The following is a 286,168-nucleotide window of genomic DNA, read 5'->3' on the forward strand; positions in this document are numbered from 1 at the left end:
GAGCCAGCAAGGGTGTATCACTTTAGCCAGGAAAAATGTATGTTTTTGTCAACCAAAGCAGCAGCTGGCCAACGAAATGCCAATAGTTAAAGTTTGTGCCAGTTACCTGACAGACATCACTGGTCCCACTCTTTGGAGAGCTTTTACTATGGCTCAGTTCCAAACAATACCTACTGCATACTTGGCCGGCAGATTTGCCAGAATCCCATTAGAGCATCATCTGTGTCCTTGCTCCATGAGAACTAAAGAGGACCTTATACATTGCCTTCTTCACGGTCCTCTTTGTTCAAGCTTTAGAGGTGGGATTTTGCAAATTATACCCAACTCAATAAGTAACCCTGAAGATCGAGTGAAATTTTTATTAGTTGATGCCAATCCTCAGACTTCTCATGTCTACGTGACAAAGGCCATGAAAGCCGAGGAAAAGATTTTTGGCTGACAAGGAAAATATCCTCCTATAGTCTTCATAATCTGTCTATATTGTATTTTCTTTTTATTTTATTGGATGAAGTCATTGTTAAGGCTATAAATTCTAACATTATTGTGTAAAGGCTTAGTCCTCACAATAAACTTTATTCTGATTCTGCCAACAATCTTGCTCCCAACCCATTGGCATTGTAACTGCAACTATCTTCCATTTTATATCCGTCCTGTCGATATACATTGTTTATTCTGGGTTGCATTGAATTTTTGTTCTTATATGCAAGTTAACTTGCAAGGAACCTGATCTTCTGAGTCATTGATGATGAAGTATACCGATTTAGTGTTTTGCTTCCGAAGACTTTAAAAATTTCCTATTTTGCCCCTAATTCAGTATGGAGGGATGGATCAAGCCAAACGCTATTTCTTGTAGCTATTTGCTTCTAAGCATTCTGAGAACTGAAAACCTAATGAGTACTGGTCATCAACAGTGTTTTTCTTGTCTTGCTTCCAACAATGCCTAGAAATGTGTCTGCATTTCTATCAGCCCTGATAGTTGCCATGTATCTAATTATGTTGTCCCCAGTCCCCAGAAATAGTGTGGCTTGCATTGTTTGTAACTGAATGTGCTATGTGCCCTTATAACCTCCTCTGCTGCTTTAAGATGAATGTTTCAGACGTTTTAGGTAGTCTAATCACTTGCTAACTGCTAGGTCCTTGGTAGTGGTTAGATCCGCATATTAGAGTAAAGGTAAAGGTAAAGGTAAAGGGACCCCTGACCATTGGTCCAGTCACGGACGACTCTGGGGTTGCAGTGCTCATCTCACTTTACTGGCCAAGGGAGCCGGCATACAGCTTTCGGGTCATGTGGCCAGCATGACTAAGCCGCTTCTGGCAAACTAGAGAAGCACATGGAAACGCCATTTACCTTCCCACTGGAGCGGTACCTATTTATCTACTTGCACTTTGACGAACTGCTAGGTTGGCAGGAGCAGGGACCGAGCAACGGGAGATCACCCCATCACAGGGATTCAAACCACCAACCTTCTGATCAGCAAGCCCTAGGCTCTGTGGTTTAACCCACAGCACCACCCGCTAGATATGTTTAAAAGACAACCCGTTTGTATTAGCCATTTCTCCTACAGTTTGGTAAGATTGAGTTTTGATCCCCAGACACCATAACAAATCTTCCAAAGGTGTATGTGATGTTAAATGGGCTTGACATCCCAGGAATAGCAATTGACAGGCATTTGCTACAGATAATAATTTTATTATTTGTACCCTGCCCATCTGACATGGGCTGCCCACACATTTTGTATTCAACACGCAGATCTGAGGCTCTGTTTCTTCCCACGTGTAGTTTATACCATGTAACAGGAGCTTGACAAAAAATGCCCTGCAGCCACTCCATCTGTGCTATGCCAGCCCACTTACACTCTCCACTCATTCCAGGTTTGCCTGCATCAAGCGCACACCTGCTGCTGCTCCTCCCTCTTTCCGATTCTCTGGCCGCTGGCTCAGCCTATTTCACAATTTGCCTCTCAGCGCTGGCTCTCAAGAGCAGGCTTACAGGTTTGGTGCACAGAGGAGGAAGAGGAGATGCACCGCCGAACCATCTGATCAGGGAGAAGAAGCAAGAGCAAATACCAGACAGGGCACCACTTTCTGCAGCACAGGCATCAAGGTAAGATTCCCGCCAGGATCCATCTGCTGGACGGCACTGCAAACATCTGCCTTTCTAGTAATGTGGGTTGAGCAGAGTGGCATGACCGACAAAGGGGTAAGGGGACCCGTACCCTGGAATTAACCCGAGGTGTGATGTTACCTTGCTCAGTTCCACGAGACCCAAGGGATAGATGCACAGGAGACTCCAGCGTATTGTTACAAAAGCTGGGTGCCACCCCCACTCTCTGCAAGACTCCAGGGGGTTCCAGGCACTCACCCAGGATCTGTGTTCCATTGAAGGATTGAGACATGGCAGAGACTGTCTTAGCTTTAAGAAATGTGTTTTGTTCGCCTATTTACACCTTCGGTCTGTATGGAGGGGTCCAGATAACTAGGAAAGGTTGAAATAAGTTCTCATGACCCATTATAAAGGGTGTGTGTGTGTGTGTGTGTGTGTGTGTGTGTGTGTGTCCAATATTCATGCTGCTGCTGTCTGTCTGTGTGACTTTATGCCTACCCTTCCAACCAACTATACCTCTACTTAGCTCCTATCTCAGGGGGTTTTACTAAACGGATCCCTCATTTTAACTTGCTTCTGTTTAATGATCACTTGCTGCCCATGCCTTAAACGAGCATCTTTGCAGGTGCTTAAATCATTGGACCCACTCCTGTCTCTGAGGCTTCAGCAATCCACTGGCGGTGCGTTCTGTCGTGTGATTTCACATGCTTGTGTGTTTGTGTGCCACCCTTTTACCACTCGGCTTTACATGTCTAGATAGCACCCTTCATTCCTTTTGGACGGGAAGGTGGGAATTGGCTGCCATGGCATTTCTCAGAGACCTGTAGCCGGCTGATAATCTTCAGGAAACAGAAGTCAGCGGCTGTCATCCTACCTGGGTTGGGGAGGAGAAGAGGCATCCAGCTGGTACCTCTCCATCTGTTTTCGCCTTGAACAAGACTGCTAGCAGCAGGCCAAGCGAGAGAGCCTCCCTCTATATATTGATACCGATCAGGGTGGTCTGGCACAATCTAGGGATGCACAGAGTACACCAGGAGGCTAAAAGAATAACCAACAGTTGCCAAGAGCTGCTGCAAGCATTGCTATATTGATCTCTCTGCTTGTACTGTTGTTTTTCGCCCCTTGCTTAGCGAAGGGAGAATTTCAATCAAAGTGTTCCATGCTTTGTAGGAAACTGGGATGATGCAGGCCAAGAGCTGACTGTATTCTTCACCCTTTGCCTCCCTCCTAGCTGGAAGGTACTAAGAAAAGATGAACATGACCGATGCAACATGGGCAAACAATGCCAGGGACCCAGATGGAGATGGAAAATCACCTTGTCTTGCTGGCACTGCTGCTGTCATCTATTACTGCATCCTGCTGTGTGTGGGTCTGCCAGGTAAGGAAAAGGATGAGAAGTAAGCCATCTCCGCAGGTGTGTCTGGGAGAAGCTTAAGAGGTACAAATAACAAGGAGGAAGAGAAGCAGCAATTCAGACTGAAGAGAGTTTTAAATTCACAGTCCTTTGCTTTGAAAGAAAAGTGGAATTTAAATGTAGTGAAATGTTTTTTTTCTTATTATTATTAAGTAAAAATATGTTTTTTTAAATTTAAATGATACAATAAAAACCACATCGCAACAACTTTTAAAAAAAACATGAAACAAATAAAAGCTCACAACAGAATCATAGAGAGAGCTGGTATAATATACAGTAAATGCTTCTTGGAACCAACCTAAAACTTTAATGCAAAGGGACAAACAAATGCACTGTTCCAAGATGTGGAGCCACCACTGAGAAGGACCTGCAGCTGGTACTGGTACCCGTCAACAAAAAGGAAATAAAATCTCGAGACCATGTGGATCATGAGCTCTGGGGTGAGAGAAAGTGGCAAATGGTGGGGAAATTGGCTTGTGAAAATAGCAAGGGCTTTGGGAAGTAGGTTAGAGAAGTGTTCACATAAATGATTTGCAAACAAATCTGACAATCATCACGATAACCTTAGGGAGTTCAGAAGGATGCAAAGCCAAGGGGTCATGTGATGAGAGAGCAGAAAGGGAACAAAGCAACAAATTTTAAAAAGGCAATTTCCCCCTCCCCCCCCCCCCAAGTGAAGGTTTGTTGATACATTGCTGCTTGGTGTGGATTGATTTACCCCTTGTTTACAAAGTAAGAAACCTTTTTAATCAAACGCAGCGAGGTTCATTTATAGTGACCCAGCAGTTACCTGTTAGCAGCATTCACACACCATATTGGAAAGCAGGAAATGGAAAATGGTCACGAAATATTCTATATGAGCAGAAGTCATAAATGCTACTAAGCTTTGTAAATAGATTGCTGTGTTCTCACAGAATTCATTACGTCGAAAAATGGGACATTGTAATGAGAATGAAACGCATTTCAATGCAAATAAATGTGAGGTTTAAAAAAAAAAAAGTTGTGCCAGTGGTTGGAAATAAATATAGATAGCAAATTGGGATGTCGTGCCAAAACTCAACCACGGTGTAGTGGCCTTGCTACAGTGAGAATTGGTGGGGCTTTCTTTCACGCTGCACAAAGTGGGGGTGTTCGTTGACGGCACCAAGTTCTCTGAAATTCTAGATTATAATCTGCATGAATGTCACTTAATTCTCAAACTTTGGGATACTTTGCCAAGGCACAACTCACAAGAGACCCATCTCTTTGTCTGTGGCCAACTGCATCAAAAGGACACCCCACCCCCCCGTGTTGTAAATCGAACACATTTTATGAGCTGAAAAAATTGCAGCTCGCTGTGACATACCTTCAGCAAACAAAGAGAAAATTATATATAAGTGATTGGCTTGGGAAAGGAAAGGTTATTTAGGACAAATAGATGGTCCCCTTATGTAAAGCAGAGTATTATTTTTAGAGCCAATCACTAGAGGGAGCCATGAGCTCATGTAGATAAGACAATCCTGGACATGCGATTGGTTTGGACAGTTCAGCACGTGCAGCACTGTCAATCTGTGCTGGGGGAAAGTAGACCGGAGGCCCTGAAGGAGAATCAGGAGGTGTGAAGGAGAAGGTTCAGAGCCAGGCCTAATTCGAGGTACCCATGCTTCCCCAACATAAATGAGAAGACTTTGGATCTCAATGGGATAGGGACCTCCACTGCTAACATAGAAAGCTGCCTTATACTGAGTTAGACCACTGGCCCATCTGGCAGCTTAGTGTGGTCCACTTTGACTGGCAATGCCTCTCCTGGGTTTCCAACAGAGGACATTCCCCAGCCTTGCTGGAGACGCCAGGGATTGAACATGGGACCTTCTGCTTGCAAGCAGATGCGATGTTATGGCCCAGAGAGACATTGGGCACATTGAGGAAAACTGGGGAAGGAATGTGCAAAAGGTCACCCAATGGGCTTTGTGGCTGAGTGGGGATTTGAACCCAGGGCTCCCCGACAGCCACACCACCTATCTTTAGCAAAGTCATTCTGTTTGGAACTACCATCACATTTCCATTTATCTTTTTTAAAATTTTTTTGTAAAACTGAGTTTTGAATCGAGTGGATTTGCAGATGGAGGCTATTCGTTATGTTCCTGTGCCTTGCTTGTTGTTGTTGTTGTTGTTGTTTTCTGTGACAATCTCCCACCTATTCCAACTCGCTTGCTTCTCTTCCTCATTTCAGTGAACATTTTGGCTGCTGCTGCGCTGACCCGCCTGGCTGCCCGCACCAAGAAGTCCTCCTACTGGTACCTCCTGGCCCTCACGGCATCCGACATTATGACCCAGGTCTTTGTCGTCTTCACGGGCTTCATTGTGCAGGCGGCCATCTTGGGCCGCGAGGTTCCAGGTGCCTTTACCCTCACCATCAACGTGCTGCAGTTCACAGCCAATCATGCCTCCATCTGGGTGACTGTCCTGCTCACTGTGGACCGTTACGTGGCCCTCTGCCACCCACTGCAGTACAGGGCTGTGTCTTACCCAGGGCGCACCCGGAAGATCATTGGCGCCATCTTTGCAGTATCGTTGGCCACCGGAATCCCCTTCTATGGGTGGCTGGATGTTTGGCATGATGCCTACCCACCCACCACCATGGACAAGGTCCTGAAATGGCTTCACTGCTTCCTCATCTACTTCATCCCCTGTAGTATTTTCCTGGTGACGAATTCTGTGATCATCTACAAGCTCAAGCACTCGCACTGGCCCCACCGGCGCCTCAGCAAGACCACAGCCATTCTGCTGGCCGTCACCACCGTCTTCATCATCCTCTGGGCTCCACGGACCATTGTCATGATCTACCACCTCTATGTGGCCTCTGTCAGACAGAACTGGGAAGTCCACCTCGCAATGGATGTTGCCAACATGGTGGCCATGCTCAACACCTCCCTCAACTTCTTCCTCTACTGCTTTGTCAGCAAGACTTTCCGGCGCACTGTCTGGGAGGTGCTGGGGTCTATCCGGCTCCCATGCACCCAATTGCTGAGGAAGAGTGGCCCTTTGGATCCAGCCCTGAAACCCCTGAGGGTCTTAGATGGGACCATTCTAGGAGGAGCATCTCCCTTCTGCAACCAGCTCCAACATTGCTGAAAGTTTCCACAGCCCAACAGCTCACTGGGACAGATAGGCTTGGCGTCCTGACATGACTCTGAATCCAGAGCATTAGACAACAACATAGGAGGGTCTACTAGACATGGATGCATATGTGTGCATGCATATCTCTATATGTATGTTTGCATATATGTATTCTGTGTATCTGTGCATGGAGACGGGGTGTGCGTGAGAGAGAGAGAGAGAGAGAGACTGACTCTGTGTGCATGGGGAGCTGGTCATCTGTAATATTCCAACCAATGGGACATAAGAGGATAGGTCATTGCTGCTTTTGACCACACCATGAGTCAACATGCTCCCATGACAAAAATCAAAGGGAGGAGGCAACTAGGAGCCACTCAGGGCTCATGTATACTGTTGTTTATTGTGGATAGCAAGCTTCCTGTACCTCCACACAGGTCAATTCTGAGTCCAGAGCGACTGTCTATCAGCTCCATCTGGTACTCCGGCTGAGACCTTACCAGCCTGTGCCCTGTCTTGTCAGAATGGTACATACTCTAGTTATCTCCCACTTGAACTACTGCAATGCGCTCTTCATGGGGCTACCTTTGAAGGTGACTCGGAAACTACAACTAATCCAGAATGTAGAAGCTAGACTGGTGACTTGTGAGTGGCCGCTGAGACCATATAACACAGGCCATAAAGGATCTACATTGGCTACCGTTACGTTTCCGAGCACAATTCAAAATGTTGCTGCTGACCTTTAAAGCCCTAAATGGCCTCCACCCAGTATACCTGAAGGAACGTCTCCACCCCCATCGTTCAGCCTGGACACTGAGGTCCAGCGCTGAGGGCCTTCTGGCAGTTCCCTCACTGCGAGAAGAGAGGTTGCAGGGAACCAGCAAGAGGGCCTTCTCAGTAGTGGGTGCCCTCCCATCAGATGTCTAGGAAATAAACAACTATCTGACTTTTAGAAGACATATGAAGGCCAGGGTGTTTTTAATATTTGATGTTTCACTGTGTTTTTAATATTCTGTTCAGTGGCATATATTCAGATCGGTGGCATATAAATAATAAAATTATTATTATTATTATTACTACTACTACTACTACTACTACTACTATACTAGTAGTAGTAGTAGTAGTAGTAGTAGTAGTATTTTTCCATTGTCCATTTGGCATTCTCCTCCAAATCATTGCCTTGCCACACTTTCCCCTCCCTCAATCCGGACTTTCCCATACCGGGGATACTCCAAAAGGAGAGGGTTTCAAAAGACAGAGAACTAATGGAGGCACAGAAACTTTACTATCCACATTAAACAACAGTATGGATCAGCCTTCCGTTTGCTCTGATTGTCTCTCCACACACACACAGTAAGAGGTACCACACGGGGATATTTTAAGCTGCTGCCCTGTGTGCCGCTTCGGTGTCACGGGTAGCTAGTCCGTTGATCTCGAACATGGGTTCAAATCCCCACAAAGGCCATTGAACCAGTCACTGTCCCTCATCCCTTACCAACCTACCTCACAGGATTGTGATGAGGAATAAGGGGAATAACTAGCTGCCACTTCAGCTGCCCTGAGAGCCTTTGAAGAAACTCCGAAAGGTAATGAAATAACCCACCCACCCTTCTTGGCTCGGTTTGGTTTGGTTGGGGAGGGGGAGTAATTCGTCCTCCTCTTATGCTGAGGACTTGCAAATATCCTCGGTTTTGTTGCTCAGCGCTAATGTTGTCACAGATCCTATCAAATAGTGGGGCATGGAACCCACATAGATATAGGATGGCATTCAAATATGTTTTACTAAGAGGAGACCTATTGAAATTAATTAATGTCCATACATTTCAATAGGTCTGCTCTAGGTATCCTTTAGTTGAATACCACCCATAATCGACCCAACACTCCTAACTGATGCTGTATGGGGGAAGTGGGGCAGGAGCAGATTTCCCCGGTGACAAAATATTGCGGGGCGCAAGTGTTAAAATAATGCAAAAGCCCCGCCACAGAAGTGGTGTCAGTTTCTGGGCAGGGTGGGTGGGATTTGGAGCCCAGCAGGACTCCCCATTCTGCTTTATCCCTTTTTCATACCAGCCCTGGTCCAGAATCAAGACACAGCATCTTTTTTTAAATTCTGGAGACAGAACTCAGCATCTGACCAGGGAGCTGAAAGGTGAGCAATGAGCTCAGTCAATGCCTGAGCCTGCAAAATCCATTCCACGTTTTCAAGACTACAGACACGCTTCTCCTCGCACCCCACCCCACCCCTTGCTTTTGCTCCCATAATATTTGCCTTTGGGTGGGTTTCTCTCCCTCTGTGAAAAGCTCCTTTCACACCAGTCCTGAGTGCTCCTCAAACCTGGCAGCATCCCAAGTCGCTGGAGGCTGCAACACCGCCTGGGAGAAAAACTGACTCTATCCTGCCATGCTCACAATCAGCTCATGCTCTCTCACACAAGATGCATTCATTTCAGCTCCAAACATCACATCTGTGTGCGTATACACACACACACACACACACACACACACATTCATACACAAAGCAGAAACACATATGTATGTGGTCCATTCAAAGGCGGTTCCACCACAGGTTGAAGATGTTTGACTGATGGCTTAGCTGAAGACACTGTGAATCCTCCTTACTGTATATCCCAGCATGGCCCAGTCTTCTCACTGAGGCAATAAACTTGGGTCTGGGCCACTTCAGACAGGAATTATAGGAAGGGGCCGTCGATGGTGATGCTTATTAATCGCCTTCCACGTGCGCATTTCAAGGTAGCGGTTTCCAACCACATATTGAAATGCAGCTGAATCAGACCAGAATATGTGGAAGATAACATGCTAATCATGCACACATTATAAACAAAAAAAACAGGATCTGAACAACCGCCTGGAAGCACCCTTAAAATGTTTGGGTTTTGAGATACACATTAAACATCACCAGTCAATATTCTCTCTCCCATCACAAGGGGGCAGAAGAGACAGCATCAGGAAAGGAGCGGATAGAAAAAGACTTGATAAAAACTATATTGATTTTTACCTCCTTTGACGTTTTTTCCACAAGTCCGGGAGGGGGGGTTTCTTTGCATTTTTTTTTAAGAGGGGGAGAGCAGGATAGAAACGTACAGGTACTTTCCCCATTAAGGGTGTTGCCTTCAGGCCTAGCTGCTCGATATAGTTGTAAAAAACTTAGGCTGGATCTAGACACATCCAAAAATGCATTTCAGGAAAATGCCTTGTAAACTTCAAAATGGAAAGACGGGACTCAGCAGCGCCATCTGGTGCCACAGTGATATAACACATATGAAACACTTTTTCTTTACTAATGTAACTGTGTCCTCAATCACACCTTTAATAAAAATAAACAACGGAGAAGCCTGCAAGGATTGTACTGTGTATTGATTTGTGTGCCTTTCTTTATGCAGTCACCTGATTGTCAAGGGACTTAAGATCTCACATTCCCTGGTGAATAGGCTCAGCTGAAGAAATGGCTGAATGCTCCTAACTGAGTCTATTTTTCTAGCAGTGTAGTTATGATCCTGTGGTTTTGGCTGGGTGTGCTTTCACCAGAATGCTATTTTAGTAGCTCCCATCACGCAATGTCTTTTAAAAACAATTTTATGGGGAACATTTAGGGTGCCCCCTCCCTTGTTTGTTTGTTTTAAATAGAAACAACTTTTTTTCAGAGATAATTTCTGTTACAACAGTGCTAGAACTGGAGAGAAAGGATTGCTTCACCACTTCCACTCATGTCAGTGAAACATATTCACATACTTGTATTTACTTTTTTATTATTTCACATTGCCTTACACAGGTTATATCATCCTACATTCCACTAACGGCACAGCAAAGCTTTGGACTACCAAAATGCTTTCTCAGCAGGCCATTTAAGAAAAGCATCACTCAGGTTTTAATATTTGCATTAGAGATACCAGTAAAAGAGTGCAAAACAATAAATATCTATAAACAAAGCATGGTGAGTAGCCAAGAGCTGCAGGAACAAGAGACACTGGATGGAATTGCAGTGCTGCAAACTGCAAGTGCCCTTGAAAAGAGGGAGAAAACTGCATTTTCTCAGCAGCATTTTCTGTGTTCTCTTTACAGGGCAGTTCTGTACATGTCTACCCAGACAGAAGTCCCACTGTCCCACTGATTTCATAGGGCTTACTCCCAGCTCAGTTGATATAGGATTGCAGGCAACGAGAGGCTTATTCGTGGCCTGTGAATTTCTATCACTGATCTCTGCACTAAATAAATGAGTGGGTGCGAGTGCAATCATATACACAGTGCTTTTTTCAGGGGGGGACACACACAGGGGGTAGGCACACCCCTAAACATTTTGTGAATCTTTGTACTTTTGTCCATTTACTGTATTTATTTTTTCTGATTTGAACTATAAAATGGTTCAAACGAGAGTACCCCAAAACATTTTTTAAAAAGAAAAAAGCACTGCGTATACATATTTGTTAGTTGCTTTGAGAGGCGGTGGCTCGATAAGCGGGATTTTAAATAGAAATAAAGAAAACAATAAAAAATAGCAGTTCAAAAGCATACCAACGCAAGTAGATAAATAAAACAACACAAAAAGCAATTGTAGAGGAAAAGATAGTCTAGATCTCCCCATAGCAAATGAGCAGCTGATGGCGGTACATTTCTTAAAGCCGTCATCCCAAAAGGCCCCGTGAGGCAGATGGTCTGGAAATGGAGACATTTTGTGAAAATCTCCAATACTGGACACAGCATCTTTATCAGAAAACTCTCTGTCTCGGAGGGCATTTTGGAATGGCTGCTCTTATTGCACAATGACACCTCTGTGCTTTAAAGCACGTTTGGTTTCTTCTGGCTGCTGTTACCATCTTTGGCAGGTTTTAAATGGCCGCTTGCCAAAAGTAGCTGCCTTTGCTCAAATTCCAGGCACGGATCCAGAGGCCGATTGCTGTCCTTTAGCTAACTGGGCAGCTTTGACAGGTGAGCTGTGTGGGATGTCGTAGGATTGGAAAGCAAAGTCAATGGGGTGCTTCAAGACAACCACTTGCTATGGGCCCAGTGCAGCTCATGCATTCAAGTTCTTCACAACATCCACTTCACATCACCCTCATAAACATGCCACCCTGTTCCCACACCTGGCGCCCGGGAAAGGTGGCCCGGAAAGGAGAAGCGCCGTCACCGCCACCGGCTCCCAACTGCAGGCAGAGTGGAGGACGAGGTAGGAAAGCAGGGGGAGAGGAGGGGAGGGGCTGGGGGAGAGAGGGGGAGAGAGAGAAGCCCCACTCTGCCGTGCGCAGTCCCGTCTGCCACAAGGTTTGAGGGGCGGTGAACCGGCCCCCTCCTTAAAAAGTTTGCTGACCCCTGGGGTAGACCTTTGCGTGGTCACCTTATAACATAGGGTGGGCCAATTAGAGAGGAAAATGTGTCTTCTTTTCATTCATTGGTGTCAGGAGCAAGTCGTGCAAGTTGTGAGTTCACTCTTTATGAGCAAGAACCCGATCTGTACAGACTTGGCAGAGTTTCAGGCCTAATGGGCACAGCAGCTCATCCTCGGTATATCTTTCCCCATGGATTAGTTAATGAAACTGGGGGGGGGGGGGAACGGGACCCGCCTCCTCACAGCTGTCTAAGTCCTGTCCTCTCCAGGGTTTTCCCCAAGCAATCAGAGACTGTGTCTTTGTGAAGCTAATTTCTCCTCCACCCTTTTCATGCCTCTTATGATTTTGGGAGACCAGGTAGGGAGCTTGTTGCAGCAGAAGGGGGAGATACCCTTGACTCTTCACCAGCCGGACTCATCTCTGCCTCTTGGCAGACTCTCCTGCTTCAGCTTCTGCCTCTGATTTTGGACTTCTCTCTGCCACAGACTCCCCCAGCTCACTAAGCCCTGTTACCTCTTTGAATAGCCCATGCTGATGAGAGGGGCACTTTCTAAATGCACCCACCTGTTTGCGATTGAAAACACAATGCTGCACTAGCAAAGAAAAGCTTAGTGTACTGCGTTCCAAAGCAACTACTCTATTCTGAATTTAAAAATGGAAAGCGTAATGCCGGTGGTTACAAGACTCTCTCAAGGCAAATCTCAAAAAATGTAGTATAAACACCGACAACTGGGAAACATTGGCCTGCGAGCGCTCCAATTGGAGAACAGCCTTTACCAAAGGTGTCATGGGCTTTGAAGACGCTCGAACTCAGGACGAAAGGGAGAAATGTGCTAAGAGGAAGGCACGCTTGGCAAACCCTCACCGTGATCAACTCCCGCCCAGAAACCTATGTCCCCACTGTGGAAGGACGTGTGGATCCAGAATAGGCCTCCACAGTCACTTATGGACTCCCTGTTAAGACCGGGTTCATGGAAGACAATCTTACTCAGCTAGGAGTGATCACAGAAGGAGGAGGAGGGGGGGGGGAGGAGGAGGTACCTCTTCAACTTCTGACACCTTCACCTCCCAGTCTTTCTCTTTTCCTTCTGACCTCTCAATGTCATCCCACCGCTACCACCAGTCCCTGGGCTCTGAGCCTTCTTCCCTTGGGGGTTCCCCAGCTTGTTCCTCCCTCCATTCCTCTGCATCCAACCGATCCATGACATCTGGTGCCTATTGCCTGCTTAATCTGCTTGCTGACACTCTTTTCATCCTTCAAAGTGGTGGAGGCTGGCAGACAAGGTCGCTTTCCGCTGTTAGACTGTTGTTGTTTTTTGGTGTGTGTGTTTTTAAGAAAAAGACCTGAGTTAATGGGGTTGGTGTAGCGCTCCTTCCCCCACCTCAATCCTCCAAGAAGCTCTGGAGTCATTAGGGGCTGATTGGATTCACTTGGCAAACACAGACAAAGGTCTGGCTGTTGTTGGCTGTGCTTAAAGTGTCCATCTGACTTCATCTGCTCTGTTTGAACAAAGGATTTCCTGTTGGTGTGCTGATGTGTCCTTGGGTAATGCTGGCTGGGTTGAATGGTTATGCTCCCAGGGTTCTCTCCCCCCCTTCCCAAAATATGAACACATAATGTTGGTGGAAGATGGCAGCTACTACAGCTGGGGAAGATGTTGTGCCTGTGTGCCTGCATGCACACTCATGCATACACACTGTACTTGCTCAAGGCAGTTGGAGCCTCATTCAGAGAACGTACCGCCTGTAAAAATACGCCACACTTTATTTATTTACACAGTATTAGAGCCGACCTTTTCACGAATCCTTTTTTCAATGTAATAAAAGACAACATAAAAATGCAAATAAGAGTTTTAAAACCATCAACGCACAAAGCAGAACAGCACCAGAATAATCGGAAGTGGTACAGTTCAGAATTCTACCAACTTTGTCGTCTACCTACTCATTCCGTATTAAAGCCCATTTAAGAAAGGGATTCACATGCAAACCATCTACTTTGCACAGGTACATAGTGTCCTCAGCCCCTTACAAAAAAAAAGACTCACATTTTACTGCTTCCAAGGTTTAGCCACACACAGCCCACTGTGCATTAGTAAATGGGGAAGCTGAACTGCCCCATTCACAGCTTACATATATGGGGCATTCCGACAGAATGTGTTTGTTTTTAAGATGCCGCAAGACTCTTCCTTATTCTTTGATGCAGCAGACCACCACAGCTACTTTGCTGGACATGCAGGGCAGAGCATGTCCCTGGCAGAATCTGCTTTGCCCCTGGGACATCCTACCGTAGCCTCCACCCGTGCTGTCATTCTCATTCCTTGCTGGGATCAAACACACACCAGCGTGGGTTGCCCCAGGCGATAAGCTCAGGATGAGAGTTCCTGTCTGCTCAAAAGAATGAGTAACATTCTCCGCTTGTCAGAGAGCAAAGGAAGGGCATCATTCACACCCCTCTCCTGTTGCATGTGGCTGCCACCTCCTCTGCCAGCGACCAATGTCACACAGAACATAGCTGGCAAGCCACAAGCTGTCTGTCACTGTGACATAGAGTTGCCACGCAGCAGAAAGAAATAAGGAAAACGGCCTGACTGCCTCTCCCCTTTTGGAATCGATTGTCAGAAAAGCAAGAAGCAAGGCCATCGCTACCATCATGGCATTTGTTGTTTGGTTTTTTAGCTGAGTACCTTAATGTAGCCTTTGCTAACCTAATGACTGCCAGGTGTTTTGGACCACAATTCCCATCAGCCTCTGCCCAGGCACTAGTTTGGCAGCGGCTGCCTTAATGAATAGCATTTGAGTTGGACTGTGTCTCCCACCCTCACCCTGTATCCAGAAATGCCCCCCACTAGTCTTTCCTACCCTGGGACCTTTCTTACAGCCCATCAAAGATCTGCCCCACTAGCTCTACCAGCAGAACCCTTTGTGGGCTCCACATAGATACCAGAAATTTCGATTTCAATAGATTTATTGTTTGTTGGATTTATTCTTACTTGTTAGTAGGCTGGGAGAGATCATCTGCATGGGCTCGTTTCCTTACCTCCTTCCTTCTCAATGTTCCTGACTATAATTTTGGTTCATAATTTAGGTCATAATTTAGGTTCATAATTTAGAGGTGGTGTCCTGAGGCTAAGGGACAGTGACCCAGCCTGGTGAGCAGCAGCTGAGACTCTGAAGCAACCATGTGAAATTTGGCTGCATACAATTTAAAACAGAGTAGTCCAATTATCCTTCTTTCCCATCACAAACTTTTCCTCCACGCACTCACCCAGCCACGTACAAGCCTGTTGCGCAGGTCTCGCCAGCTCACGTCGGGTTAGCTTTGTTCCCTTCGAGAGGGAGGGTGCCAACTGGGTGAGAAAGAACTCAATGCTTGGCTCTCTCTCATGTGGTTGTGATAATTCATGTGCGCACACTGCAGCCACATGGGATAGTGGCTTCCAAATGACGGGCTGTAAACAGCATGTAGCCTCCATTAAATGAGAACAACAGAGAGCGGAAGAGAATGCTTTTCCGTGTCTCCTGCATGCTCCCTACATCTGTACGTGTGTCTGAGTACTTTCAGGATCCGAGCACAACATACCCTCCAACTGCCCCAATTTTCCCGGGACGGTCCTGCAAATTCCCCGAGCCATCACAGCTTCTGACATGATCACAGAATGTCCCGATTTTCCCCACCAGCGGACGGAGGCCACAGAAGCAGGTCCTGGGGTGGCAGCAGTATTGGGAAGGAAGCGAAGGCACAAGAAGGTATCTGAAGAAGTGTGCATGCACACGAAAGCTCATACCAGGAACAAACTCAGTTGGTCTCTAAGGTGCTACTAGAAAGAATTTTCGATTTTGTTTTGACGAAGGCACAAGAGTTAGTTTCATAATCCGCAACGATACATTGGGCAATAGATATCGGTCATAAATATAGACATGGAAGCATGGGGATGGTTGTAGAATATGGATATAAAATTTACAGCATGTTATGGTCTAAGAGAAAATTATATGAAAATGATATATCAATGGTATCTAACACTGAGTAAATTGGCAAAAATGTATAAATCTAAATCAAATAAGTGTTGGAGGTGAGGGTCGCATGCCTTGCCAAGCCCAGATGCTGCAATCAACATAAAAAGTGTTGGCCCCGGGTTTCTCTTTCTTTCACGGAACCCTGATAGCTGGAAATTTGGCAGGTGAAGCTTTTTTCTGGCATAGCAATAAATCATGAGAAGTGTTAATTAAACAGGTAGGTAGTCTAATGACAGGCTGCTGTTGAATCCCAGATGAAAAATCTATGGCTCTCCAATGTTAGTAGGCTACAAACTCCCATCATCCGATCACCCCTGACCATTTCCCATGCAGACTGTGGTTGAGCCACACGTCTCACAATTTGGTTAACAGTCCCACAACCTTGTGTTATAGGAACAGAAACTGGAAAAGTGGGTGTCAATGCTTACCAAGGCTAGTTTCTCTCATGTCTCTGGTTCAGTCAATGGAGCAGTTATAGCAAGTATTTGTTCTGTTATCTTAAGCCTTAGGACCTGCCAGGAAGTCCCCTCACACTTAAGTATTTATTGTGCAGCTCACAGTTTTAGGGCCTCTGACGCCAAGCAGCACTGAAACAGGGGTCTCTGGATAGAGATGGTTTCTTTAGACCAACAAGAATTTACAACAGCCGCTTCTCAGACTTCACGGCTGGGAAAGGCCAGCTCTCGCCCTGATTTATGGCCAGATTACCAAATCTTTCATTTGTTGGGAGTTCAGATCGGATTGCTTCTATTGTTTAGGTGGGAAAAGGAAACACGGAAGATGAAGCAGCCTGTTCTTTGCTGCTCTAGAGCAGGGTTTCCCAAACTTGGGTCTCCCGCTGTGGTTAGACTACAACTCCCATCATCCCCAGCTAGCATGACCAGTGGCCAGGGGTGATGGGAAATGTTGTCCAAAAAAACAGCTGGAGACCCAAATTTGGGAAAACCTGCTCTAATGAAGGGCTGGCGAATCTTAGCTCTTCAGATGTTGTTGGATGCCATCAGCCCCAGCCAGCATGTCCAATGGTCAGGCATGATGGAAGTTATAGTCCAACAACAGCTGGTCTGAAAGAGGGGCAGCTGCAGGTCATACAGAACAAGACTAGGAACCAATGGGTGGAAATGGTGTGCATGCACACGAAAGCTCATACCAAGAACTAACTTAGTTGGTCTTTAAGGTGCTACTGGAAGGAATTTTTTATTCTATTTTGCATTGAAATAAATGTCCTAAAGATAAGAGAGAGCTGTTCATCACCTGCAGTTCAACCTTCCCTGACCAGGTCTCCTCTAGATATTTTGCACTATGACTAGCATAATCCCCAGCCATGCTAACTGCGAGGGCACTGAGCTGGGGAAGACTGTGTTTGCAAGGTTCCTGCATTGAGCAAGAGGCTCAACTGGACAACTTCTAAGGTCCCATCGTATTCCAAGTAGCAGTAAGGTTGTTCCATCGACAGAAGCCATTATGGTTTCCTGCATGGGCATGATTTTCAGTTACCCTCATATCTTCTGAATTGGTCAGTACTCAACTACCTGTATTGTCAACTGTTGACCAAAGCGAGATTAAATGTATTCCCATCTGAATACCTAAACGGCAGACGGACCGGTATACAGAGTTGTCATACATCTGGGAAATCCCAGACATGTCGTCTTTTGGGGTGCCCACATGCCCATCGGGGGGGGGGGGCCTTCTACAATTTTAAGCAAATATCTGGGGTTGGGGGGGGGATTGTCCGGATTTTTACCTTTGGAAATATGGCAACCCTACCGGTATACCTACCTTATCAGAATAGACTCTGCTTTATGTTCTCAGGCTGCTGATTGTATGAAACATATTTTATTACACTGTGGGCTGTATAAACAAGCCAGGAACCAATTAATTAAGCCCTTATTGGTGATTTTACCTGGAAACGCTGATACCATCTATGTCAGGTATCTCCTTGGAGATAAAATAAATGATATAACCATGGCCAAAAAAAAATTCTCGGAGATACAGTAATAAGAATTAGAAAGCAACATGTTCTGGATAAAACACAGTGTCTGTCTAGAAATGCCTTTCCTGTATTTCTGCCGTAGCTTGCTTTCAAAATTGTGTTCTGTGGGTCTTTGGACCGTAATGAAGATTGTGTGTGTTCCAGAGCAGGTTTGGGGAGGTGGGGGGGGGGGCTTGTAGGGAAGAGAAGTAGGGGTGGGAGTCCTGTTGTGCTACTTTCTGCTAGCCCAGCAAGCTGCTTGAATATAGCCCTAAGATTCTGTGATGCTATTTCCAACGGGCTCATTAAAAAATGCATGCGGCTCCATCGCAAAGCACCGTTTCCAGCTCTTGCTTTGCAGCGCTCCTGGGCCTGCCTGAAGGAGAAAGGGAAGGTCACCAAGTCTCCACCAGCCACACCGAGGCACTCAATAATTAATGGTGTCTCTGTTTGCTTCGGCTGCCATTTCCTGAGTGGCTGAAAAATTGCTGCTGATAGGAAAGGCTATCTGACCAGGAGATGTGCCACCTGACCTTGACCCGACCTCTAGTTCACCATTGAGTTGTTGAAGCACTCTGGAAAGTTCGTTCCACCAGATGCCTTATGCTAACGCTTCATCAGAGGCACTGGTCATTTTACAGCTCTGGCTCAAGATTGCAGAAGGCAATTAAACCATTACCTGGGAATATCAACTAGGAGTCTCAGGTCACCCAGGCTCCTTTGATTTTGCGGCAACAGCCTAGCATGGCTTGTTGTTGTTGTTGTTTAGTCTTTTAGTTGTGTCCGACTCTTTGTGACCCCATGGACCAGAGCACGCCAGGCAATCCTGTCTTCCACTGCCTCCCACAGTTTAGTCAAACTCATGTTAGTAGCTTCGAGAACACTGTCCAATTATCTCATCCTCTGTTGTCCCCTTCTCCTTGTGCCCTCAATCAGACGCGGAGGAAGCCTCCTCACCACCTGCGGTGGCGAACGGAGGCATCCCCTGGGGGACGGGGCGTCGTGACATTGCGTCGTGACATCATGACGCAACGTCAGGACGGAGTGCGCACACGTGAAATGTCACGTGTGCGCACTCCGTTGCCGGGCCACCGCCACCGCTTCTGCGGCAACGTTGCGAGCCCGCGGAGCAAAAAGGCGGCATGTGGGGAGCTGCCGATCGCGCGTGGCAGCCTCACAAGCTGCCTTTTCACTCAGCGGGCTCGCAACGTCGCCGCGGAAGCGGAAGCGCCAGCCCATAGGGAGTGCGCAGCACAACATTTCGCATGTGCGCACTCCATCTCGGCCGGCGCTGCTGCTTCTGCGGCGGCTCATGCAGCAGGGGTGGGGCAGCCCCATTGCGGTGCCGGCGGGCAGGCCCCACATGGGCCGCGGGGTGGAGCAGCCTCGCTCCGAAGATTGCTCGGGGCCCGCCGGCGGGGCGGGGCGAGGCAGGGCAGGGCCGGCCCAAGTGTCACCCCCCCTCCCCTGGAACCTGGGGCGGACCGCCCCCCCTGCGACGCCGCTGCCCTCCATCTTTCCCAACACCAGGGTCTTTTCCAGGGAGTCTTCTCTTCTCATGAGGTGGCCAAAGTATTGGAGCCTCAGCTTCAGGATCTGTCCTTCCAGTGAGCACTCAGGGCTGATTTCCTTCAGAATGGAAAGGTTTGATCTTCTCCAGTCCATGGGACTCTCAAGAGTCTCCTCCAGCACCATAATTCAAAAGCATCAATTCTTCGGCGATCAGCCTTCCTTATGGTCCAGCTCTCACTTCCATACATCACTACTGGGAAAACCATAGCTTTAACTATACGGACCTTTGTCGCCAAGGTGATGTCTAGCATGGCTACCTCCTCATATTTTCTGGCATAGGAGCCAGTTCCAGGGGGCAGAGGTCCCTTTGTGTGCCCCCCCCCAAAATAGTTGAATATTCAAATGTTGTTTCCAGTAGCACCTTAGAGACCAACTGAGTTTGTTCCTGGTATGAGCTTTCGTGTGCATGCACACTTCTTCAGATACAGATGCATGCACACGAAAGCTTATACCAGGAACAAACTCAGTTGGTCTCTAAGGTGCTACTGGAAAGAATTTTTGATTTTGTTTTGACTATGGCAGACCAACACGGCTACCCACCTGTAATTCAAATGTTGTGTAAGTGCTGCATCTTGTGATTGTGTTGGGTGGGGTTGACCCCATCTTTTATTCAAGTTGGCCCCCCTGTTTTCAGGAGTGCCTAACAAACCAGCTTTGTAGCACTTGTTCCCCGAGACTCCCCAGGCATTCTTTGCTAGTTTGGAAACCGGTGTTTACCCTCCCCTTTCATTTCCATAAATGTACATCCCTCATGGTTTTTAGATTAAATGTTTCAGCTAGCATTCCAGAGCATCTGAGAACCATGTAGTTGCTAGTGCTGATGACATACAGTTTCTATTTTGAGGGGTTTTTGGTTGTGATGGGGTGGTTTATGGATTTTTGTTGTTGTGCATTTATTTAGCCACCGTGACTATTTGAAAAGGTACATTAAAAAAAACCACACACAAAAATAAATACAAATGCGGGGAAAGCGACAACAACAAAGAGTGCTTTTACTGTAATAAACATGCCCTAAGGTAGGGTGGCTATATTCCCAGAGGTAAAAATCCAGACCAAAAATATATATGTGCTGAGCTTTGGCCTTTTGGGAGATCAACTGCTCAACCACTGGCCATCTGGTGCCACCGACTTCCACACCAGAGCCCAAAACAGAGCCAGAGTCGCCCATGCACACATTTTTTCCTACCCCCCCAAATTTTTTTTGGTAAAAGATACCCCTAGATAGGCATGTAGCCCCCCAAAAGAGGACATATCTGGGATTTTCCAGATGTATGGCAACCCTACCCTAAGGGGGGGAGGGGACACAGCTGAGGGTAAAATTGCATATTATGCTGAATGCATAGAGCAGAGTTCACATAAGGAATTTTGTCATCACAAGTCCTGCACAAGAGCTTCTGCTTGCACAACAAGGCTTCCTCCCACCACAAAACTGGTTCAGAGGGATCAGAACCCCCCCCCCCAGAACAGTGTGGGGTGGTGTCATTCCATCTGGTACACTTGCCCATATTGAATGTGTGCCACTGTGTGATGGAGAATGGCACGCTAAATGTACAACTTAATGTACAAACTGTACAACTTGGTGATTCTTTCCTTCATTTCAAAGGTGCTGGGGTGACAGGTTCTCAGAAGACCTAATCTTTCCTTCCTCAACTGCAATCCCAATGAGAAGTCTCATACATAGATACACAAGGCTTAGGGGGGGAAGTGTTCATGGGCCCCGGGTTGTGCTTCTCATCAGGATCGTGGCCTATAATTAAACAAGGAAAGATGGGAGCTGCATGGCACACAGCTGGCCAATTTTCACTTTGGGCTCTTCGTTTTGTGACGTTTCTAGGCTGAGGTTTGGATTTTCCAGGTCTGTGTCTGAGCATCCCCCTGCCCCCTTTGTCCTGGCACCTTCCCCGGGAAAACCCATGTTTTACCGCCGAATTGGAGCAAACAGCAGCTGGGTTTTCCATGGGTTGATCCGATTCAGTGGTAAAGCACGGGTTTTCCTGGAGAAAGCGCCAGAGCCTAAAAACAATACCCCCACCCCACTTGGGCACGGCCAGGAAAGCCCAGATCTGTGTGTAGAAAATGCAGAACAAATGTAAGTGTAGGAGTATAGCAGACCTTGAGGAAGTTGAGTGGGATTGGCTTTTCTTGATCACCTGACTCTCAAGGTCAGGAAGGCCCTGTTTGTTGCTGGTTCTCCAAAGGCCTGCCCATATTATTTGGCCTCCCCATCCCGTTCCTCTCCAAACTCACGAAAGAATATATGAGAAAACAAGAAGTCGGCAACAAAAATTAGGAAAAAAACAAAACTGATTTAATTTGTCAGAGAACTCTGGGCTAAAAAAAAAAAAGCCAGTCCTAAAAAGGACACACTTCCTCCCCCCGACCCCCACTTAAATAACACTTGGATTAAAACACAGCAGTCGCACACGGCTCTCCTCCTGAGTTCTTCCTGCCATTCACTCACAGCCAGATTTAAAATAAAAATAAAAAAATCACACCGCATTATCTATATAGAGAACAACTCACCCAAATACACACATATGACAGCAAGGCGCAGAACATCATTCTCAGTAAGGCTGGCCAGGAATCATGACTCAGTGCGAGGCTCTTCATGACTAGCCTTGGCTTCAGTGAGCATAAATTCATATTTCTGAGCACAAAGTGGTAGGGCGGCAGATTCTAAAAGCTGGATATGATCCCTCTCCTGCCATTGTAGAGAGTGCTTAAGATAAAAGGGAGGCCCCATCTACAAAAGGCACTGAGTAGACCCACTCTCGGAAAGCAGAGGCCAGGTAAAAAGGCATTGCCGGGAGTGTGTCGCTTTCTGCATGTCCACTTCTCCAAACCCTTCTCCCAACCAGGCCCGCACAACAGCAGCGTCCACCTCACCTGCTTGTATCTGAGAGACAAAAAAGCACCTCTTTCCCGCTCTCCAAAGTGAGAACAAGGAAGAGGAGATAGAAGGTGGTGGTGCCTCAGGGTGCTAAGAATACCAAGATAAAGGTCAGGCCATAGCCCAACACAACTGGCACAGAGCAGTGCGCGGGGAGCATGTGAGTGCTGGCACCTTAAAAGACTAAGGCTGAGATCCTGGTACTGCTTACCTGGGAGTAAGCCCCACTGAGCTCAGAGGGACTTGGTTTTTTTTATGTGATGAGGTTTGTACTGTAACTGTTTTACCGCAGCACAAAGCTCTCATGGGTCAAAGCCCACCTTTGTCAAAGGCAAGATATACATACAGGGAGAAGGCAAGGGGATTACAGAGTTGTTATTAACGGAGACAGATTGCCTAACAGTGCAAGAGAAAAAGGGGGGCGTCACTTTATAATGCGCATGGCGCAAAAGCCAAGAGAATTTTAGGCAGGAGATTCAGAGTAGGTGCGGCCCATTCTCAGCAGATGAGGAGTGAAGTATGAATAAAACTAAAGAGAGGAAATTACTTTTCTGTGAGGAGCTCTGCAGCCCAAGACTTTCACAGCTTTGTCCTTTGAAACTCCTGTGGAAATACGGCAATTTTGGGCGTGGAACACCCCACCCCATTCTCCTGCACTGGTAGGCCCACTGGCTTCACTTTATAATTCCATCTCCCCTCCTTCTCTCCTTTCTGTGGGGATGAACTTACGTATCTGCCATGTAACTGAGGTTATCACCTTGCAAATCTCACTCAAGAGGTCCAAATGAGCTTGTGCTGGGGGGCAGAACTGGGAGGGGAACCCTTCTGATGTTGCATCTACTGACAGGGAACAGCAAATGTCATGGATCTCCTACAACTCTCACTCTGTGTGGAAACTAGGAAGTACCCTATCTGTCTCCTTTAGCTTTCCCCATCAGTTGGCACCTCCTGTATGTTCAATGGGTGGCACCAGGAACTCACAAATACCACCAAAACACAGTCGTCACAGACATCTGAGATGCTGCCTGCAAAATAAGGCAGAACTGCAACCCCCCTCATGCACCTTGGCACCCAGAGTTAAGCACCAAGCATTAAAAAGTCCTTATGCGCCTTCATTTTGTGTTGCCCTGAGGGGTGGAGAGGCAGCAGATCAGGAACAATCAGGATTCTGGGACAGGCATGATATCTGTTGCACTCCAGGGTTGGTCCAAAAGCAGGAGGGCTATGAGAGAGCGGTTACCACAGTTCTTTCTACACTTGACAAAGTTTTTCTCCGCGGAAGGACCAGCATCTACACGGCCTCCATTGAAGAGGAATCAAAACAGCAGCACCCTTCTCAGTTCTGAAGCACTCCCTTGTGGGATTTGGCAACAGGGTGCAAGGTAGGGGCAACTCAATCATCCACCAGGAGGCCAAGTTGTGGCCTAGACAAGATCCTCTCAGTATTAGGAAAGGCGGATTTGTACAGCATAAAAACAGGTAGCATTGCAGAAGAATGTGAGACACTCACAGCAAAGTCAACGTGGTCCATGAATGGTGTGGCATGTTAAAAAAATAATAATAAAAGGAAAGAGGGTCCCGAAATGCTGGCTAGTGTACTGCAGAGGTGGCACTAAGAAGAACTTGATTGAAGGCTCCAAGCAAAATAGAAGTCCTGCTGTCCAGAATTTTAAAAAAACAAACAAACCCACAGGGGTATCCCAGTACGGCGACCCAGATTTTCTATAGCAGAGGTCAAGCAGAGCACTTGGAGTTATGTGTAACAAGAAGAAACTGCATTGTCTCCACCGCCAGAATGAAATCTCAATGGCTAACTGAGGCCTAGCCTCATTAGATGCTCCTTCGCAAAGGCAGGTTTTGCAAGGCATCCTCGAGGAACAGGACCTTCTGAAATCAAGACTTTGGCTTCTACCACCTGCTCTTGCTGTAAGGAGATGAAGCCTGAAGCAAAAGAAGAGATTAAATACATTAGTTTTCTTACAGCAGGAATGGTCTTTTAAGTATAGCTAACTAAAGCCAACCGAGATGGGGTGGGGGCAGGAAACGAACCCTTCTAAGTTTGCAACTGGCCCTAGATTGGGTTGCACTCCTCTGAAGGAACAGCTTTGCAGTTCACACTCCACACTTACTGGAGCGTGGTTCAGGTGTTGGAGTTTGCAAAGGGTGCTTTTTAACAGCTTCAGTTGGTTCAACAGCCGCAATCCTATCTGGAGAGAACGGACCTTGCCTCGGTTACCACCTATGTATTAGCGACATCCAGGCTTCTAAAAGCCACTTAGAAACTTCAAATGGTTACACTCTTTACAGTGTGTTTCTGGGACCAAATTAAAGTGTTGCAAATGACCTTTAAAGCGTTGGAACAGTTTGGGACCAGGTTACTTAAAGGAACATCTGCATTCATTATCAACCTGTCCCTGCCTTTCCCACCTACAAAGACAATTAGGTTATGGTGCTCAGTTCCACATCATATATTTACTAGTATTTTATGCTGTTTAAAACGTCTTTTTTAAAAACCTTATTAGGAATTTGTGTGTGTGTGTGTGTGTGTGTACATTTTTGAAAACTGCTTTGAGAAGCAGTTTGCTTGAAAAGTGGTGTACTGTATAACAATGAGTGCTTTTTTCCTTTAAAAGTGTTTAGGGGTACTCTCATTTTGACTCAAGAAAATCACCATTTGATAACATTATTCCTGCTTATAAAACCCAATTAAAAAAAAAGAAACAGGGAAGAAAACCACCATTTTATAGTTCAAAATCAGGAAAAATAAATACAGTAAATGGACAAAAGTACAAAGATCCACAAAATGTTTATGAGTATGCGTACCCCTGCGTTCCCCCAGAAAAAAACCCACTGGTAATAATAATTAAAAAATTAGCAATCAACATAAATGAGATTTGCAGGGTATTCCAAAATCCAAAGTGAGGACCAAACCACAGCTTGTATTTTCTCCAGGTTTTGTGGTTGCACAAGTCGTGCATTACTCTGCAAGCCACATAATATGAACAAACAGCAACATACAGTTCAGCTGCAGTCACATGGGTGTATTATGAACTGCAGAGGTTGTATCAAGGCAAACCGGGCTAGAAGCCATGTATAGATCAGTTCAGAGGGGCAGAAAGATAGGGATTCACTATATATCTGTAGTTGGGACTGGAACAGAATTCCAGTCGCAGCTGCATTAGCCAACTACACACCTGCCCGCTCTTTCCATCTTTCTGTGCCACTCCCTGCTTATTCTGTGAAATGTAGGCATCCTCAGCACGCAGTGTAGAATTGGCACTGCCCATCACTTGGCTGTTGGCTGTGGCACGAGGGAGGATGACGTCATAGGGGCCCTCAGACTGGAAGCAAAACAACAACAACAACAAAAAGAGTAAGAATTGAGCAGTGTGGTCAGGAAGGCAACCAGGAGCTGCAGCATGTTCCAAGAAACAGAGAGCCAACCAACATTCTGCACATGTCATCTATAGGAATACATATTTGACCTTCAATGAAGAAGGCTTGAACTGTTCCATTTTCAAATCACTAAAACATTTGTCTGAGCTGGCAAACAAATCATGGGACCTTCAAATAAACTATCGTTTCCAGTTTTGTCTGAAGCAGGAAACAATGATTAACAACTCTGGAATAAGACAGGATATTAAAAACAACTTTAAACCATGGTTTTGTGTCTGGCTTGTTTGAAACTGTTAATGCTAACCACTGTTTCCCCCGGTTTGGATGAAACAGGAAACTATAGTTATTGGAAGACTTCCAGGTTTGTTTCCCAGCTCCTGCAAAGGGTACTACCAAGGGCTGTGTCTGCAAGCTCAGATATAATAAAGTGAACGCTTTCTTTGACCAAGTCAGGTGACAAAATAGTAAGATGAACTGTCTTCCCCAGCCTCAATCCTTTCCCCTACCATACATATAATGTCTGTAGGGTGATACAGGCCAAATAAACTCCTTTGGTTTTGGTTTAAAAAAACAACAACACATGTTCCTGTCAAGCCTACTTCTCCCAGGAAGCAAATGAGGTGGTAAACCTGATTCTTATTGTACCTTCTCAGACTCCAAATGAGGACTCGCATAACTGAACACTTATCCATGAAATAAAATGCTCTGAAAACATTTTTTTTGAAACTAGTTGCTGAGGCAAAGGGACCTAGGCTTGCCATCTGAATAAAGCGCAGATCAGAAGCAGTTTCACCCCATATATCCTGCAGCATCAGGCCAGAAAGAGGGCTGCACTCAAAGACCTGTGAGTGTTAAGTTTACATCCAAAGAATGCAAACACACAGAGCGAAGCTGTTTATCCTGGCCCCTTATCTAGAGATAACTACACAGAATATCTGGATTTGACATTTATGAGAGGTTTCACCTCTCTCTGTCAGGTGCCAACTTCTCCTGCTGAACTGCTTAAGAGGATATTGTGTTTTGCTTTGTTAAAAAGAAGCCCAACATTCTGGCAGCTAAGCTATAGTCAAGAAAGATAAGAAACACCAGCAGAGCTGCACACTCACTTACAGGCCCCTTGTGCATGAGAGCCATCTCTGTGGGCTGGTACACACTCGTCAACAGCTGCCCGTTGTATCCGCTGTATGGGGACACAGGTTTTTTGGCTGAAAAGAAGAGAAATCACAAGAAAAGTAACATTAAAAGGCACACAGGCTTGGGAGATCTTCAGCGACAAAGATGGTTTTCAGACAGCGCAGGCTGAGCAGAAGCAGAGAAGATTTTTGCTCAAATAACGAATTTAAGAGGCAGAATAGTGGTTCACCCCGGGTAGCTCGGTTGATTAGAGCAGGGGTCAGCAACCTTTTTCAGCCGTGGCCCAGTCCACCGTCCCTCAGACCATAATGTCAAGATTGTAAATTCAATCCCCATATGGGACAGTTGCATCATCTTGCATTGCAGGGGGCTGGGCTAGCTGATCCGAGGGCCTTCTGGTGGTTCCCTCACTGCGAGAAATGAGGTTACAGAGAACCAGGCAGAGGGCCTTCTCGGTGGTGGCACCCACCCTGTGGAATGCCCTCCCATCAGATGTCAAGGAAATAAACAACTATCTGACTTTTAGAAGACATCTGAAGGCAGCCCTGTTTAGGAAATTTTTAATGCTTGATGTTTTATCGTGTTTTTAATATTATGTTGGGAGCCTGGGGAAGCCCAGCCAGATGGGTGGGGTAGAAAAAAATAAATTATTAATTTATTATTATTATTATTATTATTATTATTATTATTATTATCCTCAGGGGTCCCTTCCAACTCTACAGCTCTATGATCCTATGATCCATGCTTCTGTTTGTGCCACTTTTTATAGGCACAAGTCCGTGACTTCCAGACACGGGTGCTAGCTGGTCTTTTTTTCTTTTTCTTTTTGGTCCTACCAGTTTCCCCAGGAAAATTCACCATTTACTGCTGAATCAGAATAAAATGTCAATCGGGTTTTCCATGGATTGATGTTTGTTCCGATTCAGCGGCAAACAGTGGGCTTCCCTGGGGAAAGCAGCGGGACAAGAAAAAAAAATACGCCTGGAATTCACAAAGACCTGTGCTTAGAAAGTGCGGCACGAATGGAAGCATGGAAAAGCCCATACTCCACAATCTAGTGTTGAGCAAAGATCTGAAGCAGATCACTGAGATCATAGCGGTTCCCCCACAGGACAGAAGCATGACTCATGTCAACGCAAGTTCAGTGTTATGGGCACAACTCTATTGAACTCCCTCTCACTAGAAGTTCGAGAGGCACTGCCCATGCTGAGTTTCAGACACCTGGAGACCTTTGCATTTGTACTCATTTTGACAGAATCACCGTGTGTGTGTGTGCGTGCGCGCGCGCACACACATACACACAGGGGGGAGGGGGAGAGAGAGAGAGAGAGAGGGAGAGAGAGAGAGACTTCAGTCAGACGTACAAATTAGCCCCGAGAGCAAAACTGTTAAGATTTCATCTCCGTAATATACAATGCTTCATTTCATATGCCACTATGCGTTTGCAAAAGCCTTCACCTCTGTGCACCAGACAGCTTTGCAAAGAAGTGATTGCTATATTTCTTCCATGCTGTTGGAAGCAAAGCAGGAAGCACTAACTAATCAATGTTCCCAAGTGCAACAACCATCAGAAGCCTGCTGGGGCATTCTGTGACTTAAGCCAGCCATAAAACAAAGCCTTGTTTGTGGGTAACTACAGGCAGAGTAGGTTTTAATGAGCACACTGTGCTCAGGAGACCTTCCCTAAATAAGAGAGTCCTCTCTAGGGTTTAAGAGGCAAAGCGTGCTGTAATAAAATCCTGTCAGCCATGTAGTCATATGTGTGTATATTTTAGCCTATTGGTTTTTCCAGCAAAGAATTGTGGAGCGGCTGAGATTTTTGACTGTGTGTGAAATGGCAACTATCTTGGTTACTATTGCCATCAAACATACATGGGACTTCCATAGCCAATTCAGGTTCTTTGCCCCTATCATAACGTTGTTGTTGTTGTTGTTGTTTAGATTTACATACTGCCCTTAGCTTTGCTGTCTCCTTCTATAGAAGAGCAACAAAATGAAAGGTCTTAACTTTGGCTTCCTTCAGCAGTGTAGTATATATCTATTTCCCCAAAGACTGAAAGATAAATTTTATATTAAAAAATGGGGGGGGGGACAATTTTGGAGTTGCTACAATGTCTGAAATGTGGAGAATCAAGTTCAGCTAGATACAGAAAAAGCAAGATTCCTTTTCTTTTCAATGCAGAAATATTCAGAAGTTCTAAACAAAGGAGGAATACATAGCGAAATGGATCCCTGAAGAGATAATGTAATGAAATTCAAAGACATGGTGAATAGGTGTAAAACAGCAGGAAGTAGAAGAAGTGAGTCACAGAACAATGCTATGAGTTCTTCAATGCATATCATGCAGATGAGGGTAGTTCTGCATGTTGGGGCTTTTCTTGGTAATGCTTCTTATAAAGCCTGGAGAGAGAACAGACAACAGCTTGTTCCAAATTGGGCTCTTCGGTGACACATACAGGTTTTTTTCCTCTGCTTGAAACTGGGGGAGGCTAAACTGGCAACAGGTTTCAGGAAGACACTTTCTTTGGGATTAAGGTGCAGTCTTGGGTGGGAGGCTGGCAGCCAAGAACAGATGTTAGAGAGTATATTTAAGTGACATTTTCAGCCCAGGGAGCAATGCAGGAAATGCTTCCTTCTGACCCGGGCAAAGCAGCTTCTCATTTATTTGTGGCACATATATCCCACACTTCATTTAGAAAGCTCATAATGGCTCACTTGGGGATCCTTGATGAGCTGCAACAGCATCACGTGCGCATGAATCATTTTCTAAACCCACTGGCAAAGAGTCAGTGCCACAGTAGTAGATTCTTTAAAATAGGGCACGCTCCAGTATAGGCTTCCTCAACCTCGGCCCTCCAGATGTTTTGAGACTACAACCCCCAGCATCCCTGACCACTGGTCCTGCTAGCTAGGGATCATGGGAGTTGTAGGCCAAAAACACCTGGAGGGTCGAGGTTGAGGAAGCCTGATCTAGTAAGTGGAGAGGGAGAAGTCAAGGTAATCCAATCATCAAAACAATTTCATTACAGAAATACTCATCTGGGTCTATCATGTCACACAGATGGAATTGTGGCCTGTTGAGCAACTACTAGGGAAAAGGAATCCAGCAATGTATTTTTACAAGACGGGATTCCTCTCATTTAATTTAAGTTTCCAAACTCCTGAAACTAAAATTTAGGGGAAAGAGACACAAATCTTGTATATGCAGGTGTCAGATGATGCATACTGCCAGCTTTGGAAAAATCAGAAGAAGCGGGATTTAGGGTGTTCTCCCTAAATTTCAAATTATCATCACCTGAACTTGGCCCATGATGAAAGTAAAGCCAATGCCATCCTGGGATCCTTTGAAGGAAAGTCGGGATAGAAATTTAATAAATGAATTTCACACTGTCATGTTCTAAGCCAAACAATATATTTATAGCCCAATCCTATGACGCTCTTTGAAGTTGTGTGAAACAGCTTAGAGGTTTTATGTACAATCAAGAGGTATACAAAATCTTGTTAAATAAATAAATAAAAAGTCTCATATAAAAGGTTATAAATTTTCAGCCGTACATCTTCTCTGCAAGGTGGGTTTCCGAGTCTCACAATCCAAAACGATTTAGCAAAGCTAAATACTTTGCAAAGTAACCAGGATCTGAGCTGTGATTTGACCTAGCCGCTCTTGATTCTGTATGGCTTATTAAACGAAAGTGAAAGTGACCGGAACAGAGGAAAAGTCAGGAAATTGAATTACTAAATCAGAGGAGAGGAGAGGGAAGCGAGGGCAGGGATCAGCCATAAGGCCATGTCTCCTCGACCGGAGCACAGAAAAGATGTCAGGTCTTTCTATGCCGGTGCTAGCCAATGTGTTTGGGGTTTTTTTGCCACAAGTGAACAAATGAGTGCTCTTGTGAGCACTACTTTACACATGCAGTTCTTGCATGCCTTGGTGTTGTTTTTTTCCTTCCAAGTCTATTGAGCCAGGAGAACATGTTGCAACACAGAATGAGACAGGCAACCAATAGGGTAAGTAAGGCTGACTCTGCACCACAAGTCTGGCCCTGGTTCCTTCTGCTCTTCTCCAGGTATGCCAAAGATGCCTGCTTGCGGCACTGCCCACTTGCACTGTATTGTACTCTAAAGGCAAGGCAAACCCAAGCATTTTTTAAAGCAATACAGTCGTACCTTGGAAGTTGAACAGAATCCGTTCCGGAAGTCCATTCGACTTCCAAAACGTTCAAAAACCAAATTACAGCTTCTAATTGGCTGCAGGAAGCTCCCGCAGCCAATCAGAAGCCGTGGAAGCCCCGTCGGACGTTCGGGTTCCAAAAATAGTTCACAAACCGGAACAGTCACTTCCAGGTTTGCAACGTTCGGGAGCCAAAACGTTCAGGAACTAAGCTGTTCGAAAACCAAGATACGTCAGTATTTTAAAATAAGCTTTGTGGTATTCATGCCTATAGAAGTTTCTGCAAACCAACCCCATGCCCATTGCCAAATGCCTCTCCACAACCTGTATGCTGAGGCCTACCTGAAGAAGGTTCATCCATTGAGAAGGCCTTGTTCTCCACAAACATGCTCTGGGATTTCTGTTCCTTGAGGATGGTTTCATATCCCACTCCCCGGGTGGGGTAGACATCTTCCTCGTAGATTTGCTCCGGTCCCGGCCGGATCACTTGGGAAATCTCCGGGATGACGTAGAAGAAAATAAAGACGCAGGCATTGGAGACGAGAGCAATGGCCAACGTGGGGTCGTCCCAGGCTTGGCCTCCTTCCTGCTGGTTGCCGTAAATGTACATCACAATCCACACGACCCAGATGGCCATAGAGAGGGAGGTGGTGAGGAGGAGAAAGACGGCGTGCTTCCTCCAGTGCTTGTAACGTCCACACAAGACGGGCCACGAGGCAACGAAGGCAAGCACTTGCAGGAACATGACGTAGATCAGGGCCATGACAAAGTCTTCATTCTTCACCCGGCAGGGGTCCTTGGGCGAATCGTTGCTCCTCACCACAGTGATGATGAGCCACTCGGTGTTGATAATGACCTCCACCAAGACGAGGAGCAGGGCCATGCCAAAGGTGACCCAACCCCGGGGCCCGTGGTTCCGCCGGGCGAGGAAATTGAGGCTGAGGGAATGCGCCGCCAGGCAAGAAAAGCACACGGCGAAGAGGACTCCGAAGAGGAAGCGCCGCGAGGCGCACGTCGAAAAATCTTGCTTTACGATGAAGGCAAAAGTCAAGCAGAAAAGCCCAAAGGTGCCAAACAACAGGAAGGCTTGCGTCCCTATCAAGCTTTTCTTCCGGTAGTCCTGGACAAACGGAACGCTGGCCACAAGGACAACGGTGAGGACAAAGGTGGTCACAACACCGAAGGCGGCTACCGCCTCCAGCACGACGCCCCAGGCTGACGACAGGTCGCACAGGTTGTAATAGATGGATTGCAAGTCCTTGCCGCACCCTGCCGGCGGCGATGGAGTCGCTTCCGCCAAGCATACTTTGGTGGTAAGTCCCAGGAGCCAAAGGTATGGCAGCAGCGCCTTGGGTACACCCATCGTTTTGGAGCGATGGCACATATTCTTTGGCACTTTAGGAAAGAACTGAAAAACGGGAGGGAAAAGACAAGGTGAGCGTATCCAAAAGAAAGTGTATTGTTATCAGAACTGGGCAATTTTGTAGTATCGATGGTGGTGCTTGGTTATATAACAGAACCAGTAATGGTCTATACCAGGCATGGCCAAACTTGGCCCGCCAGATGTTTTGGGACTGCAATTCCCATCATCCCTAGCTAACAGGACCAGTGGTCAGAGATGATGGGAATTGTAGTCCCAAAACATCTGGAGGGCCAAGTTTGGCCATGCCTGGTCTATACCAGCGTTTCCCAAACTTCAGTCTCCAGGTGTTTTTGGACTACAACTCCCATCATCCATATATATATATATATATATATATATATATATATATATATATAGCAGGTTACATATATACAAGCAAAGTCTACCCCCCACCCCACCTAAGGGCTTTTCACCATTAATTTGAAGTATATTTTGGCCTCTTTCAGAGGGACAGGACCAGAGCTGTCAACCTTCCTTTTTCTTGCATTGGGAAACGGCCATAGCTGCCAACTTTCCCTTTATTTGCAATGGGAAACGGCGCTGGAATAAGGGAATTTCCCGCAAAAAAAGGAAAAGTTGACAGCTGTGGACAGGACTTGTATCCCTGCCTATTTGTTCTGGTCTTTGATTTTGGTTTTTTATTTGAACTGTTGCTGTTATTTTGCTTGTATTGTTTTTAATTGGTTTTAATATTAAGTCGCTTGTCAGAAAAATGATTAAAGCCGCCAAACTTGGGTGACCACTAGCACATCTTGCAGAAGTGTGTTCTATTAAATCTTGCAGAAGTGTGTTCTATTAAATCTGCACCATGCCTGCCTTCAATCTCCAAACGTTCAGCTTCCTCGGATGGCCCCAAGTACTAGTATGGGAGAGCAAAGCTTCCTCCATTCCCTTCCTCCACACTGAGGCAGGCCTGTGCCTCAGGGCCAAACAACACATTATGCAGGAGTTTCGAGATTAGATCTTCTGCCATTTTAATCTGTACTTTGGGGGGGGGGAGACTCCAAATGGGAGCAGCGGAGCATGGATTGGGGGCAGGCAGTGAGTGTTTAAACCCTTCCCTCTGCCAGTGTTCTCTTCCAGATCTGATCATTTCCCCTCAAGTTGCTGTTATAGCCCTGTTGGCGGGGGAAATGTTCGAGCCTCCCCACTCCTGAAGGGCTAATAGCTTTAGTTTCGGATAGGGAGCGAGCCGTGTTGGAAACTCAAGATATATAAGCTAGGTGCCAAATGGCTCCTTAAACCAATATTACAGTCGCCAAAACAAAATGGTTATTTTGGGACCAGACAGCTCCAAAGTCTTGTTTTTCAAGTGATGGACTAACTGCGATTGATTCTCTGTTAAACATCTGGCTGGTTCAGATGACAACCTCGAGCAAGGGTGAGAACTTTGAGAACTTAAAGAAGAAAAGTCACTTGATCCAGGGACAGTCCACATATATACTGGCCTATTCCTACAGGACGGAGCATGAGTGTGTGAAAACAGTCAAGATCCAAGGATCCCCAGGCGTACACCTCCAGATGGTGGATGTCAGGCACCATCCTGGCGCCCAGGCAGCTTCACTTGGTCACAAGTGCCTGATAGCCACGTGAAAAATGAGCCTGGCACCTGGCTTATTTCAAGCACTGGGAGCAAGGAGCACTCCACATAATATATAGCCTGCCCTTGAGAAAGGGGGAGAGCCACTGCCAATCTGGGTAAAGTACGGGGCTTAGACAGGCCACTGCCCTGGCTTGGCATAATGCAGCCCCTAAGGTTCTTATCCCATCCTATCACAAAGGGAGCCAGTGTGGTGTAGTGGTTAAGAGTGGTAGACTTGTAATCTGGTGAACCGGGTTCGCGTCTCCGCTCCTCCCCATGCAGCTGCTGGTTGACCTTGGGCTAGTCACACTTCTTTGAAGTCTCTCAGCCCCACTCACCTCACAGAGTGTTTGTTGTGGGGGAGGAAGGGAAAGGAGAATGTTAGCCGCTTTGAGACTCCTTCGGGTAGTGATAAAGAGGGATATCAAATCCAAACTCTTCTTCTTCTTCTTCTTCTTCTTCTTCTTCTTAGACTACCAGAGTGGTGAGCGGCAATCCATTGAACCCTACCCTCTTGAGACTTATTCCTCACTCCAAGCTTAGAGGCAAAAATACGCTAACTCACCGCGCCACCAAACCACCAGCAGCCAGCCATCTCAGGCTTTACCTAGAGCAGGCATAGGCAGCCTTTGGCCCTCCAGATGTTTTGGCCTACAACTCCCATGATCCCTAGCTAACAGGACCAGTGGTCAGGGATGGTGGGAATTGTAGTCCAAAACATCTGGAGGGCCGAAGGTTGCCTATGCCTGACCTAGAGGCAGCTCCCTTCAGCATCCTGTTGGGATGATTTCAGAGGAGACATCCTGCCCCATGTACTCTCAACCCTGACCTCCCTGGAGGCAGGCTAACAGTTAAGTTAGCAATTCCATTCCCAACGTCTATACCTTGATTTCTCTTGCAGCAGCAACAACAAAAAAGACCTCAAAGTGTTCACAAAATAAATATAAAATAAAGATTTGCCTAAGCAAGGGAGGAGTCTTGCTCCCTTGTCCTCCTCCTCCATATTGGCAAACTGCTGAAGGCTGGAGAGGAGAGGGGCCAGAGAGAAGCTAGGTCCGGCAGGCCAATGAAAAATGGCTGAATCCCACCCAAAGGGGCAGAGTGGCTGGCTTTTGAGGGATTAGACTTCAATGAAACAGAGGTGGACTTTTAGATTTATTAATTTTTTTTTTAAGAAATCACTGGGGCAGGGGAGGAAGAACACATCCTCACCTCGGATGTCATTTCTAAAAACAGCTGTAACTGCAGCATAAAAGGAGGGGGGGAAACAAAATAAGGAGGGGAAAAAATAAAATAATTAGCTGCCCCACTGCAAAGCATATTCCCAGACCAGCTATGATCCCCCTGAGAAAGAATCGGCCCGGCAAACTGTTGGCCTCCCCTTGGCTGCCACTCAACACTTCTTGGTTCCCAGGCTTAGAGGATTCCAGATGACTTCCGAAAGAAGAGAACTCTCTCACATGCCTTCCAAATCCGCTTGTTGTGGGGCTTGGATCATGGGGTAGCCCCAGCTTCTGGGGATTGGGGTTTTATGCTACAGCATGTGAGAGCTAGCGCTGCTCCAGCTTTCTCTCTCCTACTCAGACAGCCGCTTCTTGTACTAGCTGAGGACGCTGGGGCCCATTCAGTTTGGGTTACCTTTAGGAGTACAGGCACGAGGCTAGTTAACAGTCCATACATTAGCGTGAATGCTGCACGTTCTCTGCTTTGCAAAAGCACGTTTTCCCGTCTCAAGGTAAAGTGCAAAGAAGCAGGAAGGTCTCTTATCATTTCAGTTTCTTCTCTGAACTTATAACTATTATAAAGTTTGAGACCGAATGATGCAATGTTCAAAGGAACTAAATGCATCAGACAGCTTTTAGCAGGGACTGTTCAGGGACCTGTTTTGCTGGCTTGGGTAAGAATAAGGCCTGTCTTGTCATAGTTTCAGCACCAAGCAAAGGTGTCCCCCACCCCCCCCCCGGGGCATTTGGGCAGCTCCAGAAACTAGCAGGACGTGGGTGGTGTTGTGTGTTAAACCACAGAGCCTAGGGCTTGCCGATCAGAAGGTTGGCAGTTCGAATCCCCACGACAGGGTGAGCTCCCGTTGCTCAGTCCCAGCTCCTGCCCACCTAGCAGTTCGAAAGCACGTCGAAGTGCAAGTAGATACCGGTAAATTGATACCGCTCCGGCGGCAAGGTAAATGGTGTTTCCGTGCACTGCTCTGGTTCGCCAGAAGCGGCTTTGTCATGCTGGCCACATGACCCGGAAGCTGTACACCGGCTCCCTCGGCCAGTAATGTGAGATGAGCGCCGCAACCCCAGAGTCATCTGCGACTGGACCTAATGGTCAGGGGTCCCTTTACCTTTACCTAGAAACAACCTACTTGTATTCTGATTATGCCTCTAATAGGCTTGTTTTTATTTTTATATTTTTATTCTGGTTGCGAATCACTTTGGGACTTTTCATAGCAGGCAGCAATATATAAAACTAATCATCATAGTAAACAACCTATATCCTGATCGGCCCTAAGAACCAACTTGCACTGTATAGATCGTCACCTATGTGGCTTTAATTGGCTCCATGTAATATATTATTAACCTGGAGCTCTGGATGAAATCCTGAGAAAGTAATTTTTTACGACTGCAGTTCTATCGATGGCTCAGAAAACATATGGATACAGCTCAAAAAATCAGAAAGAGGTAGGAATGCTCGGAACAATGATGGAGCAACAGGACATCGTCTATGTAATGCCCATGGCTCAACTGATGTTCAGAAATAGCTAGAGCTGTGCCCTCCGTGTTGTAGACTCCAAATCCCATCATCCCCTCAATCAGCAGGGCCAATGGTTAGGGATAATGGGAATTGTAGTTCACAAAATCTAGAAGACACCATGCTGGCTACTACTACCACCGGTATGTCCAAGCAGAGCTCCTGTACCTTTAAACCACTACAGGACAGGCAAAAATGAAACAGCCACACATATTTCCATCACTGCATCTCCATGCCAAGGGACGGCAAACCTGATTGATTTCTGCCTGCAAAAGGGGTGCAACCATCTTTTTCTGGCAGTGTTCCTAATAAAATGGAAAGCGTTAGGACAACTCTTATCTGAGCTGAACACCTAGGGGTTTGGGGCATGAATGTTCTTGTTTCAGAGGAGACCATTGATCTGGGAGGGCTAGACACACAGAATATTTTCTCAGCTCTGCAAGTCTGCAATTCTATGAAAACCAGAGCACTTATGTGATTTCCTCCCCAGCTTACATAAATCAGCACTGCATAATTCAGCATTTTCTAGTCGCCAAACTTGGATAGTTTTTATGGTGTGGAATATTAGACTTGCTGCTTAAAAGATTATTTATCATCCCACTAGTGTTAAAAGAGTTTTGTCTGGTGGCTTATCTGTGGACAGAGAGAAATTCAAGAATTCCCTCTTGTCTGGAGGTGCAAGACTAGCTTGAGAGGCTAACTCACTAGCAGAAGTTTGCTGGTGGTTCCGTTCGCCACAATCCACGCCTCTCATTTCAGCACATCTACTCCAAATAAACTTCTTCCCTGCCCTAGCAGCTGGACAGGGCTTTGTTTTAGTTAAGGTGGTTTCCATCTCAATAATCGCACAGTTAGACTGCTTAATCATTAAGCCACAAAACTTGCAATGCATTTGTGTGAACGCATTCGCTTTCTTTGAAAATAAATTGCAAACTTTTTTGGGGGGGGGGGTTGACAGGAAAACAACAAACCCGCCCCATTAAAGATCAGGTATCACATACGTATATGTTATTTTCAAATGCACCATTCTATATAGCCCATTTATTTCATTGTTTGCATTGGGGGGGGGGACGACACCGCGTTCCAGAATTGTGGATGATCGCTGTGTGGCTATGGGATCCATTGTTTCCTGCCTAGCGCATAACTTTGTAGACAGAACAATAGCTCCACTTCACTCTGGAAGCCACTGATTTGTGGTGAGGCTTTAATTCTACTCTGCCAATCATTTCAGGAGACAGGCAGGTTGATTGCATCTCACACCTCTAGAGGTGGTTTAAAAAAAAAAAAAAACCCACTCCTTTCAGCAGAGCCACAAAGTCCCCTATAGCTTACAGGCTATCCATGCGATAGTCAGGATGGATGATGATGAGCTTAAGAAACACTTGTGTGCGGTGCTACCTCTTACGACTGGGGAGGCTCAAATCCACACACCCCCAGCTATGAATCTCACAGGGTGGGCCTTGGGTCAGTCACTCTCTCTCAGCCTACCCTACCTCACAGGGTTCTTGGGAGGATGCAGCAGAAGGGGCAGGAATACTATGCATGCTGCCTCGAGCTCGTTGTGGGGGGAAAGTCGGAATATTAATGCAACAAATAAAAGCACATTTTTCTAAGTTCTTCTAAGCATGCGTAGAAAGCTGCAGTCTGCATATGGAAACCGAGGTACACACCACCAGCTTGCTGTTACAGCCTGGAAATTTCAATGAAAATGTGCAGGTATTCCTGCTGTTATTTTTTTTCCCCTGCAGCCACGGCATGCATGCCCAGTAGTCACTCAGTCCAGACGGTTGGGCACTGTCAAATCCCAGCCGCCTGCTCTGCGTACTCGAAGCATTACGGCAGTATTCTGCTCTGCAAGTCTGCATCTCGCAAAAGGCAGGGGGGGGGTTGTTCGTTATCTTGCTGAACGAATGCGGCAATTATAGTTCTGAGTTTCTCACCACCACTCCTTGCCTCAGGGTTTCCTCGCTGAAACTGCTTCCCTAAGCACCTGGATCTCTACGGAACATCTACGGCACATGCTGTTTCCCTGCGCACCTAAGAGGAAGAAGAGACTGTGTCCCAAAGCCTGGTCTGAGCGCATGCATGCGTTTGGAAGGTGTGTGCGTGGGAGGCTGCATGCATTGCGCCTTGAGTGCCAGGATGGAAGAAACCATCATTTAGTGAGGACTTGCCTAGCTGCTGCTGCCACCACCATCGAACATTTTGCCCTGCTCCCACGCTTGCTCATGAACAGTATTTGACCAACATTAACCCATGCAAGCTCCTGGTGTAGGCGCCCCAGTGGGAGTTATTATGGAGAAGAGCAACGTGGGGTTGGCGGTTGTTCTGTTAACATCCCTTCTGGCTCACCAGAACTCCCTACCCCTGAACTATATGGTCATTTAAGTGGCTTGACTTTCATCCTCGCTTTCCCTACAGTTCAAATCCCAAACTGGCAAGAAAACGGTGCTTACACCACGTTGAAACTGGGCACTTCCTTATAGTGGCAGCAGCGACGTCTTGAGATCCGATTTGGTTTGCTTAAAACGGGTCGTCGCTGCCTAGGGGTGGCTTCAAGGGTGACCACGCAGAAGGTCCCAGGTTCAATCCCTGGCATCTCCAGTGAAAAGGATCTCGGGAAGGAGGAACAGGAAACACCCTTTGCACGAGAGCCGGTGCCAAACAGGAAAAAAACAACGTACTGAGCTAGATAGGCAAATGGTCTGATTTTTAGTAACAGCAGCTTCACACGCTATCAACATTTTTCAGGCACAACCAAGAAATAACATGTTGCAACAACAACAACAACAACAACAACCATGTAGAGACACTGCTCAAGGGGATAGGAAAAAGAAGAAGAAGAAGAGGAGGAGGAGGAGGAGGAGGAGGAGGAGGAGGAGTTTGGATTTGATATCCCACTTTTCACTACCCAAAGGAGTCTCAAAGCAGCTAACATTCTCCTTTCCCTTCCTCCCCCACAACAAACACTCTGTGAGGTAAGTGGGGCTGAGAGACTTCAGAGAAGTGTGACTAGCCCAAGGTCACGCAGCAGCTGCATGTGGAGGAGGAGACGCAAACCCGGTTCCCCAGATTACGAGTCTACCACTCTTAACCACTACACCACACTGGCCAATCACGTGCCAATGTGAAACCACAGTGCTGACACAGCCGTGGATGCCTGATTTTCATCTTCCAAAGCAACTACTCTATTCCAAACTTAAAAATGGAAAGCGTAAAGCTGGGGGTCAACAAAAGAGGTTTAAAGACTCTCTCAAAGCAAATCTTAAAAAAATGTAGTAGAAACACAGACAACTGGGAGACAGTGGCCTGCGAGCGCTCCAATTGGAGAACAGCCTTTACCAAAAGTGTCATGGGCTTTGAAGATGCTCAAACTCAGGACGAAAGGGAGAACTGTGCTAAGAGGAAGGCATGCTTGGCAAACCCTCACCATGATCAACTCCTGCCCACAAACCTAGGTCCCCACTGTGGAAGGGTGTGTGGATCCAGAACTGGCCTCCACAGTCACTTATGGACTGTTAAAACCGTGTTTATGAAAGACAGTCTTACTCGGCTACAAGTGATCGCAGAAGAAGAAGAAGAAGAAGAAGAAGAAGAAGAAGAAGAAGAAGAAGAAGAAGAAGAAGAGTGCTGACGTTTCTGTTTGTTTCCATGCCACCTCAGGAGCACAGAGCAAGCCAACCACTTTTGTTAAACACTTCAGGGTCTTTTAAACTTCTCCACTCATGTCCCTTCTTGCACAACAGAGGCTTGGGTGGGTGATCTCTTTCACTGCACTAAATAAGGATCTTGCATAACACAGCATCGGGACTGTTGTGCTTCCCATTCCCAAAGAGCAAAACCCCCAGTGCCATCGTGGGCACCTCTTTGTCAGAGCAAAACAAAACAATCCACGCAACTTGCCATGTCCACCCCCCCCCCACCTAGTTTAACTTCAGAGGCCCAGGCTGTCCCGTCCCCGTATGATTCACTCCTTCTCCAGGAAGCAAGCCACATTTATCAAGGTAGCTGGAAGCTGTTACCGGATCTGTCTCAAGAGGCTGGTTCCAGCTAAGAGCCTGGTGTGGGCAGAGGGCAGGAGAAAAGGCAAGGGAGAAGGAAGCAAGGAGAGACTACGGTATCTATTTTGGAGAGCAAGAGAGAGGAATGGTTTAGAAAGTCAGGAGTTGGTGTAGCATATCCTATTGGATCTCACCCTTCTCACCGGGGTTCAGAATCCCCCAAGGACTTCATGGGAGAGGGTAACCACTGGGAGTAAGCACCGCTGAATCCAGTGGGCCCCATTCCCCAGTCGGTGCACCTAGGATTGGCTTTTTCGTATTGCAGGCAAGAAAAAATGGGGAGTTACTGAAGGTCATACAGTATAGCAAAATCAGCAAGCGTGGGGCAGCAGTGGGAGTGGAAAGGTTCATATTCCACTCCAAATCGCAGAGCTATGCTCTCACAGATGGGACGGCCTGTCACCTGCCTGAAAGTGGGGGTTGGCAATGTGGCCTAGTGGGCACACATGAATCTACAGACCTTCTGTGGCAGCCTCAGGGTCCCTGCCTCTCCCCGCTGCTGAAATTAGGCTTGGGAGAGGCATTCTATCCTAGCCAAGTGAACGCGTGAGACACTCACAATTGTTTTTTCGGTTTGCAAAAGTGCCCACTAGCCCGCAAAGGTTGGCAACCCCTACCACTCTGTGGTGTCATCCATTGGGAAGTATAACTTTGGTGTTGGGGTTGTTGTTCTTTTAAATTAGTTCCGAGTTGGAAGCTTGGCAAGGCCTTTTCACATACCGGTACTCCAGTGCTTGGAAAATTAGGTGACCCCTGGGCCTGGAGTCCAAAACTCCAAATCCACTTAAACAGGACCAGACAGAAGCTACGAAGTTCTGTCTTTCTGCTTTACAACTCACTATCCCAGGCCCAAAATCTGCATCTTAGTACTGTCCCTTTAGTATCGTAGGACTCCTTTCCTTTTCCCAAACGGAGCTCACCTGGTTTCCGAAGCCAACCCACACCACTCCCATTCCCACATTACCAGGGCAACATATGAGAGAAACAACATTTATCTGCTGTCACATTGGCATCATGCCCTTCCTCCAGGGCACTTGGGGTGGCGCACGTGAATTTATTCCACATTATCCTCCCAATAACCCCAAGTTCCCACTAGCAAGCTTTGAGACTGAGCAGAGATTTGATTCCTGGTCTTCTGGGGGCCGATTTCCTTACTACCCCACCCTCCACTATAACTCACAACCCGCTATAGTTTAGTTTCCCCTAGATCCTATTGGAGGGTTAAGACACAACCTAGCACGCGCCGATTGCATTTTACAAACCTTTTGTCCTGTGTGTTTCTGTGTATAAACAGAACTACCACACCAGTGGTTAAACAGAGGCCAATTCACATTTTGCCAGCCCAGATTCTCAAAACCCTTTGACTTGTTGCCTTGCTGACATTAACCTTTTTGGGGGGGGAGGGGGGCTATTTCCTCTCTTGTTTAAACAGGCTTTCCTCATCTCCATTTTTCGAAGCTTCAAACCTCCCCCACCCAGTAGCAAATAGATTTTTTAAAAAAAGAAATGCCTAAATCTGAGAATCAAAACTCAAATGCAAACCATGGCGGCAGTATTATTCTTTGGGGGAAGCATCTGTATCAAATTCAAACACTACAGCTGCGTAAGCTATTTCTAACGTATATAGTTTAAAGGGTTAACCTAGGAGTTTCCCCCAACGCACAAGCTAGAGAAGAGGGGAGATTGAGAACAGGGGGTGTTGTTGTTAAGATTTGCTCCCTCCCTTCCATTCAGCCAAGGAAGGGGGAACACCTTTGACGCACACAAATATTCTGGAGTCAACTGGGTCAGCAAGGGGGGGGGGGAGGCTCCAAACTTTTAGAGACCCGTGCGGGGGAGTGTGAGGGAGATAGATCAACTCTCCAGTGGGCGACTTCCACAAAAGATCCGCACCCCACGCGTCCCCAGAGCGAGAGAAAAGAGCCCGGGCGCTCTTACCTGCCTCTCCCCACCACCGCGGAGGACAAAGCCAAGCGGCGCCAAGCCGGGCGCCCGGGACTCCGAGGTGGTTACGGTCCGGCCACCACCACCTGGTGCCTTTCACAATCCGGATCCGAAAGTTGAGGCTCTGGGAGGTAGGCAGGCAGGCGGCGCAGGGGGCGTGCCGTGGCAAGAGCAGCCGCGCTGGGCGCGGGTGGGCGCGGAGAGGCTCTTTCTTCTTCCCTCGCTCGGCGCTCCCTCGCTTTCGGCTCCGGGAAGCTACCAGCTTGACATCACGGTGACATCAGCCCCATTCAAGGCTCTTTATCGGGCCTTCGCCCAGCCCTGTGCAACCAGATTGCAGGCTAATCAATCACCTTCCCCGCCCACCGGCCCCGAAATCTTTGTGTCTCGAGTAGACGCGCCGGAGCGAAAGTGCCGCCGCGCCCGCCTCCTCCTCCTCCGCCGGCTCATCCTCGAGTCGGTTCTCTGGCGCTGCGATTCCAGACCTGGTTTTGTGGCCGACACTCCCCCTTTTTCTCCTCCACGCCTCTTCCCTCTTTCTTCATTGTATTCAGGCGCTCAGGTACGACAAATCCCGCATGACTGGTGAAGCTTAAATCTTTCGTGTGTGCGCGTTTGTTTCGAAGCTGCGTGTAACAGCGAGTTGGTGGCCCCGGTGGCTTAACTGCAATAAGAAACGTTTGTGGGGGGGTGTGAACGCATGTGCTCAGAGGCACTCTGCATATGCTCAGAGGCACCCTGGGATTTGTTGCCGCTACATCAGCCCTGTTCTCACATCAGTGGGATCTCTCTGGGCTTGCTGCCAAATCACAAATTGTAGAATCGTAGAACTGTGGAATTGGAAGGGACCCCAAGGGTCATCTAGTCTAACCCCTTGAAATGCAGGAATCTCCGTTGAAGCATCCATGACAGATGGCCATCCAACCTCTGCTTAAAAACCTCCAAGGAAGGAAGAATCCACTGCCTTTCTTCCCTTGCTCAGCGCTCCCTCGCTTTCGGCTCCAGGAAGACACAGGATTGACATCACTGTGCCATCAGCTCCCATTCAGGGCTCTTGTCCGGCCTTTGCCCAGCCCTGTGCAACCAGATTATATCCTGTGCACACTTTCCCCAGACTAGGGAACACAGTGGGAGCTGTTTCTGAGAAAACATGCATAGGATAGCTGTTAGGTGCAAACAATTCCTTCACAGGCATCAGAACTTCCCTTCCATACTAAAAGGAGGGAGGAGGCCTTGGTTAAAGGTTAGGTTGGGCAGAGATAATTAGTTTAATATTCCCTTTTACTTCTGTTACTCTGGAGGCAATTGTCAGAATCTATATTCATTTATCTGTGCATCAGATTTTATTACCTGCCCCTCATCCTAGTCCCCAGGGCGGATCACAACAATAGAACGTCGCATTATAAAAACAGATAAAACATTGCAGGAACAAAACAAGTAAAACCCGTTCCAAATGGAAGGAAGCAATGCACTCACTAAGTGGAAGGGTGTCGTTCTGCCTCCCAGACAGCACATATGATTCCTTGATTTCAAAGGGGGGAAACAACCATCAGTGGAATAAAAGGTAAAGGTAAAGGGACTCCTGACCATTAGGTCCAGTCGTGTCCAACTCTGGGGTTGCGGTGCTCATCTCGCGTTACTGGCCGAGGGAGCCGGCGTACAGCTTCCAGGTCGAGTGGCCAGCATGACAAAGCCACTTCTGGTGAACCAGAGCAGCGCACACTGGAGCGGTCCCTATTTATCTACTTGCACTTTGACGTGCTTTTGAACTGCTAGGTGGGCAGGAGCTGGGACTGAGCAACGGGAGCTCATCCCGTCGCGGGGATTCGAACTGCCAACCTTCTGATCAGCAAGCCCTAGGCTGTGTGGTTTAACCCACAGTGCCACCTGCATCCAATCAGGAATAGCAAGGAGCAATTGCTTGCAGTCGTTTGAGGAGGGGCTATGGCAGAGATTCAGGCTGCTGTGTGGACCTTGCTACTCTGTGGCTTGACTACACACCTTGGTCCAAGTCTCTCAGGCTGCATGTTTGAACCCCAAACTCCTAGAAGCAGCTACTGCCATTGTGGTGTAGTGCAGTGTTAGAAACTGAGATATGAAAGCTAGGAGCTAAATGGCACCTTAATCCTAAATTAAGGGAGGCACAACGGAATGTCTAGGCATGCTTTTTTATAACAAGAATACAAAGCTGAAAATGAATGAACTGCAGCTATAATATTATGTTCATTTTTCACATGGTCTAGTCCTTCCCCTGCCCATCCCCCGCTAATATTCTTATGAGGGTCTCTTCCCCAGTCTTCAGAGAGTAGTCAGAAGTGGGGAGGCAGAAAAAGATCCTCCTTTCCTTCCACTCTGCAATTTTAATCTGAAATCTTGGGCGTAGTACTGCACCTGGAGCTCAAAAACTGCTCACGCTAATGAAATTCCCTGTCGCAAAATGCTCCTAGAACAAGGGGAGTTTCGAACACTGGTGTAGTGGTGAGAGAGTTGGATTAGGACCTGAGAGACCAGGGTTCGAATCTCCACTCAGCCACTGACCTTGGGCCAGCCACTGTATCTCAGCCTAAGCGAGCTCACAGGGTTGTTGTGAGGACAAAATGGAGAAGGAGGAACCATGTAGACTACCTTGAGTTCCTTTGAGGAAAAGGTGGTATAAATGTAAGAAATTTTTTTAAATTACTGTACTCACCCTCTTCAATTGGCTTTAATGCTTTAAATCTCCCAAAACATAGTCATTTACCCCTTTGTGATTCAAAGCTTTCTCCAGCTCAGCTGGTAGAGCATGAGACTCTTAATCTCAGGGTTCTGAGTTTGATCTCCACCTTGGGCAAAATATTCCTGCATTGTAGGAAGTTGGGCTCGATGACCCTTGTGGTCCTTTCAAACTCTACACTTCTATGATTCTATGGTTCCAACTGCTCTGCAACACCCTTCCTCACCTAGAAAAAGCATTAGCCTAGGACAGGGTTTCCCAAACTTTGGTCTCCAGCTGTTTTGGGACAACAATTCCCATCATCCCTGGCCGCTGGTCCTGCTAGCTAGGGATGATGGGAGTTGTAGTCCCAAAAGCAGCTGGAGACCCAAGTTTGGGAAACCTTGGCCTAGGTTGGAGATACCTTTCGGCGAGGATTTGTACAAATATAAGAGCTCTATGTCAAGATTGCTTTGTGCGAAAACTATATTTCAGTTGTGCCTTCTTCACTTCGCATCACGGAAGAGCACACTCCTCTGCTTAGGGCACCCGTCCATCCAGAACTCAGTTTAATCTTTTCTCCTTAGAGGATGTTTGAAATTACAAGCTAAGAGAGAGGCAGTGAAGAGCGTACATTGCTCCTGGGAAATGCAATCGTATGCTGGCAGCAACAACTTATCTACCGTGCAAGAGGAAAGTCCTTTTCCAGGGTGGAGGAATGCTAGGTCTCTCTCAGCATCCAAGTCAGGATATGGTCCAAAGGGAGAGGGTGGGGTAGACCAGGTGTCACCAGTCTTCTGAGCTCAGCCTCTGGTTGTGGGTCTTCAACAGCAGAAGGACTCCCTGTTAGCATGGTGGAAGAATGTGCAAGGATACTATATACTGTATCTCAGTTCCCGAAATGCAAAGTGACTCATCCTGGTCTTAAATTGCTCCACGGCTCCCTGACTCATCTGTCTGGGATCCTGATTTCCACTTAAACCCTGCCCTATTCCTGTGGAGTTTTTCTTGATGTTACAAAATACAGTCGGAGCCCAAGGTCTCTACATGATAACACCGTGTATTCCTTCCTCAGTAGGGATTTCAAGTTAAAATAACACAACTGAAAATGACTTTTGCCCTGAAATAGGGGGTTTCACACAACTCCCTTTATTCAGTGCTATTACTATTTCATAGTTAAAGCTATGGTTTTCCTAGTAGTAATGTATGGAAGTGAGAGCTGGACCATAAAGAAGGCTGATCGCCGAAGAATTGATGCTTTTGAATTATGGTGCTGGAGGAGACTCTTGAGAGTCCCATGGACTGCAAAAAGATCAAACTTATCAATCCTTAAAGAAATCAGCCCTGAGTGCTCACTGGAAGGACAGATCCCGAAGTTGAGGCTCCAGCACTTTGGCCACCTCATGAGAAGAGAAGACTCCCTGGAAAAGCCCCTGATGTTGGGAAAGATGGAGGGCACAAGGAGAAGGGGACGACAGGGAACGAGATGGTTGGACAGTGTTCTCGAAGCGACTGGCATGAGTTTGGCCAAACTGCAGGAGGCAGTGAAAGATAGGCGTGCCTGGTGTGCCCTGGTCCATGGGGTCACGAAGAGTCGGACACGACTGAATGACTGAACAACAACAACAACAATTACTATTTCAGTAGCATTTTCATATACAGGGGCTTCACGGTTCTCCGTTTTAGCCTACAACAACTCCCTGAGATAGCTTCGGGCAGCCTTCGCCAACTGGGTGTGATGCTCAAAACAAAATAAATAAAAAAATTCCTTCCAGTAGCACCTTGGAGACCAACTAAGTTTGTCCTTGGAATGAGCTTTTGTGTGCATGCACACTTCTTCAGGAATCTGAAGATTTATTTTGTTTTGACTATGGCAGACCAACACAGCTACCTACCTGTAACTGGGTGTGATGCTTTTTGGACTACAACTCCCATCAGCCCAAGACTGATGAAATATACATTAAACATCGGGAGGGCACCCTGTGACATATTTAAATAAGGAAAATGTTTATTTCAGGAAACAGAATGAGAGCAGCAGAGAATGAGTCAGGCAGAAGAGAAAAGCAAGGAAAACGATAATGTTAATTAAGCACTGTGGAATCCAGCAATGCTCTCTGTGCACAGCTGTGTGAGGGATTCAAATTACTCCGGCAGGGAAGTGCACAGGAGCACATTGTGGAGGTGAGGAAGATCCGGCAAGGGAGCAGCTTGGGCACAGGTGCAGGATGCAGAGGAAATGCCAGAACATCTGGAGAACCTACTGGATCACACCAAAGGTCTATCTCGCCTGGCACTCTCTTTTCACAAGGGCCAGACAGATGCCCATGGGAATCCCAGAAGCAGACCTGAGGACACCTGCGCTCTCCCCTCTTGCAGTTCCTGGCAGCTGGTATTCAGAGACATACTGCCTCTTAACAGTGGAGATGGAGCATATAGCCATCGTGGCTCGTAGCCAGGAATAGCCTCGTTCTCCATGAAGTTGTCTACTCTTCCTCTAAAGCCATCCTTTAAAGCTACCTCTTGTGGAAGCAAATTCAATCATCTTCTGAAGGAGGCTTGTGGGCTGTAGGTTGCTGCCTTGCGTTGCCGATGAGGTATTATGGGTAAAACCAAGAACATGAGAGGTGTCTTTCTGAACCAGGGGGAAAAATAAATCTAGTTCCTGCTTTTGATTTCTGACACAAGTCAGCCCATGCCTCTGGCAACTCACAGATCAGAGTCAAGGTCATAACAGTGAACTTTTGGCCCACTTTAAGAAGCCACAAATGTCCTCACTTTTTATTATTATAATATTTTATTCTTTTTTCTAAATGGAAAGTTACATTTGTTACTCAACAATTATATTCCGATTCGACAAAACTAGTGGCTTCCCACTCACCCAACGTTGATGTTTAGAACCCTAATTATGTACAATTGCATTTTAAGGTTCCAACTTATCTAATTTCATCCTCTTTGACATGTTTCTGCTATTTTCTTACACTTCAAGCCATGCTGTGGTCTTTGCACAGGGTAAATAATAACAATAACAATAACAACAATATAATAATAATAATAATAATAATAATAATAATAATAATAATAATAATAATAATAATAATAATTTATTTATACCCCGCCCATCTGGCCGGGTCTCCCCAGCCACTCTGGGCGGCCTCCAACAAATACCAAAATACAATACAAAATCACAGTTTTAAAACTTCCCTAAACAGGGCTGCCTTTAGGTATTTTCTGAATGTCAGGTAGTTGTTTATTCCCTTGACTTCTGATGGGAGGGCGTTCCACAGGGCGGGCGCCACTACCGAGAAGGCCCTCTGCCTGGTTCCCTGTAGTTTTGCTTCTCGCAGTGAGGGAACCGACAGAAGGCCCTCGGCGCTGGATCTCAGTGTCCGGGCTGAATGATGGGGGTGGAGACGCTCCTTCAGGTATACAGGACCGAAGCCGTTTAGGGCTTTAAAGGTCAGCACCAACACTTTGAATTGTGCTCGGAAACGTACTGGGAGCCAATGCAGATCTCTCAGGACCGGTGTTATGTTAACTTTTTGTATAGACCAGAAAGAGTTTCCAGTCTTCTTTAATAGATTCTAAATTTGTATCTTTTATCGGTGCTGTCAATTTTCCCATCTCTGCAAAACATTTGGCACAAAGGTCCTCCTTGGGTTGGTCAGAAGCCTGAGCTGAAAACTGTAGGTACTAGACTCAAGGCACTCTTCTCAAAACCATGTATGTCCTTTGAGAAGAATGACATCACAGATCTTGGTGATGCAGGCCTTACTTATCTTGACGCATTTTGGTTATAGGATGTGCAGTACAAACTGAACCTGATGTGCAGAAGTTAAATAAGAGTGCAATTCTATATGTGCATATTTAATTGTTGTTGTTGCATTTATGCAACAACTCCAAGGAGCTCAAGATGATGTACATGGCTCTCCACCTCCCCATTTTGTGTTCACAACAACCCTGTGAGGTAGGTTAGGACTGAGAGATGGTGGCAGGCCCAAGGCCGCCCAGTGAATTTGGTGGCTGAGTGGGGATTTGTGCCGTGGTCTCCCAGGTTCAACACACTAATCAATACACTACATTGGCTGCATACATCTACTCAGAAGCAAAGTCCATTGAGTTCAATGAGAAAGTGTACATAGGAGCATAGGACTGCAGCCTAAAAAGATGTTGATTCCCCAGTCATAACCCATTCATACCCATCGAATCATACCCATGGATCAGGACAGATGGCTCAAATCTGCAGGTTGACAATCAATTGGATTGTGACTGTAAATTTAGGCTATGGAAACATTGCCAGTTTAAAACACTGTGAGGTTGCTCTCTTTCTCCATTTGCATCAAAGTCTATTTGGAAAAGCCCACACATCAAAACGCAATATTTCCTAGGAAATAACAAGAAAGATAATGGATTGTGGCTAAACTGGCGGTGTGCGCATCGCTTCCCAAATCCACTGGATGCAAAATAAGTGGAGGTGTGCACACAGCCGTGAACTGGAAAGACTAAACACGTCCATGCTAAAGTATTAGGTAAAGGTAAAGGACCCCTGACAGTTAAGTCCAGTCGCAAACAACTCTGGGGTTGCTGCGCTCATCTCGCTTTACTGGCTGAGGGAGCGGACGTTTGTCCGCAGTTTTTCCGGCTCGTGTGGCCAGCATGACTAAGCCACCTCTGACAAAACCAGAGCAGCGCACAGAAACGCCGTTTACCTTCCCGCCAGAGCAGTACCTATTTATCTACTTGCACTTTGACGTGCTTTCAAACTGCTAGGTTGGCAAGAGCTGGGACCGAGCAACGGGAGCTCACCCCATCACAGGGGTTCGAACCACTGACCTTCCGATCGGCAAGCCCTAGGCTCAATGGTTTAGACCACAGCACCACCTGTGTCCCTTCACTAAACTATTAGAGAAATATATAATACAATTCATATCATACCAAGAACATTTGTTTTCCTTTGTGGTTGCCTTCTGGTTCAAGCAACAGTTCTCTGTGCTTTAGATTGCCCTCCCCCTCAAAGGTCAACATCCTGCTGGGAGCTGTTCAAAAGTTCTTGTGGATCCCCGAAACTCAGAATAGACAGAGCTAGATCTGAAGATGCCATGAGGGAGGCAAAAGGGATGTCTTCATCGTGCAATCAGCAGAGCACAGGTACGAATTTATTCAAGACCAGGAAGAGATCCAAGCACTGATAAGACATTTCTGCAGCTGGTAGAAAGATGGGGAGGATGTGCCATTGTAATTTTCCATAACTTTGGGAGCGGGACTTTCTTCTAAGGGGGGGGCATGGCATCCCCCATGCCTTCCAACCACTAGGAAGTCCTACCACATTTGAGATTAATCAGCATCTTAATGCCTGTGCCTTCAGCAAGTATCTCTAGCTTTACTAATAGAATGATTGCTCTGTTGGTTTTGTGCTTTCTAAGAGGTCTGCAATGGCCAGATGGCATTGGAGACACAGACATAGCTTATTACTGGCTGTTACGCGCGCACACACACACGCACATACCCTCCTCACTTTGTCCCTCCAGGCTTTTGTGTAACTTGAACCTCCACCAGCATCACGTCTTTGAAACGTAATAAAGGATCTGCTATAACCCACTTCCTGCACTTTGGTACCCAGAAAGACTGCAATGCAGGCGTTGCTGAATGTACAGCAGCCTAGCACAGTGACATCTATCTGTCTGTATTCCCCCCCCCCCCTTCCCATTCATCCTAAGAACCGGCGAGACATGAAAGCTTCCTTTTAGAATTTTAAATACCAGATGGCTCTGCTAAAAGTACTGCTTCGCTCGCTTGCCGCTAATCATAGGGGCAACGTTTTTTTGCTGAGCATGCCTCTTACTTGACAATGCTCTTCTGAAAAGTGTAACCAGAAGCTAGTGAACTGGGAGCTGGGGGGAAGCCAGGCTGGTTCTTGCACAAAAAGTCTGTGGGGATCATCAGTGCTGGCAAACCCACAAACCGGTCTCTGGGCTGGCGGCACATCTCTGTGGACAGAAGCACCCCCTTATAAGCTCAAAGAAGTGTGGGTAAGTGTAGCGTTGCAGAGCGGAGTTTTCCCAAATGGTGGGTCACATGCGAGTCTTTAGGGCCCAATCAGCACACGGCTGGCTGTGGAAGCTGGAAAACAAAACACATTTCCCTCTAAATGCCACAAAGTGCACGCTCCCTTAAGTCTAAGGCCCAGTGTAGCAAGAAATTAACCGGCTGCTGCCTGAAACATCAACACACTAGCTCCTGGGGCTGCGTCATACAGAGTTTATTGTCCTTGCATTATTAACAATAGAAATTGCCCATTGTGTGTTGAACATGGGCTAGCTTCTCGGAGAGAGAGGAGCCCTGCCAGAAAATAAAAGGCAATCAACCCTGCGCACAATATATGAGCACGATAATCATCCAAATGGGAGCCAATTTGCAAGAATCATCCGTAAGCTTCGTTCCAGAGCTGGGAAATGCAGTCTGCTCTGTTAATCATTCCCAGCTCTGCCATCTTTCATGGCAATTGGCCCTTGAAATAGCTATTAACCCAAAAGTCAGAGGTGGAGAATCCAGAGGAATTAAAAGCACCTCTCCCACCCCAACACATCCACAATTCAGCTTTCCCTCGAACTGGTGCCTCCAGACGTTATTGGGCTACAACTCTCATTAGCCCCCAGCCAGTATGGCTAATGGTCTGTTGGTTGTTGTGGGAGAAGGCTGTTGTATGCAAATTTTAAACAACCCCCTTTCTGCAACTGAATATGCAAAGCCATCCATGAACTCCATTGGTCAGCCTGGACACTGAGGTCCAACTTCGAGGACCTTCTGGTGGTTCCCTCGCTGCAAAAAGTGAAGTTACAGGGAACCAGGCAGAGGGCCTTTTCGGTAGTGGCCCCCTCCCTGTGGAACACCCTCCCGTCAGATGTCAAGGAGATAAAGAAGTACAGTACACAACTTTTAGAATACATCTGAAGGCAGCCCTGTATCAGGAAGTTCTTAATGTTTGACGTTTTACTATATTTGTATGTGTGTTGGAAGCCACCCAGAGTGGCTGGGGCAACCCAGTCAGATGGGCGGGGCATTATTATTATTATTATTATTATTATTATTATTATTACTCAATGGTGGAGCAACTGCCAAAGGTCCCAGGTTCAATCCTTGGCATCTCCAGGTAGAGAAAGGACTTCCCTGTCTGAAACCCTGGAGAGCAGCTGCCAGTCCGAGTAGGCAGTACTGAGCTAGATGGACCACTGGCCTGACTCAGGGAAGTTTCCAATGTTCCTTGAAAAACCACTATCTAGTTTTCTACTCTGTATGACAAACATAGGATATCACTCTACCTATAGATCTAGATCTACATACAGACATACACTCTTATTCTTTTCTTCAGAGGTGACTCACATACTCTCATCCATAGAGCTCCCTTCGTTATCAGTGCATTATCTTTTTGGAAGTGAGTTGGCCAGCCCATCTGTATCTGGCAGTCTGCCCATCGGGCTGTTTTCCCTGCGTGCTTATCAAGCAGGAAGCATTCCTCACCAATACCTCGCTAAACTTTGTTCCCAGCAGTTCTGGGGTGGGGGCTGCAGGCTGCTTGATTCCCCCAAACGTTCTTATTTAAAAGTTAGAATAGGTTGCCTCAGAAATGCATTGCACAAACTGCACAGCAGGTGAGCAGAAAAAGGTATTTCACCATCTGACGCAGTATCAAGGATTAAAAGATCTCCAGGGGAACAGGCGCTGCATCTGGCTGAGGTTTCGGTGGCTTATAATGCTACAAGAGAGTGGCCTGCATGCTCATTTTCCTAAGTCCTGCCGCAGGTTGGCTGCCATGGATTGCATTCAGTTTTGTTGTGAGTTGTGCATGTCGAGGTGGCGGCGGGAAAGAGAAGCAAGTGGGCACTTGGCTCCCGTTGGGTTGAAATTCCAGCGAGATCCTCCCCTTCTAGGTGCCTCTTTCGCTCAAAATAGCTGAGCGGCTGGCAGTGAGCTCCAGGAGGGAACACGGCAGCTGTCGTGAAATACTGGAGAGGCCGAAGGGTCAGGGAGTTGGGAGTCTGACTGGTCCAAAGGGCAGCTCTGGCCCATCTTGGATTCCTTGCGATGACTCAGGGGTTGTATGAAGGGCAGAGATACCTTCCAGGCTTAGAAACAGCCTAAGGCCGTGGACAAGTCAGCAGCTTAAAACACAGCAAGGTGTCCCCCACCCCAACTGCATTTCAAGTCGCATTTGCATGTTGCTGTACACGCAGGTGGCGTTGTGGGTTAAACCACAGAGCCTAGGGCTTGCTGATCAGAAGGTTGGTGGTTCGAATCCCCACGACGGGGTGAGCTCCTGTTGCTCGGTCCCAGCTCCTGCCAACCTAACAGTTCGAAAGCACATCAAAGTGCAAGTAGATAAATAGGTACCGCTCCGGCAGGAAAGTAAACGGCGTTTCCGTGCACTGCTCTGGTTCGCCAAAAGCGGCTTTGTCATGCTGGCCACATGACCTGGAAGCTGTATGCCAGCTCCCTCGGCCAATAAAGCGAGGTGAGCGCCGCAACCCCAGAGTCGCCCACGACTGGACCTAACGGTTAGGGGTCCCTTTACGTACACACCAGAGAAAGGGCGGAGGTGTCTTCATTACCTGTTCGGCTTCCCCATCCCTGTAACCTACCCGCCCAACTCCTATTCCTGAAGTTGTCACCTGCATATGTGCAGTCATCTACCCACATGCAACAGTTGTGTCAAATGTACACACCTCTGCTTAACTGCCTTGCGGTGGGGGGGGGAACCTGAGCTAGTATGTGCATATATGTGTCTGTGTAGATGATAGATAGATAGATAGATAGATAGATAGATAGATAGATAGATAGATAGATAGACAGTAGATAGATAGATGATAGATCAAGACTGACATCCTTTAGATTTCAGTCCCTCTTCTGCATTTTTTAGAAGTTAGATGGGGGGGCTGAAGGAAGGAAGATATGTCTTGATGCCAGACCGCATGCATGAACACCAACACATCTTACAGACCCCATCATGTGCCGTTTCTGCCGCTGCAGCTGACAAAGTTTATTTTCCAGTGCAATTACACTTTTGCAATTTATCTGCACTTGAAAGAAGAACACCCTCCTCTTCTTTAAGTCAGTGCCTGGCAGGCGAAATAAGAGCAAACAGAGGAGGTCCTTTGGCAGGGTGGAGGGCAGGAGAGAGAGAGGAATGCAGGCAGTGTGAAGGCAGGGGGGTGTTCTATAGGTACACATTTTCATTATAAACGCTGGAGGGCATGGAGAGGGAGGTCTACTAAAAATACCTTTCCTTGATGGATACCTGCTCCCTTCCCTCCTTGGCCCTTCCTCCACTTTGTGCTAGAACACTTCCCCGTGCTAAAGCTTAGCTGAGAGAGGATTCCAACCAGCCTGGCAGCAGCTGCTGCTGCTATGGGAAAATTTGTCCTTGACTAACAACAACAACAGAGGCATCTGGCCATGGGCTGCAGCTTCTGCCAGCAATATATGCTGAATCATCACCAAAGGCGACCAGGACACATGCTGTTTCCTTAAGATTATTTCTTTCCACGGCTCAGGTTTATTTTCTAAGAGCCTGACCCTGGCTTGCACCTAAACACATTGGCACTGGATTGTAAATTCCAGGAGAGTTCCACAAATGCCATCATGGGCCGCCCGCTGTGCCAGGAGTTCTCTGCGTCCAACTGGATCCTTGGAATGGCAAGGGAGCATGTGGCCATTTCCAGAGCCCTTTGTCGCAGCACACAAATGAGCACAGGAAGCTGTGATATTCTGATCAGATTATTGGCTCGTCGGACCCTGTTCTGACAGCACTGACCCTTCATGGCCTCAGGTAGAGGTCTTTCCCACTTGCTAAATTTCTAGCCTTTTAGCCAGAGATGCTGAGGGTGCAAGCTGGGACCTTCTGCACTGAGAAAACCAAGGGTACCGTTTCATCAGGAATGTGGTGGTTCCTCAGAGCCTAAAATGCCATGCTGTTGTCCAAGCAAAGGATTTATTTCTCATCAGTGTCCCACTTCCAATGTAATCAATTGACAGGAGCAAGACAGGAGTAAAGCACACCAAGCAAGCTCGAGTTAACCCTTTATTAGCAAAGCAAGATCTGTGTCAGGTGGTCTAATGAGCACAACAATTCAGGTCTTGCTCCCCAGGAGCAGTTGCAGAGACTAAAGGTTCCTGCCTCCACACAGCCAGCTATGTCTCCTCCTCTCCAGGGTTTCCCCAAGCAATCAGAGACTGTGCGTACATGCCTGCCTTTGCTTCTCCCACTTCATGTCTCTCTTGGTTCTGGGAGAGTGGGGGCGGGGCGGGGAGCTTGTCGCAGCAGGACCCGTGATTCTTCACAAGCCTGATCCATCTCTGCCTTTTGGCCTCCCTCCTCTCCTGCTTCAGCCTGTGCCTCTCATTCTGGACTTCTCTCTGACAGACTCACCCCACTCACTAAGCCCTGTTTACCTCTTCAGCTTCCATCACCTCCTCTGCCTCCCAGTCTTTTCCCTCTTCTCTCTCTGGCCACACTCATCATCATCCCAGCACCAACCCCCAAGCTCTGAGCCTTCTTCCCTTGGGGGTTCCCCACCTGGGGCCTCCCATCATTCCTCAGCCTCCAATCAGTCCATGACATCAATTATGCTGCTCAAATACTTCAGTACTTTAGTAACTGGTATTTAAGAGACAGCACCATTTTTTGCTATACAGGCAGAGACAAAATGTTAAGAAAATAATCTCCAGCACATTGTTATAATAATGCAATGCTATGATAGTTTTCCATACTGGCCAAAATGCATTTAAGAACCCACTGGCACTGTAAGTTCTGCCAGGTCCTTTGAGAAAACCATCCAAAGCCCTGCTTGGCCATCTCCTTTCTGCAGAACCGGAATGAGAAACCAGTGGCCCTTTTGACTCCAACTCCCATCAGCCCCAGTCAGCATTGCCAGTAGTCAGGGACAATGGGAGTTGAAGTCCAGCAATATCTGGAGAACCAAATGTTCCCCATCTCTGCCATAAGGTAATTTATTACCCTAGAGGGCTGTGCTCCCCATTTCCAGGTTACTTGGTACTGCTACTGTTTTCAAGGAATATCCTCCAGCAGGGGCGTAGCAAGGTAAATTGGTACCCAGGGGCAAAAAAAAATTTGTCACCCCCCCCCCAGAGGCGTAGGAAGGTCAGGTGGTACCCGGTGCAAAAAATTTCTTGTCACCCCCCCATTTATTCCCCCCCTGCAAAAACTGTTTTACGTTATTTCATATTTTCTTACAAAGGAATAATAACAAGTAATAATAATAATAAAACTTTTATTTATATCCCGCCCTCCCCGGCCGAAGTTGGGTTCAGGGTGGCTAACATCAGATACATAACATTGGTATAAAATCAAACAATAATTAAATTACCTCCTAAAAAATCTCAAAATCAAATTGAAGTCTAATTAGATGGCTTTCCACAGGGTTAGGGTTGGGAACAGTAAGTGCTCCACTGAACTGAAATTTCAGCCTTCACGACATAGGAAAACAGCCAAGTAAACAGCTATTTTGGTGGAGGAGGGTCAAGATATTAACCAATATGCATGAAATTTCATATATAGCTATATAATCCCTAGTATAGTAAGATAAGACCTTCAGAGCAGGCATTTTTTTAAAAAAGTTTTTTTTATGAACCGCCCTAGTAGGGCAGTAATTGTTCCTTGATAATTTGTCATCCCCTCCATTATGGAACATGGGGCGGTCCGCCCCCTATGCCCCCCCTTGCTACACCCCTGTCCTCCAGCCATGACCTTGGGCATGCTGGTGACTCCCCAAAAAAGAGAAGCTGTGGGAAAGAGAGATGAATTGTAGGAGAGGACATCTTCCATCATCCTGATGCTTTTCTTCGGCAGCACAATTTCCCATCTCTTCTTGTAGATTTTTCACAGCTGTCTGCTGGCTTGATGCCCTTGTAAACCCAAAATTAGCCAACATCCACATTTCCTTTCTTGACTCAGTCTGCACTACAATTCTGTTGTGGCTTAACAATGTCTGTTTATTTGTGTGTGCATGGAGAGCTTCACCTTTGGGATGAGGTTGGGAATTTCTTGTACCTGGGCACGGCTTTTTTTTTCCCCAGCCGGAACTCACCAAAACTCAGTTTCGGTATCTCTCAGGTAGAAGCCATTGCCATTCGAAGAGAAGAAGGGAGGCGTTCAGGGCGAGTCCCGGCGTCTCTTTTTTCCTAGAAAAATAGCACTACCAGGGAGTGAGACTGAGCTGGCTGAGCTTGGCAGCTTCGCGTGGGCTAATTACCACTTCCATTGCAAGCTGTTCCATTCTGAATGGTTCTTGTCCAAGCCAAGGCTTTCAAGGAACCTCCCCATTTGTGTAAACAAAAAGCCCTGAGGAAGATTTAATCTAACTCTTGCAAATGAGTAGAAAACAGACGTCAAGCTCTGTGTATATAATGAAGTATGTCCTTTTTGTTGCTGGTGTTGCACTGCAATATGTCACTTGCTGGGTGGTAAACCAACGCCCGTCACTTGCGTCACCACCATATCTGCTAGCAAAATGTCCATTATTGTGCAGATGTGGGATGAAGAGAGCATATGCACTTGCCCCACATTTTATGGGACAGTCTCAGAAAAAATCAGTTGTTGGATGTGTGCTTTCCTGGCAAGATTCATATACCTTTAAAAGGCTGCGTGCCAAAAAATAATTCAACAGATGAAGCTTTTATCATTGCATCTCCAGGCCAGGCAAAGGGCTTAATCCAGGCACAGGCAAACACAGCCCTCCAGATGTTTTGGGACTACAACTCCCATCATCCCTAGCTAACAGGACCAGTGGTCAGGGATGGTGGGAGTTGTAGTCCCAAAACATCTGGAGAGCCGAGTTTGCCTATGCCTGGCTTAATCCGACACAGTTAGGCATCGTTGCTGAGCTTGCTTGTTTCAATGAGCTTCAGCATGCTTAACTGTGTAGGTAGGGTTTAGGCCAAAGTTTCACCTCTAAATTTCTGCTTGCCACACAGTAGTAAAAGTGTAGGGGCTCTTTTAGCAACAAACGGGAAGCTTTTAATATCTGGTGAATTATTGTATTTTAATATTGTGTTGGAAGCCACCCAGCTTTATTATTATTATTATTATTATTATTATTATTATTATTATTATTATTTCTTGAAAAATGTACAGAGCATACCAAACCGCACCTGTGCACCCAAAATTATTCATTACATATCTTCCAAGTAACCTGGGAAGCCACAGTGCTTCAAAACATCCTTGGGCACTTCCAGACTGCTGTCCTTTTCAGGTCAGAGTCAATAATGAATCCTCAATCGCTTCTCGGCCTTCTGGCTAAGATCAAGTGTAGTATCTGTTCTTATCAGTTTAATATCTGATATGTTCTCTATTTGAGGACTATATATTAAATGGATTTTTGGAGCTGGGAGATGGAATAGGGGCTTGCTCCACCCACTCCATGCATCGACCTGGTATTGCAGTACCTCCAGGAACGGTACACCAAAAAAAAAGCATCCTCAAATTCAGGTTATAAAATTAAAATTGAATGGGACAATGAACAACGAACCCACCACCCCCAAAAGATAGTACCTCTTGTGATAAGGAAAGTGATGGGGAGGTGCATTGAAAAGTGTGGGCTAACACGTGCTTTGATACTGTGTCATCTAACCACCCCACAAACAAATCGGAATGAATGCTCATTAAATAGCCAGCGTCATCTCATCTCCCTGCAAACAAATCAGGATGAAAGTTTGAGAAATAGGTTGTCTGAACCGCCTCGCATCCCTTGAAGTAGATCAGGGTGACACAGTGGCGCTGTGGGTTAAACCACAGAGCCTAGGGCTTGCTGATCAGAAGGTCGGCGGTTTGAATCCCCGCGACAGGGTGAGCTCCCGTTGTTCGGTCCCAGCTTCTGCCAACCTAGCAGTTCAAAAGCACTTCGAAGTGCAAGTAGATAAATAGGTACCGCTCCAGTGGCTGTGCGCTACTCTGGTTCGCCAGAAGCGACTGGCCACATGACGCGGAAGCTGTACGCCGGCTCCCTCGGCCAGTAAAGCGAAATCTCCCTAACCCCAGAGTCATCCACAACTGGACCTAGCAGTCAGGGGTCCCTTTACCTTTACCCCTATCTGAGGGGTGCGCTGTACAATTTGTTTTGGATGTATGCACGGAGAACTTAACACAGCAACAGAAAAGTATCGTCAGGGGACGCTTGGATTGACTGCTGCACACCCAGATGTCCTGTCAATTCAATTAATCTATGGAGCTGCAGCGGGGACCCTTTTGCAGCCCAAAGGAAGTACCAGTATTTTCCATCTTGGCCCGTTCTCCGGGGTCTGGGTATCAGCTGTGTGTGTGCCTAAAGCAGTGTAATCAATCCCTGACCAAGAGAGTGTGTCACAATCTTGAACAGAGCATGCCACTGCTCTAGGCATAAATCTGTCCGTTTCATGGATTAAGGAGCAGTGAAATCTACATAGCAGCAGCCATCCCAGTTATATTCCCTAATAAATCTGATGGGGCAGGGGGTTCCTTTACCAATGACATTAAGTGGGAAGTTCCAGTAGATCGTAACCCATTAATGTACGTCGTAGATGTGTGGTTTTCTACGATGGCTTGCTGCTCCATCGCTATTTGCTTGAACATTTCATTGTCTTTGCCATATTTAATCACTCAAGCCTCGTCTGACTTAGTCTCCACTTCCTTCTTTACTGCTCATCCTTAACCTACTTCACTTCAAAACTATTCAGCACAGATGTTGACACCCTCGATGCCGCAACAGGACCACAAAACAAGTACAAGCTACCCTTAGGTTTTCCCATTTACTCTGTTTTCAGTTCTCGTCCGCCAGTCCCAACATTGTGAAGCTGAATCAATACGAAAAGCCGCCAAAGAGGCTAAATCCGTCTGTTCTGCAAGTTCTCTACGGGTGCAGAAAAACATGGTTTAATGGAGAATTAACAGTGGGAAAGCCTGGTCTGGGTTTGGAGGATTATTCAACCAGATTACAATAAGATTCTTAAAAGGGGATTTAGGCTTGAAAAAGTGGGACACTGAGCCCGTCAAGTACTTGCTTTCAGGGGGAGGTTGAGACAAGCTGGAGAGTTAGGAGATGCTTTGTGCAAATGCACAGTGCGCATTTTTGGCGCCGTAAAACCGCAGCTCATCTCAGTGTGTCAAATTTGTACACCCCACATAAATTATTGAGCCAAAAGTGGTGTTTCCTTCTTGCAGGGTTGTAATTTTTTGAGGGTGCGTGCAGCTATTGGGATGTCACACCGACCAAGCTGTGTTCAGAGTAGACGCCCTGAAATTAATGGAACTTAGCCTGATTTCACACTCCTGTGTGTGTGACTAACGACGGATGCAGTCCTTTGGACTCCTGCGTTTGCGGTGAAGCAGATCTCTCCTAACTGACAGACGCTCGCGCTACGTGATGACGCTTGTTAGCCTGTGAAAATGGCGCAGGATTTTGGGAGGATGGAAACGATTCACTGGTATGACTATCGCCAGTATATCAGAAAGCAGCAAGTGTGAGGGTGGGCTGGCGTGCAATCAAGTGCAATGCTTTGCCCCACACTTCAAGAAGCAGGAACATAAGTCTTTTCCCTGGATAGCCAGCTCTGGATCTTGTTGAAGCTTGTATTTCTGAGTCAGGGTCTCCAGGCAGCTGCCTGATCCAGATCTTCTGTTGCCAAGGTGGAACCACAGGGGTGGCACAGCAACCACCCAGCCGCATGTGCTCTGTCTTCGGGCTTAATTAAACAGAACCACATCCTCACAGAGAGGCCTGTTTGCTGAACACGCTGAAGGAGAAGGGAAGGGGGCAGCTGCAAGGGAAAACAAACAAAGACTCCAGCAGATCAACATGCCATTACGCAGCCAGCTAGAGATTGCACAATAAGGACACGGATGGAAAAGTAGGAGAGGGTAGCACAGCCACGAAATGGGCAATAACAAGGTTCCAATAACAAGCAGCATTGATGTTGCTACAAAACAGTTCCCGTTTAAAAAAAGAAGAAGAAAAAAAGGAAAACCACCACTTCCAGCTATGTGACTAGCCTTCTCAACGTCCCCATGGAAATGTGTTCCATAAGCAAAGAATTGTTTATTTATAGCCTGCTCTCACCCAAAGGAAATGCTAGGCATGTCCGAGGTGCTTAGTTCAGGCTGGATTTCAAGCCCCATTGATTTTAGTGGGAGGTGTTTTGACACATGCTTAGCTCTGCTATGGGAAGAAATGGGGCTTAAAGATGCTAAATGGTAGGTGGGTTGTGCAGGAGTCCAAAGTTTCTAAACATTTGGGGAAGTTGGACACCTCTTAAAATATGGTAACTGAATTTTGCATGGCAGTTCCTGAGATCGAGGAGCAGACGCTTGCCAATGTTTGGATATAACTGGACACTATTATGAATCAAGATGGCCGACAGACCCTTTCAAAACTGCACTGATTTTGCCCACTGGTTTCAAAACTGCATGGATGTGGGTTTTTTTGGGGGGGGGGGTTAGACTTCCTGATCAACTCTTCTAATCATTTCTAAAATAAGATGCTCCAGAGCCTGTTATGTATTGAAGTTCTCACCCTAGGCCACTAGGGGTGTGTGTATATAGTTCATTCTGCTGCAGTTTTCACTCAGGTCCGCACATGCAAATGAGGGATTGAAAAGTGACATTCAGGGATTGGGTAACTACAGAAAGTTGTTACTGTTGCTTTGTAGCTGAGTTCTATATAAGCAGGCTGCTGAGCCCTTCAGCTCACTTCTGTTCCAGCCTGAGAATAAACAAGAGCTGCTTGGAAATCACTGTGTTGTCTGCTGTGTCCACCCACTACTTAACAGAGCCCACATCACCCTAGGTATCATGCTGCTTAAGATCCTAGATGTGTAGTTACATAGTGATGCAACTCTGCACATGCTCAGAAACACTTTGTCTACAGCAGGCCTGCTTGTGTGGCAAAAAGACTAAAGGCTACTGACAACTGGATTCACAATTGAATCCTGATTAAGTTCTGGAGTGTGCTCACTCACAGCCAATCAGGTTGTTCGCAGCATGTGCTGCCAACTCCATTCTAGCTGGGCTCCTTAGGAAGTGAGAGTTCAGAGTCTCCCTCCCGCAACGCAACAGAGAACTAAGGGCTGGGTGAAACCTGAAGCTGGCTTTCTGCTCCACGTTTTTTCCTTCCCATTGTTTGCTGCATATTTGCAGCTCACCTTCCAATCCTTCCTGTGCTTTTTGCATTAGAAACACAACTCACATTTGCATATTAGTTTACTCTGGGGCAACTAGGCTCTCTTTAGCATGTGCATATGAGTGCATGGGTACATCTCCTCTTGTGAACCACATTTTTTTTAAAATGTTGATTGTGTTACACTAGTAAAAGTGTTATGAGAATTATAAAGTCTAAAATGTTCATAAATGTACCAGGCAAACACATACATAAATATATAAACCACATGTCTGAAACAGTACAGGAAAACAGTCCTAAAGCCATCTTGACTCTTTCAGTGACCTCAGATATTCCTCTGCAGTTTGGATGGGAATGTGAAAGGCCTCCCCATTGCCTCTGTGCTCACAAATCCTGCCTTAAGGGCACATTTGTGTATGAATAGGGTGAGCCTGTGACCTGGACTTAGGAATTAAGTATTTATCATCACAAAAGAATGGCCAGGCTCTCCAGGTAAACCCATTAACAGGTTTCCTGCCAGACAGGATTCTGCTGTAGACACCCCCCCCCTTCTGTGATGCATATATTGAGGGGTGGTCTTGGGCTCCAGGGTGGGCAATTTCAAATGTCTATATAAGGGCTTGCACACCATTGTTCTGGGTCCCTCTTGCCTGCTGTGTGTGGTTGTGAGCATCCTGTTGCAACAGTTAATAAAGATCAGGCTTACTAGCTGCTTTGCTTCTCAATATTCTCTGGTTGGCCTCTGTTATTTTCTCCTACCGATAGAGAACCTACATAAGGACTCTTGGGTACCCCACAAGGGAAAAGGAGCAGTTTTTTCTTATAACAAAAGGAAACGAACATCACTTACACTTCTGTGTCTCTTGTTCATTTCATTAGACGTGAGCTAATATATTTTTTAAAATTATATACAGTATAACATGTCATATGACACCAATCTTTACTGTTCTGGTTGTGTCATAATACTCCCAATCAGAACCTCAGCTGAAAGAATAAGGGGTTGCTATTGCAAAAATTAAGCTCAAGACAACAACTCTTTGGAAAAAGCTTACTCCAAATACATCAAAGCACAATCCAGTAATCCAGGCTGGAAAACAGCAAACAGAACGTTTCTGTGGCCTGTGCAAACAGAGTCTAACTCAGAAACCCGATACGCAAACAGCACACATTGTTAGGAAGCAGCTACCTTGAAAAGCACCTCTTATTCCTGCCCTAACCTATTTGTCATGTCTCAGGCAATAGAGGGACGAAGAAGGAACAGCTTCCCCTGTTCAGATCCAGGAAATTCCTTGGCTTGAATAATAATGTAACAAAGAGGACAACGGAACTCAGCACTGAAATACATGCCCCCAAATCTTTCGGAAATGGCCAAATCCACACTAATCCTCAGGGGAAAATGTGTTCCTGAAATACAGTTGGATGAACGATGCAACTTCAGGATTCACATGACGGAACCACATACCTGAAAGCACTTCACATGGATGGGCTAGCTTTGAAACCAATGCCCTCCGTACGCACCCTGTGAAGTTCCAAAAAGCAGACTATAGGTATGAATAAATAATAAGCAAGCACCACCATCTTAAAGCAGTAGCCTATAACTTTCTTTATGTAGAAGACTCACTGAGGGCAATGGGACTTAGGCTTGTGCAGTTTTTTTTCCCTGGGGTACGCAGGGGTACACATAACCCTAAACATTTTGTGAATCTTTGTACTTTTGTCCATTTACTGTATTTATCCCCCCCCCCCCGATTTGAACCAGAAATTGGTGGTTTTCTTGAGTCAAAATGAGAGTACCCCTACACTATTTTATTTTATTAAAAAGCACTGGGCTTGTGTACATGTTTAGGGCCTCTGCTTTAGGTATACAGCCTTCAAGTTCTAAGCACATATGGAAATAAGTCCCAAAGGAAGAACTCAATGGGACTTACACTCCCACAAAAAAAATCATACAAGTCAGCTTATTATCTAAAATACTGGAGTGTTTGAACTGTCTTGCCTTTGTCTCTGAGGGGAATGATCGTGCAAATCAGACATTTCAGGAGATCAGTTAAGGGTGTGTGCAATAGGTAAAATGTAAAGGTAAAGGACCCCTGGGCAATTAAGTCTAGTCAAAGGCAACTATAGGGTTGTGGCACTCTTTATTGCTTCAGGCCAAGGAAGCCAGTGTTTGTCCACAGACAGTTGACTAAACCACTTCTGGCACAATGGAACACCGTGATGGAAGCCAGAGCACACGGAAACGCTGTTTACCTTCCCGCCACAGCTGTACCTATTTATCTACTTCCGCTGGTGTGCTTTCGAACTGCTAAGTTGGCAGGAGCTGGGATAGGGCAACGAGAGCTCACCCCGTCGCACGGATTTGAACTGCCGACCTTCTGATTGGCAAGCCCAAGAGGCTCAGTGGTCCTCCGTTCATCTCCCACTGATAAGATGGAGGGATGAACAGTGGCAGCAGAGCCAAGGGGAGGATGGGAAGGAGAACTGCTGAGGAGACCCGTCTGACCACTGCCAAAGGTGCTGGAGAAAACCAGCATCCTTTTCTCCTCTCACCCCACCTCACAAAAGGTCCTTCCCAAATGAGATGACCACAGGGTAGCCACCTGCCGTACCTTCCACTGTAAACAGGCAGGTGCAGCCGAAAGTTTTACAAAATATAATACAGTAATGCACGCTGCCCTGGAAGCTGTGGTGTCGCTTCTCACGAGTGGCAACGAAGGGCGTCTTGGAGCCAGATGTCCAAAAATCTGCACATGCGTTTATTAGGCTCTATTGAAGCATGACATTCAGGAAAAGAGGACAACTTTAAAACAACAGCCCCTTTGATGAATATGGTATGGGCATGTCTTGTGGCATGTTCTTCCTGGCCAGAAGTTATTGTTCATATTAACTTTGTTTTGGAAAAATCCTTGATATTTGTGGATGGTCATGCAATCTTCAGTTATATTCCTGTTGTGTGGGGACCAACAGATGGGACAACAAACATGGAACCCGAGACCAGTTATGGTGGCAAATATTGCACAACTGGAAGGACAAACATCCTCCATCCACAACTCAGTGGCCTGAAGATCTCACTGCCCCATTCTCTGATAAAATGTGTCTTCATCTTGGTAAGTTAGTTGTTCATTATGAATCTGGGCACTTCTTAAGATATCGTCACCAAATTCTGCATGGGAGTTCCTGAGATCAAGGAGCAGGTTCAAGATAGCTGAGGGTTTTCCCATAATGAAAAAAACTGATTTTAATAAATGAATACAGAATATTTGCCACTTAAAGTGTTGAAGCCGCGAAGAGACAGAGGGAAGTAAACTAATATAGCAGGGATTTATTTTACAGAAATAAAGTGACTGCAAAGAGAAAAAAACTACAAATGTATTTCTTTCTGAGAATATTCAGACTTCTGTTTTTACCCTTTGAATAATCCTTTGTGTACTTGATCAATTCTTTTTCATTTTTTTATTAATCATTTTTTTCTTTTTATATTTTTTTGTATTTTTTTCTTTTTCTTTTTGGAATATATGGATGTAATCTTTAATTTATGCTTTCTCTGTAAATTTTTAAGAATGCAATAAATAATAATAATGATTTATTATTTAAGTACCCCGCCCATCTGGCTGGGCCTCCCCAGTCAAAAGCTACAGGTACTTATGTATCTGAAGAAGTGTGCATGCACATGAAAGCTCATACCAAGAACAAACTTAGTTGGTCTCTAAGGTGCTACTGGAAGGAATTTTTTTACAGTGGTACCTCGGGTTAAGTACTTAATTCGTTCTGGAGGTCCATTCTTAACCTGAAACGGTTCTTAACCTGAAGCACCACTTTAGCTAATGGGACCTCCCGCTGCCGCTGCGCCGCCAGAGCACGATTTCTGTTCTTATCCTGAAGCAAAGTTCTTAACTTGAACTGTTATTTCTGGGTTAGCGGAGTATGTAACCTGAAGTGTATGTAACACGAGGTACCACTGTATTTGCTAAAATCTAGAGAGCTCTTCCCTGGGGCATCCTGTCATTGTGCAACAGGAATTACTGTAGGTAAGGCCTTGGAGGAAAAGGCGGGCTGTACATCCGAGAAGCTGATTACGAGTCCTCTTAATTTAGGACAGCACACCCACAATGTCATCGTTGGTGCAATCAGGCGCAAATTGGTTTTAATTAAATCTCAGCCAAGTAGTTTGAACCAGCGACATCTGTCCCATCCCCAGCAGCTTCACAACATGCTTCTGATCATAGCTGCAGCAATAGGACTGTCTCCCAAACTCCATGCTTGGGATACCGTCCTTGATGGTGTCCTGTGTATGTGTAGGATGGGGAAAGTCAGCATGGTGCTCCTCAAAAGTTGCTGCACAGCAGACCTCGAGACTGCATAGTATCTCTTTGAACAAGAGTTGTTCTGTGCAAATCAAAAGCTTGCCAATGTATTTTACTATCGTAGCCCACCCAAAAGCAGTGTCTTAGCAGTTCTGGACCTTGCAATGCTTTGGGACAAACTGAGCACCCATTCTTGTGCTTTTAAGGCAACTCACACCTTGCAGTTCAATGCACTCAGCTCTAAACATTGTGCGACATCTTCCGACAGAACTGCAATCCTGAATGCTCTTATTGCACACTTTCTCTCCCAGTGAAGTCAGTTGAGGACTTGTCTTTCAAGCAAACGCGATAGGCACAACAAACCCAAGGTGTTCATCTGTTTGAATATGACTGTATAGGACATGCAACCATAACATTCCCAGCAGTCTGGTAGCATCCAGAGTTTTAGAAGCCTAGGGATAAGCTGTGAAAAGCTAGTAAAACAAAATGATTCAAGCAACAGGTAGCTAAAAGTGGTGGTGGGTGTGGATTAGGTGCTTCTGAGAGAAAATTGTTGTTGTTGTTCAGTCGTGTCCGACTCTTCGTGACCCCATGGACCAGAGCACGCCAGGCACGCCTATCCTTCACTGCCTCTTGCAGTTTGGCCAAACTCATGTTAGTATCTTCGAGGACACTGTCCAACCATCTCATCCTCTGTCGCCCCCTTCTCCTTGTGCCCTCCATCTTTCCCAACATCAGGGTCTTTTCCAGGGAGTCTTCTCTTCTCATGAGGTGGCCAAAGTACTGGAGCCTCAACTTCAGGATCTGTCCTTCTAGTAAGCACTCAGGGCTGATTTCTTTGAGAATGGATAGGTTTGATCTTCTTGCAGTCCATGGGACTCTCAAGAGTCTCCTCCAGCACCATAATTCAAAAGCATCAATTCTTCAGCGATCAGCCTTCTTGATGGTCCAGCTCTCACTTCCGTACATTACTACTGGGACAACCATAGCTTTAACTATACGGACCTTTGTCGGCAAGGTGATGTTTACCATACTCCTAAAGCCTAAACCAGCACCAGTGTAGTAAATAGCTGTATTAGATTGTAACCCCTTAGATTCAGACAGTGAACATAAAGGTTCAAACCAACAACTACAGCCCAATTCTGCATGGAGGCTGCAGGAGATGCAAAGAGAAGCTGTGGGAGCATCCCTCACTACTGATAAAACATCAAGGATAATGTTTCCTACCGTTTGGTTGTGACAAGAAGAGGTGCTACGTCTTCCCAGCCCACAGGATGCTACTTGTACCACACTGTATTAGTATAAAAAGACAAGAAAGGATTCCCTCTTGCTTATGGGCACATCCTGCCACCTACTGACAAGACCCATGCTAGACATTTTGAGACGCCGCTTCCACTCTTTCCCAACCTCTTTTGTTTGCACTTGTGGTGACATCCCACTAGCACATCAACCTGGGTTGTTGCTGTTTTAATGCAAATCTTGTTAGGAGAAAGTAAATTACTGTTTTCAATTAACTCTTGTCAGTGACTGAAGAAGTTAGAAGCCTTGAAGAATATTTTTTTTGTGGGGGGAGAGAAGAGAGAAATGACATAGGTCTTTCCCCCCTCTCAGCTTCACCAGCCCCACATTCCAGGATGGAATTAAGTATTTTAGCCTTTTCCATAATGGCATCCTGGTTTTGAAATGCCTTCCGCAAAGAGAGATATACCCGTTGCTGACGGTCGAATCTCTAGTGCCCAGTAACAACCTTCCTATTTGCCCAGGCATTCTAGATCTTGCCTACTTTGACCTATCCCAATTTTTAAAAAAAGAAAAAGTTTGATATTTTGGGGGGTTTGGAACCTTTTGATGGTGGGCAGTTAAAATGTTGCAAAGCAGGAGACTTGCTTTCTGTTCCACCTGGAATAGGCTGCCACGGGAAGGCACCTTCAAATTCACTCTGTGACGGTAAACCCATTCCTGGGAGACTTCCATCCCAATACTGGATGGGAGTCACAAGGGAGGACTATCTGCTCTGAAGCCTCATCTCACTGAAGGGAAAATAACTCTCTTTGCACCTACAACAGGACAGCAGAGAAGAGACACAACAATGCCTCCTAGCTGCGGGGAGAAAACAGGCAACAGATCTGGTAGGAGAGCTAAAAATAATTCAAAATATTTCAAAGCTGGCAACTCATGTGCTCCTTGGCTTTTAGATAGTACATAGGGTAGAAGAGTCTAAAAAGCCTGGGACATAATTTTTCACAGCCCTCTTGCGGCTATGGTGGCTCATTTTCCAGAAGGAATGTACCGGTATTCAGCATTGAGTACAGTGGTACCTTGGTTCTCGAACTTAATCTGTTCCACCGTTCGAAAACGTCGGAACAATTGTGGAATTTGAGAGCCAAGCTGTTCGGAAACCAAGGTACCATTGTACGCACTTCCAGAGTTAACACTAAATACATTACTTCTGATAAATGAGCCACCATAGCCGCTAGATGGCTGTGAAAATTTGTGTCCTGGGCTTTTTAGACTCGTCTACCCATGTACGTTTCCGTGCGCTGCTCTGGCGAGATGAGCACAACCCCAGAGTCGTTCGCGACTGGACCTAATGTTCAGGGGTCCCTTTACCTTACCCATGTACTATCTGAAACCAAAGGGGCACATGGGTTGTCAGATGTGAATTTTTTTCCAGCTCTCCTACCACACTACGGTGGGAAGCAGCATTTCCTCTATTTCTGCTCCAAAACTCATTGGCAGGCTGAACAGGGACGGCATTTTCCAAACCGGTCAAAGGTCTCAATAGTATCTGCTTGTATGTGACAAGAACAGGCAGTCCAATCATCTCTAGTGTCTTTTGTTTTTGAAGCTGCCAATAATAAACGAGGGGGTCTAGCTTGGATTTTTTGCTTTTTCTTCTGGCACATCAGAGAAGTAGATAGGAAAAATGTGAATCTCTCTAGAAATACCAGTGTAATATTGAACAGAAGAACCATTTCTGACCACCTTCCAGCCGCAAGAGGAAGACCAAGCTGGGAAGAAATGTACAGGTATCTTAACCCTAAATAGCTTTGCTTGGCAATCCTCTTTCTCTTTTCACATCTTATTTATCCTTGTGTCAGTGCGTTGAGAGTGGGAGCGAATTGTGTTTCTCCAACTTCATTGGGGAATATAGGGATGCAGAGTTGCCCTGGACAGTTAGCAGCAAGAAACAGAACTTGCCGCTGATATTGAAAGAGCGGGAGTAGCTGAGCATTGGGCCTTTCATAACCTTAAAAATCAAATGAGACCATTTTGCTTTGTTGTCATTTTCAGGGAGCTATTTTCATTCTGCATTCCTCTGTCAAAGGGCTGCCCCAGTGGATAATATAAATATATTTATTCAGTATAATCACCTCCCATACTAGTCCTTCTACTCTGAATCCCAGAGGAAAGTTAAGAGAAGATTACAGAACCCCCAAGTTGCCAAGATTACTAGGTATGACGTTCCAAGGTTGAGTCTAGAAATATACACTTTGCTCTGCTACTGGAAGTAGCAGACAACTGCCATATTGCCCAATGCATACAACACCAGTCAATCTGCTGGTCCAGATGGCTTGATGCAGTCATCCAAAAAGAGGACCGTTTAAATATACCGCCATCTTGGCTGCTGCTCTGTCCTTGAATTAAAATGTTTCTTCCCGTTTTCTGGCACAGTGGAAGCATTCCGACATCTCAGACGGGCTTCTTTAGTTTGTCAATAGCAAGCTGGTTTTCGGCCATTTGCTGCTGCTTGCGTTTCTTTATGTCCCGGTAAGCTTGGACAACCCTTTCTCTTTCCTCCTGCACGATCCTCTGGCGAGCAAGGGATGTGTGGAACACTTTTGGAGTGGAGGGTGTCCCACCGGAGCCCAAGAGAGATGTCAGCAGAAGCTGCTTCTTGCCAGCCTGGAATGCAAGAGAGATTGGCCGAAGTTAAAGAAGCAGAGAGAGGAAAGAGGTTATAGATTGAGTATGATCATGAACACAGAACTAGCTTACAGAAAACAAACCAACCAACCCTGAAATACCTGAAACTCTGATACAGCTAGTTTGATAATAGTATTGCTAACACCAAGTCAGTGTTCTTCCCCAAGATTTGCTACTGGTCGTGTAAAATTATTTCCTGTATAGGTAGCAGGGTCACTGGCAAAGTTAGAAGACAGAGATAGAATTCCATGCTGCTACATAACTTACCATGTCTTTGACAACACTCTTCCTAGGTTTTGCTGTAATTGTTGGGGGCTGTTCAGCAACCTCACCAAACTTCACTGAGTCTGAAAGGAATGGCAAAGAGGTAAGCTCCAAGTGACTGAATTGAGATGGAGATAGCACTAAAATAGATATATTCTCCTCCCGTTATATCCCATTTAGCAGCCTGAAGTCCAGTCTAGAGGCCAACACTGCCACTCCCATTTGTCACGTCACAGCAAAGAACAAGTGCCTTTCCGTCCTGTACGTTAATCACCAGAGTACGCAGCAACAGAGACTACTGTTCAGCTCCCATTCAAATGTACCTCTCTCTATTACAAAATTCAGCACAATGCAACTACACTTTTATATATTTCAGCTGGGAATTTGTTGCTTTGGACATAAAGGTGTGCCCTAAAATGCAGGTGTTGGAACTTTGGAAGTGGAGCTGGAACCCAACTTCCTCTTGACAACAGATTTGCTTGATATCAAAGACCACCAGGCTTTGGCTTTTAATTATCTGGTTTCTTCAGTGTTTGGGATGTTTTAGTCCTGCCTTTTAAAAATACGAACAAGTTTTCGTTTTTATTCTGTTTCAGCTTTATGTTGGTTTTACTCCATGTGTTATTTATTTATTTGTTTTTGTTTGTTTTTGTTACATTTGTTTAAAAAAGTAACTAATGAGTAACAACAACAACAACAACAACTGACAGAGATGAAAATGTTTGCAGTGCTGAAAACTAACACCAGCCCTTCACGGCTGGATGCTACAGCAGATGGCCTGTAGCTTAAGGGTGCATTCATTCTTCCAATCCTGCTTGGCTGTGTTAGAGATTTTGCACCAGAATAGTGGGATAATAAATAATAGGCAACTAATTTAATTTATCACTGTAAACAGTGATATGCTACATCAACTTTCTGTTCCTGTACAAGCTGCAAGTATTTGCTTTATGAAGCACAAAATATACTTTTCGAGTTGAACTGTTTACTAAACAGAATAGACTACAGCCTTATCTACATATGAAGATTCAAATAAATACCATCATCCAAAGCAATTGTGTGGCCTATGTAACATAAGTCAACATCACAATTCTTCTCAGTATAAAATTCCCATTATCCAGATAGAACTACCACCACAAAAATAAATGCACACTCAAAGCACCCCTTGAAAAAAAAAACATACATGCAGGAATTATCCAGAAATATGTGGTGGTTTTCAAATCCTTGGAATCCTGTAGCAGAGATTTGGGGTGTTCTGGATCTTGGAAGAAAGCCGGAGAGCCCTACATTGAAAAAATACTTTCCCTACCTTTGAGAAAGTCTTTCTCCAGCAATGCTGCTTTTTTCTCCTCTTTCTTCCTACGGATTTTATCTAGCTTCTTCTTTCTGAAATCTAGAAAGCAGGTTTTGTTGAAGAAGGATGCACAGGAGCCATACACATGAATTTCAATGAAGGACGAAGGGAATACGATTCAGAGCCCCAATCAGAGCAAAGAGGGCTACAAAAATACTGTGTCAATAAAAAGCATTGTGTACCTGGCTATTGGCCCCCTGCGGCCAAGTGAAGATGCCTGGGTGCCAGGATGGTGCCTGACATCTCCACCACCTGGAGGTGAATGCCTGAACTGTTTGCACACACTAATACCACATCCCATAGAATTCTATGAGTTATATTTTATCTGCACAATTGGAATGAATTTCAAGAATCAAAATGCTTTTTCTGTGCTGCCTGAGCAGGAGAGGTGAAGAATGTTAACAGTTTGTTGTTGTAGCTTGCCTTCACTTACCTAAACCCCACTGCCTTGCTTACAGTTGTGAAGAATATTCTTATGTTATGAATAGTCTGTGTCACTATTAAGAAAAAGAGGTAGGAATAGGCCAATATATATGTGGACTGTCCCTGGATCAAGTGACTTTTCTTCTTTAAGTTCTCAAAGTTCTTACCCTTGCTCGAGGTTATCTGAACCAGCCAGATGTTTAACAGAGAATCAATCGCAGTCAGCCCATCATTTGAAAAATAAAGACTTTTGAGCCATCTTGTCCTCAAATGGCAATGAGACATTTCATTTGGTGACAGTGAGCTTGGTTTTAAGGAGCCATTTGGCACCTAGCTTATATATCGATGAGTTTCTAACATCAGCTGCAAACTAAGGGATCAGGCTTACTCTTTCTTCCTCTGGGACTTTTCTGGGACTGGCTCTTCTTTCTCGGGTTCACGCTGCAGCTGGTATTTGGTAAGGAACATCACACGCTGAGTTTCCCGCTCAATGCGCCCGATGAAGGTAGATTCTCCCTCTCCTTTTCGCTGCTTGAATTTTGGCACAGGTATGTCGCCCTCCAGTATATGCGCTGGTTGCTTCTCTGAGACAAAAACACAGACTATTACAGTCTTACTGTGCCCAAGAGCGCCCAGAGAAATAAAGCAAGATGAAGACAAAAATACCTTTATTTACCCTGGCCCTCTGCAAACAAAAATATTCAAGCACAGTGTCTATTGACAGTGGTCCAAGCTAGAGCAGTCTAACATACTTCTGTGGGGCATAAATGGGTGTCGCACCATGTCCAACCACCCTAGATTTCCCCACCCCCAAAATGTCACAGTCCTGGTGCTAGCTAGGAGGACTGGCTCCACAACTGAATATAGGATCAAATTACATTGGAATCCATTAACATCCCAATATAGCATGTGTTTTTTGCATTGATTGTGTTTATTATTAGAGCTCCTTAGAGCAGATAGCTGCTGGCCCTCTGCCAAAAGCAGGCAACTGATGTTGTTGCCAAAAGACAAATGGATTTGCAATTGAGTTATTTATTTCCTTAATAAATTTACACCCAGTTTTCATGAAAACAAATCCACAACAGTTATGCTGTTACTGACTGATCAATTCCCCATGCCAAAGCTTAATGAACTGAAAGTTGCAGAGGGATGTATTTGTGTATGTATGCACACATGTGCTATTATGGTAAAGAGACAGTAATCGTAGAATTGTAGAGTTGGAAGGGACCCTGAGGATCATCTAGTCCAGGCATCCCCAACCTGCGGCCCTCCAGTTGTTTTGGCCTACAACTCCCATGATCCCTAGCTAACAGGACCAGTGATCAGGGATGATGGTAATTGTAGTCCAAAACATCTGGAGAGCCGAAGGTTGGGGGTGCCTGATCTAGTCCAACCCCCTGCAATGCACAAATATGCAACTGTCCCATATGGGGATCGAACCCGCAAACTTGGTGTTATCAGAACCATGCTCTAACCAATTGAGCTATCAGAGTTGGGTCCATAGTGTATGTTGGAAAAAACATGAAGACTGCTTTTTTACCCTTTTCTTTTTCTTCTTGCTCTTGGGGTTCTTTAATTCATCACGGCTCCTCATTATTTCCCGCAACCGAAAAGGAATTTCTTGCTCATCCAGGCACTCAGTTTTCTTCTTCTTCATTTGTCTACAGGGTTTTAAAAGGGGAGGTGCTATTGGTAAGGTTGCAGCTTGTTTCAACAACAGCTACTGCCAATTAAAATTTGAAAATGCCTTTTGGTAAGTACAACCTGAAGACCAGCTCGAATGACAGCTTTAGAGCAGCTGTCCATCACACAGGCAACTAGCAGGCAAGAGCTTGTGCTCACAATTTCAAAGGCTACTCCATATTAGAATGTCAAGGTTAGGCATCTGTACAGGGCAGCTACAACAATGCCCACATACAGGACAGCTGCAACAGCATCATTTATTACACTGTGACATCAATGTTTTAAGCAGGGGTACCTAGTATATAAGGGACGCAGGTGGCGCTGTGGGTTAAACCACAGAGCCTAGGGCTAGCTGATCAGAAGGTCGGGGGTTCAAATCCCCGCGACAGGGTGAGTTCCTGTTCCTCGGTCCGTGCACCTGCCCACCTAGCAATTTGAAAAGCATGTCAGAGTGCAAGTAGATAATAGGTACCGGCTCCAGCAGGGAGGTAAACGGTGTTTCCGTGCACTGCTCTGGTTCACCAAAAGTGGCTTAGTCATGCTGGCCACATGACCCGAAAGCTGTAAGCCGGCTCCCTCGGCCAGTAATTTGAAATGAGCGCCGCAACCCCAGAGTTGGACACGACTGGACCTAATGGTCAGGGGTCCCTTTACCTTTACCTAGTATATGCCCCTCCAGATGCTGCAGGGCTAAAACTCCCATAATCTCTGACCAGCAATAGGAATTGGGAAGCCAAGACATGAAGGGAAACAGGATAAACACTCTTGGTAAAGGTACCCCTGACCCTAAATATAAAGTGGTAAATGTAATCAATTACACAGGTGGCGCTGTGGGTTAAACCACAGAGCCTAGGGCTTTCTGATCAGAAGGTCGGCGGTTCGAATCCCCGCCCGATGGGGTAACACAAGATGAGCACCGCAACCCCAGAGTCGGACACGACTGGACCTAATGGTCAGGGGTCCCTTTACCTTTACCTTACCCGAAAGCAACACAATATTAGGATGAACTCCTGAGAAACAGCAACATGTCCAACACTGAGTCCACTACTACTAATCATCTGAATAAAAACAATGAACCTCAAGTTTACGCCGCACCCATCCCGAGTATTAAAGCAAGTTTTGTTGCGTGAGTTTTGGTCATCTTGAGCCGGGTTCCAGACGCAGCTGACATTCCCAGTGCGATAAGGAGGGTGATGAGCATCATGCGGGCCTACCTTACAGGGCTGTTGTTTGCAAGCACCAACCGGGACAACGCGCAAGAAGCGCTTTGCACACCGAAACATCACCGGCGGGATAAACACTCACCTGCCCCTTGGAGCAGCCCCTTCCCGCGAAGAGGCAGCAGGCGCCGCCTGCGTCCGCACTTCCTTTTGCCCATCGCGCCTCTTCTTTTCCTTTCCGCTTCACCCACGTGCGACTGCTCTACTTCCGGTGCTCCCCCCCTTTGCCCGCTCCCCATTGGCTGAGCGCTTTTTCCACACGCCCACCGTTTGACATTTCGTCGTTCCCCGCCCACAGCCTCCCTCGAGGCCGCTGAGGCTATGGCCGAGAGAGATGCAGTCTCGCGCCCGGTGCAGGGACGGGGCGTGCTTCTTCCCAGGCAATCCGGAGATGCTGCTGCTGCTGTTAGCGGGCGCCCTCCGCTGCAGCCGGCGGCTGGCCGGGTCTCAGGCTGCAGCGGCGGCCGGGCGCTCGTCGGGGAAGGTGAGGGGGTCCAGCGGCGGGGCGGATCGGAGGGCGAAGCCGCTGAGAAGGGGCAAGAATTGCATGCCTGGTCCCGAGCGCGTTTACTGGCAGCCGGTCACTCTCTTGCCCGCAGACGGAGGAGCTGCTGGAGGAGGCAAAGGGGGAGAGCAGCCTGGAGTCAGCTCGGCTGTGCCTAAAATGCTCGCTTGAAGAGGCACTTCGAGTCCCCCTTTTCCCTTTCGCTTTTTAGAGTTACAGCCTACAGGCCTCAGGAAATGGCTTGTGATTTGTTTTATAGGGCGCCATAGCAAATAGCAATAATTTTGTGGCGACTGTTTCTAGAAGGAATTTGTGTGCTGCTCCACCATCAAAGACTCTGATCACAATTATTATATTATTATTATTATTATTATTATTACTACTACTACTACTATTATCATCATCATCGTAATCGTCATCATTATCATTATTTTTTTTGTACCCTGCCCAGTGTTTTATTCTAGAAAAGAAGGAGCCAGTACTCACCATGAAGTTGTTAACAGTTAGTCCCACATTTTAAACCAATGTTTTTTTCTAGAAAAGGTGCCAGTACGGCATACCCCCATAAAAAAAAAGAAAGCACTGATCCTGCCTATCTGACTGGGTTGCCATAGCTGCTCTAGGCAGCTTTCGTTATCATTACAGTCAAACCTTGGTTCCCAAACACCTCCGTTATCATAAGTTTTGATTCCCGGATGCTGAAACCCGGAAGTAAATGATCTGGTTTTTGAACATTTTTCGGATCCCGAACCTATGACGTGGCTTCCACTTGAGTGCAAGAAGTTCTCGCAACCAATCGGAAGCCGCGCCTCAGTTGTCGAACGTTTTGGAAGCCTAACGGTCTTCCAGAACGGATTACGTCGACAACCAAGGTTTTGACTCTATTTTATTTTGTACCCTGCCCAGTGTTTTTCTTCTAAAAAGGGGGGTGGGCGGTACTCGCCATGAAGTTGTTACAGTAAGCATCACATTTTTAACCAGTGGTTTTTCTTCTAGGGAAAAAAAAGTGCCAGTACTGCATACCCCCATAAAAAAGCACTCACCCTGCCACTTGACTGGGTTGCCCCAGCTACTCTGGCAGCTTCCACATATACAAAAACATATTGAAACAGTTAACATTAAGACATGGAAGCTGTTTCCACTCGGGCTCTAGCAGATGAGCGGGTCCGTTTCCGGGTCCTCCACGAGGGTGGCATGGAGAGCGGCGTCGGCGTCACAGGAGGGGGCAGCAACGTGCCCACCTTCCTCACCAGCTGTGACCCTCGTGGAGGACCGGAGACGGACCCGCTCATCTGCTGGAGCCCGAGTGGAAACAGCTTCCATGTCTTTGACCAAGGCCAGTTTGCCAAGGAAGTCCTTCCTAAATACTTCAGTTAACATTAAGAACTTCCCAATACAGGGCTGCCTTCAGATGTCTTCTGAAGGTTGTGTAGTTCTTTATCTTCTTGACAATTGATGGGAGGGCGTTCAACTCAGCTATAATAGCCCTAGATGTTTCTCCCAAGTCCTCAGCATCCCCCAACCCGCAGAGTCCATGGGATCAGGGTGGTGGGAGTTGGAAATCCAGTAACAACACCTGGAGGACCACAGGTTTGCATCCCCCTGTGTGGCATTTAGTATACATGCATTTGTTGACGCTCCCATTTCTGTTCAGACTTCCCACAACACACACTTTATTTACAGGACTTGTTGCCTCAAAACTTTATAGCTGCTGACTGAGAAGGCTTTAACAGGAGGTTGGGCAGATTCAAGGAGGATGGCTGCTTGCCCCAGAGGCAAGACATACAAGTTTAGTATGTCGCAGATTTTTAAACAGTTCGGAGTTTGAATTTGTCATTACTGATACTGCTATTGGGATATGCGGCCTAGCACGTGTTACAAATTCTATGAATAAAATACATGAAATCTGGCAGGTCACACCCTGGAATGTATGGGAAGTACTGGAAATAAGCGGCGGGGATATAGAAAGGGTTTAATCCATTTGTTTATGTTTTTTGTTCTTGCTAGGAATGCATCTATCTATTCAGGCAACCCGCACAATAGTGGTACTACAGTGCCTTTGCACAGATCCCATCACAAGTACTTGGTTAACATGTGGAGGTTCCCTGCAATGCTGATGGTCGATGGACGGCAGTACATGCACGCAGATGCACAGGGCAATGGTTCCAAAAACACTACTTACTCCCTGATGGGCAAGGAGCCTAGCTCCAAGGAAGAGGCTGCTTCTTCAGAGGACAAAGATTCTGCTTTTGCCATCCCTCCAACGCTTCTCCCCCCCACAAACTGTTGCATGAGTGGATGCCACAACTGTGTGTGGATTGCATACACTGAAGAGCTTCTGAAGTATTACCAGGACGGTGGAGAACAGGCATTAGCAGCTGTGGACAAACACATACAGGATGAGAATATAAAAATAATCTTAAAGATGGAGATCAGATTCCGGATGAAGAAAGACTGAAACTTTTTTTTTAAAAAAAGTAAAACAACAACACTGGCACAGCTACATACCTCACACCTGAACTTGGGCCATAACAGGTTCTGAAGGAAAAATATATCCTGATTGTTTATTCTCCCTTCTGAAGTAGAAGGGGCAAGTCTAATTTTATACAGGAGTCCCAGCATATTAAGCCTATCGGGATGATATACAGTCCTAATATTCTGTTAATTTAAACTACCTGTTCTTAAAAAGATGTCCTTATCCTGTATCCTATGATGATTATTATGTTTAACTTTATTATTATTTAATAATGTGGGGGGGGGGGAATTGCTGGGTTAAGATTGGAGTTAAGGCTATCTCAGGTTGGCTGATGATACAACAAGAGTGCTACTCAGGATGATAATGTTATTTACTATGACTGTTCAAAGTGCTTAGCCTACATTATTTCAGTAATCCTTATAGCTGCCCTGTTACATAGATTGAGGATGAGCCATAAAAGTGAATGGCTTCCATTATCCTCTAAAGGTTAAGGTAAAGGGACCCCTGACCATTAGGTCCAGTCGTGTCCAACTCTGGGGATGCGGCACTCATCTCGCATTACTGGCCGAGGGAGCTGGCATACAGCTTCCAGGTCATGTGGCCAGCATGACTAAGCCGCTTCTGGCAAACCAGAGCAGCGCACGGAAACGCCGTTTACCTTCCCGCCTGAGCGGTACCTATTTATCTACTTGCACTTCGATGTGTTTTCGAACTGCTAGGTGGGCAGGAGCTGGGACCAAGCAACGGGAGCTCACCCCGTCGCGGGGATTCGAACCGCCTACCTTCTGATCAGCAAGCCCTAGGCTCTGTGGTTTAACCCACAGTGCCACCCGTGTCCTCCATTGTCCTCTACTTTTCCCCATAAAGGGCCTACAATCAGTAATGCTGCTAAGGGTGCAGCAAAACAATATTGGGCAGGGCAGAGGGCTTGGCAGATTTTGTCTCCATTTCCAGCAGTGCTGCCAATTGTAGCTCCTACTTCCCCCCTCAGTGATAGGAAGAGCTTTTTAGGCTTTTGTGGAAAAGAACTAGCACCCATAAAGTGCATGCCCCTTCTAGGCCAGAAGGGGCAACTGAGTGGAAACCTAGTGTATCAGAGGCATATATTTCTGTGTAATATTACTATTGGGGAGCTGCCTAGCCATGTGATACATGTGTATAGAGCACTGCCTATGATTGCCAACTGACCACAAAAAAAACTGGCAAAACTGGCTTTGTACCTTTAAGATCACTGTTAACGGGCACAAATCTGCCAGTGAACCTTTTTTTGCAGAATGGATGAACATTGTGCCTGCTGTTAAAGGAGCCAATTAAAAAGATGGCATTCCTTAAAAAAAAAAAAGAGAAATTTCCATTTGGCTGTGTTAATTCCACTTAATTCAGACCAGCTAACAATAGCCTTGCCTCATCGGTAAAAAGCCACACACCCCATTTCAAAACAGAGAAGGATCTTGTGCAAAGCTTTGCATTTCCTTTGGCCCCTTCTAGAAAAGCAAACCGCCACCCTTGTCCTTGGTTTGCCTACCAGGATAATATCACTTACGATCCTTTCCGAACCCCCTTGCTCAATCTAAAGGATTTCTCAGACAGCCTAATCGCAGGTCACTTTAATGGAACTGCTGAACCTTCCACCAATTACAGCTAGCTAGACTTTAGCAAATAGGATTAAGCTACATTCTGTTAAATGAACACAGCTGGATCACTTTGTGTACCAACTATTTTTTTTAATGCTTAATTTGGTGCAAGTGGCATGAAACTCGTACTGAAATTCATTGGTAAGAATTCTTGCCTGTGAGAAAGGAGGGCATCAGAAGCCTTGAATTCACCACCCCACCTTATGTTTACACAGATAGCCCTTTGTTTGTGATTCTTGCACAGAGTATAGCTGCAGCTATCTTCTTACTTTAAGATCACCAACTTTTTTTTAACCAGTTCCTGTGGCAGTGCCTCCCAACAGCAACCTGATGGGCATATATTTTAAGGTGCAAAAGCAGGTCAGGACTGGTTTTGTCTTGTTTTGTAGCCAGATGGCAAGCTTACTTTCAGGACATTTTGCTTTGCAATGATCTCTTCTTTCCTAATGGGGCTGTGGTGTGGAGGAACGTTTTGCAAGCAATATAGACCATTAGGTGGAAATGGCCTTAGCTCCCTGTAACCTGCAGTTTCCTATTGCTCTGCTGAACAGCTGATCATTAAAGGGAACCTCTGTGCATCCTCTTGCACCCTTCTCTGCCCCTGAGTGCAATGCATTGAGAAGTCTTGCCTGCAGCCCTCATCTCCCACAATCACTTGGTTATTGCAGATCTTGTTTGTACAAGTATTTCACAACCGCTGTCTAAACATAGATAACATTTGTATTAGACTACCAGTAATTTGGGTTGTTCTGCTGGATGCCTCCAACCTCCTCTTCACTAAGCCTTGCCATTCCTGCCCAAATCATATAAAACAGAAGTGGCTGCAGGCCAAAATAGGATATTTTGATTTCATATGGCGACAATGTCTGCTGGCATAGGAGTATATGAGCCTTCAAACTGCACAGAACTTCATTGGGCATGTAGTGCCGTGGAAGCGCATTTGTCTACTGGTTCTAGAGGCAACGGGCAGATGCTGAGCCTATCACAATTGATTAGGAATTTTTCCCATACATTTCCTCCACTCCCCGTCCTGAACATCCAGCCCACAATGTACCTGTCATTGAGGTTGATACCAGATTAGAAACAAGAGATATAATCCTATTAGGAGGAGCAGAATAAATCTAGCAAACCCCTTTGAAACCTCTCCAGAGTGTTTGCAAGCTAGAGATACACTGAAACCTGAAACGTAACACTGGCATCTGGTGAGTAGCAGCCCCCTTACGTTTTTATTTGGCGCCTAGTTACTGACCTGTTCAGTCCACCCAACTTGCAGGTTCTGCTTTAACGTGGGTCCCGTTGTGGTTGTATTCCTGGGAGGATAGACCCTGCTGTAGGAGGGGAGGCCCACGGGTGCAACAGAGCACTGTGTGCTGAATTTCATTCTAATGCTTCCTCAGGCATGGGATGTCACTGGGTGTTGTTGTTGTTGTTCAGTCATGTCCAACTCTTCGTGACCCCATGGACCAGAGCACGCCAGGCACGCCTATCCTTCACTGCCTCCCGCAGTTTAGCCAAACTCATGTTAGTAGCTTCGAGAACACTGTCCAACCATCTCATCCTCTGTCGTCCCCTTCTCCTTGTGCCCTCCATCTTTCCCAACATCAGGGTCTTTTCCAGGGAGTCTTCCCTTCTCATGAGGTGGCCAAAGTACTGGAGCCTCAACTTCAGGATCTGTCCTTCTAGTGAGCACTCAGGGCTGATTTCTTTGAGAATGGATAGGTTTGATCTTGCAGTCCATGGGACTCTCAAGAGTCTCCTCCAGCACCATAATTCAAAAGCATCAAGTCACTGGGTAGCTTTGGGCAAATACCGCCTTTCTGCCATAGGGTGGCTATTAGCATGCATAATGTTAATCATTTTATTATTTGTACCCTGCCTATCTAACTGGGTTGCCCAGCCACACTCTGGGCAGCTTCCAACAAACATAAAAGCATCATAAAACTGACTGATCCTGCAATGCTATGCATACTGACAAGGGAGGAAGTGAGACTTCCAAGGAACAGCAAGGCAGCAATTAAAAAATGAGCAGCTTTTTGTAGCTTGACGAGACAGCTTGGCATTGACAAATAACAATGAAGTTAATGGATACGAGAGCATAAAAGTACCGGTAGATGTGAGAGTTGTGGCTAATTTTTGCATAATTAAACAGCTCACTGGGTGAAGGTACGCATTTATTTGACTGGCTGCATATTTGAATCATAACTTTTTAAAATGGTTTGGCTAGGGCCCTGTAAGACTTGATCTCCTTCCGCAGGGCCTGTAAGACAGAGCTATTCCACCTGGCCTTCAATTTAGTCTGATCCTTCATTCCTTTTTCCCTTCCATTTTTCTATGAAGAAACCCTTCTGAGACCCCACATTTAAACACTTCCCTGGTACTTTATGCTGTTTTTAAGATGTTTTTAAAGTCATTTTTAATTGATGTTTTATATTTGTTGTTAGCCGCCCGCCCTGAACCCGGTTTTTAAATCGGGAAGGGTGGGGTATAAATAAAAAAAATATTATTATTATTTTAGATACAAGTTGTGGGAATCCTCAGAACAGCAATTCATAGCAGGACTATGCAGGATATGCAGCAGTTTTCAGAGAGGGTTGGTAATAACTGATGAACAAAAATAAAATCCTCTCCCCCTCCCCCCGAAATAATAATCCTGTAAACAAGTGAAAATATTAGCAAGCTTGTTTACTGGAGAGGGGGAGAAAAGGTTTAATCAGATTAGCGTTTGTTTAGGGATTTATCTATGAACAAAATAAACGCAGCACTGTACCAGACCAATGGCCGATTTATCCTAGAGTCCTAACGACAACAGCCTGCAGCTTTCCTTTAGCTAGGCTGTGCGATCCGCTGAGGGCACATAAAGCAACAAACCAAATTTAGCTGTCCATTGGGTGCGCACTGGGCACATTCTATCTGCACTGCTGTGTGTCAAGTGCATTGCCATGCCAGGTGCGTTTTGCACACATCATTCGCCGAGAATAAATTTCACATGGCGCTCTCCTGTGCAACCCCGTTCCACTGTCTTCTTGCTCTCATTCCTAGGTATGAAGGTGAAATAGAAAACATCAGGTGAGTTGAACAGGGAGCGGCTTGTACAAGGCCACACCCAGACAAGGCCAAGATAAATTGGGTATTTCCTGGATCCTAGCCAGCTACTTTTTGAGTGGCTCTGAACGTTAATAATCTGAAGTTTCAGATGGAGTAATTGGTGTTTCAACATCAAGGCTTGGTCCACACGTGGGTTCCAGTCCAAGTACAGAGAGAGTCGTCAAGTCACATGAACTAAAGCTGAAGAGAATGCGTACCTCAGGCAGATGTACAGTGGTACCTCTGGTTAAGTACTTTATTTGTTCCGGAGGTCTGTTCTTAACCTGAAACTGTTCTTAACCTGAAGCACCACTTTAGCTCATGGGGCCTCCCGCTGCCACTGCGCTGCCAGAGCATGATTTCTGTTCTTATCCTGAAGCAAAGTTCTTAACCTGAAGCATTATTTCTGGGTTAGAGGAGTATGTAACCTGAAGCGTATGTAACCTGAGGTACCACTGTAATGGCAAAAGTGCAGCACTGCGATAGTAATGGGAGAGTTATCCCACAAACTAAATATTATTTCGCTCTGTGCTACTTAAAGAGTGGTGAATGGTGATGAACCTGGAACTGTTATGTATGGAAATATCTGTGAGGAGTTGTGTCTTAAGGCAAAAGCTTTACCCTGGCATATTTAGGTGGGGTTGGGGATGCCCCCTGCCTGAAACCTTGCAGAACCAATACCAGTCAGTATTGACATAACTGGATTAGATGAGTTAATGGTCTGACTCAGTATATATATTCTGGAGTAAAGATGTTACACCTCACATGTTTCTCTTCTTTGGAGCACGAGCTCAAGATGTGATGGAAGTTCAACACCTGATGTAATTAGCTGTCCACAGAAACACTAGACCTGGGAGTATAATTCTTTTCCCTTCTTCCTTTCTTCACAACAGATTAAACTGCAGGAATCGGAAGCCATTTTTTTTTGGTGCCACGGCGTTTTCTCTTCACTGCAGCCATGAGCCTCGAACCTCCCAAGCCGGAAATCAAATCGGCCACCAGAGTGACTGGAGGTCCTGCCACCCCCAGAAAAGGACCCCCCAAATTCAAGCAGAGGCAAACCAGGCAGTTTAAAAGCAAGCCACCAAAGAAGGGTGTCCAAGGGTGAGAGATGGAGACGTTGCTTGGGTGAAGAGGACTGATTTCACCCTCCTCCAAAAACACCCATAGGCCTCTTTACCCACCGCTGTCAACAGCTAGCGTCCCTACCAGTCCAGCTTAATGGGTGGGCCAGCTATAATAATAATAATAATAATAATAATAATAATAATAATAATATATTTATTTATTTATTTATTTAAACCCCGCCCATCTGGCTGGGTTTCCCAAGCCACTCTGGGCGGCTCCAGAGAACACATTCAGTCTATAGGTCACACATTTAGTTCCAGTCTTCACAGCAGGATTCCATAACATTCCTATTTCTCTTCCTGCTCCCAGATGACTCGAAATGCGAATTTCTATTTTTGCCACAATGCTAACAGTTTGGGGGGGGGGGATTTGGACAAACCATGGCTTAGGGTCCCCCAAAATAAAGGAGAAGTTTTCTGTGAGTGCAATGCAATGCAATGCTAAGTGGGATATGCACACAGGGAACAAGGTCTGCTCACATAAAATACCTACCTTCACCTTACTCCACCCCCACCCCCCGCATGTACCCCCATACCTGTCTGGTCGTTCCCTCAACCTTCCAGTGCAGATTTATGGGGTGCACATGGGCAAGGGAGGCAAAGTTCTGTTGCATGATTGGACCCTGTTCTGCACATGCAACAACTTGAATCCTGCCCTGGGATAACAATTGCCATCCATACACATTTTGGATCTGATGGTGTTGGGATTTAAACTAGTGAAGCTATCCAGTTTGCACCCACAAGGAACAGAATGGTTTCTTATGAGTCAGCATGCCAGCCTACTATGTGGAACAGGAAGCCAGAATGCTGACTCATTAATCATTCTGTTGGTAACGGAGGGGATGGGTCCAATCCTGCCGCTTGTAACATTCTTCTTTTCTCTGCCAGCAGATTTTCTGGCTGAGAACGATCCCTTTACAAGCAGCAGGTTGGAACCTTTCCCATCAGTGAATCTAGTCATCTGTCTATTCAGGAACAAATCTCGTTCACAATGCCTCTTCCACTATCATCTTTCTCAATTAAGGAACTCACTTTCTCACTGCCAAACCCAGAGATAAGGCACTAAGTTGGTGATGTGATGCAAATTGTTATTCCGGGGAAATGGCTGGTCCAGTTATTTGACACTGATGCAACGATTAACATGTATAGAAAATACTAAGCTAGACAAACGACTAGCCTCACTTCCTGTGTTCGTTTGGATCTGCAATGTACTTTAATATTCATCAAGGATGGCATGTTGCATTGCTTTCGTTTAGGTTTCAAAAGTGCAAGGTTTGCCAGTCCGAGACATGGTTGTAATATTTACCATGGAGCTGGTTTTCTTCTTCTTTTCTTTCTTGATTTGTGCAAATGCAGGTTTCTGAGCAAAAGATATTTAGAATATGATTAATATGCCAGGCACCATGGCAATAGCGTGTATGTGCCCTTTAGTCTGTGTTTCGGTTGTGTCTTGCAAGGAATCTGCGGCAACTTTGCCCAAAGCTGGTGAGGGTTCTGCCATGTATGAAATTATTGAATTAGTGGCTGTCCTGAGCCTTAAGCTCTTGCATAGGAAAATCACCATCCCGCCTTAAACCGCTCCATGTGGAGCCCTATAAAGAAATTATATCAGGGATAGACAACATGTTGCCCTCCAGATTTTCTTGGACCACAACTCTCACCATCCCTGGTTGTTGGTCAGGTTAGCTGGGGCTGATGGGAGTTGTAGTCCAACATCTGGAGGGCATCACATTGGCCATCCATGGATTATATAATGTGGAGGAATGATCCGTGTTGGGTGAAAAAGCCAACTGCATCGTAGACTGCTCTTTCTCTTTTCCTTTGCAGATTTGGTGATGACATCCCTGGTATGGAGGGCTTGGGAACAGGTACCAATGATTCCTATTTTTAGCGCACCACACAACATTAATCTGCACCTTTGTTAGTATAAAAACTTCCTAGTTTCTCTTTATTGACATTTTCCACTTACCAAGGAATCTGCCTTTTTTGGCCTAAGGATGGAGACAGACCTGGGAAGCAGCTTGTGTTTTTTATGTCCAGAGACTGTTTCTCCTTCCCAGAAGGCCTTAGTGCAACCCACTACCTCCACAGCACCTGCAGAGCTTTCTTTGCATGTCTGCTAGTGCTACCTCCTGCCATACATTGGTTGAAAACTGTTTTTATCGCTCGTCTTGGCATCCTGGCCAAGTCCATGCCAACATACCATGCAGTGTTTGGTAGTCAGGGTCCCTTCTCTCTAAACACCACTGCACAGAAGCTGAAGTGCTCACTTTGCATGAGCTGAATTTAGGATTATGAACCCCCACAATTGCTTCCTCGACCAGTTGTCACCATAGGCCTTTGGGCCAGATTTCAGCTTAGAAGCACGATGACCTTTGGCAATAAGCGTATACATAGGTTGCCCTGATGCTTCTCTCTTTCTTTCAGATATTACTGTGATCTGCCCCTGGGAAGCCTTCAGCCACTTGGAGCTACACGAGCTGGCCCAATATGGCATCGTATAAACACACAGAGGCCAGAAGTGGGGCTGCATCGATATTTGCCTTCCCTCCAGTTGAGGCAGCTTCTGTGACCTTCCTTTTATCTGTGCTCCTAGCCTCTTCAAATGAACCAGCTTTGCAGAAATCAGCTCTTGGCTTCCAGTAATTGATAAAACCAAAATAAAACCCAAGTGAGCAAGTATTACGCTTGACTTTATGCTATTATCTGTATCTGAGATGAACCTCCCCCCATTGCAGCTATAGTTTGCAAAAACAGACATCTTTACATGTATAGTAAAGGTAAAGATAAAGGGACCCCTAACCATTAGGTCCAGTAGCGAATGACTCTGGGGTTGCGGCGCTCATCTTGCTTTATTGGCCGAGGGAGCCGGTGTACAGCTTCCAGGTCATGTTGCCAGCATGACTAAGCTGCTTCTGGCGAACCAGAGCAGCGCGTGGAAACGCCGTTTACCTTCCCACCGGAGTGGTACCTATTTATCTACTTGCATTTTGACGTGCTTTTGAACTGCTAGGTTGGCAGGAGCAGGGACCGAGCAATGGGAACTCACCCCGTCGCAGAGATTCGAACCACTGACCTTTTGATCGGCAAGCCCTAGGCTTTGTGGTTTAACCCACAGCGCCACCAGCGTCCCTTAACATGTATAGTAGTTTCTCCATTTTACTAAGACATCATACCCTCCCAACTTTTATCCAATGAAAATAGGGACGCCCCATAATGATAATTTTACTACTCCACACATCTTACTGGGTTGCCCCAGCCACTCTGGGCAGCTTCCAACATATATAAAAACATAATAAAACATTTAAAAAAAATCCCTATACAGGATTGCCTTCAGGTGGCTCGGGAGTTGGATAACTCCATTCCCTCCAAAGTTTCTTCGATGAAAATAGGGACGTCCTAAGGAAAAGTGGAACATTCTGCGATCAAACAAGAAACCCCGATTCTGTAAATCAGGGACTATCCCTGGAAAATAGGGACACTTGGAGAGTCTGTGACATTCTCTTCCTTCTTATCTATTCCCTGGAAGTGGGGCAGTGGTGGTGGTGGGGAGGTTTAAAGCAGTGGATGAAATGCAGCTAGCAACCACTGGACCTGGTGGGGCAGGCAAGGAGATCACCGGATGGAGGGCGAATTTGTTCCAGTTTTCTCTCCTTCCTCCCTTGTGAGGATGCTGTGGACACTTAAGCAAAGACCGCGTAAAAAAGACACTGGTGGGCCTTGCCTGAGTGATCAGCCTCCTGTGAGCAGATGAATTCATGCAATGAAAGCTATTGCAGCACTACTTGTTGGGCTCAAACAAAGAAGCATAGCATGAGGGCAGGGAGAGAGACTTTATATTTGCAATAGGGAACCTTTAAGATGCAGTGTGATGTGAGTGGAATACTGCAGTGGAAAGGAGTAAGGTTGAAAATAGGGATTCTGCACATATAGAATAGGATATAGTTTCTCCAGAGAGGTTGTAGGGTAGCCATAAAAGGCTTGCTGGTTTGTAATCTCTGTTTTCACTGCCTGCTGAAAGGCATACAGAGAGGGGATAAGTAAGATTCCTACAGGAGTATGTTCCCTAAATCTTGCCACCGCAGGGGAACACACCTTGGGAATGTTGGTTTTGGGAAGGGTGGGAGAAGCCGGTTGTTGGGCCGAAAATGCTTTCCAGGCACATTTCAGAAACCGGCTTTGAGAAAGGTCTACTACAGGAAACTAATGGATGGATTTCCACAAGAACATTCCACAACACATGGAGACCAGATCCTGAAAGGGAGCTGTTCCGCTGCAACACACTTCTTCTTTCTCTATGCATATTTGGAGGGTGTGTCGGAGGAAGAGAGACAGTACTGATGGAACGGGATGCAGCAGGAGGAGAATCAGGGACAGTGAGAATAAGGAGGAAGGGTATGATGACGTAAGCAAGAGAAATCCAAGCACAAAGGGTCTCCCTGTCCCTCATATGAGGTGCAAACCCTGCTCTGGGGAATTAAATAGTGTACCATAACAGGGCTTCCACAGTATTCTGGATTCATAGTTTGCAGCAGATCAAGAGTAAAATCCCTTTTGTCTCTGATGATAGGATTGCAAATATGTTTCCTCCCTCTCACTGGAATACCAAGTCCTCGCAAGGGCAATGCCTGCCAGGAGCTTAGCGGTCAGTAATAAGCTTCCTACTTCAATCACAATCAGAAGAACACAATACAAGCCAATCACTCCTGCATGATTATTAAGCCATCTGCTCAGCTGGGGAACGCAGCCTCCGAGATAGACAGTGCTTTGAGCCACAAACTCCTCCAGGGCCAGGGTGCCAAAACCACACTGGGAATTCGGGATGGTGCCGTTTTCCAGCGGATCCAGGCAGCAGGAAGCTGGGACGCCGCAGGCTTGCACGCCTGGAGAACTGCAGTTAAAATATCTGGAATGTAATAACAGGAAGAATCATTTCACCTGCTGCTAAGGCACAGAGGTTCTCCGCCTCTTCCAGCACACCCACTCCGTTTTCTGCACGTGAATGTAGAAGGTATCCAGGCAAAGGATGACATTCCTGCTGGTAAGGATAGTCTGCACATGGATTCGCTAACTTGACCAGGACCAATGCATGCAGAGGCGTACAGTACTTTGCAAAGGGAAACTGCACACCCAGCACCTGAAATTGTGTGCACAGTGTGATCTGTGTGTAATTGACTTTAGGCATGCATTGCTGAATGGATGGACGGCAGCAGCAGGTTTGACACTGCCTGTTAGGGTTTGAGCTCACAACAATTCTTGAATGGAGGACCGGAGAGGTGGCAGGTGTGGATTCAAGCTGTGCACCACTCACCAGCTCACACCAAAGGAGGGGAGCACAGAGAGAGACCAGATGCAGAAGCTAAGGAAGCCTCTTAACAAGAACGAGCCAGAGCAGCTCATACTGTACAGTACTGTACTTCCTGCCAGTGTTAAAGCGAATTGCGCCAATTATCAGTGGGTGTGCACATGCAGGTCCTGAGTAAATATGTTAAATCTGTACACTGCCTTTGAACAAAAGATGAGACTAAACTGACACAGCCTTAGAAATTGTCCAGCACTTCTTGCATTTACAGACAGTAACATGGCACAATATGCTTTTATAAATAAAGGGCAAAAAACCTCAAAAAAATTACAAGCTTGTTATTGTACTTATCCTAAACTTAACCTAATACCTTAATGTTTATAAGGTTTTTTTCTGTTGTCTTTTTACATGGGTGTATCATAACAAGTGTTATTTCCCCCCACATCTTATTTTACCTTGTGCACTTCTAATTTTATACTAGGTACAATTCCTTTTTGTGTGTGCGGAAACATTAAGGAGATGAATATTAGCAGCACAGAAACCATAGAGAAGATTTTCTGTGGCTATGAGGTTTCCTTGCATATTCTGGAGCTGATCCAGAGAAAATTAGTCATGCTTAAGTTATTCACAAGCAACATGTCCCACTGATTTTAGTGTGGCTAAACTGCTTATGGGCTGGGGCCTCTCTCAGCATGACTCTGGTAAGAAATGAACTCAATTAGGTCTCTTAAAGTGAAAGCAAGCAAGAGGATCAACCCAGGTTAGTAGCCCAGGTGAAACCCAAATAAATGTGAAGACCATGATGGTGAAACAAGATGGGCATTGATCACATCACACACTGTCTTCCTGGGCTTCCCAGGCTTCTTGCAGGCATCATGTGAGGAGAACAACAATATAGTTTTGTTTCATTCACATAAAGTGTGGATGAAAAGAAAACAGATGGAATTATTATAAATTTTGATTGATGGCTGATGATGACGGTGATTAGACTACATTGTGTTGTGATGTGCTGTTGTTCTACCACCTTTCCTAGGTGTTAACAGAACAAGGTTAACAGAAGAAGTCAAGGAGAATTCTCCAAGTACAGTGGTGCCTCTGGTTATGTATTTAATTCGTTCCGGAGGTCCGTTCTTAACCTGAAACTGTTCTTAACCTGAAGCACCATTTTAGCTAATGGGGCCTCCCGCTGTGCCACCAGAGCACGATTTCTGTTCTTATCCTGAAGCATTATTTCTGGGTTAGCGGAGTAAGTAACCTGAAGCGTATGTAACCTGAAGCGTATGTAACCCGAGGTACCACTGTAGGCTCATACTCACAAATTTGTTTTCCAGTCTAGGTAGGATTCCACCCCACAGCACTGCAGGCCCATCTGAATTTCATCCATGATGAATTTGAGATCTGGGTCATCCTGGTATCGTAACACGGCCACCGTAAGGGACTCTTGCAAGGAGGACTTGATTTGGTGTCTCAGAGAAAAGAGAACGATTCCACCCAGAGTTTCCAGGATCACAAACAACACGATTCCTCCCGTAAAAAGCTTCAAGAGGCAGGTGTTTTCAAAGAGGGCTCCTAGACAGCCCAAGAGAGAGATCGTGCTGGCTACAAGACCCGCTAACACAAAAAAGAGCATGGGGTCGCTGCCCAAATAAGTTATCCGCTCACTTGCCAGCGACTCTTTGTCGGAGAGACCCCAGATCCCAATGGCCAAAATGAGCAATCCTGTAATGGAGAAGGCCAGATTCCAAACAAAGGTCAAGTATTTAACACAGTGGCTAAGTGAATCCAGAGGGTGATGGGAAGATGGGCAGAGGGGCCATTTTCTTGTCTGTTTCCTAAGACGCCACGCTTCTCTTCCTCTGCTGGGATTCAGCAGGGAGCCCTGTGCATTAGAGGGGCAAAATATGTCCACTTTGTCCGCCTAAAAAAAGAAGAGAAGCAAAGAAAACGTAGACCAAGTGTCAGAGATGAGGAACAAAACCAAAAAGGGGGGTAGAGTAACCATTTCCCCTCCCGGAATATCCTGTTGTTTAACTGGAGGCCTTTGGCATAACAGTAGGGGCAGAAGGACAGGGCAGAAAAGAGATTTTTGATCAACTTATATGGCAGGGGGGAATAATGCATTATGGCTGGGTTATCATCTAGTCAGTGAAGACTTGTTCCCCTGTGGCTCCACTTTATAAGTCAGCTGCAGGCAGAAGCATAGATTAAGGGAAGATCCACACCAAACATTTAAAGTACATTCAATGAACATTTAATATACATGACTCCCCTCAGAGAATCCTGGGAACTGTAGTTTACCCCCCCCCCATAGAGCTGCAATGTAATAATCTACAGTTCCCAAGATTCTTTGGGGTGGGGGGAAGCCATTTGTTTTAATTTATGACAGGGATCTGCCCTCTGCGTAGTGATGACAGAGGTTTCTGATGTATCACTGCTGACATATAGTGGGCAGAGGGCAACATTATGGAGAATTCTGATGGGAAGGACAAAGCATATGTGATCCATTCAAGAGGGAGAAGAGGCCATTTAAAATGACTGAGGGAAGTGGCAGGCAAAGTGATTGATGGTGTGATTGAACTTGGAATAGAACAAAAGGTAGGTATGTAAGTCCAAGGAACATCATAATGTCATTTTAAGGCATTCTTCTTAGTGGACAGGCTAATACAGAGTCTTAAGTATATTTCACTGGAAGGAAGTCTGACAGAACTCAGGGGACTTACTTCAAAGTAAAATTATTTAGGATTATTCTTAATATTTTCATATTGATGACCGAGCAACATGATGGACTAGGGAAAAATTCAGTCTCTGCAGAATTAGGTCAACATTTTCTTTCTTTCTTTCTTTCTTTCTTTCTTTCTTTCTTTCTTTCTTTCTTTCTTTCTCTTTCTCTCTCTCTCTCTCTCTCTCTCTTCCCCCCCCCCCCAATGCTATTAGAAAATCTCATTTGATTTCCCCTGCACACAAATGGGAAAATGATGCCATATATAGAGGACTAAAGATCTCCAAAGACAAGGGTAAACTCAGAAACAATATGCAAATCAAAATAATTACCTTTGGTAGCAATGCACTGGTTTCATCATCTTCCATCTTGTTGTCCTGCAAAGATAGTCCTGGCAAAAAAGGATTTAAAAACGCAGCAAGTTTTTCTTTTATGTTTCTAAGGCCGTAAAAGCAATTAATTGGATATCATTCTGCCCTTTTCCTGGCTAACCAAGCGAGAAAGCTGCAAATGTTATGCACTGCACAGGGGGAGGGAGTTTCAGGGCAGACCCCAGTACAGTCATACTTGTATCATGTGAGAAATCACATTTCCTGGCTCAAAGAGGCCACCTTTGTCTTGCTTATGAATTATCCACTAAGTAGTTATATGTTCTATGCTATAATTAATACCACACAACTGAATGCATTTCATACACACACACACACACACACACACACACACACACGTATATATAATACTCAAACTTGCAAAGGTAAGGGTTGCTGCTTCACCTTAGCCTTCCACGACAGATAAAATTGCAAGATCAAAATGAGATTCACCTTACCCTGAAAATTAGCTATGTCCTTATTTGGCCCAAACTCTTAACTGTACCACCAAACAGGAGACACACTGAACATCAAAAAGAGCATCAAAGCATGACAATTTTACATTCTGCAGAACTTCTGATCTGTAACATATGGATTCAAGTTCCAATTCAGTCATGGATTTGCTGAGTGGCCATAAAGAAATTCCAAGCTCTAGCTTCCCATCTGTAAAACAGAAATGTGACAGATCAGGGGTGCCAACTTGAATAAAATATTGGGGGGGGGTGCAAGCTGATAAGCCCCACCCTACATAATCGATCACATGACACGATGCACACTCACCATTTGAATTTGGGGGGGGGGGGTGTCAAATATTTTATTGAAGGGACGAAGCCCCCTCAGCCCCTCAGACTCCTATGCTAAGGTTCCAATGCACCAGTGTGTAAAGTAGGCATTGTGTAAAATATTCCTAATGGAAGGAAATGCCCAGAATTTTTTAAACATAGCTGAATATTGAAAAGGATCTCTGCAAGAATATGCTGCATCACTAGGAAGGCAGATACAGTAATAATCTCCCAAAATCCTCTACCTTCCCTGCAGAGTTACACAATCCAGGATATTATTATTGCTGTTGTTGATGCTGCTGCTGCTGCTGCGGACATCCATCTGTCTTGAGAGACAATGGAGTGAGCCTGCAGGGGTGAAGTCAAAATACAGCATTAGCAGTACCAAAGTACCCTTCCCCTTCCTGGGGTGCAAATCTGTACAGTGTGTACAGAGGTCCTGGACTGACCAGACAATAAGACCCTCCCCCTTTCAGCAGTGATTGTGAGGCTATAAGACATTCTTTTTATTCTTCTTTAAAATAAAAAAATATTTCCCCCTTATTCAGATTGGACTATTTTTAAGTTTGACCCCCATTTTTTATTTTTTTATTTTGCATGGGTCAACATAGACAGATCCCTTTACATAACACTTTACAAGGACAGGAAGAAACACCAGGGACAGAATAATTGCCACACAGAGGAAGAGCAAGGATATAGTTTGGATGCCTCACTTGTAGTTTCATATGACATTTAACGTGCCAACACGAATAGTAGTTATTAATATTGCAGCTTTTGTAGAAGGAATTATTTTTATGACCGGAATTCAACTTAAGTTAGTAAGATTTTGGAATGCAGAAATAAAGAAAATCCCCAAACCTTCAATTCTAGCATGCGGGGTGGGGGGTGGGGGATGGCACCTAAATTATATAATTAGGTATTTGAACGATTGGTACTAGTAATTGTATTATAAATTGGTATTACTATAATGAGGCTATTGTTGGATTGTAATTGAAAACTAATAAAAATTAGTTTTTGTGTGTGTGTGTGATTGCTTTGGTTCATATAATGCCGGTCTGTCAGTACAACCAATGTTATACATATGTCATATATGGTGTATATATATATATATATGTGTGTGTGTGTGTGTGTGTGTATATATATATATATATATATATATATATATATATATATATATATATATATAATATATATACACACACACACACACACGTGTTATATGTTATATATATGTGTGTAACAAAAATCCTAGAACAAGCACTGGGGTTGCTATCGCTAGTTAAAACGGTTTCCCGGTCTGCCCTAAGCCATGCTCAGGCAATACTGTAAAAGGGGAAAGCATGAATGAATTGCGACTGGAGACGAGAGCAGCTTCCATAGGACATTTTGGAGCAACTCCGCGCATTACAGACTTGGGAAGCACAACTGCATTGAAACTTACGACGAAACAAAAGTTGGCAGACGGCTTGCTACCTTTCTAAGAAAATTATCTTAATAATAATAATAATAATAACAACAGCATATTCTGGCGGGGCTTGTCACGTGCGCGGTGTACAATCCCCGCGGAACCTATGAGACAGAAACAGAGTCCCGAGTGGGCGGAGCCTAAGCGCCAAAGAAGAAAAAGGGGCGGGAAGAGCAGCGCTTGCATTCGACGCCGGACCGTTTCTCCCCCGGAACCTTGTTGCCTGTGCTTGCGTTACCGGGCCGGGAACGGTGACGCGGCACTATTGGCGGTGCACAAGCTGGCTGGCAGGCAGGAGGCGGCGCTACCGGTGCCGGGGCAGGACGCGGGGTTGGGAGCGGTTGCGAGGACATGGCGGAGACTATTGTAAGTTGGGCTTGACGGGGGGAGAGAAGAGAAGGGGGCACATGGGGTCATCTGTCGTCGTCCTCCCCACCCCCACAGCCAGCCCTGGGTTGCCCTGGGTTCCCCCGGCGTGAGGCCTGTGAGGGAACAGGAGGCGCCGCCGCTCCCTTCCTCCCTCCCCTCACCCTTTGTCATGGTGAGGGAGGCGGCGAGTCTTGGGAGTCTCCCCCCCCCGACTGCCTCGCCCTGCCCCTGGATCCCCACCCCACCCCAGTGGGTGGGTGGGTGGCATTGGCCAAGTGGGTCTGATTCCCCTTCAGCCTCTCCATGCTGGTCCTATGAAGGAGGCGGAAGAATGATTTCTCTGAGGGGGCAGGTGGCCTGGAGGCCGGAGATTCCTCGGCCCACCGTCTTTCTGAGAGAGAGAGGTCGGCCTGGGGATACTGGCACTGGCGGTCTCTTGCGTCCGACCTCCCCCCCCCCCAAAAAAAACAACAACTTAGAAGTATCAAGCGATCCCTCCCCTGCTTTCACTAAAGGAGGAGGAGTGCAGCATCCGCGGAAAAGACGGGGCACCGCAGAGCTAAGCCGTTTTAATCACAATTTCTTCTCTCTTCCTCCCCCCCGCCCAAGGGAATGAGAGCTGCAGTTCCCGAGGTTGGGGGGAGGGGCTGCGAACTAAGAATTCACAGCAGAGCACCAAACTATAATTCCCAGAATCCTCTATGTGAAACCATGACACTTCGGCTAGCATAAAACTAAAAAAAAAAAAAGCGTACATGTTCCCAGTTAGTCTCCCTTAACTTCTGTCAAAAACCCGTTGAAGCGGGGAGTATGTGTGGCCAATGTGCAACCCATGTGAACATAGTTTCTGCTACAGCAACTGTCTTTTTTCTTTTTTGGTTTAGTGAACATTTTATTTCTCAGCGTCCAGGTTACAGTACTTTTTGCAATTTTTTCAAGATTGATGTGCTGTTGGGCTATTTGGCGGCCTGCCCAAAATCCATTATGTCTTGTATTGGTGCATGCGTGCAAGTGTGGGCATAGGAGTGAGTTGGGCAAATTTCATTGGATCCTTAATATGTTTCAGAATTAAATAGGAGGCTAGCTCACAGGCTGTAATTGTAATTCTGTGCCTCATGAGATCAGTAACTCAATGTATGGTCATAAATAGCTGAGTTATTTTCCACTTGAAGCTTTAGATGCATTTATATCCATCTGACAATACCCAGTTAGGTTAGGTACGAGGCAAAACAACAACAACTACAACAACGCCGGATTTAACTTGTAGAAAATTCATAAGCGTTCTTGGCTTAGCTCCAGTTGTAGAATGTCGGAGGATTATGTTCCTTACTGAATAACGGCAACTTGGTTCATGCTAGAATGTGGGAATACTCCAGCGGTTGCCTTACATTAAGTTGTTTTTGTGAAGGAGCCTTCACATTGTTTTCATATGTCCATGTGGACAAGGTGAGAAATTAATCCCTTCAAATATAAGTTAAGTTAAGGCACTTTTTAATGGGATGAAGGAAGAAAATTTAGGGTATTGTCTGAGGCATTTGGGAAAGAACAGATTTATCATAATGCCATATGCAACATAGGAAGCCATCTTGCACCAGGACAGTCAGTACTAGCCAAGTATAAAGGTAAAGGGACCCTTGACCATTAGATCCAGTCGTTTCCAACTCTGGGGTTGCGGTGCACGGAAACGCCGTTTACCTTCCCACCGGAGCGGTACCTATTTATCTACTTGCACTTTGATGCGCTTTCAAACTGCTAGGTTAGCAGGAGCTGGCACCGAGCAACGGGAGCTCACCCCGTTGCGGGGAATCGAACCGCCAACCTGAACAGCAAGCCCTTGGCTCTATAGTAGTGGCTTTGCAGCATATTAGACAAAAACCTCTCATGTTACTTGCTGCTTGACCCTTTTTTAACTGGAGAACTAAAGACGAAATGCAGGACATTATGTGTGCAAAGCGTGTGCTCTACTTGTGTGCTCCATCCCCTTCCCATAGAAGATGTTCGAAGACACTCTGAATGTGCCATAAGAGCACACACTTCTGAAGGTTGAACTACATATAGTGTGGGTGTATCCCTCCCTATAGTGCATACAGATTAATAGCACATAGCCATGAACACATAATCATGAGAAACCACGGGCACCTTGAAATGCTGTCTTTTGAATTATTAGGTCACTAGTACTCAGTTTTCTCAACAGCCTGGTCCTGTGAAGATTCAGATGTATAGGATCGGACAGCACATGTTATAGTTGTGTGTGTGTGTGTGTGTGTGTTAGCTAGACGTAGCTTATGCCGATGTTAACAAATTGTTGCCAGTATCTGTGATAGTCTTGACCATATGTATCAATATTCATTAATTGTCCATACAAGTAAACAAGGCGGGGCCTTATTTGGACACTTTTGGCATGCAGTCAGAGCCTTCCGTCTCCAGAGCGAGAAAGTGGTGTGGTTTTAATGGCATTCTAGTTAAACCTGTTTTTGGTAGGGTTAGATCATCCACTTTGATTGTAGCTAAAGGGAATGTAAGTGCCACTGTTTAACCTGCTTAAAAGGTAGGTAACGTAGGTTGTTTATGTAGTATTCTTTATGGCAATTAAACGCCCCACTTGGTTGCTGACACCTGGTTTTCAGTGTAAACCAAGTTTTATCAGTACAGTAGAGCTGAGTCAGCATAGTTTTCAGTAGGAAGTGCAAATCACATGAAAGACTTGACAGACGATAGTTTTAGGAAAATGCTCTTGTTGGGGCTTCTCTCAAAATTATCTGTCCTTGCCTGTCTAGGAAACGGTAGTTTCCCTGCTTGTAAAGGATTCTAATGCATGTCACTATTATAAGATTCTGACTTACAGGTGGCAGTTAATATTGGCGGGTTTCTTGGTTGATATTCTCTGTGCTTTGGGCCATCTGCTGAGGCAGCTTATCTGCCTATCATTATCTGGACACTGCAACCTTTCAGTTTCAAAAACCTTTAAGGTTTCTTTTCTAAAGCTACACAGCAAGCATTTTAAAAGTGTCTTCAAACAGTCTTTTTTATTTGTTACCACGATAGAGGAATACAGTACTACCGTTTCAGAGTAATTATGGACAAGTGCTATATACTGTATTATTCAGAACCACTTCTCTCTCTTTGTGATTGGCATGTTAACACCCACAAGTTGTGTCCCCCACCCCCCACCCCCAGTCATGAGTGCTAGTTGGTATTCTATGTGCCATCTACACCAATGGGTGGAGCTTTGGGGAATGTATCCTGCCTTTTGGAGAGGGACTTTCCACTCAAATCATTACAGTATTTGCCTGCCCTCTGCTACTTGTTTCTAATTTGGGCATGCACTCAGGTATTTCTGTACTGCATGTGCACACTTCAGGAGGGGAAAAAATATTCACGGAAGTGCACCGGAGCAAACATTACTAGCTCTTAGTTGTCATATGTCCCAATGAATTAAATATAGGCTTTTGCTTTTTTGGAAGATGGGATGCAGGATTATACATTTCCATTTGGTTTTAATTTAAAAATATAGGGAGGCCTTGAACATAAGTGGCATTTAGGTATGTTAAACTTCTAATTGATTTGAGGGACAAGGTGGGGTGTGTCAATACAAAACAAAACAAAACCCCATATCCATAAGGTGCACAACTGCACATTACCCACCTCCAAAAAAAAAAAAAGTACTGCAGCATGGAATACTGGACATTCTGATAAAGAAGTCTTACCTAATTCTGTGTATTTTTTAAAAATAAATACCGTAAGTTATTGGTTTTAGATGTACAAAAAAGAAAATACAAGCCAACATCCATTAACAATGTTTACATATGGTAGGTGCATCAATGGGATGGAGCAGGCTGACTCAATAGTTACTATTTAAAAAAAAATAATCCCATGATCTCAGAAGTAATCCCTACATTTACTGTGTGAAAATACTGAGCGAATTGATCCTGCAAACTGTGTGTGCCTTCAGCATGTGGCAGTCTGAGGGAACAGAGGTCTTTCATTTAGGCTGGTGGAAGCATAACAGTTAAGTTGTGTTACAATGAGCAAATGGAAAATATGGGTTTGGTGACCATGGATTGAAATGTTGCTATACAATCCAAAAATGCACCAGTGAGCTTCCACACCAGCAATGACTGCAGGTTTTTTTTTTTTTAAATAACTGGCTATTTTTACTTACCGAATTTTCCATGGAAAAGGAAAATCTGGATTCAACAAAGAAAAAGTATAGGCTGACATTTTGATGGCAGCAGTGACGTGGATGCTGTGAAAAGGTGTGTGCATAAGCACCAGTTCCCCCAGTAAATTCCCATCTGGAAACACCCACAAGTTTGAAGGTGGTTTTTTCAAATGGAAAAGAAAAGACCTATTACATGATGTTGAAATTCAAAGGGGTTGGGCCTGGAATTAATAGCGTGACTTGGTCTTAGTACTGTATTAGTCATTCTGCTTTCACTCCACAGTGGAATACTACAGAGAGTCACTGCATGTTTACTGTCAAGTAAATTCTATTGAATTCAGTGGGACTTGCTCCCAGGCTTACATGCTGCTTTGTCATGCTGGATTTTGTTAGGTAATAAAAGCAAACACCAGAAAAATTGAACTTTAAAACAGTGTTACAAAACCACATTGTTTATATACTTAAAACTCATAGAAAGTATCAAGGTGGTGCAAAACAGTATATGCCAGTACAATAAAACATAAAACACTATTCAAACAATGCAAAATAATATGCCCTAACTGTATGTGTACATTTAAAACATGGGCAGAACAATCTAAAGAGGGTTAATGAGGAAGAACTCAAGACAGAGGAACCACCAAATCCCAAACCCTGTCAGGTTTCTGCCAACAGAATAAAAAGTAATGTTTGTTTCCTTTCCTCTTTCCCTTTCTGCAGTCTTTTAAAAGACAAATCCCTTCCATTGGTCCCAGTAGATGGGAAAATAAGTACCGTATTGGCCCAAATATAAGCCCCACCTGAATATAAGCCGCACCTTTAAAATTGGGGGGTGGGGAGAGAAAAAATAGCTGAATATAAGCCACTCCCTTCCTCTGCTCCTGGCTGCATACTGGGTGGGGTGGCAGAGCCACACTGTGTTGCTGGCGGCCTTTCCCCTTCCTTCTTCGCTCTCTCCCTTCCCGGCCTTGGGGAGAGGACAGGGAACTGCACACAGGGCAGGCGCCACTTTGCCACACTCCTGGAGCTGTTTGCCCCGCGCTCCTGGCTGCATACTGTAAGGTCACGAATATAAGCTGCATTTTAACTTTTCACAGTTGGAATTTTTTGGGGGAAAGTGAGACTTATAGTAAGGCCAATACGGTATGTTGGAACCAGAGCCAATGTATTCACCCTGTCCCTGTTCTGTGTGTGTTGGGAACAGGAGGAATTTGGATCCAGTGCCTCCCTCAACATGCTCTCCTCCTATATGATGGGGGAGACAGCTGCAAAGATTTTCCACGACTGCAGCATGGAGGCATCCATACTCCACCCACCAAGAGGCAGACCTCTTGTTCCACTCATGGAGAGGGAGATCCACAATATCCTGTGGTCCCTAGGCTACCTTCTAGGGACTTAAGGATAGCTCTCCAGCTGAGGTTGCCCTTCATTTTTTCACAGGGTAAAGTTGCAAAGGGATATCAGATTATTTTTCTTGACCGCTTCAGAAGTGTAAAACAAGGCAGCAGTGCTTCAGGCCTAAGATTACCTTCCTAGGGACAATTACCTTGAGCTGTTGTTTTCCCAGAATAGATAGCTGCCCTTCTTCTTCCATCTCAAGAGATTGCTCCATTGTTGTAATGCACTGTGCTGCTGTGGTGTTTGAACTCTAGGTGCGATTGGCCCTGCCACCGTGTGCAGTGGTCAGAAATGATGGAAGTTGTAGTGCACCAGCATCTGGAAGTCCAGTTTCCCCACCCCTGTGCTAAAATGAGAGCCACTGACAGTTAATGATGCTACTGTACTTGATGTAATTTTTTTTTCTGCTAAGAGAACAGCCTGAAAACTCATGAATGTTTATTGCTGAGCTTGTATATAATTCCAGCTGTTTGTGATTTGTAAACTCAGTCTCTATCAGGAAAATAACTTAAAAACCTATTATTGTGTGTCTTTGATTCTTTTAAAAAAGGGTAATATGAAAATGCTTTATATTTTACTATCCCACTTATTCCTCTTCCTGCCAGTTATATGTTCCTGCATTAAATTTTGTATTACTGTCCTCTTAAGGACTTACAGGCTGTATTGATGCTGGTTTATTTCCTACATTCAAAAGCTAGTTCTCTATGTTTGGCCTCTTTTGCCACAAAACTCAGAACTTCACAGTTTTATTTTATTTCTAATTTTCTTCAAAACCTTTGCCATTCTTAATAGATCATTCGTGTCCAATCACCTGATGGAGTGAAACGCATCACAGCAACAAAACGGGAAACTGCTGCAACGTTTCTGAAAAAGGTATTCTAGCTTGGCGTATTCTTTGCTGTTCTTCTGAGGAAGCAACAATAGGGAACCTCTGTTTTTGCATCACAGCCAGTTTGTGCACCTGCTCTTTAGGATTTGGTTGGATTTACCCAGAAGCTTTCTTTGACGATGATTTAACATAATTAGAAGAGAGTAGTGCTGCCTTTGTGGTTCAGCACACATCACACAAGAAGCTAATCTTTCCGAAATTAAACTCCAACACCCTTTGGTTGTAAACCCACATATGAAACCTTTATCAAAGCGTAACCTTAGTACATCGTAAAATGTCACCAGTGCTGTTTCAATCAGAGGTGTATATTATTTTTAAAAAAGCTTTTGATGGCAGAGGATCAGATATAGTGGTTCAATACACCAGGCACTTAGAAGCTTTACAAGTAGTGTGGTGGCGTCTGTGTCTATGCATGCTTCTTTGGGGACTAGTGGGATTGATTTGTATGCTCATAAGCCGAAACAGTGACTGTAGTGCAAAATTCATCTGTTAGTTGGGAACCTCTTCCATAATTTAGTTGCCAAGCAAAATAAATCAGATGTCTTTATGCAGCCCGAGTCTGTAGTCCAAAGTGTCTATGACAGGAATTGAGTTATATTGAATCCAGTAGAACTTGAACAAAAATGTTTTCGAATTGGACTGTGTTATTATAACTTCTTATATAGCTGCCTTTTTAACTGAAATATAACCAAAGTGGTATGCAACATAAACAATATTTCATTTTGAAACACTGCTCAGCAATAAAATTTATGCTCAATATAGACTTCATAAAAATGGCCTAAAATTGCAATGCAACTGAAACCAAAAGCGTAAGTACTGTAATTCAGATTTTCACCTATAGAACCTGTACAGTGGCATACATCAAAATGCAGGGAAGATCTTCCAGTAGACAAGGACCCACAAATACACTTGCAAGTTCCCCATTTTTATTTATTTATTGCTCTATCAAGAGGATGACGTTGGAGAGGATCTCCACTGTTCTTGGATAAGTTTGAAGACAGTCCCTGGCTCCATGCTGACTCAGAAGCATGGAAGAATGGCAGAGGCTCTTTCTGATACTGCCCTGAACCACAGTGATAGTTGGAAAACCCTGAAATTTCCTGCTGCTTTCTCAGCACCTGAGGCTTACTGCAGCGGGGTTAAGCTCTTAGCCCCTTTTCAACAGGGGCTCTTCCCCACCCCCATTGTACTAAACTTTGTTACCCACTGCCAATTGAACAAGTTCTTTTTATGGGAAGTGGCTAGGTGAAACCCCAATGAGAGCAAATTCCATAATCCAAGACTGGCTTCTTACACAGAGCTCCATTTTCAAAGCAGAGCAGCTGATTCGGACGACTGTTTAATTTGTAACCATCTTATCAGCTCTAATGGGGTTTATTTTGTGCATTTGCCAGAGCTGCAGTGAGGTAGTTTGCCTAATTACCTATACAACTGAACAACAGATTATGTTTCCACAGTAATTCCCATCTACAGGTGAAACTTGAAAAATTAGAATATCGTGGAAAGGTTCATTTCTTTCAGTAATTCAACTTAAAAGGTGAAACTAATATATGAGATAGGCTCATGACATGCAAAGCGAGAAATGTCAAGCCTTAATTTGTTATAATTGTGATGATTATGGTGTACAGCTGATGAGAACCCCAAATTAACAATTTCAACTTTGGGGTTTTCATCAGATGTATGCCATAATCACCACAATTATAACAAGCAAAGGCTTGACATATCTCACTTTGAATGTCATGAGTCTATCTCATATATTAAACTCCAGTAGCTAATGAAAACAATTGTTTACATAAATGGACTTTTCCACAATATTCTAATTTTTCGAGTTTCACCTGTATTTTTACCCATTAACAAGAAGAGTTGAAAGATCTTGGTGACATTTTCCTCTTCTAATCTGTATTCCACTTTCATTTAGAAATTTTCCTTAACCAGGTTTAAACAATTGGGAGGGCACTAAATGAGCTTGCCCGTTCCCTATTTTCCAGAGTTAAAATTATTCCCTGAAATGGGCCTAACCCTGTTTCAGCATTTACTTCAACATTACTGACAAGTGTAGCTTAATTTGAAAATTCCACCCATAGAACGTCTACATAATATATATTGTGGATTCTTTGAGTGTGCATTTCAGATCTTCCCGCTTCCACTTTTGTGTAATAAACTCCGTGTGGAGATAACATCTGAGACTTGTGTTGTAGGGATAAAAATACCGTATCATACGAAATTTCTGCTGTAGACATTATATTCTCTCTTTTTTCTAGGTTGCAAAAGAATTTGGCTTCAGAAATAATGGATTTTCTGTGTACATCAATAGAAACAGAACTGGTGAGATCACATCATCTCCCAATAAGTCCCTCAACTTATTAAAAATCAAGTAAGTACTTTGCAAAAGACATGGAGCCACTGTTGGACTATAGTAGGCTCTGTTTCTGTTTGGGCAAGGCTGGTCAGATTTCTTGACAGTGCCCGTCTTGACAACTGAACAAAAATACCCACTCTAGTATTCCCTATGTGGTGTCGTCTGTCCTATTTATGTCTATGGGTTTAGATGAAGCAGATCTCTTGAATCGAGATTTTAAAAGAATTATGAGGTACTGCTTAGTAGCCTATTCTAATATGTTACAGTGCATTAATGTTTTTTTTTATCCCAATTTTTTTTTATCCATTTCTTTCTTTGTTTACATTCACTTGGTCTAGAAAGGAGATGGGAGAGCTGGGCTGCTTCTGCTGCACAATTTTTCCTTGGACACCTAATTTCATGATACAGTGGTACCTTGGTTTTCGAACACTGTAAACCCGGAAGTAAATGCTTCAGTTTTCGAACTCACCTTGGAAGTGGAACGTGCCACACGGCTTCCATGTTGAACTTTCTGTATTGTGTTTTCAATTTTTTAACATTTCAGAATTCTAATGGTCTTCCAGAACGGATTACGTTCAAAAACCGAGGTACCACTGTACTAGTTAAAATAAAATGGATTTTAGAATACTATATGCTCGATATCGTAGGAACCAAATTTAGAAGGTAAGTTGCTTGCCCTCTAATGGCAATGCTGGATCTATTGGATCCTTCAATTTGCATACAGACGCGGGGGTCCCATTCCTGACCCCTGTGTGTGTTGGTGGAGCATGCATAAGCCCTGCCCCGTTCTGCCCTCTTCCAAATCTAAAAGGTACACACATGTTGTTGGCAGTCACGATAGCAATTGACAACAATTAAAATAGTAATAATTATTATTCTGATAAAATTAAAATGGGGGTAGAGCAGTAGCTAATTCCCAGCGAAACAAGCAAGTTCTCACTTTGTAAAAAGCCAGCGGGGAGGAAGCTGTTCCATTTCCCTTGGATGGATGTTCTATTTAAGGGCAGGTGACTAATTGGCTCCTCTGTTAGCTTTTCTTTTTCTTTTTTAATTGCCTTTTGCTTTGGAACGAAAAAGCAGCTGAACAGCAGCCAGATGCACCTATGTTTTCTTTAATTGCATGAGCTCTAATGGATAAGTCTCCCGCTTGTAGGCTAATTCGTGGCTTAGCAATAAGTTTCCTAGCTATTCCTGGTGGTTTGCAGAGTATGGCATGCAGTCTTCATGTTTTTTCACTTGACATTACATCCAGTCTGATGCCTCATGCATTCAGGTTTACATGGGTTAAATAATGAGCCCATTGGAAATCTGTGCTTATCCATTTTTGTTTAGAAATGTAGTAGAAGCAGCAACAGCAGTAACATTTTACCATCATCCTGGAACCATATTGTCAAGTAGGTAAACCAATTTACAGATAAAAGCAGAACACCAGAAAACATTGTTTTTAGTAATAAAACAATCCTATTGTAGCATCTCAGACTTCCTGACTGTAACTGTCTTCATTACAGTTAATAGAATAAAGAAGTAAAAATAAACCCAGAAAATAAAAAATATTAATAATAAAATAATTTCAGTGTCATTTAAGGAATTCCAAACTATACTATTGCCTTAGAGGCAGGAGTAATTTCGACTGCATTCAGAGAAAGAGTTTGCAGTAAATTATTTTTGTCTTTGACGCATCTCATCTGATCTCAGAAAATACGTCAATTTTGACATTAAAATGAATTTCCAAACTTGATCCATTCATTGATATTAACTACTAAAGGGGACTTCTATTTCTGCACAAGCAGCATTATTCCAGGCACTGTCTTGTATGTTTCTGTATGTTTTCTATTAGATATTTTGTGTAATTTAATTGTAATAATAATGGAACGGTATTTCATATCCCAATACACTGGTTTTCTGACTTCTTTTTGCAGTAAGCCATATTTCCACCACATATGAAAATGGTCTCCTGGTTTCTTCCTACACCCCCAACACATTTTGTTTCTATTCTGCTTAACATCACAGGACTTAAATATAGTGGTACCTCGGGTTACATACACTTCAGGTTACAGACTCCGCTAACCCAGAAATAATGCTTCAGGTTAAGAACTTTGCTTCAAGATAAGAACAGAAATCGTGCTCTGGCGGCGCAGCGGCAGCGGGAGGTCCCATTAGCTCAAGTGGTGCTTCAGGTTAAGAACAGTTTCAGGTTAAGAATGGACCTCCAGAACGAATTAAGTACGTAACCAGAGGTACCACTGTACCAGTATTACCTTGCAATAGTTTCCCCTTACTGTTATATTCTATGAGAATCTCTGGGTTCTATATCAGAGATTCTCCCAGACTCTCACGGAGATATTGCTACTGACACCTTGCACCACTAACCCAAGCATTAGTTCACTTGCTCAAAAACAGTTGATATATTCTGGATAGTAGCATTTTCCAAGTGTACGTAGCTTCTTTTTTTATTATTTTAAATAAAGTAATTTTATTTAAATAGAGCATTCCTTCTCCAGTTCTTAAAGTCTGCTAACATTGGATGTTTCTGTTAGGAGAAGAAAAGTTAAGCTTGGTGTCGCAGGATTCTTTCCAGAACTCTGGCACAGAGCCGGCTCAGCCATTAGGCTGACTGAGGCGACTGCCTCAGGTGGCAGAAGCCCGCAAGGTGGCAGAAGAGACACTGGAACAGAAGAGACACCGGTAGCAGCTGAAATTGTGTGAGATCTTGTTGAGCGTGCAAGATTTCAGCAAGATCTTGCCTGAAATTGGTGCTGTTTATCTGCCAGCAGTGAAGGTGGCAGGGTAGGCAGAGAAGCAGCACCAGCAGCAGTAGGTATGGTGTTGGTAGCAAAAGGGCAGGGCAAGATGACACTTCCTGTTTTGCCTCAAGCAGCAAAATGGGATGTGCTGCCCCAACCCTGGCGAATAGCCTTCTCCCTGTCTGCTGTTCTTAGTAGCCTATCAATAATGATAGAAGGGAATGTGCTGTTTAGAACTAGAATCTGGAAAAGCTTTTATGTTTTCCATGGCTTCTCAGTTGTTCCGTCCCTGATTGAGGAGAAGAGATGGGAGCATCTTTAAAATATAGCACAGGACAGAAGTTGAGTGATTGCACTCTGTTGGCTCATCTTGGGGAAACTGCATCACCCAAAAGCAGCATCATTGATTGCTGTGAATTAGAAATAAATGATGCAAAGAACCAGATTGCAGTCCTCTGCACAGGTACTTGAACACAACTAGATTTAACTTCCAAGTTAGCATGCACATGAATGCTCTGTAACTGATACTGACTTAGGCTGGATTCAGAACTTGTGCTTGAGGAAAGGTGGGAGCATTTCCCCCCCCTTCAGCCCCCCGAAAAGTTGACATTCACCCCGAAAAGTTGCTCTGAAGGGTTAGAAGGACCCTCCTACAGGGGGACTACAAGGGGAAGGAATGGGTAAAAAATGTCTCCCCTCTTTCTCCAGTAGGAGCCTTCATAAGACCTTATTCCTTCTGGAACAGAAAAAGCCCTTCCCTTTGCAGAAGGGACACTCTAGATCCAACCCATAATGTATAGTGATAATGTCAAGACTGTAGAACAGGCAGGTGGTCCCCCAGGCCTCTGAATCGGGACTCCAGTTCTCATGTAAGCCATACCCTCTTACCCCTAGGCTCTACCCCACCAGTCCTGTTCCATGGTGAGTGGCCACACAGGAAAAAATAGCTTCCTGTAAGCCCCGTTTGGTTTGTTGCTGTGCACTGAGCCCCTTTCTCAAAGCTCATTGAGAAAGCCAAACTAAGAAATGATAGTGAATAGTGTGTGTGCACATGCATGCTAGAGAATGGAATGTATGTGTGATTTGGCCCTGCCCACTTTCCCCCAAGAAAACCCTGCTTTGCCGGTGTGTGAAAAGGATTCCACACCCTGCTATGATTTGCCCAGCCTCCCCGCACCTAGTTCACCCCAGCTGCATTCCTGTCTGTCTGCAGATATGGGGAAGAAGGTCCAAGGGAGTATAGTGGTACCTCTGGTTAAGTACTTAATTTGTTCCGGAGGTCCGTTCTTAACCTGAAACTGTTCTTAACCTGAAGCACCACTTTAGCTAATGGGGCCTCCTGCTGCCGCTGTGTCGCCAGAGCATGATTTCTGTTCTTATCCTGTAGCAAAGTTATTAACCTGAAGCGTTATTTCTGGGTTAGCAGAGTCTGTAACCTGAAGCGTATGTAACCCAAGGCACCACTGTAATTCTACCTGTGTTCCTTTGCTTTCTGTACGTTGTGATTGCCAGCACCAACAAGGTAGGGAGCAAGCAGATACATGATGGGATCACTGAAACCCATTGCGTGCCTCCCATCTGCCCATGTCAGTGACTGGCTTCTGTATATGTGACTCGTCATTTCCCACCAAATGCAGCCATTGGAGCCAATATGGCGAATGTGTAGGGTTCACATAATTGCTTGTGAATTAGACACTAAGGCACTGGGATGGTGTGGTACCTAATTATGAAAGTGGTGTTCATTTCCATAATTGGAATTTCATAATTTTCATTTTCCCCAGAGTGGCTGGGGAAACTCAGCCAGATGGGTGGGGCATAAATTATGATGATGATGATGATGATGTAACTGTTTTGTCACATTTTTGTCTCCAATTATAGGCATGGGGATATGCTGTTTCTCTTTCCCTCAAGTGCAGCTGGCTCTTCCTCGGAGAACATGGATACGTCATCGATGTCTCAAGGAGTTCGCCCTCTAGGTGTTCCCCAGGTGGTAGAAGATGAAATTGACCAGTACCTAATAAAACAAGATGGAAAGATTTACAGGAACAAAGATCAGCAACAGTAAATACCATTGCACTTTCTCTCTGGACTTTATAGAGCAATTCTCAAAGTTCCATAATATTACATGGGGACGTTTACTGTTATAAGCTTCTCCAAACCTAATTAATGTCAATCCATGTGATTCACCTTGCAGCAGTCACTCTTCTCAGACTGCTGGCAAGCAGGTCACAGGAAAGGGGGTTGGGGAAGGGGCTATATGGGTCTATTTCAAGGTTCCTTGTCAGGGGACAGAACTTGGGGGAATGTTTTTTTGTTTTTTTTAAAGGTGAGGATTGCTGCATTGATATCTAGCCCAGATAGTGAACATAGTGGTAGGGGCATCCTTAAGAAAGCCAGCCTCACAGTTCGAGAACCCTTGTGAAAAAGCTACCAGTTCTGTCTCTGTGCTGTCCAAGCTGTAAATTAGTAGTTTATACCACAGCGGTTGTATGACTTGACTCAGTAATATTTTATTTATTTATTAGATTGATATACTACCCTTCATCATAAGATCTCAGGGTGGTTCACAGAATAAAATACAGGATAAAAACAAGCAAGTAAAACAAAACAGAAAAACAGTAACCCCCCTTCCCACAAATGCATTTAAAAGGCTATAGAATATTAATCAGCCAAAGCCCTAGTTGAAGAAGAACACTGGCGCCTAAAAATATATAATGAAGTCGCCAGGTGAACCTCCCTGGGGAGAGCATTTCACAAACGGGGAGCCACTACAGAGAAGGCCTATTCTCGTGTTGCCACCCTCCAGACCTCACATGGAGGAGGCACATGAAGAAGGGCCTCGAATGATGAACACAGAGTCCAGGACAGTTTTATCAGGGGAGAGGTGGTCCTTCAGGTATTGTGGCCCTGAGCTGTTTCAATACATACTGTTACCCAGTAGATACAGAATTTGCAAAAGTTATATCATGTAGTATGTTAATGGATGACCCCCATCCCACCCCAATAAAAAAGAAATCATCTGTAATATTGTAAGGTAATGCGTATGGTGCAGCGACAGCCAATTACTCCTGCACAAAAAGTGTTAGTGTTTTGGAGAACAATGAGATGGCTAGCCTTGCTAGTCGTCACACTCATTTGAAGTTGGTTCAAATGTTGATGTTTCTATAAATACAAAAAAACAATAAAACTCACATTACAGAAAGGCTGTGTGTATATTTAGCCGTTGTTTCAAAGAAGCTGTGAAAATGGAACCCAGTGCACAGAGTAGCAGGTGTCATAATTCTAGAGTCTCTGCCAGGTTTTATGTCTTTGTCTTTATGCTGCCTCTTTTTCTTTGAGTTGAAATAGCCACATACCTACAGAGATGTCACAGGTTTTGTCAATTATGTTGAGACTCCAGCTTAAGAGTTGCCATGTATTTCCTTTATGGAAGCTTTAAAGAAGCTTGAAACACTCAGCTCTCAAGAGGAACATTGAAGACGTCCTGTGGTTTGACCTGTGACTGGGAAGGGACATTGTGACTACCTGTTGGCCACTTGTTCCCTGTAACGATCATCCTATTGGTAGTAACTCGCAAAAGAGTTGGACTTAAAATTTAAAAATGGCATGGTTCAATTTAAAATGTAATAGCTCCGTTTTGCCCCTTTATATGACCTTCCGTACATGTGAATCATTGCTTCGGTGAAGATCAAAAAGTGGAAGCCCTTGAATAGTGAACTTTTGTCTAGACATGTTTAACAGCAGTTCAGTGATAAAAATTGTGCTCATAAAACCATCAAAGGCAAAATTCTCTGCTCTTTTGTTAAGAGGCTATGCCTAACTTTTCCTACATATATTCCTGGAGAATGTATTATGTTGTTGCTAGCAATAGTGACAGACTAACATTTATTAAGGAAGGAACCAACAGTGAACCAAGAACGTGATTCTTAAAAGGTTATATGAGTGTTGAGCACTAGAGCTTTATTTCATTGAATGAGGATGCACTGCCTAGTGTTTCTTATTATCCTTTATTAGCTGGTATACACTGTACCTGTCCTACAAAAACAGCCAATCTGTGTATTGCAAAAAACTATGGTGTCTTAATTCAGTGCTCTACATAATTAGTTTCTGATACCTGGTGGTGAAAATTAAAGCTAGATGATACAGTAATTTAATTAACAGGTGTAGGCTTCTCTGATAGGTTAATGTCTGACCATTATGATTATTATTATTTTTAAAGCAGACTTGCTGGTTTTTCCAGTTACTTCTGTTAAATTTGTTAACTCTGTAAAAAAATGTACGAAAACTTCAGAGTGCTTTTCGGCTGCTAGGGAACATGGTTGTTGATTTTTGTTTCTCTTTACACAGATGTCGACATGGCCCGCTGGGCAAATGTGTGCACTGTGTACCATTAGAGGTAAGGAGTTAAACTATAGCTGCTATGGTAATATTTTACTTGTTAAAATGTCTGCCCCCCCACCAAATATAGTTGCTTTAATGGCAGCAATTGAGAGGACGTTGCTGAAACATTAATGTGTCCTGTCTGTGCTGATAATGGCCAAAGAGGCTAAACAAGTCCCTTGGATATATCTGTCTGGGCAGTACCTGCATTTATCAGGCTTTTGACATCTGTTTTTCTGCAGTAGTGGATTGAGCAGGCTATATCACTAAATGCTCAAGCAAAGCTCTCCCCCTGCCCTCGCCAAATTTGTGTGCACTTTGTACACTCTCTGCTTTCTTGGCATTATGGATTTTCCGTTCGTTTGCAGAGGTGCACCTCAGAACAACTTGTGCTCTGTTCTTATATTCTGAAACAGTTCCGATTATTATTTCCTTTCTCAGTTGTGTAGAGATCTTCTGATAGAGACAAACGGGGACACATTCACCTGTGCCAGAGTTCTCCAGGCATGCTTGATCAGTTAGCCTTTAGCTCTGCCAGTTAAAAAGAAGAAGACTATTCTACCCATGAGACAGGTTGGGTTTCTGAAGACATTTTGAGTGGGGCTAACACTTCTACTGTCTGGAGAAAGGCCTCCACCATTATTGTCAGGCTAGTAACAGCTGTGGAAAAGAAGCGCAAAGCTTTCTGATTGTTTCCACATTGAATGCTAGCAAAGGAGTTCAGACAAAAACATCCATTTGTTCAGTGATCAATGTGTTATCAAGTAGGTGTCTGACCTGGTTTTCCTTTATGCATTTGTTTTTTTGGCAGCCTTTTGATGAGGATTATTTAAACCACCTGGAACCCCCTGTGAAGCATATGTCATTCCATGCCTACATCAGGAAACTGACCGGAGGTGCAGACAAGTAAGAAACTTGCACCTTTTCTTCAGAGAAAACTCTTTATAGATGATAAAACAGAATGTGAAAATCCTTAAGATAATTTATAGCCTGGAAAACTAATTCACTTCAAGCAGTGGCAAAAAGGTAATTTTCAAAAGAGTTTTGCAGAGGGGAGGAAAGATTCAGAACTTCGTAGTTATTTCCCTCCCTTGATCAGCAGATCTTTTCCTAAACCAGGACCACAGATTGATGCCATTGGCATAGTTCTGTGAAGGGAGGTTGCATTTATTTAAGTCAATGATTTGTGAACTCAAAAACATTGCAAGGACTCTGTACATGCGCAAAAGAGGTGTGAAACATTCATTGCTTGCTAAGCATGTCTTTCCATCACAACAAAAGCAACCTGTAGATGCTCTAGCAGCTGATGTTGATCTTTCACACACAGACTTCAGCTGAGCCTGTATCCCTGTTTCCTGCATGTCTTGACATTTTTGCTAATGCCAGCTATAATGAGGGCAGACAGGTTGACTTCTGCAATGCATTGCTAGTTACACCCCACCCCCAGATTTACAATTGGGCCTGGGACATGTTGTGTGTGCAACTATGAGAGCCCCGAGCCTGATGAAATGTTCTGATCTGATGTCTGTTGCACACCACTCAGCATAGGAGCTTCTTTTGTTTTTATAAATACTTGGGTGGTAAGTATGTGCATTTTTCCCTGTTTAGGGGGAAGTTTGTTGCCCTTGAAAACATTAGCTGCAAGATAAAATCTGGGTGTGAGGGACATCCCCCGTGGCCAGAAGGCATTTGCACTAAGTGCCAGCCAAGTGCCATCACACTCAACAGGCAGGTAAGATCAGAACAGCAGAGGCATTTCTTATGTCTGCTGTTTTTCTTTTTGGAAATGAATGTCCAGCTTAGATTTGGGTGTGTTTTTTCCCTTGGTGTAAATACGGTTGGTTAGCTTTTGCACAGGGTGACAGGGATATGTTCTTATTCCTTGTAACTGGAGGACTCATGTTCTTGGCATGAGATAGGAGAGGAACCATTAGTGGATTTGAGAACCACCTGCTCAGATTTCTTAATACAATCACAAAAAGCTGTGGACTTGTAAGAATGGAGTAAATGGTTGGTGAAAAGGGATCTAGGTGTTATTTTCTTTGAATTTCTGTAATGTATACTGGCTCTGTTCAGTCATAATTCTCAACTGGGTGGCGCTGGGGACGTGGGTGGCGCTGTGGGTTAAACCACAGAGCCTAGGGCTTGTCGATCAGAAGGTCAGCGGTTCGAATCCCCGTGACGGGGTGAGCTCCCGTTGCTCGGTCCCTGATCCTGCCCACCTAGCAGTTCGAAAGCACATAAAAATGCAGGTAGATAAATAGGTACCGCTCTGGCGGGAAGGTAAACGGCGTTTCTGTGCGCTGCTCTGGTTCTCCAGAAGCGGCTTAGTCCTGCTGGCCACATGACCCGGAAGCTGTACACCAGCTCCCTCGGCCAATAAAGCAAGATGAGCGCCGCAACCCCAGAGTCGTCCGCGACTAGACCTAATGGTCAGGGGTCCCTTTACCTTTATACTGGCTCTGTTCAGTCATAATTCTCAACTTTGATTTAGATTTAATGTGAAGGAACCTCGGGCTTATGAGCTTTGCTTCCTGCTCCTTTGGGTCAGCCACAGCGAGGGAGTTTGGAAGCTTTTGCTTCCATTTTCAACTAACTAATTCATTATGTCCCAAGCCAGGCATACTGGTTAGTTGATTTGGGAGAACAAGCCAACTTAACCAGGGTTAATGACCCTGGCTTGTTTCTGTAAACTGTAGTTAATACTAACCATGGTTTTAGCTTTGACTATCACAGTCATCCATGGTGAACTGAAAATGAAACGAAAGCTTCCATCTTGTTTCTCATGGCTCCACCACAGAAGGAAGACAAATATAATATGTGAGTCTAAGGCAGGAGTTGGCAAGGTTTATCTTGCCAGGGCCAGATCAATGCTGTGGAGATCCCTTCATGGGCTGGATCGCGTGCGCGCCGGCGATAATCGGCATCTGCACATGTGCAGATGCGGTTTCCGGTGCCACAGAAGCGAGTCCCCGAGCTGCACTGTGCCGGTTTTGCGCAGCTCATGAGCAGGCAGCTCGGTTCGGGAGCGGCTTGTGGGCCGGTCAAACAACCTCTGTGGGTCGCTTCTGGCCCATGGGCCTTAGGTTGGCTCATGTATAGCACTAAACTATGGTTGAGCATTAACAGCTGAACTAGATCGCTGATTTGTCATGTGAGAACTATTGTGGTAGGGGGGATGGGTTTTGAAAAAGTGGTAGAATAGTAGGGGCAAACGATTTCTCTCCGCTGTTTTCCTCACTGATCAGTAGCCTATACAGCCTAGGCAAGTCTGTTGAGAATAAAGAGGTGTCAGTCTGTGAGACAGAATTGAATTAGAATATAGCAAGCTCAAATCTTATGTAGCCTGGGTGACTGTGTTGAACATCATTGATCTTTATCAAAGGGCTTTGCTTGATACATTATTATGCTTTTCAAATGGCAGAAATACAGGCATGTGGATAACATCATGTTTGAGAACCATACAATTGCAGATCGTTTCTTGGACTTCTGGAGAAAAACGGGAAACCAGCATTTTGGGTACTTATATGGGAAGTATACAGAGCACAAGGACATCCCTCTAGGTATCCGAGCTGAGGTTGCTGCCATCTATGAACCTCCACAGGTAACAGATATACTCTGCTGTAAAATGTCTTGGTTTGCTCCATTTGGAAAGGTGCCTGGGAAACAAAATAGTCCTTAGCACTTGCTGACACTGGAGTAAAACTGTCAACTTTAAAGCATGCAGCTATTTTGTGGTGATGGCGCCTCTCCACAAATGGCACATGTGTCAGCTTTGTGACTTTATAGTCCTGATACTGTGCATTTATATATGCAAGTAAGTTCTCACTGAGCTCAGTGGGATCTATTTCTATGTAATTGTGCATGGGATTATGACTCACTGTATCTCGGGGGGGGGGGGGAGGCAATGGTACTGCCAGTGTCGTGTAGTGGTTAAGAGCAGTGGACTCGTAATCTGGTGAACTGGGTTTGCTTCCCCGCTCTTCCACATGCAGCTGCTGGGTGACCTTGGGCTAGTCACACTTCTCTGAAGTCTTTCAGCCTCACTCACCTCATGGAGTGTTTGTTGTGGGGGAGGAAGGGAAAGGAGGTTGTGAGCTGCTTTGAGACTCCTTAGAGTAGTGATAAAAGTGGGATATCAAATCCAAACTCTTCTTCTTCTTCTTCCTCTTCTTCTTCTTCTTCTTCTTCCCCATGGAGAACCTGTTTATTGTTTGCTTTGGCCACCTTGAGAGAAGCTACTGCCAGAGCAAACAACAAACAGATTCTTTGCAAATATGGCTGTGACTGCTGTGGACTAGACACATTGACTGGGGCGAGGGGGCAACAACAACCTCTTCTTTTCCCCTTCTCAACAGAGCTCTAGATGGCAGAAAAGGGTAATTGAAAGAGGCTCTGCTCTTATGAATATTACAGGAAGTCCCATTGAAATTGATGGGATTTAGAGTGCAATCCTAACCATGTTTATTCAGAAGCCCTGTTGAATTCAATAGGACTTAACTCCCAGATAAGAGGGGTTCATTTTGCAGCCTTGGGGAGCAATGCTAATTGACCCCCCCCCCCTTAGCCTTGCAACGCCACCACCATATCCTCAGCCTTCAGCACATGTGAAGATGTTGGGCATATTGTGGTGCAGTGATTGGACCCAGTGCCTTCTGGATCCCCACGGACAAAAAGGTGGCAGGGGAGCTCCAATGCTTTGCCCTACTGCACCAGCCGCTATTGAACTATAGCAGCTTATGGTGGAGTGGAAATTTTTGAAGCTGTAAGGTCGTATTAAGTCACTAGATGGCACTAGCCACTGGATCTCACAGCTGCAAGATGAAGTTGAGTAGTGTGATTCAGATGAATGTTAAGGGGAAACTACAACTTCACAACGGAATGGAAATTTCTAGTAGAATAAATTTGTATAAATATATAATTTTCTAAATTAAGGTAAAGGAGTGTCTACAGGCGCCAAGCGAAAACATTCCTCTTTAACTAGGCCTTTTGCTGTTAAACAATTTATCCCTTTTCAATATGGGTGTGTGTTATTGCACTTTTTATTATTATGTTATTTATTTTGTGTGGTGTTTTTTTTTGTTCAGCTGCCCTCCAGTCCTTGAATGAAGAGCTGTATATAAATTTAATTAATGGTGATGATAGAGATCTGATTGGATCAGTGGTTCATGAATTTTCATTTGGTTTACTAGCCAAGCTCAATCCTTCTTGATGACACCCTTTCTTGTGACATGGGCAGAGAACTCAAGAGAGGGTGTTTTCCTCTATGGCTGGGCTTTTGCAAAAAGTGCAGGCGGCACCTTTCTAGTGCTCCCTCCTGCAAAATCTCAACAGGAATGAATAAAAATTACTTTTATCTTCCTCTTCACTGAGGTGGGGGAGAAGTTTTTCTCCTATAAGCTGGACTTTTGCAGAAAGCACTATTTGTATGCTATGGCTTTTGCCAATGTGAAGGGAAAGAAACTATCCCACCGCCATCACACACACACACACACACACACACACAGCCTCTCTTGCAAAAATAAAAGTAGGAGCCATTTATTTCTCTGCTTCTATGGATTTTTCAGGAGGTAGGAGCAAAAAACCACTGGCACTTTACGCAAAAGCCCACCTTTCAGGACAGAATCCATCTTTCCTTTCTTCCCCATTCTTATTAGCATCAAAATATATAGCATTTTCCACCATGCAACTTTAACATAGTGACTGGAGAGCAGCAAGTGAGGATACTAGGACCAAGTAGTTTTCAGAGTTCTTACTAGTGTATCAGGTTGTGGCTTGAGGAAAGAGGACAGCCTGTTGTCCTATGATCCTCCTTTGGCCTTTTTATAAAATGCTGTCTCAACACATAGTGACCTTGGAAGTGTTGATGGGGAGCTCCTACTGAGGAGGGAGCTCTTTGCTTATGCATAAAATATATGTCTGTTGGGTGATTTGAGACATGCAAGCAGTAATAATTCATTGGTGCGCTGTTCAGTGGTAAGATTCATGAGTTTCTGTTAAGCTGCAAAATAAACTTACATCAGCGCCCTTGAATCCTCTGCACACCATGAAGCTAAGTGTTGAGCAGTTTGTTCGCTTGCCAGTTTGTGTGTTTTGGTATTGCATCATGGCACAATGTGTAGAAACCAACAAGCAGCCGTGCTAGAGGGGTTGTTCTCTAGTTTTGTGGCTCCTGTGTGACTTATCAGAGCTGCACTAATGCTTGTTCAGCCCAAGATAAATAGATAGCGTCTACAGTTCCCATTTTAGATTTGTGATGATTGGCAGCTATTATGTCGCTGAAACCATGCGAATTAAAAGCATTGAGTTTGGAATTGATGCAAACACTATTGCTGTGATTTGCAAGAGAGGCTGTGTTCCTTGGTATCCTGGCAACCCTTCAAGATCTCTGCTGGCTTGGCCAAAGGCAGACAAGAGTAACAGTAGATCTGAGACATCCTTGATCCAGTTCAGTTGCCCTGTTAGTTGAGATACCACCTGATTTAATGCATCTGTTTCCCTGAAGAGAAAACTTTGGGTGGAAGGTGTAAAAATAGCCAATGTTGCCTGTCAGTTAAATGCAAGCTTATTCTTTCTGAAAGAGAAAAGCCGGCTTGTCAAGTATGTAACAGAATATGGTAGTAGAGTTCTAAGGAGGAAGAATTGAGACGTGTCAATTCAAAATATTGACGGAGGGGAAGACTTTTGATTGTTCCCCTACATTTTTTTTTAAAAAAATTGCAAGTAGAACAGTGCCACAGCAAAAAATCAGCTGGGCTTTCTCCCTGATATGTTAATTATTTACTTGCTGATAAACTTTCACATGGGAAAGCATTCAAAATAGCACCCCCACTATTCAGTCTGAAGTGGTACTTGGTCAGAAGAACATGAGAGGGTTAATCTCAGGGTCATGGGTTCAAGCCCCACGTTAGGCAAAATACTTAGAGAAAAACTCTGATTCTCAAAGCATGTTTGAGAGAGAATCCACAATCTAGAGAGAAGTCTGTATACTCTTGAGATACATTCCTGAGTGCTTTCCCATATTTTATGCTTCCATATGGCACAGAATTTGACTTTGGGGATTGAGAGTAGCTTGAATGTGAGGTGCTTATGGCAGATTTTTATAGCCTGTGAAAGGAAATTATCACTGTTAGCTGCCTGTTAAATTTTCATATCAGTATTCATATAATGCAAATAATGAATCAAGATTAAGGGGAAGAATTGTAATTAAAAGTTTAGTCTTAGGAAACACATATCGTACCATAGGGTAGTTCATAAGTATTTGGAAAGAAAAGAGGCTTCTAATAACTATATAGAATTATTGAAAATCCAGCCTTCTGTTTTCAGTCAGATAAGTAGGAAGCTAAGGAGCAAGGCAGAATTAGATAAGAGTGTGGAAGTTGGAAAGGGAGCAGAGACGAGCAGATAAGAAATCTGTAAATTGGAGACAAGAGAATAAAAGGTTGTGGGTCAGGTGGCTTAACTTAAAATTAATTAATACCTTGTGACGCATTTATGTCCATCCATTAAAAAAATATTGCTGGGTGCCCTATATAGGTAAGGAATCCAATGTTAAGCAAACAGTGATGACGAGGGTAAAATTGCCAATGCGTGAGAAGTATCTTTACTTTAAACACAATTTTAAAGAGGCGTTGGTTTTTTTTAAAAAAAAAACCCAACAAACTTCATTTGTTCCTTGCGTAAGAAGATTTGATGCAACCCCAATGGGGATCACAGCTGGGGAGAGTGCTGCTGAGCTTGGGTCCTGCTTCTGATCTTCCTATGGGCATCTGCTTGACCAGTGAGAACAGGATATTGAACTAGATGGGTCATGGCCTGATCCCTCAGGCCTCTTCTTAGATTTTTACGGGTCAAAGAACATAGGTCTCTTTACAGTTATGTGTTGGGAAATGACTGGTTTTTGTAGAGAAGCACAGCACATTGTTCAAATTAATATTCAATAGAACCAGCAGTAAATAGCCTGGTGTCACACGTATCAATGTAACTTCAGCAAGACACAGCAGCTTGTCAATATTCATTCTCCTGACACTTCCCATCATTTTGTTCTCAAGAACGAAACATTTTGTCTCCTTGGGATGCTAAATGTCCACGCCTGTTTGCAAACTGGTTCTCTGTTGCTTTTCTCTTTATTTTCAGATTGGTACACAAAACAGTCTGGAACTCCTAGAAGACCCAAAGGCGGAGATTGTTGATGAGATTGCAACCAAGCTGGGCCTGAGGAAGGTAATAAAAACATGCGTGGGCCCAGCATATAGGGGGAAACCTTTTGTAAGGAGCTGGAAGGTTGGCAAATGCACGGGATCCGGTTTGTTGGAAGCTAATTGGGCTAGTGTTGCTTCAGCATGCAGGCTGTACTGGAGGTTTTGTGACCTTTGCGGCTTTTTTCTGCTGCATAGTCCTGAGCCAACATGAAACTGAGTGGAAAGTGTGGGTTGGGTTGGTGTAGTTAAGCATATCTGTGTAGCACAAAAGACATATAGATGTGGTCACATAGTTTTGAATTCCTCAGTCTGCTGATCAGGCTCCTGCTTATCAGCTGTTTATTATGAAGGCAAGTGAAGCAGGAATCTTGGCGGGGTACCTTAAACAGTGCCCCAGCTGTGCTTTTCTGATATGACTGGGGTAGAGAAGATTTCACCTCTTGGAAATCTTCTCCTTAATCTGCAAACTGTCAGCTTTTTAATAAATTCTGACACCACCCATACGCAGATGCCTTTCAGATCCATACTTAGTTTTATTGCCTTTATGAAGATACAGTGGTACCTCGGGTTACGTATGCTTCGGGTTGCGTACTTTTCGGGTTATGAACTCCGCTAACCCGGAAGCGCAACCTGACAAGCGTTTTTCACGGTTTTTCCTGGTTTTTTCAGTCTGCACATGCGCAGAACGAATTGTTCGCGTTACGTCCTTTTCGGGTTACGTACTGTAACCCAGAATGGATTAAGTACGTAACCCGGGGTACCACAGTACTGCTTGTGTTGTGAAAATAAAGGATAAAATACATTGTTTCCTCACCCCCAAAACAAGTTTTGAATATTTTCAAACTTCGAATAAGTGGGTCATATAGGGCAGATTAGTCATTAAATTTGGGTTTTTATAAGGCATCTGTGTTTAAAATATAAAACAATTTGTTTTTGTTTGAATCTAGCCTTTGTTTTATCCTAGTTTTATGGTTATTTTGCTATACAGATCATCACTAATAACGTCTACAAAGCATATCAGGTTTAGCTCTTGATATTTGTTGAAAGTATAACAGCAACATCTGAACAACAACTGAGTGCTTGAACAGTGAGCAATGGATATGAATCCTTTATGGATCTACATTTCAGAAAGGCTTGCACTTCCTTAGCATGATCAAGTGGGATTCAGGAAATAGGAAATTTTAGAGGGTTCCCTTTTAGATTAACCAGCCTAGAAACTTGATATCTTGAGAGCACTTCTATGAACTGCTTTTGACTCTACTATGTGGGCACAGAAAAGTAAACGTATTTTTATGGGAGAGGTGCGGAGGAGAATCACTGCGGTCTCCACATCTTTGCATAAGGGGACATAAAACTGCCGGTCTCACCAGTTGTCACTGCAAATGTGTGAATTGTATTCAAATGAGGTCTGTGTAGCTAGGGGAGTAATTTCCTTCAGGCTGCTGTTGAGCAGGCTTTCTCAAAGAGCTTCCTCTAGCCAAGAACATTTTGTACCAATGTGGGAAGGTCACCTTAAAAAAAGAAAAGAAGGTAGAAGAATAAAATGAGCATTTGTGTTTTAAGGTTGGCTGGATATTCACAGATCTGGTCTCAGAGGATACACGGAAGGGGACTGTCCGGTATAGCCGGAACAAGGTGAGAAGCGAGCTTTTTCTTTTTTGTCCTTGCACTCTTTTATTTGCAGGCTTTGAAGGGGGGGGGGGACACCTTATGCCGAGAACTACGTGTGTAGGGTGGGCCTTGTTTACTAAAATTAGAATAATGCATAAGTTTGGTGGGAATTTAGAGGAGCCATGAATGATTTAGAATGGAGCTTTGTACGGATAGGATGTTGGGATGGTTTGAAATCTGTCTGGATTCTTGGATACCTGGCGAAGGTGCACTACAAACACAAAATCCTAGTTCTCTTTCCCTTAAATACGACTTCACTCCGTCTTGCTTGTTTTAAAAACGTTTCAGCAGCGCCAATACCATAAGATCCCATTGTAAGCTTACAAGAGTGCTTTTTGTATACTTTCCTCCATCTTCCAAGTCTCCTGCAGCTATGGTCACAGGTAGCAAGCTCTTATTCTGCAGTTTGTTTCGACCCAGCACATAGCAATGTTCCACATACCTGATTATTGTTAATGCTTCCCTCTGCTGGATAATTTCTGTCTAGTTTTCCTCCTGTCCTTCTGAATCCTCATTCTAGACAGTCTTAACACATTTGCTGCCCTTACTTGGACCTTCTATAGTGAATTATCTCAACCAACCACTATTCTGTGACCATAACCAAGTAGCATAAGCTAATAGTAGGCTTTGCCTACTTCCACTATAGTGAAAATCAGGCAGAAATCTAAAACAGCCTGCTTGCTCGTGACGAAGTACACCCCATTGCATTATTCAGTTTATAGTTTGTTCACACATTGGGGAAATTAACCTTTCATGGGGAAGTTATTGTCTGGGTTCTCCTTCTGGCCTAATTTTGCCACCTCCGTTCTTTACATCAACCATATGTGAGCATGGACCATATGTCAGGCTCAAGATGTTTTTCACCTCAGCTTGTGGACTTTCGTTAGATTCCAGGCAATCTTAACTGCCGCGAATCTGAAAACCAGTAAATTTTTTAGTTGTCATAGTTCTAAAGAGAGCTCATAAAACCCGTGTCCTAAAAGTTCAGTGACCAGAAGCCAAATAAACTTGCCTGATTTATTTCTCATTTTAAAAACCTCCTTTAAAAAGCTTGGTTTTCCTAGTATGATAGGAATTGTTTGCTGAAACTAAAGCTTTGCAGGTTGCAGTGCCTATGCATTGTGATGATTTTCCAAGATGGTCATCTGTGATAGATTTCCTTTAAATGCTGCTCATGCAACGGCTCCGTCTCTTTAACAGTGTCTTGCTTTCTCACCTTCTTTAGGATGCTTATTTCTTAAGTGCAGAAGAGTGCATCACAGCTGGGCATTTTCAGAATCAGCACCCAAACATATGCCGTCTGTCCCCAGATGGTCACTTTGGATCCAAGTTTTTCACTGTGGTGGCTACAGGTAAAAAACCCAAATGGAGTTTGGTTATTTTGAAATGCTTATGTTAATAATGTTAAAACCGTTTGATTTTTGTGCACACGAATTAAAGCCAGTCATTCTGCCTTCCCATTACGTCTTATACTGGGGTGGGAGGAGCTGATAAACAATATGCATCTTTCCTTTCCTTTCCTGTCCTTTCCTTTGGTTTAAAAATCTCCTTGACAAATGCCCTCCATGTGCAGTATTTAATAAAGCTTTTCAGTGATGCCTTTTGCTAAGACGAGGAATGTGTGAGATGAAGCTGAAATCTCCTAATTGTTTGAGAAAGTGTTGCTCAGTGCTGCCCGCACAAGAAAAGTCTACAGCACAACATAAAAATCACAGTGGCCCGGCCTGGCACACACCATACTGTTCTGTGAAAATGGTAAAAAGGTAAAGGGACCCCTGACCATTAGGTCCAGTCGCAGACGACTCGAGTTGCGGCGCTCATCTCGCTTTACTGGCCGAGGGAGCTGGCGTACAGCTTCTGGGTCATGTGGCCAGCATGACTAAGCCACTTCTGGCAAACCAGAGCAGCGCACAGAAGCCGTTTACCTTCCCGCCAGAGCGGCACCTATTTACCTATTTGTCTACTTGCACTTTGACGTGCTTTCGAACTGCTAGGTGGGCAGGAGCAGGGACTGAGCAACTGGAGCTCACTCCATCACAGGGATTCGAACCGCCGACCTTCTGATCAGCAAGCCCTAGGCTCTGTGTTTTAACCCACAGCGTCACCCGCATCCTGTGAAAATGGTGGAAACCCAGTAAAACATAAAACTATTTGCGGATGTAAATGTATAAAACTGCGCAAATACACCTCTTCACTGTATGCAGTTGTTTATATGACTCCTTAACAGATCCCCTCTATCTGGATACCTCTCTTGGAAAGTTGTGTACTGTTTGCCATTTGAAACTCTTAAGCCTATACAGGCTCAGAAGAAGAGTCCTTTGTACTTAAGGCAGAAAATCTGGATTTGATGCACTTATATTTAGTGGCTCAGTGCCACCTTGTATCCATTTTGAGTGTGCTACAACCTGTGTACATATATACCTTCTCCTTCTTGAGTGGCTTAAAGGTACCTTTTTCCCCCAGGTGGTCCTGACAACCAAGTCCACTTCGAGGGCTACCAGGTATCCAACCAGTGCATGGCTCTAGTACGTGACGAGTGCTTGTTGCCATGCCGTGATGCTCCAGAGCTTGGCTATGCAAAGGAATCCAGCAGTGAACAATATGTGCCTGATGTGTTCTATAAGGCAAGTGTGGATAACCTCCATTGACATGTGATCCTTTCCCATTTCTGGGAAAGGGGGTATGGTTCACTCTCTTCTTTTCTGTAAGGTAACTAAACAGTAGTGGCAAGCCATGGAGGGTAGCCCTTTCCCAGTACTTAATGTCTGGAATATCCTTCTGCCCTTGGGAGGGTGCTTACCTTTCTCCTGAAAGGCTATTGGAAGCCTAGGCTAATGGTTTTTCATGCCCAAGCTAGCTGTCAAAGAAAAAGGTGCACTAGCTGTTCTATCATCTTTCTCTGGGTTGATTGCTGCATGGGCAGCAGTTCTCCTGGCACCCGCTTCCTTCCTCTCCTCCCTAGCTCTGGAGATGATCTGTCTTGTCTGCCCTGTGCATTGGAAGATGTTGCCACTGAGCCATATCTCCTGTCTACATTGGCACATTTGGCCTGTGTTTTTCAGAGCAGTGCATCAGCGTTGGGGAGCCACCTAAGTCAAGATTCTGCCATGGCTCCGCAGGTGTTGCTTTTGATGTTGTCTCTGTCGGGTCCACAACGAAACCTCTGAACCTTGAAGTTATAGGGCGGGCATAGGCAAACTCGGCCCTCCAGATGTTTTGGGACTACAACTCCCATCATCCCTAGCTAACAGTACCAGTGGTCAGGGATGATGGGAATTGTAGTCTCAAAACACCTGGAGGGCCAAGGTTGAGGAAGCTTGTTATAGGGGGTCATCAGAACAGTAAGCTATTGTATTGATTGAGTATAAATTGGAGCATGCATTCTTGCACACACACACACACACAAGCTTGCAAACAGTAGTTCAGCAATATGTATGGAAATAAAGATTTGCAATAGTTTCTTGTATAAATAAGCTCAATTTCTCTTTTCTTGAAAATCTTCCTATCATACTCCAGATCCTGTTGAGCTTCAGTCAGAGGTATGCTACTTTGTGCCCCCTATCGAGCCCTCTGAATTAATGATGCCACTTGTGTTTGGCTGTGACTGCCACCCCTCTTGTTGACTTCGGATTCCTGACTAATGTTTGCTGTTTCCTTTGCCCAATTATGCTTAGGTGAGATGCTCAGTGAAGCAAAACGATGCAGCAATAAAAGCTGCAGGTTTCTGACAGTCAGCGAAAATAGTTTTTGTTACGTAGGCTATACTTATAAGACACCTGGTGAGCAGCATCAGTTGCTGCATAGTGACAAGTAGCAAAATAGAAAACGTGGATTCGGAGAAGGTGAATTTTGAGGTGGGGAAAGAGGGAGGATGAGAGTTTTGAGTGGAGAACGATGCATAGGTAGATCCAGAAGATTGGGCAGCAGGTAGGATATAATTAATTCCTCTGTTCTGTTACTACAAGCAGACAGCATTTTCCTCCCCCCCCCTTATGTCTGCCTTATATGTTGTGATTCAAGAAACAAAAAAATTGAGATATTTTCAGTACTTCACTTTGTGTGTATGTGTGCTTTCCAAACCAGAAAATTCTGAAGCAGACTTTAGAAGACTGAAATCTGATTACTCTTCTTCTTCTTCTTCTTTAGTATTGTGGTTTTTTATCCTCTCAGCAAAAGTCTCCCTAAGATGGCAGCATTTTGTAAGCAGTAATTAGTATGTGCAGCCGACACCCAATGCACAAAGTGTTGACGGTGGCACTCTGGAATGGGAATTTACCAAGGCCTCTGCTGTCAGTCCCACTTCGGTTTACTTGTACAGTGTGAAGCCATTTTGTGTAGGGTTCTCACATACACTTTTCAATCCTGCAGCACAGAAAGTTCCAGCTATGGCTTGCGACTCAAAATTATACATTGCTTCTCAGATGTTCTCCTTTCTTTGAATACAACCTTGCCTGGCTATATAGCTGTCACTTGAATTGATCACTGAGCCTTTAAAATTCAGTCCGCTCAGAAATATACTCTGGAATTCAGGCAAGTGTTCAGTAATCCTTGAGCCAGATGCAACATAATGAAATCACTGGAAAGTTTAGTAAATTCTCTGTTTAAGGACCACTTGGGCCTTGATAAATGTGGAAGACCTGGCTCTTTAGACAATACTTTATCACAGATTTTGTGAGTGACAGCTTCATAAAGGATCATTGAGACATTGTCTTGGTGCCAGAATATCTCTGGTAGGCTCTGGCCCTGTTAGAATACGAAGCAGGCTAAGAATCCACGGCCTTAGTCGTCAAGTATGGCTTTTCTTATTTTATTTGGCTAGTTATACTTCTATACTTTTCAGTTCCTGCCTTGTACAGTAGGGGAAAGTTATGGTGTGTGTATATATATATATATATATATATATATATATATATATATATATATATATATATATACCATATGACTTTATGACAACTTAGTGGGCACAAATTGTGGTCACCTTTTACATATTCAGAAAGCAGGAGCAAAAGAATCCAAAGGTTCTGTGAACAAAATGCTTTCTTTTTTGAAGTCCATTCAGTGCATTTTCATAAAAGGCAGGTGTGTTGAACCAAAGGCGAGACTGTCTCAGAAGGCTTGCAAATGCCATTTAATGGGGAGTTGCTGCAAGGATGAGCTCACATATGTTTATAGATTCCCTTCCTTTAATATACGCTAATTGGCTCGCTTTGATGCAGTGGTTATCTGGGGTGCTGGGCTGTTGGTCCAGAGAGGGAACCTATCTGTAAGCCTTGGATAGTTGCCACTTGTGCCCTCTTGGCGCCAGGTGGATTGATGGGAGGTTTTGGCCAAACTGATGCATGCTATCATTTGTATAAGTAATGAATGAATATTTTTCTGGGTGCAGACAAGTCATGATGACACCTCACTGCTGCGGTGTCCAACCCGTGTCTGTAGTGGCACTGGGGTTTTGCAGGCTGTGTTGTAAGCTTATACTTCCCTTTAATTTAGCACTAGAACTGGCCATTCTGGCGTTCTTGACATCGTCCTTTGCTATCCCTGCATCAAACCATTTTTTTTGCACAGACCCTCCTTTGGACCTGTGGTTCAGAACGAAAGGTTGCCTTATTTTCTCCGCATTCTGTCCTTAGCGTCATATTAGGACCACATAACACTCAGCGCCCCATTCTTGGGAAATGAAGGAATATATTTTCATCCAGGCTAGGGGTTTAGCTAAAGGAGGCTGTTGTGCTGCAGTGTTGGTTTATAACATTCCCAGAACAGGAAGATGTTAATGAGCCACTTGGACTAAATAATTTATTGGGGTAAAAGCTTTTTAAAGGTTGGTCTCTTGGCAGCCAGCTACTACAAACCAGCACAACTACCTTTCCAGAAAATTAGGAGAGATCTGCATTGGAGGTTTTTGGAGTGTGTGTGTGTGTGTGTGTGTATGAGTTAAGCATGAAAGAGCTTTTAGAAATTTGTTGGATCCGCCCCAAGAAGCCAATGTTTGTGTAATGTGGAGTACATTTATCTCGCAAGGTTAGCAGCAGTTTAAATACAGCAGAAGCTATTGAACCCCTGTGTCGTCTAGCTGGGTAGGAGAACAGATGCTCTTTAAACTCCTGCAGGCAGAGAAGAGGTGATGTATGTAAAATCAGAGGGACTTGAAGCGGTGCCTATGTGAAACTTTGCTCGTTGCATAAAGTATATGGTCCTGGTATATTGTTTCTATACTTTTGGAAAATGTTTTTTCACGAAGTTGTCTCAATTGCTTGCTGCACAAAAGAAGCCCATGTTGGGATCAAAGCCACACGTCTAGGGGAAATGGCTGAGAGCGTTACTGGCTGCAGGGCATCAGTGAACATAGAGATGCTTAAAGGGCAAATAACAGGCTTCTCCTCTCTTGAGCCACCCTTGGGTGGTGCGCATCAGTGCGTGTTTGTGGGACAGGGCCGGAGGCTGTTGCACCCATGACGGCATGTTCCAGCCATTGCTTGTTCCCATGAGAACAAGTATGACTCACCCATATCTCAGAAAGCACCAGAACAGGAAAACCAACAGCACCAGGTTTGCTCCAACTTTATGGAGCCAGGCATTTTTCTGACGCCTCTGGCTGTGCAAGACTTTTATGTCTTTACCACTCTCTTTATTTTGGCCCCTTAAAGACAAAATCAGCACTGGCAGCAATGCTTTTAACTGCATTTGGATGCTGAAATTTGACTGGTGTGAAGGGCTTGAGGCTTATGCTGGTGTGAACATTAGGAGTTTTGAGAACCAGAACACAAAGAGCTGTTTAAATAGCTGTTCTCACTGTTGAAGAACACCTCCTCCCATCACCCACCAATGAAGAGTGTGTCTGGAATGGAAAGTCTGATTCCCCGTGTTATTTATTTCGTGTATTAATCACTTCCTATGAAGCATCACAATACAATACAATACAATACAATACAATACAATACAATACAATACAATACAATACAAACATGTATAAAACAATTACAGATATAAAAACAATTTAAAATCCAGTACAGAGACTGACTGAAATAAAAAAATTCCACTGAGGAGGCCTTGCCGAAAGCAAGAAGTCTTCAACCAGTGTTAAAAAGACAACAGAGATTGTGCCTGTTTGATATGTAACAGGAGAGCATTCCAAGGGGCAGGTGCTGCCACACTAAATGCCCAATTCAGATACCGTGTGGAATGGACTTCCTGATAAAATGGCATCTGCAGGAGGCCCTCTTCTGCAGAGCGTAGTGATTGCTTTGGTATATAATGGCTGAGACTGTCTTTTAGGTATCCTAGTCCCAAGTTGTATAGGGCTTTGTCACCGATTCCAGCACCTTGAACTTAGTCTGATAGCTAATTAAGAATTAAGGCAGCCTTTATATCATTATCATGCATCTAACACCTGAGTAATCTGTAATGAGTTTTTATGCTTTATAAACTGCTTAATAATAATAATAATTTATTTATACCCCGCCCATCTGGCTGGACCTCCCCAGCCACTCTGGGTGGCTTCCAACACAATATCAAAATACAATAATTCATCAGACATTAAAAGCTTCCCTAAACAGGGCTGCCTTAAGATGTCTTCTAAAAGTCTGGTAGTTGTTGTTCTCTTTGACACCTGGTGGGAGGGTATTCCACAGTTTGGTATCACGTAGTAGTAGTAGTAGTAGTAGTAGTAATAATAAATATTATTTGTACCCCGCCCATCTAGCTGGGTCTCCCCAGCCACTCTGGGCAGCTTCCAACAAATATTAAAATACAATACAAAATATATCAGTATATCAGTTACTTGATGAAAGTACATTCCTCCGCTTTTCAGCTGGATGTGGGCAGGCAGGGTATTTGTGACTTCATGTAGCACCGGAAATAAGAGTTGCTAGGTTAACCATTTATAATGGAGAAAGGGCTAGTTCCATTATTTTCAAGAATGTAGGAGGCTTGAGTGTGCTATCTTAGAAGACAATTCTTTCCTATCTCAGCCAGTTTCCTCTTTCCAACTTACTTAAGCTTGGAATGTATTTTGCCCTTGCGAGTCTTAATAAGAGTATTTCCAGGCTGAATAATACGCTGCGTTCCTTTCATAGGTCTTTATCGAATGTCAACGGAGACCAAGCCTAGAGGTTTTATAGAGGGGAGGAAAGAACTTCTGACAAGCAGATGTTGTTTGACTTATATTTAGTATAACACTAGATGTCTATAAATTTTAGATCTCCTTTCCTAAAATATATTGGCATTAGTTATCATAGCATAGTCAGATGAAATCACTAGAAGCCATGAGAGCTGAACACTCTTTAAATTTGGGCATTTTCATCCATTTGCAATTTGCATTAATGGAAAGCAGTTCTCCATTTTTATGTTTCTGGGTGTTGCAAACACCTCCTCTTCTTCCTGAAGCAGCATTCAGACAGTCTGCTAAGTTTGACTTTCCATTATCTGGCTGTCATCTTATTGGGCACCCCTGTGAGTCTCATGCTCTTGAAGTTGGTTGCTGCACCGCAGGACTCCGGCTCTAGACTTATTTCATGGATGTCTCAACATTCCATCAAATGCAGCATGCCAAAAAAGAAAAAGAAAAAGAAAAAAATCCAAAGGGAATCTGAATTTTATGGATCCTTTGAAGCAAAGTAGCAAAGGTTTAGTGCTTTTGCTGGACCCTGTTCCCTTGTTGACTTTTGAAAAATACATATGATCTTAGGACCAATGCAAAGATGTCATCTTTTACAGTGAGTTATGTTGTTATTGATGTTCTGATGTCCAGGAAATGTTTGGGGTTGGTAAAAGATGAAAGGCACTTGAGGACACTTGTGTTACCGAGAGAAATTTGCCCCTTGCATCGTTCTTTTACAGATTGAAAAAATGGATACGGTTTTGCATTTAGGCTGTTGCTTCAGCTTTGTGTGGTACGCTGCTCCAAAGAATTTCCAGCTGCTAGATTTTAGTATGATGTATCAGGTTCCCTCTTGTCAAGTCATTCCAGTGGCAATACTGGAAGGCCAAGCACTCTCTATTAAGAGTTGCCTGGTACTTGTTTTCTTCTAAAAACCAGTACTCCTGGGTATTGTTGAGTTATGAGCGCTTGGTATGTACGAGACCTTTAATTCAGTCTGGGGATAAATTGAGAATCCTGATGGTCTGCTGATGTTGCCTTGAGACAGGGACAAGAGATGCCGAGTACATACCTTCTTGGTTGTTGGAATCATTCAGAATACTCAGGATTCCTTTGCCCAGCAAATGCTTAGAATATTTGTCCAACATCTTCCCACTCCCCCATATTTATAGAACTGTACAGGGTTCTTTATACCAGATTGTCAATGACATATCCACTGGAATGTTCTCATCAACTTTTCTAGTTTCCCGCTTGCCTTTTGCTTATGAAACATCTACTTTCCAGCTCCAAATAGCCTATTGTACCCCATTGCTACAGACTACTGTAGTTTTTTGCCCCCTGCCTACTTTCTCTGGCCCTAATATAACCCATTTATACACTTCGCTACTTTCTTATTTCATTTTTAAGAGGAAAGCAGAAAACTAGCCAACACCAGGATTGCCAGTTCAGCCGGCACTAGAATGGGGCTATTTATTCCCCACATTTATTCTCAGTATAACTCCTCTCTCATATGGAAGAGTGACCCTGGTGACTCATATTTCAGTTTGTCATTCCACATGCCTATCCATCCTTCTCTACAGTGCTACTGTCTACCGACCTGTATCGCCTATTCATACTTGCACATTTAATTGTGCTGGGGATAGGTAGTTTCATCAGCCCAGAAAGATTTCATGTAGTTTTGTCAAGGCACTGTGGACAGCATTGTGGTCCCAGACAGGACTGGACAATGCATTGTACTCCTGCAGCTGGAATTTTTTTTAATGTTTTGCAACAAGTTGCATATAAGTACAGAATGGTGTATGTTGATAAAGCTCCCAAAAAAGGTTTCGTTTAGTAGTTGCTGTGACTGTTCACTTAAGGAAACAATTTCTCGTATATTAAGCATAATTTGAGACCCCTGCCCACTCTCCTGCATTTGTGCTATTAGGTAGCCCAATCCCTGCTAAAACTCCAGGCTATCTGGGAGTCAGAGACTGAAACCACATTGCTATTTCCAGGGCTTCCTCAATCACGGGCAGATGTTTTTTGGCTTGTCAAATCGGTTGCAACCATTCTCAGCCAGGTAACAAGCAGCCGTGCCACTTCTCGCTGGGGTCTGTGAAAACTTCTCCCAGCTGAAGCAGCAGGGTGGCAGAAGCATGCTGCTTCCAGACGAAAGGTGTAGCTGTGTAGCTGAGGTTTGTGTATGTGCATATTAATTCAGGATAAGGTACGTATAGCAAGGTTAGGACTCTAGGAATGTAATCCTTTGCATGTCTACTCAGAAGTAAGCCCCACTGAATTTAATAGGACTTCCGCCACAAATAAGTTTGTATAGGGTTGTAGCCTCAATCACTTACATATTGGGAGTATCAGGGAGCCCAACAAAGTCCCAATGTTAAGTCATCTATAATCCTGATTACCCCATTTTTGCCTTTCATCACCATAGAGTGCTGCAGCTGCAACACATGCAATTCATTAGGAAAGTAAATAAAACAGGAAGTATCACAATGCCAACCCATTAGTTTGCACAATGCGTAATTTTAGTTTATGAAATGCATTGTTGCAGAATGATGCGATGGCAACTCTCTGGGCTTTTAAACATTTATTAGACAAATTCATGGATTATAGTAAAAAAATAATAATTTATGGCACCTTTGGGAACAAAACATGGCACAAAAGCTGAAAGGAGACCCATCCAGCCCACAGACTTACAATTTAGTGTAATTCAGTCCAAATGTAGGTCTAAAATGGGGTCTGTTCACAGCTGTGAGCCACGTTAGCTGAATGACATCTCTGCTTACCAGATGCTGTGGCTGTGAGGTGAGGTGGCTGCCACCATATTATGTTGCTTGTGAGCTACCAAAGCCATTTAGCTGTTGGGGCTGGAAATCTGGGCCTTGATATGACCCAGCAAGGCAGGATTTCCCCCCTTTCCTGCAGCCATAGATCAAAGCCCCAGCACTGTTGCTGTCCTCTAATCTCTAAATCTTAATTATTTTTTTCATATAAAGGGTTACCTCCTGACAGTGTGCTTTCATAGAGCATTTCTCCTTCCTGCCCCCACCAATAGCTTTGACAGTAATACTCCTGCATTTAAGAGCTTGCCAAGGGCCTGAGTCATAGATGCATCCTTGACGTTCAGAGATTTCTTGCCTCGGCTTGTTGGGTAGGGGAAGTTCTCTTGTAGCAGCTGCTTGCTGCTGTCATTTACTCCTTTCCCAGATATGCTAGCGGCCACGTATTGGCAATCTTTATAATATTGAAAAGATTGACCGGCTCTGCATACACATTTTGGTTTTGAGTGATCAATTATAAGCACTATATCTTCAGAACAATCCACGCATTTGTACAGTGCTGGATCTTGAGAAGATATACTTAAATCCCACACAAGTTCTTGCTTTGTCTGTATTTGTTCTTTCCACTGTACTGTTCTACTTCAATTGAAGTAACAGATGTGAGGCACCATGGTACCATGTCAAACGATACATGTACCTTGAAGCATTCCATCCCGCTGCTTTTCCCTGTTCTCTTCTTGCTTAAAGGGTCTGCAAGAGGCAAAAATATCCCATCAGCAATAGAGAGAAGTGTTGCAGACCAACTGCTGAATTTGTACCAGAGCTCTTCCTCAAGAGAGGGGTTAGAATAGGATGTTTCTCCTTGCTAAAGTATTCAGGTGTGGTTGGAAAGCCTTGGGTAAGAACTAAATGCCCCCCACTTCCTTATCTTGCAAAAGCAAACCAAGGGTAGATGTTAGAGCCCCTATATTTACAGGGAACCAGGCAAAGGGCCTTCTCGGTATTGGCCCCTGCCCTGTGGAGCGCCCTCCCACCAGATGTCAAAGAGAAAAACAACTACCAGACTTTTAGAAGACAACTGAAGGCATCCCTGTTTAGGGAGGCTTTTAATGTTTAATAGATTATTGCATTTTAATGTTCTGTTGGAAGCCACCCAGAGTGGCTGGGTAAGCCCAGCCAGATGGCGGGGTATAAATAAATTATTATTATTATTATTATTATTATTATTATTATTATTATTATTATATGAGTGTACTATCTCTGGCAGCAAATAGCTCTCTTTGGAAACCAGGTCTGTAGCACCCTGCACATTTCATTCCATCAGTCCCCAAATAAATATTCTCAAGGAAGGTATTGTTTCCCTCACTGTTTCCCAACCGAAGTTGGTTAAGGCATATAAAAAATGTAAATTGCTAATACAGTAGCTTCTGTGCGTGTAGCGAGTGTCATGAGTCCCACTCCCTATCTTTTTTTGAGGGACAGGATTTACAAATGCTACCGGTACTTGGCAGTGGAGAAGATAGAAGGTTCTGTTTTATTGATAGGGGATGCCATTCAGATTTTAGTAACCAGACTTTTTAAAAAAATAAAAATGTAAAAGGTGTTTTTCATTTAAATCCCCGGAAGGAAATATGAAAGTCAACAGGTGCTGGGGGGAAAAATGTCTCTGCATATTAGAACTTAATTGGATTTGAAGATGCGTTCCAGGTGGGCTAATTATATGGGTGGTATAGCAGGTTGTTTCTTGCACGGGCAGATCTACAAGTTGGTTTCATTGGATTTGATCTTGCTCTTTTCAGCCTTTTCAAGATTAAGGGCAGCCCCGTAGAACAGCTGCTCATGTTCTGCTGGCTGAATGCTGCAATGTAGAGCTAGAAGTATGGGAGTGTCCCTAGAAAAGGCATAGGCACTTTTCCCTCCCTTTACACCCTGCCCCCCAAAAGGGAAGAGGCATGGGATGAAATCCTGTGGAGCACTATGAATGTTGACTGCTCCTGTAGAAAAGCGTAAGATTCCCCCAAATTAATGCTCTGAAGACATGCCCATAAAAAAAGAAATGGGCTTTTAAGCTAGTAAATTCCATCAGAAAAATTCCACCCTCCTCCCATATCTCCTGCTAGAGCTCAAGATAACTAAAGGTTCAAGCCCCTGGGCTTGTTGCCGAAGATATTACAACACCAAACAGTCTGTCTTATTTGAGAAATGAAAAGTATCTGTGAGTTTTTCCTCTATAATCAGCATTTTTTTTAAAAAAAAGAATGCCTACAGGCTTATCATGTTTTGGGCAGGTGTCTGATTGGAAATGCCATGGATTTTCCTACAGTGAGAGAGGTCGGTGATAATTAATAATACGCTACGTGTTTCCACTTATGTATAAACAGCTGCTTTTTTCCATGAATCTTTCTAGTCATCTTTACACACAAACTGGGTTGATGAAACTTGGCATGTTCATCGTTGCTGGTTCTTTGGAATTTTTAATTTTGAGAAGCGTTACCACCTCCCCCCATTTGGGAACGTGGGTGAAAATTCACCAAAGAGCACCCCGTATCAGTAAAGTTGAGGAGCAAACCTTGGTGAATCTAGGAGAGGGTTTTCCGATTGCCCAAAATATGTTGCTCTGAAATGGATTTTTATCGCAATTTTGCATGAGGTACAGAGAAACTTCCCTAAGACCCTCATTCTCCATGATAGCAGGGAAACAGTCATCCTGGACAGAGCTATCTCACCCCCAAGGGGCCTAATCTAGCAACTTCTCTGCCTCTCTCTGGGTCAGCTACCTTGGCCCCAAAGGAATGAGCTCACACCAGGCACACACCCACAACTTCTGTTCAGCAGGCAGATAGGCATAAATGTGGCATTTTGTGTAATACACTAGGTAGCTCCCAGCCCCGCTCTGTTGCCTTTATTAAGTAAGCTTACTAGGGAAGCTGGGATTTGTTAAGAAAAAATATGGGGGGGGGGGTAGTAGTCTGCCCTCGACTCCTTGCCCATGCTGCCAAACTCACTTAACTACTTAGTTCACTTGTTACCTTGGCTTGGCAATGGGGCTGAGATGGTGCTCACCTCTTGCTCATGGAACCCCGTGGTTACCTGCAGAGCGAGAAATGGCTTTTCATACATGCATAGCACAGTGTGCTCCTGGCCACCCTTTTTTTTTAAATATCAGAAATGTTCTGTGCAAAAAATGGATGCAGTGGTACCTTGGTACTCAATAATACAACACCTTTATTGGCATAAATAAGACAACAAACACAAACCCTCTGTATATGCTAAAATTCTAAGACATACGATGTAAAATAAGGGGAGGGGGAGAGATCTTCGACAACCGCTATTATTCAGGCCAGAGCGCCCCAGATTTTACTTCAAAAATCCTGGTCAGAAATTGTGCCATAACTCTAGTGACTTCAGGAGAATCATCCCTCAACAAGAACTGGACTACGAGTTGTTTATTAGAGGGGGCCCTGAGCCATAGAGAGGACATTGAAGAATCTTCACGAAAGGTATTGAAAAGGGGGCAGTCCAAAACCATGTGGTCAGTAGAATCAGGTGCATTCTGACCACGAGAGCAGAGTCTGTTCTGGAAAGGGGTGCCTCTAAACCTTCCAGATAGCACAGCGGACGGAAAGGCATTCAGGCGCGCCAACATAAATACTCTGTGATGTAATGGGGTAACCAGATCATAAAAATAGTTAGGCATCATTCCGTAGTGGGGTTGCAGCCCCAGGTAGGCAGGGGAACACACAGGAGGCTGTAAAGGATGTAATTTTTGGAATTCGTTATCTAGCAGCCTCTGCTTGATAAGCATAAGAATGTGAGATTCCTCAGATAACAAAAGGGAATCCTCCATGAGGCCTATTTGCCTAAGTTTAATGACCTTGGTACTCAAAACGACTTGGCTCCCAAACGCCGCAAACCCGGAAGTGAGTGTTCTGGTTTGTGAACGTTTTCCGGAAACCGAACGTTCAACACGGCTTCCGTTTGAGTGCAAGAAGCTCCTGCAGCCAATCGGAAGCCACACCTTGGTTTTTGAACAGTTTCAGGAGTTGAACGGACTTCCGGAACGGATTAAGTTCAAGAACGAAGGTACCACCGTACATAGAAATTCAGTGTGATCTGGATGTTTCTTAGTTCTCTGTGTAAGAAGGCAACAGTCTTAAATAAGAAAAAGATCAAGATTTGAACCTGTAGCTTTCAGAATTGTAGTGATGACCAAAGCACTTGTCTGCATCTTGAAGTATTGATTAGCAGTGCTCATCAGAAATGTCAATCTTAGGACTTGGGACTTTGTCTCCCTATCTGACTGCTTGCAATGGAGGGTGTCTGTGTGTGTGTGTGTGATTCTGTTTCTACACCCGCCCTCAATCTTCCTGACAATAAATCAAACATGCAGATTGACAGCTGTGTCCGAGTACTTGCCCTTGGGATCTGCCTCATAGTCACATTTTGCTTTTGGAAGCTTAGCAAATGTAAACTTTTATGTAAGGTCTCTGATTGGAAATTACAAATGTATAATTTATATAGGTCTGAGTGAATGATTTATATCCTGTTAAGTGGTGATTTAGGTGGAAAATACAACCCCCACTTGCAGAATCTTTAATGAAAAGTGTCTGTTCTTACGAATTTATTTCTGAAGCAGTGTTTGAGCTCGGTGTGTTTGACATAAATCAGGTCTAATTGTCAGTTTGTGATTAATGAACATGTGCTAGTCATTCTCCCTCCCCCCCCCATAATTGAACTTGTGTTCAATTCATCAGACAGCGCAACAGGTTTAGGCTTTGTCAGGTTGTGTGCCTTTTCTAGCCCCTGATTTCAGAGAGGATGGCTTGGGGCTTTCCCTTTTTTTGAAACTGCAGAAGGATGGGAAAATTAGACTTTATTTGAAGGCTAAGGTTTTTGGATTCAACAGGGCAGCTTGTCAAAATGTCAGTTGGATTGGCGAAGTCTTGGAATGCAAAGGCAACACAGCCCAGACTGATCTGCTAGACCCGGGTTTTCCGAATTTGGGTCTCCAGCTGTTTTTGGACTACAATTCCCATCATCCCTGACCACTGGTCCTGGGCGTAAAATCTATACAGATGTGGGAGGGTTCCCGTGTTCTATTTAAAATATGTGATCAACAGTACAATCTGTTCTACAGTGCAATGTGGAACAAGTCCTGAAAGGTCAGTTTGTATATGAGAACCAGAAGCTCTCTTCCCTGCCCCCCCAAATCTACCCCCCCCTTTTAAAGAGCCTTCAAACATTGCTGCCTTGTTAACACTAATAGCCATTTCAGTAAGCCTAGTTCACATAGAGATTTCTCCCTGCTATATTGCACAAAGGATGACTGAGGGATGGGGGGGAAGCACTTGTTTTGCACATGTGCAAACTGCCCCGAGAGAGCCCAGCACCTGGGCAGTACAGTTGTCCAAACCTAGGAAGGAATAATTGTGCTAGATGGGACATCTGTGTGACTCCATGAGGGGGTGAATTGGGAGGTCCTGTTAAATCAGGCTTGGCATCACACCTACTTAATTGTTGGTAATAAGGCATCTTTAATTGTTCTAGACTTAAGTTATTTCATATTACTACAAACCTGTTAACCTTACTTGGTTAGACGTGCATTTGCTGCAGGGGTGAGTGGCTTCTGTCTTTCATAGTCTACATTGAAAAACAAAGAAACCCAGCCACAGCCTTGAATTCCCACGTTCCACTTGATATGTGTGTAAATTTCTAAAGCAAGAGTGTGAATTTGGGATCTCTGTATAGTTAGGGTGTAACTGATCTTAAATATATAGTCATGTTTAAGAATATAAGTTGTTCCTTGCTGGACCAGATCAAGATCCACTTATGCAGCTTTCTTTGCCAGAATCCAGTTAACTAAATTGCTGTGATCCACTGAGAATTGGCCAGTAGCCCACATGCAGCACACCAACCCCTGATCTATTTCTCCTTAGCAATTTTGCATTGATCATTCAATCTAACCAGTAGACTTCTGTTGTTTCAGGATATAGACAAGTTTGGCAACGAGATTACTCAGCTAGCTCGTCCACTCCCCGTGGAATACCTAATCATAGATGTAAGTATCCATTATGCTTTTTTTTTTTGCAGAGGGAAATAAAAACGGGCTAACCTCACCCCAACACTGAAGTTGAAATTTTTCACTTTATTCCTTTCTTTAGCCGCCCTGCCTTTGTTAGGAAGCTAAATGATAGCAAGCAGCTCGCAAGTCAACACGGTTTTATTTTGGACTAGTGGTGATGTGAAACTTCAGGAAAGCTTTTAGCCCTCCTTGTTAGGTGCTGCTTGGAGCACCTTGCTGCTCTTGTGAAATGACATTTATCCATTAGATGAGTAGAAACTGTCAAACCCCCCCCCCCACAGAGATGCTGGTGATTACATCACCAGGAGCTTGTTAGCTAGTGTCGGCTGTACCTTTCAGTGGAGTGATTAAGCAGTCTGCTGCTTATAGTGACCGAGCCAGACATGGTTTGACTGCCTGGCTGGAAAATGGGTGGCTTTCTGATGTGCAGTAAGGATATGTGTGCATGGTATCAAGGAGCAATAAATGGCCACGGAGCTTGGATTTAGCATTAAAATGATGGGAGGAAACTATTCTACCAGATGGAAGCGTGTAGTGTAGTACAGTGATGATTCATCAGCAGACGATATGATAGTACAGGCAGGGTCTGATTCACTGCAGAAGCCTGGAAACTTGAACATGGTCCTCCTCCTTGTCCATGTATTTACATTGCTGCTCAAGCGTTGGGATACAGGCATTTAATGCCTGATTCATGCCACAGTGATGGCCATTGTGTTGAGCCTGCAAACTTTGTATTCCAATTGACAGCCCAGAAACATATTTATTACCCAAGCAGCGAAGGCATCTGTGTGTGTGTTTTGGACTACCTGGGGTATAATTAAGATGAAAAGAGATTGACAGAACATGCACTTAGGAGGCGTCTGAAAAAAGAGACAAAACCGAATTTCTGAAGCCTCTCTTTATGGTTCTTCGTTTTTATTATTCTCTAATGACTTGAGCTATTTCTGCACCTTTGGTTTTGGTTGCAAATTTTGCTGATCCCCGATTGAAAAGTTGTTTATCAGTAAGGCTCCATAGAATTGCAGTTGGGATACAATAGCTCTTCACTTTCAGATATAACAGCTCGTAATATTAGTCCGCTTTGGGCAATGAGTGGGAGAGCAGGCAGACATGGTCTCCTCCCTGCTGGAAGGGTATAGATCCAAAAATCACAGCCATCTCACATTAGCAAAGTTTACAAGCCCTCCAGAAGATGATGTGATTTTATTATAGTAATCCCTTATTTAAAAATATGCAGTTTCAGGAAGGGCATTGATAGTTTGAACTCCTGAAGACTTCAGCCCAGTATTCCTACCTGTAAGGTCCTCGGTTAGTTGCTCATGAGTAACCAGGCCAAACTCCGACCTTTCCTTTAGTAGTTTTATTGTGCATACTATGTACAGTGCAGAGCTAATAAGTTCATGTCTGTAGCGAACGTCGGCAGAATCCGGGAATGGCCCCTTCCGGTTCTGACCCCAACAAAAGAGTTTCGGTATACGAAAACCCCGCCTTCCATCCTTTTGTTTCACCCCTCGAAGCCTTTGGGGCGACAGAAATTGCGTGCCTCTTCCTCGCCCCTTGGGCTAGGGGAGTGCAGGGTCTCTCCAGAATCCTCAGAGCCTCAACCCTCCACCCCCTGAATCCCATGCCCCTCCCTGCTTGAAGCCTCGCTGCTCCAGCCCTTCCACCACTTTGCGCTGCACCGGGGACAGTTCCCTGACACTACCTTTTCTGTATCAGAAGATGGACCTACTCTAGAACAGCCAGTTCAAGCTTGTATGTTCCTGAATCAGCCGTGCTTTTTGAAATTGAATTCCTTGTTTCACTCTGCTTGTTTAGCATGCTGAAGTATCTCCTTGGGAAATAAGGTGGGCGTTAGATTGAGGCCTAAGCATGGAACCCAACGCAAGAAATAAGGCAGTCATCATCTCAACCTTTTTCCCCCCCTTTTTTTAAATTTAAGATTACTACTACGTTCCCCAAAGATCCAGTTTACACATTTTCTATTTCTCAAAATCCATTCCCTATTGAGAATCGTGATGTTCTGGGAGAAACTCAGGTATGTGCAAATCGTATTTGGGGTCCCAGGGTGGGGTGGGGGGGAGGCTTTAAACAATTTAACTGACGTTAATGTTTAAAGATCATAGGATGTTGTGCAAAAAAAAAATGGCTGGTTGCAGATGCTAAGTAGTCTAAAAAGCTCCCATTTGCAGTTGGTTATTGTGCTGAATTTGTGTGTGGGAGTAGCAGTTCTGTAGGGAGAAATTGCACGTAATCACGTAAAATGTACTCTTAATTGTGAAGTATGTACATCAAAAGTCAGAACGTGGCTTGCGTAGACGATTGTAAGAGAAACGTTCTTGCACAATTCCTCATTTTTTCCTTAGAAACAGAAATGTTGCATTTTGCATCCCAGTAATACGTCTCCCCAATGCACACAAGTATTTGTAGGTGTGTGCCCCTTCAGCTATCCTCTTGCCCTCTACTGCTTGGGCAAAAGGTCCCCTGCAGTATATGGCGGAAGGAAAAGCATGAACCCTGTGAAGAAAGAGCTGCGCTTGGGAGAGAGGACACCCAAATCTGCCTTGCCCTTTCTGTTCCTGCTGCTGACACAATTTGAGCATGTGTCTGTAGAACTGCTGGGTCTAGAAACAATTAAGCTTTTCATTCTAGTTACCCTGGCGACTCCTCTCAGCCAGCGAGGTCCACATATAAGTAAGTAAGTAAATTTTTATTTATACCCCGCCCTCCTCAGCCAAGACTGGGCTCAGGGCGGCTAACATCACATATCAAATACATTAAAACACAATCAAACAATTAAAATACAGCTTAAAAATTACAATCAGGGAAAAAATAAATGACTGCCCACGAATTACAACCATAGGGGTCGGGAACCTCAAGTATTAATCAGGGCCAGCTATCCATGTTGGTCCCACATGAGCTGATAAAAGGGCCAAAGAGGTAACTTACAGGGTCCCATAGAGGGGGGTCAAACTGGGCCCGGACCGAAGGCCAGGCGGAACAACTCCGTCTTGCAGGCCCTGCGGAAAGATGTCAAGTCCCGCAGGGCCCTGGTCTCCTGCATAGAGTGTTCCACCAGGCTGGGGCCAAAGCCGAAAAGGCCTTGGCCCTGGTTGAGGCCAGTTTAACCTCCTTGAGGCCCAGGACCTCCAAGATACTATTATTTGCAGACCGTAAGGTCTTCCGTGGGGCATACCAGAAGAGGCGGTCCCGTAAGTACAGCCTTGTGCATGGAATGTCCTTAGTTTATGCCTCTGGTTAGAAAAAGTGAATGCAAGTGAAAAGTAGTGTGTCTGTCCCTAGTTGCCCTTGGTGGCTGTTTCAAGTAGCAAATGGCAGGTGCTTTTGAAGAATACTGAGCAAGATCAAGAATCGTCTAAACTTTCTCTGGTGCTCCGTCCATTCGTTGTTGTTTTTCGGATTGTTTTCATATCAGAGAGAGAACAAGTAGCTTAGTACAGAAAGGAATTGCAGGTATATTCTGGTTGGGTTGGGGATATTACAGAACTTGGTGTCTTTTCCCCAGTGCACTGTTTTGACTTGCTAGGACAGTATCGGCCATTTATTCCCTCATGTCAATGAGAAATCTGGTGTCATTTCACATCCCCTTATGCCTACATCTAAATAAAAATAATTGCTCTTGATTTGAGAATGTGTCCTGGCAGAGCTTCATTGACCAGAGTGGTTAATCTGACAGGTTTTTATTACTATCATTGTTATTTGTTTGCAACTCTTGTGATGAAATGCAACAGTTAAAAACAATTAAAATCAGAAAATGTAAAACAATGTCTCGTATTAGATATGGGTAGATAGTACAGGCAATGGCCGTTTTAGACACATTCAGTGCATGCGCAGCCATGCACACGAGCATCACCACAACCTGGAAATGGTCAGAAGAGGAGGCAGGGCAGAGAGGGCTGGCATGCGCTCCATTGCTGCGTTTGGAGGTCGGGAACGCGCACTCCTCCCCACGCAAAACAGTCATTCCCTGTAGTGCTGCCTATACCGATAAATCCCAAGAACTCTGAAATGTTTGTCCTCTTTACAATTTCTACAGGACTTCCACAGTCTGGCAACTTACTTGTCCCAGAACACTTCCTCGGTGTTCCTCGACATCATCTCCGATTTCCATCTGCTTCTCTTCTTGGTCAGCAACGAAGTGATGCCTTTAAGGGTATGTAATGAGAAGGAAGTTAATTCTGGTGAATGGTGTGAGTTCTTGCAAAGAGAGTTCTGTATATTTAAGGGGATGGGCACCTCTGGCCTCCACACAGTGTACCTTGCTTGCTTGCTTAGAATCATAGAATCATAGAGTTGGAAGAGACCACAAGGGCCATCCAGTCCAACCCCCTGCCAAGCAGGAAACACCATCAAAGCATTCCTTTGCTTGCTTGCTTGCTTGCCTGCTTGGAGGCAGAAAGTTACATGCTTCTCTTTACATTCGCCTTCAGGTAGTTTGGCAAAGCATCTTTTCTCATACACCACAGGCTGCCCTGTCTCTTGAAATGCCTCTTCAAGGTTGGTAGCAAAGATGCTCGTGGGATTTAAGTGTGGTGGTCTCAGCTTGGCCTTTTGTGTTGTTTGTATTGGTATGTTCTTTGACAAGACAAGAGCCAACTTGGATGCTACACTGACAACTGGAAGCACTTCATTTAATTTCTCTGAATCAGAAATTCCTGCCGTAAACCACTGCATGATCAGTTGCCCAGTCGTAAACCACTGCATGATCAGTTGCCTCCCTCCCAAAAAGTAAACACCCAAAGGGGGGGGGGGCAACGACCCTAGCCTTGTGCCATGTATTGAGAACTGCAATCATTCAGCATTTGCAGAACAGCTGGGTCTACCAGTAGGCAACTGGAGAGCAGGACCAGTCAAATATGCTTTGTGTTAGATAACAAGACAAACACCGAACAATGTATTTCCTCCCTTATTATTACTATTTTTTAAAAAACAGCAACAACCCTGATTACTTACATTTAGTGCAAAAAGGTGGGGCAAGAGTGGTGACAAGATAGGCATGTAGCCCATAAAAAGGGGGAGGTACTTCACATTTTCACTGCATTTTGTCTTTTGGGGTTATTTGCCAGTTTCTGAATTGAGCCGATACATATTAGTGAGAGACATGTACAGTATTATGCACTCAAAAGTCTTAAGCCTGCATCTCTGAAGTGGCCTCTAGCGCCCTCTGCTGTTTGGAGCACAAGATGTCCCCTTCAGCTAAGTCATCTTCATACAGCCATGCAAGTTTGCCACTTGCATGTAGCAAGTTGCGGTTGCCGAAGAACGAGTGTGTGAAAGACTGCAGCTGTACTGCGACCTGCCATTCAAACTCACTCCCGCCACCGCCACTGTGGTCTGCTTCTTCTGGGCGCTGTCCTGGCTGGTTGAAGGAGTTCACACTGACAGTTCCTTTCCCCCAAATACAGCCATGCAGGGCTGTGTTCTGTGTGTGCGCGGTTCATCCTCTTCTTGTTTTATAGGGTTGCTGGCCCTTTAAGCTGGAAGGGAGGTAGAGAGCACACCTGAGATGGCACTGGGATGCTGTTAGATTGTTGGAAACTGAAGTGTATCTTTACTGCCAGTCAACCCAAGCTTTTCTGCTTGCCTGATGAGACAATCAGCCATCTCTCCCCCACCCCATATGCTGTTCTGGGACTTTTCCAATCCTCCCCCAGAGCCACTTTGGGGGTATGGGGAAAGGGGGGGAGCCCCACTGTGATATCGGTGGTCTTTTTGGGGATGTTCACTGGCAAGACTACTTAGCTGTGTCTGGCCCTACAGATGTGTTATTTGCAAGGGGGCCTTACTGTTAAATAAGCAGTCATGTTACCACTACAGTTGGTGGATTTGGAGGGGGTGGGGGAAGCTCTGGAGAAAAGAGATTCTTCCTGAACAGCCCCACTACTTCACGTATCCTCGAGGTAAATGGGATTAGCTATGACCTGACCCATCATCTCTCTTCCAGGATAGCATCAGCTTGTTGCTGGAGGCAGTCAGGACTCGGAATGAAGAGCTTGCACAGACTTGGAAGAAATCTGAGCAATGGGCCACCATTGAACAGCTCTGCAGTATGTCATGTCTTTTCCCTTTGATACTAGGATTTGGGCACCTCTGCAGAGATGCTGGAGAGCTTTGGTTTATCTGTCATCAGATCGCCCAGGGTTGTGATTTCGAGTTTGAGCTCCCTCAGTCACTTTGGGGGGTGGGGGAGAGATCTCGGTAGGAAGGAAGGGGCTCGAGCCAAGGATAGCAGTCTCCCTGGCCAAAGGAAAGAAACATTTGTGAAACGGTCTGCGGGCAAGGGTGTAATCCTTGGGGATGAACAACTCGGCGAACTTGATCTAGTGCAGGAGAGCAAATAAGTCTCTCTCACAAATAATACTAAGAGGGGATTCAAAGCTGCACAGACCTCGCAGAAGAGGAGAAAATATGGTTGGTATATAGCTCTGCACAAACTAGAGAAAGCTACCCTTTTCTGTAATGTTCAACTGAAAATTCCCCCACTTTGTCAGAGCTTTCCTAACCCCCATCCTGATTCCTGTTTTTTAAAAAATCTTTTTTCTAGGCACAGTTGGAGTTCAGCTTCCAGGACTCCAAGAATACGGTGCCATGGGTGGTTCCACTCACGCCACAACCTCCGCCATGTGGGCCTGCCAGCACTGCACCTTCATGAACCAGCCGGGCACAGATCACTGCGAGATGTGCAGCCTCCCGCGTAGCTAGGCCCCCTCTCGGCTTAGCATTCGGGGCGGCCCTTACAGACCAACTGGCAGAAATACAGAGGCAAACCCTTAGCCAGGCGGGGGACTGTTCTTCCTCCTGGGATGATGCACCCTGAGGGTCGGGGCAGGTGGGGGTGGGGCGGGGAGCGACCCACGTCGTGGGCACTCGGTGCCATCCAGCGGGTGACAGCTTGCAGGTGGAACTGGATGTTTTGGGGGGAGGGATATGGCACAGCCCCTCTGCCCGGCGCTGCTGCCTTGTCTTTCCTTTGCTCTCAGTATTGTAGAAAGCCAGCCAGTGGTCATGTTTCTCTGGAGCTGCCATCGCGCAGCCCCACATGGCAGTGTGGTCATGCTGCGCCCCCCCGCCCCCCCATCGGCTTGCATGCCACAAGCTTCCCCCAGCCTTAAGCCAGTCACAGTGAGGCTAGGCAGCTGTGTTGAAGGGGTCAATTGGGTCCCCAGGCTAGCTTGCCTAATGTTGCTCCCTTGACATGCTTTTTGCATTTAGCCCCAGAATCGCTGGGTCCCTGGTGCCTGCGTCACTTCGGTCCAGCCTCTAATTAGAGCTTCCAAATTGAGCTGCACTAGCAGAACATACAGTTGCTTTGTAGCCCCCTGGGCTAAGTCCCAGACTGACTATCTCGGCTAGAGAGAGGAGGAGAGAACACCCTTCTCAACTTGGTAGGGTGTCTACAGTTGTCCAGCTCAGCCACAATGGCCACAAATTTAAAGAGCTCTATCAAAACAGCTGTCTCCTGGTGCTTCTCAGCTAGAGCTAGGTAACAGAGGGCCGTTCTTGCCCAAATCGGGCAGTGGGGACCAGCTGGCTTCCCGAACTGGAAGCGGATCGCAATTCGCGGCATCATCCTGGCTGTTTCAGGGTTGGGCAGGCAGTTCACAAGCAGTTTGCTTGCCCCAGATTTCCATATGCTGTCATCCCTTTGCATTTAAAGCCGATTCCTGGTCTTTGTAGCTGTGAGCAGGCAAACCTCGCAAGTACCTTTCCTCGTGCCTGTTAGCGACTTAAATAGCATCCCAGCAGGGAAAGCTAAATGGAACGTTTGTCGGCATCTTGAAAGGAGCTTTGTGTTGCTGCAGCGCGATCCAGGCAAATTGCAGCCGAGGTGCTGGAAATTATCCTGCCTCCAGAACACTTGCCTGCCTCCTCTTCCCATAACCACATTTTTAGCAGTGCCCTCGAGCTCCTCGTGTCTTCTGATGTGTGAGCTCCTCCATTGCCACACAGAGATGTGCTTTCATTGTCCAAAAATTCCCAGCATCTCTGCCAGCAGTGTTAGGGCACATTTGGTTCCTCTTGCACAGCAGTATTTCTACACCTAAGTAGCCTGTTCATCACCCAGGCAACTCCCATCAGTTTTATAGCACATAAGCAAGGCATTAATGCCATCCATTGGGTTATGGGGACAGAGGGCATCCCATAATTTTTATCTTGTTAGATGCCCACCCCAACAAAATGTGCCTCCACCCCAGCTACCAGTTTTCTTTATGGGCCTGTAAGCCTGGCTCCCAGACAGCTGCCATGAGTGATGCAGTCTCTGCCTTTCCATGGCTGGAAATACCTTGGGCTTTGTCCATCAGGTGTTTAAACCAACACTTCACCTGATCCTTGTTATTGCTGACAGGACATGTGACTCTCTTCTTTCCTGGGTTTGTGTTTTGACTAGATTCCTTGAACTCACCGGGCTGTAGCTACCCTTGCTATTCCTTTTCATTCTATGGGTTGCAGAGGTGTGTGTTTGGTTTGGACTGGAGTTGACTGAATAACAGCCCTGCAAATAAAAAATATATATTAAAAGTGTCTGAAATGGAAGCCTCCTGGTCTGTTATTTTGCCTGCCTTGTCCTCTTGTGTTTGATTTTCTTCCCATCCATTTTGAACTTGTGCAGCTCTTAGATTAACAGAGCTTTCCCCAGACAAGGCTTTGGATATTCTTCAGGGCAGTGTTCCAGTGAGAATCTTTTGATCTGAGCTCCCCACTTCAAACCTTGTAGTCCTTGCCTGCCCTAAATGCTTGCTAGGGACTTTGGCAACTGGAGGAGGGGTGCTAAATGTGGTATTTCAGCAGCCCTTCTGCTGAAGATGGTGAAGCTTTGTCTACAGAAAAAACACAGTACAGTGGTACCTTGGTTGTCGAACTTAATCCGTTCCAGAATTTCGTTCGACTCCCGAAACTGACCGAAAACCAAGGTGCGTCTTCTGATTGGCTGCAGGAGCTTCCTGCACTCAAGCGGAAGCTGCGTCGGACGTTCGGCTTCCGAAAAACGTTCGCAAACGGAAACACTCAATTCCGGGTTTGCGGCATTCAGGAGCCAATTTGTTCAGGAGCCAAGCCGTTTGACAACCAAGGTACCTCTGTACTAGGCAAAGCGTTAGTATCTCATCTCCATTTCTTCAGAGCTCTGCCAAGTAAAACATACAGTTGTCACTTAGGTGTTTATAGTGTTGCTTTAGATTAAGAGCTCACTTGAGTAGTCTAGGAGGGAGAAGCTTCGAAGGATCTCGCTGAAAGTGCTTTGCAAGCCAGTCTCCCTTGTTTTTGCTTTGTTTCTGCCCATACAACAAAGTGGCAGCAAAACATTTTAAATTGTAAAAGGGATTGTTTTATTGTAAAACGCTCAATATTCCTCAGACCTGCAACTTAGAATCCTGCCCAACATCAGTTTTCCTGGTTACAGCAAAAGCAGGTGAATGAGTGAGTCTCTTCTTCCAATGTACAGTTTTGTTAATTGGCTTCAAGGAACAATGGGCTTGCAGGATTCTTGGGTTTTCAACTCTTAGTTGACCATCTTTTCTTTTTCTTTTTCTTTTTTTGGAGTCAGACTTTTAATTTTGAATGTTTACAAGGGGAGGTAGTGAGTTTGGGCTGAAAGTTAGAGTGGGCTAATTCGCTACTAGCAGGGACTGTGAGCAGCTTTAATGCTTATTTTTCAGAGAGTGTATTCCAAAGAGCTGGATTCCTGGCTATTCAAAGCATGCGCAATTGAAATAAGAGTGCCCAATACACACACACACACACACACACACACACACACACACACACACACACAACTGCACATCTAGTTTGTTTGCAAATTGCCAAGTGGCAACTTGCCATAATTCTGAAAAATTGCACTAGCAATGGGATGTAAGGTTAGGTCCAGCTTGTGAAATCCTTTTAAATATACTATGGACTTGGAAGCTGCTCAATATGAAACTGAAAGAGAATTCTATAGGCAGACATGGGTTTTCTGGATTTCTATGAAGTGTCCCAACACTTGAACCCTTCACCCAAAGCCCATTAGCTTTTGAAAGTTGCCTTCCTTGTACACATGTCAACTGGCTTTGAAGAAAACTCCCCTGTTTGCATACATACAGTAAATCCCCCTCCCAACACTTTTCTGTCACTTGGCAGATAAGGAAATGACATGGAAATGAGCTGGCAATTTCTGTCCCGTAAAGAAGACCAGCATCCAAGATGACTGCCGAATTCTGGAATATCCACCAAAGCATTGACCTCGGAGTAAATGGATCCTTGGAGCTGGAGAGAACTTGAGGCAGGTAGAAAAGCATATGCACTTCCACTCCACAGCTCCTGTGAAGACCCACCCATACCCTAAGTGAAAGAGATGGGAGTTTAAAAGAGAGGTTAGAGCCTCTTCCTAGCAATATTTCACTCCATCCAAAAGAAAGCAAGTTCTGGGAGGGGTTGTCTTCTTGTAGCCCTTAGAAGAAGGGCAGAGAGCCTGTGGTCCTCCCAAATGTTACTAGGCTTCAGCTTCCATCATCCTTGATCATTGGCCATGCTGTTGGGCGTTGGGAGTCCAAAGACATCTGGAATACCACGTATTCCCTGCCTCTGCCTTAGCATCAACTGACCTTGGGCTCCCAATTCCTACTTGTGCAGTGGAATTGGATTGCAAACTCCCTGAAGCTCCATAACAAACCAAAGGCAGTTCAGTTGGGCAGGAGAGAGCTCTCTTGCCCTCTTTCTCCACGTGTCTGTGTCCTAACTTGTACTTTTGCAATTCCTGGGAGTTGTTCCACTGTCCTGTAGGCTTCCTCCTTCCTTCCTTCCTCCCCCCACCCCTTTTGAAGGAAACAAGCCATGGCCTGGGGGCCTCTCAATAGGCCCAAAGGATCTGTTTGCAATTAGAAGACGGCTGTGTGGCTTGGCAGAATTCCAGGGCAGCTTGGCTATAAGGCGAAGAGAGGCAGACCTTGGCCAGAGAGAGAGAGAGAGAAGAAAACCCTTGGACTTGAAAGAGCAACTGCCACAATTTGCCATCTCTGGTTCTCTGTTCAACAGGTAAGGAGTTTCTCCTTTTTTTGCAGTCTATAAACCTAGTTCTGAGCATTGTTGGCTCTCAAGCTATTTGGGGAGAACATTCTCTAAAGGGGTTGCCGTGTTTGTGGGTTACTCTTTAAAAGGTAAAGGGACCCCAGGCCATTCATTCCAGTCGCGGACGACTCGGGGGTTGTGGCGCTCATCTCACTTTACTGGCCGAGGGAGCTGGCGTTTGTCCGCAGACAGCTTCCGGGTCATGTGGCCAGCATGACTAAGCTGCTTCTGGCGAACCAGAGCAGCACACGAAAACGCCGTTTACCTTCCCGCTTGAGCGGTACCTATTTACTTGCACTTTGACGTGCTTTCGAACTGCTAGGTGGGCAGGAGCAGGGACCGAGCAATGGGAGCTCACCCTGTCGTGGGGATTCGAACTGCCGACCTTCTGATCGGCAAGCCCTAGGCTCTGTGGTTTAGACCACAGCACCACCTGCATCCTTTGGGGTACCCTTTGCTAGTGCCAAATCTCTGCCTCCTATTCGGACACAGTTCCCAGGAGTGTCTCCTGTATGTTCTTGGGTCCCATTGCAATGGCTCTGATGTCTTGGAAGAGAATTAATAGAGGCAAGCAAGGGTCCGAGGATGAAGACAGCATACAAAAGTTCTGAGCTGTCGTACCAGCTGTTCTTAGCCTCTCATCCAAGCAGCTTGTCAGCACAAAAATCACAGGAAAGAATGGAGTTAACATCCGAGAAGATTCTAGTGTATCCAGCCCTGCGAAGTTATCTGCTATTTCTTCATGTTTTGGATTAAAATGGTGGGGTCACCCTTGAGATCACGGGTAGGAAGTAGATGCAAGCGAAGGATAAGCCAACGTTTTCCAGCAACCAAGCAAAACCATGTAGACTTTGAGCAACCCAGATAAACAGCCTGACTACACAGATAATTATTGTTGGGCTGGTCAAAATGAAGAGAACCTCCTGTTACTGGTCCCAAGGCTACAGATTAGAAATTCTGCTTTGCTCCTTGTCTGTAGTCGCTACTGTAGATGCAGGTTTGGTATGTCTCCTGTCCAGTGCTGCCAGCCCTTCTCAGCTCTGTCTCCACTACAAGGATGTAGCAAATGCTTTTCTGGCTGCTCCAGACCCTCCTGGTGTCCCTATTTTCCAGGGACAGTCCCAGATTTACAGAAGCCATCCCGGTTTCTGATATTATCCCGGAATGTCCCGCTTTTCCTTAGGACGCCCCTATTTTCATCGGAGAAATGTTGGAGGGTATGGACTTATCCAACCCCCGAGCCAAGGAGATGAAGTAACTATGCAACCTTCAGAAGACATCTGAAGGCAGCCCTGCATAGGGAAGTTTTTAAAGCAGGCATAGGCAAACTCCGGCCCTCCAGATGTTTTGGAACTACAATTCCCATCATCCCTAGCTAACAGGACCAGTGGTCAGGGATGATTGGAATTGTAGTCTCAAAACATCTGGCGGGGCGGAGTTTGCCTATCCCTGTTTTAAAGTGTTTTTAAATGTTCTGTTATGTTTTTATATATGGTAGAAACCACCCAGAGTGGCTGGGGCAATCCAGTCAGATGGGCAGGGTATAAATAATAAAATTTTATTATGGAATAGGTAAGACGTCCCTATTTTCATCGGAGAAATGTTGGAGGGCATGCCTTTCTCTCTCCTCCCCCAAATGAGATTAGAAGGTTTAATGCCATATTTGTGGGTACACAGCATTGGCATGTTTTGTCCAAGGGGGCATGGAAACAGCTCCGGAAAACCTGGGTCCAGATTCTTGCATCACTGGCTCAAACCACTGGGCTGCATTCCCTTTGTGCCTGATGCACACAGACTTGGCGGGACCTGACCTATAAGTGGACACATGCGAATGTGACGTTGCTATGGCTGCAGAGCCAGAGAGGCCCTTTTTTCCCTTTTCCATTTGGTATGAACAGCTTGTGACCATCCCAGCTGGGAAATGTCCATATGGGAGCCGTCAAAGCAATAGAGGTGGGGAAAGGGGACTTTTGTTGCGGAACTAGTACTTGGGGAAGGGAGGCTTCTCTGATGCATTTTTCCTTCTCCTGTCCCTCTGCAAAGGCACCATGAGACAGATCTTCTCCCTACTGCTTTTGGTGGCAATCTGTTGCGCAGCCAAACCAAAGAGGCAACAGGCAACGTCAGAATGGGACTACAGATCTGAAGGTAAAGGTTCCAAATTTGCTGGGTGCCAAAGAGTGGGCTGATGCCGCGCAAAGCTTGTTTTGTCTTTTGTTTCATTTTCATTTGCAAATTTGCATTAGGGGCTGCAGATTTCCCGTTTTTACTATCCTTGCTCAGGTCCTGCCTTCTTGGTTTTGCAAGGCTAACACAAAGCTCATAGGATACATGGGCTCTAGCCAGCCAACTCGCACTGGACAGGTGAGAAAGTAAGCTTGGTTTCTGCACTGTCAGCATAAAAACCCACTTTTGTGAAGGTTTTGAACACAAGACCCAAATCTCCCCTGCGTACATTCACAATGCTTTTGAAACTGGACAGAAGATTAAACTTCCCCTCCCCACTATCCTGTAGAGCAGGGGTCAGCAAACTTACCCAGCCTTGGGCTGGTGCCTCCAGCGCTGATCGCGCGGAGGGCGGGGGGCGTGCACCCATACGCGTACGCACATGCTATTTCCGACACACTTCCGGGACGGAGGAGCACCGGAAGTAGCTTGTGCGCATGCGCACCGGCCTCCTCTCACCCGGACGTGCACCGGAAATGATGCGCATGCACACAAGCTATTTCCAGTGCTCCTCTGACCTGGAAGTGGGCAGCCACACCGGTAAGAGCGGGCAGCGGAGGTTGCTGCAGACCAGATAAACAAGTCCCTCGGGCTGTATCCGGCCCGCGGACCGTAGTTTGGAGGCGTCTGCTATAGAGCTTTAATCCTGTTTGAGCATTTTTTGATTTACCCATAAATCCATTCCCACTCTCTATATCTTGTCACCACGATATACTTGAGGATATACTTCCAGAGATAATTCTAGGGTAACGAATTCCTTAAAATTAAATGTTTAAAGAATGGCAGTTCTGTATATCCCCCTCCCTCCCTTGGCATATGCAGTCTCGACATCGAATATAGTAACACCTCCATTTCTAAAGTGGCTTCCATGTTCTCAGTTGTGTATGTTTTGTATTAGAATGTATTTTTGGTCTTTATATAAACTTCTTAATCCATCAACAGATGTGAACAAGGTGGGCTACATAGTTTTAAAATGCAGCTGATAAACCAAGTTTATTCTAATTTTCCATCTGTCTTGGGATGGATTTCATATGTGTACTTTTTGTTTGCAATTATTTAGTCTGACAAATGATTCCAATTCTGGTCTGATGTAAATGGTGGGGGAGCCCTCCCTTTCCAAGCCAGGAAATGGAACTGCAGAAGTGCTATAGTTCAGAAAAAGGTGTATGTTCTTCTATATTATCACAGTTGTACCTTGGATCCCAAACGCCTTGGTACTGGGACATTTTGGCTCCCAAACGCCGCAAACCTGGAATGAGTGTTCTGGTTTGTGAATGTTCTTGTGAACGCTTCCTGCAGCCAATCAAAAGTCTTGGTTTCCAAACGTTTTGGAAGTGGAACGGACTTCCGGAACGGATTCTGTTTGACTTCCAAGGTAAGATTATATTACTACTATGATATTCTCTCATACTCCCAATTCTCTCTTCCAGCTGAAAAAGTTAACATGAGGGGATGCGCCAATCTCACTGTTGTTCTGGACAACTGGAAGTTTGCTATTGTGTCTCAAATGAAGAACCTCCTCCTCTTTGATCACCAGTCTGTGTTGCCTGACTATGGAAGGTGAGCCAGGGTAGTGAAGGTGGCAACAAAATGGACTTCTGCTGTGATCTGTGCAAACCTCCTGAACGGTCACCATCTTGGGTTCGGCTGGTCATGTATGGCCGCCTACTTGGAATTCAGCAAAGCAGCCTGTTTGGCAGCAGTCTTGGAAGTGCATGACAAAGGGGCTGTTTTCAGTTTTGTAGGCTATAAGTTGTAAAAGCAGTGTCTCCCAGACTTGGGTCTCCAGCTGTTTTTGGACTACAACTCCCATCATCCCTAGCTTGCAGGACCAGTGATGGGAGTTGTAGTCCAAAAACAGCTGGAGACCCAAGTTTGGGGGGGGCGCTGTTGTGAAGGCTCAGTCTTAAGCTTGGAGGATGCAGCTGTTACCCTCCAGGTATTGTAGGACTACAACTCCCATCATCCCTGAGCGTCAGCCATGTTGGCTGAGGCTCATGGGAGTTGGAAGTCCATCAGAATCTGGACAGCCACAGGTCCCTCATTCCCTCACCTAAAGCCATTGGCTCAGCGAGAGGCCTCTGCCTCTATCAGTCCATGCTATACTATGAATAAATCCCCAGTAAGTGAACTTTGGTTTTTGTAGCTGGTTTTTGGGTGGTTGCCCTGCCTAGATACTCTGTGTGCATTTGGCATTATGGGAAGATCTTGCGCTTTCTGATGCTCTGAATTTTTGCCAAAGTGTTTCTCCTTTAAGTATTATTGCAGACCCTCCAAGTGTCCCTATTTTCCAGGCTGGGACACCCCCGGATTTACAGAAGCCACCCCGGTTTTTGATTTGATCCCAGAACGCTCTGGTTTGCCTTAGGATGCCCCTGTTTTCATTGGAGAAATGTTGGAGGGTATGGAGTTATGCTTCCCACCCCACCCCCAAGCCAAGGAGATAAGTAACTATACAACCTTCAGAAGACATCTGAAGGCAGCCCTGTATAGGGAAGTTCTTCCCTGTATAGGGAAGTTTTATTATGTTTATGTTTTATTATGCTTTTAGATATGTTGGGCCCAGAATGGCTGGGGCAACACAGTCAGATAAGCAGGATATAAATAACAGAAGAATAATAATTAATATAATTATTATCAGGGATTTTTTTCAGCTGGAACTCAGTTCTGGCACCTCTCAGGTGCAGAAGCGGAGCAAGGTGGGTGCGGTCCGCCCCGGGTGCCATCCTGGGGGGCGGGGCGGTGACAAAATCCCAGCCAGGCCCAATCGCAGCCGCAGTGGAGTGCACACACACACACCCGTCCTGGCCACTACGCCGGAGCGCGCCCGGCCGGGGAGTCGTGGGGAGCGGCGCACCGTTACCCCGTGCTCCCAGATGGAGGAGGCAAGCAGGCAGGGGAGAGGACAGGAAGGAGGTAGGCAAGCAAAAATGGAGGCAAGCAGGAATGGGTGCCATGCGCCCCATCCCGTCCCTCCCAATGTGTGCTGCGCTCCCCGTCCCATCCCTCCCTATGGGCTGGTCGCGCCACCCCAGATGCCGGAGAGGCTTCCTCCATCACTGCTCAGGTGGGCACCATTATCGTTATAAGAGAACAAGGGAGGCATTCATGGTGAGTTCCAGCACCTCTTTTTCTAGAAAAATAGCACAGATAATGAAGATGGAATAGGACATCCCTGTTTCCATTGGAGAAATGTTGCAGGGTATGTTATCGGTTAGGGACGCGGGTGGCACTGTGGGTTAAACCACAGAGCCTAGGGCTTGCCGATCGGAAGGTCGGCGGTTCGAATCCCCGCGACGGGGTGAGCTCCCGTTGTTCGGTCCCTGCTCCTGCCAACCTAGCAGTTTGAAAGCACATCAAAGTGCAAGTAGATAAATAGGTACCGCTCCGGCGGGAAGGTAAACGGCGTTTCTGTGTGCTGCTCTGGTTCGCCAGAAGCGGCTTAGTCATGCTGGCCACATGACCTGGAAGCTGTACGCCGGCTCCCTTGGCCAGTAAAGCGAGATGAGCGCCGCAACCCCAGATTCAGACACGACTGGACCTAACGGTCAGGGGTCCCTTTACCTTTACCTATGTTATTGGTTGCTGTGGAAGTGCTCCTTGATTTGGGCAGAAGTATCTCCATGTAGCCCACTATAGAGAAATTTCTCGTTTGTTTTACCCCTTTCCTTGCTTCTTCCCTTTCTAGGATCAAGCCACTTTCCGATGCCCTCAACGACCTGTACCTAGAATTCAACGCCCTCAAGGAACGGCTTGGAGAACTGACCACGCGCTTTGAGGGAGTGGAGTCTTTTGTGGATGAGATGAACAAAAAAGGCCAGAGCCAACCAGCTGCTAAGACCCCCATCAGGGTCGCACAACCAGAGGTGGAGAAAGCAAGTTCCCCCTTGCCAGCCAAGCGCCGGAGAGTCCTGATCCGGAATGGGAGAAAACCCACAGAATCACTGACAGGTGGAACACAGTAGAAACTTTGCTGAGGTGTCTCCTCCTCTGTTCCGGAGTGTTCTGGATCTTACCAATTGCTTTCGAGGCCGAATGTATCTGTCTGTCTATCCTTGTCTCCCCCCCCCCCTGAAAGACTGGATTCGGTGAGAGAGAGATACCTAGATAGAAGCCTTTCCTTGGCTAGTGGGTCTGCGGTGACAATTTCACTCTGTGCTTGCACTGCAAAAGGTATAGGGAGGGTGGATTCTGGGGACTGTAGAATTTAGCTACATGGTTCCATCTAGAGAGCGTGGTTTGAGTCTCAAGAGAGCCAGTGTGGTGTAGTGGTTAAGAGCGGTAGACTCGTAATCTGGTGAACCGGGTTCGCGTCTCCGCTCCTCCACATGCAGCTGCTGGGTGACCTTGGGCTAGTCACACTTCTTTGAAGTCTCTCAGCCCCACTCACCTCACAGAGTGTTTGTTGTGGGGGAGGAAGGGAAAGGAGAATGTGAGCCGCTTTGAGACTCCTTCGGGTAGTGATAAAGCGGGATATCAAATCCAAACTCCTTCTTCTTCTTCTTCTTCTTCAAGGGGGCCTGTTCCTTAAAATCCTCTCACATAGCTCAACTCAACTGGGAACGAGGCACCTCTCAGTATTATCAGTATTGTACGGATCTCAGAAAAGGTGATGTCCTGCACTTTGCACATTTCCAGTGTCACAGAACCTTGAGAAGAAATATTGCATTGGCCACAGCACTGGTGTCACGGGTAATCGTTGTAGTCAAGCACAGTCGAAGGAAGTGTCTGGCAGTTGCGTAGGAATCTGTTCATTTCTGACAGCTGCAGCCGACGCCTTACATTTCGTCGTAGGATGTAGTAATGCCTAGACTTTCAGGGTGCAGAATCTTAGAGGATGCCAGTGCACAGGCTCTTGCCTTCCAGATGTTGTGATCTAGAGTTTCACATAAGCATTAACATGTACACAGCCTCATGAAATACTGAACGCAGCTGAGGAATAATCACATCTGTCCCACCCACCCTTGCTAGTGGGAGCAAATGAAGGCAGTTGATAAATAGCAATGTGCTTGCACATACTGCAGAAGCAAGCGGATAACTCTGAATTCAGACTCCAAATTAGTTTTTCTTTCTCCCCTGTGTGTCCATTTTAAAGCGCAAACTCAATCTCTTCTTGCATACCAGAAAGAGCGTTCCATCAGGAGCAGCTTTGCTTTTCATAGATGCGGGTTTATTAAAGTGACAGACGCCATAACCGCACATGCGGAACCCTATGCAGGTTACGTAAAGGAGTGTGCAGGTGCCATACTTGGGGATAGCGCACTGAAAATCTCAATGGCACCTTGGATGGAAACCTAGTCATGATTTGAAAGCGAAGTCATGCCATTTGAATTAGGTAGTCGGCTCCCCTGGCTGCCGTTTGCTTCTTAGCCTGGAATGTTGCTTTTCCTTTAAATAATAAATAAAACAAAAACAAAAACGATCCACCTCCACCCAGTGTCACGAGAAAACCAGCAGAATGAATTGTAAACAGGATCTGTCTTCCCTTGTCGCCCACCCCCAACTTGGCTCTACAAGCCGAGGCCCCTTCTCGGAAATGGGAAACGCCGTGCCAAAATGCCAGATAGCCAAACATCACAGATTAGCTGGAGCCAGATTATGAGTAACTGAGTTTTATATAATACTCCCCATTCCCCTGGGGAGCCAACAGAATGGCTGATGGGCACTTGCCCTTCATTTCCCTGCATCTTGCCCCCCGCCCCCGCCCCAGCCTCCTTCTCAGGGCCAACATGTTAGCATTTGGATGATGGGAAGGCAAGGCTGTGGAGTATCCTTGACATTCCCACTCCCCACCCCCCAGCGGGTTTAAATGGCTGCGAGGCACAGGGGATTTCAAGTGTCAAAGCCTGGGATTCAGCATACCTGACAACACCTCCATACCAAAAAAATAAGGTATCAGCCAGTGTTAGAAACACACACATCTATATGCTCCTTAAACCAAGGTTGCAGTCACCAAAACAGAACATCTAGTTGCCATTTTGGGGCAAGACAGCTCTAACGTCTTATTTTTCAAATGATGGACTGTGACTGATTATCAGTTAAGCACCTGGCCGAAGAATTGGTGCTTTTGAATTATGGTGCTGGAGGAGGCTCTTGAGCAGGCATCCCCAACCTGCGGCCCTCCAGGTGTTTCGGCCTACAACTACCATGATCCCTAGCTAACAGGACCAGTGGCCAGGGATGTTGGGAATTGTAGTCCAAAACATCTGGAGAGCCGAAGGTTGGGGGGTGCCTGCTCTTGAGAGTCCCATGGACTGCAAGAAGATCAAACCTATCCATTCTTAAGGAAATCGGCCCTGAGTGCTCACTGGAAGGACAGATCCTGAAGTTGAGGCTCCAGTACTTTGGCCATCTCATGAGAAGAGAAGACTCCCTGGAAAAGACCCTGATGTTGGGAAAGATGGGGGGCACAAGGAGAAGGGGACGACAGAGGATGAGATGGTTGGACAGTGTTCTCGAAGCTACTAACATGAGTCTGACCAAACTTCAGTTGAAACGCATTGCATTGCACGGGGATCAGTTGAAACCGCCCCCCTTCATTGCAGCGGGTTGGGCTAGATGACCCCCGGAGTGCCCTTTCCACAACCCGACGGTTCTCGAGAGGCCCCACCTCCCTATGCACGCAGCTTCGCCCTCCCCCCTTAGCAACGCAGAGCCTGCTCTCCACTCCCGCCTCCCCACTCCGTCCTTTTTAATATTTTTTTGCGGCATGCCGTAAACCATCCCTGCCCGCTATAGGCAGTCGCAGGGCGAGGAGACGAGAGACGGGGAGAACCTGGAAGGGGAGGTGCCGCCCGCGCCCGCGAGCTGCTGGGGGCATTAGAGCAGCGGCGGCGCCCCGGGGGGGGGGGTTAGGGGTGGGCTGTGGAGGCGGGGCCACAGTAACAACCCCGCCCCTTTTGCTGGGGGAGGAGGAAAGGGAAAGCGGGGCTGAATCGCTCGCTCGCGTGGGAACTGGTTGCTTAGATCCCCCATTGGGGCATATTGGTTTTTCTCCCCTCTCCCTTTTACTTTATTGGGAGTGGCTTTTGTTGTCTCCGTGGGAGGGGTGCTGGTGGGGTCTCTCTCTCTCTTTCTCTCCCCCCCCCCTTGTGGGTTTCTAATTCATCCCCCTTTATCTCCCATCTCCCTTGAAAGAAAAGAAAGAAGGGAGGGTGCTCACGTCGGGGTGGGCTCGCATCGCCCAGGTAGGCTGGTCCCTTTGTGTAGCTGGGGAGGGCGCCTCCATCGTTGGTTCTCCTCCTCCTCTTCCTCCCCCCACGTGCTTTAAGGAGAAAAGGGGCCGCCCCAGGCAAGACTCTCGCCTCCTCGCCCGACCCTGCTGCTGCTGCTGCTGCTGCTGCTGCATGCGTGTCCTCCTCCGAGTCCCTTTTCCAGGCTGGCACCGGGGGGGTCGTCGTCATGGCACAGGTGGGGCACCGGGTGGATTACCTGGCGGGCTTCTGTTGCCCGGTGGGGGGGCTGGCGGCTGGCAAGCCCCGCGTGCTGTGCCATGAGAACCAGATTTACCTCTCCAACGGCACCGAGTTCGTCTACGTTTACGACCAAGAGGGGAGGTTGATGAAGGTAAGCGGAGGCCTTTTGATCCTGCTGACCCAGATCGGTCCCTTTTGCTACCGGGGGGGGGGGCACGCGCGGAGAAACTGGGTCAGATGCTGTGAGGCAGGCAGAACCTCCCCCCCCCCTGTCTTGATGCAAACTCTTTGAAACGCTAATGGCAGGTGCACAGGATGTCACACATCTGCAGGCTGCACGAATTTACCTGGAACTGCTTCCTCGCGCTGCTTCTAATTGCTAACCTCGTCTAAAATTGCCCCATCAGGGTGCAGGAGAACCCCCCCCCCCACCTTTCTAGGCACCCAGATTGTGAGTGCCATGTAACGTTTTGGGAATGTGAGAGGGCAATTCACCAGCGAAGTAAAAGCTTGATCTACCAAGTCTTGGTAGTTCAGTTTCTGTGTGATCTGTTTTTTGTTCATCGCCCCTTAGAAGGTGGCAACAGCTGCTGGCTGCTTCTGTGCATGGGCAGAAGATGTAGCTGTGTGTTTTGTGTGTCTGCACCGATCCACCCTTTTGTGACTTAACAGCAAACCCAAGTATTGCATTTAAAGCATATAGCCCAGAGGGTGGGGAAGGTATCGCTGTATTCACGGTTATGTTTTAATAGAACATTGATATTCTCCCCCCCCCCCCCGCTGCCCCCATTGTGCTCAGAGGAAGAAGACTGTGGCTGTTGAGAGACGGTTAGAGAACCAAAGCCCTGGACTTGTACGAACTTTGCTGTGTGAACCAGGGATGTGGAACCTGTGGCCCTCCAGATGTTGATGGACCGCAGCTCGCATCATTCCTATTAGCTGTGCTGGTTGGCGCTGATGGGAACTGAGAGTCCCAACAACCTCTGAAGGGTTACATGTTCACCATGCCTGGTGTAAAGAGAGTTTGCACATGTGTATTCATGTGCTCATGGGAGAGAACAGGGCTTCTTCTGTGAGTGCCAGGCCCTGTACCTGTATTCAGCTGCTGAATTGTAGCCAGTACCTTCTCTGGGACCAAATCTGGGTTTGCTTTGCAAGCTTCCAAGCAGCACATGCATCAAGATGTGCATAGGCGTTTAGAGCAAGAAGCAGAGTGGAATGGATGCTGTGGTTACACATCCAGATTTGGTGTGCCTTGTCACCTGCTTGCTTCGGCAACTGTAGCATGAGACAGAGCATCCCAGTTCCTCCCCTCCCCCTCCCTTTATTTCTGTGATAAGATTACATAATGATTTGGGGATTGGTTCTGCAGAGGATCTTGTATATTACCTGTTGGACGCTTCATCTCAGCATAACCACCTGTGGCTTTTGGATGTTTGTCTCATGTGCAATTGACAGGCAAGGCTCCCTGATGTGCCAACCTGAGCTTAAGCATCTAAATCCTCAATTAGGTCTTCTGCTGACTTTCCAATTCACTCTCTCACAATTAGCAGCCTTTTTTCTGCAGCAGGTCCATTGTCTGTGCTACATAATCGACTTACATATTATGGCATCCAATTTTTGACATCTGCCTGTGGTGGCCTGGGCTTGTTTTTGTGTGCGTGTGTGTGTCATCTGTCAGATAGAAATCTGCCTCTACCCTCTGGGGGTAGTTCTGTTAAACCAAAGTTTGGAACTGTAAAATATGGGTTTTTTTCTTTGTTCTGTTCATTTGGACTGTCTCTCGCCCCTGTCGATGAGCAACTGAAGTCTTCTATCGTTTCCCCCCTGTTGCTGCCTGTGGGCCCGTGACAAGCCTTAGCACTATGCTAAATGTATCCCTTTAATTTATTCCCTTGATTGTTTCTAAGGAACCCATGATTATGGTAATATCTGGCTCAGCCTCCCACACTCTTCTCTTGCACAGAGAAGTAGGTCACAAACGGGTTAACACTCCTTCTTTTTAATGCTGCTGATTCCCCAGATCACATGTGACGCTAGAACATCTAGCGTCTGCCAGATTTCTCATCCTTAAGAGAGTGCTCGATTTGCAATCCTCTGAATTGCTGTTGCAGCTTTTACTGCAGACAGGCACGTGGGGCTACTGCCTGTTCCTTCGCTCCCGAAATGGAGGCCCATCTTGCATGAAATATGTCACTTGTTCATCAGCAGAGCGCAGCAGCAATGGCAACTGCTAGCAGCTTAAAATGAGGAATTGCATATAGACTTGCTAGATAATATAAACTCCGCTTATTGCAATGGATGCTCCACGGAGAAAATGGCAGGAGTTGTACATCCTCGGCACAGAGAGGAAAAATAAGATCCTGCTGATTTATTTTGAGGGAAGCCTTCGTTAAATCAAAGTGTGTGCAGACCTAACAGCTTCGGATGACACGCCACTGGGTATATACGGAATTGTACCCAGAGGATGTTGTGTCTGGCCAGACTCAGGATAGGATACAGGAGGTAATAGATGCTCCTGGGAAACTTGCTTCTTTTTCATGTGGCTACAGCATTTCGGAGAGAAATTCCCACAGTACCCTTGGGGTGGAACCCAACATTGCGCTGTTACAAACGTTCTGCCTGCTCAAGAATTGCAGCTTGCCAGATGGAAAGACGACTGCCCCCCCCCCGCCCCCACACCCTGATCTGGGGCTCCTTCTTCCCCAAATCCAGTTTTGGGGCATGTGGGAGCAGCGGGGGGGGGGGGAGGCCTCTTGCACAAGGCTTCAACTGATTAAGTGTGTTAGGTGAACCCCACCCCTTGTGTTATTACAATGGGGAAGCCCTGGGATAGCTCAGTCAGTAGAGAGCGCGAGACTCTTAACCTCAGGGTTGTGGGTTCAAGTCCCACGTTGGGCAAAAGATTCCTGCATTGCAAGGGGGTTGGACTAGATGGCCCCTTACAATTCTGTGATTCTATAATTATTTTCAAATGAACTGCGTGTCATCTCTGAAAGCAGACAGGTGCTGATTTTGTACTGGCTTTGCACCCACACCTTTGGCCGCAGAGCAACGTGGATGAATTAAGGCGAAGCTTCTTCCGTCGTATCTTCATGATGGGCAAAGCTCCACGTCCTAATTTTCACCATGCCAGGCTGCTGCTAATAACACAAGAGATTGCCAGTCTTTTTAAAAATTTTCTCTTAGTGGCCAATTTACGTGTTAGGCTTTAGCATTCATAAAGAAGCAAGGCTGATGTTCTGCCATTTTGGCTTCTTCGGAGTGAAGAAGGTTTACTGGTATATTAGGGGAAGATGCTGCTCTGGTCACTTTGGACCAACGTTTCCCAAACTTGGGTCTCCGTGGATCATCCCTAGCCAGCAGGACCAGTGGTTAGGGGTGATGGGAATTGTAGTTCAAAAACAGCTGGAGACCCAAGTTTGGGAACACACTGCTTTAGATGATCAACAACCTGCTCTGGGTGTGTGTTCATAGACCTGGCCTTCCTGCAGGCTCAAAATGTGGCTCAACCAGGGGATGGGGTTGTAGAGGTAGCTCCCAGTGCCCTCCTTCCCTTGTAGGATTACTGAAGACAGCTTCTAAGTCCTTCTCCTTTCCCTTTCCATGGCCTGTTTCCTTCCTAGGCTGTCTACAGGTTTCCCGATCAAGTTTGGCACGTGGAGCTCCTGCCTCTCCACCAGCAGCTCTATATCCTGTGCGCTGGAGTTGGTATTTACTGTGTTTCCTTGGACTACCAAAGCAGGTGAGAAACAGGGCGGGGGCGTTACCTGGCAGGAGTTTCATACCTGTTTCTGAGGGCTCCAGGTTCTTCCACAAGGCTGGATTAGTGGTCTGGGCTGGAAGTCTCCGTATCAAGGAATGGCTCCTACTCTATGCTTACTGTTCCCACATCCCTGGAAACGGAGATTTCCTAGGAATTAATTATCGAGTTGCCACCCATGTTGGCGACCAGACTATCTTCTTCCTTACCAAGCTTAGAACTTTTTCAGTGATGGCTCTGGTACCTTGGTGTGCCAGTGGTGAAGAGTGGTAGACTCGTAATCTGGTGAACCGGGTTTGCGTCTCCGCTCCTCCACAGGCAGCTGCTGGGTGACCTTGGGCTAGTCACACTTCTCTGAAGTCTCTCAGCCCCACTCACCTCACAGAGTGTTTGTTGTGGGGGAGGAAGGGAGAATGAGAATGTTAGCTGCTTTGAGACTCCTTCAGGTAGTGATAAAGCGGGATATCAAATCCAAACTCTTCTTCTTCTTCTTCTCCCTGACATGATCCAAACAGACCCACTCGTTTGTCATGTTGATGTTGCAGTCCTGTACCCACTTACCTGTGGGTAAATCCCAGTGGGCTCAGTTCTGAGTATGCACTTACAGAATTGTGTTTTTACACTTCTCTCTGTGGCCCTTTCATGGTTACCAACTGTCATTTTGTAGTTTCTTCATTCTGCTTTTTAAGATAAAGCTGTAGAGCATCTGATTTGCAGGCAAAAGGTCTCGGGTTCAGGTAGGGCTGGGAGAGGCGTCCTATCTGAAAACCTGGAAAGCCACTGCCAGCCAGTGTAGGAATTATTATTATTATTATTATTATTATTATTATTATTATTATTATTACTCTGCCCTTTATCGAAAGATCTCAGGGCACTGTGCAACGTTAAGAACATGTTTTATGGTGCATAATAATAACAACATAACATAAAGCATAGTAATAGAATAGCTTGGTTGGTTTGAGTGTAGTGCTGATAATACCAAGGTCGCAGGTTCAATCCCCGTATGGAGCAGCTGAATATTCCTGCTTTGCAGGGGGTTGGATTGGATGATCCTCAGGGCCCCTTCCAACTCTATGATTCTATAATAAGGAAGAGCAAGCACAGATTAGTAATAAAATAATCATAATTATTATTACTGAGCTAGATGGACCAATGGATCTGTCTCTGTATCTGGAGTTTTCAGGCAGAGAACTGGCCCACGCAGCAGCAACCTCAGTCAGTATTTTTATTTTTTTTTATTTATTTTTTTAAAAAATGATAATGTTTGTGTTTGCAGCACTAGGGAAGCTAGTCTTTAGCATTCCCTCTGTACCTTTTTGCCTTGTTAAAATCGCCACCCGTCCCTTTTGCCATATAGTACAGTTTCATGATTTGTGATTTCTAAATGGGAATATGGTGAGGGGTGGATATTAAACCTCCCCAATGCTGCAGCCCCAGTCTGAATCTCTTAGAGCTGTAGCCAACGAAATCATTGCATGTGCACGGCATCTTTCCTGAGCAGAATTTCCCCTCTTTGCATCTCCCCTCCAGGCCCTTCCCAAATAAGACTCTGGGGGTTCCTCCAACCCTCCGGAGCCGATTTGGGCAGCGGCAAGGAGAGGAAGAGGGAGTCCTGTTCCACCTGCAGATGTTGTTCGTCACATGCAGTGATTCAGTTGGGTGCAACACTCTCCTTTTGGGCAGCCACTGTCCTATTTGTGGTTCTCCTGCTTTGCGTCTGAGGTGCCTTCTTGTGCCTCTCTGCCACAGCTCCTTTGTGAGTCTTCAGGGCAGCAAAAGGGTTAAGTGGTGGCGGGTTGCGAGGCTCTCCCTCCAGAGCAGTAGCCTCCCTCTCCTTTATCCACCTGGCCGCTCCCGAATTCAGCTCTGTCAATCACCACCACCTCCACCTTCGTTTCTGAGCTATACCCTTTGGCTCCGCTGAGAGCTTTCCCTTGTTTGCTTTGAAGGTTAGCGAAGCGGGCAGATGGCGAGGAGAACGACTGCTTCTCCAGCGTCCTCCCCATGGGCTCCGACACCTGCACCTTCCCCGACGCCACGCTTTGCACCTTCACGCTGCTCAACGACGTCCTGGTCACCCTCTCGCAAGTCCAGGGGAAGTGGTGCATGAAGCTACACAACCTCCCGGGCCCTGAGGACCGGGGGAACTTTCCACGCCAACCGATAAGCCATGTGGATATCACCACCAGCACAAACAGCGACGGGGACCTGTCTCTGGCGCACTTCCTCCCCGTCCTGTGTTGCGCCTCATCCCCCAGCGCCACCGACCACAAGGAAGGCCTGCGCCACTCGGGGGGCTTCGTGCTGGAAGAGCCTCTCTTCAGCCTCCTCTTTGGCGTCGATGCGGCCATGCTGGATTCTCCCATGATCCTCTGCGGCTTCCCAGACGGGCAGCTCTGCTCCGTGCCCTTGAAGGCCCTGAGCTCTCCCGACAACCGCAGCTGCGAAGATTCGCCCGTCAAGATCCTCCACCACTTGGAGGAGCCGGTTGTCTTTGTCGGGGCCCTGAGGACAGAGCGGAGGTCCCCGGAGGCAGAGGAGCTGCCCGCCTACGGAGACTTGGGCTGCGACTGTGTCGTGGCTCTGGGTCACTATGGCAAAATGGTGGCCATCAAGGCAGCTCAGGGAGAGGAAGTCAAGGTGCCAGAGCTCCGCGAGTATTGCCTGCAGGGGCCCGTCCTGTGCGCGGCGTGTAGCGGGGGAAGCCGCATGTACTACAGCACCCATTCCGACATCTATGCCGTCGACTTGGACAGCAACATCCCGGAGGCTGAGAAGGTGGAGGACGCGGCAGGGACCCTTCCGTCCGCTCTGTCTCCCGCCAGCTTGAGCATCTGCAGTGTGGTGGCGCTCTCCTTGTCTTCCCGGGAGTCGGAAGGTACTGCAACATGTCGAGGAATTACTCTGTGGGCCGAAAGGGTCGGGGGTAACTTCAAAATGGCTGCCTGTAAATGGTGAGAGGAAGGTGGGTGGGTTGTGAGGAAGTCGTGGCCAGGATGAATGTTAGCTGGGGCCTGGCTCTAGTCCCTCCCACTCCTTTCATCAGGCCTCCACTGCTCTGCGACACCATTGGCTCTCTGTCATGTGGGCAGGATTTCGTTCCAGAGAACCAATGGGGATGGGATTTGGTTCCAAAAGCAGGCCAGAGGGCCAATGGGGATAGGATTTGGTTTCACAAACAGGCCAGAGAACCAATGGGGATGGGATTTGGTTCCAAAAACAGGCCAGAGGGCCAATGGGGATAGGATTTGGTTCCACAAACAGGCCAGACTATTTTAAATCTGTCCTTACGCTGGCAGACAAACCTCCTGCGCCAGATGTGGCCCTGAGAGAGATGCCACTCGCAGCCCTTTCAGTTGCCAATACAGAAATAGAAAAGGGGGACGGGGAAAGGAAGCTCTAGGGGCTCTAGGGGGAAGCCCGGGGCCTTGCTGTGCCCCCCTTCCCGTTCCTTTTCCCAAGTGCTCCCCACCCCTCTCCCCAACAATGTTAGCTGCTGGTCAGGGCTCTGGAGACTCTTGCCCCCACCCACAGTTCCTGTCAGCAAGCTCCTTCAGCCCCCACTACGCTCTGAGCCTTAGCACGCTGTGGTTGAGCTACAGCCAGCATGGTCCCAGGTCATCCCTGGGCTGCAGGCTTTGGCCAAAGCTGGGGCCTTTGCTCATGCAGCAACCTGAGAGCCAGTGTGGGGCTGTATCTTCAGGGTCTGCCCCAAAGTTCTCCTTTGCTATCATCCCTCCTTAAGGCCCCCATTTCCCCGTGAGCCGTTCATGCCAAGCCCACCAAGTTGGGCCTAGCCAGTCAAGGAGTGGGGAGCTCTCTTGTTCTGAAAGGAGGAAAAGGAAGCAGAGCCCCCGGCTGCCAGCTTGCCTGCCTGCATGTCTCCAGCCTCATCCCAAGCCCTGCTTTCTTCTCTAGAGAGAGAGAGAGAGACGAAGGCCTCTGGCAGAAGCTTTGCCCATCCTGTGCTGGCTCCAGGGTGCCATGATTCTCTCTCTCTCTCTCTTCGGCATCCTGCACAGAGGGGAGCTTAGGGCCAGCACAGAGCAACCCCAGGCGCTAAGAGAAGCAGAAGGAATTGAATGGCAGTACAGGAGTTCTGCCTCCTCTGGCAAAATGGCTCTGTAATGCTGTAGCCATTCAGAGTCTCGGCTTTTCCCCCCCTTGTGTGGAACAGCTGCATTGTGCTTGCTCACCATGCAAGAGGCATTAATATCCTGTGTGCAGGAAGCAGCCTTCGTCTTGCCCTCGACGAGGATCAATAAAGGCACAGCAGCTGCCATTTGTCTCTTGCCTTCAGAGCAGATCAGGAGTGGGGGCGCTTAGCCTGCCAGGATGGGATTAAGAAGCGTGGGGCTCTTTGCACCCACTCCTCCCATCAGGGCAGCATCAGGGATGTTGCCCAGACTCAGAATTACAGCATTTACTTCATTGTGAATATTTGGGTTTCTGCAACCCTGGAAATGTCTTTTGTGTGCTGGGCTGTTGAACCGAGCAGGAAAGGAAGATGGTGTTGGCCAGGGGTCAGCAAACTTTTTCAGCAGGGGGCCGGTCCACTGTTCCTCAGACCTTGTGGGGGGCTGGACTATAAAAAAATTTTGGGGGGGGGGAATGAACGAATTCCTGTGCCCCACAAATAACCCAGAGATGCATTTTAAATAAAAGCACACATTCTACTCATGTAAAAACACACTGATTCCTGGACTGTCTGCGGGCCGGATTTAGAAGGCGACTGGGCCGCACCCGGCCCCCGTGCCTTAGTTTGGGGACCCCTGGCGTTGGCTGAGACGGCAGACAAAATAGCATTGACACAGGGCACGTGCACTCATGAGAACTAGGACCTTAGGTTTGTTGGTTTGTTAATTGAATCCTGAAGATCTCAGGGAGACAGATTTTGCCCATAGCCTTGTCCCATGTCCTGTCCGGACACCACCCTGCCCTCCCCGCAGGCCAGTTCTTCAGCTAGCTCCCTCGTCTCAAGAGCCTGCAAATCGGGAGATGGAACAAAACTTGAGAAACAACGCAGCCAGACAGAACCAAGTGAAAAAGAGGCCGGCTGGCCACTGTGCTCAGCCGAGACAGGATTCTGCAGGGAGCATGTATGTGTGAGTTTGCACGTCTTCTCCCGAGTGCTGCCGAACTCTTCTCGGAAGAGGGTTCTCCGTGCCCTCGCAGCCCACCCCCCTTCGGCTGCCTGTCACTTCGCTTCAGCATCACTCCCGACAGCGATCCTCTGTGGGGACGGAGCAGCGGGAAGCCGCTTGTGGATAAGGGAGCGCAGTTTGCCTGGCAGCAAGGAGCTGTGTGCTTCCTTTGTAGCACGGTGGCTGATGCATCTGCAGCATGGATCCTTTCCCCCTTCCTTTGGCTCCCTTTCCTGCGCGGTCCCCAGGGTGGCTCTGCATCTTTCTCACTCCCCCTAGAAGTGCTGTCTCCTGGTGCCATCACTTTCCACAACCCCCCCCCCCCCGTATGATCGGTTTCCTAGTGAGGGGCGTGGCAGCTTCCGAAGTTGCTTTGTTCCCACCGATGCAACCTTCAGCACAGGCTCATAATAATAATAATAATATTTATTATTTATACCCCGCCCATCTGGCTGGATTTCCCCAGCCACTCTGGGCGGCTTCCAACAAAAATCAAAATACATTAAAGGTTCATGGTCTGCCTTGCCACACCTTGCAGCTGCTCCTGCGTGCAGATAGGGAATCGCAGCCTCATGATTAGCACTCCAGTGTTTCTCAGACCTCTCCCCCCCTCCATATATATATATATATATATATATATATATATATATATATATATATGGCTTCGGAAAGGATTCTTGTCTGACTTACTTTCTTTTCCCTGAAGCCCCAGTACTGGAATTCTAGACCAAGCATGGGCAAGAAAGTAGATGGGGCGGATTATTGCTGGATCTCAGGATGGCAAGGATTCATGAGTCCCAACGGTTACAACAAAATGAAACACACACCCCAGAAATACACGGCTGAAATAAAGAAAGCAGTAGGCAGAGCTGGGAGTAGGTTATTGTATGGAAGAATTGTGGTCTCAGTTTAGCTCTGACGCTCAAAACAAAATGGTGGACTCAGGATTCCTCACTGCAGAGGTGGAGAGCCTGTGGGTGCAGGGGCAGAGGAAGGGGGGCGGTGGGGGCGGTCCACCTCGTGTGTCATCACTGGGGGGGGGGTGACATGCCACCCGCCCGCGACTCCCAAGCCTACCCCAAGCTGTTGGGGGAAGGGGCGGAGCTGTGCTGCTTTGCCGGTGGCATTCCCCCCTTCCCCCTTCATTTTGACAGCTTGGGGGAGGCTTGGGAGTCACAGGTGGGTGGTGTGTCATTGCCCCCGACTCCCGGGCTGCTTCCTGGGAGGGAGAAGCCTCCCTTGAGGTGTCAAAAGGAAAAGGGAAGGGAGGAAGGCTGCTGGCAAAGTGGCACGGCTCCCCCCCTCGCACAGGAAGCAGCCCAACAAGGGCAGCTTGCTCCACCCCCCCGGGATGCTCACCCCACCCCATGGCCCTGCCCCGGGTGCACAGCATGTGCGGTGCTCCGGGTGCTGGAGCATCTAGCTCCCCCTCTGTGTGGGTGTTGCCCTTGCACAGCAGCTCCCATAATCCCTTGCCAATGGCCATTCTGGCTGGGGCTGATGGGAGCTGGGAGTCCGACAACATCCCCACTTTGATCCGAAGTGTATGACTTTTGCACCTGGCTCTCTGATTGATAGGTCTCAAGGTTCTGCTGAAAACCTTAGGAGTGGTTGAGGTGAGGCCAACATCTTCCTGAAGCCGTTTTCTAGCACACACCCCACCCACCGCCCCAACCCCCATCTCTCGTGTGTTTTTCTTTCCTCAGGTGAGTCCGAGCTTCTGGCGTTATCTGCTAAAGGCCGCCTCATGACCTGCGGCTTGTGCAGCCCGGATGATACGCAGCCTTTCAAGATGAACCCTGACAAAGCTGGGCAGAGGATCAAGGAGCTGCTCTCTGGGATAGGCCATGTCTCTGAAAGGTAGGAGCTGTCTGGTATTTGCATCTCTCCCTTCTCTGTCCCTCATGCACACAACATATTGCACACACCAGATGCTTTGTGAGAAAGGAATAAAGGAATAAAGCTTTGTGAGAAAGTAATAAAGAAAGAGAGGGAGAGAAATAAAGAAAAAGAACTGGAAAAGAGGTTAAGAGAGACAAATAAAGTTCAGAAGGTAAGGGACGTCCGATTCTTCGTCTGTCCACTAAATATAAACAATATTCACTTCATCCACCCCAATATAACACCCAATGAAGCCATTTTATACAAACAAACATTATCTTCAACCCTCAAATTCTAACGCCGTTATTTCATTTTCTTTTTCATGCAAAAAAATTTTATGAGAGTATTCCAGCCTTTAACAAATGTTAACAATGACTTTTTTTCTGATCAACCATGTCAATTTCGCCACCTCAGCTAAGTCCGTTAGTTTTAGCAGCCGTTCTTCCATTGTTGGTAATCATGAGTCCTTCCACCTTTGTGCATATGAAAGTCTCGCAGCCGTAACACACCGGGTGTTTTCATGTCTTGCAATGCCAACGGGATTGTCCTTCCTCAGCAACTGGTTATGGGGAGGTCAGCTTTGGCAATCTGATGGCAACATCCAAGGATCAAAAGCTGGCTACAGGTGCCTTGCCCACAGGTTGGCAATTATAGCCCTGTTTGGGCATGCAGCCCATCATTTAATTCTGTTGGCTGGGCTCCACCATTGTCTGCAATTGGGGACTAAAACAGAGGGTTTGCAGGCTCCCTGCATGATTTTGAACCCTGGGTGTGCTTGTTCAGCAGGTAGCCTTTTTCGGACCTCACCCATTTCCCCTGCCCCACCCGAAGAAAAGGCATGGAAGGCAGCAGGGTTGGGCAAAAGGAGAGTCGCGGTTCTTGTCTTCTCCAGGATTTCCTGTGCATGTTCATTTTGGGCCCCCTGTTAATTCCTCTTTCCCTTTGTGTGTGTATCCAAGCTAGCTCTTGGCCTTCCCTGTAATCTGTTAGGATCTGCAGGCTCCAGTAGCAGCACCAGCATGACTGTGTCTCCCCACCTCCACCCCACCCCCCGGTCTCTGCAGAGTGTCATCGTTGAAGAAGGTCGTGGACCAGAAGAACCGCGCTCTGACGTGCCTGAACCAGGTGATGAACGTGAGCGCGGCTTTGCTGTCCGGCCAGAGCAACCAGAAGCCCATCACTTGCACCATCACCACCCACTGGAGCCACATCCTGGTCCAGGACAGCTTGGCGGTCTCCTGCGTTTTGGAGAACGCCAGCGAGTGCACCCTGGAGCGTGGCTGGACCTTCTGCGTCCAGCTCTTCGCCAGCTCTTGCGACTTCGAAGAGGACTCCTCCGATTCCGCCACCACCTACACCTTCCCCATAGACCAGCTCCTCCCCGGGAACAAGACGGAGGTGACTCTCCCGCTGGGCCCCGCCGAGGGCTCCAAGCTGGAGCTGCCGTTCATGGTCTCCTGCTCTCTCTACTACAGCCTGCGGGAGATCCTGGGCACTGTCTCGGAGTCCACCGACCTGCTGGACGACCTGCTCTCCGACGACTCCACGGGCCTCTCCCCGGACAGAGAGGGCATCTGCCTGCCCCTGAAGGAAGTCACCATTGACCTCCTGCAGTGCCTCCGCTTGGGCGGCAGCATCTCTGAAGCCTCCCCTCCTGCGGCTGCCCTCCCCCTCCCTGCGGACCCGCTCGACACCTTCCTGAAGCTGTCCCAGATGCATTCTGACCTCGAGAGCGTCGGAGGCGGCGACGAGCTGGTCCCAAGAGCTCTCAGCCCTCTGGGAGAGGCATACTTGGCTCCCTCCGTGGCCTCCATCAAGGTGTCCTCGGAGCTGCTGAGAACCACCCTGAAGGACTTCTGCGCAGGTGTGTCATGCTTGGGGGGCACCGGTGACCCCTTTCCTTTCTCTCTGCCTCTCCCTGGTGAGGGTTTTTTAGTGCCTGCTGAGCCCACCTGCATTGGCGGTTCTTAAATCCTTGCTTCACCCCCCCCCACACACGCTGGAAGAGGTGGCTTGTTTTGTGTGCAGAGGAGGCTGTTTGCAGGATGGGGAGCTTCCTTGTCAATGGGCTGGTTTTATCCCGTCCCTGGGCAGCTTGAATCCAAGCTGTGTGCAGCCAGCTGGCATTTTTATTTCATCACATCCCCGTTTACAACCCTGCTCGTCCTCCAAAAAGAGTTCAGAGCAACTCCCATATGCTTCCTTGGGGTGTCCTCACCCAGACCTGGCAGCTTACTTGGCCAGCCCCTGCTTTAGCCTCAGTTTTGGAAACGGCATTCATATCTGCCTTTGGGCTGTTCTGTTTGCCAACTCGCCCCTCCTGGCGCAGATGAGAATAATGCCAGCCGGCCGACTCGAGCTTTTGCTCCGGCTCTGTCTCCAGGCCAAATGCAAGCTGTGTAGAAACAGTTTTACTTAAACTCACCGTGGCTGCCTACCCCCCAACAAACCTTGTAGGGGAAATGCTATGTTTGTGCTCATACTTTCGTTCCCAAGGATGTTGCTGCAGGAGCCCACTTGACCCTGGCTGGTTTTAAAAAAAAACACAACCTCAGAAAACACCCATCCTCTGGCTGTTAATGAGTAGTATGTGGCCATGTTTTTTTCCTTAGTTTAGATTTATTTTGTTACTTTGAATTCCAGAGAAATCAGTGCCAGAGTGGTGATGTTCTTGCGAAGGTATCCCTGGGGGCTTATGTCCCTTGAGAAAGACTTTCGTAGGTTGAGTATTCTGTGCTAAACCTAGGACTGATACTGGAAGAGGATTCTTATTCTGCTTGTGAGCTGTTGGTCTTGCAGGACCCCAAACAACTTTTCTAAGCACCTTTTCCCGCCTAAGTATATGAAGGCAGCTAATTTCAAGGCCGGGCAACTCTGCAGTGAAGATTTTAAATTGTTGGCAGATGATCCCTGCAGAATCCTTTCTGGAACCAGAGAGGCAAACGTGGGTCTTCCTCTCTTCCCTGATTTAATGCTGCATACTAGCACCCTAAAGCTTGAAAATGATCCCCAAATTCTTCAGCAGGGTGAGGAAAACTCTGCTGCCAAGCGAGGAATTGCACCTGGACCCAACTCCCCATTTGAAAGAAAAGGGGGCTTTGAAGTAAAGAAATGATAATGCCATTGGCACACGCTAGCAAAAAACCCCAGGATGTCCCTCCTCTTCTGTAGTTCCCAGTCTGCAGATCCTACTTCCAGCCAAGGCTGGCGTGCAAGGTTTGCCAAAACAAGCAAAAATATTTTCCCCAAGGAGCATCAAATCCTGTATCTGCAGTTAATTACGCTGGGTATAAATTTGCATAATTGTCCTCATTGGGTTGGGTTGTTGTAGTTGTAAGATTCGAATGCCTTTGCCAAGAATGATGGCCGTGGTGGCGAGAATAGGATCTGGGGGTTCCCTCGATCCATCTGCTGGAACTGTGGATCCAGCTCCCGCCAGCTAAGGTGGGGTGCCTTTTGAGCTACTGCGCCTGCAGCCAGGAGAGCAGCCTGGGTCAGGCACATGTGCTTTTGCGAAGCATTAAATTTGGGATTGGGTCTTTTGTCTACAAACCAGGTGCGTGCCCTAGCCTCGGACCATCTGCTGCAACTGTCCGCTCCTTGCACCCCACCAAGTTGGCAACCAGCATCAAATCACCCCTTTGCTTGGCTTGCAAATATTCTGCCCCCTGCCATATTGCGCTGCAGGACAATCGGAAGAACCGGCGGGGCAATGGGGTCTTTCACGCTCCCTGTTAATTTGCATCGGGAGCAGCCCTGCCTTGTGCCGCCGCGGCAGATAATCCCAGCTAGCAGCTTCCCAAGCGCTTCAGGTGGTTGGCGCAGGGTGGGAATTGGGGAGAGGGGCAGTCGGCGGAGCCCGCGAGCCGCCCACAATTCACACGCGTTTAATGGTGGTGTCTGCTCTTCTTCTCTGCTGTCACCGCTCAGATGTCTCGCTCTGCTGCGCTGTGCTACGATGGCTGCTGGCAGATAACGCCGAGGCGGATGCCCTGCGGAGCCAGGATGCAGCAGCCGTGCGGGGGCTGGCCCCAGATGGAGGCGAAGTGCAGTTGAACATCCGAGAGGCAAGGCATGAGTCGTGGGCTGGGCCTAAGGGAGACGGGCGTAGGGTTATCCTCCTGTGGGCACCTTGGCCAAGCCTAGCATGGTTTCAGTTAGAATGTTGAAAAGTTCCTTACAGCAGCCTCTGCCCTTGGGTCAAGGCTCTCACCTTGCGTTCCCCCTTTCAGGTACCTGGAGTAGTGTCTCTCCTTGCCTCATAAGATCCCTGAGCCTGACCTTAGATTATAAGAAGCCTGAATATGGGAGAAGGAGAAGAGATCTTGGGAATACAGTACCTGGATAGGAAGCTTGAAGCAATTGAATCACAGCGTTTTGCCAGGCTTTTCTGCACGCCTTGCATGATGTGTGGGGTGAGGAGACCCATAGCTCTGCACAGGCCTCGGTACATCTGTAGACCGCTGCATGTCCTGCCCACCCACCCACCCACCTTCTCTCTCGTCTCCAGGTTGGGAAATTGCTGCTGTATATGCAGAAGAGAAATGGAGTGACCCAGCACATGGCTGGAATTTCTGCATGCTCACTGCAGTAACTGAATCACAGTGGCTAGGTTGGGCTGAAAGCATCCTTTTCTGAGTACTATAGCACTAGGGAGAATTCCCTGTAGCAAGTTGTGGGTGTGTGTATGTGTGAGGCAGGCAGGTAGGCAACCTATTAAACAAGAGCAGTGGAAACTGCTGGGGCAAATGCCCTGGTTTCTGACCCCTGTCATTTTTTTCCCTCGGTTGCTTCACTCACAAAGTGAAGTCTTGCCAGTTTATCCTTGGAAAGATGGATGGGTTTCTGGCATATGAGAATCGGTGGCTCTCCAAATGTTGCTGAAGTCCAAGTCCCACCAGTGCCAGCCACCATATCTAACAGTCAGGGATGATAGGAGTTGCAGCTCAACACCACTTGGGAGGCCACAGACTCCCCCCTCTCCTCTAGTTTACCCAAAGGCAAATTCTACAAAAACATGCTGCGTGCAACAGCCTTCTATCTAGTCCAGGGATGGGGTACCTTTTGCAACCCTTTTGGGCAGACCTTCCAGGCCCTGCATCCTAGGGGCTAGAGGCAAACATGGGCAGGGCAGAAAATGTGAGCCCTACCTTTGTAGAGTAGGCTGCATTACTCTCTGTCTCTTTCTCTTCTCCATTCAGGCTAGCGAGACACATCACAGTTCAAGGACTCATTCTAACCAGGCAGGAGTGCCTAATAATAAGGGCATGGAAATGGGGCCAGGGAGGAGTAGTCCGAAAGGGGGTGGGCCAGTTTGGACAGAGTCCCCGGGGGCCAGATGCAAAAGGCCTGAGTTTTCCCCAACCCAAGTGCTCAGCTGCATTTGGTCTCCTTTGCCCTCGGTTACTGAGATATGAACATTGCTACCACTTGACTGCAGGAGCCTGGTCCAGGGCACTAAATAAATGGGTTTCTCTTGCTCATCAGCTTTGCCGCATTTCAAGGGGGAGGGTGATCAGACAGGAGCTTTGGCTGCCCCCACCCCTTTAATCCTCTTGCCGCGGCACATAGCCGATGTTAATTGCTAGCTGGCTCTGCCACCATGGCCGGTAAACCCCCTGAGAGGGGCGGCGGAGCGCTGGCAACCACCCGGCCCCTCTGGCTTTGCTCAAGGAAGCGTTAATAATGCCGGCAGTGATTAGTGGCCATGCTAATTCTGCTGCGGCTGGCCCTTGCGGATTAAGCTCATTGGGGTGCATTTCAGAGGGGCACGGACAACAAGCCCTCTCGTTTCGGCAGGGCGCAGGGGCTTCTGTCCCAGCGTTTCAGCTGGCCACCGCCGGGGTGCCAGTTCATGCTCGTGTTTGGTGGGTCTCAGCATCATCTGGGTAAATTCCGGAGAGGGGAGAAGTTTGTGATCTGTGGATCTGTTAATTAAAGCTACTCCCCTGGCATCTCCTTGGATTCTGGGAAGTTACTGGGCACTGTCTTGCCATGGTTGGAGGAGAGATAATAGTGGAACTGGGTAGGACGGGAAATGATTAATTTCCCCCAGAATCTGCAGAAGCGTGCAACAAAATATCAGACCCAAGGGGACCAAACGCCATCTTCGCAACCAATATGGCAAGCTGTGCCAAGCCACCTGCTTACATCCCCTGTAAAATGGAAATGGGTGGTGGGCTTTTTTTGAAAACAGACCACTGAGTTGCTTTGTCGCTGGGCATTTTAATTTGCACTGTTTGGATGAATTTGCTGCAATGGTGTGTCCTTGTTATCCTCCAGGTGGCTGTCAGTGACCTGAGCCCAGCAGGACCCATCCAAGCGGTGGAGATCGTAATCCAGAGCTCACCAATGGAAAACATGTCCCAACTGCACCATGCTGTGGTCAGGCGCATTCAGGTACCTGAGATTTCAGATAAGTGGGAGGGAGGGAGGAAGATGCTGTTTTAGGGTTCTGGCATCCATCGGCTTCAGCCAGCATGGGCTAAGAACGGTCAGGGATGGAGGGCCACAGATTACATGTTTACTATTAATGTTTGATGTTTTTAATAACGTCTTGATAACATGCTCTGGTTATCTCCCACTTCGGCTACTGGAAGGTGCTCTACGTGGGGCTACCTTTGAAGGTGACTCGGAAACTACAACTAATCCAAAATGCAGCAGCTAAACTGGTGACCGGGAGTGGCTGCTGGGACTATATAACACCGGTCTTAAAGGATCTTCATTGTCTCCCAGTACGTTTCCGAGCACAATTCAAAGTGTTGGTGCTGACCTTTAAAGCCCTTAACGGCCTCGACCCAGTATACCCGAAGGAGCGTCTCCATCCCCATTGCTCAGCCCAGACACTGAGGTCCAGCTCCAAGAGTCTTCTGGTGGTTCCCTCATTGCGAGAAGCGAGGTTGCAGGGAACCAGGCACAGGGCCTTCTCGGTGGTGGCGCCCCCCCTTGTGGAACGCCCTCCCACCAGATGTCAAGGAAATAAACAACTACTGTATCTGACTTTTAGAAGACATCTGAAGGCGGCCCTATGTAGGGAAGTTTTTTTTGTTTTTTTTATGTTTGACTGTGTTTTTAATATTCTGTTGGGAGCTGCCCAGAGTGGATGGGGGCAACGCTGTCAGATGGGTAGCATATATATAAATAATAGTATTATTGTTATTCCCCACTCTAAGGGTTGGAGAAACAGGAAGCCTGTTCTGCCTCATTCCAGTACTGTTGGAAAAGTGTGGGTCCTCTGATTCTCTTATTCGAAGGCAAGGAGCCTGGATTTATCCATTGGTTAATCTTGCTTTAATGAGTCCCCCCCCTCTTTATTTTTAATGCAGACACTGATTCTGGAGCAAGCAGCCGAGGACTCTTCTCCCCCAGACATCCGTGTGCAGTACCTCCACCAGATCCAAGCCAACCACGAGGTAAGAGGCATTTCTCTCCCTGAACCACCGCCCTCCCAGGTGTCCTTAGGTTCCAGGGGCCACAGAAGCAGATCTTGTGTCACATATTTGTGCCTGGTGGCGGCAGCACAAGAAATTGGTGGGTGAGACAAATCACATGCAATCCCAGAGCTGCTTGGGTTGAGCTCTGGAATTGCCTCTCTGCCCAGAGCAGTTAACCAGGGCTTCTCTTCAGACTCTCGCCCGCATCAGGCCACACAGAGACACCTAAACGGAGGAATCCGGGTTGACAGACTAAATGACAGTGAAGGGATTTATGGCTTGTTCTGTAATTGCTGGGCTGAGACAGGCAGTTGGGCTGACCCAATCTGGCAGTGGCTGTGTTCTGTTCAATTTATGCTTTCCCTGACTTGATTAGCAACCTCCCCACCTCTCTCTCTCTTTCTTTCTCTCTGTCTCTCTTCCTCCCCCCACCCCACCCTCCGTCCCTCAACCCTCCCCTCTGCCCAGGGCTTCAGGCAGACATTTATAATGCATTCCATATGATTTCAGGAACTGGAAATGTTAAACCTCTTTGGCTCTAAGGTTTTCACTCGGGGCTTGTCCCCTCTCTTCTTCTTCTTCTTCTTCTTCTTCTTCTTCTTCTTCTTCTTCTTCTTCTCTCTCTCTCTCTCTCTCTCTCTCTCTCACGAACCTAAATTCAGCAGCAAAAAAAATTAGATTCTACAATCCGAATGAATTTTACGCAAATACGTCCATGCTTGTATAATTTGGGGTGGTGACAGAAAAGCGGATAACCCAGGGGTAGGCAACCTAAGGCCCATGGGCCGGGTGCTGCCCAATCGCCTTCTCAATCCGGCCCGCGGACGGTCCGGGAATCAGCATGTTTTTTCACATGAGTAGAATGTGTGCTTTTATTTAAAATGCATCTCTGGGTTATTTGTGGGGCATAGGGATTCGTTCATTTCCCCCCCCCCTTCAAAATATAGTCCAGCCCACGGCTGAAAAAAGTTGCTGGCCCCTGGGATAACCGAAGGCCGGGGGGGAGAGGCATCTGGTTCATAGTGGGCTGAACAGGGAGTCGGGGAGAGAGGAGGACTGTTACGCCTAGGGGAGGAATGAGGGAGCATGACACAGGATGTGGTAGACCGGTTGGACATCAGCCCGCCTGTTTAAGCCAGCCTTCCAGCTCAGTTGGTTAGGGTAATAATGCCACGGTTGGAGGTTGCATGTTTGAGCCCCATATGGGACAACTGCAATTTCCTGCATCGATGATCCTTCCAACTCTATGATTCTATTACTCCTTTGCTGCCTCTCACACCAACTGCGCTCCTCGCCTCTTTCTTTCTTTTTTGGAAGGTGCTGCTAAAAGAGGCACAGTCCCTGCGTGACCGCTTGTGCCTGGGGAACGATCCGGAGGCGACGGTGGAGAAGCTCTTGCACGTCTACCAGCAGCTGCGCAACCCCAGCCTGGTGGTCCTGTGAGCGGGGTGTGTGCCGTGGCTCTCCATCTTTAGTGCACCTCGGACGGCTGCGCATACTATCTTTGCCCTGCGCCGGTGGAATGAAGGGAGCAGCTGGCTGTACACCTTGCAGGCGGACCGAGGGCTGGAGCAGAGGCATGGCAGGGAGGAGGAGGATGAGGAAGGGGATTCCAGCTGGGCATGCCCTGGGGAGATGGGGTGTCTGGCTGGGTCTGCTCTGTGGAGACCCGGCCTTTTTAATTTATTCTCCTTTTCCCCTGTCCCTTTCTCCACTCACCCACCCCATTTCAATGTGATTTTTCCCACCACCACCCCCGGGTTCTGAATCCCTGCCCATTCCTGGCAGATCTGATTGGTTTGTCTTGGCAGCCTCGCACGCAGGCAGAGCCGTCCAAGCAGACGGCCTCTGTGGATGCGTGTCTGTGGTGTGTGTGTGTGTACGTGCGTGTGTGTGTGTGTGTTACTTGGATGGCCGACAAGGTGCCGTTGGTGGGTGTGGGTGCCGTGTTGTGGAATCACACTGGACCGTTGCTAGTTTAGCTTCTTTAGCTTTCGGTGACAAGTGGCTTTGCTGTGCCAGGCCTGGGGGGGGGGGCGGAGGGAGGGAGGTGGGTTTTGGGGGTGAAGTGGGAGGGGGAGGCCTGTTGAGTTGTGGGGGGGAGGGGAAGGGGGGCAGATTTTAACCGAGTTTTTGTTCCCTTCCGAGCAAAACGAACAAGCCAACAGTGGGGAGGGAGGGCTATGCCTCTAGCTGTGTTGTGTATTTCGGAAACACTGTGGAAAAACAAGACTAAAAAAAACACAGAATGCCACATGCATAAGTAACTCAGGGGTGCTGTTCGGATGGTGCCCCTTTTTCTAATGGAGCGTTTTGCTCCTTTTTCCAGTATTTGTCCTTTCTATATAAACAACTTGCTTGTCTTATTTCCATGGTGCAGACTCGTTCAGGGTTGTTTGTGGGGTGCGTGGGGGTTTTCGGGGGGGGGTCTGTGGGGGATCTTTTGTGGGGGAGGGGGGTTGTGCATGTGTGTGTTTAAGCCTTCCTTTGCAAAAAGCCACATGTCCGAGAGAGAAAAACACCCCGTTTTCATAAAGCTGCACGACAGCCTCACTTCACTGTGCAGCCTGTCCGCGTCTCCTCTTCCTTTCTCCCGCTCAGCTGGCAGCTTGGGGGGCCCCCACCCACCCACCCTCGCCCCCCACCCACCCACCCTCGCCCCCCCATGGAGCTAATGCAGCTTCCGCTTTAAAAGCTGCCTCTTTTCCCGATGAATAATTGAGAAGCCATTCGGCGCGCTCGCTGGCCGGCACTAAAGGCCATTAGGAAATGCTCCAACACTTGGGGGTGAAAGATGCGAGCACTCTCCCATTGCCTGATCGGGAATAATTGATGTCATGTCTCCCCTCTGACCTCCCAGTAGAGTCTCTTCACCTTGAGCCTCTGAGAGCTTCACTTCAGGCAGATGGGGCTGCTTCCTCTCCCTACCCCCATCCCACCCCACCCTCCTCTGAAGCTACTGGGTCAGCCTGAAAACGGGGGGGGGGGGAACCATTGCCACAAAAATAAAAGATTGCTGGGTTTTCTTTTTCCTTGCCCAGGCCTGCATTTTGAATCCCAGCTGTTTTCTTTTTGCATCTCCCTCTCCTATTACACTGCCATTATTATTATTATTATTATTATTATTATTATTATTATTAATCCCACCTTTCCTCCATGGACCTCAAGGGTGGAATGCATGGTTCTCCCCTCCCCATTTTGCCCTCACAATAACCCTGCAAGGTAGGCCAAGCAGCTGAACCCTGGTCTCCCAAGTGCCCCTCCGGCGCTCTAACCACTACACCGTGCTGCTGGCTCACAGGGGGAAACCTGGTCTTCAAAAGCCAGCCTCTCTGTGTGCTATTCGCTGCTTGTGAGAGCTGAGCCGAGCTAGGGGCGCTTCTGCCTCTGCAGCCCCCTTTCCACAATGAATAGGGAGCGCAGGGGTCAAGGGTCCCTGTCGATGGGGTCACACAGAGCCATCCCTTCCTTTTGGGAAGCAATGCAGCCAGGCCAGGGGTTTGCAGTGCGGCGGCCTGGGTCAAGTGGGGAGGGGCCGCTGCGTGCCCCCACGCTTTGGGGTGTGGGGAGGGGGCCGCGCGGCATCCCTCCTCCTGCGCGCCTTTGGAAAGGTTAAGTCTCAGGCGGCGGCTGGTGCCTGTGTCGGTTGCGATTACGCACTCGAGCGCGCCTGCCGCCTGCCTCCCGCTCCTGCTCAGCGAGTCTTGAAGGGAGGAACTGACAGATCTGGGTCTTTGGGTCTCCTCCGTCGCCCTGCAGGGCTAACCTAATTGGATTGCAGCCAAAGCCGCCCAGCCCCGCTTGCTCCTGCGATTGGAGGAGGGAGCCCGGCTCGGAGCCAAGGAGCCCTTTTGCAGAGGTGCTCGCAGCTCGGGGAAGCAGGAGGGGGTGGGCTATGGCTGTGCTCCTGCGGAGAAGTCCTGTCTCCCCGGCGCACTCCCAGTTGCAAAGGCGACAAGCAGAGCAGGAGCTTTAATGAAGCAAGCGGCCGTCTTACCATAAGCCCGTGAGTCCTGTCGCTGCCAGCCTGTGTCCAAACTGGAGAGAGTTGCTAACTGGGGCGTTTAATACTAGCTAAAGAACCAGGGAACCCGGGGCCCAGAAGAACCTGCTCTCCTGCGAGTGCGTACCCAAAAACCTCCCACCGGCCCCTGCCCTGTGAAGAGGCTCCCCACCCAGTGTCCCAGAGAAAATGCCTGCGTCTCTGCTTCCATTGCATTTCTCCTTAAGCTGACTGTAAATTAACTGACTTGGAAGCTCTCGTCTGCTTGCAGCTCTGCTTCTGCCCCACCGATTCCTGCCCGGTCGCAAAACACAGCCGAGGGGCTTCCGGGAGCGCGTGCGCCTCTGCCGTGCCTCCCTCTCGCTCGGATTTCCCAAGAGCCACCAGCAAAGGCGGCCCTCTATTCGGCTGGATAGCTCCGTTGCCCAGGTTGCGGCGCTGATAACGTCGAGGTTGCAGGTTCGATCCCTGTAAGGGGACGGCTGCATGCATATCCCTGCATTGCAGGGAGTTGGGCTGGAACTAGGCTGCGCTGGGAACTGTGAGTCAACAGCGGCACTGGGTGCAGCCGGTTTGGGTGGCCGCACTGCATGGGTGCTTCCAGCAGGGCAGGGGTAGTCATGCCACCGCGATGCTGCCCTTCTCCCGCAGGCGGAGCGGTTTCCCTGCAGGCAGCGCCAGTGCTGAGCCTGCAAAAATAACCTAGTTGGAACCGGGAGGGAGGCTTTCGGCTGCTTAGCTGAGCACGGAAAGTCGCAGCACACCCCATCATATATTCTAGCTTACATGCCACACACGTCTCATGTTCGCCGTCCCTGGATCTGATGACCTGGAAGGTGATCGGTGGGGCTTCCAGCTGAAGCCACTGCCGCCGCCGAGCCGTTCCCGGCTCCAGTGCTCCGCCGCCTCATGCTGCAGGTGGCAGCACGTTCATTGTGCACGGCTATCTCTTCCTTGCTACCGTATCGGGAGAGGCGCTCCGTTTGCATCAGCACCACGAAAGCAAGCAGCAAAAAATGCTGGAAGGAACCTGTTGAGCGTCAGAAGTTGAATTGCTCCCCCCCGCCCAGCTCCTGCAGCTATTTTTAACAAGCCTCCTTTCCAAGTCCCAGGACAGGTTTGGGGAACCTGTGGCATGGCAGAGCTGTTACTACCCACAGTGCAAACGCTCCTCTTGACCTCCCTGGCCTGCCATGGTCTCCAACAAGCCGGGGTTATTTATTGCTGTGGCACTTCGAAAAAAAAATATGGGCAAAGGCCACAGTGAGCAAGGATGGCTTTGTCATACTGCATTTGGGCAGCGGGGGGCGCCATTATCTGCACACAGCTTCCTTCTCCCAGTCTTCGCAACACAATGCTAACCGCGTTTGCTCTTGCTTATGGGAGTTTGACAGTCATACTTTGCAGAAAGCCGTCACGATCCTGAGTCACGCTTTGGATCTCTCGCTCACTTGTCTTTATAGCTCTTCCGACTGTCCCTTAGGTGAACCGAAGCAAGCGGCTACCTGCGTGCCCGTTTTGGTGTTTTGCTCCCTTGCCGCTTGCCAACGTAGTTGGGAGTGCTTTCAGAAATTGTTTTAGGCACAGAATTACAGAATTGTAGACCCCAATCTAGTCCAACCCTCTGCAGCGCAGGAACCACTTTTTTGCCCGACGTGGGGCTCGAACCCACAACTACGAGGTTAAGAGTCTCATGCTCTACCGACTGAGCTATCCCAGCATACTTTCATGCACAAGATCCTGGGAATTATAGTTTCCCCAAACACAGCTGCGATTCCCAGCACCCTGGACAAACTACAGTTCCCATGATTCTTACGGAGGAAGTCATCCGGTTCTAAGCATGAGGTGTCTACGCAGCCACCGCTTTAAATTGTATGTTGGGGTTTTCAAAACATGTGGAAGGGAACGGGGGACGGGGTGCAGTAACAATACGCGAGCCATGGTCCAGCTTAGCTCCATGCGAGCCTTAAAATGACTGTGGTTGTAAAACCTGCATTGTGTCCGGGATGCCCACTTTTTCCTGTCAACATGATATATATCCTTTAGGATTTCTACGAGCCAGATCTGATGTCTCCCTCGCAACAAAATTTAAAAATCGGAGTACAGTACCCCCTCGGTATCTCGCCCAGTAGGAGACCAAGGAGCAAAATTCATCTTTCAACTCATGGAAATGCCATCAAGTGAAAAGGGCACGGAGACTCTCTCCGGATTACTGGAGATGCAGCAGCCACGGTGCAAACTGCCATTGTGGATAAAGGGCATTGCTGGCGTGGGGGGAGGGGCGGTTCTTCGACCCCACCGGCTGAGCGACAGGCTTTTCTGAGTGGCCTGCAACGCGCACCTGCTGCCCATAGGGGGAGTCGCCGCTTCTTTTCGCAGCTCCGCTGAAGCTGAACTAGTTAACCCGTCAATCGCCGTAACTCTAGTTTGCTTCCGGGACCGGGATCCACATTCAACATTTTAGCAGACGCGGGGAGGGGGTGGGGGGGGGGACATTTGCCGGCGATCCTCTCTCCGCGGGCCAGGAGCCAAGTCCCTCCTCCTTCCACGCGCCGCGCACCCAGGCAGTGCTAAAAAGAGACTGGAAGCCAGCAGGGGACGCGGCGGCTGCAAGTTTGCCCGCGATCCTCCACCCTGCGCCTCCCCCCACACACGTTGCACCAGCTGCGCCCCGCTTTGCTGCAGATGACTGATTTCATGCCGCCACGAAATCCAGCAGTAGCAGCCCCTGCAAGTGCGCTTAAAAGAGGCGGGGACAGCCCAATTAATAAAATACAATAATTATTATTATGATTGTCGTTTTTTTAAAGCGTGCAGCCCGATCCTACCCATGCGTCGGCAGTAATTGCCGCTGAGTGCAACGGGGATTCACTTCCATATAAGTACAGGCCTTGGGCCTCGTCAGACTTCGCCGGGTCTGTTTCAGATTTGCACATGCTATGATTTTTTCTGAACAGGAAGCGCAAGGGGTGGTTTGATTCGCCGCTCACGGTGACTAAACGCCCTCGTTGGTATTGTCACTATTTTCTCCTTATATGGCGCTGTCCGAGCTGGTTCCTTTTCGCTTTCCTACAGAGATCGCCCTGGAGTTGCCTTTATATGGGCTGTGGCCAGCTGGGCCAATGAGGAGAGCCCAGCCAGCCCTTCTGTCTGCTGTGCAAGGATTTCCCCTTCTGAGTACCGTGCAGGATCCTGGAAATCGGGAGGGAGGCGATGGCTGCGGAATTCCAGATACTGAAACTCCCCTTGCCCCTAACCTTTTACAGCATCATACTGTATGGTTGAAGAGAGCTGGAGTCATAGCCCATGGGCATAGCCAGAGGGGCAGCTGCCCCTCCTAATCAAGTAAAAAATTAGAAATACTTAACTAAAAGCAGAAATAATCAGAATATTTGAAATGGAAATGCTCGCTGCGGTCACTTCGATGCTGCTGCGGTGCGTTCTAGTGATGCAACTGGCAACCCAACTGAGCGATAGGCAGAGCCAGAGGATGATGACAGGTGGGTGTCCTGCCCCAACATAAATCCTGGCTACGCCCATGCCCTAGCCCAGGCACCCCCCAAACTCTGCCCTCTGGCTGTTTTGGGACTACAATTCCCATCATCCCTGACCACTGCTCTTGTTAGCTAGGGATGGTGGGAGTTGTAGTCCCAAAGCTGCTGGAGGGCCGAGTTTTGGGGTGCCTGCCCTAGCCAGTAGCCACATCTGGAGGGCCACAGAATGCCCCTTTCCCTGTTTATATGAAACCACCTCCCAGGGAGGTTCACCAATACACAACAGGGAAGAGCGGTAGCAGAGTCCCGCTCCCCCAAGTGTGTGAAGGCACAGGTTATCTGCATTTTACTCTTGACTGCCCAGTCATATTACTCCGTAATGTTGATGCACACCTCAGGTAGCTTATCAGGCTTCTGAGCGTGCCCCTTTCCCCACCCCCCACCCCACCCCCAAGGCCTGCAGACGTGGGGGGGGGCACCTGGGAGAGAAGTGGTGGCAGTGGGAATGGCATGGAATGGCTATGGAGTGACAGGCCCCATCATTTAGTGCAGGGGTCAGCAAACCTATTCAGCAGGGGGCCAGTCCACTGTCCCTCAGACCTTGGGGGGGGGGGCGGACTATATTATGAAAAAAGAATGAACCAATTCCTATGCCCCACAAATAACCCAGAGATGCATTTTAAATAAAAGGACACATTCTACTCATGTAAAAACATGCTGATTCCTGGACTGTCCATGGGCTGGATCCGGCCCCCGGGCCTTAGGTTGCCTACCCATGATTAAGTGTTTGGCAGCAGGGAGGGAGCCAGAAGTCCCCTGGCTGCACAAGCCTGAGGCTTTTCTTACCTGAGAGGGAGGCTCAGGCTGCATGGGCTGTTTCTTCTAATTGGCGAAAGGTCAAGTACCCATGGTTCCTCATCCCATCATGGGACAGATGGATGCTAGAAAACAAAGCAGCAAAGCCACCCCTCTGCCTAGGGTGCTCACTAGCTGCTGCTGCTAGGAGTAGATGCTGCTATGCCTTTTAGACATTCAGCTGCTGTACTTGGGTGACCAGTGCAGCTGTGAACCAGGTGCGAGGGCCTTTCCGCAGGAAACTGCCATGCACTTTTGCAAAAAAAAAAAAAAAAAAGGAAAAATCTGTAGGGAGGGGTCAACGAAGTTAATACCACTCCAGCACCACCTAGTTGTAGCAATGCTTCTGAAGAGAGCAGGGTTAGAGCAGGATGCCAAATACAGTCGTACCTTGGAAGTCAAACGGAATCCGTTCCGGAAGTCCGTTCGACTTCCAAAACATTTGAAAACCAAATTGCAGCTTATGAATGAAAGAACCAAAAGAACCTTTGCAAACCGGAACAATCACTTCTGTATTTGTGGTGCTTGGGAGCCAAAACGTTTGAGTTCCAGGGCGTTTGGGATCCAAGGTATGACTGTACCAAGATCCACACAGGAGCCAACTCTTAGGGGCCCAATAAAATATTTGAGGGGGCTGGGCCCCCACAAAGTTGATGGGCATTCCCATTCAAATAGTGTGTGTGAAACTGCATCATGTGATCGATTATGTGGGGCGGGGCTTACCTGGGCTTCACCTGTGGCTTGGGAAGCTATGACTTCTACTCTTCCTCTAGCATGGAAATGTCTATATATCTGCTCTAAATTTTACTTTTAAATACTGTATAATATGGTGGGGATGCCATCCCTCCTAAGAAAACTTCCTGCCTCCCATTGGAACGGGATGGGGGCTCATGGGTGTAGCCGGGGGGGGCAGCTGCCCCCCAAAATCAAGTAAAGAAATAAATAAAACTGACCAATTGTGTCACACATAACTCGGTCCTGTCCCCTACACACATAAAGCCTGCCTCACCCCCCCCCAAAAAAATCCTGGCCACGCCCATGTCAGGGCTAGCACCATCTTAATACTAAGAGGAGAGAAATTCACAAGGGATATAGATTTTGAAATTGCGCCGAAGTGGGGGGTTGAGTGAAACTTTTTAACAAAACACTTTCCAGCAAGATTTTCACAGGCCTTTACTTGTTCGACCCCATTGTCCTCCTCAAGCAGGGCCTCCTTTCCGGGCATTGCGCTGTGCATCAGGTGGCGACGAGGGAAGTTGTGTCTATGGAAAGGAGCTCCTAGCCAGCCGCCATATGCAGCTGTCGGAACAGGAAGCTCTATATAGAGGCAGCTTTCTTCCTCTCTAGTTTATTTGTGGAAGGGGTGCAGCATGTGCAAGAGGGGGAGGCTCTTGAACAGAGCAGCAGGACAACGGAGGCGTTTTTGGAGGCCACACGTAGCTTAGGACTTGCGCAAATGACTTAGAGGGATGGTCATACCGTAGACTTTCATCATATCACAGAATTGTAGAGTTGCAAGGGACCACAACTGTCATCTAGTCCAACACCATGCAATTCGGGAATCTTTTGCCCAACATGGGGTTCGAACCCACGACCCTGAGATTAAGGGTCTTGTGTTCCCGGGCCTGTGATTCTCAGCTGTCATATGAAGACCTCTGCTACTCTAACTACGGTTCCTCTTCCTCCAGATCTTTGCATCCTTTGGAGACCAGCTCTGTCTTCCCCCTCCTCTTGGAATGTTACCCAAAACGGCCCATTGTCTGTGGGTAGACCACCCCATGGAAGTTGTTCCAGCTCTGCCAAGTCCCTCCTGACTGCCTTGACTTCTAAACGACACTCAGCTTCCATCTCCGCACATGCAACAGCTGGGGCCCACAGCCACTGCTCCCCCCCCCAAAAAAAACCCCTCAGGATACTGTTTTTGTTCTAGGGTTGTAGGTGAAGAGAGTATTAGAACAAGAGCTCTTGCTAAAAAGGGAAGAGAAAATTGGGGAGAGGGGGAATCTGAGGAGCTGCAGGTCATCCATTGGACAGAGCAGAGAAAGGATTGGGGGACTGGGAGAAGGTTTCCTCCTTCTTGAAGGACTCAGTGGGAGAACACCTGCTTGGTATGCAGAAGGCCCCAGGTTCAATCCTCGGCATCTGCATGTAACGCTGGGAATTTCCACTGCCTGAAAACCTGCAGCATTCTACCAGTCAGCGTGGACAATATTGAACTAGATGTACCAATGATTATGGCTCAGTACAAAGGTCGCTTTCTACTGCTCTCCTAATTTAGAGGGAGAGAGAGAAGAAAAAAAAGGACTTCCAACTTCCATTACTTCAGCAAAGGTGGGGATTGTACCCTGTGAGCATCTCCAACTAACCCTTTCCTTTTGCCCCTTTTGCTGTGAACCCTTCACGCTAAGCTACAGTGAGCAAAGCAAGCAAAGTTGGAGCGTCCCCACGTTTCACAAAGCCCCCTGAAACCTGCAACTTGTCATCTTCTGTTTCAGGTGCAGAGCAGCTGAATTCCGATACTATGGCACAGCATGCTAGGCAGGAGGTTGGGCAACAGTGAGGAAGAAGCAGGAGGCCTTGCAACATGTCTGAGGGGAAAAGGGAAGACAGCCACAGGCAATATTGTACTGGTTCTGAAACGGAGCCTCTATCGCTTTAATCCTGACCTGGGTACATCAGTGCCGCACTCTCCTGGCAGCTGTGCATTAGGGTGCTGCTTCTAAGGTTAGACAGATAAGACTATGGGAAATAGGGCCAGAGGTCCCCACCCCTCCATTCCAGCAAGGTCCTTTTCCACGGAGGAAGATGTGGGTATATTACCGTGCCTCTGGAGTCCAGGTGGGAACACTCAGCTTTCCCCTCCCCGCCAAACACCCCACCTCTGTGTCCGCTCTGAGCTGGCTCGGCTACCGTGGCGGAAGCTAGAGCATCTACGGTGCTACGCGGCAGGCGGCACGGCGTCAGTACTCCCAGAGAGTGGCCCGGTGCAGGGTGTCGGCATCAGCGCGCAGGGTCCCGGCTTGGTCGCCGCGGAGGTATTTGCCGTTCTTCCCTTTGATGGCCACCCGGCTGCACTCGCGGAACTCAAAGTAGAAATCCTCCGACATCTCGCCGTCGCTGCAGACGGTGCCGTTGGTGGCCACATACCAGAACTTGCCAGCGAGGCCTAGGAGCATCGAAGGAGCAGGTGTCAGTGGGAGATGCATGTAATCGAGCGCAGTAGAGGCGCCGCCACCTCCCTCCCTCTCTTAAAGGTGCATGGGATTGAGGTTTGCGGCAGGTAGCGACCCGTTTGGGGGACAAATCTGAAGTTCTAGGATAGGACAGGGATGGGGAACACGTGGCCTTGCTGATTTATCTGGGCTCCCAATGCCCATCATCCCTTGGCCACAGGTTCCTTAAAAGAGCTGCTGAGTCATAACTGGTCCAGCCATCTACACACACACACACAACTGAGACCACAGCAAAGAACTGGCGGAACCATGCTACCTGGTGCAAAGCAAGCCAAGCTGGGCTACAGGGGAAGTCCAAGCAAATACAGTGAAAAAGCAGGGTCGTTGGCACCTGGATTTGTAACAGTGGGGCTCTTCCAGTTGCAAACATGGCCACCACCACCCCCAGGTCCCACGTGGAGGAGGCAGTCCCACATTGCTGACTACTTGTGAGGCTCTCCATGTGTCTACAATCCCGAATCACAGCATGATAAAAGGTTGTAAGCGCTTTAATTAATTTTGAGAAGATTCTAGGCACTTTAGGGAAAAAGTAAATATCGAGGGTGCCCCCCACCCTGCTGTTCTGGTGCCCTCCCCAGAGATGGCATCTGAGTGGCTGGGCTTGCTGCCACTCTTCTTGCACTCAGGAGAATTTTACTGTTAAGGAAACACAGCAGCTGCAGCTTCAGGTACTAGCCAAAACACTTTCTAGAGTCATCAATGGCCAGCTACCGTTGAGGGATGAGTGGATGAGAGAGGGCTGCAAAATCCCCAGACTTTTGCCTAGCAATATATTGCTTAACAGTGCCACTGCCCCATCCTCATTGGGCTGTTTTTCACCCCCTGCACCCGCATAAATATATATTTATTTGGGTACTCCTGCAAACCTTGGGGTTCCCCCCCCCCCATGCCTGATGATCCTTTTCTGGCCTCACACCCAGAGTTTGTTATAGGATGGCAATGGCAATGGGTTCTAATGGTGAGGTTCTAATGGGGGGGATTTGACTTTGCAGTCAGTTGGAACATAGGAACCTGCCTTATACACAGATAGATGGTTGGGTCCACCTACTGTACATCATTATTGTCTACACTGGCCGGCAGAGGCTCGCCGGGATTTTAGGTGGATGTTGGAGGGGCTGCATTCACAGCTGGGAAACAAACGTTCTCGTAGCATCCCTCCAACATATGGTCCACAATTATTTCACTATGTGATGAGCTCCCTCCCCAGCTCCCAGTTTGCAGCCAGTTAGTTAGTTACCTTTGATCTGGTAAGCGCCGTCGTTGAAGATGATCTGGAAGACATCATAGACGGAACGGTTGGCGTCTAGCAAGTTGGAGTTGCGGTGGTAGCACACGAAGCCATGAGACCCCCGAAGGACCAGGATGGGCCGGTTGATCAGCTTGAGAACAAATTCCTCATCCTCCCCTGTAGTCAGATAACTGTAGGTCAGTGAGTTCGGAAGCTAATGTGACTGTGATGAGCTAGGGATCCAAAACGTGCATTTGTGAATACATTTGCATCAGACTTCAGCCCAAGTGGGCCCAGGATTGCTTCCCCAGCCACGTACGCGCTTTCAGTAGCCTGAATTTGCAGATCTCCAGCTAACATTTTTGCTTTTCAGTAGGAGTTCTGTAAGCAGGATCAGTCCGCTTTCAATTCCCCCTTCCAGTTAAGATTTCAACTGGGCCTCATCCTACTTCTGCGAGCTCCTTGCCATAATTGATCCTAAGAGTTGCAAATGCGGAAGAATCCTAGATGAACTATGTCATTGATTACTCTTTATTTTGAAACTGCTCTGGCATCACCTTAGTGCTCTCCTCCTGCTTTGGCATACTGAATTGACATCTGCGGCTAAAATCAGAGTCCGACCGGAGTGGCCTTCCTGCTATTGGGCTCATCTCAGGTGCACCTGGAAGCCATCCACTTTTAAGCTGCACCGAACAGATGTGTCACTTTCAGTAGGACTTCGGTGCTCTTTTCTGACACCTGGCTATAGCCACCTGACTTGCAAGGTGTGCCTTACAGCAGCTTAGGATAGGACCATCTTTGTTGGCTTACTGCTGCTCCCTCCCCCCTTCCAGTCAAGTAACTTCCAGTTTCAATCTTGGTTGGTCTGTGCTTTAGCAAAAGTGACTTCCTCACAACTGCTCTGCAAACTCTTTGTTTCATTTGTTCTCAATATAGCCTCTCCTCCACTAAATGGCTCCTCTGGAACTGCTCAATATCTATGCAGCCTTTTCTCGGCTCTCAGCTTCTGACTGTCCCAGCCACGAATCCCCAGCTATACTTGTAATATATTCCGTTGGCTCATTCATTGTGATCATGCCCCACAATGTTCCAGTTTCCATATAACACTGATTTAGGTACTCTCCTGCTGTCCTTTGAGCATGGTTTTGGCTCGCCTACCTCTTCCAGTCACCATCCTCAATAAGGAAGCTGCAGCAAATAGCGGAAGACGAGCAGCTTTATTGACAACACACAGACTGTGGTCCTTGGTTTATCAGGTTTAGAGGTAAAGGTAAAGGACCTCTGACAGTTAAGTCCAGTTGCGAATGATTCTGGGGTTGTGATGCTCATCTCGCTTTCCTGGCCGAGGGAGCTGACATTTGTCCGCAGACAGTTTTTCCGGGTCATGTGGCCAGCATGACTAAGCCACTTCTGGCAAACCAGTGCCGGCCGCGCATGGAAATGCCTTTTACCTTCCCGCCGGAGTGGTACCTATTTATCTACTTGTACTTTGACGTGCTTTCGAATTGCTAGGTTGGCAGGAGCAGGGACCGAACAACGGGAGCTCACCCCGTCGCAGGGATTCGAACCACTGACCTTCCGAGCGGCAAGCCCTAGGCTCAGTGGTTTAGACCGCAGCACCACCCGCGTCCTTTTATCAGGTTTAGGCCCCCATAACTGAGGCAATGGCAAAGCCCACCCCCAGCATCCCGTTGTAAGACTCACCCACTGCATCACTGACAGCTGCCAGTTGTCCATTCTTCTTGGTGCAGATATATTTGCCATTGCGAGCTTTGAGGGCTACCCGGCGTCCACGCCACTCCATATCAAACATGGTGCTAGCAGATCTGGGGGAACAAAGCAAGGGGGCGGGAAGAGCACTGGTCAGATTGTGAATGATCATTTTGCTCTTTCTTCCCTATTGAGTATTTAACATACCGAGAGTGCAGCCCTACACACACTTGCATGGGCGTAGGTCATGCTGAAATCAGGGTTGTGTGCACATGACACCACAGTGTATAGCAGGTGCAACAAATTACCACCCTCCACTAATAGTTTGCTGGTGGGGGTGGGTGGGGTGGGGAGGAATACCTAGCGGGAAATGGGGAGTGGATCCTTGACTGGAAGAACTTGTAAGCCTGGTTCTGGTAATGACCCTAATTCCTAAGCTAAGAATATGCTGAGAGGCACCCTGCTCCGTCGTTCGCAGTGTGCGACTGCCTGGCTCCAACTGGTGAATCTCAGGGTTCTAATAAAGACCAAAATAGATCCCACAAGTCTGTCCACCCCAAGTTTAGAATCTGCAGATAATTCTGAGCTAGATGGACCAATAGTCTGGCTCAGTGCAAAGCAACTTCCTAGGTTCCCCTAATTGCTTGAAGTTACTGACAGTGCCAGTCCTCTCTCCCTCTCTCTCTCTTACATTCCACTTCTCTCGCTAAAGGTGCTGCTATAGGAATAGAGGACACACAGCAAATTACCCTGGGCTGGAGGCAAGTGCACCAGGGCTGAGGACACCTGCCTTGTCTGTGACCATCTAGCACCTTGTTCTTCAATGTGGTGAGTTGGGTCCCACTGACTAACCTAAGATGGGTCACAACCGCTGTACAGCTGTACTACTGGTATCAAAAATTCAGTAGTGAGCTATATGTCCTATTTTGGAGTACTATTTGTTTCTTATAAGTGTGTATCAAAAAATTCAGCAGTGAGTCCCAAACTGTGTGTTTGAGCTGACAGTGGGTCCCACGACTGGAAAAAGCTTGCAAACATCCTAATTTAGCCCAGTTTTGTATGCACACTTTTGCCTGAGACTCGCTAGCTACCCTTGGGAGATGCTGCTCTGCTGCTTTCCCAGTTGGTATCAATGTTGGTGCCGTACTGAACATTATCCTGAATTATCCTGCCTTCTCCGAATGGCTATGCTGTTCACTTCCAGGTCCCTGATTCTCAAACGTAGGTACAAATTATTGTATGTCTGTAACGCTGTGCCCAAACAATGCTTTTCCTTTCCAGACACACAAAAGGAAGCATTGGTGGACATGAGTTTAGGCAGCTGTATCCCTCACATCCTGCTTGGGGGCAAACCAAAGCTTGCTGCTGTGAGGAATAGGCCGCAGGAACAGATAGCCCACTGATCTGACCCGGTAGAGGTCTTCCATGTGCTTATGCACCCATCACTCCTTTCCAGAAGCCCTGTTCTAAGTCTTGCATCCGTTCTTTCCATGTCCTGGCTCTCCTTCCGCTATGTCTAGCCAAAACTGCCATCAGACTTCCGAGGCTCCGAATGCTCTAAGGCCCCATTAGCGACATGAGTACACAGCCCAACTCACACTTCTGTGGCCGTGGCCTGAATTCCCCCATGCGACACCAAGGTCCAGTAGTTGCCCGTGTTGGAATGGAAGATGCACTTCTTGGTTTCTTTATCAATCTGTATCTGGAAGGTTTCATGGTGTGTCTCTTCATCCTGATTGGCCGAGACGTTGACACCTAGTAGGAAGAGAGGACATCTTTTCATATTGTTTAGATCCATCGTGCTCCACTGTCAGGCATGAGACCAGATACTAAAACCTGTGAGAAGGGTTCAAGCAGAGGTCCATCTTAGAACAATAGAACTGTAGAGTTGGAAGGGACCCTGAGGATCATCTAGTCCAACCCCCTGCAATGCAGGAATATGCAGCTGTCCCATACGGGGATTGAACCTGCAATCTTAGTGTTATCAACACCATGCTCTAACCAAACTGAACTATCTAGTTGAAGGCGTTCCTTCAGACACACAAAAGAGAGATGGAGAAGGTGTAGCTAATTATCGGAGGGGGGGGATAAAAAGTAAATATATGGTTCATTAATTATGGACAGCCCCATAAAATGTGAATAACAACCAACAGTAAATTCTGAGAATATGAACAACAGGAAAAAAACAACACTCTTCCTATATTTTCGCCTTAAGGGTCACGCTGAGTGTGACTGTTCACAAAAATAGCAATTACATGAATTAAAAACAAAAACCAAAGAAAATAGGTGTGGGTGGTTGATCCAGATCAAGACCACAGCAATGGGCAATAGGTTAAATCCCTATCCCTCCCACCAGAGTCACATTTGAGATTGAAGGCCTTATACATAGGAGCCGTCTCCTAGGGGCCGAGGAGGCTTTGCTCCCCCAATAAAATATTTGAGGCCAGCCCCCCCCCCTCCAAAAAGTTGATGGGCATTGCCATTCAAATAGTGTGTGTGCACCGCATCATGTAATTGATTATGCAGGGCAGGACTTACCTGGACCCACCCCCCAATATTTTATTCAAGTTGGCACCGCTGCCCCTATACCTACTACTTACTCAGAGGTGGGGGGGGGGAACGTTTACACAATTGCTGCTTGAATGGTGTCATGTTTAGTTTTGGGCCCCCACTAACTTGCCTCTGCCTCTCCATCCTCACTGCCTTGGAGGGCTGCAGTTGGTCATCATCACATCCTTGCTAGCATTCCATAAGCATTAGGGCACTACACAGATAGCAGGGCTTTATCTCATTCAGCCTCACAAAAGCCCTGAGATGTGTGTGACTCACTTTCATTCCATTGTGATGGGGATCTGCAGTAGTGATATAATTATTTTCTCTAAGCCACCCGGTTAAGTCCACGACAGAAGCTAAACTTTAATCCAAGTCCAACATCCTATATGCTAATAGCAAATTCATTCTCCAAGTGACGGTGCTTATGCAGCCAAAATTCATAAGAGGAAGGAATCGGTAATAGGCTTGAGGAATCCCGAAGTTTGCAGAAATACAAATTAAGGAAGGAGAGGGGGAAAACCTCAAACAATCTAATCAAGGCTGAGCGTGCTCAGTTGCCATAGAATGCTGAGAGTTTGTTTAGGGGTGGGGAAACTAGAAACTGGGAGAGGATTGAACGGAATATCTTGGGGAAAGGTATGGCTGGCTGGAACACTGAAGAGGAGCACTCCACGCCGCAGTACTTTGTTGCAGGTCCCTGGTTCTGTCTACTGGGCAACACCAAATAGAAGACAGGTGCGTACTTTTCAAGTGCCTCTCACTGATTTGATTGTCATAGTTGGCACTTGGATTTGTCTCCTGATTGGCTAGAAACCAATTGGACATGCCACATTCTGTTGGCATTCATGGGCAGGAAACCACCCAAGAAAACACTCCACTGTTCTCTGGTCAGCTCTAGCCAGCTCGGGCCTGAGCCCTATCTACACCAGCTCAAATACAGCCTCCCTACGAACTGCCTAATTTTATTTTATTTTATTTTATTTTATTTTATTTAGACCTCAGCCATAGGTGTGTGTGATTTACAGAACTTGCTTAGTCAATTCCCCAGTTGAACTTGATGAAGCTCAGTGCTGGCAGTCAGATCACCAAAGAGTGACTGCAGGCTATTGATTAAGATCTCTCAGTCTCTCTCTTGCAACCTCCCTCCCTGCCCCCACCTCTTCCCCTCTCTGAAACTATAAATGTGATCTGCAATTGTTTTAAAGCTCCAGTTGGGAAGCTCCAATTATATTTTCCTCCACCCCCACCCCCAGAATAGCAGTAGTGGGAAAATTCCCCAAAGCTCTGATCAAAACCATAGCTTCCATAGCTGCTTCAAAGTAAAAGCAGAATGAAACATCAAGAGACTTCATCTCCTGAATCGGTTTCAGCTTTCCTATGCATGCAATGTACATTCACTTACTCTGCAAGCCCATTCTTGACCTGTTCTTTCTTTCTTTCTTTTTTAAGTCCTTGTTCATCTGCCTATAGCACCACAGTAAGGCTGGCTGGGATGTTATGCCATTCCTCAACCTGCCGTGATTATTTCCAGGAGACAATTGCAGCCTGGGACAAGAGATTTTGCAGATCTGTGATCTTTGTCAAAAAATAAAATAAATGGCCTAATGCGAGTGCTATGCTTTGCTGTCAGCTGGTTCACCCAGGACTGGTTTTGTCCTCCTACCAGATTTGTGACATAATTTATGATTCCAACAAGAGGCAAGTTAGAGGAACTTATCTCTTTAGCATCCCATGTGCCTATTGTTTTAAATGTATGAGGAGCCTAAGTAAATCAGAGGGAAAGACCTAAGTAGCACGTACCACAATCTCCGAAGTAAATAAATTGCCATAAAGCTGACAAACCAATGAGCTAACATTAACAAATTTATTCAAATCAAAGGGGTGGGGGGAATCTTCAATGATAAATCAAACATTTCCACACACCCTGGCTTTGTCTGTAGCAAAAGGATAGATGGAGTCATTCCCCCAAAGATGGCATACGTACATGGATTTTCTCACAACAATGACACTGTAAGGAACATAATGTTAACAGCAGGAGAACTAAGGCCAGGGCTATGCATATGCACCAGCAATAGTGCTGGATTGGGTCTGCCGATGCAACCACACAGTCCAAGCCTTGCCTGGTTCCTGACCTCAGCTTCCCAGTATGCAGAGCTGATGCTATTGCTGGCTAGTTATTGTTGTGGCTTCATCCCACCAGACACTAAGCCTCTAAGATAACAGATACTGGCCCAAGGTCACCCAGTGAGTTCCATGCAGAGCTGGGGAAATGACAGCGAAGAAGAAGAAGAAGAAGAAGAAGAAGAAGAAGAAGAAGAAGAAGAAGAAGAAGAAGAAGAAGAGGGCCAAAAGTGTTATGAACCTAATGGTTCATCCAACCCTGGTTTTCTTTCCACCAGCTTCTTCGACCACCACACTTGCAATGTTAGCATGGCAGCTCAGCACACACCAGGGTAAGGTTAGGGACCCTCCTGGCATGGTAAAGGTATACAATACAGGTAAGGCCAACCTGGTTTAAATGAGAAGCCACATGGGTAAGTCTTCTCCCTTGCGTGGCATTTAATCAACCCATACCTCTGCAACACAGCTTTTTTCAAGTGGATTTAAAAACTTCCCTATACAGGATTGCCTTCAGACAGCTCGGGGGGTCAGACATCTCCATACCCTCCAACATTTCTCCAATGAAAATAGGGCCATCCTAAGGAAAAGTGGGACATTCCAGGATCAAATCAGAAACTGGGACGGTTTCTCTAAATCGGGGATGGAAAATAGGGACACTTGGAGTGTCGGTAAACCCTTTTCTGTGGACCACCTAAATGGAGCTTGCAGACCACCAGTGGTGCATGGATTAGTTTGAAAACCTCACAGTTTGACAATTATACTTTCTCCTGATTGCCTTGGGAGTGTTGCCTTGGGGAAGGGAAAAGTCATGATTACTCAATGTGTGTGTGTGTGTGTGTGTGTGTGTGTGTGTCTACTGAGTCAAAGGTAACTTGTACGTATGTGGTGATTGTGGGATCCACAATCTTATCACTTTTTAAAACGAATGTCACTCACATAGAGACAGAAGATGGAACTTCCCAGGGCCAGCCTCACCATAGGGCACTCTGAGGTGGCCACCTCAGACATCAAATGCTGAGGGAGCAAAACTGTGTGCCATGTAGCATACCCAGTGAGTATCCCCTAACCTGGCTTGCTGCTTTCAGGTGCAGTGGAAGCCTCTGCCCCATCCCCAGTGTTGAAGCAGGATTCAAATGCTTGTCTATTCAGCTTTTACACATGATCAGCTGAATCGAAGGCGGTGGCACTGTCTCATCCGCCACAGGCAGAAAAACACATTGGGCTGGTCATATCATCTTCCTTGGAATCCTCTGCCTGAGTCAGTTTTGCTGCTCCACGTTGTTGCTGCCTTTGTCTGCAGGGTTTCATTTCCCAACAGACTCCACAGCCAAGCTTAGTGGGCAAGCTACAGTACATTTTCTCAATGCATCTGATAAGTACCAGCCATGGTCGAGTCCACTGTATAGCCTTCTCCATCCTGATGTTCTCCAAATGTTTGGGATTACCGTACATCTTTCATAATCACCAGCCAGCACGGCCAATGGTCAGGGATGATGGGAGTTGTAGTCCAACAACATCTGGGAGGGTTCTGCATTGGGGAAGGCTGGTGTGGTGAACCCGTCCAGGCAAACTACTTTTGATTAGATTCCTCAGCACAAGGAACCATATACCTGGAGGGAAGGTATTCATCAGAATCTCCACACAAACTCTTGTCAAACAGGTTAGAATTGACGAGGAACCTGGCTAACCCTCCAAACTGAAGGGGCATTAATGATCCCTGCTAAAATTATGCCCACCTCACTGAGGCACCCCCTTCTCACACTCCTGCGTTGCTAGCAAATCCTCAAACAATCACTTTAATTATCCTCATTAATCTGATTGCTGTTGTTTCCATCTGGCTGACACACAAGCCCCCTATTAATAACTTGCCAGCCAATGTCACCAGCTCCTAAGTGGCTTGGAACAGGCAAAGGAGGTCTGTGAGCCTCTGTGTTGGCTGTTGCTTGATGCCAACAAAGCAAGTCTCTTGCCAACATACTGATATCTCTGGCATCCCACCATCCCAATGGGTATGACCAGACCTGGCAAAAATGCAGAGGGAAGGCTGTGGCTAGTATTACTATCTATAGGGCCAAGCGGGATGAGATTGTAATAGTTTGACAATATAATATTAACCCTAGCAGAAGAGACTAGCTTCCGGGCCTGTCAGCCACGTCCAAGCTCTTCCCTCTGGAGGGCAGTGATAAACATTGCTGGGTTTCATCAGCATAAGACAGGTTATGACTGAACTTAAATGTGGGATAATCCTATTCAAAGAGATGAAGTGGCTGGTTGGAACAGCTGGCAGGGGAAGACTGGGGCAAAGGGGATCGGAGGCTGAGATTAAGGAGATACAGAGGGAACCATTTAGGAATTCGCGAGCACATCCTGTGGGTAGCTTCAATTCATTCAGGTTTAAGAGCCAGTGCAGACCAAAGTGCAGTTGATTAATCCCTGTAAGTAGCTGCTCTTGTAATTGGCCTACTCATATGAGCGGCAAAGCTTCTGAAATGGGGACACAACACAACAGTAAACCCAATCCCCTACATATAATCTATGGAGGTTAGCCACTACCACAAGGACCCGTACGTTGGTTTTGCAAGTATAGGAGTTTTGTTTTGTTTTGCTTTGTTTTTAATTAAACATATTAGAGTAAGGGTTCCTGAAATAAGAGGTCACTGACAGTGACAATGGATTAAAAACAAAACACCAATATGCTGAAGAAGAGTTTAATGCTGCAGCAGCCTACTAGGGGAGTTGCTAATGAATTTTTAAATATCACAAAATGGCAGAGAATAATTGGCCTCCACTCATCACCAGCAACGTCATGGTCCCTATCCAGTAGGTATCTGCAAGAGGATATCTGCTTGATCAATGCAAGAAACTACCTGGTCTGATCTTTCGTTGCCCACAGTGGCCAGTCAGATGCTTCTAGGAAGTCCGCAAGCAGACTATGAAGAAAACAACCTTTGCCACTTGTTTCTCACTCCCCCCAGACTGTTGTCCACACCATCTAATGTCAGTGGCAGCCACTTTGGTGGGGCAGAGCCAACCGGTCACTATATCAATTTTGCTTTCAGGTCACTTTCTCTTCCTTTTGCCTCTCGTCTCCCTCTGACCTCACAACTCTACATTCCCCATCACCCCCACCATGTTTACCAATGCAGGGTGATATTTCATGCATCTGATGAAATGGTCTGTGGCTCCTGAAAGCTTATGCCACAGTAAATGCATTCGTGTTGTTTTTTTTTAAGGTGCCACAATACTCTCTGTTATTTTTAGAACTGCCTTCCATGCATTTGCCTAATCCTCTTTGTAAAGCTGTCTAAACTAGTGCTCATTGACACATCGTGTGGCAGTGATTGTGGCCTAGGACACTCATGAAGACACACCACAGAGAACATGCAAGATTAGAAGTGGACACGTTGGCCATAGGAAGACAACTGCTTTCCCAGAGACAAAAGGCTGCATTTTAGGTGCTGAAGAAAAGCAAAAGCCATCTGGGTCCCATGCTATGAATGAATAACAAGTATGCTGTACTTTTGTTTCACCATAAGCAGATTGTCTGGTGAGGCCCACTGCTTTATAAGTTTACAACTGTGCGCACGTTCAGTTTTAAGAGGAATGCGCACCACAGCAGCTTCTACGTAGGGTCAGCTACATCTGTGTTCACACACCCCCATGAACTAGAAGACATTTTTAGGGGCTAAAGTGTAAAGGATGATTGGTTCAAGAAAGCATGGCTATACTGTACTGTACTGTAAACAGCCTGCTAAATGACCTAGGGAGGAGGGGAAATAATAAGAAAGTTTATTTTAATGATCACGATGGTATTGATTGATTGATTGATTGATTGATTGATTTGGGGCATTCACTTGTTTCAGCTTCTCCACACACATTATCTCAGATCCTTTTCAACACTTCACAACCAACCTTCCAAGCTAAGCCATGTCCACAGGGGTATTATGTCCATATTGCAGATGGGTAGCTGAGGCTTAGAAAGAGTGGCTTGCCTAAGAGCATAGAGCCTAGTGGTAATTTAATGGTTGAGAAGAGGTTGGAAATGACAACTTCCTCTCTAACAGTTTACAGTGAAATTTTCCCCTCCCTCAAAATAACAGGTGGGAAAGAACCTTATAAATTTCTGCGGAGGGATAAGCCCTATTTTTGCACTTTGGGCCGCAAAGTAAAAAAGTTCCCTTCTCTCAAAGGGCTTGGATTTCCCCCTTCCCCTTCTTTCATTGGGTTACGGATGGAACGACCTTTCAAGCTTGACCGGAAGATCAAGTTATACAGTGATCTTCGGGACTTTTCGTTCATGGGAGACTGGGTAGCTCCTCTTTCCCCCAGAAATTGGCATAGGCCAGGTTGCTATAGCAACGGACACAAGCCCTCTGGCAGCATGGCATTTCCTGTTGCCACCTGTTACTCACTCAGCTCCCATCTGGTTGGTTTATGTACCTCCAGGAAGGGGTTTTGCTCCACCGTTTGTTTGCTCATCGCATGACTCCTAAGCAAGCTGAGGAAGAATACAATGAAGTGGGTCATCTTGAGGGAATCAGACCGCACCATCTGATTTTCATAAAACATGCAAATACATGTAGGCCTACAGTTCATTTCAAAAGCACTCGTTGGCTGTTGTAGAAACTGAAGATCTTCCTTCTTAAGCTTTAAATAAAGCAATTTTTTTCTACAGTTGATGACCACTGACCGCTGGTGTCTTCTTCAGATCATTTAATTTATTAAGGAAAAAACACACACGACTGCAACCTTTTTGCTGGCAAAACGTATTTACCTGAATTTTAAAGTTGAGGAAAAACATGCAATACACACCAAATCCCCTCAGTCACCTCAGAAACAAAGCAACCTCCTGCATATTTGCCTCCACAATGCCCAAAGAAAGAAAAGGGAGAGATCAACATGGTTGTTCTTCTTTCCAGAAACCACCACCTTTGAGCTACAGAACAAGGTATCTAGAGTCTTACCACACAATGCAAGATTTAAATTTCGTATCTGAAGAAGTGTGCATGCACACGAAAGCTCATACCAAGAACAAACTTAGTTGGTCTCTAAGGTGCTACCGGAAAGAATTTTTTATTTTGTTTTAAATTTCTAGTATTTTTCAGAATATGGGTTTCTATTTGATTTTAAATTAAGGTTTCCATCCTCATGACCCTCATGATTCCACACAGAGAAAAATGTAAAATAAGGATGGTATTTTCATAGTGTTGGTGATCATATTAGGGCACAGTAAGACCACAGAGTGAAAAATGCAAAATTTCAGGACATACATTTCATGGCCCTAGGATGACCAGGTGAAATTCCTTCTTCTACTCAGCTGTTAATAAAGAGTACAGAAACTGTGTTCTCCTTTGCATCTGGCCCCCCTAGAGGCCCTCTATTCCTTGTTTTTCCATATTTAGGTCCATATTTGAAATCCCATAAGCACTTACTTACATGTGAGTAAGTCCCACAGAATGCATATCTCTGAGTAGATATGAATAAATTTACACTGTGCTTAATCCCCTCCACATTTTCTCACCCACATTCCAAATTCAAAAAAGGTAACCGGAAGAAAATGCAAAGGTACTTTATATAGATATAAAATCAAATTGCGCTCCATTGTCACAGCTGACAATCACCGTTGTTAAAAGCGCCCCTACAGGAGCCAATTCAAAAGTTGACAACCTTAACCTGCTTCTGAATTGGGGCTTTTAATAGCTGCCAGAACATCAGAAGAGTGGTGGACTAGAATCATCTCCCAGAGCTTGGACTCTTAAAAACAGCATTGAAAAGAAGAAGGGTCCATATCCGATGACTTTTCTCTGGGGCAAGAGGAGTGGCTCATGAGTGAATATGCTCAAATCAGTCTTTTTTCCTCTGGTTGGGGATTTTTGATTATTATTTTTTAAAGGCTAATTATCAATGCCAGGCAATGTGAATTTTAAATTTGCATTTATTTAAATGAATTAACATGCAAACATCTGGTAACTCCACGGGGAGACTAAGAAAATAATTACGCTAATCACTGTGAGAGAAGAGGCCCATACTGCATTACAGTAATGAAGGCCAGATAAGCAACTAAGGGCAGGAATACAGTGGATTAGCTGCCCACCTAATACAGTTCAGACACACTTTTGTAAAACAGGACAAAAGGGTTATATTAAACATGGCCAAAGGTGCCGTTTCCCCACTCTTTTAATGCATAGTTAATCCAGACAAGCTGTTGTGTAGATAGGAAAGCTGATCTGGACATGGGGCTACAAGTGGGTGGGGTTTTTGCAGTCCCCTGTAAAGACCAAGTGTGCAGTCTATAGAAGCACAAATGACTGTGGTTGCTTTTTACCTACTGCACTCTTATTTAGAGAAAGCAGACCTTGCCTCCATCAAACATGCACTAATTACATCCAGACTAGACTACTGCAGTGTGTTCAATGGGGTGCTGCCCTGGAAGACAAACCAGAAACCTCTGCTGGTATTCAGGGTGTCTTTTGAGGGCAAACATTTAGACCATATTATATACTGATACTGTGCCAGCTTGCCAGAGCATTTCCAGGCCAGATTCAAAATGTTAGCTTCGAGTTCTAGAGCCGTAAACCAGGTGGGGTCACTAATGTGGTGCCCACAAGTGAACATGGAACTCACGAACACCTTCCCTGGTGTTTCCCCTCCCTCTGCTGAAATTAGACTTGATAGAAGCAATATATTGTAGCCCATAGGTTAGGCTGCAGTGTGTGCTTAGTTGCAGTGTGTAAGTGAGGCCCACAACAAGTTTCTCTGGTTTGCACATGTATGTGCCCATAGGGCCCCCAAAGGTTGGCAACCTTTGTCTTAAATAGCCCAGGACCCAGTTATGTGAAGGACCATATAACAGTATGAGCCTTAAGATCAGACCGCTAACACTGCCTGGAGATGGCCCCATAAGGCAGTATGTAAATATTTTAAAGAAATAAAGATCAGTTAGGTTGTGTACACACCATACATTTACACACACACACACACAAAAAGAATAATGGGAAATACAGTTTGCCCTATACTGAGCTACGATTCCCAGCACCCTTAACAAACTACAGTTCCCAGGATTCTTTAGGGGGTGCTTTAAATGAATGGTATATAAGCGGGTGCCCACCAGAAATAGGGCCTTTTCAGTGGTGGCTTACAGAACTGTCTTCCAAGGGATTTGTAACTGGTCCTGTGAGGGCCAACTTCGAAAAATGCTTTGCTTTTAATTAAGATTATTTTATTAAGGTAGCTGCTCTCTCAGAGTGTTGGTTATAGGCTGCTAGTTATTGGAGATTGTTGTTTTAACTCTTTCTATGTTGGGCCGCGTATTGTTTTAAATATTAGTTAATTTATAGTAACTGAACGCTAGTTGTTTGCTATTGTGCTGGTCAAAATTTGTGTTATGGACATTATTTTATTAGAGTTGCCTTTTTATCTGGTATATATTTGCATGCCACCTGGAGAGGACATTGCCCTGCAAGGCAGCCTAAAACCCTTCAAATAAAAATAAATTTAAAAATAGAAATAAATGAACGTGTGGGCTGGGAATTTTAAACAATGTTGGTGCTTCGGAAATGAAGCCGATGGAGACCTGCCCATCAGTTTGTCTTCATGTCAAAAAAAAGTTTCAGCTATTTAATTTCTTCCTGCCAGGCTGCTTTGAAGGCACAGGATCAGGGCCAGCTTTTCTTCAAAAGAACGCAACCCTAGTTTCAGAGTACAGAAGAAGAGTGTGATTACTTCAGATAGATTTGCATCACCTGATTCATTTGTCCACCACCTTTTTACCCCTCTTCTTACTGGCTTACACAGCCTGGCACACGAAGCCAGTGAAGCTTTCCCTGTCGTGAAGATAGTGACGAGGAAAGCTTGACTTGCTTAAGTTTGTGTGAGAACCCTGCTCGAGGCACAGGAGCTGGGTTAGCATAAAATGCGGCAGCCATAGCAGAATCACGGCACGGCCTTTTCTGTTTTCAACAGGCAGTCTGTGTTGCAGTTAGGCAAATGGGATGGGAGCGCTATTCTTTGGTTATTGTTAGGTGTAGTGTCAAGGTTTGTATGCGGCTTCCAAATCCTGTGGTGGCGCTTGAAGAGGGAGAGAAAGAATGAAGGAAGAGAATGGATGGATAAAGGGAAGAGATGTGGGTGCTTGTGTGCACCTGTGGTAGAAGGGGAAGAGTGAAAATGAAACGGATGATGGATGAATAAAGGAGAGAGAGAGAGAGAGAGAGAGAGAGAGAGAGAGAGAGAGAAGGGCTGTCCCACCCAATTTTTGCATTGGCCTCACCTGCCACCTGCAATAGGCGTCCTCCAGCCCCAAGTGAACAAGGCTCTCAACTCCAGAAAGGTTGCCCCCCCCTATGTTAAAGGCTATAGTCCATGGCCACTATAATCACCCAAAGGTGCCACAGGTCAGAAAAAACACCATGGTGTAATGGTTAAGAGTGTTGGACTAGGACCTGGAAGACCAGGGTTCAAATCCCCACTCCGCGATGAAGCTCACAGGGTGACCTTGGGCCATTCGCCATCTCTTAACCTAACCTACCTCACAGAGAATGAAATGAGGGAGGAAGAGAACCATGTACACCACCTCAAGAACCTTGGAAGATCACGGTGGTATATAAATGCAATAAATAAATGAAAATAAACAGGAGACTACAGTTAGTTTTTGCTTAGATGCATGGGAAGAAGCAGTTGTGGGGGAATAGTCTTCTCCTTCTGGAAAGAATTTCAGAAAGGGGGGGAGGACAAACCTTGGGAAAGGAATATTTTCTCAATGTGAAACCATAGCTCTGTAGCACCTTCAGACATTTGGGGCATAGCTTTGCTGGGGATTTGCTGCTGCTCTTTTGTTTGGGGGCTGATTGAAATGTGGTCCAGTCATGTAAGCAGTTTAAGGGCCAGTTCTGGAGCCATATATGGGAAAGAGGTAAGGTTGGAGTTGCCTTTCATTCTTTACCCATAAGGCCTTTCTGAGTACCATTGATCTCTAGGTCAGGGGGAGGTCGCCTAGAATGGTTCACTGAAGAGCATATCCTAGAAATGCTGGGGTAGGACATGGGAATCGTAGGAATGGGCAACTACAGCTGTGAATGTGAACAGCCCCTTCAGGGACACTGGACAGATGTTTGATGGACACACTAAAAGCAACCTAGAAGGATGGAAGAGAGCTGGCTGCACTGACTGATAGGAAGATGGTTATAAAATTGATTATTATTATTTTTAATACCAAGGACGGCAGTAGATGGTGGAATCCAAGTGCCATTGCCTAATTGGGTAGAAGGAAGTTAAATGTAACGAGCACATCATCTGTCCACACGCCACTCAGATTAATAGTTGTTGCTGGAGAGAGCTTGTAAAAATCCTCAATCCATTTCAGCAGGGCTTGTGCAGAAAAAACTTCCCAGTGGATTGCATCCAGATCCCCAGCCAGTGTACCACTCTCTGGTGTGCATGTGCAGAATCAGAGGCCCGTAAATTCACATGAGTGTCATTCTTGCTAAAGGGCCGCCAGAACCACTGGCTTATCTATGGAGCCACCATGCTAGTATTAGCAAAATCACAGGAGAGTGAGTTCTGCATCTGTCCCTGTGCCCCATTCTTTGAATATATAAGACAGAGCCTGCAACTCTTTTCGTTTCTTAAGCAGCAGGGATGCCTGCTGACATACTGATTATCATGTGGACTAGAAGCACTTCCACGCTGCCATGGAAGCAGTAGCAAAACATACAGAGCAAAACAGACTTTCCTCTTCTCTGTCTTTGGCTTTCAGACCCTGTACTCATCTCTTCCCACAACATCTTCCTAGATCCTCATCTGTGCAAATGAGCATAACACATCAGCCCTGTACTAAAAACAGATATTGACTTGATGGAGACCAACAAGGAACCATAATAGCTATGAGACACGTCTTTCCTTCCCTATCCAAGCATGAGGATTAGGAAGGCACTGCTGAAGCAAAGAAGCATCAGGAAACTGATGGTGTCAATTACCATCATCAACGCCCCCGCCATATGCATTCAGTGAGTCACCTGTGGCTAAGAACAAGCATATTACCACTGTACAAAGCGGACGAATAAATAAGTCACCCATATTATAGCTATGGAGCTAGGAGGGGAGGGGAGTATTCCCTGGCTATGCATAGTCCCACAGAGCAGAAAGGTAATGGGTTTACCTTGCCGGATGGAGACATATCTGCCATTGGAGGCCACGAAAACTACTTGCGGGTGGCTCTCTTCCAGGTCAAAGAGTTCATCTTTGCCAGGCTTGGAGCTCCTGCCAGATTTTAGAGTGCCAGTAGGTCCCATGGGTGCCAGGTATTTCCCATCGCAATCCTTGAAGGCCAGCTTGCCCGCCTTGAATTCCAGGGTGTAGCCCGCGCGGGGATCAGGCTCCTTGACCAGAGTGCCGTCGTTGCGCAGGTAGCGGTTGTCGCAGGTTCTCAGGCAGTACTTCTTGTTCTGGAAGGTGAGGGTGATGAGCGAGTCCACACCCCAAGGGATGTTGCTGTCGGTGGAGATCTCATCCTCCTGAGCGCTGAGGTGTGCATACCTTCTCCTGCTTACGCTCAAGAGGTTGGCCTGGGGGTGGATAGCCAAGTGCACAGCCCAGAGCTCCGTTTCCGTGATGGTTTGGGCAAAGCAGGACAACATGTCTTCGGAACCTCCAAAGAAACGCTTGTAGGGTTCTGACTGGAGCGCCCAGCGCCCGTCCGACTGAGTGACAATGACAAAACGCCCATCACCTCCCGGCTTCTCGGCTTCACACGAGACCTTGCCATCCTTGTCGGCAGATAAGTACCTACCTAGGTGGCTCTTCAGGAAGACCACGGAGCTGTCTCCGTCCTGCTCCAGGGTCCATATCTGCTTCCTTTTCAGGCTGGGCGCCGAGGCGTTGACCTTGTAGCCAAAGCTCTCTGCTGTCAGGTACCTGTTGTCAGAGTTAATCAAGCCAAACTGGATCTTCAGAAGCTGGTGGATCCCATTCGTTGGCATCTTCTGTCCGGACAGCAGATATAGTCCCAAGGACTGGGGTGGGCGCCTAAGGTCTTCCCAGTCCTTCGTCGGGGGTACGGAAACGTGCACGCTCACATAGGCACAGCCGAGCGAGCCGAACGATCTGGATTAGTGCAAATGAACCTTACACCTCAGTCAAAGACCCAGTGACGTGCACCTGCCCCAGTTCCCAGTCTCTTTCTCTCTCTGTGTGTGTGCACCAGCTCTTCCTACATTTAATCTTCAGCCGCAAAGCCAATCTCGTTTGGCTGCCTCGTTCCCCCCTGCTGGCAGCGCTGCTGCCTCCTGCGTGGCTCACACTGACCTCTTCCTCCTCCTCATCTTCTCCAGCGTGGCGAGGGGGTGGGGTGGGGATAGAGAGGAGAGAATACTCAGGAAAAAATGTACATGCTTAAGCACCCGCAGCCTTGCTTAATTAGCGCAGCTAGGATTACAAAGATTTCAATGAGCTGCCGGCCTCCTGTAACCAATAGTGGGGCTTCTACAGAAGCCACAAAGAGGGGGGGGGGGCTTTGACAGGCTACACAATGGCCTTCTGATGAGACCTATTATTCCGCTCTGGCCTGCTCTCTGCGCTTGTAGCGCTCTGCACTGTATCTGTGTCTCTTGTTTGACGGTCTCTTGCGTTGTCTCCCTTCTTCTAAGGCTTGATCCACCCCAAACGCCTTTCTATCCCACCGCTAAGGCCAAAACGCTCGAGCGGCAACTCGATCTGCCGCCTCTCGTTGGTGGGGGATTTATTTTTCTTAGCGCCACTTTGGTTAACGTTACCATGGGCTCTCTGATTCCATGCGGCAGGTCACCTCCAAGCTGAGAGTGCCTGCCTGGCCCAGCCTCTAATCTCCTTAACAATTAGCTGGGCATTTCTATTAGTGTAAACCTTTCATCCTCCTTTGGCCCCTTTGCCTCCATCTGTTCCGTAACCCCAAATCCACAGCTCTGCCAAAAGGATAATAGTGGCCTGGCCCCCCTAGGAAACCGATGGGGCGGCCTAGCTGAGAGGCCTAGCTCAGAATCGAACCAGGGTGGGAAGAAGGCAGGCTGGGAAATTGAGCCGGCCGGGGCTATACTGCAGCTCAGATAAATGCAACTTGAAAGAATGGGGATGGATTTAGACCCAGCAAGTTGGTATCTGCTGAAGCAGAAGTTGTTGAATGACAGAGGTGAAAGCCACCCAGAATAGCTTGGCTGTCCTAGCTGCCTCTCTGTAGACAGCAGCAAGGCCTGCTCTGCTCTCCGCCCCCACCCGCCGCTGCCATGACTTCAGAACAGATACTTTTTAAGATCCCTTCCATTTAGCCAGAGAGAGGGATGCTAACATATGGGAGGGTTGGTTGACAATACCACAGTTGACAGTTAGCAAAAATAGGGTTGGGAAAAACATGCCGGCAGATGGCGAAGGCCCAGTGTTTCTTATGAAACAGGCAACGGCGAGATCCCAAATGATCGGAATAAATCTGACCCACAAAATGCACCACTGTTCTCTGTGTCCCCCGACTAAGGCTGCTGTCCTATGTTCACTGAGCCCCATTTAACACAGTGGGACATATGTCTGAGTAAACATGCAAGTCACGCTGTGCAAGGGAACACCTTGCTTGGATCCACTGCCTTTCCTTCTGTTGATGGCTTTCCCAACTCCATTTTCGCTCTGCAGTCCCTTGAAAATCTGCCTCTGGGACTTTAAGCGACATTGAGGGGCATGGTGGCTGGATGCAAAAGTGGCCAGGGCGGCTGCAACTTTAATAGTTGTGTAGAAGAGGGGATTTTAGTGGGGGCATCTTGCATTACACAGCTATTAAAGGTGCAGAAGTCCTGCCTGCTTTTGCATTTGGCTACCCTTCTTGAGAATGTTGTGGGATATGGTGCAGGGGGCTGCAGATGAAGAAGGCTGCAGACCTCACCTCCATCATTGCATGGAGGCAAGAGAGATTTGCCCAAGGGAAGCCTAACAGATCCCTTGTTTGAATGAGAAGTATAAGAACAGCATCCTGGCATGGGGGCTCTTCCACTAGCTGTTTGAGTGTACAGCTCATGCTTTGCAAATATATCCTGCCCAATGTGTCTCTAGTCCATGGACGAAGAAGATGCTCAGGTCCCAAAGAATGAGATTTGGGGAACATGAGCAGTATTGGGGGGGGGATCTCTTCAGCAACTCCATTTTGATAATCTTTTTTATTAAATAGCAGGCTACAACTTTCTTGAATAAATTAAATAATGGAGAGCTTCTGACGTTGTTCTACGATATCAGGAAACATGCCTGATGCAAGTATTAAAGCAATAGGAACATTTTCAATTCATTGCATCCGGTCGCCCTACAAAGTTGCAATATATGCTCTGAATATAATCAGCATTCCCTTTCTAATTATGAGGATCTGGTACTGTGGTTGAAAGCCATCCTCTTCCCATATCTTCACCCTGAGTCTAATTTGCAGCAACTTAGTTTTTCACAGCAAAAGGTAACATTTTAACTGTAGTGGATCATGCCAGCCTCTTCACAGCACTGTGGTTTGCCTCTGAAAGAAGCTGCCACGGCAACCTTAAGGAGGGAAATCAGCAGCGACGCGTGGAAAACAGTGGGGTGGATCATACAGCCAATATCACTGGGATGGTGTCACTGTTAAAATGGCAGCCACAAGTTACATATTTTTAGTTGTCAGCCTGCTGAGGAAGTCTGTACATTGACAGCATTTTGTTCAGATATAGACAACCTTTTCTATAGGGCAGAATTCAGTGGAGACGAGTTGTTGTTACTCCAGCTGCCATCAGCACCAGCCAGCATAGTCAGTGGTTAAGGTCCAATACAGGTTCCCCATCCCTAGTTAAAAATTATGTGCTGAAGAAATGTTTGATCAGGTACACATGTGACGTAAGGTAAAGCCCAAGACAACTTTCCTTAGCTATGGAGAAGAGAGAAGGTGAAAGGGGGAAATTCGCTTCAGAGGCTTTGTGAAGGTGGGAGGAAGCAGAGCTTCCCCCAGGTCAGAAAAAAAACACCCACATGCAGGGCTGTCTTAAGCATATGTGGTGTTGGGGTGCAAAGACCCACCCGGTGCCCCCCCAGTTGCCCAGTCCCAGGTGTGCAAGAGGGCGGAGCTGGCCAGCCGCCTCAGAATCTTACTGGCTCAGTCGCCCCCGAACTCACGGTGCAGAGCCACCCACAGCAGAGGAGCCCGCTGCGGCGCTCCAACCAACGGGCGGGCTCTTCCCCGGACTCAACTCTCAGGCCCTGGACTCTTGGCCTGGCACCCCTTGAGCCCAGCGCCCGGGTGCCCCGCACCCCTAGCACCTATGGGTAAGACGGCCCTGCCCACATGAAACCTAGGAGAACAGACTGCACTCGCCATACTATTGGGGACTGCAGATATAATGCAGCTCGTGAGGTAAACATTTTTGTCATTGGTCATTTGTCCCCACAAAAATTAACCAAAATGGGGAACTGGTCAAACATTTGTTAAAAGGGGACTCCCAATTTTGGCTCAACCCTACCTGATAAATCAGTGCTAGAGATGGAGAGACCTTCTTCATTCCCATAAGGCCCAATACCTTCCTGTTAATTTCCTCATCTCCATCAAGTTTGTCTTATTCCTCTCTACCCATCCTGGCTTTGAAGTATCTTACAATCGGAGTCTTGATTCCACCTCCTGGCTGCTGGATGGAGGAAGTCAGTTCTTGCCTGCAGTAGCCTGCGAGGGTATTGATTTCTCCCTTCTGTGCTGGAACAAACAGGAAGCTTGCCCTGCACGTGTGAACCTGGGGTCCACAGAATCAACCTCCCAGCTGTAGCTGGGGAGCCCTTTGTTTTCGATGAGTGGAGAGTTCCTTCACTTCTGCTTGAAGGAAACCACAGATATTTCCGCTAGCACAGCCTGTTTCCGTCTCTTAATAGGATATCTTTCTCTCCCATCCAGCAAAGTCAAAATATGTAAAAAGCTGCCACATGTTCTGTTATGTATCTCTGTTTTGTTTTGTTTTAAAAAACAATGAAAAATGAGAAGGATTTCACACACAGACACACCCCAAGCCTATGTGTTAACAGCCCTTTCCTTTAAGCTAATGAGTGCAAGGTCAAAGGAATCTGAACAGCCTTTGATTCGAGAAAGAACATATTTCCTCCTCTGAACTGTTGTATTTATAATGTTTCATACTTAGTAAGGCACTCTGAGCCTCAGAACTTCTCTCTGCTTCAGTCCAGATTGACAACTGCCTCTCTTTATTAGTATTTATTAAGTTTGTAAATTGCTCTGCATCCGAAGATCGAAGGGCAGTTTGCAACTTAAAGAATACATAATTAGAACACAAAATACACAACAGAAACAAGCAAATAAACCCCCTCCCACAAAAATTCTCTCCATGTGAACCAACCCAGACCCTGCATTAGTCATCCCCTACCCTTTTACCTCTGAGGGGGGTGTGGAGGGGGGAAACATGAGAACAGGTCTTTTCTGTGGGGGCTCAACATTGTGGAACACTTTCCCAAAGGAGGTGCACCTTCAAAATTATAGGAAGGGCTTTGTATGCCAGCCTCACCATTTCCTTCATTTGGTGCAAGCGTTTTCAGGATAAGTAGGACTCCATTTTTGCACACACACACCACTTTAAATTGTTCTCCGAGACATGAAAGGGAGGAATAAGGAAAACCGGGACATTCCGGGAACATATCAGAAACCGGGACAGCTTCTGTAATTCTGGGACTGTCCCTGGAAAATAGGCACACTTGGAGGGTATGTATCATGCAGTGTGCACATGCCTTTATTTTGTATTCCGTTCTAGTTGTTTTCATTTCCTCCATTTGTTTGTTTAGGATTATATTGTTTTATTGTATTTCGGTGCATGGTTAGTTTATATCATACTTTTTATTCCTGGCATCTGTCGGGGCTGGAGTCAGGTGCAGGTCAGCAATAAAGGAAGCAGATCTCCGCAGTCAGTGAAGTTAACTCTTTGTTCCAGGAAACAAACGAACAACTCAGCCTAGTGGTCTCAGCAGCACTTCCCAGTAGGTCTTCCCCCTATGGAGCAGTTGCCGGAACTGAAGGTCCCTGCCTTCTGCCCTCTCTAAGGCTCCTCCACTCCCAGATGTTTCCTAAGCAGTTTCAAACAATGCCTGCACCCCTCTAGCCTCTGTTCTACTCTCCTCATTATTCTGCATGATCCTGGAGATGCGAGGGGGGGGGGGCAGAGAGCTTGTCACAGAAGGAGAGGGAGACAGCAGTCCCTTGAACCCCTCCTCTGCTTCAGCCTTGGAGTCTGAACTGCTCCCTGTCACAGGCTCTTCCTGCTCACTAAACCCTGCTGTCCCTCCAGCCTCCAGCACGTCCTCCCCCCAATCCCCTGGCTTTGAGCCTTCCTCCTCTGGGGTTACCCTTGGGCCAGGACAAAACTAGGCTTTATTTCACCTGGGTCAAAGACACCCACACCCACCCCCATGCACATTTGCGTACACAAACAGGCTGGGAGCTTCAGTGGCGCCCCTCTGGAGGCTTCAGCTGGGACAAAAAGAAACCCACCTAGCACTTCTCCTGTAGCTACGGCACTGCCTTGGGGGTTTCCTGGCTGGTACCTTCAACCACTCCTCTTCATCCATTCAGTTCCTGACAGTATCTGGAGATGAAGGGTGATTTACATGTTGTGTATTCAGTTTCATATTGTAAATTTAAAGTTGTGTGGTATATGTAAACGCCATATGTAATTGAAAAGGGGCTGTAACGCAGGGGTAGTAGAGCACGTGCAAAAGTTCCCAGGTTCTTACTTTGTTTTCTTTTAGACCAAGTACAGTGGAACCTTGGTTGTCAAACGTACCGTAATCCATTCTGGAAGACCGTTCGACTTCTGAAACGTTTGACGACCGAGGCTCAATGGACGGCTGGCAAATTCCATTGAGAAAACGGAGAAACGCTCCTCGGAAGCCGTATGACTTCTGAGGCGCTTTCAAAAACAAGCAATTTCTTCCAGGGTTTTCGGCATTCGAAAACCAAAATGTTCGGCTTCCCTGATGCTCAAAAACCGAGGTTCCACTGTAGCTGTTTTACCTCCGTATATTATAAAAAGGTACTTTGTAATGTGTATGTATTTTTGTACATCTTTGAATAATATGTATCAATTAATAAATTTTTAAAAAACCAAAAAACCCAAAAGTTCCCAGATTCATACTGCAGCATCTCCAGGCAGGGATGGAGAAAACTCCTGTCTAAAACCCTGTTGCCAGTCAGTGTTGACAATATTGTGCCAAATGGACAAATGTTCTGATCTGGTACAAGGCAGCTTCCTATGAGAGAAAGTGGGAAAATCCAGTGTGTGTCTTCTGATTTTCTGCAGTTCTATTTCTATGGGAGGTTTTCAAATAAAAGCCATGCGATGTCCCCCTACAACATGCTAAACTAGCAAAATGTGTTCTGTTTGTTTGTGTCCTGTGGAAAACATAGCCAAGACGTTAAGGCTGCTCTTGGTGATGTAGTTTGTGCATACTTTTGGTTTTGCACCAATTTCTGAGCCAATTTTGCCGATGCCAAAAAAACCCGAAGAGCAGACCCTGAATGCGAAGCCTTTCACTCCCCAGAGTCTAATAAACGATGATATGGTGGGGCTTGCGGCCCGCTGTTTCCTGTGGAGGCCCGTCTCCTGAGGTGGGCATTTGGAGAGGCCGAGGCTCTGATTTCTCCCTGATGGGGCGGTTCAGGTTTCATTGGCACCAAGTGGCAGGCATTGTTGCTGAAAATAGGGCCAGAGGATTGGTTGCCTAATAATTTTTTCATGCTTGAGAGCGTTCTCTTTCTCCACAGGCTCCACTTACAGTCGCCTGAGACTGCCTGATCTCCTCCCTCTAGGCAGGTGTAGGTTACCTGGGCACCACAGCGATGGTTTTGTGTAACAGCCTCTTGTAACACTTAATGCAGCTAAGTGAGCACTGTAACAGATACACAGCTGGAGGATTGTTTTTCCAGGGACGCAGAAAGGAAGGACTGGGTTTGGTGTCACTTTTGAATCCCCATTTTGCAGCGCCCGTGTGGTCCCGGAGATTAAAGAGCTGGGGAAATAAAGGGACTGGGCTCCTGTGTCTGTGTGCCACTGAACTGTTGCTTTTTACCCTTGGGCATGACGTGCTCTCTCTCTCTCTCTCTCTTCCTCCAAACAGCAGCATGTTAAAGCGCAAGTCACGAGAATGGATAAAAGCGGAAGAAAGGTCCAGCACACAGTCGCGTTTTCTCTTTCCTTTCTCCTCAAAGCCCCCATTTAATTTTAAAATGTGTAACTTCACAGCACAACCCACCGTAAAAGGCCCTGTTCATTTAGTAATGTGTACATGGAGGCAGTTCAGCTCTGAGAAACACACACACACACACACACACACACCACACACACACACACACGAGATTCACCCTGGGCATTAGGAGAAATATTTCAATTGGCTCTTTTTTGCTATCCCCCTAGGTCCATGGTTGAATTAAAATACCTCCGCATGTATGTATCGTTGGAAGAAAATATGACAGTACATTCTTGCATGCAAATCCATTAATGGACAGGGCTATTCTTAAAAAAAATCTTTTAAAATAATATGAATGCCTAGCACTTATATAACATATTTCAAATGTTCAAAGAGCTGCCTGTACATATATATATGATCTGTTAGTAGTCTAACAGATCTGGTTAGAGCATGGTGCTGATAACACCAAGATTGCAGGTTCAATCCCCATATGAGACAGCTGCACATTCATTCCCATTTTGCAGGGGGTTAGACTAGATGATCCTTATAGTGTCTTCCAACTCTACAAATCTACAATTTTATATCGACAATAGCACAGCAAGGCAGGCCAGTACTATCCTATAAAACAGCCTTTCTCAACCTTGGGTCCTCAGATGTTTTTGGCCTACAACTCCCATCATCCCTGATCACTGGTCCTGCTACCTAGTAACGATGGGAGTTGTAGGCCAAAAACATCTGGGGACCCAAGGTTGAGAAAGGCTGCTATAAAAACAAAGAGGAGCCTGCTGGTTCAGACCAATGGCCCATCTAGTCCAGCATCCTGTTCTCACAGAGGTCAACCAGATGCCCCAATGGGAAACCCTCACGCAGGGCCTGAGCACAAGAGCAATCTCCCCTCTCGCGGTTTCCAGTAACTGGCATGCAGAAGCATTACTGCCTCCGATTACTATCCTACACTCCCATCTCTGTCTCTCTGGTTTATATCTTGCCTTTTCTTTACTGACCTGCCCATGTTGCTGATGGGGAGGCTGGAGAAAACAATAGCTTGCCTAATGAGTTTCTGGCAGAGGTGAGGTTAGGACCTCACATCTTTTGCCAGCTCCCTGTGCTATAGCAAAGATATCAGCTTCGGTCCTTTGTGATATTACTGGCAGGCTGTTGGTTTCTCACCCTGAAGTGGCTGTGTTTCTGGAGCATATGAAGCAGTTTCAGAGAGAGAGAGAGAGAGAGAGAGAGAGAGAGAGAGAGAGAGAGAGAGAGGAGAGAGCGCTCAGATATCAATTTAGCTTCTCCATACATTGACAGTGTTATCCTATACATGCCTATTCAGGAATAAGTCCCACTGACTTCCATGGGGCTTACTTCTCAGTCAACATGTGCAGGGCCGAGCTGAAAATCCATTGTTCCTTCCCCAGCTTGTTCACAGCAAAGCTCAAGAACACTCTTTACACACACACACACACACACACACACACAGGTTGCATATTCTCTCTCCCCCCCCCCCTCTGCTCCACATGTCTTTGCCTTTTTGTCCTGTTTTGTTCCCCTTCTCCCCTTCTTCACAAAGCCGGTCCAGGGTCATAGAAGTTTCCTTTGCAGAGGCTTGAAAGCAAACCTGCATTTCTTCTCCCCTCTTAGCCTTGTGGTAAGAAGGTCATGTCAGGCTGCCACCCTGCAGTGGGGGCAGATTCTGAGCTATGTCAGCCCACGGACCCACCTGGTGGATTGGAAAAGAAATTGCACCACCTGATCTCTCCAAGCAAGCAGGAGGTTGCTGTCAAATCTGCATAGGGACTCCCAAGCCGAGACAAAGAACAGCAGTAGATATTATTATTATTATTATTATTATTATTATTATTATTATTAGGGTTGCCATATTTTGAAGAGCAAAAAGGAGGACGCCATGACAACTCTGGTTTTAAATACTGTACTCCTACTATATGTAGGCTATAGAAGCTGTGATTATATTGCTGAGGAGGGGCAGGGGAATAGAAGAGGAAAGGAAGTTCGGGTCAACCGCCAGTTATGTCTATGTCTCATCCAGAAAGTATAGCCAGAGACATTTTGGCAAATAAAAAAAAATCCTCCCAGTCAGAAATTTTACCCCCGAAATAGAGGGGTGTGTCCTGGAAAAAGAGGAAACATGGCAACCCTTATTATTAGCTAATCACATACATTGCAACTTTCACGTGCAAAGGGTTCTGTGCCCTTGTTTCGTTCCACAATAACTCTGCGATGCAGGTATTTATTCCCATTTTACAGGTGAGGCTGAAGATGTGGGATTTGCCGCTTGCCATCCTGTGCAAAGGAGGGCTATGAACCCGGGGATACCAGTTGCAAAGTATTTGTCTGATCCTGCCCCTTAGAATCCCCTTTATGCTAGTACAGATGAGGCAAAGCTTGTTGCTGAAGATGAAATGTGTTGCTAGGCTGTAAAGACAAGGATCCCCCATGAAGCTCTTTTTCCACACCTACTTCCCTACAGAGCTTCAATAAAAATACATTGGGCAGGCCAGAATAATCATAGCCTTCATGTAATGCAGAAAATGATTACCGGTATATTGCGTCATGCAATGTAACTGAAACGTGTTTTTGGTTTCTGAAAGGATACCCTCAGAGTGTTGTGGTTTTGGTTTTTTTTTGGCGGGGTCATATTTGACAGTATACCCCAGTGATTTCAAGGGGACTTGCCTATTTAGGATTGAATAAAAACGTTCAGGAAGAACGCTGCAGGATACAGCCAGGTTTGTTGTGCAGCCCAATCTTTTTCTGTGCTTCTTCTGAATCATTCCATAGTACTGTAGTACTGCAAAGAAAGGGCTGTTTCAATTGTCTGCAGGAAGAAGGGCATAGCATCTAGGCATGGCGTGGGGAATTGTCCTAACGTTTTGCAAATACATGGACTAGGATTGAGAGGCACTGTCAGATCTGAGGAGGGGTTTGGATATTTCTGGAGGGGCAGGGGAGGAGAACAGGATTCAAATGTACCGCCAGCACTGTGTTGGCGATAGGAGCAATCCATGCTGCTGCTTCTCTCCAGCCATGGCTATTAATTTAACAGAAATTCACATAATAAAAAAGAGGATTTACCATCTGAGGAACTGCATCAATATTCTCAGAAGCAGCCTTGTTTACAGTGTTCCTGGAAGCTTTGCTCACAAGGAGAGAATCAGCTTTGACCCCTAGGACTTGCAGATGTACAGCTCAGTGTGTGTGTGTGTGGCTAATAGCTTGAGAGGACAAAACACGCTGTTAAAATGTGTTCCATCTTCCAGGAAAGGGACAGAGACCATCAGAAGGCGGCAGCAGCCTGACAGCAAGCCTGGAGGGAATCTGGCCAACAGTGGGTAGGAAATCAGCATGCGAGTCCTTCCACTCTGTAATCCAGGACAGAGGTTGCCAGAGAAAATTAGTTTAAACTCAAGGTACCACAAGTCAAGAGGTTCTTAAAAAAAAAAAAAGACAAAACCCTTGCAGCTATGAGAACATGTTTGAAATGCTGGGGGGGGGGATGCAGGCTGCTTAAGGTGGTTTGATTTGACGTAGGGAAATGGCAAACAGGGGGTTAATAAATGCCCCCTTTCTCCCCATCTCCTCTCATCAGCTTCCCCAGTCACAAGAGAGCCTACTTTTAAAAACAGGGTCCATTGTTCTAATGTGCTGTTTGTGCATAGAGAGGAAGTTCCCTCTTGACATGGCTAAGTGTGTGTGTGTGTTTTTAAAAGAATTTTCCTTGGGGTATGTGTGCGTTAAACATATTATTTATTTTTATAACTTTATTCTCACTTCTCCCAGAACGAATCGGTTCCAGAGCAAATGATTTTCTTTCTTTTTCCAAAGAACTGGTTTATTTGTTTATTTTAATATCCCTGGAGTACAAAGAGCAGACTTGAAAATCGACCAGGATACAGCGGAGGGGTGTGTGTGTGTGTGTAGGAACTCTCATGCACTGAGGAATGGCTTGATCTGCAGAACATTAACAACTGAAGACTTTCGCAGCATGGAGACAAAATTGTAAGACGCCAACGCCTGCAGATCAAGCTGTTCTAAAAGGCACAGCTCCAGTCTAGGGCTGAACAGTTTGCAACCTTAACAGAGAGTGTTGTCCTTTCAAAAACATATTTTGCTAGTTCTCGTGTTGGAATCTGAGGACGCAGGCCACACATGCACCGCCAAGTTTTGTTATTTATTTTGAAGCATTTTGCAGCTGCTAATCTACAGCTAGTTCCAAACTAGCTGACCAAGCCAAGACCAAGTGAAAAAGTTGTGCCTTGGTTACGTTTCAAAAGGTCAGCAAGGAGGATAAGCTGCTATACACTTTTAGGAGGAGATCGTTCTATGGTCCCGGGGAGCCATCTATGCAAACCAACCAGATGCCATCCAGCTGTTGCGGACTACAATTCCCATCAGCCCCAGCCAGCCAGCTGATGGGAGCTGTGGTCCACAACAGTTGGAGGGCAACCAGGTTGGTGGAAGCTGATGTAGAGGCTCTGCTTCTGGCTCTAACAGAAAAACAAAACAACCATGAGTTAGAGCCTTGTTAGATAACCAAAGCTGCCATGGGGCAGTGGCAGTGTAAAAACCCCTAACGAAGTGAATGCAGAGAGGGTTAACTCCACCTGCCTCAATGAAGTAAGTTTATCACTACTGGTAATCACAGACACAGATTATTATGGCCACTCTCCTTTTAGAGTAATTAATAGGAGAGATGGGATAACACCAGTGCTGTTTGGCTGTGTGCGTAAAGTACTTTTCCTGAATCCTGTATGGCTTGTACTAATAGTTATTGTAGCCCTCAGCACTGCAAACACCACTTGAGTTTGGGTCAACTTGGTGGTGGCACCAGAAAAAAATATATGGTGAAGCAGGAAGAGAGACAGTGGGAGCCAAGTGCATCGGTCGTGGTGGGGAAGCTTTGTCTCACCCATCAAGACTCCTGGCAAGTCTAAATACAGTGGTACCTCTGGTTGCGAACGGGATCCGTTCCAGAGCCCCATTCGTAACCTGAAAGGTCCGCATCCTGAAGCGCCGCGTCTGTGCATGTGCGCGACGCGATTCAGCGCTTCTGCGCATGACGTCGTTTTGTGCGTCTGCGCATGCGCGAACTGCCAAACCCAGAGTAACCCTTTCTGGTACTTCCGGGTTTGGCGCGTTAGTAACCCGTGATGAACGCAACACGCAGCATTCGTAACAGGAGGTTGTTGCTGTTCAGTCGTTCAGTCGTGTCCGACTCTTCGTGACCCCATGGACCAGAGCATGCCAGGCATGCCTATCCTTCACTGCCTCTCGCAGTTTGGCCAAACTCATGTTAGTAGCTTCGAGAACACTGTCCAACAGGAGGTATGACTGTAAAATATATCTATAAAACATTCGTTCACCAATTTCCCTCCACCATGCAATCTTCAACTTTCATTTCCTTGAATTCCTCCATCACCTACACCAGTGGTTTTCAACCAGTGTGTGGTGGCACCCTGGCATGCCTTGAATGATGGTCAGGGGTGTCGTGGGCAACACTGCCCTCTGCCCTCTTTCCTTCCCTCCCTCCTCTCGCATCTCTGCTTCCCAAAGCCTTGCATGGCTGTTGTTGCAGCAGCCCTGGCTACAAGCTCCTGCCAGGTGAATGGTGCCTCTGGGGCTGGCCAGGGGGTGCTTCCCAGGCCCCTGTGGGGCAGTGTGAGGAGGCACCTCTCTTTCGGGCAGCTCAGAGACCAGGAGCAGCAGCTGCAGCTGCCTAGAGGACTCCCAAGGAGAGGGGAGAAGAGAGAAGGCTGAGGGAACACTCCACAAGGGAGGGTGTTTGAAAAAAGGGTGAGATGCTGCCAGCTCTGCAGGCAAGGGGTGACACAACTGGGCTCCTAAGTCCCACAGGGGTGCCGCAGAAAGAATGTAGTTGGTCAAGAGAGCCGTGGACTCAAAACGATTGTAAACCTTTGACCTGCACATTTGTTGCAAAAGAAGTGTATAGACCAGGGGTGGTGGAAATATAGCCCCAAAGAGATTATTGGACTCCAACTCCCATCAGCCCCTGCCAGCATGGTCAATGGTCAGGAATGATAGGTGTTCTAGCCCAATAACATCTAGAGGGCTACAGACTCTGCATCCCTGGTGTACAGTAGATCATGGGGAAAGGCTCTGCTTGCCTATTAAAACTCCTCAGTTGAAAAAGAAAGGGGAGAAAGGTACCACCAAACAGGAAGCAATGTTCCCAAATGTCCTACATGCAGGCCTGGGTTAAAGCAATTGTAGGTCCTTGGCTAGGAGACCTTGGGAGGCCCAAACTTAATAGCACCGGATCATGAGAAACGAAACCTCATTCTCTTCTTTATCTACTCAATGGAAGAAGCACATTGTAAGGTTGCCATATGTCCAGAATTTCCGAATTCAACCGGCAAAATTAGAGTCCAGGGGGAATTATGGAAAATCAAAAATATGTCTGGGTTTTCGCCAACAGAACCAGCAAGTGTGTATTTGAGTACCACTCTTTGTCTTTGGGGGGCAAATTCCCAAGAAAGCTCAACAACTTTGAAATTAATTGGGCAATTTTGCCCCAACAACTTTTGTGTCCAGATTTTTGCTTCTTGATATATGGCAACCAAGCATCAAAGAAACCCAGTGAGGAGGGGAGAAGGGTAACTATTTGTTAGGGGAGGTCAGTGGTGATGGTCTTACTGCCTATGGAGCTTCTAGTGGAGGATCTGATGGGATCAAGAGCAAGGGAGTAGAGATTCAAGCCAAATCTGAGTCAAAAGGCAAGCCTGACTTCAGTGACCTCGAACTGGCCCTGTCATGGCTGGCCCTACTATGAAGTGATGTGCAATGTCACTTTTCTGCCTCTAAGCCAGCCCTCTCTGTGTGTCATTAAAAACACAAGCGTAGGCGTGCGTGTCACATTTGACATTCCTCAAAGTGCCTCTCCCTCGGGAGGGCTGGGAAGGTCTTGCTTTTCTGCCACCCTCCTAAATTTGCTTCATTTTTAAAATCTTTGCAAAATGATGTTGTATCAGAACAATGCAACTGCGCAAAGGACAAGCATTTAAAGCACACAAGCACACACACACACCAACAACAAGGACAATTAGACTCCAGGAAGAGAACAAGGACACAGTCATCACCACCCACAGGACACAGCCATGATTTGTGACATGAAAGTGCTCCATCACAGAACTTCCTTGTAGCACAATACGTCGCAGCGAGGACATTTTCTTATCTTTAAATAGGTACAGAACGAAGGCTGTTAATACAATATTCATGTCCATCTGCACCAAGGAAAGTCCGCAGAAAGCTGGGTGAATTTGTCAAGGGTGATGGAGACCTGAGCATTGTGTTCTTATGATGGCAGCCAAGAACAGATCTGGTGAGGGGCGGGGGCGGGGGGAGAGAGCATGCAATAGTTAGAATACTTAGTAAAGCTGCCAGACACTATTGATGCTGAAGGAAGCGTCCCTTCATTCACAGTATTTCGTAGAGCATAATCGATACCCCTTCTTTCAGAACCATGCGACTCTATATAAGGGCGCATAGAGACATAACCCAAGACTTGCAGCACATTTCCCTCCCCTAAGGCCAAAGAGAGCTTGCTGTCATGCTTGGAATGGAAAGCGCAGATTGTTAATCTGCATACTGAGCAATGAATCAATTGTCTTGCCCCTCTCCTTATGCTCCAGGCAGGCTGTCTTTTGCTGCTGCTGCTATTTATTATTATTATTATTATTATTATTATTATTATTATTATTATTATACATTTGTTAAAACTTTTCTTTTAAAAAGTATGTTACATTTTTAAAAAGTTGGAAATGTGCTCCCGGAAGAAGTGGGTGCTTTTGTGATGTCACTGTTTCCAGCTAATCGGAGTTGTGCGAACACCTGGTTTCTGCAGCAAGCACGCAGAACCCGTTCCTCCTGAATTCCATCTGGGAGAGGAGAAAACACTTGAGTAAAACAAGGCGAGTGCAATTTCACAGTAAGCTTGCCACTCAGATGATGTATTTCTGTATGGACACTATCGGTCACTGCAACGCTCACGGAGTCATTTCCTCGCTTCCCTCCCCCCCCCAAACGCACACTTTTAGGGCTAGCTTTTTTGCACCTGCGCTCTTTAAAACAGCTGTACTTCAGTACCCTCCCCTGAGTCCGCAGTGCAGACAGCACAAAAGTGAAGCAATTTACTGCTCTTGGAGAACATAGCTGCGATTGCACCTGAAATCATAGCCCCTGACCGTGCGGAACTAGTTGGCAAACTTCAATTCAAGCCTTGATGTACAACTGCCCTACACGAATGTATAAAGAGCTTGCTGGATCAGGCCAATGGCCCATCAAATCCAGCATCTTATTCTCACAGTGGCCAACCAGAATATTCATAGGTATGCCTATGAAAGCTATATGGCAGGCAACTTTCAGAAAGGTAAATCTAGCAGTTCTCCGCTGTCTGCTGTTAGCTAATGCGCAACTGCCCTTTCCGTCTTTATTTCCAGAGCAATGACCATCTTGACCATATGTTGCAAGAAAAATGTAAGCTCCCCATCCTGCTCTACCCCAAACTGTCTTGATTCCAGATTTTCTGCAAAAGGTCTCTGGGTCTCACCTTGGCTTACGAGGCCAGCTACAAACTAATTGATCTTTTACCTGCTCTGCTATTAAGTTTGTGTTGTTTTCATTACGGTTTTAAAATGTTTATTTAATGTGCTGTATGGTTTTATTGTTGGCTGTGTTTTTATTGTTAACTCGCCCAGGATTATTAATTTGATGAAGGTTGGGCTAGAATTGCAATAAATAAAAATAACTTTGCTCCCCATTTAGAGTCACCAGCCTTCCCCGGTCATGGCTACGTTGGCAGGGGCTAAGGAAGAGCTGCAGTCCAAAACATAAGAAGGGCACCAGCTTTGGGTGGAGGTCAGATGCTGGAAGACACAGCTAGTAAAGGTAAAGGGACCCCTGACCATTAGGTCCAGTCGTGTCCGACTCTGGGGTTGCAGCACTCATCTCGCATTACTGGCCGAGGGAGCCGGTGTACAGCTTCCAGGTCATGTGGCCAGCATGACTAAGCCGCTTCTGGCAAACCAGAGCAGCGCACGGAAACGCTGTTTACCTTCCCGCCGGAGTGGTACCTATTTATCTACTTGCACTTTGACGTGCTTTCGAACTGCTAGGTGGGCAGGAGCTGGGACCAAGCGACGGAAGCTCAACCCGTCGTGGGGATTTGAACCGCCGACCTTCTGATCAGCAAGCCCTAGGCTCTGTGGTGTAACCCACAGTGCCACCTGCGTCCCACCCGCACTTCTAACAGTGGTGTGGAATAATGAATTTAGCATTTCTTCGCACAGCACACACTGAAACTATGGAATTTGCTCCCACAAGATGAAGTGATGGCTAACTTGGATGGTTTTAAAAGAGGACAAGACAAATTCACGGAACCTTGATGACTATGTACTTCCTCCACTGTTGGAGCCAGTATGACTCTGTATACCGGTTACTAAGACCCACAAGTGGGCACAGAGCTGTTGCTCTCAGCTCCTGTTTGCAGGTTTCCCAGCAGCATCTTTCTTGGGCCCTGTAAGAACAGGATGCTGAACAAAATGGACCTTTGGTTCAGTCCAGCAAAGCTCTTTGTATGCTGAAATGCTCTCTTCTACAGAACTACTCAAGGTGAGAAAGCCCTGAACTCGTTTGCAGTGCTGGATTTACATATAAGCTAAACAAGCTATAGCTTAGGGCGCCACTCTCTTGGGGGCCCCAAAAAAATTTAAAGGGGAAAAAAACTGGATGTACCTTTCCAAAATATAAGATAAAAAATAAATAAAATAACAAGATTGCAAACAAAACATCTCCACTGTCTGCATCTCCGTTGTCATTTTTTAAAATTGTTTTATCTCTTCTTGTTTGCTGCCCGGGGCATTTTGGGGGAAGAAAAAGGTGGGGTAATCATAATGGTTTTTAATAAATGATTTTTAATAACTATTTAATTTAAAAAAAATTAAACAAAATAAAATGTTTTAAAATAAGTACAATGAGAGCGAGACAAGGAGAGAGGAGTGATCAATGCACTGCTTGTATTTTTGGACTCTCCCTTAGGGGCAAGGCACTGGGTTCTCTCTGGGAGCTGGGAGGGACATGATGAGCTCCTACACCCTTTAAAACGCATGACTCCACCACTGCTTACAGATGTGACTACCAGAATTGCTCTGAAATAGTCCTACAGACCAGTTCAGCAGAACTACTCTGGAGCAAAATAACTGCACGTTCTTGGTACTGTGCCAAGCCACCTTTTTGCTGCATCACAGATCCGGCTGAACAATTTACAGCGAGTGTTTATGATGATGAACATGGTTAAATTGCTCTGTGTTGACAGAGAGGGACATGCAGAAATCCCCTTGGTCCTTCTTTTAGCCTACTGTTTGCCTCACCAGGGAAAAGAAAATTGAAGCTGCCACTTTGATTTCTTGCCAGATGATTCCTTGCACCTGCCTTGCCTAAAGGTGAGGAACTGTAGTCTAGGTAGGAGCCTTTGCCTCATCCTGATGGATAAGTAAGAAAAGGTAAGCACAACTGCCTAGAAGAAAGGAGTTTCCCATTCTTGCTCCACAGGAATTATTCATGCCTCAGGGTAGGACTCTTAACACATGCTTTGCATGGTGTAGGTTTAATCATTAGCCTCTCTAGCTAAAACAGGGGTGAGGAGCTTGTGGCCCTCCATAATAATAATAATAATAATAATAATAATAATTTGTACCCCACCCATCTGGCTGTATTTCCCCAGCCACTCTGGGCAGCTTCCAACAAAAATCAGATACAAAAATATCACACATAAAAAACTTCCCTGAAAAGGGCTGCCTTCAGGTATTTTCTGAATGTCAGGTAGTTGTTTATCTCCTTGACCTGTGATGGGAGGGCGTTCCACAGGGCGGGCGCCACTACCGAGAAGGCCCTCTGCCTGGTTTCACTACCAAGAAGGCCCTCTGCCTCTTCCAGGTGTTGTTAGACTACAACTCCCGTCCTTCCTTACCAGCGCGCTGGTGGAAGTTGAAGTCTAAGAACATCTGGAAGGCCACAGGTTTTCCTCATGTTTGAGCTCAAAGGACCTGATAGATGCCCAATTGGTCGATCACGTTGCGTTCCTGGTCGATCCCGGTCGATCGCCGTAAAACAAAAACAAAACAAAAAAAAGCTCAACAACTGTGGAAGTTGGACATCCCTGTTATAGACGGTAAGTGGAAATACCTCTCTGCCTGAGAAGCTGGAGAGAGGCACTACCCATCAGAGTACACATGGATAAATAAAGCAAGCCCCCATATTCTTACGACAATTTGCTATCTTGCTGGTGAACCACACACAACCCCCCCTCCCCAGATGTTTCCCGATCAGCCACTGCCATCATTCACTAACTCATATATTCCAGAGATTCCATACAACTGGATTTCAGAGAAACCTCCCATTTTCAGATGAATCAAATGGGGAAACAGAATAAAAAAGGAAGATCTGTATTTGCAGCAAGAAGTCACAGGAAACAGATGGAGCTGCAGGGGGCAGGAAAAAAAAACAAAAAAAACTTCAGACAGCAAGCTTCCTCCTTTAGGAGGAGAAATGCAATCTGTCCAGGGAGATGGTTGCTGAAGCAAAATGCAGGAAGAGCACTGCTTCTAGTGCTACCCGAGGGACTCTGTTTACGACGGGGGACTGGTAGGTGTTCGATTTTCTTACAGCTGGAGATATTCATCCTCAATCATCCGTTCGCCCATCCCCCATGGTTCAAGCTGCTCCTTTCTGAGAGAAGTCATTTTCTGGTGCTTTTTAAACCGTGCACATGAAACGCACGAATCAGAGGGGAGACGTGATTCTAGCAATGGAGAAGAATCGGATGCTGCCCTTGAAGAGAATGTAAGGGTATGACCTAAACATGCCTCTGAAGATGATCTCTGCCATCATGCCTGTACATTATTAGGAAAGTACATTTTCTAGGTTTATAATAGTAGAGTCCCTAAATGCACACACACACACACACACACAATTTGACAACACTGTCTGTAATAGTTTTGAAACAGGTTGCATTTACCTTGCCCATTTTGCGGAGGAGCAACTATTTTGCAACCTTTGCTCACAAGCCCAATGCTTATGACTGCACACTACTGCCTAAAATGGAAATACTCCTATCTGCAGAAGGTTAGTGCCCTGCCCTTTAAGTCACTTGTTTTGGTTAACTGCAAAGAGCATAGACAGGCCATGTCAGGACTGTCTGTCCAGGCTTCTGAGGCTAACCTGTTCTGCAAAGCATCCTGTTCACTTGGAATCTGTGCATGTTCACTATAAATATACCTTGACTAATGTCTTCAGTGTCAACTAATAATTATAGCCCAATGGATCCGGATGTTAAAAACAAAAAAAAGCACAGAAATGAAGCTGGGGCTCAAGGTTGTCTACTTCCATGCAGACATTGACAAATCTCTTAAAATATTGTTTTCAAGCCTAAGTTCTGCCCAGGCTTGCAAAATAAGTTCCATACTCACCCACCCACCTGAGTCTGTAATATATATGACGACAACGTCCTACAAAACCATCTGCATCTAATTGGGGCAGGAAGACATATTAGGAAGCACAGGCTCCGGATTGCTTCCTTGATTATTACTAGTTGAAGGTTTTATTGTTGTTGATTCTTGCTCTCGGTCCTTAGAAACTTTTGAATGTGTGGAAGCTTGCTGTATTCACTTTGGCTGCGTCCGCTGTGTTCAAATATACACCCACCCACAGACCCAAACTGGCTTATTTCTTCTGCATGTCACGAGATTTCATCTCGGCGGGCCTTCTCCCTCTCATCTCTTCCTGACTTCCTAGTTTGTGCTACGAAGCACAGAGGCAGTTATGTGTTTGTTAGTTAGCTGGAGCATGCGCCCAAAGGGAGTGGGTGTTGGGAGATAACCACAGAAAGAATTGTTGGGAAGAATGGCTGTGTCCTCAGGAGAACTGGCACAGCTGGCAGAGCAAGCGCTAAAGCACGCATATCTGCATTTTACATGCGAGGGCCAGAATAGTTATGCAACTTACTTGACCTCTGCTTGGCTAATGGGAGGGGTTCCTGCAGCCAGCAGCACCAAGATACATGATAGAGAACCATAATTCAGGGGGCGGTTTTGGAGAGTGCATGTTATTCCTAAATTTCAGCTTCTTTCTCCGCATTGAAAAGAAAAACAGTGGCTAAGCGTCTGTCCAGGGAAGCTGTCACTAAGCATTATGGAGGGGGAAATAGACCTCTGCATCTTGGTGCTTGATTTATAATTTAGTTTCCTGCTCCTGTTTTTGGCGTTCTACAGCTTCGAAAAGGGGGATTTTACAATTGGGAATCATCTTTATACCAATGGCAAAGGCCCCAAAAGAACATGGGAAGTGTTAGGTTTAGGGCGACTTGCTGTAAATCAGTTTAATCACGTAACTGATCAGCCGAAGCTTTCATTGATTAATTGGAAGGGGTAAAGTACTATTGGTGCAGGTAAATTTTAATCAGTGGTGCAGAGAATTAAAGGCATACTAATTTTTGAGACCATTTTGGTTCAGGTATGCTACTGCAGTGGGCTATGGGGGGGGGATTAAATTGCATTTTCTTTTAACAGTGAGTTGTAGCTTTTGCCTATTGAATTGCATCAGACCACAGAGCCTAGGGCTTGCTGATCAGAAGGTCAGCGTTTCGAATCCCCGTTGCTCGGTCCCTGCTCCTGCCCACCTAGCAGTTCGAAAGCATGTGAAAGTGCAAGTAGGTAAATAGGTACTGCTCCGGTGGGAAGGTAAACGGCATTTCTGTGTGCTGCTCTGGTTTGCCAGAAGCGGCTTAGTCATGCTGGTCACATGTATGCTGGCTCCCTTGGCCAATAAAGCAAGATGAGCGCCGCAACCCCAGAGTCCGTGACTGGACCTAATGGTCAGGGGTCCCTTTACCTTTACCTTTTAAGGCCATGACAAAGACATGCTTAAATACACCAATATAATAAAACAAAATCTAAATGTTGAATAGTTTTGTTTGTTCCATTATAAGTTAGCTTGTACTTCCTTCAATAAAGCTCCTATGTGGACTTTTGGGGGAAACTGCCAATTTATTAATAAGTCTATTTAAAGGCTTATTCGTGAGCAATTAAAATTATTTATCTGTTTACTGCTCTAGTTACGATAATTACCTAACCCTAAACCATTAATTGTGATAATTCACTCAACTCCAATCCTAACCCACTGGAAGTAATCCTCATTAAAGTCAATAGGGCTTAACTTCTAAGTAGACCTGGTTAGGACTGCAGTCTTAGCTAACTGTTCTGTGAAGAGAAGCAGCAGGAATCTGGTTTATCTGGATCAATTTAAGGCCACAATTCTAAACACACACACACACACTTAACAGGGAACAAGTTACACTGAACTCAGTGAGACTTTTGTCTGAGAAAATGCTTCAAACTGAACTGCATGTAGTATGCAAGAAATTCCAGCTACGGAAACACTTTAGGGGTCATGCAATAGCATGCCCTGCAGTGGAGCTGGCTTGGAATGAAAAGAAATTGGCCTGAATCTGTCAGGAAGCTGATTGTGGAATCCTACATAAGCCTATGAGAAGTACGGTACACCCAAGGAAATCCTTCCATCTGCCTCCTCTTCCTGCCTCCTTTAGCATATAGAATGTTAAACAATACCACGCTTAACCCTGGAAAGACAGGAGGAGCCAAGCACAAACACAATCTTTAACCTGAGGCATAAAAACCAGTCCCAAATTGACCCTATATGGAGGTATTGAAGGAATGGATGATCTGGAGTGCAGAATCAGCAAACTGGCAGGATAAGATGCTGATTGGGTGACTGAGGGTGTGAGACTTGAGTTTGCTCAGGATTTAATCACACAGTGTTGTTCACTGGCTCCACTGCAGGCAGGCACACAACAGTGTTTGTTTAATGTGTCCTTCCTTTCAGACGAACTTTTGTTTGCTTATTGCAGGACCTAAGCCCACTGGAAGCAGCAAATCTCTGTTAAAGGTGCAGCACCAACCCAAATGTTGTATTTCACCAGCTGCTTCAGAGCATGTAATTCCACAGATCTTCATATTACCATAACCTCTATGGTTCAAAAACCTTACAAACTATTTAAAAAAATGCACAGGAACTGTTTGCTAAATAATGCACAGGGTCCAGATGACATCTCCATATATAGCGTATGTGCAGAAACTATACATTACCATCCATCAGGCCACAATATTGAGCTTCTGGTAATACCTGATTCATTCCCTGCCTCCGCATTGCAATCTATTATACTTGGGCCTGTTATTTAGATTGTGAGAACATCCCAGCTCATTCTCTCTGCATTACCATTATAATTATTTTTATTAGGAGTTGTGTGCTCCTCTGCTGTAACCCTCGGTTGACAGACTGACAAGTATCAGTAAGATCATGACTTACCCAAGCATTCAACAGGCTCTTCCCATTGTTTTCTTTCATTTTAATGTAGGCTGTAGATTCATTCTCTCCAGTTCAGTACTAAGGATCTCAGGACACCGATTAATATTGGGAGACCACACAGTGTGTGCAGCAGGTTTATGCACTAACACACAGCAAGACACATGTCTATTGCCAAGGGGTCATCATCTGGCACCACAAATGTTGTTTTTGCACTAAGGATAACTGTGTGTGTGCATGTATGTGCATTGCTGCATGGAAGGGCCAGGATACCCAATTTATGGGGCCATCCAGGTCCTCACATAATTTTCCCGAAGTCTCGACACCATCTTTCTATCTGTTAATCATATTTGATTCTGCAAAATCCCAAAATATTACTCCATGTACAGGCAGCTCCCTGTTTGCTTGGGGGGGGGGTCATTGTGTGCTTGTGTGAAATCACGTATTATCGGAACACCCATTAAATAAGCTTGCAAACACCCTTTTCCGCCCCGCCCCGTTGCTTTGTGGGATGTTTTTCACTTCTGGGCAGGGTTGCCATACGTCTGGAATTTTGAGGTCCGCTTCCCAAAAATCAGATTTGCTTAAAATCGTGGCTGCCTTATCTTCCCTCTGCTTGACTTCAGCAGGCTGGGTTAAAGTAAACAGATTTGTTTGGAGTATCATAGCCTATGGAGATGCAATCTAAGGGAAGGACAGCAGAAAGGGCCACATGACCTGGCAAACTGGGGTGGGGAACATGGCACATGCCATTGCCATATACCTGGTTCCTATACCAGGCTAGATTTCCTGCCCATCAAAAATTATTATTTCACAGTGCAATCCACTCTAAACTAAGCCCTGCTGAGTTCAGGGTCCAAGTAAAGCATGCATGATTCCAATTCAGAATCCTAGGCTATGCAATTTCCGGCCTAATCCGAAAGAGCAGGGCAAATCACTGATGGTTCAAGGTTCTTTCTGACTTTAGGAAGCACTTTCAAGTTAAGGGCACACTCCATGAATGAACACACAATGTGGCCCACACAGAGATTGCCTGCTAATTGCTCCCCATAAATTGGAATTTTAACATTTGAAAAGACCCTCTGATTATTATGAAAGCCGCCCAATACAATGCAAGCTTATCCAGAAGTTGCTAGATGGCTTAGGTTCCAAACAAGTGTGCCTAGCATTGGAACCTGATTCTGCAATGATACATATTGTGAATAATGCCTAGAGGGTGAATATATGGAGTCCACCATAGGAGCCAACTTCTAGAGGCCGAGGTCCCAGTCCCCACCCCCCCAAAAGTTGACGGGCATCGCCATTCAAATGGTGTGAGCGCACCGTGCCTTAAGATCAATTATGCGGGGTGGGGGCTTACCTGCCCCCCCCCCCAAATATTTTATTCAAGTTGGCACCCCTGTATTCTTTCTCTCTCGCTGATCCTCGACTTAAAAGTCCACCAGGGCAACGGCAAGAGCTATCTCGCCCCCTCCCGCTTGCTGAAAAGGTCCTAGGTGCGCGAGCCTTATCGAGCATGCCAGGCCAGGGCGGATCTTCGAGCCACTGGCCAGAAATCTCCAAATATAGGCATGCGGAGAAGGGCCTTTTGTTTTCCCCTCCCCTTCGGCCGTGTCACCTGGGCTACCGAGCAGCAGCACCTTGCTCCAGCAGACACCCACGAGGTTTCGGTTCGCCGCTCCCTCCCCGTCACGCTGCGTCTGTAACGAATGACACGCGGGAGGAGGGGCAAGCCGCTGTTGCCGAGAAGGAAATTCACCAGCAGAGAGAGATGGAGATGACATGCTTCTGTGTGCACCCTTGTGCAACGGGGGTGGGGCTGGGGCCGAGGTGCGTGGAGGGGGAGGGTCGGGTCGGGTCGGGATTTCATTCATTTTAATTGAAGGGAGATCCGTGCCCGGCGTGGTTTGATTTTTCAGCCGGAACTTGCTTCCAAGCTTCCGGAGCTCGGTGCTAGGCGAAACATGTGCAGTAAAGAAAGAAGAGTGCTCTTGGGCATGTGCAGAGGGCTTTTGGCTCTTAACACAGATCGGTGTGTGTGTGTGTTTCCAGCTATGGCTTAAGAGTTCGGCTCTTTACGCCCCACGTTTCCTGGAGATGCTAAGAGCAAAATGTCCAAACCGAAAAGAAGGGGGCGGGGCGGGGGGAAACACCACTGGAGAACATACGTCAGTGGTTTCGAAATAAAGGGGAACCCGGCAAGTTTCGATGGCGCGTTCTGCAGCAAAGGGACGGCCTGTTAGATCGGCAACTTCCTTGAAAGAAAGGCGCCTCTCCCGTGCACGCCTGCCTGCAGCTCTCTCTCTCCAGGCATCCTGCGCCAAACCCGGACAAGCCGCTCCGCCATCGCCAGGGTGCCTGATGATCGCCCTTTGGGAGGCGGTGATGCCTTGCTCCGTTTTGCCTTCAAATGCACTGAGCACCAGCCCCCTTCCTGCTGCTACTGCAGCAGCCATTTAATGACGTGACCCAGGTGCACTTGCCAATTTTTGAGCGTGCCTCTTACGGCAGCTGATAATGGGCAGACTTTCGCTGCTCTCCGTGCTTCTCCCCGCTCCCTTTAGCTCCCCGCGTGCCTGCGGCCCTTGCAAGGCCTGTCGGCTTCCGCGCACCGGTAAGTGTCAGCCCGGCTGCTGCATCAGCGTTGCCTTGGCGAGAAGCAGGCGAGCAAGTCAGCAGGTAGCTGCTGCTGCCGGAGGTTATGTCGCATACAGTTCCGGGTTGCGGCCCTCCACACTTCCGAGCTTGCAAAGCAATTGTCTCTGCAGACCCTGATGGTGCTGCATGTTTGCCGCCGCCGCCTTCTCCAAACGGAGCTGGGAAGGAGAGAGCCAGGCGCGAGCCTGGAGGGCGATGCGTGTGGTGGATTGGGCTGCGCAGGCGATCTGCGATGGCCACCCCTCCCGCCCCGTCTGCCTTGGGTGGGGCATCTCTGCACCAGGCCCGCGTTGAACCAGAACAGGCGTTCTGGACTGTCGCTGCTGTGTGCATGCATGCAAGCTGCTCTCGTTTGCTCCTTTCGGGAGGCTCTGCAGCGGCAGAAGGCTGCCTCATGTGCGCGGCCTTGGCTCTGCCGAGGGGAACACGCCCTCCCCTTCAGCACAAAAGAATCTGAAAGGCATGCAAAATGCCTGGAAGGAGAGAGAGCCCCGCGCTGTCCTCAGTCAGGCCTGCAGCAGGAAGCAAGCGAACCTTCCCAGCTCCTGCCTCCTGGTTCCTCTCTCCTCCCCTTACTGGTGCCTTGATCACTAACTGGAAGAGCTTGAAGGACAGAGGTCCAGACTTTTGGGAACTCTTTTTCCTCCTCCCCCGCCCAGAACAGACGACAGAAACAATTAAAAAGTGTCATACGAAGCCGTCATCATGTGTACTCATATTGCAGGCCTCTTGGCCTTGATATACCGGTACTTGTCCCTTGAGTCACCAGAGTGAAAACAAGCAAGGGACTTTGAAAGTGGATTTTGGGGGGTGGTGAAGTAGTCCTATCTAGAACCCAGCTGCGAACTGGAACCCATTTTACTTCAGAATGTCTTTTTTGCCAGCAATCTCTGGAAGATTTCAGGCTTCCACATTCCTGTAATAGTCACTTCACTTTATGAGCCAGTAACATGTTAGAAATCAATAAATGCAGCCACATGATTACTGAGCTTGCCACTCCGTTTTCTACGATTGTCCAGCATGTTGCATCCTCTGAGTTCCTCCTTTTAAAATCTGGAGTATTGCTAAATTCCTTACCACTGAACGCACTTTCCTATTGGCAAGTAACTTGGGTGGGAAATTTACAGCAAAAAATGTAGGGAACTCCAATTAAAAGGGATGATGGGGATTGGGGCTCGGAGGATCAGCCATTTAAAAAAAAACACGTGTGGCACCATTTCTCATTTCCTTTAAAGGCTCTAAACGTCCCCCTTCTCCAAATGTTTCAGAGGGGAACCCCCCAGGCTTAAATATACTCAAGCATTAGTAAGCCAGCAAAAAGCAGTGGATAGGGATGCTTAAATAAATCAGCATGTGAAGGCCTCCTCTTTTACTATTCTGCCTTCTCTGGGACTGTTGAAGGAGTTAGTCATATGGTTATTGGAACTTCCTGTGTTGGTGGAAGACTTAATATAAGATGGTCAGACTGGAAAACATCAATGTCTTTGGAACCAAGCACCCTTAACATCTATGGACAATAATGCACACACTTTTTCATTGAGTCCTAATGTATGGAACTGCGATTCTAATTTAAACAGCATCCATTACTGCAAATGCAGAACAGGAAGTGCTAATTTTCCAACAATAAATAATATAGAATAAAAATTGTGCAATCTGATGGAGCAATGGAGTTCAAACAATTTCTTATCCCTTTCTTACGATTTGATGAGGTGTCTGATTTCCATTGATTCGGTGCCTGTTACTCATATCGTAAGCCGTCTGCTATTGGTAGCTTAGCTGTCAGTTGAGTTGGCAGACAAAGCTTCCCAGTTTAGGAAGACAAAGTAGGTTACGCTTCTGTGGGAAAGGAAGAGCTTAGTCACCTGCTTATAGGCGAGGTCTGGTTATTTTTCTAGGTGTGTGCAGGGAACAGGGTTGGGCAGAGACCAGCTGTTTCACCTGTATTTAGTGGCGGAGTGTTAAGTTACTTTTCCAAGCAACATTTGCAGTTCTGTGCGGGCTTGGATTTGTAAGAACAGTTTCACTTTTCTCGACAAACCTCTTTCAGCTGATTTGAATCAGTGGCCAAGCCCTCTGGTTAGAAAAATAAATAATGGTTATGTTTTCTCTTAACTACAGGATGAGCCCATCCCCAACAGCACAGGCCAGAAGTAATGGTGGCACAGTATGCTTCAGTGCTAATGCACTAGGATAACTCAGCCAGTAGAGCATGAGACTCTTGATCCCAGGGTTGTGGGTTCGAGCCCATTGGGTAAAAAGATTCCTGCATTGCAGGGGGTTGGACTAGATGACTGTTGTGGTCAGGGCCGTCTTAGGGAGATCGGCCGCCGTGGTGCGGTGATCCCTCCGGCCCCCCCGGCGTGCCGCCTCTCCGCTGCTTCCCGCACTTGCTGCCCCTCGGGAGGGGGGGTGGGTGAGCAGGGGATGAGGGGCGTGGCGCTGGAGCGGCGCAGGGCTCTGGGCGCCCTTCCAGTGCTCCCAGGACAGGAGGCGAGGGCGGCCAGCTCGCAGCCCGCCTGGGAGCGGCATGGGCGGCAGCGACTGTGCTGCCGGCGCGTGAGCGCCCGGCCGCCAGCCCGCCCATGGGGGCGGGTTGGGGAGGGGGGCGCCCAGTATGCCGGCGGGCTCGCAGAGGCGCCCCTGGGGGGCCGGCGCCCTGGTGCGCCACGCCACTAGCCCCTATGGATGAGACGGCCCTGGTTGTGGTCTATAATTCTGTTGTCAGATGGAACTCGGCAGGGAAGTCTTTCATACACAGTGAGGTTTGCTGATAGCCTGTAGAACTTAAAAGGGACTCTACAGGGAAGGGCACAGCTAGACTTTTCATAAATTTGGGAGATTATCGGCTAGGCTTCTGCACTGGGTCCTTATGGACCACAACAGCCTCTCTTTTGTTTCAGAAGGAGCTTTTACTTTCCATTGTATTGTGTGTTCTGTTATATTCCAGTGGAAGCCGCCCAGAGTGGCTGGAGCAACCCAGTCAGATGTGCAGGGTACAAATACTATTGTTGTTGTTGTTTGTTGTTGTGCCTTCTGCCCCACCCCCCCCCCCCCAGGATATGTTCTACCACTATTCATTAGACTCAATTCAGAGGCAAAAAAGTGAAAAGGTATGGGGCGTTTTAGAGTCCATATTGCAATAGTTAAATTACACTTCCAAAGTCTGCTGAAGTAAGCTCCATTGAATTCCGTGGTGTTTCCTCCCCAGGTGAGTGAAAGGGTAGGACGCTCTACCAAGTCAGATCATTGGTCCATCTAGCTAGTATCATCAACACCGACTGGCAGCTCTTTCCCAGCCCTACATGTAGAGGCCAGGAGATTAAACCCGGGACCTCCTGCATGTGAAGCTGATGTTCTACAGCTGAGCAATGGTCCTTCCCTAAACTGCTGTCTGAGTTATGGTTAGGATTGCAGACTTAGTGGTCACCTCTTCAGCCTGGACTACTTCAATTCCCTGGACTCAAGAGATGCAGATTCAGTCCTAGAGGATGTAGATCCTTCAGGTTTGGGTGATGAACATGTACTGTGTCTCAACATTTACTGTGACACTGGCCCCCTTGCTTTGCATTTAGTCTAAAAAGCATTGTGCCCTTAATGTCTTTAGGCAAAAGGATTCCCTCTAACCTACAGGAAAAGTCTACTCTACTTAATTCCACCTGCTCCACAAACATGATTTGAGAATTGTACTTCTCACAAAAATCCCTACTTCACTTTTTTCCCTTTTCCAACATTTCTTGCTTTTGACAAGCAGTTTTTTGGAATTTGCTTGCTCCTGAAAAACAATGTCACAATATTTTGTGTGGCTTTCCAGCTAGTTTCTTGTACACAAGTGAGCCAAGTTCGTGTCATTCAGTATTGAAAGCACTAGTGACTATAGCAACATAATAATCCCAATGCCTTCATATAAACAGGTCAGATACTTAAGGTGTGGCACTCACTACTGTGTATCTAGTGGCACAAATATGGTGGCATAGTTAAAATGTGTTGATCTTGCACCCAAAGGGAGCATTGAACAGTAGCTGTTTTAATGTGGAAACTAGGACAGGATGCTCCCAGGATGAGGTGACATCATGTCTGGAATGGGGCAACGGTCTGGGCCTGTTGTCAGTGGAATGGAAGTGGGCATCTTTTGCACCTGGTAATCCCTGGGGATACCCTTGCAATGCACCGTCATTTCGTTGATGCTTCCATTGATGCCTAGTCAGTGGCCGCTTCCGGGCAGAGGCAGCAGCATGGCAGGGCTACTGCATCAGCTGAACAAAAGCCATAGAGAAACACGACGTTGCACAGACACTGTGTCCAAACACCTTGCTAATGCACCAAGTAAATGGCCCCGTGGAAGCAGAATAGTTATCACGCTTTGTTCCAAGTCACTGCAGTCGCAGCTCAGGTAACCTTGTGGCCATCCTGAACTAGGAATTGCAACCCTGGTGTGGGTGCGAATCCCCGGGAATGCTGCCACTGCAGCACTACCATGGCTTAGGTGGCCAAGTCAGAAGCCCGAGAGTCTAGGCCTGGAGATGGATTGAGGGCCTCGACTGCAGGCCAGTACCCATGGGGCAGGCAGGGCAACAGACCTCGACACCCGCATGTCCCACCCATTGCACGACTTGTGACAATGCCCCGATATGGTGGCAACCCTCGATTCCAATTGCTGTCCATCAACTGCAATCTGGCTAGGATGTTTGCGTTGGGCGGCGGAAGCATCCGGCGGCGGTGCCTTCTCCTTAGTCCTGGGGGGTGAACTTAACCTGGGCTCGGGACGAGAGAGGCCCCGGTGCAAAAGCTGAGGACCCTTTTCCGCCCCCCCCCCCTCTGCCACCAGCCCCCGGCCTCATTGCTCATGCTGATTCCGGGGTTGAGCGAGGAGGAGGAGGCGGCGCCAGGCTGCTCTCGTCCGCCCCACGTGGCCCGGCCCGCGCCAGCCAATGGCAGCGCGTGTTTCTGAAAGATCTCCATATATGGCGATGTTCTCGGCCGGCGAGGCGGGGGCCGGCACCCCCTGGGTATAAAAGGGGCGGGGCTGGCGTTGGGACGGTCTCACTCAGCCGGCGGCAGCGGATCTGGCAGTAGTAGCTCCTTTCTTCCCGTTCTCTTGAAAGCTCCCGCCTCCTTACAGGTAGGTTTCAGCAGCCGTTTATTCTGACGGAGGGGTGCTTCTCTTCCCCCCCCCTCCTACCCTAAACCTTCCTTTATTCTCTCTTCGCGCTTAGGTGACAGAAAGGTGTAGAGGTTCCTATATTTAATTTATCTTAGTGCCTTAGAATTCCTTAGGTTGTCGGCGGTTAAGGGGTTCTCTCGGTTCCTCCCCCCACCCCAGTCCTCTTTTGTCCGGTCGTGCGTTAAGGCTCGACCAACTCCCGCTCTCCGCCCCCGCCCCCCTTATCTTGCGTCGGTTCCTTTGCAACGGTCTTGGTTGGCGCGCGACCTTCTTGTTCCCGTAACGGCTTTTTGAAAGGGGGAGGAGGGGCTGTTGGCTCGAGACGGGCACCGAGGGCGTGATTGGTCGGCCTGAAACTTTGACGTAATGGAGCGGGAAACGAGAACCTTGGTTTCTTGGAGCGCACGGTGGCCCCCGCCCCCCACTTTTTCCGCATAGAAAATTTACTCTGGATTGGGGGGGGGGAGGTGGTTGAAGCTGAAAGGGGAAAGATGGAGCGTCTGAAAAGGGCTTTTAAAAAAAAACTTCGCCAGGGTTGATGTCGGGGTGGGGTGGGGCGTTGGTTGGGGTGGGGGCTGGTTCCTGCAAAAGGCACCCTCACTCTGGCTGTGAAAGGAGGGTGGGTTCTGGAAGAGGGCGGGGTTAGGGCTGCGCAGGACGTCGTGAAGGGTGGAGCCCGGTGCGTCGTGTCTTTGGGGTGGCTCGGTTTGCCTCGGAATAAAGAGTGGGCTGCAGGGATATGGCTTCCTGCCCATGACTGCAACACTGGAATTTGCTTCTGAGTAGATGCGCAGAGGACTTGACTGCATGAGGAATTTCGTGGCCTGGGTTTGGCTTGGCTCCCCTTAATGTTCAACGGAGTCTTCATGGGAGTAGTGTAGTTGACTAGGATGAGTTATTCTTTCTAGAAGATTGGCTGATGCCAGTGCTGCATCCCTGAAGGTGATGGGGTTAATGTGCATACACCCTACTCAAACTCCTTCCCTTATGTTTCTGACTTGGTATATTGCGTTTTGAAATGAGCTAAGGTGTTTAAAGCCAAACTTTACAGTGGTTTCAGGGAAGACTATCCATAGTACTGCATTCGGAGAGTGAGCATAGGTCTAGCGGGCATGAGAGGACGAATTCTAGGACATTGTACATATATGTAGTTAACAAGAGAATATGCCCTGTTCAACTCCATAAGCTTTACTTCTGAGTAGAAACGTGTAAGATGGTGGTGTTAATGTCAGGTTGTTATGGCTATGGGATGGGAATATATATATGCACTTAGCTGGTCTACAGAGTAAGGAAAAAGCTCGGGACCATGGTTAAAATAAAGAGGGTGGGGTTTCCAGTCTGGATTGTAGGTTGGCAGAGCAGCCTCTAGTGGCCAAAATCTGTAGTGTTTGAAGGGCGTCCATTGATGCCAAAATGCAGCACTATATTTTTCAATGTTGCTTAATAAATGCTTTCTTTTTGTGAAAAACAGATCTCCAAAATGGAAGAAGAAATTGCAGCGCTTGTCATTGACAATGGTTCCGGTATGTGCAAAGCAGGCTTTGCTGGAGATGATGCTCCTCGGGCTGTGTTCCCCTCAATTGTTGGGCGCCCACGCCACCAGGTAAACATCAAAGCAGGAGATCTATTTGTTTTGTGTTTGATCTGAGATGCTTTATTTTTGTACAGTATTTGCTGACGATTGTTTATTTCTCTTACAGGGTGTCATGGTTGGTATGGGCCAGAAAGATAGCTATGTAGGTGATGAAGCTCAGAGCAAGAGAGGTATCTTGACCCTGAAGTACCCTATTGAACATGGCATTGTTACCAACTGGGATGATATGGAGAAAATATGGCATCACACTTTCTACAATGAGCTTCGTGTTGCCCCAGAGGAACACCCTGTTTTGCTTACGGAAGCTCCTTTGAATCCCAAGGCCAACAGAGAGAAGATGACACAGGTACAGCATTGGTGCAGCTTTTACATCTTGCCACTTTTTCCCATTTCACCACCACTTTTCTTTAAGTTACAATTTCTCTTCTCTCATTATTTTCAGGGTTCTGTACTCTCCTGGCATTTCCTTCCTTGAAGTCTCTCAGGTTTCTGTTGTATTTCTACCTGACTTTCTTTTGGTTTTCTCCCCTACATCCAATACCTTGCATGTCAGCATGTGTGTGTGTGTGTGACTATGAAAGTGGTCCCTTATTAAGACAACATTCTTTTCTCTTTATTTAGATCATGTTTGAGACCTTCAACACTCCTGCCATGTATGTGGCTATCCAGGCTGTGCTGTCCCTGTATGCCTCTGGTCGTACCACTGGTATTGTAATGGACTCTGGAGATGGTGTCACACACACTGTGCCCATCTATGAGGGCTATGCCCTTCCTCATGCCATCCTGCGACTTGATTTGGCTGGCCGTGACCTCACAGACTACCTCATGAAGATTCTGACAGAGAGAGGCTACAGCTTCACCACCACAGCTGAAAGGGAAATTGTGCGTGACATAAAGGAGAAGTTATGCTATGTTGCCTTGGACTTCGAGCAGGAGATGGCCACAGCTGCTTCCTCTTCCTCTCTGGAGAAGAGCTATGAATTGCCTGATGGTCAAGTGATTACCATTGGAAATGAGAGGTTCAGGTGTCCAGAGGCCCTCTTCCAACCATCTTTCCTTGGTAAGCATTTAGTGGCAATGGTAACAAGTCAAATTACATGTAGCATGTTCTAAGTCCCAGGAAGTAACTGTGTATTAGTTGGATGTTCAGCATACTTAAGAAAATTATTTTCTTTTAAGGTATGGAGTCATGCGGCATTCATGAGACCACTTTCAACTCTATCATGAAGTGTGATGTTGATATCCGAAAGGACCTGTATGCCAACACAGTATTGTCTGGTGGTACCACAATGTATCCTGGAATTGCAGACAGAATGCAGAAGGAAATCACAGCATTGGCGCCCAGCACAATGAAGATCAAGGTAAGGATGGCTTACATCACAACTTGGTAGTGCAATAAAGCACTTGACTCTTAAGAGAAGATAGCTGATCCACAAATCTTTTCTTTTTAAAACAGGGCTGATAACAAGAAAGTAAAAAGTTAAAATGCATGTATAGTCAGAGCTTTTCTAACTTTAACATGTTTTCTTCCAGATCATTGCTCCTCCTGAGCGCAAATACTCTGTCTGGATTGGTGGATCCATCCTTGCATCCCTGTCTACCTTCCAGCAGATGTGGATCAGCAAGCAGGAGTATGATGAATCTGGCCCATCCATTGTCCATCGTAAATGCTTCTAAATGGACTATTGACAGATGCGCAGCATTTGCTGCATGAGTTTTTCACCAGTATAAATTTGCTTGAGCAAATATATACACCTCATGCTAGCCTCATGAAACTGGAATAAGCCTTCTCTTCACAACATTGTCATTGGGAAGCCTGTCTCCAATAATCCTGTGAGGATGTCTACCTGTTGCTGATATGACCCTGTACTCAAGTTAACTGTTCCCTTTGTACATAGCAGTATAACTACCCTATACATATCTGGCCCAGGACCTAGTACAGGAGGCATTCCTACAATACAAAGGTTTAACTTGTGTCTGTAACTACCTGGGACAGTGGTCTCCGTGTAACCAGCAATGTTACAAAGGAGTTTTGAGGCTAGATCTGTACAGGGTAGCAAAAGATCAGACTTCCACTACACAAAGCGCTAAGAATTCCAGGTCACTATTGTTGAGGCTGGCAAGAGTTTGTGAAAAGGATGGCCATTTTTGTCTTGCCACTGTTACTAGCGGGGTTGGAAACATATCGCATCCAAGCCTTATGAACCTGTTTTTTTCCTTGCCTACCTGTATCCCAACAAGACAACCCAGGGCAAAGTTGCTCAACTTCAGTTGCTCCAATGTTTGCATTGACACCTGTAAATTTAATCATCAGGTTTAATTTATGTAAGATTTTTGTACGTTGCCTTAATGTTGTCATATGACAGTAGAAAACCAAAATTTGTAAGTCATCCTGAAGTTGAGAATTGTAATGCCCAACACATCATTGTGAAAGGAAAAATAAAGCGCTGCAGTAAATGAAATGGGCTTAATGTTGTCTGATGGAAAGTTATTTAACACAACTTAAACTGGCATTTGCTTTTGGATGCCTTTCTAGGCAGGACAGTGAAAATTATGACCCTAGCTCTGACTTAAAGTAGTTTCTGATCAGGTTGACCACAAGCTTTGTGATAAGTGCTAAACTTAATATTCTGCCAAATAGCTTACAAACATTGCTTTAGTGAACATGACCAGACCATAACTATGTGGGATATTAAGAAATGTATGCACTATAGCAAATGCTAAACAAATGGCATTTTAAAAATTCCAGAGTTATCTTAATTCAGTGTTACTGAAATTGTTTAATTGGTCAGACCAGGTTAATGTGCAAGTAGATCACAACTTGCTGTTGTGATAACTTGCCTAAGTGTGCAAAAGGTAGTCACTTTAGGACAGGATTACAAGGTAGTCACTTGGAAGCAATGGAAAAATTACAACAAAGTTGTATTTTTAGGGTTATTCAAGAACTCACTTGGCTTTGCCTCGTTCTGTAGCTATGGGTTACAGTTTGGTTTACATTTTTCTAAATTTAAACTGACAGTTAAAAGATGTTTATGCAGCACTTCAGAAGTGTTTTGAGGTAGGACTGGGATGTCTAGGAAAACTTAATTTCAGCTTGGCCAAAGGCTGTGTGTAATACCACAATTATTACTATAAATAGTTGCTCACTACCATCAATCACATTTTCCACCAAGTGGAGGCAAATGAAGTGTCCCATTTTCTTTTGTGTTACCTTTGTGTCTTACAAGACTTCATTAGGAATCTCCCTTTTAACAACCTTGATAGTCTTCAGAACAAACATTTTAATACCTTTACATATGTATTGGGGTGGTACATAATACATTAGGAGGCAATTACTAGATACACAAGGAGAGTTTGTAATTGAGGGGGCAGCTGTGAAATTCCCAGGGACATATGTTTTGAATTGCAGATAAATTGCACAATACCATAAAATGTGACCCATTATTTGGTTGGCTACACTAAATTTGTGTTTCGGGTTAAATTATTGTAGGATGGGAAAAACTACAATGTGTTGCAGTATTACTAAGACTGCAAGACTTTTAAATGCTAAGAATTGATATTCCTAAGTATTTGAGATCTGGGAGCAAACCATGAAAAGGGAGTACAGTAAGCTTGCAACTTGCGTGCATTAAACTTTTATACATTCAGATATACTTGTTTTGCAATTTAAAATTTGAAAGGGATAGGCATCCAAGAAGAGACTTTGGCAATCTCACCTGCCATTGCTCACGATATGTGATTACATTCCAGGGATCCTGCCTAGGCTAAACTTGTAAGCTTTGTTATTGGATGGAATGCTTAACTTTGGGGTGTCCCACTGGTTTGTGTTAGGACAGTTTATCAAGAGTCACCTTTAATCTGCTCTGTTCCTGGATAGTTTGGTGGGGGGTGGTTGTTTAGCAGGGAAGAGCTGGTCATTTTGACTATAAATTGCGCTGACATGTCTCCTGTCAAGAAGGGATGTTTGTTCCCATATAGCAGGAAAACTAGTTTTGGGATGCCTACCACATGTCATCTATAAGCAAGATACATTGGTTGAATAAATTTAAGTTGACAGCTGCCTGCTTGTGTGACTATCCAGAGCTCTTGGTGCTAAATTCATATTTAAGAGCTAGTACAGGGGTCCCCAAACTTAAGGCCCGGGGCTGGATGCAGCCCAATTGCCTTATAAATGCGGCCCACGGACAGTCCAGGAATCGGCGTGTTTTTACATGAGTAGAATGTGTCCTTTCCTTTAAAATGCATCTCTGGGTTATTTGTGGATCATAGGAATTCGTTCATATTTTTTTTCAAAATATAGTCTGGCTCCCCACAAGGTCTAAGGGATGGTGGACCAGCCCCCTGCTGAAAAAGTTTGCTGACCACTGAGCTAGTATATTGCAGGAATTTATAAATTCCTGGTAGTCTTTATGGAATCTCTCTTGTTAATCAGTGCAATAGAAAAGACGCTGCACAAGGGAATGTAGTGTTAACGCATAAACGTTTGGTTTTTTATTTTTTATTTTGTTTTGACTATGGCAGACCAACACGGCTACCTACCTGTAACTTTCCTTTGGAAGAAAGGATGTACTGTGGGGTTGCCTGGTGGGAGTGGGGTTTTCAGCCTCTGTCTGGCAAAGCATGATAGGAAATGAAAATGAGGGAGGTGCACAAGAATCCTTTTCAGAAAGGTAGCATGTACATTTGAAGTCATCTTTGTTACAAGATGCAGGATATGTAAGATGGCAACCTTATCCTAGGGGAAGCTCTCCGCTTGCCTATTTGTGTTGTTATATTTGTGTTATTTTCAGGACATTTTCACCCCGGGCCTTTTGTTCAGTACTCTTGACAATGTTTTAGTTCAAGCTAAAGGATAGACAGCAAGGAACAAAAGGAAGGCATGATGTATCTGCAGGCAGCAAGGTCTAAGGGAGTAGGAATGGAGAAGCTGGAGGAGCAACTTGCAAGGCCCCTTCTGTACAAATCGTATTAAGGATCCAGTATGGAGTGGAAGAGGATTTGGGAGCCAGTAAAAGACCTAATGTTCAGAAATACTAGCCCATGTATACAATTGTGTAAGCACTGTTCAAGCCCCTCCAGTTTATGAATTTCTACCACAAAATTTTCAAGCACTTCCAATCCTGACCCTCACTAAAACGAAGGATTAGAAATACATTTTTTAAAAACAACTCAGCAATCTGGCACATTATAGCCAATGGGTGAAATTGCACAATGCAGAGCACTTTGCTAGTTCTCTGTAGGTTTCCATTTCACTAGGAATGGAATGGGGGAAATGAAGGCGGGGCTGAGTGTGAAGCCTATTCCTGTGGGACAAACAGTAGGCAGTGATCTGATGGATCTGGCCAAAGGCCCAGCTAGTATATTGTTCACAGTGGCCAACCAGATGGGAAACCTGCAAGCAGGACCTGAATGAAATGGTACTCTTCTCACCTGTGATTCCTAGCAACTGATGCGGGGTGGGGTGGGGAGTCCCTGCCCTGAAACAAAGAGGACTTTGTGACCCAGAAGCATGTCTTTGTGAGAGAAGGCTGTGAGCTGGTAATGAAACAAACCTCTGGATTGAGTAGGAGCTCAGAGGTATCCTTCACACTCTTATTTCCAGGTTGGCCTGCTTCACTAAGGCAATATACAAAACACTAGTTCACAAGGCTAGTAAAAATCAAAAGTAAATTCTGCAAGCTGACCTCTGCCCACCAGTGATATGACACTCCTTATCTCTGCGTTAATTTTAGGAATATGAGATGCCTTGGTCCATCAAAAACAGCATTATTTGCACAAGCTAGCAGTAGCTCTCCATGTTTTCATATGGGTCTTTTGCAAGCCCTAACTGGAAATGCCAGGGCTGAAGATGTGCCCTCTGCAGAGCAAACACTTTGCCACTCAGCTACAGCCTTTCCCTTTTTTGCTTTGCATTGTTGCAGTTATCCTTACAACATCCTTGCAAACTAGGTCAGTATTATCTATGGCTTACTGCATATGAGGACTGAAGCTGAAAGTCCTAAATCCACATACCAATTATGCAGCTGCAGTGTCATTTGCCTTTGGGCTGTTTTCATTCATGTTCTAAAGCACATTAGTAAGAGAGTAGGCTCCACTGAACACAATAAGATTTGCAACCAGGTAAACAGTCCTTCCAAATATTTAGGACACAATCCTTTGCAAATTTATCTGGGCATAATCTTCATTGAAATCTTCCTTCAGAGGACTGGAGATAGTGAGCGCACTGTTTAGCCCCTGAAACACACAAACTTAGTAGAGAATTCAGCTTCCTAAGAGTAAAACCTACCCCAAAAGTATGGCAGAGTAACTCTGAAGGTCACGAGTGTTACATGTGTGCTCAGTAGAGTACACAATCAGATGTAGAATAGTTTGGAAAGGTTTGGTAAAGGTCAAAGTGCAAGCAGTTGGATGGTAAAGAAAGGCAAGATGCAGAAAGAGGAGTCCTAGAGAAGAATAAAAGGGGTCACAAAAGTTGCAGATTACAAAGGCTTTTTCCTTGAGATGGACTGGAGTCTTTGAACTGGCAGCAAACTCTGCCTACCCTTTCCAGGCTTTTCTCCCCAATTATGAGGATTAGACATTCGTTTTTCACTACAAAAGCTTTTTATTTTCAGGATCCATATTTTGATATTTGCCCCAAGGCCAATATGTTGCAATCATGACTGTGCAAAGTGTGTTTATGCATGCATTATTTTGTTTCCTTGTGCAAAATTTTATTGCACTGGGGTAGGGTGGGGGCAACACAAGAGAATATGCCAGGGAAGATCAAGGAAATTCTGTCTTGTCTACAATGAGTTAATTGCCCCTTACTTAAATCAGCCTGTCCAGTCATTAGGCACTCACCCTCTGAATTTCAATTCTTCTGCTTTGGTGGGTGGTGGTTTTGACTACTGAATGCTACTTCCATCTGAAAATGGTACCTGTTCAACCTGTCTGTGACTCTCCTCCCGGTGCCTCACTGGTGGAGTTTGGCTTCCAGAATGCACTCCCTAGAGAAGTTCACCTGGCATTCACGCTGATCAGGGTCAGGTAACTGTATTGTTTTCCCCCTATGCCTTTTAATTAATTTTAATTGTATTACTTTTTAAACTGCTTGTGACTAATGTACCAAGAAGGCTCTTTCCCACTTTCAGAACCAATTCTGGGTTCTTTATTGTTTTTGTTGCCCTCTGTCCACCTTATGTGTCTGCACATCACCATTAGGCTCCACTGTTTTCTCTCCATTTACCCTTCTGGTTGAAAAGTGTAAATACAGGCTTCTTTACTTTAAAAAACAAAACAAAAACCTTTATAGAAATCCATATTCCATGCTTATTTCTTTCGGCAGCCGAGTCCCTCCAGTTATTCACAAGAATATTCCAGAAGAACTAGTGGGACCAAGATGAGATGTTGCTTCCAGATGTTTTGCTGCTGCTCCGCTGAAGTTGTTTGTGGAAATTGCACAGAGTCAGTATTATGTGATGAACGTGGTCTTGCTATGCATGTCAGTCTGAAACCATAGGCCCCAGGGCCCCTTTCAATAGGGAAATGGAAAGGAAACGTTGACCTGCTAGCGCTGCCAAATTCAACATTTGTATTTAGTCACCGTTTGCTCATACGGATAACATAAAATGAACCGGCCCCACCCAGAGGGCTTGTGCAACCAACACTGATCTTTATACACACAGAGAGAAAAGCCCAGTGAAAAGTCAACCATTGCAACATGCTGTAATTGGCAGCAGAAGTCCTTTCTTTTGAATCCCATCCCAGTTCACACTCCAGAATGGATAGTCTGCATCTTGAAATCACCCTCTTGGCATGTTCCTGCCTATCCCTTGCACCTGATTAGCCAGTGCAAATGAAGGGGGGGGAAGGGCCTAGCAGCGGGGGTTGGGAACAGAGGTCAGGATGGGGGAAGCCAATATGCTAAACTGTGTGCATAAGCTGCTGAGTAATGTGATTAACAGAGAGAGCATTGCTGGCAACACTGTGGACGGGGCCTCCCGCTATTCTCTTGATTCAAGGCTGTTTCTCCACCCTCTCCCTGCATTCCACACCCTTGGACTCCTTTGTCTGGGGATAAAGAGACCCTCGTCCTAGGGGATTTGGCAGCCAGATGTCAGTAGGAAGCATCAGAGCAGCCCGGCTAATAAATTCCACTCTCCCCGTGGCCATTGAAATGCAACGTTGGAGTTGTCCCCAATTCCAGCACTCCTGCAGTCAGGCACAATTATCTTTCAGCCTGGTCTTTCATGCAGCATTGCTGTGCAATGGTGATAGTGCAGATTTCTTCATGTTGCACTTAATACTGCTTGAAGCCGTGGCTGCAGGCAAGGTCTTGCATTTTAATCCTAACCCACCCCACTGACCCACAACTACTTTCCTGAAACCTGTAGTTGTGCTCTGTTGCCGTCTGCCCGAGCTTGGGGGGGAGTGCCAACCCATTCCACTCTTCCATCGCCCGACACAGCGGCGATTTCTTGCACGATATAACGAGCATTTCTTTATCAAAACTACAAATTACGCCTACGTATGAACTTGAATCATCGCTGCTCGAACCCCACAGACAGAAATGTCCTATCAGCTCACCGCACCTCAAGAACAAAGCTTTCCAAATGAATTAGTTCCTGATTTTCAGCACTTGAGTCACCAAGTGCTGAGTAATCACGTATCCGGAAAGCCAGTCATGTACTTGCATATGTGAATTGGCCTGTTGCCCTAGTAAGCAACTAGTTTTGCTAGAGGGCTGCTTTGAGAAAGGGACTTGGGATGGCGAGCCAAGGCTGCTTTTCCACCCACGTGCAAATCCTGTTGTTAGAACATCTCTTCCCTTTGCAGTGAAACTGATACCCCATAGGGAACTGGATTTGACATAAGGGCCTCTAGGTCATGGTCATTGGCTAGCCTACTATAAGTTTCTCACTAGTAATTTGTATAATCTCTGCCTCATTTCAAAGAGAGCTGGCACACAGTGTTATACATGCAGACTACAACACAGAAACCACAAAGGAAGACCCAAGGCCCTCAGATAGGTTATCTGGGTACCTCCGATATGGAGAGACTGACCCTCCAAATGTCCTTATTTTCCAGGGACATTCCCAGATTTATAGAAGCTGTCCCGGTTTCTGATTTGTCCCGCTTTTCCTTAGGACGTCCCTATTTTCATCAGAGAAATATTGGAAAATATGGAGTTATGTGACCCCTGAGCCAAGGAGATAAGTAACTATAGATACCTGATGTTAGAAGACCTCTGAAGTCAGCCCTGTATAGGGAAGCTTAAAAAAGTTTTGTGGTGTTTTTATATATGTTGGAAGCCGCCTAGAGTGCCAACCCAGTCAGATGAATGGGGTATAAATATTAAAATTGTTGTTGAATAGGATGTCCCTATTTTCACTGGAGTAATGTTGGAGGGTATGGAGAGATACCTGCTGCCCTCTTAAAATCACTCCATCCTATATACTGTGGCAGTATCTTCACCCTGGACTATAATCTGTGATTTTCCTACTGGTCCATTCCAAGGCATCTCTACTTTACCGCTTTCCACCAAAGACGGAACATAAGACTAGAGCAAGCTGTCTTCTACTGAGTCAGACCACAAACATCTGGAGGGCCACAGGTTTCGCACTGCTAGTGTACACAATACTAAGGTAGATGGACTTATGGCCTGACACGGCAGCTTCCTGCGGTCTTGTCAAAAATCACTGCATTGCTCAGGAAAACAAAGCAGTTCTTAACTTGGTGCCAGAAAGATGAAAGAGAGGGCACCAAGCAAGCATGTTCTGTAACTGAGGCTCCTCCACATAAAAGACTCTGTCCTTAACCTCAGGTGCAGTCTCCCAAGACAGGGCCTGAAATGATGATCTCAACAAACTCGCAGGTGCATATGGGAGCAGCTTAGCATGCCAAATTGCTATGGGACCTTCAAAGAACCTTCTGTTTTTTATTGCCTTATCCATCCTTTGCACCCTCCATGTGCCAAATGGGTTAATTCTAATCAGTGCATTAAGTAAAATAGAAACATAGTCACCCGACCCCACCCCAACCATCTCTCCCCCCCCCCAGCCCACCTCTTTCCCCCTTTTTCTTCCTAATGTCTCAACAAATAAAACTGATTTGTAAAAAATGTTACTTGGAAAAAATACGAGAGAGAGACATTGCACATACTTTTGTGAATCAATTAAATCTTTATTAAAAAAAACAATAAAAAAGAGGTGGAGGAACTCACCACGAACACCTCCCTTGTTCTTGTTCTCCTCATCCACATCCCACCCCCCAACCAATGGACCAGCTACTGGAGTCTAGAATATTCTCCAGAACAAGTGAGCACTTGGAAACAGTGACCTCATGTGGTGCTGTGGATCACTCTCCCCCTATGAGAAAACACATTCATTTGGGGGTTTTCTATAGCATAGGGATATCCAACTCCCAAGAGTGCGATCTACTCACAGAATAATAGACTGGCAGTGATCTACTGGTACCTATTTTTGGGGGGGTTCAGGTCAAAGTTGTTGAACTTTTATTAGGGAGGAAAGTCAAAGTTGTTGACCGCGATTACCGGTAACCCAAACCTCCCAGAGATCGATCCAGGTTGACCGGTTGGACATCCCTGCTATAACGTACAAAGGTGACTGCCACACATTTGTGCTTGTGAAATTGCAACCAAGGAAGCCCATTGTGAGCTCTGATGTGAACCACATCAGGGGGTGTCCAGAGCACAGCACAGTTTCAGAAACAAACCTTAATTTTTAGCCCAGGCTGGAGCCTGGAGCTTGCTTTTACTCCATAGGTCAGGGGTTTGCTAACCTGTGCGCCTCTAGTTGTTGCTAGAACTGCTACTCCCTTCATCCTTATTCGTTGGCTGTGCTGACTGGAGCTGGTGGGGGCTAGAGTCAAACAACATCTGAAGGGGCCACAGGTTAGCCACCCCGCCATAGAATGTGCAGCATCCCAATAAAGAGGGCTCCTTTATCCTCAGAAAGCAGTTAACACACATGCACATCTGGAAGGAGGTCATAGGTCTTTCTGCTCAGAAAGAACACTGGTTCCTCATCTGGCTTGAGGCTCGCATTTCTTGGTAGAAGCCAATCCCTATCCAAAAGTGCCCTCTCTGCTCTCCTCTCCTCAAGGCACTGCTGTAAATGTATTGAGTGGTTGTGTGACTGTGACTAAAGCCTTGTGAATTTCTATTTGGCTGTTTTTTCTTGTGAAAGTTTGCCTCCAAGGCAGAACTCTTCCCTCAAAGCAGGTTGGTGGGTGAAAGATCATCCTTTGGGGAGGGGTATTCGCTGGAGGTCCATATCTCTTCTTCTGTTTCTGCCTTTAATACTGCAATCTTTTGCACACTCAGCTGTGGGGAAAATCCATTATATTTTCCTGGGCATCTAAGAGGAACATGCCCCATTTGATTGCATGTGCCCAGATTTCTAAGGCCAGACAAATCCATACATTTTAAAGAGCCAGACATCACCTTCTCCCACACCACCCCTTGATAATGGCAGTTTAAACCAACAGCAGCCAAAATGGTGTGTTCCATACCTTGGACCCGAACTCCCATCTTCCTTGCCTGTTGGCCATGCTGGAGGTGATGGGATTTGGAGCTGAATAACTTCCAGAGGGGAGCATATATTAAAAGGAGTGGACATTTCAGAAGGCACACCTCCCAACCGCTGAATCAGAACTCTGCAGTGGGCCATTTGCTTACAGAATCTGCAGAGTCGCTCCTTCTGTTTGAAGCATGATTTGCAACCCAAGCTCCCAATTTCTCTCAGCAACCAGGGGAGCAAAACATCTGAAGAACGAAAAGACCTTGAGAGCTTCATTGTTTCAGAAGGACACTGCAGAGGCTGGTAACCATGATCACAGCCTGCCCCCCCCCCCAATATTTGCTCAAAAACAACAACAACACCCAATAGGTGACAGATGCATAGGAGGGGCGGGCTCTTCTTCGCTTTAATAGTTTGTGCAGGAGAGAGGATTTTGCCACATGTGGCAGGAACAAAGAAAAATGCAAGTAATAGAGACATTTAAAAAAATTAATCAACGTTAACAGTACTGAGTCCATGGAGTTTTCTTGGCAGGGATACTGGAGTGGCTAGCCAGTTCCTTCTCCAGGTGGATCACATTTAGTCTAAACTCTCCGCTATGACCTGTCCATCTTGGGTGGTCCTGCATGGCATAGCTCATAGCTTCCCTGAGTTATTCAAGCCCCTTCGCCACGACAAGGCAGTGATCCATGAAGGAAAACGCAGCAGTGGCCAGAGGACTGGAGAAGATCAGTCTACATCCAAATCCCAAAGAAGGGCAGTGCCAAAGAATGCTCCAACTAACGCACAATTGTGCTCATTTCACACGCTAGCAAGGTTATGCTTAAAATTCTACAAGGCATACTTAAGCAGCATGTGGACCGAGAACTCCCAGAAGTGCAAGCTGGATTTTGAAGGGGCAGAGGAACCAGAGACCAAATTGTGAACATGCGCTGGATTATGGAGAAAGCTAGAGAGTTCCAGAAAAACATCTACTTCTGCTTCATTGACTATGCAAAAGCATTTGACTGTGTCGACCACAGCAAACTATGGCAAGTTCTTAAAGAAATGGGAGTGCCGGATCACCTCATTTGTCTCCTGAGAAATCTCTATGTGGGACAAGAAGCTACGGTTAGAACTGGATATGGAACAACTGATTGGTTCAAAATTGGGAAAGGAGTACGACAAGGCTGTATATTGTCTCCCTGCTTATTTAACTTATATGCAGAATTCATCATGCGAAAGGCTGGACTGGATGAATCCCAAGCCAGAATTAAGATTGCCGGAAGAAATATCAACAACCTCAGATATGCTGATGACACAATGTTGATGGCAGAAAGTGAGGAGGAATTAAAGAACCTTTTAATGAGGGTGAAAGAGGAGAGCGCAAAATATGGTCTGAAGCTCAACATCAAAAAAACTAAGATCATGGCCACTGGTCCCATCACCTCCTGGCAAATAGAAGGGGAAGAAATGGAGGCAGTAAGAGATTTTACTTTCTTGGGCTCCATGATCACTGCAGATGGTGACAGCAGTCACGGAATTAAAAGACGCCTGCTTCTTAGGAGGAAAGCAATGACAAACCTAGACAGCATCTTAAAAAGCAGATACATCACCTTGCCGACAAAGGTCCGTATAGTTAAAGCTATGGTTTTCCCAGTAGTAATGTATGGAAGTGAGAGCTGGACCATAAAGAAGACTGATCGCTGAAGAATTGATGCTTTCGAATTGTGGTGCTGGAGGAGACTCTTGAGAGTCCCATGGACTGCAAAAAGATCAAACTTATCCATCCTTAAAGAAATCAGCCCTGAGTGCTCACTGGAAGGACAGATCCTGAAGTTGAGGCTCCACCTCATGAGAAGAGAAGACTCCCTGGAAAAGACCCTGATGTTGGGAAAGATGGAGGGCACAAGGAGAAGGGGACGACAGAGGATGAGATGGTTGGACAGTGTTCTCGAAGCGACTGGCATGCGGGAGGCAGTGGAGGATAGGGGTGCCTGGCGTGCTCTGGTCCATGGGGTCACGAAGAGTCAGACACAACTGAACGACTGAACAACAACAACAACAGTACTGAGCAAATCCTCTCCTCATTAGTGTTTATTAGATGTGAGTTTTATCATTCTTCAGTGTGCACTGGACTCCTCAAGCCTCTTTTATTGTATGTACTTTAACTACTGGAAGCCATTCTCCGTGGGGCTACATTTTTTTAAGGGGAGCACCCACCCAATGGGAGAGCACCCCTGAAACAAGCTTCTCTTCTTATGTTGCCACAGCTGCCGCACAACACAAGGTGCTGTGCCGGCTGCAGCCTTTGCCAAGCGACGTGCCACAAAGCTAAAATGGTGCCCACTGCCCAGTCTTGGTTTTGGTTTTAAAACTCTGAGCAACCTGGGCCCAGGGTTTACTGCAAGGAACATCATCCCACATATGAAACTCCAAACATACTAAGGGCACGGAATCTCCTCCTCCTCCATCTTCATCATCATGTTTACATTTATTACCATTGATGGGTTATCTATGAAAGTATCACCCGCAACTTCTTGTATGGATTGCTGAAAGAACTAACGATAGTGAAGTTTAGATAACAAAAACACATGTGTTGTAAAACAGCTAACAAAAAGAAGTTACAAAAAACCCCACACAACACACACAACACACACACACACACACCAGGAAAGGAGGGGTTGCATGTCAAGAAGAAATTTAAGTTGGGGGGAAATAATATATCACGAATATTTTTGGAGATTTAATAAGAGGTTTTAGCGAAGGGGGCAAGGAGAGGGGCCTTCTCAGTAGTGGCACTATGCTGTGGAACTCTCTCACCCGAAAATATGGGAAGGCCATCTCTATTGCATTCATGGGGAAAGGTTTTCAGTACTTTTAAAAAGAAATAATACGACAAACCTTTGGGGTCTGCGGTCTTACATTGCTGTATCAGCTGCTACTCATAGAGGCTTTGATATTTTAGGTTTCTGTCCCTTCCCCTCAATATATCATATTGTTACAGGATCAGAGAGGTCAGTTAAGATGTCATCCAAACCTCGTTTTTGCCAAACTCTGCCTGCAGCCATGTGTATGTCACTCACAGATTATTATATATTTTAGTCATGTTATAATTGTGTATTTTATTGTTACCTTCCTTTGGAAACCTTGTGATCATGACGGGCAGGTAAGGCATCTAAAAAACATGAAAAATAAAATTTAAAAAATGGGCCATCACATTCCAATCAGAGACCATAAGGCAGGGGTTGGGGAACCTGGTGCCCTCCAGATGTTGTTCCCGTTAGCTCCACTCAGCTGGTGAGGGATTATGGGAGTTGTAGTCCAGCAGCAACAGCTGTGGGGCCACCGCTTTCCCATCCCTGCCCTAAAGGAGGGCATGAGACTGAGTGTGCAGCATTGCTCCCTTCCTTTCACCTGCCTGTTCCCTGGCAGCAGCAGAGCGATAGCGTCTTTTTGTCTTAGCTTTAACCGATGGTCCAGAATGAGACTCCCTCCCCGCATTGCCTAAGGATGCTTGCTGAGATAGAACTTTTCAAGCCCGCAATCTAGAGAGACGACTGAATGATGGATTGAAACGGAGGAATGGATGGCAAGTTAGTCATGGATGTATGATGCATTGTGTTGTGGGGGGCAAAGACCTGGAGGGAGGGAGAGAGACTGATGTCACCTGGATGTGGCTAGTCTGGGAGGAGCAGGTGCCAGTTCATTCCAAGCGGCGCACGATTGATAAGTTGCATGGTGCATCCTTAGACTCAGCCTCTTCTGGGCCTGGCAGCTGCAGAATCCAGGAGAAGCTGGAAATGCTACCAGACCTGCCTGCTATTCCCCCCCCCCCCCATATTTTATAATGCAAATAGCAGAGCAATAAATAACTTCTCTGGCTGGCAGAGGCTGGATAAGAATCGTAAGGACGAGAACAATGTCTAGCTAGGCATTTCACTCACCCAGACCTGGAATCATAGAATTGTAGAGTTGGGAGGGACCCACGAGGGTCATCTAGTCCAACCCCCTGCGATGCAGGAATCTTTTTGCTCAAACCTGGGGCTCAAACCCACCATCCTGAGATTAAGAGCCTCGTGCTCTAACTGACTGAGCTATCAAAGAATCGCTTCATCAGAGAACTTGACCTGAAATCCCAGAGAGCCACTGTCAGTCAGTGTAGCCAATAAAGACAATATTTAGTTTATTGTAAGTTATTATTCAGAATTTTTTTTTGTTATGGAATAATTGCAAGCTTTGAAAATAAATGTAAAAATATATTACAAAAAATAGACTGAGCTAGATGGACCAAAGGTCTGACTCAGTATGTTTTCATTTGTTTATTTATAAATGCATTTATATATTGCCCTCTCACAAAACATCAGGGTGCTGTACAAGAACATTTTTTGTAAGTAAGTAAGTAAGTAAGTAAGTAAGTAAGTAAGTAAGTAAATGCAGTACAGTATAAGTCAGCTTCCTAGGATCTCTGCACTCTCTCCCTCAAGAATTCACCAATCACTTTAACATTGCAGTATCAGAATCGCTGCTCCGCTCCTAAGCACATGCATTAAAAGGTTGGGGTGAAAATAGCCACAGTGGTCAATGTTGGGGTACGAACTAATACAGTAAATGGGAACTGATGCGGGGTATATACTTCATGAGGAGAGGAGAATCAGGATTGTTTTCTTGGAGCCACCAAGGCCTCCTAGACCTATTATGGTCTCTTGGAAATCCTTTCAATTAACGCTAGTATCTTCCTTGAACTAGGTCCTTTTTTCCTCCCTTCCCTGCTTGGTGAGCCCATAACTGTGTGCAGAAGTTCCTGTTCCAGCCAGGCTGGAGACCTGCACAGCGCAGCTTTGACAGCTCAGTTGGTAGATCATGAGACTCAGGGGGGAAAACATAGGAAAAAAGCGCTACTAATAAGTCAGAAACTAAATTGTTATAACAAAAGGAAAAAAAACCACCGTTATGTAAAAATCAAATTGATTTTTCTTTTGCTCTCTGGCGCCATCTGGTGTTGCATGTTTATAACACATTCAAAACTACGTTTATTGACTAATTTAGCTGAGTCCTCATAATCTAGGGCTGCCATATGTCTGGGATTTCAAAGGAGGAATTGATGTCCGGGCATGGGGGGGTTTATTTCCAAAAGGTGGTGCTTTTGTAAAATGCAAAAAAAAAAAAAAAAACACCACGTGTTTTTGTAAGCTTTGGGGTTTTCCTAATAATAATAATAACAATAAAGCTCACAACAACTTTTGGGGTGTCCTGGGTTTTTACTTTTTGATATATGACAACCCTATCATAATCTCAGGGTCATGGGTTCAAGCCTCACGTTGAGATGACCCTCATGGTCCCTTCCAACTCTACAATTCTATGATTCTTCAACTGGACCAGAGGGTGTGTATACACAGCATACATTTAAAGTACTGTACATTGCTCCTCCCCCCGGCAACTCTTGGAAGCTGTAGTTTATCCCTCATAGAGGTACATTTCCCATGACTCTTGGTGTGTGTGTGTGGGGGGGTTTGCTTTAAATGTATGATATGTATGCAGTCCAAGTGTATTCATTTGAATGATATCTATTGGCATCTCTTTTACGTGAGTAACTGTGCAAAAGTGGGGGTGGGGGGGCTATTAAAGCAACACTTTCTCTCTCTTTTTATAAAAAAAAATCTTATTAAAACTTTCCAACTTATAATGCAATAAAAATGAAATTAATCTAATACAGTACAAAATAATAAAGAAAATACTACAAAGAGAGAGAAAGGAAAACAGGACAGAGAGAGAGAAGGAAGGAAGGAAGGAAGGAAGGAAGGGGAAAAGGAAGAATTAAGGCGATATGTTCAACTTTTTTTTATTTCTGACTTTTATATACAACTTACTATCAGGCAATTTGCCCTGCACACACCCATGTCCATCCCATCCCCGTTTTCTCTCTCCTCCGCGTTTCCCGCCAACCACATAATGCATATGACAACAGTCTCACACCGAATATAAATGAATTGTGCAAAAGACTCCATTAATTAAAAGTGGAGATGCTATATGTACTTTTCTTTGTTTACTTGTTTGTTTGTTACACAATAAAATCTTTAATAAAAGCTTAAATACATACACACAAAAAACCTTGCCCTGCACACCTAAGGGAATTTTAGGTCTTTCTTCATGGGCAACCACTGGCACTCCATTCCACCTTTTGAAATACCTAAGAGAACTTTCCGAAGCAGTTTGTGGCATGGTGGGAGTAAATTCTTAACTCGAGGTACCACTGTACTACTCTCTTGACTACGGCACACATAGGAGATCAGCCAGTGACTTCACCACTCCTGCTTCAAGAAGATACAAACTTCCAAGTAATTCAGGCTACATTCAACTGGTGGCATCCAGCTCTCATCCAAAACATATTAAATATTGTCATATTGAAGATGGGCACGAGAGGGCAGTATGGCACTGCTGCAGTAGCCTCGGGAGATGTGTGTGCCAGTTTGCATACTAGCCATTGATCCCTGGGTTCTGCTGCTGGTTTCAACTCACCCAGTGACGAGAGGCAGCAAACCCGCACAAAGGGTGAGTCTCATCCGAAACCTCTTCTGACCTCTGGACCATATCCACACTTTGTAGGTGCCATTGAGCGGCCTTTTCGTGCATCATTCCTGCAGACACCCTGGCTGAAGGGAATCTTTAAAAAGTCGAAAGCAACAAGTTCACACTAAATGCAATGTCGCAGAACGTAGCCGAGTTGTTTTGCTTTGTTTTGATCAAGGAACAGACAAACCTCTTGAGGACAGACACATCGACTAGGCATTAGACAGCGTAGGGGTGTGTGTGTGTGTGTGTGTGTGTGTGTGTGTGTGTGTGTGTGCAAAATCTCGCAAAGCCTTTCCTTGACCGCCGATCACTTCTCCTTGTGCAAAGTGCTTTGCCGTTCTTAAGGTCTTTCCAGAACGGATGATATATTTGTAACGCCCAGCTCCAGCCATGCAAATGTGACAGCTTTCTACACGTGCACACACACCCGTCTCTGTCCTCTATCCGGGCAAGCGAGAGGCATTATCATAATTCAGGGACACAATCCGGCCAAGTAAAAGTAGTCAAGGAAAACTCTGGCCAAGGCTAGCGTCAGGGCTTTGCAGTGTGGCCTCGGGAGAGGTCTGAGGGGTTGATAAAGAGTCCTACAAGGTCACCAGGGGACCCTGGGCCTGTGCTCCCCCATCCCTGATGCAGGTAGCACACCTGTTGCTGTTTTGATTGCCCCATGGAACGCAGTTGGGCATGTATCAGGGGCTTTCCGGGGAGATGGGATAAGCGACAGTGCAACTCCCCCTCCCGAACGCATGTGCTGTTTTGTAACCATTTTTTAAATGTGCCACATGGTTGTGGAAGACGCCTGTGTTCTCCCCTAGTCCTGACAACTAAAAAGATAAGTTCAGAGATGCCACCACCCCGACACGCTGCCTCTCATCTCAAGGACGATGCCCGATTTTATTGAGAAATGAACATTGCAGCCCGGTTTTTAAAACAAGCAGCGTGGCTATCTCTTCCTGCAAGACTTTGACTACCTGAGCCAGTGTAGACAATTTCAAATAACTTTTGGGAGTGTCACATGTGCTGTGCATTCCCGAGGGCATCTTCTGCATTCAGTGAAGCATCCCCCTCACCTCCACCCGGTACATTTGCATAGGACTGCAAATATTCCCCACCTTGCCTACAACTCCAAGAGGTGTGATGTAATTTATTCTCTGAGACTGGGGGATATTCCGGCTCAATGAAGGCCACACAGGGAGACCATGGTTGAACCGGCATCAAAGCAAAGGTCCCCTGTGACCAAGTTCAGAACTCCAAGCGCAATAGACCAGCATGAATCTATGGATTAGGGGACCAGGCTTACAGAAGGTGAGGTTGAAGCAATAGCTTAAAACTGTACAACTGCTACAATGTGAGTAGGACTGGAGGAATGGCGAAGTGGGGGGTGGAGTGATCCCAGACCCTCCAAGTGTCCCTATTTTCCAGGGACAGTCCCAGATTTCCAGAAGTTGTCCCGGTTTCTGATTTGATCCCAGAATGTCCTGCTTTTCCTTAGGACCTCCCTATTTTCATTGGAGAAATGTTGGAGGGTATGGAGTTACACGACCCCTGGGCCAAGGAGATAAATCACTATACGACCTTTTAATGTTTTATGTTTTATTATGTTTTTATATATGCTGGAAGCTGCCCAGAGTGTCCGGAGGCAACCCAGTCAGATGGATGGAGTATAATAATAATAATAATAATAATAATAATAATAATAATAATAGAATAAGATGTCTATTTTCATCAGAGAAATGTCCGAGGTTATGTGTTTCCCTTCTTGCTCTGAAGGATCTACAGCTGCAGGCCGGCTCTACCATCAGGCAGAGTAAGGAAGCTGCCTCAGGTGGCAGATTCTAAGGGACATGGAGCAGAGGCGATGAGCTGGAGGGCAGAGCTATGTGTGCCAGGTGGCCCAGCTGCCCTCAGGTGCCATGAAGGATAATGACATAAAGAAGAGCCCTGCTGGGTCAGACCAAAACCCCATCTTGTCCAATGACCTGTTCTCAAAGTGTCCAGACAGATGCCCATGGGAAGCTCACAACCCAGGCGAGACAACACTCTCCGCACTTGCGATTCCTGGCAACTGTCATTTGTGGCTAGCAACCATTGAATGCCTTCTCTTCCTTGGATTTGCCTAATATTTGTGACCACCGCTAGCTCTCGTGGAAAGGAATTCCCACAAGGACGCTGTCCTGTTGCCATTGCCGAAGGCAGATTCAGCTGCCAGTCTGGTAAGCTTCTGAATATGGAATTGAGGAGGGCTCAGAACTTCTCAGGCCAGCATACTATCCAGCTGGCTGCTTCCAGGGTACACAACAAAGATCGCTTTTATACTGCTTAGTGATGCCCTGGTCCGCTCCAGCCATCATTTTTCAGCCACACAATCACGGAATTGTAGTGTTGGAAGGGACCACGAGGGTCATCTACAGCCCAACCCCCTGCAAGGCAGGAATCTTTTGCCCAGCGTGGGACTCGAACCCACGACCCTGAGTCTCAGAGTCTTCTCATGCTCTACCGACTGAGCTAACCCAGGTCCAGAATTTGGAAGGTAAAAGGAAGGTTTGTTGTTGTTGTTTTTTTCCAAGGTCTGCCCTACCACTAAGCAGAGTGAAGAGACTGCCTCAGGCAGCTGGTTTTAGGTGTCATGAAAAGGCGGCAAGCAGTTAGCGATTTAATAAATGATATTTGCATTTTTACTGCCAGGGAGGGGCAGAGGCAGATTGTGGGATTTCCAGCCTTGGATTTTCTCACACTTTTGAGGAATGCCTCTAAGCGGAGGGAGGATTCCAGTCTGCAGTAGCGGAGCGGAGTGTGCTGGGGAAACCCAGCCAGATGAGCAAGGTGGTATTATTACAGTATTGTTGTTGTTGTTGTTGTTGTTGTTGTTGTTATCAAAGTCTATTTCTGTTGACTAACCACTGGACTAAGTGGACCACTAAGCTGTGAGAGCCATGAAGGTGGAGAGAGGAAGAGGCCAAAGGCTGGACAGGAGGAGAGCTGCCATTTAGGAGGAGAGGAGTGTGGCTCAGGCCTGGAGAGCATATTTCCATAGGAAGGGAAATGGCTTCCACAGCTAAACCGCCAACTTCCAAACCCGAGAAACGCCAAGATTCTCATAGATGTACGGGCGCATGCCGCGAAAGAGCCAGACGAAGCCGCTGTCTCTTTAAAGAACGGAAGAAAACAAAACGCCCAAGTCCAAGATCTCCTTGGCACAGAGGTGGCCTGGGTGAAAGAAGTGAGATGACAGGCCTTATTAATAATGGGTAAACATACACTGGCTGTGGAGTGAAGTGATTAACGCACAAAGCTGGAGCAGAAAGAGGGGCAGCAGCTGCTACTGACTGGGCTGAGGCGGTGACTGCGCTGAGGGAGGAAGCAAGAGTTCCCGAAAGGGGCCTCAAAGTCACCGATCTGGGTCACTCCTCCCGAGACCCTCCCCTCTCCCGAGTTGCGCTGGGCAAGAGTGCGCAGCAGTAGTGAGATGTGCACAGCTGAACCAGGCTCTCACCGAACCTGAAGTGGGGGATTGGGAGGGACGCCTTGTGGAACTACAGCACGGGGGAGTGAGGACATTTAACGTGCTGCTGAAAGATCGTGATCGTGGATTTTTCAGGGGTATTAAAAATAATGGCAGAAATCGTGCTGGTCTGGGAGACAAAGGCTGACAAAAACGCAAAGCTCCTAGCTTATTGAGTCTATCCCCTTGTGGATAAATCAGCACAACTGGGACCGAAACTGGTGTAACTGCTCAGCGCATGAGCTGGTACTGCTCGTGGTTTCACCCCCGAGCGTAGAATCATAGAATTGCAGATGCAGAAATATGGAGCTGCTCAAGTTGTCCACTGTGAGGGTAGGTTGTTGGACAAGATGGACCTTTGGCCTGCTCCAGAAGAACGCTTCTTAATCCTCATTCATGGTAAAGTCACATAATATAATTGAAGGCTGGGTTGGGCAGAAAGCAGATGGTTTGGAAAAAGGAGCTTGAGTTTGAAAAATGGATGTGATGATTTCCGCAGTTGCCACAAACGCTCCCTTCCGACCAGGCACTCATTTGAAAATTTGGGTACAAATCAGAAAAAAATGGTCGTATGAAAACATGGAGGAGGGCCAGTGGTCTACCACTGCTTTGCATGCAAAAGGTCTCTGGTTCAACCCCTGGGACTTCCAGGTAGGGCTGGGAAAAGAATGGAGAGCAGGGTATAAACCAGCCCTCCCCAACCTGGTGCCCTCCAGATGATGACAATGATGATTATTATTTTATTTATATGCCACCCATCTGACTGGGTTGCCCCAGCCACTCTGGGTGTCTCCCAACAAAATATTAAAAACACAATAAAACATCAGCCAGATGTTGTAGGCATTGCAACTCCCATCATTCCTGACCATTGGCTGATGGGTGTGGTAGTCCAAATAGTCTGGAGGGCACCAGGTTGGGGAAGAGTGGTACAGATGAGCTAGAAGGAATCATCATGGCTTGGCTTGGTTGGTATAAGCAGAAAGGGTACAAGGATGCGGGTTTAGACCACAGAGCCTCTTGGGCTTGCTGATCAATAGGTTGTCGGTTTGAATCCATTCGTCGGTGGTGAGCTCCAGTTGCTCTGTCCCAGCTCCTCCTAACCTAGCAGTTCAAAAGCACGCCAATGCAAGTAGATAAATAGGCACCACTGTGGCAGGAAGGTAAACGCCGTTTCCGTGCGCTCTGGCTTCTGTCACAGCGTCCTGTTGCACCAGAAGCGGTTTAGTCATGCTGGCCGCATGACCCGGAAAGCTGTCTGTGGATAAACGCGGGCTCCCGGCGCCTGAAGCAAGATGAGTGCCACACCGCATAGCTGCCTTTGACTGGACTGGGTCCTTTACCTTTCACCTTTTACCTATAAGGAGAACCAGGCCAGTGACTGGCAGTTAATGCTTGGGAGTGGAAAGTTGCCTAGGGATGGGCTGACTATAAACACACCTTTCTCTTTGGGACTTTTCTAGAGTTGCCATATTTCAAAAAGTGAAGATCCAGACAGAAAAGTTGAAATTGGACATTTCTGAGTGGCATAAACGACACTGCCAACATCTGGATTTTCTTGGGCAGTCCACTGATTTCCACTTGCAGCTGCAGTATTCCGGCTATGTCCGGGAAATTCCAGATGTGTGGCAACCTTATTTTTCTTTGTCTTTAGATTAGCCTCCAATTATTCATGTAGAAGCTGGGCTGCAGTTGCAATGAACCACATGTGCCACACTCAGATTAGGTTTCATGTCTGCTCATGACAGCAACCATGCCATGAGCTGAACAGAGACCAAGTTTCCTTGCTTCCTGCAGCCTTCCACTGATAGCAAGGTTCAGGAGGGAGACCCCCCAACTGGGCAGATAGAAGCATTATTCTCCTGCGCACCCAAGAAAGGGAAGTCTGGTCAGGCAGCAGCCTGCCGTGGATGGGAGGCTCAGAAAGTAAGCTGCTGATCAGGGCCGGCCGTACCATTAGGCAGAGTCAGGCAGCTGCTTCAGGCGGCAGATTCGGAGGAGTGGCGGCAAGCTGCTGGGAGGGCAGAGTTGTGTGGGCCGTGTCACAGGATGGGTGACACCTGGCTTGAGAGCAGTACATGTGAAAAGGATCTAGGAGTCTTGGTAGACCATAAACTTGACATGAGTCAACAGTGTGATGCAGCAGCTAAAAAAGCCAATGCAATTCTGGGCTGCATCAATAGGAGTATAGCATCTAGATCAAGGGAAGTAATAGTACCACTGTATTCCGCTCTGGTCAGACCTCACCTGGAATACTGTGTCCAGTTCTGGGCACCACAGTTCAAGGATACTGACAAGCTGGAACGTGTCCAGAGGAGGGCAACCAAAATGGTCAAAGGCCTGGAAACGATGCCTTATGAGGAACGGCTTAGGGAGCTGGGTATGTTTAGCCTGGAGAAGAGAAGTTTAAGGGGTGATATGATAGCCATGTTCAAATATATCAAAGGATGTCATATAGAGGAGGGAGAAAGGTTGTTTTCTGTTGCTCCAGAGAAGCGGACACAGGGCAATGGATTCAAACTACAAGAAAGAAGATTCCACCTAAACATTAGGAAGAACTTCCTGACAGTAAGAGATGTTCGACAGTGGAATTTGCTGCAAAGGAGTGTGGTGGAGTCTCCTTCTTTGGAGGTCTTTAAGCAGAGGCTTGGCAGCCATCTGTCAGGAATGCTTTGATGGTGTTTCCTGCTTAGCAGGGGGTTGGACTGGATGGCCCTTGTGGTCTCTTCCAACTCTATGATTCTATCATCCTGTTACCAGTGCTGAAGCAAAATTCACCCGTCAGTCCAGCTGGCTTCTGTATATGGAAATAACATGTGCGTGAATGTTTTTTCCCCCTTAGGCTCACACAGCAAAACGTTTTGAGCTGCCCTTGCCGCCAACAGAGGCCTTCTGCAAAGGTGGAAGGCATGGTGTGTGTGTGTGTGTGTGTGTTGGGGAGAGAGGTTAAAGAACTTTGTCAATTCCCCCCCCCCTTGCTGTATGCGCTGTTTTGAAATGCACTGAAAACTGCCAAAACCGGCGTGTCCAGCCTGCATGAATGAATTGGCAGGGGAATTCATCAGTCCCGTTGCCTCCTTTCCCAGACAAATTCTGACATGTGCTCTGTCTGCCACAGGAGGAACAGAGAGCAAATGGGCTTTTGGATTCGAGTCTTCCAAAAGCTGTGCGCTCCAGCTTGCTCCGAGCCCTATATAGCGAGGAACAGCCCAGAGCCTTCACTTTTGCTGTCCACTGGATGGTAGTTTGAGATGTGGCTTCACTATATTTTCTATAGGCTCTGCTATTAAGGCCACCACCTTACTGTAATGCTCTGTTTAAAATGTATATTGGGGTTGGTTGCCGCGTGACTAGCCTTATTCTGGCTTGTGTTGACTATTCTTTTCTTCTCATTTCCACCCCTGTTTTTTCAAAAAGCTTGGCCCCAGTGTTAGACAATAAGTTTGCATACATTAAAAAAAACTAACTAACTGGATTAACATAATACAAATGAGTACTGGTCTTTCTCTCTTTTCTCTTGAAGAGGTGGCAACCACAATATACATAGATGTACTGGTAATAAATTAGCAGCTGGCTGCCATGGAGATCTGGCTGGCAAATTGTGCTCTAAGGAGCTCAAAGCCAGAGGGGTCTTTGCTTTAAAAAATGGCTAGAAAGCCCAATTATTTTGATTGGATTTAGGAGGTGAACACTGCAAATATTCTTGCTTTGGATTATAGATTTGGGGAGTTTGCTCTGGTTTTAGAAGAGGCCCGGGGTGAAACTAGGAAAAAGGGATGGGCTCTAGGAGGCAGTGGTGGCAAAAGGTCACCAGGAAGCCATAACCAATTTGTTTGAAATGAAGGGGAATGTCTTAGAAGTGTTGCTTAATTAACTACAATTACAGACGCCTGTATTTCTGAGCAGAAATGTTCATGCCTGCAACCATGAGGACTAGTGGCATTTATTTTTCACCTACTGCATTTTCACATATCCAATTCTTCATAAGAATATCAGGGCGTGATTTGGTTGCAAAGCCTTTGGGACCCTTTACCAAAAGTTGTGGTCCGGATTGGTATCTCAGTTTGATGTACAAGTGTTAAAAGAATTCAAGACCCCTTGCTGTATAATATTTTCATCACCTAAAAAAAAAAAACAACCCAAACCAAATCTGACAACTAAGTACATTAAACAAGAACAAAGGGGTGAATCTCCATCTTCTTCTTTTTTGCACACATGCACATAGTCTCTCCGTGCATGCTTATGGGTGCAATGGGATTTGAAACAGTTACAGTACAGTGCCAATCCTCCACGTCTTCTACTCAGAAGTAAACCCCATTAAGTCCAATAGGTCTTACTCCTAGGTTAAGTGTGGATATGGACACTGGAGGATGGTAGATGCATTTGATTCATTAATCAGGATGAGAGGTTGTGATCTGGTATATACATCCAAGTAGCTCTCTGACGCAATGTCTCAATAATTGGCACACATAATGTTCCCAAGCCAGCAGAAACAATTGGTTCTCTCTCTCTCTCTCAGGTGTCCTTGAACAGCTGATTCCAGAAGAGCCTTGTTTGCCTTGCAAGAAGGCAAGGACTGCTGAGGTGTCTGAGACTCTCAAGCTGCAATCTTACTTACTAGAAAGCAAACCCCGCTGAATGGTGGGGTGGGGTGAAGAAAACGTCTGCGCAAATATGCTTAGTACTGGGCTGCAACATGATCGTACGATGATCTTTCTTAGGCAACAGTCTACTTTGTCAAGATGCGGCAACCGACCAGTGAAAACACACAACACAGTGCTGCAGAAGGTTCCCCTCTCTTATGTGGTTGAGTGTTTGGGCTTCAGCAGCCCGGCCAATATCCCCAGCACGGGATGCATATGTACTACCATGCACAGGCGGCCGTGATAAATATTGCACAGTGCGTTGACTGAGGGGGGAGTGGAAGAGATCCTGGGTTCAAACGCTGCAGCCCAGCAAAGGTAAAGTGAGCAGCTCTATGCAACCTTCTCATCCCTTTCAGTCACTCCCTGGACTGAACGGGTCATCGGATCAGTAAGTTGCAGTGGGCTTCCTGGAATATAAATCTGGAGATCAAGGGGAGGAAGAGAGGCGGGGGTGGTGCATGGGGGAGCGCTAGTGGACATTTGCCAACGGGTGTCCTGTCCTTACGCAGGTGGTAGCAAAAGCTGCCAGTGCCAGCTTTCTTTTCTTTTCTTTTCCTCCTTCTCTATTGGCATCCCTCACAGCACAGCTCTAGCCAAATTGGCTGCATTTGATTGTTCACTTGTTTAGTCGGTGACTTCTTAGATCGTGGCGTTGGAAGGAATCCCTGCCAGCCTGCTATACCGCATATGGGGGGGGGGGGGAAGAGAGCGATGATCACGGGATACATGGGAGGCAGGCTTAACTATTCAACAGCTAGCGCGAATTTGAGAATGGGAGGGCTGCCGCTGTCTCTCTAAACCAGGGGTGGACCAAAGGTAGTTGGGGATCTATTCTAACTGTACAGCTCTGGGTGACTTGTGGAAGATCAGTAAAGGGTTGCTTAGTTGCTTCCAGCTGCCCAGCAATGTCAACAAATAAATACTTCTTCTGAAACGAAGACAACTCAAGAGTAGCTGGTTTGGGGTTTTTTTTTGCGTGAAAGGGCTCAGATCTCAGAGAAGAAATTAGGTGGTTGAGACCACGGACAGTATGTTAGGAACCTGCAGAGGGTGGCGTGGATGTGTTGAAAGCGGAACATCCTCCTTCAGCGTCTGGTCCACTGGACTGAGCCATCTGGTACCCTACCAGCTCACCTGGCCCACGTGTTTCCAACGCACCCTCGCACCTTCTTCCTCCAGGAAGTGGGTCATACATTCACCTCCCAAACGGTTTAGCCCTCCTGCCCGCCGCTCCTCTCTACTAGCAGGAGCAAGGCCGTCTAGGTGTACTGCCACCCAGTGGCGGGAAGCAGAACTGAAACCGGCCTGTTAAAAGATTTGGGGGAAGGTACTCCGGGGTTGTTGCATTGCACGACCGCACTTTGTCGCTTCCGTCCCTTCGGGATTTTTTTGGGGGGTGGGGGGTGGGGAAGGGGGTATTTTCTATTTTCCAAATTTGGCTGCAGCGCTAGAATCTCTTTCTCTCACTCACACGCAAATCATGGGCCCCAGCAATTTGAACAGCATTATCATCTTCGGGTGCATCCACAAATGATTCCGTTGTCATCGAGGTGATTTACTCCGGAATAAGCTTCGGCGTGTTAGCGAATTGGGTGGGTAACGAGCTTGGCACATGTGCTCTTTGGACGCCTCCAGCGTTTGGGCGCTTCCTTCTAGGAGCCCACCCACCCACCCACCGACCGCAGGCTGAGGAAGCATCACGAGTCCGGGTAAGACGATTTTGTGCCGCTGGGTGTTTGGGTTATATGGTCCGGCCTGGTTCGACGGTTTCCACTTGCAGGCCTACAAGGGCTTGTTCCAACCACCCAGATCTCCTGCTCCTTGTTCACCCCCAGGGTAGAGGGCCGCGGGTCATGGCCCTACCTCTGCTTTTTGCCTTGGGGCGGGGTTGCTACTTGGCTTCCTTCGTTTCGTAGTGCCCCGACACTCGTCCCTTTGCAGCAGAAGAGGAAGATCGGGGCGGGGTGCCAGTGTGGAAAGACCTCCAAAAGGGCACCCGGACCCTAGGAAGCTGCCTTTTGCCCAGTCATACTGTAAATCCTCTCTAGCTCATTACAGTCTACCATGACCGGCAGCGACTCTTCAGGGTTTCAGAAAACGGGGCTTTCCGAACCCTAGCTGCAAACGTTGGGGGATTGAATCTGGTTTCATTTTGCATGCAAAACAGATTTGCTTGCGCCACAGAGCGCTGGGAGCCACACTGGAGACACCCACACAGCGCTGGTGGAAAGGCGCGTGGGGAGTGGGGTGGGTGGATAGTGAAACGTTATGCTCGCGACGATCTTTATCCTGAGGCTCGTACCGCCCCACAGAAGCAAGCCATCCCTCTCCCTGCCCGTCTCCTTGCAGCTTCTCCCGCACTGCGATACAAGCTGGCGCCTCCTCCGCCTCTTCAGCTTTCCGGCCCCCTTTTCGGCGGGGGGGAAGGGAGAAGGGAGAAGGAAGGGTTAAACCCCCGCCGAGGTGGCGAGAACAAAAGGGGACGCGGCTAGCCAACGGGAGCGCGAAGCTTCTTTTTGGCACCCTCTGGTTGGCTGCGAGCCGCCCAATGGCTGCCGCGGCCGGGCTGCCTGTCCGTCCCCACGTGGGGGGAATGAGATTAGAGGCTGGTATTTATTGGCTGGCTGGGGGCCCCCTCATTGTTCAAGCCTGTCTCGCTGCCAACCCGGGGCCCTGCGCGCGTCGCCCTTCATCAATCAGGCTGCGTGTGAAAATAGCACATTTCTGACACTCCCTAACTCACTGCTTAACAATGTTAATGGGCCTAAATGTTTGGAGAAGGTGCCTGCTTAGCCGTAGCTCGGGATATTTAAAGGCGCAGAGACCTTGCAGCGCGGGATGGCCCCGAGGGGGCGGCCAGATCCGTGCGCAGGGGAGGCGGGCTCCTCCCTTGCCTGCTTGGACGGGTCGGGCAGCGAGGGAGGGCGGGAGGGAGAAGCGGACACGTCTCTCCGCTCCCGAATCCTTTTGAGCTCCGCTCCACCGAGAGCTCTCATGAGAACCTCGCCGCTGCCCGGGGCTGCCTTGCTCAGAGGCGGGAGGGCTTGTCCGGGCGCACGTCTTAGGCGCAGATAACCAGCCTAAGCATTAGATCCCCATTAGCAAGCGCCGTGCGCACGGTCCGCGCGGTGCGGGAGCGGGCAGAGCCGGTGCCCGCCCTCTCCCCCCCCAGCCCCCCGCGCGATGCTGTGTAGGCGATTTGCCCGCATGGATACGCGCGATGTGTAAGCAAGTTGTAGCAGAGCGGAGAAAAGGGAGGCAGTTCTCTGTGTCTCTCAGACGCAAGCAGCAGCCCAGCCTATACTGTGTATGCGAATATAATTTGCAGATGTCGTTCTCCCTCGCAATCCGCGGAGCGCCCTTTATCGAATTAACTGGCGAGTGGGTTTAAATCGAGCAAGGAGCCACGGCCACCTTTCTTGGCGGGGGCTCTGAACCTGAAAACAGCTGCATGGCAGGCAGGGATCTTGGTGCAAAAAAAAAAAAAAAAAGCTCCCGTTACTGCGTTTCTCTGCCAAGAAAATCCACACCTGTTGGATTTCTGTCTGGTGTGCAGTACAGGTGGTGCAGTACAGGTGGTGCCCCCCCCCACACAGAGCGCCCTACAAACACAACCCCTGCAATGAGGCCGTGGCGCTTCCTTCAAAAGATATCATTACATAGGAAGTCCAGAGCAGCTGGTTTTGTAGTTCTGGATCCTTAATAGGATGCTGTCCATGGTTTTCTTCTGCACACAAGCCAGGAAGTCGCAAAATACTTGAAATCTTCCATCTGCCTCCGAAAGAAGGGTTCGATTTCCAGATTTGATGGTGGTAGTATGCGTACAGGAATATATAAAATGATATTCTGTTCAGGTCACCTTAACCCTGGCCTCTAGTAAACAACAGATAATGAGGGTGAGTTTTCTTGGAATCTCTTATGCTTCTTGCTGATCTCTCTCCCTACCCAAGTTATTTCTGGGGCCTTAAGTAATCTGATCTTCCCATCAAGGCCAGACAGCGTGGAATCAACTGAACAAAGTCTTGCTTTTAAACCTAAGCCTATGCTGAGTTTTCATCCATGAAAATAATCAGGGCAAAAGGGAGTAGTGTGTATGTGTGTGTGAACCTTACTTTTTACATGTACTGCTCACCCCCTTTCTCATTAATTTCTTTCCCCCAATAATATTTTAATAATGGTGATTTATTACTTGTACCCCATCTGTCTGACTGAGTTGCCTCAGCCACTCTGGGAGGTTTCCAACAGAATAGGGGGGGAAACCAAACATGACACATCAGATATAAAAAAAATTCCTGATACAGGGTTGCTGTGTCTACGGAAGGCCATATGATTGTTTATCTCTTTGACATCTGATGCGAAGGTGTTCCATGAGCTGGGTGCCACTACCGAGAAGGCCCTGTGCCTGGTTCCCTGTAACTTCACTTCTCTCAGTGAGGGAACTGCCAGAAGCTCCTCAGAGCTGGATCTCAGTGTCTGGGCTGAAAGATGGGGATAGAGATGCTCTTTCAGGGATGCAGCTGTTGCTATGGCACTGTTTTGTTTTGTTTTTTGTTTTGTTTTTTAAGTAGGCTTTTCCTGATACAATACCAGCAAATCAGGAATCACATAAGGAGCAGGAGGACGTCCATCCTCCTTTGGAGCCAATCAGGGCTATGGGTTGTAGCCAGTGATTTTGCTCAGCTGGTGTAAGACTTCTGTCAACGATATGGGGCAAGGCGAGGTGGGGATGCTATATTTGGCCATCTTTCCCCCTCCCCTCTGCAGCCTCCCCATCCCCACTAAATTGGCGTGTTTATTTAATTAATATACCGTCCTTCATCAAAAGATCTCAAGGCGGTTCACTGAATAAACTACAAGATAAAACATAAGTAAATAATTAAACCAAAACAACAAAATGAAACCCCCCCCATCCAACAGCCACATGTAAAGGGCTGTTGGTTAATAATCAGCCAAAAACCTGATCGAAGAGGAACGTTTTCGCCTGGCGCCTATATTTTATTTTATTTTATTTTATTACATTATTACATTTATAGGGGACCCTCAAGAGCAGATACAGGGGGACATAGGAAGGCTGCAAGGGAAGGGGGAATCGATAAAAATTGCTTCTTGTTCCACATACAAACCAAGTTTGTCTTACACATACATCATACGTCAGGAAAATTCCTGACATGTCCTGGTTTACAGGTGTAAAAATGGTGTGGGGGGATTTTGCCGAATGTCAGGGAAAACCAGGAGTATGGCAACTATTTTGGGGGGAGGTTTCCCCTCCCCAAAAGTTCAGTTTTGGTGATTCCTAAAAATAAAGCTCAGTGATTTTGGGGTCTTCTGAAGAAAAGCTCAACAACTTTGCGGGTGTCAGGAGTTTTACTTCTTGAAGCATGGCAACCCTAACAATGGCACCACAGGAGCAAATAAAGAGTTTTCCGCCGTCTGAATGAGTGAATGCTGTTGTCTCTTTCTGCAGCGCACCCCCCACCCCGAAGTGGGGGCATATGCATTTCAAGAGGGCTCCCCCCCCCAACTTCGTCTCAGCCCTCATCTCCCGTTCTTACGTTTTAAAGTTTGCCAAACTTAACAGCTGGTTCTACATGTAGCATCATCTTCCATATTTTCTGTTTTTGAACACTTGACTGAAGATTGGGGGGCGGGGGACACAACAGATTTGCTCGCCATTGTCTGGAATGCGTGGTGAGCTCCAGCCTCCTTCCTCCACTTGGAGCTTGAGATGACACTGGGGAGATCATAGCTCGCCTGATGCCCTGCGTTGGAGGTGCCGCAAGTGCTTGCATGCTGGATTTGAACTGCCAACTCAGCATGACCTCAGCCCTGGCCTGTTTGAGGAGGAGGAGCAGAATCCTGGTTGTGGCCAATTTTGACTCTCTTTCAAGGCTAGCCTAAATCTGTGGGTCCCATTATGGAGAAGAATCCAGAAACTAATTTCTCTCACGTGTTGGTCCAAGGGAATAATAAGGATGCTCTTGTGACGGTTCTGTATTTCCTGTGCTGTGGGACGAACAAACAAAGTTTGCTAAGAGAATTTGTGCCACTTAAAAATAGGAACTGCTTTCCCAGCGCAGTTCAGCCTATGAAGCTTATGTAACAAGTAAAGGAATTGCCCGCAGTCAAGGAATGATGAAACTATAAAAAAAACATGCCTCCCTTGGGGTTCCCGAAACATTTAAATCATACTTCCAATATAACAAGCCAATGTGTGTTTTATGTATGTATGTATGTATGTATGTATGTATGTATGTTTCAATCCCACGTTTCCTCCAAGGAGCTCAAGACGGCATACATAGTTTTCCTCCTCCCCATTTTATACTCACAACACACAACAACCCTGGGAGGTAGGTTAGGCTGCTTGCTCAACAGCAGCTAGTTCAAAATCACCTGGCAAGGTTCATGGCGTATCCAGGATTCAAACCCTAGTCTCCCAGATCCTAGACCAGCACGCTGAACCCTACACCACACAGGCATGTGTGAATGTACAGTATTGCATATCTCTGGCAGTTCAGAGAGGAAGAAAGAACTGTTCACCTCGAGGCACAAGTCCAATGTAACATCATTTTTATATTGGAGGCAGCTTTGGGAACAATTTCTGTACTGCATGTTACACAAGAATATTCTCTAGGTATTTTCTGAGCACTCCAAATTTCTCACAATATCTGATATCGGGCGTCAAATGATATTTGACTTCCGTATTTGACAAAGCATAGCTGTTGCTCACTGCTGTATCACAACGAACAGAAAGAGCTGTGCTGCATCAGACCAATGGCCTACCTACTCCAATGTCCTGTTTCCCACACTGGCAGGGCTGGATAGCTCAGCTGGTTGGAGCATGGTGCTGATAATGCCAAGGTTGCAGGTTCGATCTCCATTAAGGGACGGCTGCATATTCCTGCATTGCAGGGGGTTGGACTAGATGATCCCCAGGGTACCTTCCAACTCTCTGATTCTGTGAGACGTCAACTGGAAGCCCACAAGCAACAGCCTTTTCCTGCTGTAATTTCTCAATGGCTAATACCCAGAGGCAGGCTGCCTCCGATCCTGAAGGTAGCATAGATCCATCACAACTAACAGCTATTGATAGTCTTGAATTTCACCAACCCCCTCTCCAGGCAGAGGGCCTTCTCGGTAGTCACCCCCACCCAGTGGAATGCCCTCCCATCAGATGTTAAGGAGATGAGTAATTATAGAACATTTAGGAAACATCTGAAGACAGCCCTGTATAGGGAAGCTTTTTAAAGATTTAATGTTTTATTGTGCCCAGAGTGGCTGGTGCAACCCAGTTAGATAGGTGGTGTACAATTTTTTAAAAATATTATTATTATTATTATTATTATTATTATTATTATTATTATTATCAGTCCAAGGCCGCAAGCCAAACCCACTTTGTTCTGGTTTTGGCTGGGGGGGGGGCATTTGGACAACTCTGCCATCCCCTGCAACTGTTCTCCACCTGTGGGTTGATGCCTGAGTCACTCCTCCAGCCAGGAGTTCCCTGTTCCGCCCACCAGCTGCTTGGCACTTGCCTGCAGAAAGCCCCCAAACATGGAGCTCTGGGGGCAGGGAGGGGCAGGGAGGACCAAGCCAGCCCTATAGCCATCATTTGATGGCATCTGCGCCAGCTCCAGCTTTGTGCAGTGATTTGCTGCCCACCAACCTCAGCCTTCCACCCTGGACAGTGTGAGTGATGGAACTGCAGATGCAACACTGGCTCTCTCTATTTTGCAGAAGTTCCTATGGTGTGTTCTAGGGGACACACACACACACATTTTCACATGGTTCCAGTTACAGGTAGGTAGCCATGTTGGTCTTCCATAGTCAAAACAGAATAAAAAACTAATAAAAATTTCCTTCCAGTAGCACCTTAGAGACCAACTACCGGTAAGTTTGTTCTTGGTATGAGCTTTTGTGTGCATGCACACTTCTTCAGATACACGAAAGCTCATACCAAGAACAAACTTACTGGTTGTTGGTCTCTAAGGTGCTACTGGAAGGAATCCCCCCCCCCACATGGGACAGAGATTCCCCCTTGCTAAGAACTGAGGGCATGCTATAGATGCAGTGCTTTTTTCTGGGGGTGCAGCACTTTTTTCCCCCAGAAGAAAATCACCAGTTCAAAGTGTGGCACTTACTGTTACAACTTCATGTTGAGTACAGTGGTATCTCGGGTTAAGAACTTGATTCGTTCCGGAGGTCCGTTCTTAACCTGAAACTGTTCTTAACCTGAGGCACCACTGTACTCAGCTAATGGGGCCTCCCGCTGCCGCCGCTGCGCGATTTCTATTCTCATCCTGAAGCAAAGTCCTTAACCCAAGGTACTATTTCTGGGTTAGCGGAGTCTGTAACCTGAAGCGTCTGTAACCTGAAGCGTCTGTAACCCGAGGTACCATTGTACAGGCCCCCTTTTTGCCCTAGAAGGAAAGCACTGCCTAGATTCTAACATGTTTGGTGCGTGTGGTAGAAGATCAGCGACGTTGGTCAAACTCTTCTTCTGCAATGAGTAGAAGGAAGGAAGGAGGCAGGAAGACAATGGAGGAGGAGAAACAAAGCAGACCCCATCCCAGTAGCCACGGAGGAAGTCACTGGCAGAGCGTGGAAGGTGACGAAAAGCAAACTACTGGAGTTTCTGGTCCATGGTCTCTCTTGGCTTCAGAGGAACCAATACATCTCCTTGCCTAGGAATGCTGAGGAGCTCCCCCAGAACTCAGCGTTCCCCAGAAGATAAAGAGTGAAAAGGGCGTTCTATATGTGATGGTTGGCAGCAATATTTAATGCACGGTTATATTTGATAGTAGACATGTAATGAGTTGTTTGTTTGTTTGCTTTTTTAAACCTTACATCCTTTTAAACTTACAGCCTTTGGCAATGGCAATTATAGCATGCGGCTTGTGAAAATTTGTATCTGAAACCTGTTGACATCAAAACAATCAAGCCCATAGCAACACATCCCAAACACTTAAATGTCAAACGCTGAGTTTAAAATTTCACATTTTAAAAACTTGTATGTGAATTTGGCTTTGAAATATCTCCCTTGGAAAGGTAATGTTGTGACCCTGGAATATTTGCAGATATTTGTTCCAAATCTTCTTCTTCTTCTTTTCATTATATTGCTATACATTTTAACCCTTTTTTTCTTCTTCCAAAAAGTACCGGTAGATGGGGACTATAAAATAGGGCCCACCACAAGGGTTGTAGTGGATTTGTGCAGCTGAGCTCTAAATGGCCCCATCCATGCCAAATATTATTCTGTGCCCTGCCCTGGATGGAACAATCATAGAATCAAAGAGTTGGAAGGGACCACGAGGATCATCTAGTCCAAAAACTCCTGCAATGCAGGAATCTTTCACCCAACTTGGGGCTTGAACCCACAACCCTGAGATTTAAGCGTCTCATACTCTGAGCTATGTCAGAGTATATAATGACTGAGTAGTGCTAGGAACCACCCATCCGGAAGCAGCCTGAAGACCTATGCCTGACCTTAACTTTTGTGGGTGTCACACGTCAATGCAGCTTGTACCCAGATTGAAAATTACAGGCATGTGATTCTGGCAAACACAGGGAAAGTGGGTCATGTGGAAATCTGCATGGCTAAATGGTTTTTGCTTCAAGATCTCCACCTTTCATTTAAATGATCCTTTAATGTGGGTGCGGGTGGCACTGTGGGTTAAAGCACAGAGCCTAGGGCTTGTCGGTCAGGTGGTCGGCGGTTCGAATCCTCGCGACGGGGTGAGCTCCCGTTGCCCGGCCCCTTCTCCTGCCAACCTAGCAGTTCGAAAGGACGTCAAAAGTGCAAGTAGATAAATAGGTACCGCTCCGGTGGGAAGGTAAATAGTGTTTACCAGAAGCGGCTTAGTCATGCTGGCCACATCACCCGGAAGCTGTATGCCAGCTCCCTCGGCCAATAAAGCGAGATGAGCGCCGCAACCCCAGAGTCGTCCGTGACTGGACCTAACGGTCAGGGGTCCCTTTACGTAATGTAAGAAAAGATGGGGTACAGAGGGCAATTTTTATTTTTCTATGCCTCTTGTTCACCCTTGTTCTCACCTGCTGTTCTGATTTGGGCTCTTACTCTGGACGCTAGGTGATGCTAGAAATGCAGAGGTGATGATGTTGCTTCTTGAACATCTTAAGTGGAATTTCTGGTGCCCTCCGTGCTTGCGTTCTTTGATTTATTCATGTTATTGCAGGACTGCAGTGCACCTTGAGGTGACCTGGTCTCGCATTGTCCACACCGAGGAAACCTCCTTTGTGGGCATTGCTTCTACCAGGTGGCCAGATTAGGATGTGTTGTTGCAGAGTGAAAGGCGGAAATCAAGAACTCTGCAGCTGCCTGTAGTGTAGGCCCACGAACGCGATTTTAAACAAATTAAAAATTGATTATTCTTGTGATGAAAGTGAAATTTAACATATTTTGTCAGCAGATATCCACAAAGTCAACTGACTTGCTCATTTTAGCACTACAGTAATACCACTTAGTGTGTGTCAGTTTATTTGAGATGATTTAAGTCTGAATGTTAATGATGGAGGGGGAAACGCACAGAAGCTCCCTGTGGAGACCTGCGGTATTTGCATCTGGCATTGCGAGCTAAAGTGAGAATCTCTGCACTTAGAGGTTGGAAAATAATGATGATAGTGATTAATAATGCACTCATCTCATGTTTATCAGTATAGCATGGGCTGTGCAGTCCTGAATCAGTGCACAAAACCTCCAAGATGCCCAATCCGAACTCTCCTAACTGCATTGGATCTACTGTCTGTCTTCTTTCCATCAACCTCTGCCTTTGGAGCTCACCAGGATCCACTTCTCCCACCCACTTTGAACTATAGATGTCCAAGCAGCATGGATTGAATCTGGATGACCTTGAGCCAAATACTGCCTTTCAACTCAGCCAACCTCACAAGTTTGTTATGCTGTGTGAAGGTAAAATCGCCGGGGTCTGGGGGGCGGGGGGAGAGGTTGGTGGAAGAGAAGTATGTCTGTTGCCTTGAGCTCTTTGGAGGAAGAATGTGATAAAATAAAAATAATAATTTGAAGGAATGAATGGAGCAGATAGGACAAAGGGAAGAAGAAGAAGAAGAAGAAGAAGAAGAAGAAGAAGAAGAAGAAGAAGAAGAAGAAGAAGAAGAGAGTTTGGACTTGATATCCCGCCTTTCACTCCCCTTAAGGAGTCTCAAAGCAGCTAACAATCTCCTTTCCCTTCCTCCCCCACAACAAACACTCTGTGAGGTGAGTGAGAGACTTTAAAGAAGTGTGACTAGCCCAAGGTCACCCAGCAGCTGCATGTGGAGGAGCAGGGACGCGAACCCGGTTCCCCAGATTACGAGGGTACCATTCTTAACCACTACACCACGCTGGTGCAAGTCACTTTGCCTACTCCTCTTATCACTTCGGCAAACACACACACGCACAACCTAATGAAAGTGATGAGACAGGTTGGGCAACTTCTTGCTTCCCCCTTCCACCCATATCCTTTGCATGCCCATTGGTTGGGGCAGTGGCAAAAAAGACAAGAAGAGAGGAACTGGCCGCTGGCAAGCAATCCAACTCAAGCAGGCTTGCAGACAATGGTCTTGAACGGGGTTTGCCTGGGCGTGTGCCAAGCTGAATCAAAGTTTCCATCTATATCAGTGTGCAGCAAGGGATGCTTAAACACCCATTGCTGGAAAAAGAAGGAGGAGAGGCCTGTTTGTTTCTTTCTGGTCACATCCACATCATATATTTAGAGCATATGACCCCCCCCCCAAAAAAAAGGTTTCTGGAAACTGTTAAGGAAATGATAGCTCTATGAGAGGTAAACTACAGTTCCCATAATTCTGCAGAGGCATCCGTTCCCAGCACCTGCTATAATCAAAACCAGCCTGGGTACCGTATTGAGAGCTGGCCCAAGGCAAATGCCTCGTTCCTGCTCCTCGAGTCGAGGTTCAGCGTCCCCAAGGGCAGTCAAATTAAACTGGCACCTGAGGCAGAACTCTCCTACTTCTTGTCATTTAAAATAATAATGATGATGATGATGATGATGATGTTAAATAGCAATTTGCTGTCCTTTCGTACCTCAGAATGCTGTCTCACTCACCTAATGGTAAAGCTATCCCTGCCTTACTGCAGACTCTGTAGTCACACCTCACATTTAAAGCACTGTTAACACCACATTAGCAGCAGCATCCTGGGAACTGCAGTTTGTTATGGCTGCTGAGAGTTGTCAGGAGCTACAGAGTTCCCCAGGAAGACTAGGTCTGTGAGGGGAACAGGGGGTGTGTGTGTCTCTTCACTACCCTCGGCATCCTTAGCAGACTACACTTCCCAGGGTTCTTTGGGAGAAGCCACGATGAGTGTCAAAGAGTTATAACAGTGCAGATGCTGTCTGTGAAGGGTCAGCTTAATATCTCTGGTAATACACACTGGCCTTTCATGTGTCCTTTTGGAGAAAGTCTCAGAGTGGCCAGTGTGGTGGGGCAGAACCACACAGCCATTTTTCCAATGCCAGCATCTTTGCAGCCCCAAAGAATAAAATAAAATCGGGATTAGATGTTTTCTCGGGACAGTGGAAGGTGTGTATGCCCCACTTTGACTGTGCAGACTGAAATGTCTGGTTAGCATTCCGATCCCTCTTGCTGAACAGTGACAGTCTGCAGGCAACGGAAGAATGGTTTGGCGAAAGCCACCACCATGGGGTTTTTCACAACTGCCCAGGTTTTGAACTGACTCTTTGCTTCCAGCATCTGTACTCCACAGGCAAGCTGCTGTGTTTTGTTGGGCCACCACAGCTGCAGCCTCCCTTATTCTGCAGCCACCTTCATTGGAAGGAAAGAGGTGAGTTGATCAGAGGTCTGCATGGAGGATGGAAGGCTGTTGGTAATTCTGACTTGCTTAAAGTTAGCCCATGGCTTGCTCTCATTCTAGTTTGCATTGCTTGTGCTGGAAATATGGAAAGGCAACGAGCAATTGCTCCCAAGCCTGCCACTTATTTGCAAGGAAAAGCCGGATAAAGGTGGATTTTTATTTTTATTTTAAAGGAAGTTTCCAACCCTCCTGACTTCACAGTCCATTTTGGGATAATTGCAACATGACCTCAAGAACTGGGAAACCAGAGAGCGCAGACACAGAACCCAAGGTATGCTTGAACTCTTGCGATTGTTAAACCAACCCTGTGATTTTTGGACCCTCCGGGGATAATGGCATTAAGCCCAAGTTTATTAAAGACAGTTTTGTGAGCTGCCTCCTAAGCCCTCTCTCCTCAAACTGTCATATTTCCTCTGCCATGAATGGCGTAAATACTAGGTCTCTACATTCAGCTTTGGAGAAGTGCCAGGCACAGCCATAAAAGCACTATTTAGCTTCCAGATCTGAAATCTGAATAGCGTGACCACAAATGGAGTTCAGGTACCAGGAGGGATGGTTTTGGATGCAACACTTATTCAAATGTGTGGGGGGTGGGCTTAGTGCACACTGCAAAAGCTTCCTAGCAGGAAGCACCCATGAGGGGGTCAGCCAGAGACAGTAGAAATAATTTGTGGGGAGGGGGGGATCCAGGAAGGTTGGTGGGGCATTAGGGAGTTAGCGAATGTGTGTCAAGCCCACACTGAGACGCAAAGAAATCTCAGGATTGGACAAGATGGGCCAAATTCTGCATCATTCTAGTTTGATCTCGAAGACAGTAGTTAAATTAAGGGTATTTGGTTGTATACTAACTTGAGTGATTGCTGGGATTTATTTATTTTAATTTTAAGTGCTATAACTTCCCAGAACAATGCACTGAGAGACAGGCTGCTAATCCCATGGTTAATCAGCGCTGTGTGCCAAGATCCTTACCTAGTTATTTAGGGGCGGATACTTCCTGGGAATTATTGCGAGACGTTAGGCTACCAGCGCAGTGTAACGGTTAGAGCATTGGACTGAAACCTGGGAGACCAGGGTTCAAATCCCCAATCAGCCACACAAAGCTCCCTGGGTGACCTTGGGCCAGTCAGTCACTGCCTCTCAGACTCGCCTACCTCACAGGGCTGTTGTGAAGCCAGGATGGGCAGAGGAACCATGTACGGCACCTTGAGCTCCTTGGAGGAAAGGTGGGGTATAGAAATGTAATAAATAGAAATAAATAAACACCTGCTTGTGTGAAACCTCCCGCCCTTGCCACTACACACCATTTGAGAAAGACTGCTCCCCCCACCCCGGCCTTACTCTGAAGTATATTTTGAGAAGATCAAGGTTCCGCCTTAGCAGGAGCTGAACTCTGCAAGCCATCTTCAATATTAGTCATATATTAATATTATTTCTGTTCCTTTCCTAATGCTGCTGCTGCTTGAAGCTCGACCAGCAGAGGTAGGGAGACAGAGGCAGGGCTAAACAGAATGTGCATTTTATTTCGATTGCTCGTAGCTTATGGTTACCAGATTTTTTTCAATGAATCTGGGGACATTTCTGAGTAGCAACAGGGAGTCAGTAGTGGGGATGGTGAGGCAAAAGACCCTGGGTCCAAGCACACATGCATATTGTATAAAGGTGCGAAGCCCTTCTTTCGCACCCTGTGAAACATAAATGCACAGAGTTTTTAAAAAACTGGCAACGGCCAGCCACCCACAACCTCTGAGCCTCCCCCGATCATTAAAGACAGGGGAAAGGGGGCAGGAGATCTGTACCGCCGAATGCCCCCGGTTCCCATTTGGCAGTGGCCGCGGCAGCGGCAGTCAGCAGCCCAGTGCCAGCCTGGTAGCGCAGTTGGTTTTGGCTGGCTTCAGGAGCTGCTCACTGCTGTGGCGCCCGCCATTTTTCCTCACCGGAAGTCCCTATATGATGTGTTGCGCACAAGACACATCATATGGGGACTTCCGGCGAGGAAAAATGGCGGGCGCCACAGCAGCGAGCAGCTCCTGAAGCCAGCCAGAGCCAACTGCGCCACCAAGGCTGGCTCCAGGCTGCTGAGGCTGCCACTGCCAAGTTTCCCGGGGACAGATTTGCACATCTGGGGACATTCCGGAGACGGAATTTGTCTGGGGACAGATTTGCAAATCCGGGGACTGTCTCCAGGAACTGGGGGTGTCTGGTAACCCTAACGTAGCTAGACATTGTTATAATGCAGAATGGGACTGTGTGGTTATGCCAAAGACTCTGCAGAGAGGAACTTCATTAATGACCGTGGGGGTCCCTGCAATATACAGGCCCTTTCTCAACATAACACTCCAGCCGATCACAACGACTGGAATCTTGGTGCTAATAAATAGGTCTGGTGCCCGCTTACAAATGTCTGTGCTGCACACTCTTTTATACATTTGCCCCGTATGTGGTGCGTTTGGCTGCACGCAGCGAGCGCACCGTTTTGTATGCCTGGCCTGGCCGCTGTGTGCATCTTGCAGATGGTGGGACCAGCTGTTTCTTAGAGAAGGATAACAGCCGCCTATCCGAAACCAAACGAGCCTCCTCGTTTCGGTAAGCACCCTCTGATCTTAAGAAACCTTGGACGTTCAGCAAGTATTCGCCTTGACCTCACTGCTTTATTATGTTCTCTTCCCACTCGCCCCCCCCACCTCCATTCCCCATGGTAAGTGCAGAATGCTCCGCCTGGAACCGATCATATAAAACTGGCCGCACCAGCCTCTCCCTGCCTCCTTTGGAACAATAGCTGGCTGCCGAAGCCTACAGGGACATGCCTATGCAATGTGTTTGAAAGAAACTGACAAAGTCCTTTTGTAGCTCTCCAGCTGCAGGTCAGACAGATGCAGTCAGAGCCACATAATAAAGCTGATAAAAACAGCTGGGTGATAGAGGCAGGGGCGGTGCGTATCCCATACAACAGGGAGCGCCGGGGAGCGGCCTGTTCCTTTAAGTGAGGCAGATTTGGCATTCTGAACATCTTTCAATGATGGCGCTTTTGGCAGAGGTGACAGAATTGCCCCAAATATCATTGTCCTGATGCTTAAAGCAGCAGTGGGTGCTGTATTCGTAAATTGGGACTTGTCTCTTGCAATGAGCATCATTATGCACATTTAAAAAAGACAGGCATGCTAAAGAGAGAATGAAGTCATACCCTCCAACATTTCTCTGGTGAAAATAGGGACGCCCTATTCCATAATAATAATAATAATAATAATAATAATAATATCCTGCCCCAGCCACTCTGGGGGGCTTCCAACATATATAAATACATAATAAAACATTAAACCAGAGCTTTCCAAACTTTTCATGATGGTGACACACTTTTTAGACATGCATCATTTTGCGACACAGTAATTCAGTTTTACTAGCAAGCTGGAGCTTAAACTAACCCCTTTCCAGCCCTGGGAGGAGTGCGGGGAGCATTGTGCGACACACCTACCGGTACACACTACAGCCAACCCGCTGATGTGTTGTGACACACAGTTTGGAAAGCTCTGCATGAAACATTTTAAACGTTTTTTTAAAACTTCTCTAGACAGGGCTGCCTTCAGATGTCTCCTAAAGGTTGTATAGTTACTCATCTGCTTGGCTCAGGGGTCACATAACTCCATTCCCGCCAACATTTATCTGGTCAAAATAGGGGCATCCTAAGGAAAAGCGGGACATTCCAGGATCCAATCCGAAACCGGGATGGCGTCTGTAAATCCGGGACTGTTCCTGGAAAATGGGGACATTTGGAGGGTCTGTGAAGTAACGCAGAGACATATGAGGTCGCTAGAGCGCTTTGCCAACTTACACCCTTATTCTGAGGGCCTCTGATAGGGTCTTTACTGCCGCAGTCATTAGGAGTTTGGGGGCAAGGTGCTGTCAGTACGCTGATGACACTCAGCTCTATGACCCTATAACATCTGATTCAGGAGAGGCTGAGCACGCTCTGGGAGCAGCGATGGAATGGACGAGGGGAAATGAGTTTGAATCCTAGCGAGACAAGAGGCATTGTGGGTGATGGCTCTTCCCATATATGAGAGATTGACCAATCACGTGTCCTGGATGGTGTTGCACTCCCCCAAAGGAGCCAGGTGCGGGGGGCCACTGGTGGAAGAAGAAGGAGGCGGGGGGAGTGCACCGCCTCCGGCAGCACGATCCCAGTGGGATGCCATCGCAGCTGTCCCCCTGCCCGTTTGGAAAATGTTGGACCTCAGGACACTGACTTCTGCTACCCGTAAACATGAAGATGCTGTCCTTGATTCTCCAAGACCATCCAAACCTAATTATATTGTGAAGGCATGAGTTCATTTGGCATATAAGTTGATTTAAGGGGTTTACCCCCAGAATAATGTAAATGCAGGTGTTATGTATCAAGTTGGTGTATTTAACATTTTAGTTGTGCTTGTGGCTGCTGATCTTTTTTTAATATAAATAGATGATAGATAGATGATAGATAGATAGATGGATAGATAGATAGATAGATAGATAGATATAGGCACATTCCATGTACTCTTTTTAATGCCTGCTTTAAACATTTTCGTTAAAGCAAACCTACCCGGACGTGCCTATGTTTACAAGTTTTAATATATTTCAGTGTTTATTTTAATTATATTTGAATGTTTTAAATTGTCTTTTAACTGTTTTCTGCATTGATAATTTATAAAAATCGTAAACCACTGAGAGGTCTTGTTACAATCATATTCATTTTGTTGACTAAATAAATTTACCTGAATGCAGCGAATCATCCTGCAACCAATGGTATTTGGGCAGGTATCTGGGACAGAGGTCCTGGCTCCCCACTCAGCAGAATCAGCAGGAGCACCCCCAAACATAGATGGGTGGCTAACCACATTTTCAAGTAAGTGAAGCAGTACACAGTACCATCTAATGAAGGCCCCTCTGCAAGACTGGTAAATCCAGAGTCTAAAATTACCTAACTGCTTGCAGCCAACATGCTTATTCCTCTAGCAAGGCAAGGCTACAATATCTCAGGTGAAGAAAGCTGCAGTCATGTACACGACCTTGCTGTGAGAGTGAGCCCTACTGAACACAGCTTACTTCTGAGTAAAACATGCATGGGACTGAACATCATCCTGAAGGAGGGGTTTCAGATTTTGGGTCATTTCCCCAAATATTACTCCAGGATGCAATCTATGAAGGAGATCAGCAATAAAATATAAAACGTTATTTCTTCTTTGTTCCTCCTCCATCTGCTTTTTCTTCCTCCTCCTATTTTATATTTTTTTTTTTAAGAAAAAGAAGCATGCTGACAAATCCTGGCAGCGTGGAGAACTTGGAAGCGAAACGGCGTCAAAGGTTCAGACACCTGAAAGCAAATAAGAAGAGATGCCGATGTGAAATTAATTTATACGAAACGTATGATGAGAGCAACATGCAGCAGTTTCTCCTTTGCTTCCGCATCACTCGTAAGGGGCCTTGATGGGGTGGTTCGCCCCTCAAAGAGTTACAATTCCCAGAAATCCTTGACAAACTAGAGCACCCAGAACTCTTTGAGGCTGTGGGGAATATGTTTTGACTGTGCTTTAAGGGTGTCGTTGTTGCAATGGCTGCTGGCTATGCGAATAAAGTTGATTATTATTATTTAAGGGTGTTGTGTGTATGCAGTCCCAACTGGGGTTGGGATGGAGCCTCTCCCAGAATAATAGGTGATGCTTTGGAGGTGAAGGTCTGTTTCATTACTTTTATCACATGTATTCCCTTTTTGGTATTGTATTGGAAATGGGGCAATCAGGGCTGCCGTAATGCATTCAAGGTGTGGATAAATTTATGCAAGGCCCTTTCTTTCTTTTATTCTGAATTCTTTGGCGTTTCATTCCCTCCGATCTCTGGAGAGTCTTTTCTTTCTTTTTTTGTTTTACTCTAGAGGGAGTTTTGCTTCCTATTCAGTCCCATCTGTTCCCCTGGAAAAAAAATAAAAGAAGCCAAGCCTATCTCTTCCTGCCAAACCCAAAACATAGCTGGTTCTTCCAGTGTGGTGGTGGTCGCTTGGTGGTTTTAGGCCACAATCTTCCGCACGTTTCTCTGCAAGTCACAAACTCAGTTGGTCTCTTAAGGTGCTACTGGAAGGATTTTTTTTGTTTTGTTTTTACTTCTCAATAGACATGGATAGGATTGCACTGTTAAGAGAACAATCTATAATCATTTTTGAAATCTCTGTTTCATGAACTGGCCGCTATGGATTTTTAAAAGGATTTATACCTCCATCTCACCTTACTACAGTGGTACCTCGGTTTACAAACACCTCGGGTTACAAAAACTTCGGGTTACAGACTCTGCTAACTCGGAAGTACCGGTAGTACCTCGGGTTAAGAACTTTACCTCAGGATGAGAACAGAAATCGCATGGCGGCAGCGGGAGGCCCCATTAGCTAAAGTGGTACCTCAGGTTAAGAACAGTTTCAGGTTAAGAACGGACCTCCGGAACGAATTAAGTTCGTAACCACTGTATGCACAAAAACACCAAGTCTCATTTGCCACATGGTTACCCACTTTTGTTTTTCCTCAGACCTGCTGGCACTCTTTGCGATCTGACCTTCTCCTTTCTATGCAATTTCATCTCCCGCCTCCCCCCCTTTTAATATTAGTAAACAAAATGCTCACAAGTAATCCACTCCCTGCTGAAGATCCTTGGGGCACCTTGCTGGTTACCTCCCACTTCACAATCCTGAATTTCTTCATATGCATGCAGTGCTTTCCTAAGCTGCTTTACCGCTGAAAGATGCTGTGCCAGAAAACGGCATCTGTGCTCCATAAGAGATTTCATCTGTTCCGTTGCTTGAAATATCTGCCAGCCAAGGCGCGTAGTCGGGGGTGTGGGTGCATTCGCTTTCGTAATGTGTGCACACGTATCCATGACTGGTGTTGGGCCTTTCGCATGTGCAACTTTGCTGGTGATGCCAAAGTCGTATCCTTTGATCCAAGTGAAACCTGCAACAAAATTTTGCAGCATGGAGTTCCAAACAGCTACCGTATGTCTCCTTCCATGATATTCCATTCCCTCTCCCCCTTAGTTTTCCGCTACTCTATCCCAACGGTCAGTCATGGTCCTCCTTCCCACGGCCACTATGTATCACCAGCCCTTGTTTTTCCAAGGGCAGGGGGATGATTGCCTCTTAAGATTCTTCCCACTAAAACAATGTTGTTCTGCAAACTGTAGGGCAGGCACCCCCAAACTCGGCCTCCAGATGTTTTGAGACTACAATTCCTACCATCCCTGACCACTGGTCCTGTTGGCTAGGGATGATGGGAGTTGTAGTACCAAAACATCTGGAGGGCCGAGTTTGGGGATGCCTGCTGTAGGGTTTCCCCAATACAACTCTCTTGTATTGTGTTTGGTGCTGTTTCGGCTACATGTACTGAAAATGAGTTCAAAATGTATCTATAATACCATTCTCACACCAAGTATCTATAATGCTGCTCCTCTCTGCCTGCATAAGTCCTGTTCATTTAC

General features: G+C 46.5%; 9 protein-coding genes, 1 long non-coding RNA gene and 1 other non-coding gene across 12 annotated transcripts; 6 read left to right on the forward strand and 5 right to left on the reverse strand.

The window, feature by feature from the left end:
- The first annotated feature begins 1,917 nt into the window (after positions 1–1,917).
- Positions 1,918–6,835, forward strand: GPR142 (G protein-coupled receptor 142). Its single transcript, XM_033138961.1, has 3 exons — positions 1,918–2,104; positions 3,336–3,482; positions 5,731–6,835. Exons 2-3 carry the CDS (start codon positions 3,356–3,358, stop codon positions 6,630–6,632), a joined length of 1,029 nt encoding a protein of 342 aa, XP_032994852.1. The 5' UTR covers positions 1,918–2,104; positions 3,336–3,355; the 3' UTR covers positions 6,633–6,835.
- A 15,604-nt stretch (positions 6,836–22,439) lies between these two features.
- GPRC5C (G protein-coupled receptor class C group 5 member C) lies at positions 22,440–43,303 on the reverse strand. Of its 2 annotated transcripts, XM_033138963.1 has the most exons (5): positions 42,861–43,301; positions 31,448–32,513; positions 26,911–27,005; positions 25,599–25,745; positions 22,440–24,345 (listed from the first exon to the last, which is right to left on the reverse strand). In XM_033138963.1, exons 2-5 carry the CDS (start codon positions 32,487–32,489, stop codon positions 24,313–24,315), a joined length of 1,317 nt encoding a protein of 438 aa, XP_032994854.1. In that variant the 5' UTR covers positions 32,490–32,513; positions 42,861–43,301; the 3' UTR covers positions 22,440–24,312. The 2 variants fall into 2 exon arrangements, with proteins under 2 accessions (XP_032994854.1, XP_032994855.1); XM_033138964.1 differs by lacking the exon at positions 22,440–24,345 and having other exon boundaries at positions 25,653–25,745; positions 26,907–27,005; positions 42,861–43,303.
- A 15,541-nt stretch (positions 43,304–58,844) lies between these two features.
- Positions 58,845–59,035, forward strand: LOC117043035. Its single transcript, XR_004426126.1, has one exon. It is a non-coding gene; the product is annotated as a U2 spliceosomal RNA (small nuclear RNA).
- Positions 59,036–70,520: 11,485 nt separating this feature from the next.
- On the reverse strand, positions 70,521–72,603 carry CCDC137 (coiled-coil domain containing 137; the record flags this gene model as incomplete). Its single annotated transcript, XM_033138965.1, has 3 exons — positions 70,521–70,924; positions 71,213–71,292; positions 72,516–72,603. Coding segments are annotated over 3 exons (381 nt in total), but the record flags the coding sequence as incomplete, so codon positions are not given.
- An 813-nt stretch (positions 72,604–73,416) lies between these two features.
- Positions 73,417–76,071, reverse strand: LOC117040881. The gene is made up of 3 exons (XR_004425902.1): positions 75,972–76,071; positions 74,524–74,644; positions 73,417–73,567 (listed from the first exon to the last, which is right to left on the reverse strand). It is a non-coding gene; the product is annotated as an uncharacterized LOC117040881 (long non-coding RNA).
- Positions 76,072–84,494: 8,423 nt separating this feature from the next.
- Positions 84,495–87,362, forward strand: PDE6G (phosphodiesterase 6G). Its single transcript, XM_033142535.1, has 3 exons — positions 84,495–84,689; positions 86,540–86,580; positions 87,140–87,362. Exons 1-3 carry the CDS (start codon positions 84,544–84,546, stop codon positions 87,214–87,216), a joined length of 264 nt encoding a protein of 87 aa, XP_032998426.1. The 5' UTR covers positions 84,495–84,543; the 3' UTR covers positions 87,217–87,362.
- Positions 87,363–89,202: 1,840 nt separating this feature from the next.
- On the reverse strand, positions 89,203–93,808 carry TSPAN10 (tetraspanin 10). Its single transcript, XM_033138966.1, has 4 exons — positions 93,560–93,808; positions 93,066–93,124; positions 91,331–91,932; positions 89,203–89,618 (listed from the first exon to the last, which is right to left on the reverse strand). The coding sequence occupies exons 2-4, from the start codon at positions 93,099–93,101 to the stop codon at positions 89,249–89,251; spliced, it is 1,008 nt and encodes a 335-aa protein (XP_032994857.1). The 5' UTR covers positions 93,102–93,124; positions 93,560–93,808; the 3' UTR covers positions 89,203–89,248.
- Positions 93,809–95,527: 1,719 nt separating this feature from the next.
- NPLOC4 (NPL4 homolog, ubiquitin recognition factor) lies at positions 95,528–147,031 on the forward strand. Its single transcript, XM_033138967.1, has 17 exons — positions 95,528–95,714; positions 102,067–102,147; positions 104,425–104,537; positions 109,145–109,327; positions 111,614–111,662; positions 112,458–112,552; positions 113,255–113,378; positions 115,071–115,250; positions 119,783–119,869; positions 121,411–121,482; positions 122,744–122,870; positions 123,982–124,142; positions 138,380–138,451; positions 140,418–140,513; positions 142,533–142,649; positions 144,441–144,543; positions 145,041–147,031. The coding sequence occupies exons 1-17, from the start codon at positions 95,700–95,702 to the stop codon at positions 145,196–145,198; spliced, it is 1,833 nt and encodes a 610-aa protein (XP_032994858.1). The 5' UTR covers positions 95,528–95,699; the 3' UTR covers positions 145,199–147,031.
- An 11,860-nt stretch (positions 147,032–158,891) lies between these two features.
- FAAP100 (FA core complex associated protein 100) lies at positions 158,892–179,439 on the forward strand. Its single transcript, XM_033138968.1, has 9 exons — positions 158,892–159,331; positions 162,807–162,925; positions 164,893–165,821; positions 169,794–169,947; positions 171,033–171,832; positions 173,899–174,035; positions 176,251–176,367; positions 177,294–177,380; positions 178,719–179,439. The coding sequence occupies exons 1-9, from the start codon at positions 159,167–159,169 to the stop codon at positions 178,842–178,844; spliced, it is 2,634 nt and encodes an 877-aa protein (XP_032994859.1). The 5' UTR covers positions 158,892–159,166; the 3' UTR covers positions 178,845–179,439.
- Positions 179,440–188,380: 8,941 nt separating this feature from the next.
- FSCN2 (fascin actin-bundling protein 2, retinal) lies at positions 188,381–208,635 on the reverse strand. Its single transcript, XM_033138969.1, has 5 exons — positions 206,755–208,635; positions 193,523–193,679; positions 191,919–192,040; positions 190,224–190,391; positions 188,381–188,919 (listed from the first exon to the last, which is right to left on the reverse strand). The coding sequence occupies exons 1-5, from the start codon at positions 207,572–207,574 to the stop codon at positions 188,714–188,716; spliced, it is 1,473 nt and encodes a 490-aa protein (XP_032994860.1). The 5' UTR covers positions 207,575–208,635; the 3' UTR covers positions 188,381–188,713.
- A 29,217-nt stretch (positions 208,636–237,852) lies between these two features.
- ACTG1 (actin gamma 1) lies at positions 237,853–242,080 on the forward strand. The gene is made up of 6 exons (XM_033138971.1): positions 237,853–237,978; positions 239,492–239,623; positions 239,721–239,960; positions 240,236–240,674; positions 240,794–240,975; positions 241,148–242,080. The coding sequence occupies exons 2-6, from the start codon at positions 239,501–239,503 to the stop codon at positions 241,289–241,291; spliced, it is 1,128 nt and encodes a 375-aa protein (XP_032994862.1). The 5' UTR covers positions 237,853–237,978; positions 239,492–239,500; the 3' UTR covers positions 241,292–242,080.
- The last annotated feature ends 44,088 nt before the right edge of the window (positions 242,081–286,168 follow it).

The sequence above is a fragment of the Lacerta agilis genome, chromosome 2 (assembly GCF_009819535.1).
Source record: "Lacerta agilis isolate rLacAgi1 chromosome 2, rLacAgi1.pri, whole genome shotgun sequence".
Lineage (NCBI taxonomy): Eukaryota > Metazoa > Chordata > Lepidosauria > Squamata > Lacertidae > Lacerta > Lacerta agilis.

Coding starts and splice junctions, on each gene's coding strand:
- GPR142 (XM_033138961.1), top strand. CDS start 3,356: ATGAACATGACCGATGCAACATGGGCAAACAATGCCAGGGACCCAGAT. Junction 3,483..5,730: donor GCTGTGTGTGGGTCTGCCAG/GTAAGGAAAAGG, acceptor TCCTCATTTCAG/TGAACATTTTGGCTGCTGCT.
- GPRC5C (XM_033138963.1), bottom strand. CDS start 32,489: ATGTGCCATCGCTCCAAAACGATGGGTGTACCCAAGGCGCTGCTGCCA. Junction 27,006..31,447: donor AATGGATGAACCTTCTTCAG/GTAGGCCTCAGC, acceptor TCTTCTTTTCAG/CCAAAAAACCTGTGTCCCCA. Junction 24,346..25,598: donor AAGATGGAAAGAGCGGGCAG/GTGTGTAGTTGG, acceptor CTTTTGCTTCAG/GCTTCATCTCCTTACAGCAA.
- PDE6G (XM_033142535.1), top strand. CDS start 84,544: ATGAGCCTCGAACCTCCCAAGCCGGAAATCAAATCGGCCACCAGAGTG. Junction 84,690..86,539: donor CCAAAGAAGGGTGTCCAAGG/GTGAGAGATGGA, acceptor TTTCCTTTGCAG/ATTTGGTGATGACATCCCTG. Junction 86,581..87,139: donor TATGGAGGGCTTGGGAACAG/GTACCAATGATT, acceptor TCTTTCTTTCAG/ATATTACTGTGATCTGCCCC.
- TSPAN10 (XM_033138966.1), bottom strand. CDS start 93,101: ATGGAAGATGATGAAACCAGTGCATTGCTACCAAAG. Junction 91,933..93,065: donor CCAGTGCATTGCTACCAAAG/GTAATTATTTTG, acceptor TTCTTTTTTTAG/GCGGACAAAGTGGACATATT. Junction 89,619..91,330: donor CTAGACTGGAAAACAAATTT/GTGAGTATGAGC, acceptor ATTACATTCCAG/ATATTTTAACTGCAGTTCTC.
- NPLOC4 (XM_033138967.1), top strand. Junction 104,538..109,144: donor CTCAACTTATTAAAAATCAA/GTAAGTACTTTG, acceptor CTCCAATTATAG/GCATGGGGATATGCTGTTTC. Junction 109,328..111,613: donor AGGAACAAAGATCAGCAACA/GTAAATACCATT, acceptor CTCTTTACACAG/ATGTCGACATGGCCCGCTGG.
- FAAP100 (XM_033138968.1), top strand. CDS start 159,167: ATGGCACAGGTGGGGCACCGGGTGGATTACCTGGCGGGCTTCTGTTGC. Junction 159,332..162,806: donor AAGAGGGGAGGTTGATGAAG/GTAAGCGGAGGC, acceptor TTTCCTTCCTAG/GCTGTCTACAGGTTTCCCGA. Junction 174,036..176,250: donor TGCAGTTGAACATCCGAGAG/GCAAGGCATGAG, acceptor GTTATCCTCCAG/GTGGCTGTCAGTGACCTGAG.
- FSCN2 (XM_033138969.1), bottom strand. CDS start 207,574: ATGCCAACGAATGGGATCCACCAGCTTCTGAAGATCCAGTTTGGCTTG. Junction 192,041..193,522: donor CAGGCCACGGCCACAGAAGT/GTGAGTTGGGCT, acceptor TTGTTCCCCCAG/ATCTGCTAGCACCATGTTTG. Junction 190,392..191,918: donor AGCTGTCAGTGATGCAGTGG/GTGAGTCTTACA, acceptor ATCTGACTACAG/GGGAGGATGAGGAATTTGTT.
- ACTG1 (XM_033138971.1), top strand. CDS start 239,501: ATGGAAGAAGAAATTGCAGCGCTTGTCATTGACAATGGTTCCGGTATG. Junction 239,961..240,235: donor ACAGAGAGAAGATGACACAG/GTACAGCATTGG, acceptor CTCTTTATTTAG/ATCATGTTTGAGACCTTCAA. Junction 240,976..241,147: donor CCAGCACAATGAAGATCAAG/GTAAGGATGGCT, acceptor GTTTTCTTCCAG/ATCATTGCTCCTCCTGAGCG.